We start from the raw sequence: 242,401 nt of genomic DNA on the forward strand, positions 1-242,401 counted from the left end.
TTCACTTTACGAACAAATATTGTTTGGCACTCTCTCTACTACGACTCTCTATTTAAAAATTTCTATACTACGAGTCTCTATTTATTGATATACTGTATATAAAAAAACAAAAACTCAATTTTTCAATTCAAGTAAATATCCTCTCCATATACGAACGAAAAATGTTAATTCGGCTTAAAAAATTTGATAAGAATGCTTTCTTTTAGTTAAATATACATTTAGTAAGTATTAACAATGGACATGTCATTATTAACTGCGGTTTGTTGATGCTCATATCAGGATCAGTTTTAAACTTTGGTAATTGTACATATTTAAATTTTTATAATGTGTATGTACTTGTTGCATCTTTTTTTGAAACTCTCTATACCACTCCTTTTTGTTCGTAACAAAGAAAATACCGTTATATTACGAATTGTGTTCATAATATATAGAGAATGTCTTCTTAACGAAATCTATATGGAGATTACACTGTACATATCTTTTATTTCTGAAAACTAAATTTCTTAAAATCTTATAATTCGAAGTCCAAACGCGTACTTTCTTTAAATAATATTCGACAAAATATTGGGTAAAGTAGAGAAAATTAATGTAATGAGCTCAAATCAATTGGACTATAGACCATTCAATAGAACAGAATATAAAAAGTCAAAAGGGCAAATATGGACATTAGCCTCCTCATTTTTCTTTTATCTACTAAGTTTACGTAATACTGCAATAATATTTAAAAATTTCATTATCTTTCATTTTTCTATATACTCGTAGACCTAGATTTTTAGGAATATAGATTAATTTTACATTTATTTGTTGGGTGTCTCAAAGCATTGAGGGTGTAGTCGAGATGCCTAGCACACACCATAACAATGAGATAGTATTCCCAATGAAATTTAATTTACGATATAAATTTTATACATTATATACAACTATATAATTGTAGGTACCTATTGTATTTCCATGTCTGTTAAAAATATTTCGAATCCTTTTCATATTAATCCTTATATGTATTTGAGTATTATTTTCATTGTTCTTTATTATATTTTGACATTTGATATTTTTTTTTGAATAGATTTCGGAATTAGAATCAAAATTTTATTCAATTAATTATCATATTAATTGTCATATGTATTATACACTCGTACAATAAACACTGTATTGTAAAATATTTTTATAATTTTATACGTTCATTCCCGATGGTATCTATTTTAATACCTTAACAAATAAAAAATCATCTGGTCAAGATATAAATCTAATGACACACAAATATTTCAATTCATATTGTGTTTTCTAAATAAGACCTATAACCACAACTATTATACATTCTAATATAATGTTATACTGAATTTTTAAAAAAAATCAACTTTATAACTTGTAATTGATTCATAATATTGACAACATTTTATAAATAAATTAAGAAGACCTAATAATAATAATAAAAATAATAAAAATAAGAATGGAGATGAATATAATTTGTACAATAATTGAGTACAAAAATAATTGAGTCCTTCTATACATGTATATTTATAAAATTGAATCGAACCAGTTTCTAAATTAAAAATTTTTTAATTTATACAAAAGTCCTCACAATTTGTTTTCTCATATATGTAATTATGTGGTAAAATGATACAATATTTTTGGTAATTTAATTTATTTGTAAAAATCATTTTAAATTTGTAATATTTGTATACCGCAGGGAGAAAACTAGTTTTAAGATGACAAAATTTTCAAAATTTAGTAGGAAATTTAATGGTAAAGAGAAAATGTATAATGAATATATAAATGTAATTTATGGCCACCCGAAATTTAATGTAGTAATGAAATGCAATTAAAAAAATTGAAATTTTTGTATTTTAAGATTTAGTTTACGATATTAAATGAAAGCTTTTGTGTGATAAATTCTAAATTATTTCATGAAATTGGGAAATTCTAAATGAATGTATTTGCTGTGCTATTTTCTTGCCCTATATATAAAAAAAGTAAAAGAAATATAAAACTTTAAAGTTTTTACACTAGATTTAAAGACAGAGAAATTCATGGGAAAGATTAATAGGGAGAGAGAGACAATTTTTAATAATGAAGAGGGCTTTCGTAAATGGTTTTGTAAAAATGTAAATTTTAGAAAAAATTTGCAGTTGTGTCATGATATTGCAGCATTGCAATTGACACTTGTTTTATTTTGGTTATATAAAAGTTTAAATGCCATCTTTCGGAATAAATTATGACTATTAATTTTCAGTTATAGGTTAGTGCAACAAAACATTAACAATTGACTGTTATACATACAGAATTCAATGAAGCAATCTATTTTTATACAATTCGTAGTTCAAAATTTGAAAAAAGAAATTGTGAGAATATCCATAAGTACAAAACCAGAATTATAAATGTAGAAAGAGATATGTTATGTACTATTGTAGGTAATTTATGTATAGAAAGCCTATGAAATATTTTTGTTCGCAAATACAATAGGAAAAATATTTTATCAGTACAAATATTCACAATTTAGACTTACCAGCATTCAATTAAACTGGAAAATTTTGACAGGACCGGAGAAATTATTATTTTTTTTTTAATAAATTTTATTTTGCAAAATTCAAGAAATAATTTTTTTTTCTCTTGTGGTTTCTAAAAATTAAAATGCATTAAAAAATGATGTTAAATTTTTAATTTTTCTTTTTGTTATTCTTTTTTTTCAAAAAGAAAAAAAATAATGAAGTATTTATGATCTATTGAGCATTTATTGTTCGCTTGTGTACGTGTGTCCATTGTCATAAACGCAACGCATTCTTTCATACAACAGTTTATTGGGAGAAAAAAAAGACTTCGTTAAAAATTCGTAAATTATTTCGTTTTATTTCGTTTTATTCGGCTTTCGCTTCTTTTCCAGCTTACAATTTTTTTTTTTGCCTCATGTCCTAAAAAAAAAAAAACTTTTTTTTTTTTCTTCTCAATTAATTTTTTTTTATTTTCTATTCTGTTTCTTTTTTTACTGCTTATTTTACTGGATCATTCACCCCATTTAAAAAAAAAAAAAGCAAAAAAAAAAAAATAAAAGTAAAATAAATGCCCGTGTATGAACATTCATTTGCGGAATAAATTAATAAAAAAAAAACGAAAAATATTCAAAAAGAAAAAGAAAAAATTAAAATTAAAATAAAACAAGCAAATGAAAAATTTCATAAATGAAAAAAATAAGAAAACAAAAAAAAAAAAACAAGAGAAGATAAAAAAACGTCAACCTCTTGTGATACAAGGTCGTCTTTTAGCAATGAGAAAGACCTTTAAACATTTTGTACATTTAAAAATGTTTTTTTTTGTTCTTTTTTTTTATTTTTGATATTTCTGCTTGCTTTACTTTGCCTGGCTGGCTGCTAGCTTGGTTTTTATTTTACTTTTTGACGTACTTTTTGCTTTTTACTTGCTCTCGCTTGCTTGCTTGCTACAGCTACTGCTTGATGGTATTTTTTCTTTTATTATTTTTGCATTTATTACTTGTTTTATTATAATTTTTTTTTTGTTTTCTCTTCTTTTTCTACTTATGGAATTTTCCCCCCGGTATATATGTATGAAAGTGTGTGTATATTATATTTAAAGTAAAAAAAATTAAAAAAATAATTCGCGACGAACGAGTTTTAAATTAATTTTTTTTTTTTTTATTTAAACTTTTTCATACCTACATACATTTATTTACATACATAATATCTACACCTTACTTATATGATATCTATACGGATATTGTGAATGTATAAAATTTCAAAATTTTTTTTTTTTGTTTTTAGCCATATAAAAAGACGACAAGCCAAATATGATAAATCGATTGTGAGTTTTTTATAACTCTCTCTCATTCTACATAATATAAGCACATACATACATTTATAAAGATATATTGTATACATTCATGAATGTGTATATATATTTTTTTTGTATCTTTAACCTCGAACATAAATCTACATATATATATGTATATCAGTTGCTTTTTCTTTTTATAAATTCTATAGATAGAAAATTAATGCCGCGCATGGATGAATATGGTGATATTCTTGATATATATACATAAATATATATATATATATATATATATATATATATATATATATATATATTTAATGTACAAATATTTACTATCTCTTTCTCATTTAATGCCTTTATTATAATTATATATTTATATATACATATTATTATTGTGTACATATGTAAATGTATATACAATAAAAAAGATCTTTTTAAATTCAAATTCAATATAGAGTTTGGTATATAGTATATTTGAATTGTGATGTATATGTATGTACATATATATAGATAATTTTTTTTCAACATTTTATTATGAGTAATGCCCATACATAGAATCCGGCACATTTTTTTTTTTTATATTTTTATACCGTTTATATACATTCATATTAATCTGCATACAATATAATATTATGAGTATATTATGAGCTATGCAAATATAAGTATGACTTGATAGATATATTATATATAGAGAGAGATTATATAGAAATAATAGAGTGATATTTAGCCGAGAAGAAAATTGTGAACATTTTGTGAATAAATATGTGGGTATATTTTGTAAAATTTTTTTTTTTTTAATGAAGGCTTTAATATAATGTATATGTAAATTTGTATGTATATTGTATATGCATTGAAATTTATTGCATAAATATGAATGCATGGCATTATATATTTTGGTTGATATTCACCATATCCATATGGTTTTTATAATTTCTAATGTAGGTTTAAAAAATGTGCATTTGTTTTTTCTTATTTTTGTAAATCTGTGAATTATCACGGATCTTTTGATGGAATTTTTATGTTATTATTAACATTGTTTTCTTTATTTTTGTTTTATTGTTTGCTTTTTTAGACTTGTCTTAAAAATATCTTATACAAAGTATATGATAAATGCTTATATATATATATATACAACGAATATAAAATGAATAATTTTTAATATGGTATACAAACAAGTATTAAATAAATATATGTATGTAGGTAGGTATATCATTAATATATTGCAATAATATTTATGCTATATAACGTTTAGATTAAGAAATTTTTTTATATTATATTTAATAGATATATATCATAAGTATAAAAAAAATATAAAGAATAATGGAAAAAATTTTAAAGGGTCAATGTCAAAATTAAAAGTTTATTTCGTATATAAAAATTTTATGCATATATATATATATATATATATATATGCCGAATATTGTAAGTATGTATATAGATATTAATGGACAATTGCATATTTTTTGCATATATATTGTATATATAACTAAATTGAATATACCAGTATTTTATAAGTTAAACTAACTTCTTGTATGTGTATGTATGTGCATGTATGAAGTTTTTATGTGAATTAAAAATTTATTTTAAAATTATAAATTCTATTCCAATCAGAAAATTTGAAATTATAGTTGAAAAATATAATTTACGATATTAAATAAAATCTCTTCTATAAAATATTTCAAAATGATTAAAGAAGAAAATGTTAAAATATTTTTAGAAAATAAATTAATGTATGTATATACACAGGATCCAACGATCTAAGGCCTTTTAGTGAACACGATTTCTAACAATTTCACTGAATTTAATGCCTTTTACTGAACACAATTCCTAACACTTAATTTTATTTTAATTAATAAAATCCATTTTTAAAATTAGTTGTTCTATATTGTTATTACTAGCGATTTCTAATTGAATTAAAATATTTAAGCTGAAATATTAAAGAAATTTCAATTAAATTTCAATTTAAAAAAATCCAACCAGAAATTCTCTTTATATATCAAAGAATTTCTCTATTCCCTTACTCTCTCTATAAAATAATTCGTAGCAGTTCATTGAAAATACCGGTTGTCAAAATATTAAAATTGTAAACAATAAAAATATTATTTGTCAAATAAACTGTTTCTGACGTATTTTCAATATAAGTATTCAACACATTCCTTAATGTTCTCTCTTTTATATACATACATACATATACATACATGATTTAATTATTCTTTTTAAAAAGCGTTTATAATTAATCAATTATCCCGCTATTCAACGCAATTCAATTAAAATGAAATAACAAAAAAAAATTATTTTATAATACTTACCGGGTGTTGTAATTAACTTAAATTTTTTTCGCGTTTTTATTCAGTATTTTTTCGTTTCACAATGTTTTAATAAATAATTTCATTTCTATAATTTATAAAATCTATATTATTTTTGTATAGGGTGCATATTATATTAAAATTTTAAATACATACATGTCTACTTTCAATTATATTGATTTAAAATTAATTATAAAATCGAAATGTTAACCATAATTTTATTAATCAAATATACACTGAAAATATTTGATAATACTCGTAATCTCTATATAGGCAGTGAAAATTATCGTAGAAATTTAAATTTATTTTAAATATTTTTTAATTTTGTTAATTTGCCTTTAAAATATGATCACTATACAATTAAATGTGAGAGAGTATTGGTTACCAATCTAATACAAAAACATTTTCCTTTAACTACTAAACGTATTGGCACAAAACTGTTGTAGATTAAGTTATTCGGCCTAAATGTATGCTATTTATAATATTATTTAGTTATATACTTAAAATGCAAAAATATTTTAAATGATTAAACAAATTTTAATTTTTGCATTATAAAACATGCATTCTTTTAATCTTAGATAATAATTTTCATATTATATGAGATTTTTTTTGATATTAAATGCACTCTAATGCATTTAATTCAGAAAAAAAAAGCAAAAAAAAATAAAATATTAAGCAAAATTTTTTGTTTTTCTTTTTTTTTTGAAATACATTGAACCAAACCATCACCATTCAATGCCGTTTTTTATCTCATTTATTTATTTTTTTTCGAGTTCGCGGTGTTTGTTAATAACTCTCCTGCTTTTGTATTCTTTCATTTCATTTGTGCCCTTCAAACATATGTATGTATGTATGTAATATATACGAGCATATGTATATATGTAGGAGATAATATTTAATAATTTTGTTGGCTGTTTGCTGTTGCTGATGCTATTTTTGATATTTTATATTGCTGCTTTATTGGGGACTTTTAATATTTTCTTTGTGTATTCTTTTTTCGTTTTTTTTTTTAATTGATATAATTTTTAATTAAATCAATTATAGAAGTCGAATGAATTTGTAAAAATAAAATTAAAAGAAAAATGTATATATGTATGTATGTATAAAGACCGGGAAATCATTTATATTTAGCATAGGTGCCTATCATACATGATGTACATATATATATATATGTGAAGAAAGAACAAAATGTCGACGACTTAATTATTTTTATGTATATATGTATGTATGTACACTTATTTACCTTATATATACATATATATTATATGGTGTAATGGATAAATTAAATTAAAAGCGAGAAAATATCATTAATAATTGTATACATGTATTCACTTACATACCCACATACTCGTATATATATGAAATATGAAATGAGAAATGATGTGAGAAAATTAAATTGATATCTGGAATTTTGTTGCTTGTTTTTTTTTTTTTTCAAACAGTCGAATCTATTTATTATAGATTTTTTTTAATTTTGTAATAAAAAAATATTTAAAATTACCTGATATATCTATAGAATATAGGCAGTGTGTTCCCTAAAAGGGAGCATTGACATAATACATGTTTGAAGGACTTAATTTATAAAAAATTGCTCAATAATATGCTTATTATCAATTGAAATTAGGGACAGGAAATTACAAAATAATAATTGTATAGTTTTAAAAATTTCACATATATTAAAAATAAAAAAATATTTCTTAATAAAACAAGCTTTTAACAAAATTATAAAAAAAAATGGAGGCCTCCAATTTTTATTAAATGTTGATTCTAAATATTAAAAAATTTTTTGGAAAAGCCGATTTTTGGAGAAATTAAAAAATTTTTAAATCGAAAATTTTTTGTTTTAAATTTTTTATACAATCGAGTTAATTATAGCAGTGCTTTACTGTTAAATATGCACTCAATTAATAAAGTGAAAATATTTCCTTTTTTTCATAATTAATTTAAACATTATTTATGTATAGGTGCATCTGCATTAATTTCATAGGTAGGTATATATACTCGTATATGTATTATGAGTAAATCCCATAGTTATTCAATTCGTAATAACTCTTCAAATATTTAGAATATTTTTGTAAAAAATAAAAGATTTTATTAAATAAGTGCCACTAAATGAAAATATTTTTCTCTTTTTTTATTTTAATTCTGTTTAAATGCACATATATGTGTGTATGTGTATAAATTAAATCGAAATATTTTATATTGAACAGTAATAATATTTTTGTAATACGAAATTGTATACATACAACGAATTATAGGTAAAATATGAATACATAGCATTCAATTGAATAGTTTTAAGGTGCAAAATATGTATGTATGTATGTATATATAAGAATATTTTCAGACTAAATTGAATAATTGAACTTCATATACGAGTCGTTTAGTGTATACGTGTAAAAATTCCAATTTTAATTTTTTCTGATTTTTTTCTTTTTTTCTCTTTTGAAAATCTTAAATATTTTCAATTCGTTTCGTAAATAATTTTTTTTTTTTTGTAAAAGTGTGTAGTTTTATTTGCGGTTCATGTCCCATTTATGCAAAAACTGAAAAAAAAAAAATTTTTTTTTTATTTCTTTTCTATGCTTTTAAATCTCATAAAATTTTCCACGTGCTGCAAATATATCAATATTTTTTATACCTATGTTTATGCGTATGTATATAGTAATTATATTGAAAAAAGTATAAATGTTATTTACACATGTAGGTAGATTATAAATATTGTGTGTGTGTGTTTATAAAATGATGATCTAATTAAACATTTGAGAAATTGACGTGTTTTTTTCAATAATATTTTTTTTTTATTTTTCATTTTTTATTGAAATATCACAAAGCTATATTAGAAAAAAAAAATTTAGGAGAAATTTCATAAGAATGTGGTAAAATAAAATTATTTTTTTTTTAATTTAATAATAAAAATTTGAAAAAAAAAATCATTGAGAAAAATAATTTTTATTTTTTACAGCAATAATAAATTTTTTTTATAAATTTTTTGGTTTTTTCTTTTATTTAATAAAAATTCAGAATAAATTAATTGCCATTTCGAGAACGCATAAAAAAAACATTTTTTTTTATTATAAGCACACAATTAATTGAATAATTTGTGGAATTTCTATAAAAAAATTTACGCCAGATTGATCTTACATTCCTATAATGATTACCAGATAATAATTAATTGAATAATTATAGTAATATGTATATATATATATATATATATATATATATATAGTTACATCATAATGTAATTATTAACAATTTATAAATAATAAAAGTAAAATATTTAGAGAATTAGCAAGTACTTATAAAAAAAAGCCTATATTATAGCGTAATTAATTTAAACAGCTAGTAAAATTACAATTATAAAATTTTAAATTTCACAATATTTAATATAAAAAATATAATATAAATCTAATTTAGTTCTAATATAAAATTTAATTTTTAGTGATAATTTTATGGAATAATTGAATTTTATAAATCATTATTAAAAAAAATAAGAAATATATAAAAAAAAAATTGCATACTTCATGGGGAGCGGAGTCAGTTATTTCAACAATATTATTATTGATATAATTTGTAATTCTATTATAATATTTGTAAATGGCCGGTAAATTTACATATACAATATAGAAAATTAGACCTAGTTTTAGCAATTTCTTTTGCAAAGTTAAAATTGCTCATTTTCTTTGTACACCTAAAAGTATGCATTTTTTTTCAAATTAAAAGATTTAAACAATTACTTATAGAATATTTTTCATGTGTTCGAATTATTTGTAATTTGCTTCGAAAAATTTCTGATATCCAATTTTTTATTATAAAATGTCCTTAAATTAATGAAATTTTTCTTTTAGCATGCATATCTGCGTATTTTTTAAAAATTGGAGATCGCTATCTAGCTATTCGTAAATTATTTTGAAAGTGTAAATCCTAAATAGACTGAGATGTGGAAAATCCGGTGTATTTCAATTAATATTATTTAAATTACAAAATTATTAATAAAATTAAAATATTTTATTAAATTTTTATAATTTGTACCTTGAAATATTTCTTTTGCTTTTAAATAATAATACAAAAATAGTTCACTTATGAAATATTTTACGTAAATATACAAGATCAAAAGACATAAAAATTTTTATCAATAATTTTATTTCAAGTACCTGAGTAAAAAAAAAAAAGAATTTCCAATAGCTAATTTCAAAGGCTTGCTAGCTAGCTAGCTATAATTTATTTTTAAAATTTTGTTGAAAGGAAATAATCGAGTTAGCTAGGCTAATATAAAAAATTACATAAAAAATCAACAGAAAATTTCAAATTAAAAATTATTTTTTCAAACGTAGATAAGCTATTCTTTTTTGTATTTGCTGAAATTGTGGGATTGTATGAGAATTGCGTCAATATTTTTTTCATGAAATTAATTAATATTTTTATATTGAAAATTTGCATTGTTAACCAATAATGACGCATCTATAATATTCTACTTAAATTGTAAAAAAAAAAAATAGGGGGCGGGAAGAAAGATGTAAATGTAGATTAGAATGGTTAGCGAATAAGTATACATGAATTTTAATTTTTTTTTAAAAATTGCATATTTTTAGGATAAAATTTATTTAAAAAAATGGTATAATGAATAACATTTTATAATCACAAAGTTTCAAAAATTCGAAAGTTAAAGAATGCAAAATTAAGAATTCTAAAAATTCAAAATTTTTTTCTGGAATCTAATATTGATTTCTATCAGTTAATGCATTTCTAGATTTGTCCAATTTATGAATACCCTCGACAAGTACTACTTAATTCGTACTATTCCATTCTAAATAAATGTTATACAAATATTCTATATTTAAAATATTTCTACATTTTACGAGTATCTTATATATTATTGTATGTGCATCAATTATTAATTATATTAAATTACTTCATTTATTGATCTATTAAATTTCATCAGAATCATCTTAGATTATTTTATATAGAAGCATATAGTTTCTGTTTAAAAATAAAATATTATTATATATTTTCAATTTAAAGTTCATTTACGTATTAAAACATTTTTATGTGCGTGCATTCATCTTATATAAATATTATTATATTTATTTAATGTACATTTATATATATACATATACGTATATATGAAATATATGTAATATATTTTCTGAAATTATATTGACGCCTCTGAGATTTCTAAGAATACTAATAAATCCAAATAGATTACACGTACACTTATTTATAAAGAGAACAAAAAAAGAAAAAGACAAATATGCGACAGAGAAAATTAAATAAAAAAAGAAAAAACAAAAATTGAGGCGAATAAATAAATGGCGTAGGATGTAGGTGTTGGTAATGATTGTTGTTCATGTTCATTCTAAAAATAACCTTTATTCTCTCCTATCTTTAATATATATATATATATATATACGGTCTATTCAAGAATATTGTTATGGGTATATAAATAAAATTGTGTGTAGATCGGTTAAAATTCTAAATGAAAGGAAAATTTTTATAAAATTTTTCATTAAAAAAAAATTTAAAAATAAAATTTTTTTTACAATTATCTGTTTTAATTGAAACAGAAAATCAGGTGAATTTGTTTAAAATAAAGTTGGTGAAACTTTTGAATTGTATGTGCTGTAAAAATTTTTTAATTATTATAAATTAATTAATTCTAAAATTAAATTTATTTTTTTTAGGTTCACTTTCATGCATTTATCACTGAACAGAGATAATAGATCAAAAACTATGCAAATAACCGCCTGAATTTCTGGATTTAATGAGAGAAACTAAAAAATAATTTACAAGAGAATGGAAGATTTTATGCGATAACAAAGCATAATTGAATATTAAAAAACAAAAAAAAATATTAAATAATATTTACACATTTTAGGTTAGGAATGCTTTCCTTCAATGAAGAAATTAAAATTATTCTTTAATTTTACGACAGAGCCATATTATATCCAGAATATCCAGAAATTTGTAATCAAACAAAGTGAAAATTAAAATATTAGTTATGAGATGCTTTATCATCTTTTAATTATGATTAAAAAGCAGTTAAGAATATTGCTAATCATGTTCATAAATCATATAGTTTAATTGATTCTTAGCGCGCTAAACAGGGGCCGGGGCTTTATTTTTTATAATAGTCAGGTACCTGAAGTAGCGCGCGAAGAGTTAATTTTTTATCAACAATTGAGTGAATTTAGAATTTTAAAATTAATATTAAAAGTGTTAAATTTTTTAGTTTACTATTTTAATTTTTTTATGTTGCATCTTTTTAATATTTTAATATTAATGATTTTTTACTTCAAAAGCATCCCATGTCTATTGTACTTCATCAGGTGCTCTGGTGATATTTAGAAACCCGGCACATGTTGAAGTACACTCAATGTGGTGATGGCTTTCAACTATAACGATTCAATATTTAAAATTAAATTTTTTATTTTATTTTGTATTTATATTAATTTATTTAAGGCAATTTAAAATTATTATGGAAGAACTTTCAATAATAAATTTATTATGAGAAATGTGAACGTTACGAAAAAAATTATGGAAAATTGTTCAAGAACAATAACAGCAATATAAGAGTTAGTAATTAAAATTTGAAATTTAAATCACAGCTTACAGTATATATGTAAATTAAAATATATAAGAATATGGTCGTAGAATTTAATTAAAATGTATCATAAGATTTCAGTAAAATTAAGATCTCATAAAAATTGTAAATATTTTTACATATACATATATGTATTCGAATTAGCATTATATATGGCACTTTCCTAGAACTTCATCAATCTGACGATCATGTCAATTATATAAATTTTGGAAATGGCAGTCATATGCAATTAATGCAATTCTTCTCAATTGACGTTTTGTTATTTTAAAATTGTTAATATTTTTAAATTTTGAAAAGAAATTTTCACTACAAGAAATTAATTAAAAAAATTCACTATTTATTTATAATTTATAAATAAGAACCATATTTTCCTTACCTGTTTTCTATATCACTTATTTTTAAAAAAATTTTTGACAAATTCAGTAAATGCACAAAAGCGAATGCAAAAATAAGACAAAAAAAATTTCAATCATTGCAATTAGAAATGCTTTAGAATTCATAACTTTTGCAAATTGCGTTCTGGGGAAGTGTCGGCATCTCACAGAAGTTGACATTAATGAATAATTTGTTATTAAATCTGTAGAATCTAAAATATTATATTTAGTTAGGATTAAAAGTGATCGTAAGAATGAAATGTGAGTATTAAATTTAAATCATTCTTAAATCTATAAGATTAAGTTATAATTACTCAATATTGTTTATTAGACATTTTAAAATTATTTTAATTCTTATAATATAAAATAACACTGTTGATAAATAAAATTTTAAATAGATTTTTGAATGAAAAACAAAATATAGGAAAATATTTTTTTTTTTAAATTATAATATTAAATATAATTAAATTACTATTTTAATACCTATAAAAATTTTTAAAAATTTTTAAATTTTGGAAAATTATAAAAATTTGCAGATGAAATAATTTGTGAAAATTCTACGTTTTCTTTGGAAAATCATGACAAATATTGAATAAGAATTGGAAAATGAAGTTATGAGCGCATTAAAACAATTTAAAATTGCGTTTTTTATAATTTATTTCTAAGTTCTAAATGTGTCCTATATATGACAATGAAGTACTGCACGTGCTGTCAAAAAAACATTATGTTTGATAATACAGTAAAATTTTTGCAGTTTGTTTTATAACTACAACTGCATGTTAAGATTTTTAAGATATACGATTTTTAAGAACTATTTTGTAAAATAATGTCAGATTTACAGGATTTATTAGAATAAAAAAATTAAATTTGTATTTCAGTGAATGGGAAATAATAAAATATGTAATTAATTTTGTGGTTTCATGTTTGAAACTTTAAAAAACTTAATATGACAATCTAAAAATCTTTCACAACTGAAAACCCTTGTTTTGACAGCAGCATAAATTTGTAGTTTTTGCAAGCGGGTTTGTATGTTCTCTAACTAATTTAAGTTGTAAGTTAGAAACACGAATTTAGAAATAGGAGGTTTTTGTTTATGCCCGCTGCGCTGAAAGTTTTACATTAGAACTAAAATTTCTAGGTCGCAGCGTTAAACAGTATGCAAAAACTTTAACTAAGTTTTTTTTTGTTTACGCAGTCTACAAATTCTGAAACTTCTAAATAATCAGTCGTTCGAAAATAACAGAAGTGAAATTATTTATGAAAGATTTGAAGACTTAAATAAAACTTACTTTAATAACTCTTCAACATCTATATAATTCTGCCATTTTTAAATTTAAAATTTTTTTTGCATTTTAAATTTAAAACAAAAATTTCATGAGGCTGTGACAAAATTTATACTATAGGACTGCGTCACATTTCTAACATTTCTTTATTGCAGATTGAATTTCTGAACGCACTTTATTGCAGCCAGTAATTTCCGAATGATTTAGCGTGAATTTTCGAACGTACTACAAGCTAAAACTATTCTACAACTGAATAAACGAAAACCCCCTATTATAGAAATAAAAATGCCTAAATTCAATACTAATTTCAAGCATCATGTCATTTAAGTTTTGTGTCTTGTAAACTAAAATTTATGCACGCACCAAGAAAAGTTTTTTTACGTTCGTTGATCTTGGTATATGCTCATTTTTTATTTTGTTTTTTAAGTTTTAAAAGTAAACAAGTTATATTATATGAAAAGTAACGAAAGTGCCAACTTTATGTTGCGTTCTCTCTTTTGAATTGATTATTTTTGAGTGACATTATTTGAGTGACATTACTTGATTTTTCCCATTTGCTTTCTTTGTAGTTAGACAAGTCATTTAAAACAACAATTGAAATTGCTTTTTAACAGCAATCAATGTGAATTCTTGAAAGTTTTGCTGTTTGCATTATTATTTTAGATTTATGGAACCGAGCAAAAATATTTTGTTCTTTGTTTAACATGGAGAGGATCAAAAATAACATACAAATTAATTTTTATCTAAATTTTTAGATTTAAAATTATTATTTTATTTTTTAAGCACACCACAAAATGTTAAACAAGAATTAAACAATTTTCTTTCATATTAATTATGATTTGGTTTCCTTTTTTTTTTTTTATACAAAAATTACTTAAATTTTAATATGCAATTATTAAAAAGAAATTAAAAACTTAATTAATAGTTTACAAAAAAATTTCATTTCCTTAAAATATTCCTGATTAATTATTTTATTAATTTTAAATTTTAAATTAAAAAAAAATTTAGTTTTTCTTTTTCAAGTACGCTAGCCTTAGAGTCTACAAATAATATAAGATTTCTTTTTTTTTTTTAAAATATACATACAGCTACAATAAAAAAAAACAATAATTTTAAAACTAAAGACTTAATATTAAAAATAAAAATATTTGATCATTTCCTTATTATCCTTTGTATTTTTAGAATCCTTTTTTCCATTTCATGTTTTATAAATGATGATGCATATCATCGAAATCACAATCTTTCGATAATTTGGTACATTTACAACTTTTACCCGATGGTGATCGATTATTTGGTAAACAAATTCTATTATCTGTACATCCACCATTATTAATTTGACATGGATTATAACCGCGTGGACAATAATTATCAACAGCTGTCATACCAAACATTTTATGACTACCGAATACTGGAATTCTTAAACCTTGTTTTCTATTACCATGTATATCAACACTTTCAATTTGTTTTCTAAAAATATCAAAATAAAATTTTTATTAAATTGAATTTTTAAAGAAGTAATTTTTAAAATTAAATTACGTTGTCCAATCAGTCCAATAGAAACTTTCATCAGTATTTGCTAAACCGAATGGATATGATAAATTACTAGCAACTGTTCTTGAATTTTCATTTCCCAAATCTAAACATTCTATTTTATGTGAACCAGCATCAGCATAACATAATTCATCCGTATTTGGTATAACAACCAATGAATTTGGTAATATTAATTCAGGTTTTGTAGCAATTGTTCGCCTTTCAGTACCATCTAAATTTGACATTTCAATTTTTGGTGAATCACGATTCCAATCAGACCAATATAATTTTCTATAATATAATTAATTTTTTTTGCACAGAAATTAAAAATAATGGGTAATTCATTGTCATAAATATTAATACATACTGTTTAAATGGATCTACGGCAATACCACGTGGATTAACTAAATGTTTTTTAATGATTACAACTCTTTCTTGTGGATTATCTATATTAGCTACCTCAATTGTATCTTTACCAGAATCAGTCCAATATAAACGTCTAGCAATCCAATCAATTGCAATACCTTCAGGTGATTCTAAGTCTATATTAAATGGATGAAAATAAAGAATTAATTTAAGAAAATTTTTCTAATAACTAAGAAATATTTTATAAAATTCATACTTTCAGTTATAAATTCTTTACTCTCTGTTCCATCATATTTGACACTCATTATTTTTTTAGCTGCAATATCTCCCCAATATACACGACCTTCAACACAATCTTTATCTAAACCAATTGCCATCGACGCCAACGATATTGGTTTACCGAGTTTACTATTAAATGGAATCCGAATAATTACTAATCCTTGACTAATTAGAAGAAAACCAAATTCATGTGGAGCAATTTCCTTACAAAATGTTCCATTTCCTAAGAAACCTAAAATGAAATTAAAAATTATGAAACTTGAAAAGGGGTACCGTAAATAAAATTTTTTATGTTACTAAGTCTATATTAAAATTATGACTAGATATCAGAAAATTTTTTGATTTGAGAAATTCAGTAAGTAATACTCTTGAGAAATTTCAGTAAGTATATGAAATAATTTTTGAAAGGAACTCAATTTTAAAGTTACATGCACTATTTATAGTTCATCAAAATAATCTACAAATTACCATCTGGGCAAACACACATTAAACCCATTTCTGTTGATTCGCAAACTGCTTTAGGATCACATAATGTCGGTGTATTTCTGCAATTCGGCTCCTCAATACATAAAATTCCATCACCATTGAAACCTGGATCACAAACACATTCATAATTTGGATTATCCCTAAAAGTTACAATTTACACAATTTAAACTTTTTACAATTAGTAAACATTAACATTGCCATTAATAACTTACTTATGCAATCGAATGCATGAAGCATGTAAACCACAGCTATTTCTAATATTACACGGTGGTGGAATGCTTTCACATGTTAAACCATCGCCAGCATAACCAGGCAAACATTCGCAATATTGAATATGTTGTTGTGGCTCTAATTTACAAATAGCATTTTCAGAACATCTTGCCAATCCGCAAGTACCAGTTGGAACACAATGATCGGCTAGATCACGTTCAAAACCACTTTGACAAACACATACACCTTGATCACAATATGCATTTTCAGAACATTCAAAATTTTCCATACATTCGGGTGCTATTTCACAATGATAACCATCACCCATATAACCTTTGAGGCACATACATTCTGATTTTCCTAGTTCTTGATCATATTCACAAGTAGCATATTCATGGCAAATTGATGGTTGCTAAAAATTTTCAAAATATTGTTAATTTTATCACTAATCAATAATTATGTTCAGAAAATTAAGAATTGAAAAATTTATTTTTGTAAAAAGTACCGTAGTACAAGTAATTTCCGTTTTAATACAAGTTAGACCATCGCCTATAAATCCTCTAGAACAAATGCAAATATGTTTTCCAACAGCTTCTGACCATTCACAAGTAGCGTTCTGATGGCAGTGATAATCGATTTCACATGAAACTACAAAAATGATGTATCATTCATATAATATTATTTTAGTATTAAAGGGAATTTTGTGTACCTTGGTCATCTGGAAATTCTATTGCTTGAACATAACCAACAAATCGACAGGCACTTTCTTCATATATAAATTCGTACCCATCTGGACAAGTGCATTCTTCTCTTTCGTCACAAAGTGGTTGTACCTCTGTTGCTTGATATGATGGTATACAACGGCCATCAACCCAATGTTCATCTAATCTACAAGAAGTGCAAAAAATACCATCACCAACGAAACCTTCTCTACAATGACAATGACCATTGACACAAATAGCATTTGGTGAGCATTTCTAAAAAAAGCAAGAAAACTAATGGTACAATTTTGCAGAACAATTTTTAAACTTTAGTATTTACTTCACATGGATCTTCCAAAGCATTAATCAATTGGGTTGTCATATGCCAATTATTATATTCATTATTTCCATCGTTCCATTTATTATGATCGTGTTCATGTTCATGTCTATGTTTGTGTTGATGTGTATTTTCATCTTCATGTTCATGCTCATGTTCATATTCATGTTCATGCTGGCGATCATGTTCATGTTGGCGATCATGTTCATGTTCACGTTCATGTTCTTCATTACTTCTATTCCAATCCATATGACTGGTACTACTGTAATTATTATTATTTGCATGTAATATCGGTCTTTCGTCATACGTAATTTCAGGATTTTTTGATGTACTATGATCATCCATAATTGGTTTGCATTCATATCCATTACCTTCATAACCATCAAAACATTTACAAGTATAACCGCCGCCATTATTTTCACATTCTGCATTCTCATCACAAATATGATAACCAGACCTGCATTCATCAATATCTACACAATGTTGGATTTCATTACTTGCAATATCTAGAACATATCCATTTTCACATCCACATTCGTAAGTATCTAAGCCGGTTGGTTTACAAATTGTGTTATAACCACAAATTGATGTTCCATCTAAACAAGGATTTCCAGATGGATCAACACCAACCTTAGACAATATAGACATTCTTATAGCTTGTTCATTAATACCATAATCAAGAGTAACTTTTGAATTTTTTTGTGCAATTGTTTTACGAGAATCCATTAAATCATCATCTGACACACATCTCTTAAATACAATCATTTGTTCTAAACGATATTCAATTATTTCATCATGTGATGGTAATTCTATTGCCTGATCACTAACTGATCGTAATTTATTTTCTGAAATAAATTCATATTCTTCAATAAAATCGCTTAATTGCAATTTTGGGCCATCTTCTATTAGCGGTAATCGTCCAGATACTTCTATTTTAACTGATAATTGATCCCAATAATTGAGTCCTTCAAATGTTTGATTAACATAAAATTTTTCTCCAGTCTCTTTAAATAGTAACGTTGAATAATGTGTTAATACACCTCCAGTCAAATGATAACCATTGAGTCCAGCACCAACAGGTTTAGCAAATAACCATGAAATTGCAAGACCTAAAATTTTTTTGCTTTGTTATTTTTTAATATTTTAAATAAAAATAAAAAAAAATTATTTATACCTAACGGCAGGACTAATTTTAATTGATGACCAATTTCTGGATCAATTGGTGTTATAGCTGTATAACTTCTACCATCAGACATGACAATATATGCTTGAATTTTGGCTCTTTCATCTATTACTTGATCATTTATTGTACCGGATATTGAACCAGTTACACGAATTGGTACCTTACGATCTATACATGAGAAACCATTGCCATAAAAACCATCATTACATTTACAACAAAATCCCCTTGAATTATCAACACATTGAGCTTTTGTGTGACATTTTTTATAAAGACCATCAGAACATGAAGAAGCTTCGGGTTGTTCAAGCTCTTGAATTTCCACATTATTTGGTTCCTCGACATTATCATCGTATTCCAATTTACCAACTCGATATATCCAAACACCAGGTACACCAATATTACTTTGAGAACTAAAATATCTGGCCTAAAATTAAAATTAAATTTTTAAATAAATTTTTTTGAACAAAATAAAAACAAAAAAATACTTTTTCTGTTCCAGATCCCATTATTGTAAAATATCTTCCGTCTTCTGATATAAAACCAGATTGTGCTCTAATATCTGATATACCAAGTTCACCAATATCACCTTGTAACCAATTAAGACCATTTTTTTTATAAATAAACTGCACATAAGTTTCATCATTATTGCATATGATGACTGCCTAAAATTATGCAAAAAAACATTAATTTTTTTTTTCCAAAAAACGCTTTCTTCTATATTAAAAACCTGAAAACTATTTTGTTTATCTTGTTTTGCGTTGTAGTATCCAACATTTTCCCATGTTGCAACATACAATATACTAGCTTCGAAATCTTCACTATCAGCAAATGCATAACGTACTAAATCAGATGCTTTTTGTAATTTATCTTCATCTTGTGTACTAAAGAATACAATAATAGAGGATGAATTTGCTCCAGTCGTATCAATATTTGAATAAAATGGTGATATAGACGGGTATTCCAGGGGGAATGGTTGATTTAAAAATTCCGGAAATTCTGTTAAAAATGTGAGAATGCCATTCGTATTAATCTGTAATTTAAAAATAAAAATGTATACTCAACTATTCTTTAACTAAATTATGGAAAAACTTAAAATTTATTTGATTTTGTCATAAAAAAAATGTCAGATGTTGCTTTATTGAAAAATTAATTTATTATCATAATAATGAAAGATATTAGAAATGTCTGTAAGTTCAATAGAAGGCTTTGCAAGAAATATGTAAAATATTTATGCGAGGTGTTTCTTCTAGAATATTTAGAGTTCCATATTTTTTGAAAAAATATTAAAATTTCGTTCATGAGACGGTGATATTTTATGATGATAGTTGCAATACAAAAAGTATTCACGATATGAGATTATTAAAGTATTAAAGACTAATAAAAAAATGACATTTATTTAAATGAACTAGAAAATTTACGATAATAGGGGAGTTTTGAACTACACAGTAATCACATTGTATGGTGCCTTGAAAATACCTTACTAATAACTGATAATATGAAATGTGGCTATTTTCTTAAAAATCGCGTTGTTTTCGTAAAAATTAGTCGGAAAATCTTTTTAATAAAGCTCATTAAAAATCAGGAACAAAGACAACACCGCAACATCACATTGACTGTTCCATGAGAAATTCGACAAGAAGTTGCATTTAATCGCACTGTTATGTCAATAACCGCTGTTATTACTGTATTTCATATTTTTTACAATTGTGAATAAATAATAAACAATTTTGTTTTCAAATATTAAAGTATATAGAAAAGATTATTTATTACATTAAATTTATTTTAAAATAAATAATAAAGAAAAGTTGTTTAAAATCTAAAAAAAAATATAGCGCAGAGAGAACTGTGTAACAGACAAAGGTAGAGGCACCTTCTATGTAGAAAATATTTTTCATCTAAAATCAGAGTATTTTTTAAATAAATAAAATATACCTATATATAAATACATATACATATTTTTATATTGTAGCAGAATAAAACAATTTTCCTAATTCAATTACTTTATAAGCTTTCGAATAAATTGCAAAAATCTTTTCCTGTTTTACCTAATCTGAATTGTATTACAAGTACGAGTATTACTCGTATTTCAGTTTTAAGATTATTCTGTGTAATAAGGTACATGCATTAACTTTAGTTAAAGATTGTTTAATATGTAATTAAGATGCAATGATTCTATGTAAAAATATTATATTTTAGTAGGTCCTTTAATATACGAATCAATGATTGTATATAGAAACGCTTCATATATTTTTTATTTTCAAATATTTTTGCTGAAAAGATGAAATTTCCGATTATAATTTTAACATTAGTGGGTTTCAAATTGCCAGGTATAACAAAGTAATTTTAATGTGAGTGACGGTCTATACCGAATGTGAACATTACGGTATAAATGGGAATGAGAGAGCTGTTAGTTCCGCCTGGAGGGAAGCCACAACTCCTTTCATTGGGTAGGAGCCCTACTTTGCTAAGGACAATGATTCTGTACGCCTTAAATTATTGGAAGGAACGGGTCAGGGTCTATCATAAAGACAATTACCCGGGCCTGTATCACTCCAGAAAATTTATATCTCCTTTGTGGTCGAGAGGGTGTATCACACTTGGTTGTCTAGACTTGAAGTTATTGGTGGGAGTATACTGGAAGTTATCTCCTGATGATTCATTTGAAAAAAATTGGCACAACTAAGGCCGAATGGACAAATTGCAAGTATTTAAATTTAATTTAAAAGAATTAATTTTAAAGATTACAAAACATTGTAATTAACATTCAATCTATTATATAAGAGGCAAATAAATTTAAATAATCTGAAAATACAATTGAACATTTCGATATTATGAGAACTACTAAAATTTATGTCAAATATATTGGTCGAAGGCTGAAGAATAAGAAAAATAATTTATTAGGAATGCTTTGATTTCATTTTCTAACAACAAGCCAAGGGTTAATGTTTTCTACAAAATCATTGCTAATAATTTCAAATATTTCAAATAAGTTTCTAATTGTTTTTTTAAAAATAAAGGGTTAATAACGTCTTAATTCTTTTTGTTAATTTTAAGTAATTTATTAAATAATTCTTAAAGTATTTTAATCTGTAACATTCATTCAAAACATTTCAATATGGTTTCTTTTCTTGTCATTTTTACTTCTGAAAGTTCAATTAAAAAGGTCATTATTAAAAAATATTTAAAGTAAAAATTTTCATTTTTAGAATATTTTTAATTCATTCAAGAGTTTAATAGCTGTTATTCTTTGATAACGATATTACAACCTTATATACAAACATACAAACATACGCATAATGTAAAATTAAAATAATATACAAACATTTTTTGTTTTAATCAGTCAAAAATGGCATTGACATTGAAATTATAAAGAAATATATTTCATATTTGTGTGTTTGTATGTATATGTAGAAAATAAAAGTTTAATTAAAGAAATACAAAAAATACACAAATTAATAATAATTGTAACTTTGCGGGCTAATTTTATTATTGTTCTTTTCCTCTATAATTAATTTGAAAGTTGAATGACTTTTGAATTAAAAAAATTAAATAGTGACAAGATTGAAAATAGAAAATAAAAAGCATTATAAAAAGCATTGACTTTAAACTCATGTGACACGATTGAATATTAATCTGAAATCTAACTGAAAATATTTTAAATTTTATTAATTACAATTTTGTATCAGAGTGTCACATTAAATTGTCCTATAATTCATCCACATAATCTCAATGTCATATGTAGTGACTTAATTGTCATAAATATGTAAGTGTACATAATATGGCAAAGTGACAGTACTAAAATATTTCTGTCAATTAAATGCTAGCACAGCAATTATTAGCTGTAATTAGCATACAAAAGGTAAACGAAATATATAGCTACCTAGTAATCATAAAAATTTAAAGCTAGTAATAAAATGTGCTTTTGACGTAGACTTTAAACTGAATTTAAGGAAAATGTTACATGAGCGATACATCAATTATTTAATCCGAATCAAGTTGAGATGATTTTTCCCATTGCATTTCTTGAAAACTTTAAAATGTACAATGTAAAATGAAATCCGATTGCCGAGAGTATAAGAGACTTTTCATGTAAAAAGAAATTTTTTAAAATTTTTTAAAATTGCCAAAGAAAATTTCAAAAACCTCCAAAGAAATTAGTTTGGGATAGCATTAAAAGAAATGGCCATTCTTACACATACATATCTTATATAAATTTTAATATTTAAATTATAAACTTTTCAAGTAACTTGAATAATTTTTCTTCCAATCGAAATAATTTCCCATAATAAAACAACTATAAAATTCCTAAAAATTCAATCGACGATGCAATTGTGAGGTTTATATTCCGACGATTAAATTTTTAACATACGAGTATTGTGTAAAATTTTTTTGAGTGTTAATCATCTTAAGTGTGCCGGAGTTTGATAGAAACTGAAAAAGAATTTTATATAGTGAGAAACTTATAGTTCGACCCTGATCCAGTAGTGTTAATTTGAAATGAATTGTACCTCTCCCATATAAAGTTTGCAAAAAAAAAAAAAATTAAGGGATTTTTAAATGGTGCCGCACTTCTTCTTCTTTGTCTGCTTATTCACTACTGGATGTTTGCGATTATATGCGGAAAGCTCTCCTTATTCTGTGTGGTGTGTACTAGTTGCCCGATTGTTTGTATGCCAGTCCATTGTCTGATATTTCGCAGCCACGACATTTGCTTTCGTCCAACCCGCCTTTTGCCATGCATTTTACCTTGCAGGATTAATTGCAGAATATGATATTTTTTGTTACGGATTAGATGACCTAAGTATGCTGTCTTTCTACTTTTAATTGTTAATAACAGCTGACGGTCACTATTTATTCTGCTCAAAACTTCCATGTTACTAACTCTATAGTAAAGGTGATAGTATGCCTTCTACCGTATGACCCTCGTGATTTTAATTTCTATGGTGGAAAAATTCCTAGAAACCACCAGAGCCTTTTGGTGCCAATTTAAGTTCTTAATGCACTGAATTTCCTTTTGATCTATGTTTACTTTGTTCAAAATTTCCATTAATTTTTCATGCTTAACGCGATCGAAAGCTTTCTTACAATCAACAAAAAAAATATGTGTTTATAAACATCGCGACAATTATAAACCAAAACCTGGGGCCCAAGAAGCACTTCTCTAATTCCCAAGCCAGCTCTGAAACCACATTTGCCACAGAAATTATTCTTCAGATATTTTAGTTTATATCATTTTATTGGAATTCATTTTTATCATATTAAGATCGTTAACTAGATGTTTAGGACAAATTTAAAATTTTACATGGAAATTAACATCATTTACAGATGTTCGAGATGACACTTTTCATATACATACACATTATATAAAATAATTTAAATGTGATTTAAAGCTGGATGAAGTTTTAATTGTGGCGAAGAAAATATAATGAATTGCCAGCTTAAGACTATATAAAATGTAAATTTCAGATTTTGGTTTCATTCCGAAACATTTGCTTACGATGTATATTAACTGAATTATGAAATACAATTATAAAACAATTTTAATTTCATTTTTAAAATTATAATTTATTATTTTATACATATAGGGTGAGTTCCTGTACTTGTGACCTCCGTTACCTTTAGTAAAGGCAGTGGTAAATCTTAGAAAATATATACGATAAGTTATCATTAAAATCCTGAATAATTTCACAAAGTAATTTTTAATTCTCGACAGCAATATTTTGTTTTTTAAAATTTTTAAAAATCAACATCGAATTTTGACATTAAAAAAGTAAATGTTTTTAGCATTAATTTTTCAAATTTTTCCTGATTGCATCACAATCGTATTCCGTAAACCTATATGGAGTCATAAGCTTGTTCACTTTTAATCGAGAATATTTTGTATACCATAATAGGTAAACGCATGTCCTGTACCTATACAGAAGCACAAACATGCATAAACTTTCACATTTTCTTTTATTACTCAATAATTTTTTTATTTTTTTATTTTGAACCAAGGTGAGACGGAAATTATGTTATCTAGAACAGTATATTGAGAAGAATGCAAAATTCTCATATTGATTAGAGTTCTTAAACAATGAAAATGAAATTTTCTTTTATGTCCGCGAGTAGAAGAACACCCTATTTTTGAATAAATAATAAACAATCTGAATACAAGTTAAAGACAATGAATTTAATCCTTTAATATGCTTTTAACAATAAATGTGATTATATTGTATATCATCACTTTAATATAATGTAATTAAAGAATTTTATTGTTGAAAATAATCCGGAACATTAAATTAGATCGAAATAATATTAACTTTTCATCGCTCTTGTTTTTTTTTGGAATTATTGAACAAATAGCTTTTAACACGAAAAAAACTTAAAATTGATTGCTTTTGAAAAATGGAAAATAAAATATGCGTATAGTTAAAAAAAATAAAAAAATTGTTTTTTTTTTTTTTTTTTTTTTGAAAAGAAATTAAAATCACCGTATACAAATTTTTGTGAACAAAGAATGAATCAGAAAATATTTAATTGATAACAGCTTGTTGACCTTATTTATCTCATATATATACGACTTATTGTCGTATTTATGAATGTATCCGTATATTGTATATACAAACTGTAGCTATGTACCTAAGTATATACCATTACGATGAATATTATGATGGGAAATTTAAAATCAGGACAAAAATATCAATTTTGTAGCATAAACTATTGTACAGGAACCAAAAACAAAAGAATGAAAATTCATTGAATTCGTTGTAAAGTTGGACATTTTTGCGAATATTTCAGATTGATTAAATTGCATGAACGAATAAAAAAACAGAAAAACAAAATAGAAATTGATAAATTAATTTTAAGATAAACTCACACTATATATGTATGTACGTATGTATGCCACATCGAATTTATTAATCAGATTAAGTCTATATGAACACAATATATTAAAATATAAAATTTTTTAACCATATGGTTTTCAAGTTTAAGAATTAAATTTGCATTATTTGGCAGAATTCTATAATAGGCAAAATTTTTATTGTTTCATTAATAATATTGGGACTTATTATGAGAAGAGAATCACTATAAGGGATAATAATATTTTACCGGAAAATAATTAAAAACTTTATTATAGATTCAAATCAATTGCATAAATTGGTTTGTGTTTACAATAACAATATCGAAATATTGAAAGCGTACCACTCACTTTAGTGGTACGATATTCAAAAATAAACTCCATTATTTGAATTTAATACAATGTGTAGTTGTTTAATTAATAAATAATGTGCTTATTACACTAATAATATTAACTTAATGGAAATTTCTTAATACAACTGCAGACAACAACTTAATGGAAATTTCTTAATACAACTGCAGAACAGATGGATGACATAATCAAAGGAACGAATTTAAGGCAAAAAAATTAAAAAAATTTTCTCCTCGGATTGGACTCGAACCAGTAGCCCACCGTTTTCAAGGCGGACGCTCTACCAACTGAACTACAGAGGTATGAAGGAATTGCTGACGAAATGTTCTTCACATTGCTTTATACTGTAATCCACATAATTACTAAATATTGTTTACATTGAGATGCTGCATGCAATTATACTATTTGAAACATACAATTACCCCCATTATTTTTTTATAATCCCATTTTTTTTTATTTTACTATCTTACATTAACATTTCCAATAACTCAACCCTGTAGAGCTCTTTAATATAATACGAGTATGTAAAATGCATAAAGAAAATATTTTTCAAAAAATTCAATAAAAAAAAAATATCCGGCATTTTAATTCTAATTTAAAATCTAATTAATTAAAAAATTGGCTCGATTGTCATTTTGACATTTATAATTTTTTATTTTATTAATACAAATATATGTATATAATAATGTGAAAATATGCGACAAGAATAAAGCATGAAATTCCTGCAATAATTTGGAAAATCATATGTGACTAAATACTGTGCTGTACGAGTATACAAAAGAAAATTTATTTAAAATCTAATTTGCCCGAACGTGTGTTTTATAAATAATTTTTATTATTCTTAGAAATTTTTTTATGATGTTGGTCAAGGTTCTCTATAATATATAAATAAATTTTATTCAATCTAAGCAAAAAATTGATTTTTTTTTTAACACCTGTTCACTCATAAATCTTTAAAATATAAAATTTATAGGATTTTTTCTTAAATATTTTTTTTTTACATATAAAAAATTTAATATTTAAATATTAATGGGATATATAATAAATTTTATATGTATGTATGTATATATTAATAGTATGTTATATATATTAAGTACATTTCCATACATACATACATAATTACTTAAAAATGAATCTTTGGCTTAAAATTTGTTTTCAAGTTATTTTTGAAAATTAATTTTAGATTCCAGAAAATAATTCATTCATATTGTAGGAAAAATTTCTAAAGAAGGTTGTAATACAATTTTTCATTTAAACTTTATGGTTTGAAGTAGCTACAGTTCGAAATTCCAATTTAATTGAAATATTTCTTCAAAAAACCATTTAAATGTGCAGTAGTGCTTCTTATTAAAAAAGAGTTTAACCTTTATTTTGTTAATATTACTTGTTTTTTTTTGTTGTTGTTTTAAGAAATGTTAACTATCAATAAGGCGAACGTAATAAATTTTGCAATAATTAGAAATTCGGCCTTTATTTTTTCCTACCTATTTAATATGACCTTTAAAAGTTCCCGTTTATACGTAGAAAATGTTTGAAATCAAAGTCTTTCTTTTTAAAAACAATTTTTTTTTTTGGCACATGTTAAGTTGTCGCACATGTTTTTAATTCTGGCTGTGTTCCTGCTCTTTCAAAATACCTCATACAATTTTTAAAGATGTCATAAATCTTTCTCGGGTTTACAGTACTTACTCATTTAGAGAAACAAATAGCTTTTCATATTATATCAAAGAGTGTAATTTGAAGCAGTGAATAGAATTGGTCTTCAATATCTATTGTTACTGTTATGCAAGTACATGTACGTGTTGTATAAATGTAAATTTACTGCCATCTTAATCTCAACTATTTGAGATAAAGCGAGATTACAATTTTAATTAAGTTTGTTCAACTAACTGTTTAAGAATAAATTTTGGATATTTAAATTGGAGTAGATTTTTGAAAAAAAAAATGTACTTGTATTCATTTTTAATTTAAGTGTGTGTGTGATTGCAAGCAATTAAATTCTCTTGGAAGCATAGAATTTTTGTTTTCAGTTCATTTTTTATATTTCTATTTGGTTTTGTTAGAATTTCAGCAAATGGGCGGGACTGTTGTATTAGAATCACCGTTTTCTATAGCTTCTCTATTTACTGACGTTTTGTGCCGTATTTAAGTACTAATAGTATTAATAGTACTTAAATGCGGCTTAATAAATTTTAAAACTTACAATAATGCAGATTAACAACGTTCCTGCATATATTTTTAAATATTTGTACAATATATAACAATAACAACTGCAATAATAATATGTAGATATATATATATATATATATATATAATGGTAAATATTATTTAATTATTTTTGTGCATAAAAAATATTATCTTACATATATGTGATCATATTTCTCACTATAAAAATGTATTGGTATTTTTAATTGTATTAATTGATAATTGCTATCACCAATTGGTAAAACATTTGTAAAATTTTCATTAAAATAACTATAGAATTCATCATGATGTTCACTATCCAAAAAATAATTTTGACCGTTAACGACAAAACGATTTTCAACAATACCGTAAACGGTTAATATTAAAATTAATAATAATTTTGAGAACATTTTAATTTTTTTATTAATTTTTATGAAGACATTCAGTAAATTTTTAAAATTTTATTAAAAATAAATTAATATTTTAATACTAAATTAATTTTATTAATTAATTTTTATTTTTTATTTTAGATATTTAATTTCTATGTTTTTTTTCTCTTTGGACCCAAATTTAATTTAATGAGAAGTATAATATTTCTTTTAAATTATTTTAAATTAAAAACCGAATATAAGATAACAAAAAAAAAAAACTAAGAATTTTAATTCTGAAAAGAACTTCTGAACTATAGGACGTCTTAAAATGAACTGATATATAAAAGGGAACTACTCAAGAAGATGCAATATAAATTTCGTATTTCATATATATTAAAAAAAAAAAATTAGCATCTTGCCTTTGCCTCTCAATTTTTCTTTTTCGTCATTCTTCATCATTTTGATAGCTAGGCTATTATTAAGTAGCTTGTAATTGTTTGCTATAAATATATGCATAGTATATACTTATTTACATATATATACACGAAAATATTATATGCTTCCCTATATATTATATTATTTTTATACTTTGGTTTATAAATGATCATCATTCAGTATTTCGAAAAGGGCAGCTAACAATCAGCAATATTCGAAATGTAAAAATATTGTATGTAAGTATAAAAAACATAAGATAACAAATGTATATTTAAATATACGCTCTAGAATGTGTGCAAGCATAATAGCGAAGAAAGTGTGAAATGAACAATATATATAGATACATACATATATATTCAAAACATATACAGAAATTATCATTATCTGACTATACTAGAAAATATCATCAAATTATTATTATTTGACAATTTTAATCTTCTTTGAAGTTTACAAAATAATAATTTATAATGATGTTCTTATATAAGATGAAATTCTATATTTATTTTAATGTTTGTACATATTTATTTTGTTATAGTTTCGGTACGAATGAAATGTAAGGATAATAAAAATATTTGTGTGTATTATGTAAAAAATATAGTCGCAGTATATTCATTTTTTTTATTGTTGTTAAAAAAAATAACGGTAAATGTATAACAGTTTGCGTATATACATACATATGTATATTTCTCTGATATTTCACACTAATAGAGAATATATATATACTCATACTTAATAGATTTTTTGTCAAATTTTTGAAATTTCCCACAATGGCTGGAAATTCTACAGTGCGACGATACAGTTTTAGAGAAAATTCAGGAAAATTTCAATCAAATTTTTATTTTTTTTATAATATTAAAGTTTTTATTTGTTCCAGTACAAAAAATTATTCCCACTTTTGTAAAATGGGAAAATTTTAATTATTTCTACACTATTCATGTATTTCATGTCAATCGAATTTAAAATCGTAAAATCAGAAATACTAAAAGCAATTATTTTAGATTAAACTCAAAATGTTACATTATATGCTCATAAAATACTAAGTAGTCTGAGGAATCTAAAAAAAAAAATTAAAATTTGAAACTGAATAACGAATTCTAAAATATTCGAATTCGGTCCTAATTTTCATGATTTTTACTTCTTCTTGCAACATAACAAATATACAAATGCAGCGCCACATTACAAATGCACATACATACCTACAAAATGTAGATGAGTGCAATATATTAAAATTTTACCGCCTAATTTTCTTTTTATCCAACTTCAGTATATAAAACTACAAGCAGGTCTATTTCCATTTTAAATGTGTGTACTATCAACAAAATATATACATACAATAAAATTTAATATACTCGTATGTAAATATATTACACCAGACGAAGAGAACATTAAAATAAAACTAAATAAGATAAAATAAAAAATAATATTTTAAATTTCCAAAAATATAACACTAATTATTTACTTAAAAACATTTAAAATCTTTAAAATATTCTCACAATAATTTAGGGGAGGACATTTTTTTAAGAATTCAATTAAAAATAAATAGCTATAGTGTTGTCGGCCTGTCAATGAAGATCATCAGCCGCTGTAATAAAGAGTTTTTCATGTATTTTAAGTGGCATGCGACAATATTTTATTTTTTCTATTATTATTATTTACGTTTTCTTTAACTTAAAAACTATTTATGACTCTTGTATTGTGACAAATTAAATTACAAACAAAAATACTGTGTATTCGAAATCTTTTAGATCTTACAATATTAAAAATTTGAGTTGATGTTATTAAACTGGATGATGTCAAATGGTACACAAAACAAGGAAATCGGTATTATAAATATAAATTTACTATTGTATATATTTTAGGAATTTTGGACATGGGAGGAGACAATGGTATATATACAATGGTAAATTTGTAATATATACAAATACAATGGTAAATTAATTATAAAATTAAAATTAATTTGCCATAATACAATGGCAAATTAATTATGCAATGGTAAATTTGTAATATATACAAATTTGTAATATATACAAATTTACCATTGTATACATATATTAAGGAATTTGAACATGTTATTTATAATTTTAGGAGAGGATATATACATATTAACATAGGTATTTTGAGGACAACTATATCATTTGATTTTGAATCATGCAAATCATAATTTGCAGTACTGGTGTCAATTCATCAAAAAAGTTTTAAACTGCAATTAATTATTAGCATAATTCCTTCCTCTAAATGCAGCTCCATATGCACACAAAGTAAATTCAAATTCTTATTTCATTAAATCTAATCAAATTTGTTTATGTAAACTTTATATTAGATTAATAAATTTTTTTAAAAAGAACAAAACATAAATGCAATATTATACAATTTCTACAAATCAAAATAAAAATTTTTCGCATAAATTCTAATTAATTATTATTGCATACGTTTTTAATAGCAAATGAACAACTTGGTTTTACAAACAAGTGTACCCTATAGTTCACAGATCGTTAAAACATTTCAAAGAAACAAATATATTAAATAAAAGTACTATAACACCACAAAATATTATGGTTGTGAATAGACCGCCCAAATTTTTTTCAGTTAGGGTGTTCCGCATGATGTTTAAGAATCATATTTAATTGGTTTCATTTCCAATTAAAATATGTACATATACACACATATATATATATAAAATATTTATAACATTATAATTCTTGTTTTTATTGTTCCTTTTGAAAATTGTGTCTCCAAAGATCTAAATTAGAAATATTTTTTTTTTTAATTTTGAAAATTTATTGACTGTTAAAGATGAAACGAAAACAAAAGATTCTCATCATCATCACATAGTGCATACAATTTAACTTATTTAATATTTAGAGGGAATTTTGATGGTTGTTTCTATGTTATGCTAATTGTATGATCTTATCCCGCAGTAAAATTCACTTCCTTGTAAATTTATTGCAGACAAAAAAAAAAAATGTAGGATAATTAATATGAAATTTTTCACTCTTATATTTATTGTAGATACCATGAAATAGTGGCAAAAGATGATTGGTAAACAAAATAAACTTCAATTTATTTCAGTTATTTGCACCAACATAATATTAGATAAGAATCTACTAATATTGGAATAAGAATACTGGTAATGTTAAATGAAGATGCAGGTGCATCTGTTTTCCACGCCAATCCAAATTAATTCTAAATGAATACGTACAAACCAAATCAATGATTTTTTCCTTTAAATATTGTTTCTCTCAGTATTTTTTTATTCCAAATGTATATTATATTATTTCATATAACTTTATACGACTGTTCAAATTCTAATTCATACCAGTTTTACACAATTTAATATATGCAGTTAATTCATTTGATTTTGTTTCGTATTTCTGACTCCCTTGCAGTTATGAGAAAATAATTATTACATCTGTCCCAAAGAAAATAAAAATGTTTTTTTTTTTATGTGGGGATTATTGGACCTTTTAAACCATAGAAATTTTAATTGAATGCGTTATAATAAACTAAAAAAACACAGAACAAAATATAAATAAATTAATTTTAAATAAAAAGAGAGTTTTAAGAATATTCAAAAAGAAAACTTGAAATGTGATAAACTATACATTTTTAAGATAATTGTCTCGAAATTAAATACAAACAGAAATTATATTATAATTACCGCCAAATATTTTTCTACAGATATTTATAAGAATATTTTTTATATTTTTTTATTAAAACAAAACTAGTGCTTGTATTTGGGGATTTCCTAAGAATTCTGTACATATATAATTTTAATTTATTTTATATTGACCCCATTATTTCAACATCATTTTTAATTTTAAATAATATACGATACATATATATAGCATTAAATTTATAATATGGTTCATTTCATTGTATACTTATATATATATAAATAATGTTATGTGGCCTAATTTAGGAACTACATTATAAATTATGTCGAAAGAATAAATAAAGGATTGCATTGTTCAGAACAGTTTTTTTATTTTAAGAAGAATATTCTTATTATTTAAAATTTGGCAATAATGCAAACATTTGGTACATTCAATTATAATTTTGTGTTTCCTCATAATTTTTTTAACGTAATGATAATATATAAAATAATAATACATATTGTATTTAAAGTTATTCTAACAAACATATGTTTCATAAGAAGATATGAATCTGCATAAAGATTGTATATTTTTGTAAGTTTAGAAGTTGAGGTAATCCTTATTAATCTCCTATATCTTATGCTGTTAAGTTTGAAAACGTTTATTCATTTTTTAAGTACACATATTGATTCACTTGATGATTGAATGAATTCCCTTATTTTTTATTATTTATTACAGTATGTATTGGAAAAAACGAAATTTGTTTTAATTTTATGTATTTTATTTTCATTAATAATTAATATATAGAAAATATAAATTGGTTTTTGAATTTTTATTTTTGTTTTGTTAATGAATATCTAAAAAGCGTTTTCTTTTTTTATGAATTTTAATATTACAAGATACTTTAATTTAAATATTGTAAAGTTTTACTAATAAACAATATTTTAATTAATGTCAAAAATTAACGCCCAAAAATTTCCTATACTAAAAAGAATTGTAAAATTTTCCAATTAAAAAAAAAAAATAACATAAATTTTACGTTTTTTTTAATCCTTATTCACATCCTTCGACGTTTTCTCTAAATACGTTTATTTGAAAATATAAGATAAAAACAAAGCACATGTCCAATTCTAAATTGATTTCTAAAATAGCGCAATGCATATAAAAATAGTTTTGGTAATCTTACTTGCTAAATCGAAAGAAAATAATAAAACCGTGTTAAATGAATAATCAATAATTATCATGGTGATTCATTCCTAATTAATTTTTTTTAGTTTTCACTTTAAATCGGTTTATATAACAATGTTGTAACATATTTCTTTCTATAACGATGTGTTGCACTTAGCACCATTACACCATCTTTAATTGAAAGAGCGTACAAATGATTTAACATTACGTGATTTGGCTCGGGTAACAAAGTTGGTTCACACTAAAAATAAAAAAAATATAGGTATGAAATTAAAGAAAGTTCAAACATAATATGGGCTTATTGCAATTATAGTTGTTTCATTTTTTTTAATTTATTTTACCGATAGCGGAGTGTCTTTATTTAAAATAACTTGTAACAAATGTGGTGGTAAAACTGGTGGCCCCGAAATTTTTTCCCATGGCTTAATTTGTGGTATATCTTGTGAATATTCTTTTTGTGCTTGATTAGCTGCGTCTTCACTATCTTTGGCTAAAGCTTGAAATACCTCAAAATCAGATTGGCGTACTGAAACTAAATTATTTTTAGTGCCAGCTTCATTCTCAATATTTTTCTAAAAAATTAAAAAAAAAAATACATTAACATTATGAAATAGTTTTACGCAGTGACGTAAAAATTTTCATTGAAGTTATTGATTTTTAACCAAAGTAGAAAACTATTAAAATTTGATTATAAAACTTACTAATTTTGGGTCATGTCTCCATTCACCATCAACATAAAACTTATACTGGTGATCACCTTCTGGTAAATCAATAATTGTAACAAAATCTCCATGACTTCTTACCATCGGTAATGCTTTCCAGTTTGAAAATGTGCCACTAATGTAAACCTGTTTACCACCACCATCCCATTTAAATACAGTAGGTAAGGCTGGTTTTTTATCGCCTTCAGCGTTTGCTGCATTTTCAGATTCAGAGGAGTTTGTCCGTGAAGCACCTTCTGATACTGTATTCGATCTTGGACGTGCCGAAACTCCATTAAATTCTGAATCTGTCATTATATTAGATTTTGTCGTATAATATGTTTCGTCGTCGTCCTGTGATATTTGTTGAATAATACCGCGCGTGTCTGGTGGTTTTTTAGAATCAAAAACAAATGCTTGGCCTTCGGCTGCTGCATTAGCACCAACGCTATGTCGCTGATTTGGTGAAATGGGTGCACTACCTGTCATATCTGAAATTTATGACAAAAAAAAAAGAAAACAAAATCAAAATAAATAAAATGAATAGCAAAACAAAAAGTGAAATATATAATTTATGTAGATATCTATATGTAAATATGCTGTGAATAATAACTCAATTCTTCTATGCACGTGAAGCCAATCAATTCGAATGAAGTTATCTTTGTAAACATCTTTTAAAGATTTTATTAAACTTAATGTTAACCTAGCAATAGTTGATTAAGAAATAAAATTGTTATTGAATCATGTTTAGAATTTTAGCCAAGCTAAGTTCTAATAAGTTTTGTGCGTTTTTCAAGAATCATTGTATATTATAGTATTTCTTTAATTAATATGTACATACCACCAGATTTTTGTCTTTCTCGTGCTGTCAAATTGCTGCTACCTGCGTTTCCCATTGTTTTGTAGTTGTTTCGTCACCTTTCCGTTTTTTCGACTAGTTTTTTAATTTCTGGTTTATTTATTAAATTCAAATATAATTATTTCTAAATAATTGACGTATTGCTATTTGTGCAAAAAGAAAGAAAAAACTCGTCGACCCTCAAATTTTGTTTTCCTCATTAATTAATTAGAATCACTTGCGCAATAAAAACTTCTCGTCGTATTGATATTTTGACGTGACAAAAAAAACTTCTTTTGTTAAGAAACGTCAAATTTTTATATAAAAATATAAACAGAAACATATGACTTTTGTTTTTTGTAATTCTGCTCTATAATAAATTAGCAGGAGTAAGAACCAAAACAAAGCGACAACTACAGTGAGAAAAGGAAAATACAAATTTAGTACTAAAATTTCTTTTTATATCAATGCACATATTTTACTTTTTAGACATTTAATAAACTTACAGCCAAATGTGCAATGTGTATGAACAAAAATATGAAAGGTTTGTTTTTTTTTTCAATTCTCTTCGAAAATATTTTAATTCGATTTTTTGACAAAAAAAGAAACGAAAATGAATTCAAAAATTTATAAACCAACAATTATGATTCACATTTAAAATTTTTTGTTAAAACTTGGTTTTATTTTCAAACAAGTGTAAAAAGGTTTCTGTAGCACAACACATTACACTTCTATTTAGCATAAAAAGTCATGAAAAATGAAAAATAATTGAAATAAAAGTCAATAGAATTTTTATATTCAAAAAGCATCAGAATTTTTTGACTAGAATTCATCAGATGAATATATAAAGAAATATTAGGTTCTCACGAGACGAAAACTAAAAAAAAAGCTCAGTCAAATTTTAATAAATTATCAACTTGAGGCCAGTTTTAAGATAATTTGATTAATTGATATACGTCAAAATATATGTTAAAGCTAATACGTTTTGTCAAAAATGTTATATATGGAGTAAAATGGTATAAAATTATACTGTTGGGATAAAATTACATATCAGTGAGTATTTAGTTTTTTATCAATTCTTATAGGTATCTTTACAATAGTAAAACTAATAATAGCAAAAAGAAATTAAAAACTTTAAACAAAGAGAAAGTGATAATGTCTTTATCCTCAAAAAGTACATCTATGTACATACATCGAGGTATACTAGTAGAAAGCAGGATAGTAGATGATTTTATATATAAACACTCTTAGAAAGTTTTTGAAAATTTTTAAAATTTCGATATACCGATAATATTCCACACATCATACTTAAATTATTATTTACAAATAAATTGTTCAAAAATTTGTTTGCTGGGTTTAAAATTAAATTGCAAGCGACACCTATCTTTCATTCTTAAACAAACTCGGTATTTTTTTTTTTAGATTTGACATCTAATTTTCAATTTTGACGTTTTGTATCTTAAAAAAAAATAAAAAGAAAAAAAGTATTTTTTTTTCTGTTTATAAAAAAAAACTAATTTTCTATTCTTAAGTTTTAAGTTTATTAAAAAACATAATATAATAATAATTGTGATTTATTGTATTATGACCGATCCGGAAATATTCAAGAACAATTAAGAAAAAGGAATAAATGAATGAGTAGTGTTTAAAAAATGAAAGTTAAAATTAAGAGTAAGTGTAAATGCAAGGTTATGAGATCAAAGCTAATGCAGCAAACAAAAATGAATTAAAATTTAAAATATCTTTTTTCTTGTATAAATAACTAAATCCTGGACATGAAATATAAATTTAAATAAATTAATTATAACGTGAATTTAAAAATAAATCTTTAAAATATGTAATAATAATCTTAAAAGAAATTTTGAATAGAGACACAAATCAATTTTAATGCTTTTTCTGACACATGATAGACGTGCATTTTTTGATTAATTAAAAAATAAAAAACCAAAAATAATTGTATAATTTAAAAGAATTTTAACTTAAATTTATTGTTTCTATTTCTAAATTCTAAATTCCAGAAAACAATGTGCTTGTATATGCATGAAAACTTCTAGTGTAAGAAGAAATAATGGTTGCTTCCATTGGCTTCTACTTACATTAATAAAAATTCTGAAATTTCAAATATCCTTCACTTCAATAAAGAAAATTGATTTGAGCAAATAATAACTAGTTTTATAATTAAGTCATCTTATTCAACTCACATTGTATACATTAGGAAATAATTCAGTAACATACATATTTTATTTAAGCATTTTAATATTTTTACATATTACATTTATGTATGTTATATATCTTTCATATTCTTTATTTTCAACTTGTTCATAATACATATATTGCTACTTACAATGATAATTATATTGTATGTTTTCATTTAAATAATTAATTATCTTTAAAAATTTTCAAGGTTTTATGACAATTGCAACATGGCACTGGATAACAAAGGATGATTATTGCGGTATATGTCGTATGGCATTTGAAAGTTCATGTCCTGAATGCTCGTTACCGGGTGATGATTGTCCATTAGTTTGGGGTGTTTGTTCACATTGTTTTCATATGCATTGCATAGTAACATGGTTAAATTTACAACCATTAAGCCAACAATGTCCAATGTGCCGTCAAAGTTGGAAATTTAATATACAATAGAAATGTTTTAAACATAATATTTATACATTACCTATTTACTTACCAATATACATATACATATACTAAAAGGTATAAGAAAACAATAAAAAAAAAACAAACAAAAATTATATTTAATTGTTAAATTGCAATGAAAACAAAAAATTTCCTAATAATAAATTCAAATTAAAGTAAATTTGGTTCAAATTTTTTTCAAAAGAAAATGGAGAAGACTGATTTTGAAATAAAATCGAGTAACATCTAAAAAAAAAACGTCATTTCATTTAAATATAAAAAAAATATAAAATTCAAATCGCATATTTTAAGGAAAAACAAACTAAAAATGTAGCTTGTTATTAGTGTTTTTTGATTCGACTTTTTTTACGTACTTGCTTAGTATATAAGATCGATTTATTATCAAATAATTTTCGTAATGACATTTTTTTTGAAAAACTAATTAAAACAAACTGATATTAATAAAATTATTGAATCATTAAACAATAAAAACTTATTAAAGAAATTCTGATTAAAAGAAGCATTTATAAATCAGTACTGATTAAACTTCAAAGAAATTTTATTTCCGAGGTAGGTAAGTACATAATTATTAATTATAAATTAATTTTGATCCATAATGGATATGACAATTTATAATTTTAAATTAATTCTTATAAAATTTTTATCTATTAAGTTTATACATTTATATATCTAGATAAAACAGGTGATATTTAAATGTTAGACTTTGATTCTCTGCGTCTGATTCTATTTGTTTTACGTGATCAAATTATTCAAAACAAAATATTTTTCTTTTCCAAGAATTTCTGTACGTGTGTTTGGAAGTATATACAAATGTATAAGATTGAAAATATTTTAAGCTTGTCTATGTCTACATTATATGCATTCCTAACAATTTTTGGTGCTTTCGTTGGCAAGAAAATTTATATTTCGCTTTGTTACCGCGATAATTAATGACTTTAAGGTACATATGTATATCGAAATTTCATAGAATCTAGTCTAATTTGTTTGTAATTATAGTTTCAAATTCATTTCATCTCTTGTTAAAATGTTTTGGTCAATTTACATGTGGTAAGTAAAAATGCTTATCAAGTATATAAGATTCTTATATAGTTGCCAAAGTATTTCGAGTCACCTTCATAAACCATTTGAGCAACTTTTCTGTGGTGTAATGAATATTTTCTATAAGTAATATACGATCTATAGATACGATCGTTTTGTATTGAAAACAGCGTTCTTTCAAACAAGTCATCCTTATTTTTGGAAAATGCTTAAAAATTATTTCTAAAAATAATTACATATAAAAATTATCATTTTTCAATCGTACACAAACAAAACCATAAATATTGAAAATATGCATGAGTACATAAAATTAAAGTTATCTAAACAAAAATTCAATGTATTGAAACTGATTTTTGCTGCAAATTATTTGCACTTCAATAAAATTGCATTTTAAAATTATAAATTAAAAATAAAAAAAAAATATTTTTCTTATGCTTACATTAAAAATTTGTGTTTACTAAATTTTTTCTCTTTTATTTTTGTATTAAACTTGTAAGGTAATCTGTTGTAAGTAATTTGGTTGGAAAAAAATATTAAAAAAAAAAAAATTGCATAATTTTAGCGCCATAAAAGAGGAACAAATAAAAAGCAACAAAGAAAAAAAACGTTAATCAAAATATTCAACAATGTACCCGCCACCTCTGCAGGCACAGTCAGCTTTTATAAAATAAGTGTGGAGTTTAAATTAACCCATTTGTTTTGCATTCTATCTTGTTTTTACTTTTATTTAATGTTGCTTCTTTTTATTTACAACTTGCATTTACAAGAAGTCACCTGATCTGATGCACTCTTTTGATTGTATAATACTTATGAATTTTTTATATTAAAATGAATATAATGGATAACTACCGCGTAAGAAGTAAAAAAAAATTATAAAATTTGTTTTTAAAGAAAAATTAAAGCTGACAAACTGTAGGATACAATAGGTGAAGATCCTATTTACGTATGTAGTAAAAATCTTTATTTCGAAAAATTTGTTATAAAATTTAAAAAAAAACTATTATTTCTTGTTCTGGTGTTTTAGGTGAAGTAAATATAATGACGATAACGATTTTAAATAATTTTTAAAAGTGTTATAGCATGATTTGAATTAATTTCTTAGAGTTTTTAGTCCTGCACTAATCATAATGGTATATACTTAAGAAAAACTACTTTGTTAAAAACTACTATCGTTATTAATAAACATTAATGTAAGATTTAAAGTCAAAGAATTTATTTTGAAATTGTGAGAAGTCACAACAACCCTATTCCAAATATCGTAACCTGTGTATATAAATTAATTTTAAAAATATTTGTAATGTCATACTGCAAAGGCAGTAGAGTAGATATTCTGCGAAATTTTTTAGTTTTATCCTGAACATATTACACAACATATACTTTGAAAAGTTCTCATAAGTTGTGAAATCGAAAACAGAAAACTTTTCAAACATGAATTATAAGTACAAAATAAATATGCAATTGCAGTTTGATATGTGGCGTTATAATTGAATATTCAATTGCAGTATACAATTTCAAATTAATTTTAAAATGAATATAAGTTGCACATTTTTTTTTTTTATGTTAGTATTCAACTGCAAATGCACCTACTTTTACAATAATACATTGTTCATAATAGTATACATTCATATTCCATTACACTTACATCATTATGATTTTGTTATAAATAACAATTCTCTTTGTAATTTTTAAACACGACAATACAATTTTGCATTATTGAAAATAAAAATTATAAAAAAAAAATTTAATTAAATTTTTAATGTAATTCAACAATAATGTGGGTATTAAATTTTTTTTTTTTTATATTTTTTATTTTAATAAAATTTGCATTAATTCTATAAACTATTTGTAATTATTTATAAAGTATCTTATATAATATTTAATATAATTTTTAAATTATAATTACTTAGAGATTTGAGAAATAAATTTGTAACAATATTTTTCTTATTTTCAACTTTTCACATTAAATATTTATAAATACAGATTTTTACGTAAGAATACCATTAGAAATACTTGACAATAAACTCGTAATGCCTAGAGCTGTCAATTTATAAAATTTGGCAATACTTGAAGAGAGAAATGAGAGTATCATAATGTGACTTACCAATTCATTTACCTTAATAATGAAACATGTTGTAATTTCTAAAGTTGTCTATTCAAAACATTGTTTAATATATTTACATAGATTCGCCTAAAATAGGGGTCCCAAAAATTACTTTAAATAATTGATACCTGTATTGTAAGAAATATATTCAACAAGGAAACTTGTAGAACTACACAGCAAAATCATCTAAATTTTTGTTTAATGCAAAAGTATAATGAAATTATTTGCTGGAATTTCAATGTAAATTGAGATTTATGGAAAACAAATTGTCGATTTATTAGAGAACCAATTTAGTTTTAAAAATAATATGATTAAGAAATAAGAGCGACAGTATGCTTTAGCTCAAAATTATATGATTTGTATTGATTAGATTTCAGAAGTTACCGAAAACGAGCAATTTTAAGATCAGAGATTTTCACTATTTATGTATATGTAACTATTTATTATAATTACATACAATTTTTAAGAATAATTTTTTTGGAACCCTAAAAGTGTCAGGAATAATCAAAATATATTATTCACTTTAATAAACTTTTATTTATGTACGATTAAATTTCTTATTATTAAAAAAAAACATTTTTTTTTATTTTTAATCACTTAAGCTGAAACCATCTTTTTAAGTTTACTTTTGTTATTTCTACTTGTTTTCATATTTTTATGTATTTAATTTGTTGGTCAGGCTTGTTATAATATTGTACAATTGTATGAAAAAGGGGGCATACTTTTTATATTAAATTACATACATATAGCTCGTTTGTTATTATGTAGTGAAAATTGCGTATACGGAAGAGGTTAATGTTAAAAGTGTTCATTCGTTCGTTCGTTCATGTCTACATAAATATAATGTTAAAAGTGTTTTTATTATGTGATGCATTTTGTTTTCATACCTATATGAGCTTGTTATAATAATAGTTATGTATTCAATAAGCATACCCATATTTAATATATAAGATGCTGTAATGTACATAAAATTGAAGTATAATTGAAAATTTATTTTTCAAAAAAATTTTTTTTTAGTCATATGATCATAGTTTTGGATAAATTTATATATTACCACAATTTTTATCGAAGATTAAGCGATAATAATCAAAGAAAAAAATAAAGGTAGTAAAAAAAAAATTTTTTTTTGCGTTTTTGTTCCTGTATAAATTTTCGTAATAAAGTTGCAATGCAATGCAAGCACGATTATCAATTCTTAATAATGATTGTAATAGTGATGATGATGATTATTATAACAAGATTTACTTAATTTTTTTTTTTATATTTTCATATTAAATATTATGTGTAAGAGTAAAAATGTTCAGTGCACCTACTTACGGATTATGTTATGTATGTCAAGATACGTGAATATTTTACCAGTTTTAACAACATTTAAAAATATTGAAAAGAGCAAATTTAAATATGTAAAGAGTACGAGGGAAAATTTTTAATACATTTTTAATATGGTGATAATTTAATTTGGGGTCACCATGTAATCGATAATTTTTATTTTAGAGATATTTGCATACACACTAACAAATTTGCTCCCATTGTAAATTAATTAGAAATAGAGTTGTAAACTAAAAGGGTGTAAATCTTTTAAGTATGTATAATTTAATTTTAAATAATAAAATATATTTTTAAAAATGTCTTTGGGAGTCCGATTTTTTGAAAAGGTTTGTTAGTTGATATCATTGAAATACATCTAGATATAGGTTGGCACCTTGTTAAGGTTAAGTTGTTTGACATTATGATAGTACAACATATAAAATTTGATGTGAAAAAATATTTGTATTCCGTAATGTGAATGGTAGCTGCATATATGCAATGCGACCGGTCTATGTATGTTAAAATAAAAAAAATTATGGAATTTCATTCAATCATAAATTCAACTATAGTATGGTTACCTATAAAAAAACTGACTTATATTATACAAAATCCACTGAAACACTATTTAAAATTTTGTTTTTCTACGCTTAAGTGAGAAAGAAATACGAGTATTATATGGAATTGTGTTCGAATTTTCAAAGAAACATATTTTCCGAGAATAAAATAATCATTCTAAATACTTTAAAATATCTGTCTGACTATCTGTCTGAATTCTAGGATTGTCTTTATGAATAACGAAATGTCATTAATTGATTTCTTTTTCGACATTAAGTATTTTGGCATATTTTTGCATTTTTCTGAGTAAAAATTATGTAAATGTTGCCAACTCCAATGGAATTTTACGAATTTCTATATTTTGAAATTTTTTGGGTCCTTTTTAATAATTTTCATAGAATTTTTCTAATAATTTCTTAGAATTTCTTAAGGGGTATGATTAAAATTTTAATAATTTTTTTTTAATGAATATTTGAAATACAAAACATTTTTCGAAATTAACTACATGAATATGAATTTAAAGGTTTATATTTAATTAAAATTTACGAAAATAAAATTCAAACTTATAAAATATTTTTATATTATAGCACAATTTAATTTTTTTTTAAGTTTAACTAATTTATTATTATAAAAGTTACAGTGATCTATAATCGTCATATATTTTGAAATGTATCCTGTATAGCAATGTGTATATGTGTGTATACCCTATGGTAATTGTGTATATACATAAGTATATGCAATTTTCATCCGTTCGATATTGAAAATAAATTCCTCATAAACTTCTCTTATAAAAATTTATTAAATTGCAACTTCAATATTAACAATGAACGTAAACTATTCATAATAATTTTATAACTCACATACAAACTGTGTTTTATTTTACTTAAGTTATGATAGTAAAATAACAAAAAAAAAAATTCAATAATTCATTGAAGTTTTTAACTCTTTTTTTTTCTGCTGATCCAATATTTATTTTTATAACTTGTATAATAAATACTCGTAAAACACCACACACATACACACAAGAAAAATGAATAATTTTTTTTATATTACTGATATTAAATATAAGATATTGTCCTGTCAAAACTATTTAAACCCAAAATCAGATTAAAATTTATACTTAAATCAAAAAGTCAATAAATTATTAAAGAAGGATAAAGGGGTAAAATAAAGTGAAATGGGGGTAGATCGAAAATATAAACTTTGTTTTGAGGGTATTTCAATTTTTAAAACTAAAGGTTATTATTCTTATTATTTTATCGTATTGGACATAATATATTTTTGCAAGTCTCAGCTCTAAGATAAATTTATTTTTCTTTTTTTCAAAAACGGAAAGTTTATGAAATTTTTTATGGTATCAAATTAGCTATATAAAATAGTAGTGTCCTTAATACAATCATCATAAAAAATTGTTTGTTTATTTTTACTAAGATATTGATTTTAAATGTTTTATGTACTTGTGTAGGCACATATGCTTAAATACTTATGTTTTAATTATTTACACTTCCAATTTTTATTAATAAGACAAAAATAATTCTTGTCAAGCCAAAGATTCTGTGTAACCAGGATTGTAAACTTTTTGATCAAAGGAAAATACAAAACGTATAAATCGACTATAAAATACTGTTGTTCTCACTGCAATCTAATTAAAAATCAATTAAAGAAATTTGAAGAGTTCGTAGTTTTGTTGGTTAGGCTATCCAGATCTTATTTTTCACACAATTTTACAAATTTTCAGTAGCATTTGTGTCTGAATCTCAAGATTCGATTTGCATGAGTTGAGAGCATAGTTATATGCTTGAGTTGAGAGAAAGTCATTTTAATGTTTTGTAGATTTCGTGTTTGAAAATTTTCCAAAAACGTCATAAACCAATTGTCGAGCTTTACAGGTCATTTTAAATTGTTATTAGATAAAAATTAATAAACAAAAATTTAGATTTAAAGAGCCGAGAACTTATACACAACATAATATATACTTTTAATTCCTAACCATTCTCATACATTATTTTTGTGCCTTAAGATTCTCTTTTCAAATGAAGAATTAGATTTATTGTACCATATAATAAGTTGCATATTTATTGTACCATAAGCACCAAGGTTGCATATTTTTCTATAAAATTTATAAGTTAAAATCTAGTTTACATAATATTATGTTGTTTAAACATTTGGTTGAATTTTGAGGGAAGAAAAAAATTGATTTATTTAAAAGTTTTTCTTTCATTGATTCAAACCATATGGTAATGGTTTTTAGATTCAGAAGAACATATGTGTGTACATCTATTGTAAGAAAGTAAAAATAATTTTACTTTTTGTAGGATCTAATGTAAATTAAACAAGCATATGTATAACTGCATAATATGTGCTTAAGTATGAATTTTATATATAAATTAAATGTTTGAATAGAAAACTTTCAAAGCTATAAATTTAGGATTTTATTGGAGATAATTTCTTAACGAGATTTCTCGCGAGGCAAATGATGACTCTTGGGGTCCTATTTCTGAAAACGATTCACTTGGGGATGTCCCTGAGCACGTACAGCCTGTTGCTATGTAATTCAGCAATGGAACAATTTAAAAGTGGGAAAATGAAATTTAATGCCGGACCAAACAAATTAAGTTTAAACTAAAACTGCATCGCGTGGTGGATGTGGTGTCTCCCCCTCGGCGTGACATCGGAGCTGTCATAGGGCACTGTCTGGTTGGCGAACGCGCCAGGAGGATAGGGAACCTCATTAATGGGATCTCTGCAAGAGTTGCTGTAACGAGGAGGAGGAGGAGATGGTGGCTCATTTTCTGTGCTCATGCCCAGCTTTGGCATGCAGAGATCCCGGCCCAGGTTCCTTGGGCCGTAATTCTTTTTGCGAGTTATGGACCTGGTGAATGTAAATGTGAGGGATTTAAACCAGATTAAACTCTATACATATATGAACCACTAGCCAAAGAAAATAACAATTAATTTAATCTTATATTTTTGAACTGGAATTTTCTTATTTTATTGAACAAGATTGCTTAGGTACTATATTCGACCATTGTTTGGTTTGCAATGACTGGTGTCGCTGAAACTGGGTAAGGGTTCGTTAGGGAAATAAATACAAAAGTAAAATATTTCTTCATATTTAGAGGAAAACGCACTTCTGTTCCTGAGAATTTCACGTATCGAGCTCGAAATGTATCTACATTTGAAAATGTAGTATTTTATAAAAATCCTAGATTTTATTTGTGAAATTTTAAATTTTTTTTTAATAAAAATTCAATCTCATTTCAATAATTAAATTGAGGCTATTTTGGATCAAATTTTCTTAGATAAATTGAATACATTGTATAGGTATGCTTGTGTAATTATGAAAAGTAAGTGCGATAAGAACGATAATATTCTGAAAATTTATTCAAAATAAAAAAAAATAATCATAAAATTTTGATGAATTGTTCTTTTGACTGCTCTTTTTTTATTATTTTAAATAAAATACAATTTTTTTTTTATTTTGAATTTAAATGATTTTTTGAATATCTTGTACATTTGGAGCATTTGGTTCAAAAACATTTTATTTGTACTTTTATAAAAACATATTTTTTGTTTTGTTTTATTTTTTTTCTTGAATTTTATGTTAAAAATTCATTTCATAACTTTTATACAAGTTATTATTATTTTATACGGTTATTGTTTTTAACATATGAGAATACACTTTTGTTTATACATTAAGAAACATGAAACCTGTGTTTGTGTGTATGTGATTATATGCAGGATAAGCATTAAAACACCATCTAGGAGACAGTATGTACATATTACGTATATAAAAGGATAAAAGGATTTTTTTTAAATGTAACCTTTTGTTATTTTAACAACTTATTTTATTAAAAATATCCTCAAAAGATATAAAAGTTATGTGACAAAAGTTCCTTGTATATGAATACGTATTCCTTGTATATGTATACGTAAGTATTATTTATATGTAGACAATATGCGTTTATAAACAAATACAGTATGATTATAAATATTTCTTGAAATAGTTTAAATAGATTTTAGAAATAGCTAGTTGGTTTCATTCACGAAGTGAAAACAATTTATTTAAAATATTTTAAGTATTCTATACAATGTACTTAAGATAGAGCAGCACAATACTATTCGAAGAACAGTTGAAAATATGTAAAAGACTTGGGGTAATTTAATTGGCGCGAACTACAAACAATTTATGTTGCGTTGTATTAAAATGAAAAAAATGGAAGCCAAAAACGTGAAACGTTTCTTTACGTTCAAATTTCAATTGACCTTCAAAACTAAAATAGATTGTATGAGATTTTTAAAAATTTTATATATTTTAACCTTTTTTACCCTCTTAAAATATTTCACTACCAAAAATGCTATGAATCCATGTTGAATTTATTTAACACACTGTACTTGTACTCCTTTTTACACGTATATAAATAAAAAGAATCCTTTTTGAATTGGAAGTTATGATAACTATTTTGACAAAAAGTACAAAACTGAAAAATAAGCAAACAAAAGCTATCGAATAGGTGTAATAAAAATATAGAGAGAAAAAAAAAACAAAAAACAAAATGAAAAAGGAAAAGCGAAGGATTTTTTTACGATCTTGAATATTTTATGCAATATACGAATAAAATGAAAACAATAAAAATTAAAAAAATTGAATTTTATGAAATTCTTCAAGGATTTTTTGTTTTACTTTTTTTTTCCATTATAAATGTAAATTTTTAAAATGACACCGAAATTTGTTATTCATTTTGTAATGTAGAACACGCTCATAAATTTAGTAAGAATAAAATTTTGGCAAAACAGAAATAAAGGAAGTTCGAAATTCTTACTGGTCTTTAGAAAGCTACACTGTAGTTTTACCGTAAAACTTAACAGTAGTACCTGGATATAAGAATTTCAATTAGTGACACAATTATCAGAGAAAATTTGTGTTTTTAAATATTTACAATAAATTGGAAATTTTGTTGTAAGTTCACTAGCATCCAACCTGATTTGATATACCCTATAATATACGATATTCTATACACATTCGAATCTCTATAGTTTGCATTTTTTCCGGGTTTGTTGTTTTTTTTTTCTTGCTGGGTTTTTTTGGTTTGGATATTATATTTTCCGCATTAAGATCATAAGTAAGTTATGGAATATGTTAACCTTTTTGCCATAAATAAAAAGATAATATTAAATTATTGGATTTATTTACGATAGCTATTACAATAGGTAAATAAAATAAAATATACATAAATATAAATTTATTATACAAAAATTTTTAAAATTTTAAATTTAAAAATATATTTTTGTATATTGTTGACTTTAACAAAAAAAATTTATTTCTTTACTTTAAAATTAATTCTTCTTCGAATAGAACGTGTAAATTGTTATTTTAAAGTTCTTAAAAATTGTAAAATTATGTATTTTTATTAAAACTTTAATTTAGAAGTGATTAAAAGCGATGGTTGCAAAATTTTAATTTCTTACAAGTTTTGATCGAAACAAAGTGCTTGGATTAATAAAAAAATATTTTGTAATAAAATCTATTGTTTATAATTAAAAGTACCTAAGACTTGTAAGTGTTCAATTTAGATTTGTTTTGTATTTAATTAATTGTACAATAAAATTTTTGAATCTAGTTTTATTGCGGTGAGTTGCCCAATATTTTCTCAGTTTTACGAACATATTTAATATGAAATTTAAAACTAATTAATTTTTAGTTTGAAAAATTTTAATTATTTTTTAATTTAAAAAACAATTCAGAATTAAACATGATTGGTTGATTAGTCGAAGTACACAGCAGGTACATTATCCGATTCTTCGATTAGTATACTATTGTGCGAAGTGCATTCTGTATTCTTTATTTTCAATCTAACTACCACTACATGAAGGCAGAATTACATTCTCGTTAGAAGCCCGTTTTTCCCAGGGATTATAGAAAAAATTATTATTTTTTGTGTGCTGACATTTGCGGCGTGATAGATGCAAACTGAACTCCAAACCAAACGTATGTTTATCAACTAGCAGCCCGATTTCGTTGGCTGTACCCCTTTCAGATAATAAGATACATAATATGTTTAATTTTTAATAGTATATGTAGTGAACAATATGTAAAATGATCGAAATTATGCAAAAATTCTTAGCTAAACCTTTTCTTTCTATGATTGTGTAAGAAATACTTTAAAATTATATACATTTGACTGCGGTTTGGCAATTTTATAGAGTTCAAACGATTTTATTATTATACTAAACGTATCTAGTTCCATTATCAGCTATTCTGGATTAATAATATTTGGGTCACTTTGCCGAACAAATTAAAATTTTCATTTCCATTTCCATTTTTTCTAACTTTCATCTGCACTATAAAAATTAGTATGTATATAAATGTATATATGTATATATTATAGAAGCACATTAAACTACTGAATTCCGTAAGAAATTACAAAATTTTCTTGTTAATATACATGGGTAAATTTATTTACAAAATCTAGTTTAATTTTTAAATTAGGTGTACTCGTAAAATTATGTACTTACTTGATGTGTACTTAAATTGAAAACCTAAATACATACAATTATTTGTACTTATATATATACTTACTTAATATAATATGCATATAATTTTTTTTATTATTATTTCTTTTTTTAAATATAAGTAATAAGAAAAAATTATTTTTTTTTGTAAATTAAAAATCATTCGAGTAAAACGCACCATTACGCAGACAGCATTTCAAATAATTGCACATAACTTGGTTTTTCTTTCCATTAACCAACAAACGATTCGATTTTTAATATTATAAATTTGTGTATATGCATGTATATGGGTGATTATATATTATTTTATGTTATTAACGTTATAAAAAAAAAAACCCTATAGGGTAATTGTTATAATATGATAATGTGTGGTTTTTTCTTTTAATACCATATTATTATAAAAGAGAATATTGCAAATGTTATAAGGAAATGACATGAAAATTGGCTACGTGCAAAATTATTCTCAATATACAAATTGTATTTTAAGTGGATTAATAATACTTACATATAATATTTTGTATATATTTATGTGTTTTATTTGAAAATGTATGAGTTGTAAACTGATTAGAAGATGTTATATACTTATTCGTATTAAATATTATCTTCGAGCATGTACTCTGGTCAAGAATAATAATTTTCATTTTTAATAATTTTAGTTATAAGTTTTGTGCATTTATAATAAATATATTCATATAAGAATGTATGTATATTGGTGAATAATATGAATTGGAATTGGAATATATAGAATGTTAAGCTAAAAACTGTTCAGGAAATTCACTAATTTATGAAATGTAACATTTGATTTTTAATATTTTGGTTAAAAATTTTTTGAAATCAAACTAAATTTAAAAAATTTAAAATTGTGTTCATAATTCCCTGAATATCAAGATGAGTTCTTATATTGCATACATTTAGGATGAAATCATAAATTAATAGTTGTCGAATTAAACACCTTGTTAGGTTAACTAAGATTAAAAAATTACATTTCGTGATAAAAAGATTTTAGTTAATCCTTCACTTATATAAAGTTGAAAACGCTTATAGTTTCAATAAAATAATTTGTTGAAAATTGAACATTTTTCACTGATCGCTTTGTCTAGGACAGATTTAATTTTATACCGAGTTTCGGGCTAGAAGAAATTAATTAATTTATCTATGCTGTTGTAAATTTTCAAAAATATTTGCGATAAATTGTTAACAAATTAAATTTTTAGGACCTTCTAGATTCCTAGAGCAATAACGTGTTAAAAAAGTGTAGATGGAAAAATTTTTGGATTTGTGTAAATATTTGCATTTAGAGGGAAGTGTCATATAAACAGCCAAATATATGTACTACTTGACAGATATAGTATAAAATAAATAAACAAATTAATGAAATTAACAAAGAAATATGCCGAAAAAAATTATTATACAAATTATATCATAGATCTAGTACTTGAGAGTACAATAAATATATTGGAATTATTGTTTTAAGTATAATTGCTTAGAGCGGTTCAATGTTTAAGAAAATTATACCAACTTTGATATTGTATAATTCAAATAATTTTCTAATTAGATCACTTTAATATTTCGCATCATTTGAATTTCGGGTATATGTAAAGCCTTCCTGTGCGTTATATTATTTGCTTAAAGTAAGATATTTTTATTGTAGTATCTTTAAACTGTTCGAAATGCAAATAAGAAGTATATTTACGTTTGTATACTTTCTTAAAGACACCAAATCAACCAAAATATAATTAGATGTATTTAGTGAATTGAGTTTTTATGCCTTAAAAGTTATTATACTGCATTGTTCGATTCTTCTAATTTTCAATTAAAAATTATATACGTACGTAAAAACCCATGTAAATTGAAAATTATTTCAATCAATTTTAAAGTGAAAAAATTCCAATAGTTCATAAATTTTTAACATTATACAGGTTAGAAAAAAACAATGCACTTATTTATCATGCAAATATTCATTTTATGTTTATTAGTATAGAACAAAAACCATTAGTAACACTTATTCATATAACTTATAAATTAAAATGTCAGGTATGCGGTTTGTTAATTAGTATAACAATACGACTAAATTTAGTTCAGTAATTTCATTTTCTTATTCTTACTAACTTTATACATTTTATGTGCATAAATAATATAATAATATATGCTTGTATGTGCATATTATTATACTACAGCTTTTCTCCTAATTTAATATGCATGTTATGCACCCACAACACTACATGAAAATATTAAATTTTTAATTTAAATGATTGTTTGTTATTTGTGAATGCTATTGTTATTTTATCAGTTAGTATACACTTGTGTGTGTGTTTGTTATATCGTATAGCAATTTATTGGTTGTAATCTACGTTTCCCTTTTATCAGAATAAGTGTCTAATTATGCGTTTTGGTGTACAATTTGGTGTTTATTTTCGGAAAGAAGAATTTTTCACTTTGTTTGTTAAAAAAAAATATTTAAGAGTAAAAAATTTAACATATTTTATCTTTTTCGCGGTTCACTTTTAAATATTTTGAGACAATTGATTTTGATATTTTAGTAGCGAAACATATTTTGTTGAAATGTTTTGTTTTGGTTGGGGAATCAAGGGCATTATATGAAATTCTCTCACAAATCAATTTTTCATTTTGCTGCCAAATAGTTTATGATTTCATTAGACCATTTTTTTTTTGTTCCAACTGTTTTGTCTACGAAGACTTTAAAAAGAAGAAAAGAACATTCTTCTTATTAAGTATTCTGTTGTGCAGGATCGCTAGGAATAATATTTTTTTCAGCATTATGCTGAAAATAAGGCGAAAAGAGCCTTCTTTTTATTAAGTTTTCTGTTGTGCAGGATCGCTAGGATTAATATTTTTTGCTACATATTCAAAAACTGAGACACTTCTAAGAGATTTAGATTCCAAACGGTCACTTAACATGTTTTATATAATTTGGAGACCTTATATTTTAAGTGCAGTTCATTTTTCATTTATTTCATGGTTCATACACCTTAAAAATTGCTTAAAAGTCCATATTTTGTGTGTCTACTGATTAAAAACATTTTGACTCCAAAATCAAAGTTGATATTAACACACAACTCAGCATATATAGGTTGTAATTTTATTGCTAATATTAATGGATTTTTGAAGTCACAATACTCGTACTATTTTCAATTATTGACTGTTCTTGAAAATTGTAACCTTTACTGACTTATGGTACATTACAAGTTTATTATATTTCATACAAAATGTACTTGAAATGGCGAAAACTTTTGAAGGTTTTGAATGTTTTAATAGTGAAACCTACACATTTAGTTAAAGCCAATATCCTGTATTCAGTTGAAATTTCATATTAAAATTTTATATTAAAATTTCTTATATTTTTAATGTCAGTTAAGTTATTAAACTAAAAATGTCATTTTATTTCACCGCAATAATATTTATTTTTATGACTGTGAAAACATAAACCACACAATGCAGAAATGTAATGCCATTTAAAAATGTCAACAAATGAGTAAAACGCGAATTTCTTTATACATTTACATACATCCGTACAGATGCATGTATAAATTTAAAGTATGCAATTCTTTTTTCTTGTAATTCAATTAAAATAATCTATATAAATATGGTATAGCATGAAAAACTATTTCAAATATTTGTAACTCTCATAATGTAGTCGAAATACATATTTCAAAGTAATAGATACTTTTACTGATCTAATGAATGTTTTTTTTTGTTTAAATTTTGCTCGTAAAATGTTAAAATAAAACACCAAAAGCATAAATTGCATATCCATGCTATGAGTCGTATTATTTAACATAACATTCACATTATCTACGTGAGTACATTCGTGCAAATAATATGTACAAATTTTAGTACTCTATGTTAGTAGATACGCTTATTATGTTTATTTGCACTGCATGCAATATTGCCCTCTTTTCACTATCATATTATAATGCTGAAAATACAAGAGAAATAAGGTAGAATACTTGTAATAAAAGAAGTTTAAGAAAAAAAAAAATATTGTCGATTAAGACAAAAAAATTTATAATTGTTTTTCTTCTTATCTTATCTGAAAGTAAACAATACATGCATATGCAATGAGCATTCAATAGCTTTAATAGGTTGCAACAAATAAATTCGAAAGTAAAAATATAGAAAATTAATTTTGTGATTGGAAATATTGCACGATATTAATTAAATTAGTTTTTAAATTGCAACAATACATGCATATATTATTCAATAGCTGCAAAAGTTATGCATATATCAAATTGACAGATGATTGGCAAATTGTCATTTATCCAAGTTGGGATCCAAAAACAAAATTACCACTAATAGGGTTTAATGATCTAGCTGACGTGCAACTTTTAACAGTTTTCAATAATTTGCAACTGTTTTTTTGCCTACTTCTATTCCATAGGTTAGACACACTTGAATATATTGGGCACACTTGCGACTGTATGATCGTTTGCAATCAGGCAATTTTTTACAAACTGATTGCAATTGTTAATTAACCTAATCGAGTTGAGTTGATTCAATAGTTTAGTTACTTTATAATCAAGCAGTAATTGTAAAATTAAAAATTCATGTCTGCCTGAGCCCTAAGATCCGTGGTATGCAACTCTTTTAAAATTAAATCTTCATATTACGTGACATTACAGAATACTATGTATATTTTTGCACTTTAATATGCCCAAAAACTATCAAAAATTTTCAAAATTAAAAATTTTCAAGCTTTATTTGAGTCTGCAATTTTCTCTTTTGCCTTTTGATTTCGATATTCTGCACTTCGAATGATAATATTTTTATTTAACTTTCAATTGTTTTCTTATTTTTTTCCCCTTGTTTTCTTATCATTCTATACATTTTGCAACAAAATATTTGAGTAAGAGAATTAAATTTCACATTTTTTAAGTAACTTAATGAAAAACAGAATTCATTTCATATATGTATATGTATAAAAACAAACATGCACACGGGTACACATAACAAATTACTTGTATGTTTGTGTTCAAATTTATGAAGCTATAGAAATTGTATAAAAAATAAGAATTTTTTTTTTAATTTCTTTTGAAAATTTCAATTTCCTCTATAGAACTTATACTGATTTTCTTTAAGTTTTTTTCTTAAATTCTAAAATTTATGGCTGTTTATGTTCATATAATTACATTAGAAGCTACTAAATCTTTTACTTTAATTATTTGTATTAGTCTTGTTAGTCAATTATGTACATAAATACAAGCATAAACTTACCAACCTAGTAAAAAGTGAATATTGGCTTTTGAATTTATTTTTTTTTTCAGAAAATCAAAAACTAACGTGAAATATTTTTTCAAATACCGTTGTCTTCTGCTTTACTGTCATTATTGTCGTCCCACAATTCGATATAAACGATGAAATAACATTATTGTAGAACCAGAAATCTGATTTTGCTTTAAGATATTTACACGTTGCTTACCTACTTCTTTTTTTTTTCTTTTTTTTTTTGTATTTATTTTTAATGAATGGTGATCTGCTGATGCTATTCTCTCTGTTTTCTTATAAATTTACAGTTTTTTTAATTTCTTTTTTTTTGCGGTTATTTAAATTCCGTGAGAGTGAATTTTTTTTTACCATTATTGTTATTGTTGTCGCTGTTGTTGTTATTGTTTTTTTTTTGTGAAAAATGAGAACAAACAGCAGACATTAAAATGACAACGATTTGTGAATTTTGTGTGATGTTCATGTTATAATGATTATAAACGAATAACAGACATAAATAAATAGAAAGAAAATATAAAAGAGAAGCGAGAAAGCGAGGCTTCAAACATAAATGAAAAACCTGTTTTAGAGGGTGCTTTGAAAAATTTTAAAGATACATTTACAGTTAATATAAAATAATAGATATTTTGTTGATGCATGTGTGTATGTGTGTGATTTATAAGCTTGGGAGTATTATTGAGAGAATTAAATTGCAGACCTAGAGCTTGGATTATAAAATTTTTAAATTGAGTTAAATTAAAAAGACTGGGTATAAGTATTAGTGTATAACAAAGAGAATGAGAAAAAGAGCAAAACACACAGGAAAAAAAAATTAAAAAAGAGCTAAGAAAATAAATGCCGTTTATTGTTGTCTTGCCGTTCATCAGTTAATTTGTTCAATTTCGATTTATTATATGTTCTTTTCTGTGTTGTGTTTGTGTTTGAAATTTTCAAATTCAGAGAAAGAAAAACAGGGAGAGTGAGAGAATTATATTTTACTGGTTTTATTTTATTACGCGAGTTAACTTTATTTATATATATTTTTTTTTTAAATTATTTTCTTTTTGAACAAATAAATTTTTAAAATATTTTATGTTTTTTAGTTTACGACGGTATTTCGAGCGGTTAACAAATTTTTATGTTTTCGGTTTCGGATTAAAATTTTATTAAATGAAAAAAATTATTTTTCAATAATATATCGGTATATATATTATAAATAGTAATTTTTTTTTATTAATAAAAAAATATTAATATTGTAACGTAAAGTACGGCCCATTTTTACGTTTTTCGTTTTTTTGCATATTATAATAATAATTAAAAGCGTAAATTTGATAAACCATAATTACGAAACAGAAAATAAATATTATTAATAAATATAATATTATTATGTATATAAAATATAAATATACATTAGAATATAATTTAAAAACAAAAAACAAAATAAAAAGTTGAGAACAAAAAAAAAATTTTTAAGCTTTGCTTGGAATATTTTACACAACAAAAAAATAACAAAGCTTGATTAATTTGTTTTAAAATTTTAAATAAAAAAAAAAAAGGAGAACGTATTTTCCCCAGGGGGGAAAATTCGATTTTTGTGTTCTGTTTTTTTTACGTTTTATTACTTTTAATAAAAATATATGTACATATCTGGCTATATATGCAATATTAAAATTGTTTTGAAGTGAAATAATTTTTTTAAGCTTTCATTATATTACATTTTAATATTTTAAATTGAAAACAAAAGAAAATTATTAAAATAATGCACTACCTATCTACCTACCTATGAATATTTAATGGTTAATTAGAAAAAAAATTAAAATTAATTTAAAAATATTCGTGGTAAGAAAAGTTTTGGTATAAAATTTAAAGTGTAATCTTAATTACATTTATTTTATTGATTTGTAGAATTTATTATAATTCAAAATATTATATGTTATATTTAATTGACAATAATATAATTAAGGATTGCGATTAATAGTGAGTGGTTTATAAACAAAATTGTGAGAAATTCCAAAAATTTATTAAAATAAATTCTTTTGCAAATTTGTATTTAATTTATAAAGTTCCAATAATTTTATTAATTTGACACATAAAATACATTATGTACATATGTATATACATATCTTCAATTTGAATGATGATTATTAAGGCTTCGTCATTTTTATACATACAAATTTTTTTTTTCAATTTTAAAATAAAATTATATTTTTTAATTCATAACAAAATTTAAAATTTCACAAGTTTTTGTTAATAGTAAAATAAAAAATTAATTTGAACGAAATTTTAAAATAATAAACTTGTTTATTAAAAAATTTGCAAAAAAAAAAACAAGTGTTAAAAAGCAACCATTATGAAAAAAAAAAGAATGTTATAAGAATTGTTCAAAAAAAAAAAACGAGTTATCAAGGTTATAAGCTTATTTAATTTGTTATTTTATTAATAATCAAAACCTGTCGTTAATTTTATTTTATTTGTAAAATTTATAAGTGAGAAATTTTGCAACACAGAATATACATATGTACATATGTATGTATTATTATTATAAGAAAAAAAGAAAATCATATATAAAAATCACTGTGATTGAATCATTCTAAAAATATTTAACGATATTGTTTTTTTTTTTTTTTTGGCTCTGTGTGTGTTTAGATACTTATATTGTTAAAGTCACGATTTTTTACTTTCATATTGTAATTTTTATTATTTTTTTATCTTGTTCACAACGAAATGAACATCAAAAAATAAAACAAGCAAGACAAAAAAGTGAATGGTTCAAATATTTATAGATAATTTTTTTTATTACGAGTATTAACATGATTTCTAAATTTTATTACCCAAAAAAAAAAAAAAAATTGGAAAATTCATTTAATATTATAATTTTTTATATACTTAGATACTCAAGAATATGTGATTTATTTACTTAAGTATATTCAGCCAGTAATTTGTAAAATAAATAATAAATAAAATATGGTATAACAATTGTTTCTATAATTAAAAATATTCTTGAGTTCTACATTATTTTGTTTCGATTTGAAATGGAATGTGCATATTAAAATTCTCGGGAATAAAATAATAATGTTTTTTTTTTCTAAATATAATTTCAATTATAAGTGAAATAATTATTTTAAAAAAATTAGTTTTATTTCTGTTATACGAGTACACACTTATATTACGAGTATTTAATTACAATCTTTTTTATTTAATTAATTAAAAATTCATTTATAATAGTCTATATATAATTTAACAAAAACAATAAGGCAAAAAGGAAATACTTAATAATTTTCTGCAATAATAATAATTATTTAAATATTAATTTATTTATAATGGATTTTGCCCACCATTAGAATAAATTTTATTCGCCTGTTTTAAAATTAAATTTTTGATAATTTAAATGCGGTTTAAAATCACGTTTATTTTTTCTTTTTTATTATTATTTTGTTATATATACAAATTAAGTACCTATATTAAATATATTTATTTACTTAATACACGTCTACAATATGTATACAACCATTTCGGATGACTAATTGTTTTATTTCGAAATGTTTTTGTTTTTATGCTGATGATTTTTCATTTAACATATTCACCTAATTGATTACATTTAAATTTTGCTTATTTTGATTCATTAAATTTTAAATTTCCTTATAATTATGGTGTATAACTAAATTATTAAAATTATTTAATTATATAAGTATATACAGTACATATGTACTTGTACTTAATATATGCTGGAAATATATACCATAGTATAGGTATAGTGAAATTAAATGAGGAAATTTTAATTTTAAATACTAATGAATTTATTTTGGTAAATTATAGGTTGCTTAATTTTTTTAATAGCCTTTAAGTACAAATAGAATTGGACAAAAAAAAAAGTATTCGGAACAAAAGAATTTATGTTTTGTGTGTAACATCTCATTAAAAATTAATATTTTTCCTAGCATGAGGCCAGAAAATTTTTAGTTTCAAATTTGTTTACTAATTGTACTTAGTAATCGAAATTTTATTTGAGTGTAAGTTTATAATTTCTGTTTAGCTTTTTAATTTATTTAATAATTACTTCAAGTACTCAAATTCTTAACGTTTCTTTCAAAGGAAGTAATTAAGTATATGTACATTTTTAATTGTTTGAGATTTATTATCGGCCGTTCACACATTTTACTTATTTACTTAAATATAAATAGGTAAAATAAAATTCAAAAAGTACTTAATTTTTGAAAAATTCTACAATTTTACTATACAATATTTAAGTATAGGAAGTTCATTAAAAAATTTTTTAAAAATTAAAGAATTGGAAAAAATGAATTGTTGTTGAACTTCTTTTTTTGGGATTTCCTCTTTTGAGATTTAACTTAAACTGAATTGTTCAAATTACGATTAATACATTAGAGCGTAAATTGAACTGGTTTCATATGGGATTTTCACACACTGCTTCAGGGTTTTATAAATTACAGCTTTTTTTTACAGTGAATGAATGGAATCAGAAATTTCTTGTAATTTGCTTGCTCTTGTATATTTATACATACTACAGTATATTTTTTACACTACTGGATTAAGATAACTTTAAGTAAATTATGTAATTTAAAAAAAAAGTAAAACAAATTTTATGACTATTATTTACCTCAGAAATGATTAATATTTTGATATCTATGTACAAAATATTGACAGGCTGCCAATAAATAAATATTAAGAATTCAAAATAAACAAAATTATTAAAGCAAATAAAAAATTAATTATTTTAATTTTAAAAATTTAATTTGTTATCGATTCATCGATTTGTAATTTAATTATAAAATGTGATTAATTAAATTCATTTATATAGTTATTAAAATTCATTGCGGCTTCATAGGATGTCAACTATTAAAAAATATTGCATATTTGACCTTTAAAAAAAAAATTGGCCGCATAAGTATCACAATTATTTACATACATGTATATTTTTTAACATTTTCAATTAATATCAATGAAGAATACGAAAAATGAATTCAAAGTATCTGGTTTCTTAAAATTTACATTTTCTATAGTAATTGTATATATATATGAGTATTAAAAGACACTGTATTGACCCTCAACTTCATTCATATATCAGTTCTTAAAATAAAATACAAAAATCAAAAGTACAGAGTGAAAAAAAAACAAAATCAGAAAAATGGCAAAAGTTAAATTTTTAATTTTTTACTCAATTTTTTTTTGAGGGTCAAGGGGATCGTTTAAAAATAATTTGGTTATATATTTTGTAATTTTCGATATTTATTCAATGGAATGAGATTTATTTTGAAAGAGAGTATGTACTTAATCATATAATTGATTAACAAAATGATATTTAATTTAATTTTATTTTTGAAATGTAAATCGATGATTGGTTTAAAATTACATAAGTATTTTGTGATGATTATTTTAATTTTTTCAATAATAGTTTCAGGTTAAGGTATTTTGGTTTTTGAAATTAATACCTTTGACACGATTTGAATTCAATATTTTTCCGTGAATTTTAATTTTTAAATAATATGCAAGTATTTCGAAATGGTATTTTTAATAATGAATACTTCATATTGTTACAATGATGTTAATTGTTTTAAACAATATGCGATTTTGATCTTTAAATATCCCATAAGCCTTTCATGATGCTACTCGTATGTACTTATGCAATTATTCGGAAATTTTCAATTCTTTTTTCAGAAATTTCTTTTTTAAATTTTAAAATATTAAATCAATTTTTCGGTCTTTACTTCGTTTTAATTTTTGATTAAAAAAGGAATTATTTTTATTATGAATAGAATAAAGTTTTCGACGAAAATAAAGAAGTGCAATTGCTTTTTATTTAATTTACTTTAAAGCAAATTATTAATTATTATTTTTAAACAATAAATTTTTAAAAATTTTTCAATAATTCTTTCTTATTTTAATTATTTCTTATCAAAGTAAAATTGAAATTAATTTCTTTTTTATTCAAATAATCTAATTTATGAGTGAAAGTTTTATTTTTATGCATATGTTTCTTTATAATACTTAATATATGGAATTTAATGTTAGTCATCATAGTGCACTACAAGTACATTCTACAATTAGGTCAAGTTTATTTACTTTAGATACTGATAACACAAATAGTAACAATGCGTAAACAAAGTATTAAAATTATTTTTGATAAAACTATGTGTATTTGTAATTTAAAGATATTGTAGTACATAACAAAAACTACCAAACTCTTTAAAATTTTATAATTAAAATTGAGTAGATGATATAAAATTGAATCAAAGCAACTATTGCAAGTTTGTCCGATTTTTACAAAATTTCTTGAATAAATAAATTAAAATTTGTAAAAAACATGACTAAAACTAAAAGATTAGGGAATTAGGTAAAATTTTGAAAAAAAGATTTGAAAAATTCTTTAAATATTTCATAAGGAATTTCCGGGTTAAAGAAAACTAAAAGAATTAAGTTGGTTCAAAGCAGTGATTTGCAATGTAGCACTTTTCCCTTTAACAAATGAAAATACTGCTTTTAACAGCAATCTATTTTTGTACTACGTTATTAAAATTACTTTCATTCATATACCAATACATTTCAAGGACTGCATACATTTAGGATAAACAATTTATGCAATCTTTGAAATAAAAAAAAAAATTTAAAGAGGCGTTAACATAAGGGTTAATTGCTTGAGCTAAGAAAAATAATTATATTTTTTGATGGCATGGCATTTAGCTTTTTGCATTTATAGAAATTTGGAACAGCTTGCAGCTGCGGAAATATAAGGTGTCAAAAATTCAAATTTTACAAATTTTGAGTGGCGATAGCTTAAAAGCTGTTAAAATTCCAGGCTTGGAGTTTAAAAGAAAAACCACATCAAAAATTTGGGAATTTTTTTAAAGTTCAGATATGGTATGCCGCTGTAGAAGCGGCAACGCACAGCTTTTCTATGTTTGAAAAATTTAAAAAATGCTTATACTTAGTTTCATTGAAATCAATATTTAAAAAATGGCATTTTTAAGGGTTTTTGAGGGCATACTTTTTAGTGACTTTTAACCCCTTAATTAAAAGTAAAAATTTCACCAAAATTCGTTGAAATTCTTGTATCTGCGAAAACCTTGAGATTTGGCACTCAATCCAGTGCAAAAAACTCTGTAACCAATGAGATATAATGTTGTATATCTTTCTTAGTCACCCTGTATATCTTGCGGAAAACAAAATAATATATAAAACTCAATACAAGCCTTTATGCTTAAAGTAATCTCAAGTACTTAATGAATCAAAATAAGAATGCGAAATATTGGAATATTGCTGTAGAGTCTATTCACAATTTGAAAAAAAATTAAATAATTGATAAATATATTTTATTAATAAATAGCAAAATCCGTAATTAAATTATCAAAAATGATTTATTAAAATTTTGAATAAGAGTGTTAATTTTATTTATAGGACTTTAAATTTTTCTAGCAATTTGTATAATGAAAGTTTTGTGTAAGTTCAATTGGAAAAAAAAATTTGTTCATAATGTGAAAAAATTTATAATATTTAAAAGTGACAACGAAATGTAAAAAATAAATGTGCAATAATGGAAAATTATTTGCAAGATTAAATTTTATGTGAATAAAACGAATTTTCTAAAATACTTTGAATTTCATCTAGCATCTTTACTTTCTTAAACTTATACCAATTGCAAACAAAACGAGTAAATAATGTCATCTTTTATAACTGCAAAAAAGGCAGGTCCACCTATACCACCTCGACCTATAATAAATATACATCATCACCAAAATCAAAATCAATTACAACAACAAAAAAATCCACCTTTTACAACTGCCAATACAAATCAAATGCCGTCAAAGTCTCGAATTGATTCTTCAAAATTATCCCAACATTACTCTAATCAATCATCATTCCAATCACAACGTATTCATGTACCCAATAACAATAATCCAAATAATACTAATAATCATAATATCAATATAATTACTGGTAACAAATCGGGAAAAATTAACAGTATCGATTCAAATGAAATTAAATCACCTTTATCAAGTTCCAATAAAAACTATACAACCATAACAACTACAACAAACTTGAAGAATTCGGCTTCCTCATCATTACCAGCAGCAACTACAACAGCGTTTACATCAAAGAATCCTATGCTTATTACCGATCTTGATGATGATAATAATAATTATGATTACAATACATATCATCATCAACACTATAATCAACAAATATCATCTGAAAATATTTATGATAATAATAGTAAACAGAATTTACGTGATGCACCTATTGTACCGAAAGTAATTACCGGTGGTAGAACCGTTATATACAAGTCACCGACATTTAATTCAAATAAGAATCATGAAGATAAAGAAATAAATAATAAAATAATTTTAAAACAAACTAATAATATACAAAAACAATATAATAAGAAACCACAAAATATTTCTATAAAACCAACATCATCATCTTCATCAATATCAACATCATCATCAATTTCATCATCGAATTCATCAACAGCATCAGCTTCAATAACAATACCGGATAAATTAAATTATAGTAATCAAAACGAGGCATTCAATCAAATTGTTATAAATCATCATAATAATAATTTTTCACAAGATAAGCAAAATATAAATACAAATACAACATCTTCATCTATGTTTTCAAATATAAAAAATTCTTCTTTAACTTCTTCTGTAACACGTAATTATCAACATCATAATGAATATAAACAACAACAACAGCAAAAGCAGCAGCAACAATCTTTAAATAATGCGTCTGGATCTTCTATTAAAATAATTACAAATGGCAATAATTCAATTAATATGACATCTTTGAACTTAAATAGCAACAATACTAGCAGTAATATTAATAATAATAACAACAACGATAATAATAATAATCGTGGTGTCAATAATAATTACCATTCAAATATGAATAATAATAATAACAACAATAATAGTAATGTTAACAGTAACAGTAATTTTAATAGAATAAGGAATGATAATAATGGAAATTCTATAACTTCAGCTATTAATTCTTATAATAAAACAATAATTCACAATAGTAACAATTATATTGATAACACATTTAATAATAATAATAATAACAATAGTTATATTAGTAACAATAATAATGAGTCATTATCATCAGCAAAAATTATTGTTAACTCTTCATCATTAAGTAATAGTACGGCTACAACAACAGCAACATCAACAAATGGAAATAATCGACGATTTTTTAATGAATTAAATTTTCCAACAAAACCAAGTGAATTAAAACGAAATCGTACTGAAATCATTATTAAAACTAATAAAATATATTCAAATAATAATAGTAATAATATCAATAATGTTTATAATAATAACAGTTACGACAGTAAGAATAATATTAACAATAAAGTTGGAAGCTATGAAAATGTCGTTGAAAATAATTTGATAAACAATCATAATAAATTTTCAATTGCAAATGGTAAGTTTTACATTGTAATTGTTTTTTTTATTCTTGATTTTATAATTTTTTTAAGTTCAGAAAGTTGATTAAAACAACAATTTTTTATTTATTTTAATCGCTTAACTACATTATTATACCCGTAACTACATATTTATAATTTATTTTTTAAATAGTAAATTTTTCAAAAGAAAAGTAGACATTTAATTTTCAATATGAATTCAAAGTGTAACATAAAAATATTTATGAATTTCGTTCACCTATCAATTTTATATCGTGGAAAGTATATGTAATACACGAGAATAAAATCATCATTACTCAGTAATAATTCCTAAATTACTAGTTACTTAATCTTTAAAATATTCTAAATCTATATTTACTCAGCAACAATTTTTTTTAGAAATTTCTTAATAGGAATTAAAAAACACTATTTTAATGAATAGAGCCCCATGAAGTCAGAATGGCACATTTGAAAAAACAAAATTTAATAAAAACATTATTGCTTTCAATTATGTAAAAAAAAATGTTTTATTAATTTTTTCGCTTTTTTCTACATTTGCTTAGAAATTATTAATATCCGGTTAAGAATAATATAGTAGTAATTCTTGTTCACTTGGAATATTTAACATTTTGCAAAGTTTAATTACACTTCACCTTATTCTTTCGGAAATTTTCGGTTAAAAATTATTAAGCATACATAATGGATTTTCTAGGAATTGGTTTAAGTAGAATAAAAAATTTTCTAAGAAAATTAAAAAAAATTTCACACTTTTGTTAAAAAAAAGTGTTTGAATTTTGTATTCTGTCCAAGAAATTTAACCCTATTAGTTTTCGTTGTACATAACACAAGTTTTAAACTTAAAATTTCGTCACAATAAACGCTTCAATTATTTGTTACGTATTTATTTTTTAAACTTTTATTTTTTTAAGGAAAAAAAAATTAATTTTTTTTTATGTTATTTTTTGTTTTTTAGATAATAAAACCATTGATATGGAACATAAATTAAATAATAATAATAATGATTGTAAAGATGATAAAAATAATAGTAAATTTATTACAATATCAAAATCATCAAGTGAAAATAATAATGATCCACAATTATCACCGAAACCAAAACCTAGAATAATTCCGCGCAATGATTATAATAATGTTAAAATATTAAATTGTAATTCAACAATAGAAACAACAACATCACCATCACCAATTGTTGGTATAAGTAGATCGCATAGCACTTTATGCTCAGTGAATATACCAAAACAACAAAAGTCATCAATTATTATCAGTAATAACAATAATAATAATAATAATAATAATAATAATGAAAATAAAATAAATTATTCAACAACAACAACAACAACTGCAACAACTTTTAATGGTGATATAAAAAATACACAAGTTTATAATAAAGAAAAATCAACTATAATAACAACAATTCCAACAAATACAGCATCGATTTCAACAAATACTAATGCAATAATTTCAATCGATGATAGTAAAAAATGTGATATAAATTCAATTCCAGTAAATAAATTAGAAATGGAAAATAATTTAAAGAATGCTGCTGAACGTTTATTTACTGAAATAACAATAAATCAATCATCAAATTCATTATCTAAAAATAAAACAATGATGATGACATCACCGGCAATTTCTGCAAATAAAGAAATTTCAAAATCAATTAATGATAATACTACATCGATGACAATATTAGAAAACGGAAATAATAAAATAATGGAAAATAATGAGAAAACAGAACATTTAATATCAGTAAGAAATAATAAAATTCCTAGTCCAAATATTAAAATATCATCATCACCAAAATTAAATAATAATGTAAAAGTTCAACGAAGTACTACATGTGTAAGTTTATTACAACGTCCAGAACCAGAAGGTGGTTGTGATCAAATAACACGATCAAATGAAATTAATAAAACACAAAGTCGTATTAGTGCCTTACCACCAGAGAAAAAAGCTGCATTTCATGAAATCCTAATATCAGAAATTGCAGCAATGCGTCACACTGATGATTCATCTGAAGAAATAATTCAAAAAAATAAAAAAGGAATGATAACAACATTACCATTAACAAAATCCAAAACATCTTTAGCATTATTTAATGGTAATAAAAATAATAATAATACTAGTGAAAGAAATAAAATTAATTCAGTTCCATCAGTTCAAATTAATGATAAATTCAATAAAAATAATGAAATTATTAATGATTCTAAATCAATTGAAAAAATTGGAAAAACTACTCCAGTTGATCCAGAATCTCAAGAGAAAAAACAGGAACAATCAAACCAAGATATTATCACAACTGATCTTGATAATTTAAGTGATGATCATTTAGAAGAGATCGATGATAATTCATTAAAAATGAATGATGAATTATTGAGCAATGATAGTAATAGCAATAAATGCCATTTAATAAATAATAATTCAAGTGATGAAAATGAACGTGATATTATTGATATAAAAGGTAAAAAAAATATATCAAAACAATTAAGAAAACGTTATCCATCTGGTTGTTCAACTGATTCATCACCATATGGTACACAAAGGTCAACAACATCATCGATGTCATCATCAAGAATACGTACATCTGATTGGATTGAAGTTGGTGATAATGGTAAAAAATTAACAATGTCCAGTTGTCATATTAGTTTAGAAGATTCTGGATTAGAAGATGAAATTGATCGTAGTTTAGATGGTAATGATGAAGAAGATATAAGATCAACTGAGGTAATTGTTGGTGATTCATGGGATAGCGTAAAGAAGAATATAACTGAAAGGTAAGCTAAATATATATTGATTAAAAATTTTTTTTGTAGAAATAAATTGGTATCTTATGAAATATAAGAGGGAATAATTAGAATTATGGGCCGAAATTAATTTGTTCGAATTCTATGAATATCTATATTGGATTGTCAAATTTTTATTAAAAATTTTCATTTACAGCGAATTGCGTTACGTACATGTTTACGTAATTCAAACATTTTTGATGTTTTTAACAATTACGAGAAACAATAAATTTACGTAGACTGAGAGTTTTAAAATTTGCTTTAGAAGTTACTAGAAAATTGCCGCATTTATCCTTTTATAATTTTCTCTAATCTTAAATAATCTATAAACATTTTTGTATATAAAAAAGTAAAACTTATTTACCGATATTAGCAGAGATTTTAAGATTGCTTTGAATAGAAGTGCATCTAAAAGCAATTTAAAAATAATTTGTTCCATGCAATTTTCAAAATTTTGTTTCTGCATAAGTACATTAGAACAAAATGTTTGTACACATGCCACTGAGAGAAAACTTATTTACCCAAGTTAACATAGATATTATAACTAGTACGAATTTTAATTAGTTAGTTGTTTCTATTAACAAAGCACAAAATTAATGAGATTACTTAATTGGAAATGTCTGAAATCATTTTGATTTTCAGAAGTATTCTTGTTTTTTTTTGTGTCTTAATTTAATTAGCCACAATTCCCCTAAACACATGGGTAACATTTTAATTTCATAAAAAATAATCAAAACGTTTTTCAAATATTTTCGAAATTTTTAAATAGGTAAATTTTGTATATCAATAATAATTTCGTAAAGGTTTTCATATTTTCTATAATTAAATTTCAAATCATACAAAATTTTTTTTTTTTGTTTTAAATTATATTTTTAATTGGATTTGAAATGATCTAAATATTTAGTATTCAATAGAAGAAACCCCCTTAAGGGATAACAATTTTTAATCAAAATTTTAAATTGTTAAGTTCATATTGCAATTGACATACAAAAAAAAAATCTATTGGTAAAATAAAATCTCTGTAGGCAATTAAAGATTTTTGAGTTCAAAAAAATTTTTTTTTGTTTTTTACTTTTGTTTTTATTTTTATTATTGTTTCTTTATTACACAATTGCGACTTTTGGTACAATTAAAAACAATTTTTGTTATACATATATTTTTTTATATAAGAATTTACTTTGAGTTATAAAGATTGTTACCAGCGTGACCAAATACGTATAGTACATATTATACAGTATACGTGTTATGTACATATATGTACATAATATGTGAATGTATAATAATATTGAATTCGGAATAAGAAAAACATGTATGGAGAAAATGTGAATTGGCAAAATTACATCACATTATGCATTGTAATCCATATAGCAAGGTTACGGATTTTATGTTGGTTATAGAGCTGAAATTACATAGTACGTATATGATTTTCTTTTTTGTGTTTTTTTTTTATATACACAAATGGTATAAAATTCATGAAGTGCTTATTTACTTTTGTATATGGTATGAAATTTTTCCCTGTTTTTATGTGACATTTTTAATTAGTTATTGTTACCATTTCGCTCTTATGCTTTTGTTTTCCTTAATTTTAATTTAGTATTTATGTTTTTGTTTGAAATTTAATTTTTCCACTTGTAAAAATGAGATTTTCTTTCTTCTTTGGCTTTCTACATTTATTTATTTTTTTTTGTTGTTTTTGTATAACTACCATAAAAATTTAACATTACGAAACATTAAAAATGAATAAAAATATTGATAACTTGTCTGTGTACACTTGGCTATTTTAAGGGGTATACCAAGTGTATTTATATTGGATTATATGAATTAAAAGCGTCATTATCGTCTATTATGTAAAATGCAGACAAAAGAATCAGAGATTTTTCCATGCGGAAAATTTTTTTTATTTTTTCATATAAAATAAAATTATTTATGTAAAATGCGTTTAATATTATGTTTGTATTTATGGATTTAATAATAAAGAGGGACAAAATTACATTATTGTTGTATATTTATTTTTTTTTTGTTAAGTACAGAAAAGTATTTTTTCTCTTTAAATCTTATAAAAAATTCACTTTTATAGAATTTATAAATTATTGGGTTCCGTTTTTGGAGTTGAATTTAAATTGAAATCACTTATATAGTATGACATGTAATTTAGTATTTATCGGTATGTTTGTTATTTTTTAATATAGAAATACCAGTATGCTAAATATTGCAAAAAGAAAAATAGAAATAATTTACGTATAAAAATATTTAATTTTTAATGTCACCAGGTTATTTTTGATAAATCTTCTTTTATGAATTTGAACGTGAGATATACATGTACTAATATTGAAGAGTAAATATGGCAGCGGTGTAATCAAAGAGTCTTACTATGTTATATAAGAGATGTAAAGAGAATAAATTGCAAATTTTATTATCGGCATAATTTAAATCAATTCATAACTTTCTATTGAAAAGTCATTTGATTGAACATTTTTTTTCTCTTTTGTAACTTAATTTGCATCAATAAATGTATTAGAGTGTTTAATAAAAAATATTTTAAATTTATAACTTTGAATTTATTAATTTTATATGAAATCACAGAAGTTTTGTTTTCGTTTTGCAAATAACTAAATTTATTATAATAAATTATAGATAATATAGATAGTTTCTATGTTAAGAAAAAAATGATTTTTCTCCGAACAATAATAATATGGCTTGTAATAAGGTTTTTAGGGGCTTGTTTATTATTGCAAACTTAGCAGAATTAAACTTGAATTGAGATATGAAAGAATAGGTGGCGTAATACACTGAAAACTCTACATAATACGAATCATTTTCCGTAATATAGTTATTAAAAATACAGAATTGAAATAAAGCGCTACTATGTCAAAAAACTTCTTCGTTAAATGAAGAATTTAGTTACATGAAGTGTTCGTTGCACAAATATTCCACTGTATATAAAGTTTATTGTAAATTTATTGTAAATTTTCAATTTGCTTAAATAGTATAGTGATTTAAGATTGGGGGCATAATATGTACGAGTACTTAAATATTTTTATAATTAAATATTTTTTCTGTTCAAATGATTTACATTTAAATGTAATAAATATAATAAATGTATCCAATGAATGCACTTAATTTTAATATCATATCAGTAAAAATATGAATTGTGATCAAATACTTAATAAAATTGAATTTTTCTAAATCACAATCTGCACAACCGAATAAACTTACATCTTATGGTCACCTTAATAAAATTGCGTACTTAAACACCATTTTCTTGTAATAGAAAAATATTTATAATAGAAAAATCTCCGCTGCTTTCATTAAATTTGAAAACAAAGCAAGAAAGCAAAACAAAAATAATTTGTCAATTAAAATTTCCTGAAAATTTTCATTTAATAGTTTTTTAATGGAAAAAAATTGAAATTTTCAAATTCACCACATTTGATTTTTGTTTTCTTTTAATGTTAATTATTATACATGCGACTTTATAAATTTCTAACAACGCCCTTTTACATTGTTAAACTTTTATTGTTTTTGGTAGTAGCCATAAAGCATTGTACATGTGAGCATCGACACATCAATTTGAATCCAGCATTCATTCAGATAGCAAAAATTTACAACTGTTATTGTATTGAAAAATGTTAAGAACTTTTTAGTTTTGCTACATTTTTTAACAGTTCTTTAAATACTTTTTTTTCTCTTTTATGTCAAATACTAAATTAGTTGAGTATTATAATTGAATATAATTGTTATTCTTGTAGCAGTGAAATGGTTTACTGAATTTATTGTGACTTTGTATTAAATACCAAATTAAATGTGAATTCACAATATTGTCTACAATGTGTACCAAATTTCCGGATTATTTAATTTGTTAAAGTTAGATTAATTAGGTATATTATTTTTCTGTAAATATTTTTATTATTTCAAAGAATAATTACAATTTTTTCAATATTCAATATTTGTTTGTTGAACTTGTTTAAAATATTAGAAATTTTTGATACGATTTAGATTTGTATTGATTTCGTTGTATGAGAATGTGTATGGGAAATTTTAGTTTATTTTAAGTTCAACGATATAATAAGACCTTGAAGGAGTCACAGTCTAACTTGATGTAGGTATTAGGTAGATATAATCAAAAATAGATAAATTAAATTTGAATTTATTAAATATGGTATCAATTCATATTTGGTAACACAAAAAAAAATATATTATATATGGATTTGAATTTGAGGGTAATTAAAATAAAAAAAAATTCAAATTCCAAAATATTTGACCGTCAAAATTGTTGCTTTTTCCTTCGATTTTATTATTATCATACTTATTTCTTTTGTCGGTCACTCTACAGCATGATATTTTCTTCTCTTAAGAGATTATTAATTGATTGTAGTTGAATGATACTGTATTAAATATCAATTATATATTCATAATGAAATATTTAAATTACTAATGTTGTTTTCATTACAATAATACTATATATATGGGTATATAATTATTATTTTATATTGTTAAAAAGGGGAAAAAATGTTATTTTAATTTCGTAATTATAGTAGAATGTCGTAAACACAACATAATAATATTAATGGAAAGTTTTCAAATATATTTCTTGAAATGTCAGCATTAAAAATATAAAAATTTTAAAATTCTATTGTGAATAGTACAAGTAATTATTATTGTCCTTGGTTATTACAGAATGGTATGAGGAAGTTAAAAAGTAAACCAATTTCATTTTGCTCTTTTTTTTTTTCATTGAAATTTCAAAGAGAATAATTGAAATGTGTGCAACAAGTGGATTGATATAGGTGTACATGCACAAATACATATATGTATACTCGTATATACATATAAACTTTTTTAAAAAGTAATTACCACTTTTAATGAATTTATTTTCAATAATTAAATCAGAAAAACTGGATATCTATTCTATTTTTTTTTCCTTATGTATACTCGCAGTAAGTATTTTTAATCTAATTATTTCTATATCTTGTTAGTGTTCTAATATATATTTTGGTTCAGAATTGATTGATTAAAATGAAAATAAATACAAATATTTTACACCTTGAACACCTGTAACTTTGACTCTTTAAATATAATAACAAATTCTGAGCGTGGGTTACCGATTTTAATCAAGAGTAAAGAATTTTGGAGCAAAATAAAATTTAAATTTGAATTAAAATAGTAAGAACAGAATATTGTTATTGTGAATGTGTGTGGTTTTCTATTGAAATTCATTTGTTTCGAGTACAGAGGAAAAAATTTTTTTATTTAAAATTTACTTAAAAGATTTGATTGATATTTGAAGGTTACAAATAAAATAATGATATTTTTTGACATTTCTTGAATATTATTATAGTGTCAAAAATTTTCATTGCAAGATATAAAACAAAATTCGACATTGTTATTGATGAATAATTGTGTTTTAATTAGTTTGAGTTGTTTGTAAGCTAAAAATATTTTTTTTGGCAATATTTGGTTCGATAAATGATTGATTTTACTACTTTTGGGAACTACTAATTTTTCTCGTTATAATTCTGTTTTTTTTTTGAATATGGTTTCATTATTTGCATTCGCCGTTAATTTTTTAACCCCAAGTAATACCTGTTAACTGTGTCTTTATTTTTTGTTAGCCTAGGAATGAATCGGGATAACAAGCGCATTACTATTATAGAATTACACAGGTTAGGTATGAAGACAGCTGAGAAATGACTGTCTATGATGTCATAAAACGTTACCAGGAGTTCGGTAGCACGTCGAAAAGGCACTCAAGGGAGCTTTGATACGTACGGGGGATTATATTACAATCGAACAGTGTGCAACCATTGTCAACAATTTTCAAAAGCGCCTCCGTGCATGTATTACTGCAAATGGAGCTAATTTTGAGCATCTGTTGTAAATTATTTTATAAAGATTCCAAAATTTCGTGTCAATTTTATTGTAATGAATAATAGTTTTTAGGAAATCACTTAACAATAAAGAATCACTTAACATATGCATCAATTTTAAAGCAATAACAAAGCTTAAAATAAGTAATTTTTTTTTATAAAAGAAACCCATAGTAAAAGTACTTGTACAATGCGAAATATAAATTACAAATTAAATTTGCATAAATTAATTCATATGTAAATTATAATTAAAATTAATAATACTAACTGCGTATAATCATGCGCTTAATAATCAAGTTGCGCCTTTTACGAAAAAAAAAAAAACAACTCGTTGAACTTGAATTTAAATCGAAAGTGAATCAGTCACTTCTTTTTAATGTGCAGCTATATAAATTTGTTATATTAAACCCAACTCTTGTTTGTATATTATTAAAATAGTGCGAATAAAATAGTAGTTAAAAAAGTTAATTATAATTTATTATAAAAAAAATTGCAAAAATGAAAGACTAATTTATATTATTTAAAAAAAAAAAGTAACACCTGCATCGTGCTAATTGGAACTGGTTTTCGTTTATGCTGTGAATATGATAAAAAAATTAAAAAAAAAAATATTATGGTAATTTCTGTAGCGATCATTCATGTATGTATGGGGTTGTTAAGCTAAGTGTTTTTCAAACTTTAAAAATACAGTTAACAATTGACCATGTCAAAAAAATAATAATAAATTTTACAATAAAATATCACAAAGCTTAATTTATATCTTTTTCAGTTACTATTGGTTTCAATTCAGTTGTTATTCATGTAAATAATTTTATCTTCCATGTGTTATAAATAACAGAGAAATTTCTAAATACACAAACAACCCGGGTAATTTTGAATATAGTTTTAATTACTGTAATGCTCTGAACTTGCTAACCATTCTAACATGGAATGGTTCTAAAACATGAATGAATTCTTTTTGCTCTAAAATACAAAAAGTTTGTTTTGTTATAATCCAAATTGTTGAAAATACAAGCAAGATACCCTTTCCTTCAATTTGTAAATCTTTAAGGAAAATTTCCTTTTTCTAAAGATTCCATTATTAAGTTAAGAAAATTCCATTAATAATTAAAACCTTAATATTTTCTGATTGCATATCCGGATTAAGCGATGTTGCTCAAAGATATTTTATACGGTTATCGAATTAACCTATACAGTTTCCAATTCTCCGAATCGTTCCTGTTTATATAGACTAAACACAATTTCAAACATTTTTGTTGTCTTCGTCCTCGTGACATATTTTATTTGCGACATCTATTGCAAAGAGATGATTCATTTATACACACAATATTCATTACTTACTGTTAAAATAGTATAGTTATACTGTTCTACTTTTCTAAAATTCAAATTGCACATGTTATTGATACTAATTCACATTCATGTTGCATGTGAATTAGTATCAAATTTTTACCGTTTTGAAAGTAATGTTTAATTTCTGTATACAAAATTAAATAATGCAACTTTGTAGAATTTGTCATTTTAATATGCAAATACTACGTTTATGCAGATCGTATCGAACATTATACTTATATATATGGACTAATATACATACATAATGTATAGGTATATAATTGAAATATATATTTCAAATGTTTAATATTTTTGAGAAAATCGAAAAAATAAAGAAACTGCCAATCCAAATGAAATTTATGTAGTTTAAAAAAATAAAATATTTCATATATGTTTCGTGCATTTATTGAAAATGTTATACACAAAATAAATCTTATGATATGATTGTTATTTTGCTATTATTGTTAAATACGATTATAAGGTTAAGAGGTTAATCAACCCGCATTTGTGGCGCTATGTGAAATTTTAAAAAGATATTTGTTCGAGTTTTATATTTTAAAAATTTTTTAATTTTTTCATTATACTTTTTACCTATATTTAAATAAAAAATCGATAAATAAGTAACTAGTTTTCCGATTTAAAAAAAAAAAAAACCGAATGATCGAAAGAACTAGAAATTGAAAGTATTTTAGTTTTTATGTAAAACTTTTATTTAGATTAGAAAACCAGCATTTAATTTTACTTTTTTACTATGTTTTTTTATTGTACTCCTCCAAATAAGATGAAAATGAAATTTTATGTAAAATTTCTTATTGGAATTTTGTTTCGTTTTCTTTCCATGTAGATTTTCTATTTTAAATATTTTCGGATTCAAAATGTCTTTTTCGATTATTTTAATTTTCATATTTTTTTTTTTATTAATTAATCCGAAATATTTTCATATTAATTTATTCATACATATTAATTTTTTTTTCTGTTCATTAGATCTTTGCCTTTATTTGTAGGCATATTTTTTTTTTGTGGACTTTCAATAATTTAATAAAAATTTTGGTTTTGTTTTCTATATTTGGATAAAATGTGCTGCTGCAAACTTTCAATATCTATTTTCTTTAACTGTTATATTTTCCTTTAGTTAAATAATGAATAAAATCGACTACGAAATCAATTAACCTACTTAAAATTTTTAATTTTTGAGTAAAAAAAAAATAAGAAATATTTTAATTTCAAGTTGGAAAAGGTATAAAATCATGATAAGTTTGATATTTGTTATAGGAGGTCTAGATAAAGTAAGGTATATTTTAATTTTATTGTACAATAATCACTCATTTCCTTTATTAAACTATGCCCTATGTCTAAATGTAAAAAAAATTTTTTTCTGAAAATAATTTGCTTCGAGAATTCAGTAGAGGAAGATAAAAAAAAGATCCGAAAAATCAAGACTATACGATCAGTAAATAATGAATTTCGTACGAAATTTCATACGAAACGCATAATTATATTTGATAATTTAAATATAATTTGAGAAGAGATACTTTGTTAATATTTTGTTTGCAGCTCATGCTATAAATTTTATGTTACTACTATATTTGTATCATTGTTACATATCTTCAAGATATTGTATATCAACTTCCGAAAATGGTTAAAAAGTAAAAAAAAAAAAGATAGTTAAAAATGAAGACGATATCACTTTCCATTTTCACTTTAATAAACGTTTTAATTTAAGCATTTCAGATATCTTTTTTTTCTCTCTCTGATTGTCTTTAATTTTATTCATTTTGGAAGTGAATTTAAGATTTTTTTTTTTTTATAAATTTTATCAAAAGTACAAAATAGTCTTATAAATTCGGCAATATGTTATAAAAAAAAAGAAAAATTGTATAGTAAATTAATGAAAATAAAATGGAAGACAAAAAAAAACTGTAGGAAAAAAATAGCAGAATTAATGAATTCAAAATAACCACAGGTATAAACCAAATATTAACTATATCACCTGTGAAAAATCTTTTATTTTTAGAAATATTTTTCGTTTTTTTTTTAGGAATTTCGGAATAAAAAAGCAAAAAAAAGTTGCAATATTAATTTTTATTTAGCCAAAAAAAAAAAACTAAACAAAACGCTTAAGGCGTAATTTAAAATTTAATTATTAACGAAAAACTAAATTTAGTTCATAAAACTATAAAAGATGAAAAACAGAGTTTTTAAAAATGTTGATTTTTTTAAATTTGTCTCAATTTTTGTCGTACACCGTAAAAAGAGCACAGTTTTCTTTTAATACTGCTTTTTGTATTTTGTATCCCCATTCTGTTGATTTAAATTTTAAAAAGATTTCACATTTTAATAGTTTTCTATATGAAAATTGCATACTTATGGGAGTAATTTATTTTCAATTGAGCCCAGAAGACGTTTTTGTTTTTTAGTTCAGAACATATGATTAGATTAATAGTTTGTCAGTGTACGTTTCGATTACATAAAAAAATTTTATAATTTAAAAACTCTCACTTTAAAATCAATACAATAGAACTGCCGTTTAACATTTTTGGAATTTGCAGATGCGATTAAGACATGCTCTGACCGTAAAATAATACATGAATTTTTAGCTCTTAACCTTCTAATCTAAGGCAAAATACAAATACGGATCTATTTTTTTAAGAAACTAAATCTGCTTTGATTTAATAGATAAAATATATGAAAAATTAAATTTAATTTGGAGTTATAAGGCGCATATTACATTGTTTTTTTTGTAAAACCTTTAATTTTTTCATAGAACTACCGATTCTCTAATGATATTTATCAATTTTGTTAAAACAATTTGGAATATGTTGCTAGTTCAATCGGCTATTATCAACAATTTAAAAACATTTGAATCATAAATTTTTTCCTTAATAGCTTGCATAAAAAGAGGATGTATTATTTCTGTTAGTTTTTTAGAAGATTGTCGGGCTTTGTCTCTGTGTTCACTTTACTTATTAAAAATAAATAGTGACATCTTAAAAATTTTAATTAACGTGTTTTATAGTAAATGATCATTGCATTACGTGTACAAAGTGTATTTAACCATCTGAGTGTTAATGAGAGTAATTGCTTAATTTATATAAATGTATAAATAAATTAATTAGTCATATTATTTAATAAATAAATAATATATGTGTATAAATATATTAATAAATAATACGTGCATACTGCCAATTAATTAAAATTCTGCTTGCAATTTTTTTTTTAATTTTTATTTTTTTTACACATGGTCGATTTTAATTGCCTTACTCATCTGTAATTTGTACGTATAAGATACGTCAAAGACCTTTACTTGTAAAATAAATCATTTCACTATGATTTTATCTTTAATTTAATGAAAGAGATATAATAAAAAAAAAAATAAGAAAATTATATTTTATTGCGTTTTATAATTATATTTTAATCCAATTAAATTAATATTATCTGATATTAATGAATATCCGCCGTTAAATACTGATTAAATCTCTATTATTCATTAAAGTGTACTATGCACACTGAAACAAACATATATGGAAAGAAATTGTGTAGCAATAAAATATATTTTAAAAGTATGTATATTTGCTAATATTGCCGGATACACATAATAGTTATGTGTATGCAATGTTATTTGCTAAGATAATATACGATTTCTATATTTTTTAAATTTCATATAATTATTATTATGAAACATATATACTGAATTCGTAATAAACTTAAAACATCTTAAGTATGTACATATAATTACATTAAAATTATGAAAGTGTGTGCAATATGGCCATTTAAATTTAATATTAAAAAAATACAAAATAATGTTGACCTTATATTTTAGTGTAAATATTTTGTGGGGAAATATGTGGATTTTGTGGGAACTTTATGAATTTCTTGGAAATAATTCGGATCTATATTTTAAATGTGAAGAGTTGATTTGCTTTCTGCTACATGCTATCTTGCTTCTTGCCACATAAATAAACACTAAAGAAATTATAAATGTTTTTAAATATGAAAGTTTTTTAGAATTTGTTGAGAAATTAGCAACTAATTAAATACAATAACATCATATTATTGCGCTTTTATCGTAATTACAAAAGTTATAGATTTCGACATAAATTATAAATAAATAAATTTATAACGTTCTAAATAAAAATTTGCTGCTATAATAATAAGCCTTATGTTATATGCAAGCAAGCAAACATAAGAAATTATTTTAATCATAAACATATTCAAAATATATAAGCCTAGTTTATAAGCAAGATAAAAATTTATTTCCACTTAGGCGCTTCATTTTTCCTACACGAGCAAGAAATAATATGCTAATTTTTGAATTTATAAGAAGAAGAGGCTGTAGAAAAGAGAAAAATTTAACGTTTATATTATACTCTCATTGTGATTTTTAATATTTAATTCTCAATTTCTATGCTCCAAGCCATTAAATTTTGCAAATGTGAGGGTAAATCGGTTGCACTTTGTTACGAGACACCCTGTATAAAATATGTAGAAATCTCTTTTTTAATATGATTGTCTTAGAGTTGGTGTAGGTCGGTTCTATATTGCGCATTCTGAAAATATTCTATTATTATTGCGTAAAACTGTGAGCTTGGCAAACCATATTTATTCATGGGTTTATGTGACACGGCTATTGAGTTACACCTATAATAAAAAAAAAACGGTTGAGATACTAAAAAACGGTCTAACAAAAGTTTTAGCCGATTATAGCAGTACACTTAAAAACAAATCAACTTATATACACTCCAAATGTATGTTCGAAACCGCATTTTACATAAATATTTTCTAATTTATAGAAATTTCAAAGCGATTTATCGAAAATAGAAAGGTAAATGTTGTTATAAAAATTACTCAAAATTTAAAAATAAAAAAAATAGTGAAATTTCAATGTCAAATTTGCATATTTTTTTAAATAAATTAGAAAAAACACCAATATTATAAGCAATTAGAGAAGAGTGAAATGAGTAGAAAAAAAAAAAAAAACATTTTTTTTTATTGCGTTAAGATTTTGTCATTTAAAATTACCTTTAATTTTATTCCGAATTAATTTCGAAAAATGAAAACGAAAAAAAAAAAATTGGAAAGTATTTTGAAGATAAATTTTATTTTTTTTTTTCTTTTTTAAATTTCAAAATAAATTTTGACTATTAAAACTTCTTTTTCCGCTTCAATTTTTTTGCTTGTTGTTTTTTACGTTCCGAAACTGAAAGTAAAATGAGTTTGTAATGGAAATACGCTTATATACGCGCGTATTGTAATAAAATTGTGCTACAGACTTCGAAGTATGTTTATAAAACTACCTTAGCAACGCAGTAATAATTTAAGAAATTAAAATGTTCATGTGTTTCTAATTGAAAAAATATTAACTTTTTCTTTGAATAAACTTTGGAAATATTTCGGTATATTTCTCTTATGTATGAATAAATTGTATGAGAGTGTATGACGTATTTTAAGTAAATTTCAAAAAATTATTTCCTGTCAATTATATTTTGAAGTATAATTGTCATAAATGACATCAAAATAATATTTATGTATGTAATTTTAAAAATTACAGTTGTAATTCTGTGTTATTATTTTTTTTCAAACAATTAATTTAATCATTTATTTTTTGTTTTTCATGATGATCTTTGGATTTCCATTGTAATATTGCAGTAATGTAATAATGTACATTAGGATTTTGTTTTCCTATATAAAAGAATTTTACGATTATCCACGAGATCGGAATTGTAATAATATTGTATTAATTCAGAATTCAGCTTTTAAATAGCAATTGCTGCATTGTGTATCGATATTAGACTATCTATCCTACGTATAACTATGAATAAAAACGTTACTTTGAAAACTTGTGAAACATTTTTTGATATAGTGATGCGTAATTTTTCTTACAGGGGACAAGTGCATAACAATTTTTTTACTTACCATCATTCTTATTAATTTTTCGTCAATATTCGGTAATTTTCATGGTAGTACGAAACTAAAATCAATATTTTTAATAATAATTATTTAATTTTATTATAGAATCAGATTTTTCTTTATTCCTTTTCTTTGCACTTTTTCGATAGGGGAATATTCTGCCGTTATCGAGTTATTAATGCAGCTAAATATCGGTATATATGTTAGTCACTTATTGATTTGGAATTTAAAATTTTATCAAATTTCTAATACGTAAAAATAAGAAAAGTTGGGTAAAACCGATAGTACGTAATTTAGCACTTCAACAAGTGAAAATACTATTTATAAGAACAATCGGCTATATTATTAAAATTACTTTCATTCGTATACGAATATATTACAAAAATTGCATACCTTTGGGATAAGCAATGTATTCAATTTTTGAAATAAACAAAAAAAAAATTGAAAAAAGCCTTAACATAATGTTTGAATTCAAGGGTTATTTGCGTGAGTTAAGAAAAATAATTTTGTTTTTAATGGTATGGCATTTATCGTTAACTTTCTGCGTTTATAGAAATTTGAAAGAGTTTACGGTTTCGCAATTATAAGGTTCCAAAAGTTTTACAAATTTCGTGAGACAATAACTTAAGAGAGGGTGGATGTAAAAAGAAATTTTCTTCTAACAGAATGAACTATTTATTAGCGTCTAAAAGCTGCTAAAATTTCGTATTTCTAAAAAAGCTTTCGGTCTAGAAATTCAAATTCTAAAAATTCTTTCGGTCTAAAAATTCAATATTTCGTTCAAATTCTATCAAAATTTTTGTAAAAACGGTGTTTTTTTAGAGTCCAAGTATGGTATGGCGCGGTGGAAAAAGCCAGCGCTATTTTTCTGAGTTTGCAAAAATACTTATGGTTTCGCTGTAATAAATAGTTGAAAAATGGCATTTTTAGAAGATTGTAGGGCTATAACAGAGGGGAAATAGATACAAATTTTCTTCTACGGATCTATGTACGTATGATATTTCAGCTTCTTCAAGGGTGTAAGGGGTGGCGGCAAAGTTTTCTAAATATGTCCAAGGACGGTTGAACAGAGTGAAACTAATGAGCACTTTCTTCAAAAGCGCTAAAAAGTACAAGTTTATTTTCAAATTTCTTTCTTAATGTTTCACCTCACCGCTTTAAAAATTTTTTTATAAATTTGGCAATATTTAGTAATGTTATTCATGGTTACCACAATAAGTTCAGAACTTTTTCAAGTATACTAAAAAAACAGTTCGATTTTTATATTATTTAAATTTAAATAAAATTTGTATAAAATTTCCAAAGAAATCAAAAGTTACTCAAAAAACAAAAATTAATATTTTTCTTTCTGGTTTGAAATTTAAAACATTTTTAAAATATGTGCATATTAACAAAATTTTGAAATTTCTCTGGGCGTTTTAATAATGCATTAATGTTGATTTTTTCTAGTTATTTTTATAGTCAAATATGGTAGAATGCAATCTAAACAATTTAGGTATACATATATTTAGTAAAAGAAATTGAAAGCATCATTTTCATTTTCGGAAAGGTTATTAGGTCAATGATTTGTTATTATAAATTAATAATTTTTCTTTATTATGTACATAAGTATTTTTTATTACATTTTTTTTGGGAAAAAATTAAAAATTCAAATAAGGTTTTTTTTTTATGATTTTATAAGGTTGTAACGTTTTAGTATCTTTTTGACCTTATTTTAAATTTTTTAACATTATACGTACCTATATCTTTTTTTTTTAAAAAAATAAGCCTCTTAATTTTTAAGATGGGTATTGTCTTTATAAGGATATTCTTTCTTGATTTTAAGGCCCCCATTCTTAGTTATTATATTGAAAATTTTGTGTACATCAAATAGAAAATGTTCTAAGAAGTTGAAAATAGTCAATTAGAGTTGAATACGGTTTGACTTATTTTGATATTTCAATTAAATCTGGAGGTTAATTAAATTTATTTTTTGTTTTTTTCATAATATATTGAAATATTTTGGTGAGTTTTAAATTTTTCATTTAAATTTTAAAAAGTTGCTGAATATGCTAAAAATTTTATTTTTTTTATTCCAATTTTTATGAAAAATAATCGTGCATTTGACAGCATTCATTCATGACGTGCATTTGACAGCATTCATTCATTTATGAGAATGATGACGGAAGTTGAAAAATGTATAATTTCTGAGTAAAAAGTTTGCAAACGAATGAAAATAGCTTTACCTATCTATTTACTAAATAAAAAATTGTAATTATCTCCAGAAAAATAGCAAAATAGGAGATTAATTACATTGCGTTTTTGTTCTAATACTCATAGCACTTATCAACATTGTTGAAGTTGATTCCCAAAATTTGCAGTGAAAGATTGTTTGTTTCCCTGAAAATTACCCATAATTTCATTTAATTAATTTTATTCTTTTGCGTAGCACTTTTCTTTAACAAAACTGCGAGGGGAGATTGCTTACTTGGGAGATTAATTACAACTCTTAATGACTTTCTGGTAATAATTCAAGGTTAAATTTGAATTGGCTACCCTTGACCAATTGCAGTAAAAATTTAAATTTTTTGAGTTACACGTCTTATATTTTATTTATATACCTAGTTATTTTTTTCGTATATTTTGATCTATAAGTGTAGGTACCCTAAGGAGGAAACCCCCTAAAAGTTCCCCACTAATACCCTCTAACATATCAATTTTATTTTTTGTCGATTTTAATTGTTTTAAAAGGTTTAGGTCCTGGTCAACAAATTCTTTGTTTTTCTATTCAAATGTATTTTTTATTTTTTTCATTATTTGGAATTTTTAATTCTCTATAATAATATTGTGATTATTATTATGAATGTTAAATACGTGCTAAATTTTAGACTTGATATTTTTTGTTTGTTGTTATATGTACAGACGTAAATGTACATACATGTAGTTCTCTTATGTTTTGTATTTAAAATATGCAAAATTTATATTCAAATTTACTAGGTATAAAAGTAGATTATAATATACTTAGTATTCAAAGTACTACAATATAATATACATATGTATGTACTTACACACTTATATTTTAAACTTTTTATGTGTGTGTAATTATAATTTTAAGCCTAATGAAACAAATAAGAAAATTTTCCCAGAAAATTAAATGAAAAAGTTATAAGAAAGGAAAAATTTTGAATTAATTTTTTAGTTTTTTTTATAGAGCACTTATACAATCATATTGTAAACATATATATATATATATATATATATATATATATATATATATGTACTTATACAATTTCGTATAAGTAAATATAATTTTATATTCTAAATATGTAAATAAAATTAACATCTGCAATAGATTTAAAAACTCAAGTTAGGTATTTTAATGGACAGTTTATTACTAAAAAAATATTTTATTTAAAAAAAAAATAATTTATTTTTCTTAATGATCAGGTGCTCCTGTGGTGTATCTTGATGTACTACATTAATTTGTAGTTCTAGAAAATCTGATAAATTTGAAATATTTTCATATATGCCTAGAATTTCGTATTATCATATAGTTTGTATTGGCATTTATTGAATTTTTTCAATATAATTACTCATCATGACCTAAAGACACTTGAATCACTATCTTTCATGTAATTATAATTACAACTTTAAAGGGTTACTTCTAGAATGCGCTATGAGAATAAATATTTCTGCACTTCGTTTGTAACTTTGATAACGATTATCGTGAAAAAATAATTCGAAAATATTTACAAGTTATGAGATTTTACAGTCAAGAATGGCGTTTTTCTATAATATTTTGCACGTATATTTTACATTTTTATCTTTTTGTTTTCAATACACAATTTATTATGATGGGCTTTATCAAGAGGCAGTCTGCACATTTTTCTGATCCCTATACATTTAAAAGCTTATTTGTCTCGCTGGTCCGTCCTCACCTCGAATATGCTGCTCTTATTTGGATGCCATCGTATGAAAATCATATAAAGCGTATTGAATCTGTCCAGAAGAATATGGTTCGGTTTTGCTTGCGTAAATTTAATTGGGAGTTGAATACCACTGGATACATTGCCAAATGTAAACTCATTGATATTCAAACTCTTGAATGTAGACGTAATGTTACTTTACTTCTGTTGTTGTAATGTTGCATGACGTAATGTTTTCTTATTATGTTTTATCTGCGAGAATAAATTGCCCAGAAATTTTGAATTTATATAATATTTACGTCCCAGCACATGCTGTCAGAAATCGTCGTTTTCTATATCTTGATTCGCATAGAATTATTTATGCTTTTTGCGAGCCTATAGCTGTCACCAAATTTTTCAATAGTGCTTAAGCTTTAATTTTATTATATACTATATACATATAATGAATTTTGTTTTCTTTGTTTAATTTTTTCTTTACTTAATTTTAAGCTGATTTTGTATTTTTTATTCCAAAATCTGTAAGGGTTATTTCCCAGTAGATTGAAATAAAAATAAAATTATCTCTCGTCTATAATTTTCGATTTAATTGAATCACATTATTTTGAACATTGACATCGAATTTGTGCCGAAAGCAAGCTAATCTTTATGCAGTATTAGAATTCGAAATAAAATAAAGAATTGCCAAACTCAACTTTGACAATTAGTGTTTTTCATTATTGAAATACTATGACCAATTCATAATTACCTTTCTACTTTTTAAACTACCTCATGTGTTTCTAATATCACAATCTAAAATTTAAGAATCGCTTAATGACTAATATAACATTTTATAATATTCCGGAGTACTTAATTTTTTCCTAGCTTTAAAAAAAAACTTAAAATAATTTTAATAATGTTTTCTTTTAAAATCAGAATTCAGTAATTAATGCCTTCGTTATTTTTAACCAGTTAATAACCGATTATTTCTACTGCTTCAATACACATGTATTAAATTAATTTTGAAAAAACAAAATAACTAAAATGTCAATATTTTATTTTATAATTATTCAAATCACGTTGTAATTTAATATGGAAGCCAAAACGGATTTGACCGATTTTAAATAAATTATTTTTTTTTTTAAAGAAAGAAACAAATAAAAGTTGTGTAGTGTACACAACTTACCAATTTCTTTATTACATTTGTTCATTTACTTTTATTTTCCCTTGCTTTAAAACCCTTTAAGCTGTCAGAATTTACAGCTGCTAGTTTTTTTGGTTTTTTTAACATTTCTGGTTTTTGTTTTTAACTAGAATTAAAGTACATCACAATTGTAACTTTTATTTTGTATTTTTTTTCTCATGCATACATAATATTAATTGGTTATTGAATCATTCAACTTACCTACCAGATTAAATTTCAATAGAAAAATAATATGAAAGTAAATATAAAATGTGTGGTGGTTATATTTCGAATTCATGTTACATATTTGATCGTACATATGCAAGTAGTTGATATATTAAAGAAGCAAAAAAAATTTATTTAAATTAAAAATTTATTTGGAAATCAAAAATTCTGAGACAAAACGCACAAATATAATATGCATACTGTGTACGATTACAATATATTGTGTTGCGTATGTTATTATGTTGTTAAAGGAACAAATCAAAGGCAAGCCTTAATATGAAATCGGTTTTTGAGAATTTCAAATATCACTATGAGAATGAAATAAAAAAAAAAAAAATTCGGGTTGATTAAATTACGTGAGGTCACTTTGAATATATAATGCGATTTTTGCTTTATACGCGGTGAAGTTGAAAATTTAACTTTAGGATATTGATCGATCGTGAAGTTGAGGTGTTATATTGTACTTTGATTTAATTTTAATGAACACTCATTTTGAATTGTAAATTCTTTTCCTGTTAAACATTTTTTTTTACTTGATATTAGTTTACCGATTTAAAAGCTGTTTTTGAGTTAACTACTTCACAGAATGAAATAAATACTTGGACTAGAGCAATCACCTGAAAATTTATTCAAATAATGTATGAATTAGTTAAATTTAAGTATATAACCATACTTTTTCGAATTTTTTGTTTTTTACCGGGAGTAAGGCTGAAAAATCCCGAAAGACGTTGCCCGACGAAAAGCAGTAGTGTAGAACTTTAATCTACTAAAAAACAACCTCCTCAAAATAAATTATAACGCTAGTCGGAAACTACTAATCATTAATTTTGGTCCAACTTTTTTGATTATTTAAACATAACAGAAAAAAAACATTAAACTAACTCGAAAGGTCTCGTACGTTTAAGTCTCCCAACAAAGTTTTGATTGTCAAACAAATCGAGTCGCCTCGATGCTTTTTAATTTCGTATTTGACATTTCGGATTAGAGATCTCTGTATATATCGGCATTACGGACATACCAGGGGGCGTTTCAATTTAAAATCTTTTTTTCGAATAAAAAAAAATTTTAAATTGAAAATTTGAATAAAAAATAATTTAAAAGATGTGCAAATACATTTCAAGTTCACTTATGTACATGTTGACATTTGTGATAAACTAAATAAGAATTCTGTAACAGCAGAAATTTTCAGTGAAATTATGTGCAATTCAGATGGGTGTAAAAAAGTTCGAAAAAAAATAATATAAAAATGCTTATATGTAAATTTGGCTGTATAAACAGGTCGCTAACTTTTTAGTATTAATATTTTTTTAATTTCATATTATGAACGTGCAAAGCTTCTTTCCTCTGTATTTTTGTTTTTATTCTTTTCTGAAAAATTTCTATAACGCAAATTTATAAATTCCTGAAAATTTTCAAACTAAAAGTGAATACTAATTGAAGAAGAAAGATGAAAGTAATCGGATTTGTTTATAAAAGTACTCCATGGCAAATATTCTTTGACAACATCCCTGTATAATAATGCGCATAAATACACAAGTATGTACTGAATGAGGGAATATCGCCTACGCAATAGAAAATATTTTATATAGGTTGGAATTTTTTTAGTATACATATACCTAAATTTTTTGAATAAGTATTTGATTTTATTTCTGGTGCCAAATTTAGAAATAAAAAAGCAAAATTTTTGGGTTAAACCTGAACAAAAAAAAACTCAATTAAAAGTTAAATTTTCAGTCTAGAACGGATTTCCCTTGCTAAAAGAGAAGGTAAAATAAAAATTTTTGTTTTTTTTTTTGAAGTTTTTATTATCGGATAGAGGAAATAGGTTTCATTTTTACAAATACCTTTTTTTTTTGTTTTTAATTTATTTTGGAAAATCATTTTTCATTGTTGACTTTTATTCAATTTGGTGTTTGATGACCTGCGGCCCATACGAACAGCAATTTTATATTGAAGCTTAACAATTTTAATATTTTATATTAATAAGTTGAAAAAAAGCACATTTTCCTGAACAAAAACAAAATTGTTATTTTAAAATGTGAATAATTCAGATGTTTAGTAAAAATCATAAATTTATAGATATTTTAAATAAAAGATTGAATATACAGAAAAAGTGTGCAATTGTTGTTAATAATGTTAATTTTATGGCACCCAAATGTAGGCAAAAGAATTTTAATTGATCAGAACTAAGAATATGTAGTTTTACAGAAAAGGTAAAATGGATTAAAATTTCTGAATATTTTTGTTAAAATTATGTATGTGAAATTTGAGTCTAGAATACTAAAAATAGGATATCGAGGGATATACTAAGTGAAAAGAATAAGTGCAGTATTTCATTTTTGAATTGTATTTGGAAATTAATTCTAAATAAGTGGAAAGAATTATAAAACGATATAAAATGGTATACTGTTTATGCGTGTGTATGTGTGTATATTTGCGTATTGTGGATTTTTTAGAATACCTTTCATAAAGTTTTTCTCAGTTATCGATTAATTTTATTTTATTTATAAATAATTTTCTCAATAAAATCGCATATATGCGACGCGCCATAAAGTTGATAAGGAAAATTTCAGCTTGTGCTAAAATTTTTTAATGTCCTAAGAGAAATTAAATTTTAAATTTAAAAGTACTTTTGCAAAATTAAATAAGAACCCAAATTCTATTAGAACTAAATAAAAAAAAAATTTGGAAACCCTGATTTGTTATGATGGCCACAGTTAATTTAATAATAATTAAAAAAATTTTACAAAATTATATTCAGTTTTGTAATATCAGTTCAATTCTTTCAATATCAGTGAGAAACAAGCGAAGCAGTATCTCTGTACTGTCTAGCTTCTATTCCTATGCTGTTTGTCTGAGAGAAATTGTAAAATTTATCCTATTGAAAAAATAACAATTCTAGATACGCTGCTAATTTTATTGGTGGAAATCGATTTTCTTGAACCACTGTAAAATTAAATGATTTCTTAAATCAGGGGCGAAATAATGTTTAATATTTTAAAATCATTTTTTATTTATTTTTTTTTGTTTTGGAGAAATTAATAAAAATTTTGTTAAAATCTCTTATAAATAAAAAAATGAGCTAACATAATAAACGATAATGTTATTCGAGCATGTTTGAATCATCCGATGAAAATTGGTGATATTTTTTTTTCCATCTATGGGTACATAATATACACATGTGCATGCGTGTGTCTATAAACTTTTATTATTACTTTATTTTTTGTCAATATTAATGATATCGAATCATATTTTAAATAATCTCATCATTTCTTTTTTGAAATTTCTTTCCATAACTCACAAAAAAAAAAAACATGTATATATGTATAACTTAAAGAAAATTATTAAAAATATTTAGTTATAACAGTAAACTTAAGGACTAGGAGCAATAAAATAAAATTGTTAAATTGTAAGCGAGTAAGATAATGACAAATTTATTTAGTTTTCATATAACCTTATAAAAAAAATTCATAATATGTGAAAAATTGAAATTGCTCGCAAAATACAAAGAAAAATATTTTTTCAACCATTTTGAATATGTTAATTGTTTTCCATTTGTCAGGTTCTATTAATTGATGCGGCTGAAAGAATAATTTATTGTATTTTGTAATTTTTTGTATTCTGTTTTATTGATTATCCCCGTATGATTGTGAATTATTGATTTTACTCGTATGAGTACCCTATGTACTTGCTTCTGTTTTATAAAGTTCACTTGATAGCAGCTGGTAATAAAGAATATGCTCTGCAATCAATTCAAAGAGCTAGTTATTCGATCTTAATTTTAAACGTGCAACGCCTATGTATATGCAATTAATTTTCAATTAAATAATAATGTTATTTTAATAACTAAAATAATTTCAAGTTAAAATAAATGCTTTTTTAACATATTCTATTATGCATTTTTTTAAAAAGCAAATCGGAGTGAATGGAGCTTTTTTTTGAATGTTTATTGTTTTAGTAATTTCAGAATCTACTCTAGAAATAAATTGAGCATATTATAAACGTCACCTTAATTTTGAAATACATATTTTCTTTTTCTAAAAACAAGAAACGAAAAGGCTAATTTTATTTGATAATAAAAACGAAAGTTAAAGGTTAATTAGGTGCTTTATTTACAATACAAGAAAGCTTAATTTTAAAAAACAAAAAAAAAATTTTTTATTGTTTTTCGTTTTTGAACATTTTATTAAAAATCTTTTGTTTTAATGGTTGCCAATTCTATGGGTTTTTTGTTTTTTTTTTCCTGAACTTCAAATTAACTTTTTATTTATTTGTTTTCTTTTTTTTTGTGTTGTATATTTGTAGTGAAAATGGTAACAAATCATTAAGAGAGTATTTAAAAAATTACCAATATATTAAATGTGATACTACATTTAAAAAAAAAAGTAGATTTAAAAAGCGTAGGTTTTCAGAGAGATAAGGTTTTTAAGAGTTTTTTTTTTTAATTTTTCTTAACGATGTTGGAAGATGTTCAGTTAAAGGTAAGAAAAAAAGAGAAAAGTATTCTTAATTGAAGTCTGTTTTTGTTTACCTTACAACTCTCATTTCATTTTGTGCAGATTTCTATAAATTTTTATGATGTAGAAAATAATAAGCTTGTTATTTTCTTTTGAAATTTAATAATAAAAAAATATTAATAATATTCAAAGTTATTTTATATAGTAGCAAGTAATTGAGGTGTAGTAAAATGAAAGCAGGTGCGGAATTATTGCCACATGTAGTAAGTACATGTGGCCATTTGATCGCAACTCAGGATAAATTTTTGTTTCTTTTTTTTGTGAAAATCTTCTGATATTTTCAATCACTCGCTGTGTTTATACAGAGTAATGAAAATTTCATACATTTCATACTCTATGTCGAATGGTTCGGCATATATAAGCATTTATTTAAGATAATGAATTTATTTGCCATCTTATGCGAAACGCCCTATATACGTTATGTATTTTTCAAATTTTTAATGAGCTTGATACTTGAAATAATAGGAAAATAAATTAAATTTTAGCAGTAATGACTATTGTAAAATTACAGCAGTAATTTTATACAGCGATTACAGTAGGCCACGTATTTATATTAATACGAACGCAAGTTAATATGGGTCATTTTTATGAAACACAATTTTGCAGTACTGTACTTTGGCTGTTGTATAAATAATAAAAAGGATACCTTGTATTTGAACCAAATGCAGTTTTTGTCGTAAAATTGGAAAATGTGTGATATACATACATACCTGTATTTATTTGAAAATCAAGTCCTGTCAAAATATTTACTGCATATTCTATACCCCTGTTACCTATTTGAAAAACTTAAATGGATTATGTAATAGTGTTCTAAGCAAAATTATTTAAACTAAATTTCAAACACAGTTTCTTGTGTAATAATTTTCAAAGCACTATCATTTCAGCTTTTCTCATCTCTTTTTGTCTTGTTTTGTATTTGAAAATTGAAATTAACTTGGTTTTTGTTTTTTTTTTTTATTTATGCATTTTTTTATTGATGACAGTTTGTATATGAAGAGTAAATTTAATTGACTGAAATTTAAAAAAAATGTTTTTATTTTTTTTTTTTGATTTTGTTGAAAAGAAAATCAAACATTAACGTGGATATCTCCAACGTCTCATCCAATAATGTTGGATGAGACTGAGAGTGGGTTTGAAAAATGCTTCAATTTTTATGGTTATTACTATTATTGTAGATTCGTTATTTTATTAATCGTTTTCTTCTTATTTTTGGCCTAATGCACTTTTAATTTAAGTTTTCAAAAAAAAAATTATGAAAATAAATACATATATATATTTAAATTAATGTCGACTTAAAGGGAATTTAATTTTGAAATCGTGAAATTTTTATATTGTTTTCGTTTTTTTAAATTTTCCATTAAAATCACTTTTTATTATTTAACTTTTTTGTAAAATATTTTTTTCTCATTCAATAAAATGTGCAATTTGTTTTCTTTTGATTAAAGGATTGCACAAGTATTTTTTCATAATTTTCATCATTGTTTTTTTATAAGAAATTTATTAAAGAATGTATTTTGTTTTTATCTGAAAAATTTATCGGAAATTAAGTTGGGAAAAAAGTCACCTATTCGTATGTTATTTGTAGCTACGGTGCCAGTCTGAGAATTGCACTACAATAGCTTCTTCCACCGCTTCAATTTTATTTCTTATATGCCAATATATGGCAATTCTAAACTTGTGAGCAATACTTCTTGTGACATTTTTGTAGTGAAACTGAATAAACTGTCATACACACCCTTTCCGAGTGTATAGCTAATCAACAGTGCAATTGTTTTTCATATAAAACCCTATATGCAATAACTACCCAATTTCGTATATTTGCGGATTTATACTTAGAATAGGAATATTATAAGGGTATAAAGGGCTTTGCTCTTATTCGGTTTTCTTAAAAATCTACAATTTACAATGAGGTAAATGTTTTTTTTTCGAACCTGATCCCGTAATTCAAAATTTTTTCTATTTTAGCAAATGAAAAACCACAAAACTTCAAAATCTTGTTCTTAATTTCGATTCCCAATTCGCAGCTTTATTAGAAAATTTTGTTCTTAAATATTAGAATCTGAAGCGGTGCAAGGCAGAACAAATTTTTATAAATATAAATGCTTGGATTTAACAATGGGTGCAAACCAATATAGTCTATATAAAATTCTCTAACTCTAGGAACCATATATCATACGCCTCTATGATTGTAAAATAAATTAAAATTATACCTAACTAATTATTCATATGTATATATGCTATATTATTTATAATTAATAAATTTATTTATTTATAATTTATTAATAATTTTTGTGATTAATTGCATACAAGTTTGAATTTTATGCTTATACTAAATTATTGCTCTTTAGTTTACCTTGATAATAGTGAAAATGAAAAATTAATTTAAAAATATAAGCAATCAGCAAATATGGAAACGCTTGATTAATTTGTTAAAGTACAAATAGATTGCAAAATAAAATATTTTATAATTTATATATATAAATAAATAATTTAATTAAAAAGTAAAATTTATACGAAATTACTCAACCTAGTCAATAAATTAAGTTATAGTTTTTGCTTTTCTGTTCTGTGAACATTATTAATAACTTAGTTACTAAGATTTATTTATACATTCAACTTGACCACTCCACAATATTGTATGTATTCATTGATTTATTGTTTTATATATAACTAGTCGTGTGTGCTTGCATTGCAAGCCTTGCAAGTATGATGCCTGTAGTTTTGAAATTGTGTTCCATTCTGTGGCTGAGATATTTTAAGTTTACTTTATTTCTTCAAAAACACACCCATAATATACATATAGATATGTTTTTTCCTGATAAATAATAAGATAAAACTTAAAACTTAAAATAAAAAAGTTCTGAGAAATAATTACCCAAAAATACATAATTAAACAAATAATTAGTTCCTTTGAAATCTAATACCTTTTGAGTAATTTATTTTAAAACTTCACTTTGAGTTATGTCGCATAAAATCGTAAAATACCTTCTACAATAAACACTTTTAGCCATAAATTATTGTTAATTATAAACTACAATTCATGCACGTATGTATTTGGAGTTTATAATACATGCGAATAAAACGCGTGACTGTAGAATGAGTTAACACCAATACTAACGTATATAGGGTAATACGTATTGCATACGATTTCTATGCAAAAAGTCTCAGGTTCGAACCCTGCAAAATGCGATTTGCCAGATCAACTTTTTTTATTGATAATTTTATTTTTTTTTTAAATAAAATTAAAAAACCTTCACCCTTACCAAATCAATATCAGCGAGTTTCCGTTCTAAAACTTTTACCCTACTTGTAAAAAGTTTAATGCAATAGAATAACATTTTCTTATAAAATTTTACCCTAAAAATATATTGTCAAGGAGTTTAATGTAAACTTATGTTTTGCTTTCTAATACATGTTGCAACAGATCCCGAGAAGAATGCACAACTAAATTCATATGTACACACTTATTATAAAACAATGTAGATTTTATTAAAACAATTTTCTTAAGAAAGTTTTCATTTTTTGTTATAACTCACACTTCCAAAAATGAATTTATATACAATATTAATACTTCCAAAAGTAAGTAAAAAATTACCCCTACAGGATGTAAAACCATTTTGTAAAAAACGGTTACAAAACATCTTGGGAGGGGGTGAAGGGGGAGGGCGGGTGGAATTCTTGCTTTTTCTGGTACCCTAGAGGCAAAATTCTACCTAATGCCTTTTGTCCCATGTCTCTAGCCCTTCTAGAAGTACCCGTACTTTTTACCACCTGAGAAGTAGCTATATATATATAATGTAAAATATGATGGTTTTTGATGAGTTATACGATATATGAATAAAATGTAGAATTATTAAGGGAAATTCAAGGTACTGCTTAGCCTAGTGGTTAGCGTGGTAGTCTCATAGCCAGAAGGTTATTGGATCAATGCTTGCCTGGATTGTTGTATTTTTCTTTTTTTGGATTATTTTAAAAATTTTTTTTTTTATTTTGTTTAAATTTTGTGTTTTATTTTTTTTTAATATATAACTGATAAATGTTATATAAAAGTTTAAAGAAAATTTCCAAAAAAATATTCTTATAATAGTTTGGAAAAATTCGCAAAAATTTTAAGTACATAAATATGTATGTAGTATGTATATTTTTTTTAAAGCTTACTGAGTAATTTTTTTAAGCTTTCTATATGAATTTAATAATATTCAAAACTGTAGAATAAATAGAAATAAATTTTAAACGCATAATTATTATATCATGGGGGTAAACTTACAAAAATTAATTTCTCAAATAAAGAAAAGGTTTAGTCAAAAACAAAATAATAATTTATGTATGTAAAAATATGTGCATGAATGTATATATGAATATATGTGTGTATGTATGTATATATGAATGGATTAGAATTGAAGATTTTAAAATTTTTCGTTCCAACATATGAACGTATGTACATATGAATGTATTAGAATCGAAAATTTTGAAATTTTGCTGTTGGAAAAATTATAAATAAAATTATAAATGCAAATATACATAATTATGAATAGATACCTGTTTTTTTTAAACTGTGGGTAAACATATAGGATTGAATTTTAAACATAAAGAAAAGGTTTAGTCAAAAACAAAATAATAATTTATGTATGTAAAAATATGTGTATGAATGTATATATGAATATATGTGTGTATGTATGTATATATGAATGTATTGGAATTTAGCATTTTTTACAGGTTTTCGCTCGAACAATAAAAATAAAATTTTAGGTAGATACATACGTACATAAATTGTGTATGTATATTTTTTTAAAGCTTGCTGACGAAACATAATATTCAAAACAATAACAAATGAAGCATTAATATTCAGTTGCCACAAAACATCTGATGTCTTTTATAAAATCTGACATTTATTTAAGTTTATTTCGATTTTTCGAAATTAAAATATATGTGAGATCATTGCATTTTCAAATATTATTTATTTCTCGGTTTGTGTTTCTAATAATAAAAATAACGTAAAACGTATCATTTATTTCTTGGTTTGTGTTTCTAATTATAAAAAGTATAAAAGAAAAACGTGCTTTTGTTATACAAAAATTTTTTCAGAAAATCTTAAAATAGAGCTATTTCGGGGCTAAAAAGTTCCAATGTCAGATTTTTCTGGTACCCTAGAGGCAAAATTCTACCTAATGCCTTTTGTCCCATGTCTCTAGCCCTTCTAGAAGTACCCGTACTTTTTACCACCTGAGAAGTAGCTATATATATATAATGAAGTTGAGTAAATACAAGATAAAAAAAACGTACAATGTAAATAATATTTTTAAAGAATTTTTTTTCAATTCGGTTAGATTGCTAAGATTTAGTTGATTTTTGTTTCTATAGACTGAAAGAATCTATTAAAAAATAAAGCAGTTTTAACATTTTTTAGGTTAAATAATGTTCATTAATTTAATTTAATTTAATAAATGAAAAGTTTTTGTATTATTTTAGCCCGAACACCATAAAAAATTACTTCTACTGACTTTAAATTTTTCGGATATTTTGCAATTTAATATTGTATCAAATAGTTATTGAAATTTATTAAAGAACTTAACTTTTTAAGTACATTCATATGTCACTCATATAGGTGGAGGGTAAGAATTATAAAAGATCTCGTGGTTTTGTAATTTATATAAATTATAATTATATAGTTATAGTATGTTTCTGTTTTTAGACGCCTGTAACCTCTTTCTTGCAATCGCTTCTCTTGTTAAACATCAATGCATCATTATTTTTGAATTGCATCTTCGAACAATATCGTTCTATAAGACAGAGCTAGCAATTCTGCTCAAATTTGTTAAAATGTTTCTCTTGGCACGTTAGATCTATAATTGCCATCCCATATTAATATTTTCTGCATAATACTACGATTTAATGGGCTGAAATTGAAAAGGGAAATGAAATCCTGGCCTTTTAACCCAAACGAGGAAGAAAAATAAAAATTTAGCATACTACTGATTCACAAATATTGAAACGTTAAAAAAAAATTACAGTTTCGGCTGACTTTATTATATTTTTTGTTCGTCTAATCTTGGTAAATAAACCCTATCACTACACTTCAGAAATACGATTGAGTTACGAACATTATGCATGTTCACATTTAAAATGAATAATGCGCGTCACAATAGTAATTCACTGTTACTGAATACTCATTAAATACCTCAAATCACTTCAGCTGGCTGAAAGCGGCTAAGAAAAATTGCAAATCAAGAGAGTATTATTATTATTTCTACAAAATATTAGATTGAAATCATAAATATTATTTAAATAAAACTTAATTTGCAAAAGATGAATTTCAGCTCCCTCAATTATGCCGTCATATATACAGATTAATTTACGGAAGTTTATATTAACAAATAAAATATGTTTTCTTATATACAAAAAATTTAAAATCATTAAAAGATTTATTCTGATAAAAAATCATAAACTAATTATTTTTTATCTATATGCATTTTAATCTATATATATTAACTATGACTGGGCCCACCTAATACTCTACCTATAACCATTTTCATATATTATTTCCTATTCATTTTAATTAAAAATTTTAAATTAACTTCCTTTTTTCTTCCATTTTCCAATTAGATGAATGGTTTTTTTTTCTTCTTTATACTGGTTTTTCTATATAAACAATTTGATAAATAAAATATTGACCAAAGCATGAAAATATTTTCTATAAATTAAAAGTTAACAAAACTACATATTTTGTTTTTTTGTCGATATTTTTTTATTCACCTAGAAACCTACAATTTAATTCACCTGTTAATTTATTAAAACGAGTATATTTCTATAAGTAATATTCGAAATGTTATAAGAATGTTAAGGTATTTAATATGTTGCGTGACTATATTCCTAGATATACACAAAATATCTTGAATTTTGTTATCCTCGTTTATCGTACAATAACGTAATTTAATCACAAACGAAAGATAACATATTTATAACATTAATGCATTTTTCTAGTTTTTACAAAAACAAAAACAAAATCTAAAATTATGTATGCACTTTTTTTCATTAGTATATGTATATATATGTGTAAGTACATATACGTAGACACATAAATAAAATTTAAATGCTACTACTTCTTATATAAAAATTAAATCTGGTTTTTATGCTTATAAACATGTTTATATACATTCATGTATATCAACTTTTTTGCTTTGCTTAAACCACAAACAATGTAAAATAAATTTATTAAAGACCTGAATCTTAACTAACAAAGAAAAAGAAAATCAAAAAAAAAAAAAATACTGATCTAACATAGTAGTAGACTCAAGCAATCGCCAGCCTAAAAACCTTCTAACCAAAATCAATCTCTGAATTTAGGTCAATTCTAAAAAGAAAAATAAACACGAAAAAAAAAAGTGAATTGATATCATGATGGTGTCATTAAGAGTAATTTTACAAATAGGTGTATAAACATTCCAATTCCATAAATATACATGTATAAAAGTATGTTATGTGCCTGCTTGCATGTATAGCTTATATGCATGTATATGTATAAATAACTTTGGTCCATAACGGTGTAAATTCAAGATTTTTCATATTTTCTTTTAGAAAAACCTACATTATATTAGAGGAATCAAAAAAAAAATTTTTATTTTTCTTTTAAATCGCTATTATATTCGCGCTGATATTCTCAATAACATTAAATAACAGAACACATCAGGTGAAGGTTTTATTTATAAGTATGTATGTATGTATATTAAGTACGATATATGAATGGAATTTTCAACAGAATTTATTAAATTTTTAATTTAACTGTATCTATATGAATATTAAATATGTTGTACATTGATCATAGAATTGTGTGTGTCTGTAGCTATTTGTGCATTAAGTTGGAATTTATTTAAAAATAAAAAAACATTAAGAATATTGTAAGTCAATAGTATATGAATAGAGTAAGTCTTTAATGAAATTAAGTTGTGGCATATACAAAAGAATGAAAATATTCTTTATAGTGCATAAATGAAAATGAATTATGTACTAAAGTTTTAATAATAGCTCCAAATGCAGTTTATATATTTTTGCATGTTATATTATGATAAAGGCATATATTGTTTCATTCATTATATACGGAAGGAATTAAAATATTTGTATGTCGGAATTTTATAGTTGGTAAAAATATTTTTTAGTTTAAAAAAAATTGAATTCTAAAAATTGAATTTTGATTAGAATTTAGTAAATTTTATAAATAATTCAGAGCAATTAATTATTTTTATTCTATATTTTAAAATTGCTTACTAATATGTGCAAATTATAAAGCTATAACTATAATCGTCCCTATAGAGAAGAAAACTGGACCCAAATTTAATTCTCTATTTATAGAGGATTACATTCTTTGAAAATTCGAGGATAAATAGTTTCATTAATAGAGGATTTCAATTGAGAACCTCCTGTTCTGTTTTGTCCTGAATTTCATGTGTTATTTAAGTATTATATATTAAGAGTATGTATTAAGATTTCAATATATGTAAGTGTAGTAAATGATATGAGATATTATTAATTTTTTCCTTTAAATTACTGTATTCAACGCGTATGAACTGTAAAATTTTAGAAACGCTTAGATAATATTGAATTCCATAGTACTTTTAACATTGAACAATATTCAATTTTGGAATGAAATTCAATCGTTTCCTTAGAAAAATATTGAAGGCACTAATTAAGAAGTTTTTACAATACCGAACGATAGGGTCATTTTTGACAAACTCAAATGAGTTTTTTTGTTTCAAACGCAAAACGATGGCGATCTAAAATTTTTTAAATCTTGTTCTAATTAAAACTAATTTTCCGTTATTGTCAATTATTTACCGCAATTATTCACCGAAATTGGCTAATTTTATTTACATTTTTCCGAAATTGTATTTAAAATAAAGATTAATATATTATTAAATTTATTAAGCAAATATTACCCTCCTGTTCACATTTTGTACATAATAGTTTTGTGAATTTCATTAAAAATGTATGGAAATACGTAAAAATTAACAAAAAGACCGTAACTTAATGAATTTGGTGTCAATATGCATTCAAGAATATTACACATGTAAACTTCATACATTTATATATAAATGTGTTAACATTTCTACATACATAAGTAATGTTATTTTGAATTTATTAACACTTGACTTATTTAAAAAAAATAATGAAATAAAATAATATGAAAACATCAATATCAAATCATGGCGTGCATGTATCGATTCTATAAAGGTAAATAACAGCCAACAACATTTAATGTTAAATATTTTTCCTCTCACTTCTTATTTTAATAACTTGTTTGCCATACACACATAAACCTATATTGTGTATGTTTAATATTATGTTTTTATGCAATTTTTATTAGTCGAATCATTATTAATTCTAGTTGTATAGGCTTAAGCATATTATATGTATGTAGGTAGGTTTGTTTTGCCGATCGTCATCTGAACATAAGAGAATTTAATATTGTTACATGGGTGTAGAGTGCGGTTTCACGTTTTTTTTTTGATACTTTATAGTTCTAAACTATGTTATTTGGAAAATATTATCCCCATATAAACAAACACATACATACGTCTAAATAACATGTAATAAAATTTTTTTTTGTAAATTAAATGTCCTCATTTAATTATTGTGGTTCTATGCAGCACGTATACATTCATATATGAAAAAGTTGTTACCAATTTCTGATTTAAATTAATATTTAGTTTAAACTAGTTGACATCGTGTATAATAACGTTTTTAATATGGTTAATTTAAATTGGCCAGCCTCTCACATTTTTTACCGGTTTAAATTTAGTTTTTTTTTTCATTAAATTGGATGAAATTGCTTTTGCCTTCTGCTTACTTGTATATTTTTTTTCGTATCAGTTTTATTTTAACTTAATTCTTAAATTTATTGCGTATTTATTAATAAAAAAAGATTTGTGTTCTAGAAAATTAATTAGCACAAATAATTTTACAATCATACGCGTAAAATTTATTTGTTAAATTAAAATTATTGAATTTTAGAACAATATTTGTTCTAAATTTTATCAGAATTAAATTGTTGATTTATCAAAAATAATAAAACGTAATTCCAAAATCTGACAAGTAGAACTTATTGAATTGCTAGATTTATGTTGTATTTTAAATACGAAAGGATATAAAATTTAGATTAAACTTTAGATATAGTCAAACAACGCAAATATCGCAGTTATTAAACGACGTCGTCATCATTATTTATGGGAAAAGGGCTAGTCTGATCTAGTTAAGCTGAGAATTAAGTTACTACCAGGCAGACGTTTAATGTGAAATGATAAAAAAAACTATAAATACTTATAAATGCTTAGCATTATTCAAGGAAGTAGCACAATTAACGATAGCAATGAAAAAAATCAGTACATCATTCTTGTTAATAAATTATTCCTTTTGTTGTTTGCATTATAGGTTAGATCGTAACTCTTCGGCAATTTGCGGTGAACCGAAAATTCTTTTTGCAACGCCAGTGTTATGACACTTGAATCTAATTGATAATTAAATAGAATATTGGCAGTCACAAATTAAGATTAAATTCATAGGAACAAAATTGTGGGTCCTGTATTAAGTTTAATAATATTATAATTTTGTCACTAAATTTCATTTGAATCCTTTATAAATTCCATTTGAATCTTTTTCATTAAATTTCAAGTATTTTTTCAATTATCAGTTAATTATTTTGATTTACAATTTATAGTTTATTCAGAGTTTAATAATGATTTCATTAAAATTCCTTTAATTCACTCAAGGTTCATAGAAAAACAATAAATTATGTATTAATGATAAAGTAATTAATTTTTATTTAATATTTTTTGTAAAGTTTTTTCTTTCCTTTTTTATTTGAAAATTATTTTCTTCAGAATGAAAGAATAATTTCTTTGAAATTTTCACTTAAAAAGTGAAAAACAAAAACTTTTCTTTTTTAAATTGAAATTTCATTTTTAAAATCTAAATTTTTACTATTGGTAGCTAGTAGTTTAATCGCATTAAGAAGTTTTGCAAAGTGTTAATTGAGACATGTGAATGGAAAACTCCTGTGAAATAAAAAACAATTTCCAGAAAATTTAACTCACCCTTATGAAATAATTTAAATTCAAATACTTTTATTTATTCACTAGTAATTCAAAAATTATACTAACTTCTGTGAATCAATTCTTTACAATTACAAGCAGTTCCTAATAAAGAAAAGAGGTAATTAGTGCCGTCATCACTCACCTAAAAAACTTTAATTTTTCATTTAAAATTTTCTCCTTACTTGTCAATGTGAAAAAAAAACTTTAAATTTATTTTTTGTTGTTTTTATCTTCCATTTCTGTAAGATCCAAAGTCACACTATTTTCCTTAAATTATTCTATATAAAAGAAGTGAATTAGATTGGTTGCATATTATCGCATTTTATCTATACAACATCTTATTATACTTAGAATTATGAGTATTCCAATGGATTTCATTAACTTAAAAAAACATGCAATCGAAAGATTATGATAAAATGTGAGAATTCAAAAAAAAAAACTAGAAAACGAAATCAAAATGCTTATAAATGAAAATGGTGTGAAAAATGAGAGAATAAGAAAAATTTTACTATAATAAAGTATGTGGTAATTATGGTGATATAGTTAACACATTGGAAAGAAAAAATAGAGAAAAATGAAAAAATTTTGAAAGACAGGACATTATTAAAAAGGATTTTTTTTTAAATTTTTTTTTCCGTAAATTTTTCTTAAGGTTATAATAAATCATGTAATTTTGAGTTATAACAACTTAATAATTTTTATACGCTAAGTTTTTTCTTTTGCGAAGTTGATTATTGCATATTTATAGGCGTTGTTTTTTATATGTAAATGGTTTGTTGGCTGAAATCTTTTGAAATTTTTATAATAAATTTTTCTCATATTACAATAGTAACACATTGTTTTCTTATTTTGGGAAGTTTTTAATTAAAAGTTTTGTAGTTTTCAAATTAATATTGTTTTGATTAACTCAACGATTAATGAACGTTTCGGCTTAATTAAATAAAGAAAATCATGATTGAGAACAAAAATTTGAATAATTTGTGGGAATTCTACATTTAATATAATGTAATTAATCTTAAATTTGTTAATGGAAATTGGTATAATTTTTAAATTTGGTATAATCTTTCGGTGGCAGAAATGTACGTCAATATTATGAAAAAAAAAAAAAAACAATGTAAAGCTGAAAAATTGTAGTGAAAGCAGCTCTTTATCTTAGCAGTGTGTCATTTGATTGCATTACTTATAAAATTAACTTTCGAATTTTTTACAAAGTGGCCAATTATTAAAAAATTTACCCTATTAAATTATTTTTTCATAATTTGAAAGATTTTGAGTTTGTCTTCATTTTACAGAATTGGTTATTTTCTGGTATTGCCCATGTTTTTTGTACTATTTCACTTGGAAACGGTTCAGTTTATAATCGAATTTCTTGGAATTGTCCAACCTTTTTTCCCCCGAGAGATTACACTACGTCCCAGGTCCACCCTGTAGACATTTAAGTATTAATATTAAATTCTTTTTTATTCTATTTTGGTCAGATACTTTAAAACTTAAGACTTTAAGGTGGTTTTCGTCTCTTCAGAGTTTGTCATGCTAAAATTGTTGAAACATGTATATACATAAAGTATGCAATATTCAAGGTAATAGTTACATAATTATAGTGTAGGTAATTAAATATTTATAAATTAGAATGTAAAATGATTTTACTAAAATATTTCATAAAATAAAGGTGTTTATAAATTTAATATCCTTGAATGAATTTTCTCATTTTCCGTTTCTTTTTCTAGTTTGTTCTACATATAATTAAAATATATAGAATTTTCCATATGAAATATGATGTTAAAAATTTTTGGTCTTAAGTTTTTCTTTTAACTATCTTCATTTGCATTACTGTCAATTGTACACCTAAATCAGAAATGCATAGGTTGTGTAGTATTCATAGTATTTCTACATAATATGCATATGGTTATATATTAAAATAAATTAAAGTTTAAAGTCTTATAATAATTTTGGTGTCAAATTTGGTGTTAAATTTTTGAAACATAATATCATTAAAATATTAAACTGATCTATAAAGAATAATTTATTATTATTTTTGAAATAATTAATGAAAGTTTAAGTTTTCTTTTCATTTTATAAATTTGTTTTTTTTTGAAAAATTTTACCTTTTCACCTGGTCGATCTTGTTGTATTTAATTACATTAAGTATATCATACAAATTGTATATAAAATTATAATTAATATAGCTAGCAATTTTTTTAAAAACAGATTATGTTGAACAATAATTGTACAAAAAAAACTATGCATAACTAAGAAAATTAACTGAATTTCAGTTATAAGAGAAAGGATGTTTGAGAATAATTCATGAACTGAATTTAATTAAGTAATTAAATTGAAGGATATTCAAGTAAATTCAACCCTTGCAATTGAAGTTAAGATGGTGCTGAAAATTGTTGCATATTGTATGAATTTAATTAAAAAGTAAAAGTTGCATTTTAAAAATATTTTTTTACATGTTTATAATCCATTGCTGTTTTAAATAGCGCTTTTTTACCATGAAATTATTTTACAGTAAAAATTTCTTTTTTAATAACTCTTGAAAAATATAATTTAATATTATGTACCTATTTTATTTTTAAAATTTTAAGGATTCTGTAATTCTATGAGGTCAAGATATTTTTTTTTCTATTTGTTGAATAAACGACTTGAATTGTTCCTTAGTTTTTTTAGGTTTTTTGTTTAATTTTCACTTTTTACAAAATTAGGTATGTTATACAATTGTCGAAAAATATGAGCTATTGAGCATAATATTCAGTGAGAAATTAATAGAGTTATAACATCACAGTTTTGATTATTAGGTGCTAAAGAATTACAATATTCATGTACATTGTATAAATGATTATCTTATGTGATTTAAATTTAAATGACTCGCGTTATTTTAGACCAAATGCCGGGAGTAATGTTTGGAATTATCATATGATTATTGTGCAAAATTGTACCAAAACTAAATATTTCAATAAATCAAGAGAATTTTTTAGATTTTGAATCTTACATTATTTACCAATATTCTGTTAGTTTCGTCACTGAAATGATAAAAACAAAATGTCACGTCACGTCCTCTCAATTATGCCTCTCACGTAGTCTTGTCCCTAGAGCTGTTTTTAGGTTGATAGTAGTAACAGATGACGTGGTATTACAAAAACGTTGAAGATTGAATGAAGTGAAAAATATTTTAATTATTTGCATAAAAACAAAAACAAAGACCGCAGACTCTTGCAACTTCCCACAACATTTCAAAAAAATATATGTATTTCGTACAATACAAAAACCCCGATTATTAATATAAAATTTAATGGAGTCAAATTTTTAGTACAAAATTAATTAAATCATTTTTGTAATTACTAACTTCGTCGATTTTTCCAACTTACTATCAGACGTCGTATGAAAAGTTTTACAGAAAAGGCATATGCGATGGTTGTAACATTTGTCATCACGTCAAGATTGATACAACTTTTAACTATCACGCCTACGACAACTGCAGTAATACATAGATGAAATGCGATATGGAACTTCAATTTTCTTCGGCACTTTTTCGTTAAATACTACTAAAGTGTTTTGTTTTTTTTTTAAATTTCAACAGTATGATTGCTTACATCTTGTATTTGAAATTGGATAATTTTTAATTTTTAGACTTCACGACAAAACTAATTCATACTTACAATTTGTTTTGATATCTTATTATAAGGTAGAATAATTTCAACATATTTTGAATTTCATTTGTTAAATAATTCTGTATTTTTTTATTTTTGTTTTCAAAAGTAAGACTTTACCGTACTTACTTAGTAAATTTTCTTAAGTTATACACAATAGTATAGGGCAGTTAATGGAAATAAGAAAAACAAAAATAAAATATTCAGTGTAAAACAGGATAAAAGTTCTAACTTACAGTCAGTTTCACTTAAAGTAGTTTTACATCCTTTTTAAAAATTAATTCTATACCCTATTATATTCTTATAACATTCATAATAATAATAAATTTGCATAATTTTTAAAAATTACAGAATATTCAATGTTGTTGTTGTTTTTCTTTTTATAATTTATTACTTTCTCGGATCTATTATGTTTTATGTTATTTGGCCCCATTATTATTATACTTGTTATTATGATAGTGCCTGAAAGATTTCCGGTTCCTTGTCGTTCTTCGTATATACTTTGCTTTTTTATATTAATTGTAATTAAAGAAAAATTTTCTTTTTTCCATAATTATTATTTATAAAAGTTTGAAAAAAAAGAGCGAATAAAACGATATGCATGTAACATTGAAATCTTCTTAAAGTAATAAGAAAAGAAATTAAAATTAGATTAAAGAAAATGAAGAAGAAGTTTTTAAGTATGCAAGTAAGAAATCAACTCCTTTTTTCCTCTTTCTAACTATTTTTAAATAATGGTTCCGCATACTTTTTCAGCATGTATATTTATATATGCGGAAGAAGAAATTCCTTTAAAGTTGTTCTTTTAAAGAGATATGAGTTGAATTTTTGTTTTTTATTGTAGAACTTTGTGTACGTATGTAAAAATTATGCTGAAATGAAGAGCATTACGAACTTCAATCCTTGAATATTGTTTTTTCTTATAATAATTATAAAGAAATAATATAATACAGAATATTAAGGAATTGCGTCATAAAGTTTAATAAGCTTTTATAATAGCAAAAGAATTAATTGCGGATGTATATACATACTCTCATTTCAATAATGTAATATATGTAAATATAAATGCGACATAGTTCCCTTAATTTCAACAATTCTAAATGTTGTAATAGATTTATTTACGTTTTTAGTAAAAGAGGAGTAGTTATTTACGTTTTATGCAAAAACATGTGAAATCGTCTGTGTTTTGTGTAAAAATTTTGAATTATTTACGTGTAATGTAAAAACGAGAGAATTATTTACGTTTCAGGTAAAAACTATATCATTGCGCATTTTACATAAAAATACGAATTATTTACATTTAATGTAACAATAAGTGTAACAAAGAAGAAGATATTTACGTTTGATTTAGAAAAGTATTAGTTATTTATGTTTTATGTAAAAAAAATGTGGAACCATCAGCATTTTACATAAAAATTTTGTTTAATGTAATAAAATTGGGTATAATATTAACTAAGTTTTATACAAAAAAAAAAATTATTTACGCTTATGGTAAAAAATATAAAATCTCTGTTTTGTGTAAAAATGTCCAGTTATTTACGTTTATTTTAAAAACGAGGGAGTTGTATACGTATCGGCTAAAAAACGTAGAAAAACCTGCATTTTGTATAACAATTCCGAGTTACTTACGTTTTATGTATAATCAACGTAGTTATTTACGTTTTATGTAAAAAGCATTGTATTATCTCCTTTTATTTAAATAGTCTCCTTTTATCTACACATTTAAAGTAAAAAAGTAGGTTTTATTTACGTTCAATCTAAAAATTTGTTAAGGAAATGAGTTTGATTACATGTTGTGAATTTTGTTAATAATAAAGTAAATAAATTTCTTAAAATTACATAAAAATTATTAAATGTATCTACATATATATTACCTATTATAGGCAAGATTAAAAGAACAAATTCGTATTCTTTTGCGTGCATTAATGAATTAATTATTAAACATGATATGAGAAGAGTAGTACTTGTGTAGAAGAAAATTATTTCTTTGTAGTTTAATTATACTATGTAAAATTCAAAAGAAATAATAAGCATTTTAATTAATTTTATTTAAAAAAAAAATTATTTTGCTTTTTCCTTTCCTTGTAATATTTGCAGAGAAAGTTTTTAAAATCTATTTTAAAAAAAAATTTCTTAAAGAGAAGCATTATTTTATGCAACCTTTTCGTTGCATAATGTTTAATTGTGACATTGCATAAAAATTATAGCCAATTTTTTTTTGGTACTAAATCAGCTGCATTTTAGTTTACGCATTTTAATAATTTTTGCATTTTTTTTCTGGAACTTTTTACTCTGTATTACGTTAAATTTATCAAAATCATAACTTAATGTTCAATTTCAAAGCTGTTTACAAAAGCAAGAAAAGTCCATTCTGTTTTTATTCTGCACCAATTTTTCCTTTTGTGAAAATATTTAAATATTTAATTAATAATTCTGATAAAGAGTAATTAAGTATAAATATATTTACTTCACTAATGATGATACACATTCATGTACATATATATACTAAATATAACAATTATTATTTATAGATATACATATATCGAGATTATCCAGACTTATGTGGAATATTGTAAATTAATTTTCCACTCGAATTGTCAATCTTTCTTATTTTTTTTTTCAATTCAATTAATCTCAAATTAATTTTAATAAAAAAGTAAAAAAAAAAAAATTGAATCATGGCTATTATTTAATTATTTTATATTTTAAATAATTAAATTGATTGCTTTATATTTAATTATAAGATAATCGGCATTATTGGCATAACAGTTGTGACTCAATACAAAGTTCAGTTATGTAAAATGTCTTTATAGATTTTTATCTTTGATTTTAAAAATAAAAAAAAAATTTGTTTTATTTAAAATATGCTTTAACCCTGTGTTACTTTTTAATATTATTAATGCACCATTTAAGCTATGAATAAAGAAATATTGGGGACATGAAAAAACCATTTGAAATCATTAAGAATCTCATCAATTAAAAGGAAATGACTAATTGTTATTTAAATTCGAAAGAATTTAAAAAATTGATTTATGTATTTTCTGATTTTGACATGAATATTATTATAATAATTCGGTATTTTTACATAATTTATAGCTTATAGGACAAAATTTAATAGTTATCCTGTGTTACTATTAAATAAAGAAGAAAAAATTTTAATTTCTTCTCCTTGTCAAATGGAAAACTCTAGTTTATTCAGTGGAGAAACAAAGAAATCTCTTGTTAATCAAAAGAGTAAAAACCTCTAAGGCCTGTAATAGAAAAACTAAGGCTCTAACACTACTTTAATAAAAAAAATTATAAATAATTTTAAAATCAGAAAAGGGTTTATAAATTTTAGAAGAAAACTGACAACAATTGTTTTATTTTATTACCCATTAATTTAATTAAAAGAATATTATATAAATTAGTTTTTTGAAAGAAAATCGAAATGGGTTCAATCGGCCTTAATATTGGTAGTAAAGGGTTAAATAAAAATAAAAATTTTAAAAGCAATGTATTGAAAATTTTTAATTTATTTATTCTGTGGTTATTTTTTTAAGGTTATTTTTGATTTTTTTTTGAGCGTTTTGTTTTTTTTTTGCTTCAAGGTCATAATGCGGTTAATAAATTTTTATGCTTAATATTATTTTTTTAACTATTATTATTCTTATATATGAAAAAATTAAGTCAGTTACAATTTTTAACTTTATACAAAGGTTAATAAAGTAATATTCAACGGTATATGAAATAAAAATCAAACATATTATGAAATTTGATATGTTTTGAGTTAAAAAAAAAAAAAAGGTGGATAAATATTAGATTAAGTCTCAATATATTATTTAAATAATATTCAATAGTAATAAAATAGTAATTAATATTGCACAATTTAAAATTAAATAAATTTTTTTTTTACTTATTTTCAGGTAAATTTTTAAAGGCAATATGGTTATGTTCTCATACACATTATATAAAATAATTTAGTAAGTACAACAAAATAAGAATTAAACTATAATTATAATAAAATCGGTGGAAAAAAAATTGATTAAAATATAAAAAAAGCAGGTCATGTGTTGCATGTGTGAACGTTATTTGAATTTCAAATAAAAATGTTGAATAATATTTTATCGAGTTTTTTTTTATTAACAAAAAAAAATAAATAAATAAAATTTATAAAGTAAAACATTGTGTAAATTACAAAATTGTAGACATATTTGCATATTTATAACAAGTATAGGGTGCGATATAGATTTCAAGGGGGAGAATATTGAACATAAAGTTGTAGAATTTTATAATTGTTCATACTGTTCTGACTTATTAAATAGGCTAATTAATATTAAATATTTGAAATATTTTGTAATTCGACTCTCTTATTTAATTTATACAATATTTTTTGGGTGTCAAACTCAAATGTGTTTTGGTAAAAAACAAAATGCCTACAATTAATGACATTTTAAATTAATTATCATTTTTAGTTGGTGTTTAGGCTTAAATTTTCAAATTTTCTTCTGAAATAGTATACACAATATTTTTAACAAATTAAAAAGTGAAAGAGATTGTTGAATTAATACCATATATATCTATCAGACCTCAAAGCTGAAATTATTTTCAGAAATTTTAAATCGAAAAAAAATTAAAAAAAAAAAACAATTTTTAATGTTTTATGTTTTCGAAGTAAGTATGCCAATTCAAATATTTTTTTTTTGAGTATTCTTCATGATTCCCACTTTATTTAGTATAGTTTTAAAAGCCATCTGCCATTTGCTTTTTTCTTCAACTTATTTTTAAATTCTATTTTTTATTCAAAAATTTTACTCTGTAATTTCTTAATTTTTGAGTTCTAATGATCTGGCGCAGGAATGCACAAAAGACCTGTATGGTCAAGGTGCTGATTAAATTCGCCCAATACGTAATATAACATGACATAGCTATGTAATTCAGTACCCTTCCATTTGGAAGATAAGAAAAGTTGTCTGCGCTAAAAATGGCAATGTTTTTTTTTAAATGCATTTTTCAGATGGAATTTATCAACCGAATTTTTTTAAATTTAAATTTTATATTTAAAAAAATATGTAGCATCAGTAGAGTGAAAAATGTTAACCAATTTCCATTTAAACTCCATAAAAATTTGGAATTTATTTTTGATTTGCTGTTTGAGTTTGATGGCCTAATAATTATATGTTGCATTAGTTGAACAATCCGGAAAGTATAAAGAAGCTGTGCAACGTACATTACAAACAAATAATTATTAATAAGAAAATTATATTCTTATAACGGAATTCGTTCCAATTACATTAGCATATTTTGAAAAAAAAAACCATATTGGAATTCACAAAATTTTTAATTAACTTGTAAATTTTAATTTTATTCTCATATTTAACATTGAAAATAATAAAATATGGGCTACAATATTTTTAAATCACTCAATACGACTCTCTTAAAATTAAGTACACCAGTATACACGACTCATCTTTATTAATAAATTTTTATTATTAGAATTGTTGACCAAATTTATTTGTATATTTTTTTTGAATGTTTTGTAAAATTTTATGTCAACAACTGTTTTTTAAATGATTATTTACTTTTTAGTAATTGTTTTTCATAACTCATCCATTTCGTTGAATGATTTTTGAAACATAAGCGATAGCATACATTAATATTGTTTAAATTTTTATTTATTTGAATTTTTCTGAATGCGTGTAATGCAAAAATATATATTTTTTTAAATTTTGGTTTATTTTTGGTTATTCATTGGGTAACGTAATGATTTTTAAACAATAATTCATGAAACTCTTCATTATAATACATGAAACATTAAAATTTCTCGAGTTATTAATAGAGTAATGGATCATTATTAGAGTAATTAGAGTAATCGGTGTTACAGTACACTAACATTTGTTGTACATTTTAATGTTTAAGAGTATATTTTATACAAAATAAATTTGAAAATTTTTGTATTTGTACCGTGAACAACAAAGTGAAATATTTGATAAGAATAACAAATGTCTGCAACTTTTATCCTTAAGTACAAAAAGTATCCTGCATATGTGATTAAATTTTTATATCATATTCTATTTTTTTTTCTTTATCTTCAAAGAATGTCAGATATATTGTTAGAATATATAAAACTTAATCGAAAATTTATAAAATTTTAATGATTTCGTTTAGAATGTATTCATTAAAAATTTCGGATTAAATTCCAAAAGTACTTCTCAAATTTTATTTGTATTTCATTTAGTAAGTTATTCTGCAACAGTGAAGCAGTTCTTCAATATTTCAACATTCTCAATAATGGTGTTTGTGTGTATAAAATAAATTCCGATTTAACAACATTTATTCTATATAATTTTTCGTTTAGTTCCATACTTTTGTATTAGGTCCAAAAAGTATGTGCTCCATACTATATAATAATCATTGCTTTTTTGAAGAAGAAGAGAATTCATTTTTATTGCTTACATTTAGTTTTATTTTTTAAAACATTTTATCCTTTTCCTTAAGTTTTTTTTTTGTGTGTTAACTTTGATTTTATTTGATATTTTTATTTCTGGTGACATTTGCCCTTTTACATTGTATAAGAGCATGTCAGGTTTTGCTCCCATTCAAATTGGAGAAAAAAAAACATTAAAAAAGTCCAATGACATTTCCGTTTCCTTTTTTAATATTTACATTTTTTCCTTTCTGTCAAAAAAGTTAAAATTTTCATTTAACTGTAAATAAAATCGTTTTATATGTTACTTACATAAAAAAAACCAAAAAAAAGAGGGGAAAGAAAGAATGATGTTTCAACAACTATAAAGCCAAAACAAAAAAATATGAAATCTAAATAAGAAGGAAAATTAAGAAAGAATAAGAAGAGGAAAACAAAACTATGATTTTTTGTTGCTACACAAATTTTAAGAAAATTTTGAAACTAAAAGAACAAACTTTTTAACTTATGAACTTTTAAAATTCATTGAAATTCATTGGAAAAATGTTTGGAGTTTTTTTTTTTGTTTTACTATTAAAATTGTACTGAAAAATAGAGAAAAGATGGTGATGTTGCCATCTGATTGAACCCACGTCAAGTACAAGAACAAAAAAATAAGTTTTGAAGAAACGAAGGTTAACAAGAAAGGTACATTTTATGTTCACTAAAATTACAATGCACTACAATATATAGCTGACATACTTTAAACAAATCAAAATTATAATTTTTATAAAAAGAAATATTGTGATAGGGTGAAGGTATACAGCAGGTGAATGAACTGCTAACATAACATGTCTAATGGCCTCGATTGAGTGGAAAAATAAAACTTTGGTCATATGCCAATAACTAGTATAACAGTTAAAGTTTTCCTGCAAGAAATGATAATTTAAGGATTTTGCATATTTTATGGCGCAATACCCCATACATATAAAAAGTTACATTTATTTTTTTTTATTTATTTATAATTACGTTGCACTTTGGTTAATTAGTTCCGAATTTCGATGGTTATTGTGTCCAGCTTTGTTGAAATTTGAGTCTTTCGTACTCCTTCATATTTGAGTAGCATCCCACGATGATTTTAATTTGCCTGACTTAGCTATCCAGTTAACGTAAAATAGTGAATGAAAAGATAAATTAAAATAAAGGAAAAGCTTATTTGCCATACTGCAAAATTCCAAGAATTATATGAAAAAAAAATTATTGTACTTCTCCATTTATTGTGATCTAATTTATTATATTGCGTGAGGAAGAATATACCACGCTGTTTCTAAATGTTTGTTTTGCATAAAATCAACATAAAATGTCTCGATATAAGCCAAAGAAGTTAGAAAACATCGACGCCATTCGTTCTAGCAATATTCCAAATCTCGCATAGCAATATTGGAAATGAACCCGAAAATTCAGGGTCCTTTTTGGCAGCTTATACAACATCATAATTCTTATTTAATTTGGAATAATTTTGTTTTTGGTTCTTTTAAAAAATTTTTGAATAACTTTCTATTTTTTTTCTATATTCAATTGTGTATCATATTCAAATTCTCATTTAAAACTTATTTAAAATTTTTTGGCTATTATTTTTGAATGCTTTTTAAAATTTTTAATATTTTTTAGCACTTTTCCAAAAATTTTTTTGAAAAAAGTGCTTATTAGTTTCACTCTGTCCGTCCGTCCGTCCGTGGACACTTTTTTTGTTTACAAAACTTCTACACCTTTGAAGATAGAAAGCTGAAATTTAATACGTACATAGATCTTCACTAGAAACTTATTTCCGTAGAACAAAATTTTTACCTATCTCTCCCCCTCTAGAAGTTATACCCCCCCAAAACCCTAGAAATGGCCTTTTTTAAATATTTGTTGCAATGAAACCATAAGCATTTTTGAAATTTTGCAAACGCAGAAAGGCAGTGGCATGCTTCCCCTTGCGTGGTATGCTATAGTATTTACCGTTATCTAAAGTCCTTTTTCTCCAAATTTTTGATGTCGTTTTTCTTCTAGACCCCAGACTGTAGAAGCTTGAAATTTTAGGAGCTTTTAGATATTAACAAATAGTTCATTTTGTTAGAAGAAAATTTTTTTCCATCTCCACCCCCTCTCAAGTTATCACCTCTTGAAATTCGTAAAATTTGAATTTTTGACACCTTCTATTTCCGAAACCGCAAGCTTTTCCAAATTTTTATAAACGCAAAAAGCTAACGGTAAATTCCATGAAATTAAAAAATATAATTATTTTTCTTAACTCACACAATTAACCCTTAAAATCGAGCATTGTGTTAACCCCTTTTTATATTAATTTTTGCTTTATTTCAAAGACTGCATATATGCGTCATCCTAAATATATGCAATCCTAGAAATAGTTTTGTATTTGAATGAAAATAATTTTAATAGTGTGATAGGTATACATAGACTGTATTTAAAAGCAGAATTTTCTCTTGTTGAAGGGAAAAGTGCTACAATACAAACCATTGGTTTGACCCAACTTTATTATTTAAATTTAATTGGTTTTTGATATAAAAATCATTGTACATAATGTCCTAAATTTTTATGGAATGGCATCATTTAAAATAATATTTATTTGCCAAGAAAGTTTTCAAGTTTTTTTCGCTTCTTGCTCGTTTTTTATTTTTTGATTTTAAGAAATTCATTTAAATTCAAGTTATTGTTTTAAAATCACATAAATCCTAGATCATTTTAATATGTGATCCGGGTCAAGGTTAAAAAAATACCATATGATAATAAGCGATATTTCATATAGTAGACATGAAATGAATAATAGTTCAAAATAGTAGGTACGTCACCGGTAAGGAAAAGAAAATCACAAAAAAAACAAACCTGTCATACATGCCGTTATATATGGATATAGGTATAAGTCATTAAAATTCCAATTTGATAAAATTTTATTTATTCATTCTTGTTTTTCTTGTAGTGGTACAGCAATTCGCTAAATATCTCAATTTAATAAGAGTAATTTTTTCTAATGAATTGATTGCATATATCTTGTGTCTTTTAAATTAATTAGAATTTAAAAAAATTATCATTTATAGTGGATTGTTTATAATTTGTTGAATATTCTCTAATTATAATTTTCTATAGATTATTATGTTTTGAATAAAATTCATATCTTTAATTCTTAAAATCATGTAGATTTCCTAAGTTCATTCCTCACATTGTTTCATTTTATTATTCACTGCATAACAGCGTATTATATTTAATTTTTATGTGCTATATAAAATTTTTGTTAATAAAATTTTTAAAGTGGAAAAATTGCATACGTGTAGGTGTTGTATTTAATATACTTTTTATGGATAGAAATTTTTGTTCTCAAAATTTTGATGATAAATTCTCTAAAAGGATGAAAAAGACTTTTAAAGATAAAATTTTATATTATCTTTAAAAATTTATAGTTATTGAATTTTTATAGCAATCGGGATCAAGTAAAAGTGACCTTCATGATGTCATTCTTTAGTCAATCATCAACTGAAATGTTATTCGGGAAATGGTTTTAGATTTTCTTGGAAAAGTACCATTGATAAATATTAATTATTTTCCAAAAACTTTAATGTGTTTATTACAGATTTTGAATTTATATAAGACCTTTTTTCTTAATTCCCATTTCAATTGGAAAATTTAGCAAAAATGTAAATTAAGATTAAAATTGGGCTAAAAACTTTATGGTAAAATATAAGTAGTATATCATTATTTATATTTGGAATTTTCCACTAGTAATTAGTAAAATATATATGTACATGCAATAATCAAATCTAACAATTTCAAAAATATTAACTTAAGTTTTACTCTCTTCATTTGTAAAAATTGAAATATAGGTGTGCTAGGAGTAAAAAAAAAATAAATTTTTCTAATTTAAAAAAAATTTCAAATTATACAACAATACTTTGTCTTCTCTGCATTTAGTTTCTTCTCACTTATGCACATATGAACTGTGAAATCACACACATATAGACATAATGATCTCTAGTATATTGTGGTTAATACACAAAAAACATTAAGATATTTTCTAGCACCGCTAATTAGGTTCATATTGAAAAATAATGGTGAATTTTGTTTACCTTGAGAAAAGTAAAAATAAAAATATTTTTTGATTATAAATTTAATTATTATAAACTTTAAAAATTAGTTTCAATTTTATGACTTTGTTGTTTTTAATTTGATGGAAGATCGGGCCTACCTTAATTATAATGTATTCATCTTTTTTATTTTATTTTTAATTTCTGCACACGTATGAGAGTGTTTCATATAATTTTAATATTTTTCTTTGGATTATAAAATTAATTGCAAATTGTTTGAATTAAATTATGTATGTAGTTCATTTGATGAAGGTGATTTAGTATAATATGGGAGGGAGTTAGAAGGATGGTCAATAACATAAGTTTATTTATGTTTTTTTTTTATTGCTGTATTTTCGAATTAAATTTAACACATCGTATTTATTTGATTTATAACTCGTCCACCAAGTATAGTTATACTACGAAATCAAAATTAACAAGAAAATTAATTATAACTAATATTTTGGAATTTATGAATTTAATTTGAATTACATTTTGTTAAGGTGATTATATTTTTTTGTAAATATTGTTGTTTTTTTATATATATATATATATATAATATATAAAACTTATAGTCTAATAACTTTTAAAAGGTCAATAAACAAATAATCATAAAATACTGAAGCAGCGTTGAAAATAGTTAAGAATTGTATGAATTAAATGAAAAAGTTTTAGCAATATTGTGCAATTTTTTTACCTTTTATTTAAATGTTCACAGAAAACAAAAGTTAGATATCAAGAATATACCAATTATATACCAGCTAAATATATAAAGTAGCAACCTTCTATATTCTGAATTTTGAGCAATTTTTACAAGGGAAAGGCAACCGAAAAATTGATGTTTCAGTAAAAGGAAGCGTGCTCTCAAGCGTGCTATGCGTATCTCTATATTTGGTCAATTTTTTTTAAAGACAAATCAGGGAATGAATTGCATTTATTAAAACATAAGGTGTTTTGCACAACAGTAATTATTCGTCCTATTACCCTCTTTTGTTTGTGTAAATCGTTTTTCTCGAAAAAATTGAAAGCGAAACCCTTTATTTCTTGACCCTCTTTGTCAAGTAAAATAATATGTTATTGGCGAGACAGTCTACTAAAAGGTTACTATTTTGAATTTGGGCTGCATTTCTGGAGGAAAAATTCGTTCACATTTTGAATATTATTCAATGTATGTAGATTTGCGATTTGCTTATAGTTGAACTATAAGAAAAACAAAAGATTTGCTTATAGTTTTTACCTAAGTAATTGCCGATTTTTGGGATAAATTTATTGGATTCTTGTGACCTAGTCGCATCCAATTGTTCATTTAATTTGAATAACTTAGATAATAATTTGTGCTAGCAAACGTGCTGTTTTCCTCCATTTCATATTAAACGTCTTTTTAATATGTATGTGATAAAGTTCCATATATGCACAATGAATTTTAATTATGTATAGTTGAATGTGCATTCCAAATTGCACACAATTATTGTACCATCTCATGTAATTTTATTTATTTTTTTAAGAGAGTCAATGTAATATTAATAATGTTAATTAAGAAAATGTAAAAAAAATAAATTTATAGTTTTATTAAGAATGCTGTTCATATTAATTGTTTATGTAATTGCATAATCTTCTATCTATTAAATTATTCGAAAACAGTTGTAAATGATGCAATTAAGTTGGGTTTATGTTATTAAATATATGAGAATAGCGACAATAAATCTAACGATTAAAGTTTTTTGTTGTATATATAGAATATAATTTTAATTACATATTATGAGAAGAAAATTATTTAATACAATTGAGAAATTATTTTAATTAAAAGAAATTTATAAGATGCACTTTGTTAGTTCTTGTCATCCAGAGATGACCAGTTTTTCTTTTATAAGATTAATTTTCCATTATTATTCCAAATTTCCTAGAAAAAGCTTACAATTTTAATTGTTAAGAAAATCATATTTGTATTTAGATGAATTTAATTACAATTACGTGATTAAAATTAATTATTGATGCAGTTGTTTATATGTATAATTATTTTATGGTTAAGAATAGAAAACGTAGTTAATTTTCAAAAATCAAAGTAATTTTGTATCCTCTTCGAAATGTACATGTTAAGGTTAGTATTTCTTTTGTAATGGCGTACAGTTTTACACATTTATTTATTTTTAATTAAATATTTAAAAAGTGGCTGGTAGTTGGTTCCAATAATAAGGGGACATTAATATGGATGAGAATTTTATGAAATGAGAATTTTAGAATTTTATATCTCTCGTGTAAGCTTTTACAACCATTCTGTATTTTTAAAATTTCAAAATTTATTGAACAAACTAAACTTATTACAAAATTGGATTAATCAAGCTATGCTATTATCAATTTATTATAATTTAAAAAATATTTTCAAAAATAGTTGTATTTTCATAATTTTGTAATTTTCTAAGATTATAATCTCTTAAATGTTGTCATAATATGCCAATTACCCAAATGAAAAATGGAAGACATAATTATTTCTTAATTTGTTTTGTTGGATACAATTTGAATAATGTAGATATTGTCTTTAGATTAAGACCCTATTATCTTACAAATATATTTAATATTAAAACTGTCCTTCAAAAAATTTATGTATGATTGCTTAAATGCCCAATTTTGTTTTAATTTTTTTTAGTTTAAATTTATTATGAAAAAACATAAAACACATATGTGTTTTATGTTTGTTGCTATTCATGCAATTTTAACCATTCAACTACATAAGAAACATTTTTTTTGGTTTTTTATTTAACCTTGGAAGATTTCCAACTACTTCAATAGCTTTTGAATTATTGGTGAACATTTTAATGGTCCACTGTTGAAAAAATATTAGATATTTTTTTAACACCAAAAGAAAAAGCATAGAAGACGAAAGAAAATTTATGAAAAGAAAAAAGCCAAAATTTTGGATTTTATTAATTTTTTTTTTTGTCTATCATATTTTTATTCAAATTGGATAAGAAGAAATGTGATAATAAAATTTTTTAAAAATTGTCAATTTGTATAAGTAAGATATATTACAATAATTCGAAATAAAATTCAACTTTTTTCCATTTTTCTAATGAAATGAGTTTTTTAAATTTTTTTTTTTGACGTTAGAGGGTAAAAATTCGGAAATTTCTTAAATTTATTGGGAGAATGCGAAGCAAAAAGGTGTCATTTCATATTTCAGTGACAGGCAAAATAAAAACATGCAAACACTTTTTTCTATGTGTTAGAAAACGCAATAAGCAAAGTTTTTCAATCAAATGTCTAAACAACAAATAATTTGCAATATTCTATCCTTTCTACTTATAATTTTTAATGATATCATTGTTGTTAAAATTCTAGAAATTTTAGCATTCCTCTGACGAACACTTAATTTTGCTGTAGCATTTACGAGTAATATTAAAAAATCTTTAAAATAAAATGTTCTGTATTGTCAAGCTTTTAATTTAACTAACTCAAATTATTTATTTTCTCAATAAAACAAAAAAAAAAATTGTCACTTTAATAAAATTAAATGAAAGCTCATTGACCAAACCTATATAATGAAATTTTTGCAATATGTTACTTTTATTATTATAATAAAATGTTTTTGGTGTCAGACGCAGCACTCATTGTGAATAAATGAATTAAGAAAATGAATTGCAATAGCACACAATAAAACGTTAATCTGACAACGAATACCTATAATCTTGTGCATGTACAATTTATATGGTAGCACATTGTATATTTACAATATACACACACACACTAACTTATGTAAAACGTATATTCGTGCACCATATTTAAAATATAGAGAAGTAGAGCACAAGAAGAATAAATCTCTTTTGTTGGTTTTTCGTTTTTTTTAATTCACAATAAATTTTAATAAGAAAAAGAAAAAAATTGTTATAAAAACGAATGAAAACCATAATATTTTTGTTTTCCTTTTTCTTTTTTTTACAAAAGGGTATAAAAACCGCCGCGCCGTGTCGTATGCTTTGTATGTGTTATACAATTTTTTCTTGTATTACCATTATGCCACGGCATGATGACATTTTATCTTGGAAATCATTCAAATCACGTATTAAATTTGACACATTGTTTCACAGTACATGGTACATAGCATACTTTTATGCCAAAAATATATTGGTTTTATTTATATGATTTTTTCTTTTCGTATATTTTCCCTGTTGTTCCTTAAAATCTTCATCGTCTTCAGTGTCATACATGAGGGATTTGGGAGAAAAAAATATACATGAGAAGTTTTTGGCAAGTTTTTGGTGAAGCAATTTTTTTTATGAAAAGGAGTATGTTTTATGTAAAACCAAGTGTGTGTGAGTAAATTATATCATATGCCCGTATTTGAGGATATTTGTTTATTTTTATTGTAACAACAATTTTTTGTATATATATACAATACGTGTATTTTGATACGGTATATAAATTACATTTTTATGCACTTTAGATACAAATAAGATTGCCATTTAAGGTCATGTAGTCAATCAGCAAAAGGAAATACAGGGAATTTGTAAATGCATAATATCGAGTAAGAACCATGGCTACACGCAATAGAAAATAATTTGTTTCGGTCAAGAGGTCATTCAGTGTTCCCAAAAATTGGTTATCTTTCAAATATAATTTGGGTTGATTTCTATTTCTTTCGACGACCACTTAGACCTAATTTAACAGTTAAAATTCTATTTTAATCAGCAATCAACTGTTTTTTGCGAATTATGAAAAAATCATTTTAAAAAAAGTAATGCTAAACGGGGTGTGTCTGTACTTTTGTTGGATTACACTTTTAATAAAATTTTTCATTTATTATTTTCCACGTGATTATTTGAATCGCGAGATTGGGTTCAATTTTACAATCGTTGACAGTAAATCATAAAGGTTTTTCCGTAACGATGTCTACTTCATTGTGACGGCCTTCTGGTTGGAATTCGTCTAATGCAAATAAATATTTTACCTAAAAAAAAGGTAATAAAACATAGAAACCAAGCGTTTTGCAGTTTTTGCAAATTTATATCAAAGAAATTATTTTATTTTTTTTTATGAAAAATGCATGTCGGATTTTTAAAATGCATTTTGTTGTAAAGAAAAAGCAATAAAACGTAATCTTTGATATGATTGCATGAGAAAGCCAATTTAATCCAATTTGTATGGTAAAAATTTGTTCTTATTCAAAAGCGACTAAAAATATTGTTTTATTTAAATGCGGAAATATTTTAAGGTTTACTTTTTTGTGTCTCTTTGCTATAAAAAATATAAGAAATCTAATAATATGACATTTATGTGACACAGATTGTTGGAAATCACTTTCTAGTATGGGACAATATGTGTCTAGTATGGGACAATATAGGTTTTGGAGCTATTTTAAAAATTATAAGCAATCATACTTCAATAGTAGTCGAACTTTTTGAACTAAATTTTATCTTTGCTGATTGATTAAATATAATTTGCAAAATTTGATTTGATAAGCTTGAATTTGTGATCTAAAGCCCTTTTGAAAATTTCTTGAAAATTAAAATAAACTAAAACTTTTTTTTAATTTAAGAATCTAACGATTATATTCAGTTTTTTGTTGATGGAAATTTAAAATTGAAATTTTTCAAAATTTGTTTATTATTCAACCCTCAAAATCTATTTAATAATTTTAGCGAAATTTTAGTTTTGCCATCAATAATATTATTATTTTAATTGATTTATTTAAATATTTAGTATATAGAATGCATTCTATATTAGAATCTTTATCTATTTTGAACAACTTAAATTTTAAAATTATATTAAAATTCTGATCATAACTTTTGTAAAACTAACAACAATTAAGAGAAATATATATAAAAAACTTATTAAAAAAAAAATTTATTTAAAATAATATGTGAATTTAGAGTCCTTAATTTTCCGGTATGAATCAAATTTTTTTTTGAATATTTATTTTTTGCTTATTGCACAAATAATGGAGGTTAAACGCATGACTGAATTTGCCTCATCCATATATTTTTGAACAAAATTTTTTTATCTATATAATGGGATTTTTTCCACTAAATTTGTTAACTATTAACAATTTTTTTTTTGAAAATTAAATAAACAATAAATTTTAATATTTTTTTTTTTTAACATCAATTACAATAAATAAACATAAAACTAATTTATTCACAATTTTTAATTTAATTGTATTTAAAAAATAATTTGTGTGACCGGCAAATGAATGACCGCGTATGATGATCTACTTTCAGGCGGAATGTTTTCACCTTTAAAGTAAACATAAATATTTTCTTTAAATTTGAGGGAAGTTGGTCTGGTTAGTATCCAAAATACCAAATTGGTCTATTAGAGTTCAATTTCCTTTAATATTTTTACATCAGTTTATCCTATCGAAAAATTAAGCCGAACCAAAAAAAAGTCATATTATGTATAAGTAATTAGTTACTTATGTAGATTTATTGTGACCAAAAACATAAACTGGTGCAAGAAAATTAATTTGTGCAAGAGAAATTCAATCATTATGAATTTTCATGAAAATAAGCTAAATCACAATTGAAAAGTAGGTACGGAGTAAAAGGTCGACTCTGTAAAAATATAATATTTTAATATTTATAATAATTTATTGTTTTATATGTCCTAATGAATTAATTCTATGTTTCTCCAGTAGGGGAGAGTAAATCTGCGCAATTGAATGTGCAAGAGAAATTTGATGTGTAAACAATACCTCTCTTATAGTATTAAATCGGTAGTATAAGATGAAAGGATCGGTAAAAAATGTTTAAAAATGATCAAATAAAAAAAATTCGATTTTTTTTTTTAATTTTTTTATGCTGAAGGCTATCAATAGAGCAATCCTTATATATGATAAATGCTTCTAATTTAAAATTATAAAATTTTATAATTTCTACTGACTATTCTAAATAATAAAGAGGTTCACTGTTCTCTCTTGTTTAATTCTGTATTTTTTAGTAATTAAAGTTATCATTGAATTCTCATAAAAACCTCAAAACACAACTCAATTTTCATTGCAAAAATATAAAAAATAGTACAATCTAAAAAATTTAAAAGACTGATCAAGTAAGACTAATTGTAAACACACAAGTAGAACACAGTAGGGCACCTATATACGTTAGACTAAGATATATTCTTGGTCACACACTGAAATTAGTTATTACGGTTATCTGGTGAGAATATCCGACTGTTATATAAGTAGCTGAATATTGATGTTATCGATAAATTAACGTTCGCATTTTCTAGTTTCTTCTGATAAGAGAACAGCATATTAATCTATTATTAAATTTATTAATTTTTGTTTTAACGCAAATTTACTAGTAAAATAGTGTAATGTATTCTACTTAACTCAAATTATGTGTTATGTACATTTGTATAGAACTATGAATATACATATTATGTTAAAATATCATTGTAAATCCTTTATGACCTAAAAAAAAAATATTAAAACATCATAATATTGAAAATCTAAAGTCAATGTTATAATTTTTGATGAAAATATTATAATTTTCGTTAAATGCTAATACACTCTTTATATGCTATTATGCACTCATTATAACTATGTAAATGTATGTATATATGTTTTCCAGTTATAAAAGTCAATGATAATATGCTTACATAATGCGCATCCTTATGTATACGTGTATTATGTGTTATACGAGTATCTGTCTATTTAATTAACAACGTAATGATATTGAATTATCATACTATGTAGGTTAAATAAATTATGATTCATATATGTACATCTATATATATGTATATATGAAATAAATGCCATTAATTTAAATACAACATTTTAAAATATTGTGGGATAATAAATTATGTCCCAAAAGAAATTTAATTTTTTAAGCTATTGATGCCATTTTTTTAACATATATATACTTTATATACATTTATGTATTGTTATTATGGTTATGATTAATAATATGTTGCAGTTTTACATACATAATTTATTGTGTATTACAACGTATTGCAACTTATGCATATAATTATGTGAAACCAGGTTAATTAAACATAAATTATAAAGTCTATGATATTTTAAATATTAAATTGTGTACTTAGACCTATTAGGCAATATTCTGTTAGGCAATATTTATAAGGTCTCCAGTTTTGAAATCAAATAAGTTATTTTAATACAGTCTTTCTATTTAATTATTTTGAAGAAAATCATAATGATTAAAAATTTAATTCAAAAATTCCAATATATTTATAGATAATGTAATAGAATTCAAGAAGTTCGGTCCATTTAAGCAAATTTTTGGTATTTTCTGAAATTTATTGAATTTTGAAAAACTTTTGAATTCAATAACTTTCTATATGATTCGAATATAAAGTGCTTCTATCAATTTGCTTCTAATTAGGAGTAACGTATTGCCTGGACCATGTAAAATAAAATTTTAAGATTTAAATATATTAAATTTCTAAATAACATTTGGTTTCTTTAATTTTCTGTTAATATTAAAATTAATGAAGGAAGCAAAATAAAGTAAATAAATTCCAGTATTGATTTTTCCAATATCCTGTTAAACACCTCAATTTATAGAAAACTTAAGAGCAATTAAATTTATGGAGTATTCATGACAGTTAGAAAAATTAATAGCCAATCAAATAAATGCAATTATCCCTTCATTCCATTTTAAGAATTATATTTTACCCTATTAGTAGCTCTGGTACACACTAAAATATTTATAAATATTGATAAATGCATTACTGCAGTAATTGTGTATCAAGAGAATATTCATTCTGAAAGATTTATTGTATTATCAAAGTCAAATTTAGGGCGATTAAATTTACTTTTATAAATATTTAAATTATTACATTAGTAATTTTATTGCGATGAAATTATTGTTACTTTTAAAGTGTTTATTAATTTCACTTTGTTCGTCCGTGATGTTTAAAAAACTTTTACACCCTTGAAGATAGAAAGTTGAAATTAAAGAAAATATAATTATTTCTATAGAAGGAAATTTTTATCTATCTCTCCTTCTTTTAAAGTTATAACCATTCAAAACCCTAAAAATGTAATTTTGTAACAATAGATTGTAAAGAAACTATATGAATTTTTCAAATTTTTCAAACATTGAAAAGTGGTGGCTTTCTTTTTAAAACAACAAAATGGCCGCAAAATTTTTGAGGTCATTTATTTTCGAGATTGAGTATGAAATTTTAGCAGCTCTTAGGCAGTAATAAATAATTCATTTCGTTAAAAGAAAATTCGTTTCTACCTCTCTTATCTCAAATTATCGCCTCTCGAAATTTGTAAAATTTGAATTATTGCCATCTTTTAATTCCGAAACTGTAAAAGTTTCCAAATATTTTAATCCCACGCAATTAATTGAATATTTTTTTTCATTCAATATTTTTTTTTGGCCTCATCCTAATTGTATGCAATCTTTGAATATTTTTCGTGAATGAATGAAAACACATAATTTAAGAAATATTTTCACTTGTTAAAGGGAAAAGTGCTACATAGCAAACCAATGGTTTAAATTTACAATCATATTCAATAATATTACCTACAGAGATAAAAATTTCTGTAATCTTTGATATCTTGCATAAATTTAATAAGATAATTTTCAATTATTCTGATTGATGCAATGCACAAAATTACAAATGATATACATTATTTAGCAAAAATATTTATACATACGTATATAAACACGTGAGTGTGTACATCAATAAAAACATTTAAATTAATATTGTCATTATAGAAAACACAGTATAATTATCATCTATAGAGAATATTTAAAATTTGGTGAATATTTGAGGTGAGTATCTAGTTTTCTTTTCTTATACATATACTTAGAAATCTTATTATAAAGGTGGTGTGCACGTGGATTGGGGTGCATTAATTTTTAATGTAATTTTCATTTTACTATTGGGAAATTTACCCCTGCATTCAATTATTGCTACATATATGATATTATATTATGTAAAAAATTTAAAATTTTAACAAATATTTTTTGGTGTTCAATTAAATTTAAGTATTTTGATAAATTAAGTAATTTTCAAAAATAGTTTTGATCGAATGAATATTTTAGTTCCACAAACATTTTAATTAAACGAAGTTGTGTAGAAACAATATTAGAAAGTGCCTTTCAAGACAGAAAAATTGAAATTTCGGAGTCAAATATATTTTTTAAAGAACGTTTCAAGTTATAGTTCATAGAAAATTTAAAAATGCGAAAACATTATAATTCATTTGTTCTGTTTTAAAAGATTATAGTCGAATGAAAGACTGATTAAAGTAATTTTTCCTTTAATTTTTGCAATTGCTCGCTACTCCGTATATTACTTTTTAATTTGATAAAATTTTAATTTTCAGTTTATCTGTTTTCTGTAAGATAGGATTCACCACACTTCCATAATAGAAAAAAATGTAACAAAAATCGCTCTCTTATAAATATTTGTTCTCTTATATATATAGTTACTGCCCTAAAATTTTTCCTGAAAATATGCAATATAATAATACCTCCATATAATACCTCCTACACCACACGTACATATTATATACGAGTACATATGTGTTAAACGTACCTATATGTAAATTACTAGTTTTTTTTTTTGAAGTCGTCACCAAATTTTTTAAGTTAATTGTAAAAGTATTTTAAAATAAAATTCAAATCATCTAAATTATGAATTTTACTAATACAACATTATAGTTGCGGAATTAATAAGAATGTGCTTATTACACTACTAACTTATCTTAATGGAAATTTCTTCATGCAACTGCAGAACAGATGGATGACGTAATCAAAGGATTTCCATTAAGATAAATTAGTAGTGTAATAAGCACATTCTTATTAATTCCGCAACTATGATGTTGTATTAGTAAAATTCATAATTTAATTAGTGCAATAGGCACAATCCTATAAATATATATGTTCTTGTTATTGTGTGTTCCAATAGTTGATTGTATGTAGCAATCAATGTAAACAAAACAAATACTTAGTAATCATGTGAATTACAGTATAAGCAATGTAGAGAACATTTCGTCGGCAATTTCTTCATGCCTCTGTAGTTCAGTTGGTAGATCGTCCGCCTAGAAAGCGGTAGGTCACTGGTTCGAGTCCAGTTCGAGGAGAAAATTTTTTTTAATGAATTTTTCTGCCTTTAACTCGTTCCTTTGATTACGTCATCCATCTGTTCTGCAGTTGCATGAAGAAATTTCCATTAAGATAAATCATCTACTTTTCATACATAAGATTTTGTCATTTTGTAATATAGGAAACTTACATATTTATTTATCTATATCAATTTCCTGATAATGATATAAGATGCTTGATAATATTTAAAAGTAATTTTAATTTATTGAGTTGTTTCACTTTTTAAACCTGATGAATATCATTTTTTTTTTATTTTGAAATAAACTCATTAAATAGAATAATTGTAGCATGTAAATTTTAATATTTGTTTTTTCTGTATTTTATTTTGTTACTATTTTTATGAAATTTTTCATTTCTATAATGATAGAAAGTAAAAAAAAAATTAGTTCCGTAATCCACCTGCAGTTATTTTGTGTTTTGATAATATTTTTTTCACTGCACTATACAATAATAATGAGTGTGAATCGGGTTTATTTTTAATATTTTGAGAAAAAATTCAATTCTTATATAATGAGAATTGATAAAAATTATCTTGATCAATTCTGGGATATGAAATCATCGCGAATTGTGAGAATTATGTACAGTTCCCGTACGTATATATGAAATTAAAAATATGTAACTAAAATTTTAAAATAATTTTGGGCTTTAGCAGTCAACTGCACCTCTTAAATAGAGTGATTTCTAATATAAAGTTTAGAACTTGATTTAAGACATTTAAGTGAGCTTTTTTTCGAAAATTGATTTGAAAATTACTTTAACGTTGAATTTGGAATTGTGTCATAAACTACAAATGTGTTACAGCTACATTTAGCAATTGATATTACACTATGATTATTCTCTATGAGCCCTCATTTTCACATTTCACCTATGTTTACACTAATAAATCTCTTGCACATACAAAACCGGTCCCAATAATAAAATTTTATTGTGTGTATTTTTGAAACGGATCGATTCTCATCATCACAAACGGAATTTCAAATTCATAATAACTTTTGAATATGGTAAAAAATAAATGATTATAATAATATTTTTTTACATAATTTAATTAAAATAAATTATTAAATTTTATGTTTTTTATGTTTCTTTTATTCACTTAACGCGATATTGTTACCATTTTTTGATTTTATTGAGTGTTGCAATTTGTTTACTTGCTATATGTATGTTTTTTGTGTTCACATATATGGCAACTGCTTGTATTTTTTTATATTTTCTTTTTGTTGTTGTTCATTTTATACATAATTTACTTCTGTTATGCACGCACTTCATTAATAATTTTTATAAAATTTTTTATAAATTTAATAATAATTTTTTTTTATATAAAATATTTTTGAATAGTTAAACAATTGTATAAAATGAAGTGAAAGAAATTAATTTCACTTTCATTGATATTTCATCGCGCTATAATAATGCGATTGAAATAATTTTGTGGCCATAAAATATGGTGTGATAGCGTTTATATACATGGTGAAATTATGTGTGTACTTCTGTACAATTTGAAGAAAGTATATTGTTATTAATTGCAATAAATTAATTTATACTAAAAGGAGAACTGAAGAAAGTAATGTTATATAATTAGGATTATAATTTTGCGTCATTGTTACCATAATTGTTAGATTTTTTGACTATATTTTTTTTAAATTACTTAAATGTAAAATATAATCAATTTGATATGATTAGATTTTAAATTTTTATAAATGGCATTCTATACAATCTTCCAAAATGAGTTAACTCGTTTAATAAAACTCCTTTAGTATCAATAGTTTCTGTTTTCGACGAATTTCTCATAAATGAGAACTATTGTCAGTGAGCATATTTCACGTCTTATTAAAATAAAATTATCCAAGAAATTAATCAATATTTCATTTGTTGTTTGGATTCAGTTTAGTTAAAAAAAACAAATAAGTATGACTTCCTATTTTCCTAAGTAATATGCTAATTTTTCTTTCAAAACCTAGAGTAGATTTTTTTTCTATTTAATTTAACAATAATAATATTAATAAAATTTCTTCTGGCGAAATTTTTACGTTATATTGTTCGATTTTTAGAAGTGCGTATATAAAGAAATTTAATTTTTTGCTTTCATAAGAAATTGTAAAATAATGGCGAAAATAAATTTAAAAATTTATTGCTGACAATTTAGATTTTACGTTTTCATTTCACACCGGATTATTTTTCATTGACATTATATTATGAGCGTGTACACACTAAATTGAAGACTTAAAGATTTTTTTTTCTCGTTTTGCTCTTTTTTTTTTTTTCTGTGTAAAAAGAAAATAATGAACATTTAACAGTGATTTAAGTGCCAAGCGTTTATTTTTTTCTATATGAATATTTTTTCCATATTTAGGTCGAATGTCTCATCATTAAGCATGTAAGTATGTCATATTCAATTAGCATTATCACATATATGTATAATATTAGTAATAATGAATTCGCATAAACTTGATTTAAGTACGCTGTCATCCGTTAATAAAAGTTTAAAGTTGATACAGTGATAGCTACTATAAAAGTTATAATATTTTCATATTATGTTAAATAATTGAATATGTTATATTTACTGTGTATAATGATTTCCTTTCTGGTAATTGTCATTTTGAGAAAAAGAATTAAAAAAAAGATTTAATTAAAAGTTCTTTTAATATTTCATTCGGTTTCAAGTTGGTACAAAATGTTTGGAGATTGTGAATTTCATAATTAAAAGGTTACAATTAAACATGCATAGCATTCTATTAAATTGTATAAACTCAATAAAAGTGTAAAAGGCTGCCAACCACACCAGCTTCTATCTTTATAAAACAGTAATTGAAAAAAGTTTTTACTCACATTTATTTCGGTAGATGGCTTCACAATTTTATTTGAGTAAGAATATGGCCTAGTTTTAGCGACTCCGATTAAATTTCGGCACAAAATACATACATTGTTTCGCTAACACATTGCAGCCAATAACTTTGAAATATTTTGAATTTGTCTCACTTACTGCGATATTGAAAATTAAATCTACTTTTCAGTGTTTTCTACTGAAGTGGGTTAATAACTAATTTAGTTGTTCAAAATTTTATTATAAAAATTTATTTCAAATTGAAAAAGTTTAAAAATTTATTTAAATTTTAATTAATAATTTTTAATATTTTTACAGAATGTCTTTACCCGGTCTCCCACCTTTACCAAAAAGCTTAGCAGCTATTGATGGACCAACGAATAATACTGTTAATAGTATTTTAAATCAAAATAATATTAATTCAAATAGTCCAAATATTGGTGGATCATATCTTCAACATCATCATATTCAACAACAACATCAATTACAACAGCAACATCATCATTTAAATAATGTAACATCAACAACACCAACAACATTATCGACAACAACATCGACATCATTATATGATAGTCATCAACAACAGCATCATCATTCTACTAGATCAATAAATAACAGTAATAATAGTAGTATAATATCAAATACTATTAGTAATAGTAGTAGTTTAATACCATCACAATTAAATCGTACTTCGACCAATAGTTTATCAAGTATTGGTAGTAATAGTAACATTATGACGGGTTTAAATTCATCACCAATAGCAACAACAAATAATTCGATAACAACAAATAATTCATTATCATTATCACAAACGACAGCGACTACAACAGCAACATCTATGACAAATAATACAACATCAACGTTAGATACACAATTGGCTGTTTTAAGAAGAGAAATGGTGAGTAAGTTTAGCTTTTTCTTTAAATTGATTTTGTTTGGATAAGTCAATGCGAATTCTAAGTAAAGTTATATAAATTTTCATATTACTCCTATTATTTTATACTATATTAAACATATTTCTCCGATTTACCGAATTTTGTTTAAAACCATGGGGTTTAGATTTCTTTAGTAAAACTTTATTTAATAAAAATTCAAATTAAGGCTTAGTAAACCGAATTTCGCTTACGTATAAGATATCTGGAACTTTTATTTCAAAAAAAAAATTCTGCAATATGAGAATTTTTTCTCAGTGTACAATTGCTAATTCAATCTTCTCTGTACTCAATAATTATTCAAATAAATTTGTTTTAAATCTTGTAATTAAAAAAAGATCAAAAGAACAGAGTAACTATTTTGGAAACCTTAATAAAACTTTTAATTATAATTAAAAGTTTATTTATGGGTTAATAGTTTCAGTACGAAACTATTTCCAAGTTGTAAGACTTTATTTTTTAAAGTTTAAAAAAAAGTTAAAGAAAAAATTTTGTTGTGTACAAAATCCTTTTTTTTTCTTTAAAGAAGTTTTCCTTACAAGGATATTTGAATATTTTGAAAGAAAAGAAAATTTCCATAGCATTGAAATTAAAAACAATTAATTATTTTTTATGTTTTGTAGTAAAGTTGATTGATTGATTTTTTTCAAAACCACACACAAGCTACAGAGAGTATATTATGTAATACATTGCAACATTTTTATGGTATACCACAACATGTTTGGTAATTAAATTGGTGCTTAGTTTAGGACATATTAAAATTCTGAACACATGATATTGTTTGCTTTAAGATAAGTAATTCAATCTTTATTGTTTTCCGACAATTTGAAGACTTTAGTTTACAAATTTCTTATTTACAATTTTCTTATTTACAATTTTCTTATTTAAGTTGGAACAAGTTTGTTTGAGAATATGGGTGTTCCAAATGGGACTACCTCTAGAATTGGTTCTTTCAATACGAAATTTAGAATTGAATTTCATATTGCAAAATTTTATTAAGTTCATAACGTCGATAACACATTTTTTATGCATTCGAAAAAGTGTCTTGCTTAGAGCCTTGATTTACAAAAATTTCTACAATTACAAACAATTTGCATATCCTTAAAACGTAAAAGAATAATACAGAAACAAAGATCCCAAAATTCACTTTTGTTTTATATTATTACTTGTGCTTTACTGTTCCTTTGAATTTATACTGATACGAGTTATAGCAATTTAGTTTTACGGTATTCTTTCCCCGGGTATTACTTTCTTTAAAACGTACTTATTTAATTTAAAATTAATTTTTAATAGAAAAGTTTTAATATTAAATATTTTAATTTTAAATACTTTAAAACTATAAAAAAATTTTTTAAGGTTGAGGTTCAGTATAAAAGGACTCAAAAAATAATTTAATTGAAAAAAAAAACAAGAAAAAAAAAGATTGTAGCATTTATAAATATTTGATTTGGAACTTTTTATTGCAAAACCTTTATCCAAATTAAAATGCATATGCATGAACGTTCATGTGAAAATTAATCAAATAAAATAATCGTTGTTTTTCTAATTTTCTTTGAAATGAAATATTTTGCTTCTTTCTCTTCGTACTTTACTAAGAGCTCTCCAAAAGTTGTTTAAATTCATAAAGAATTTCACAAATTTCAATTTTTTACACATCAGATACAACATTTGACTCACTTAACAAATACAACATAAAAGATTGCTTTAATACTGCAATACAAAATTTTCATGCTTAAAATTAAAATTATTGACAGATTAAATAGTTTTTAGGATTTGGTCCATGTTGAAATCCTTAAATCTTTTGAAATAAGAAAATTATCAATAGATACTTAGGAATTTTTTAAAAATTTCTTGAGAAAAGAATCTGCACCGCAGTTCCCCAGAATTTTTGTATAGGCTTTGGCTATTAATTTGAGTTTTTTTTTTTTTAAATAGCATTGAAAGTTAATCTTGCAATTTGAGCTAAGTTTTAATAATTATTCCAAATTTTTCACTGAATTGACGTTCAGGTGATTTTTTTTGAAACTCTCTATGTTTACTTCACAACACCTTTCACAAATATGTATAAGCGCCAAAAATTTTAATTTTAAAATTTATTTGATTGCATCTGATTGCGTTGAAGGTAATGTATTTGAAAATTGCAGTCAAATTATTTTTTCAATATTATGCGTATCCTTTCTTAAATAAGAAACTTTACAATTTTTACCGAGCGCATTGTATACAGTAAGCCAGGTTATGTGATCGAATTTTTAATAGAATTCCACTTCTTAAATAAGTAGGGAAGCTTAAATAATTTATTTGAAGCAAGAAATTTTCTTGAAATTTAATATTTGAGTTCTGTTTGCTACTAGACGTAACTGACTAGAATATTTTTCAGTGTATTCGAATGGCAAAAAGTGAATCTCTACTAAGAGCCAAATTTACATTTATATAAGTGTGTGAGAAGTACTTAAAACGGCATTTTTACAATATAATTATATTCTACAATATAAATTTTTTTACACATTTTCTTTATTTAAATTCAAATGATATTTGTTTGCAGTCGATTGCAAAATATTAAAAGGATCAAAATCCCTTCTAATCCAACTTTAATACATAGAAGTGTTGGTCTCTGCCACTACTTTATTTAATTTCATTTTGAAATATTCTAAAATTTTTGGACCATCACTCTTATTTCCCAATCTTTTTTTTTTCAATTTTGTGTTTTAAATTTAAATACAATGTTTTACCATTAAATGGTTAGAAAGAAAATTAAATAAAATACAAAATGCTTAACTTTTCCTTAAAATAAAGAAATAATACTAATAGACATTAGATTCTTGAAATAGGATAAAAAATAAAAGTAAAAAGAATAGAATTAAAGTGGTTTCTAAATTAAAATAAAAATGGAATACACTTTTTTATACAGTAAATACTTTCAGTAAATTAAAATACTTGTATAAATAAAAAGAAAAATAAATTAAAATTAATTTTAAAATTCTTTTTAGATTAATAATAGATTAGTTTTTTTTCTAATGTAATCAATTACGTCATACCTTGAGTATCTCTTATTTAAATTACTTTTTATATTGTTTCCAACTTCCAATTTACCAACTTCGTAGTATTAGTGTTAATAAAGGTGTGAAGTAAGAAAAGAATTCTTTAAATTTTTTAATGAATATTTTTTCGAAAATTTTAGTTAACTGTAAATTTTTAGTTAATTGCAATGAGCCCAATCAAACTATTCAATTTTTGCAAATAAAATTAACTATAATTTTCAATTTCATTCTAAATACTTGGGGCATATGACCAGAGCAGGACTGTGGAGAGTGACCACAAATTTTGTGAATATGGAAACTATCATAACAGGAACTTAAAATTCTGTTCCACAGTCCTTTTAAAGTAGGTTAGCTCCAATTCTTTATAATGATATTCAATACGTACTAGATTTTACAACCCTTTCAATTCAATGATATTCAATACTACAACTCTTTTTGAATCTCTAATTATGATTCTAAAAAATTGTTGTGCATATGCCAAACACAAAGATTTATTAAGTTATTGTTTATTAATGTCTTACATTTATATTTTAGACATACATAAAAAATCTAGAAAATATTAAGAACCATTTAGCCTTATCATGTTCGCAGATCGCGTTGAATTCCTGTAATTAAATTCAGAAAATTGGAAAATTCAAACATTTTTTATTCGTTAGTTGGTTAATTTCCTGCATTTATTCCTTCCTCCTCTTTCTTTGAGTCCGTGGGTCAGATGATTTGAAATTAAATATAAAACTTTGAACAGAAACGGTAGATTTATTTGGTTCTAACTGTAATAAGATAAGTTGTCTAATCAAAGAATAATTGTATCATGTTGTGACCGAAACCATTATATACGATGCACCATTATATTTCGAAATTGATTGTATGATTCAAGTTTAAATAGGAATTTTTACTGATAGTACACGTTTTCTTGATAAAAAAAAAAACTTTATATTGCAAAACTATTGTAACTTTTTATTTCAAAATCCTGTATAAAATTAGTTTTTAAAATCGTATAATAACTAACCATTATCCATAACATTTGAAATCTCTATATTATTTTCCTATAATTTGATTAAAGTTTATAATCTCTATATGGAAGTTTTTAGTTTCTTTTAGCATCTCTAGCAGATGCTAAAAAAAAATACCTAAAAGTTTTATGGTATTTTATTGAAATTAAGTTTCATCTTCAAATAATGGCTAACACTTTATATTGTTCTACACTTTGTAAAACTTTTCGCAATATATTCAATCAACAATATTACATACAAAGTATATATTATGCTTGTGTACCTGGTTCTCATACTTTTAAATTATATATACTTGCTCTATATTAAATATTTACTGTTCAAAAAAGAAAAAAGTTGAATTTGAAAAATCTAAAAAGTTTAAAATTGAATTTTAGAGACAAAATACAAAAAAAAAACAACACAGTAATGGTGCATAGTGTCGCAAAATTATACGTAAAGGTGTTACTGCAAAAAAGTTTTAAAATTTTCTTTTTTTCGTTTTTTTTTTTTTTTTGAATTTTTGTTAATGTCCTCTTGCTTTCGTGACTAAAATTTGTAAGAAAAATAAATAAAATTTAATATTTTTTAACCCATACAATTAAGAAAGTAGATAACCTTTGTGTATAAATTTTTGACATTTTGTAAGGAATTATCTCTGCTGGATTTTCATAATACTCTGATTTTGAAATGGTTGCAAATATTAAAGAATAGTTTCTAATTTAGATCAAATTCAATAATAAAAAATGTTATTCTTAAAAATGTTGAATTATGTATTATGCAATTTATTTTAAGTAAAAAATCTAACAGAGTTGTGGCATTTTTGGTGAAATTTATAAGACGCAGGGCAGAATTTTGAATATAATTAGAATTGTTATAAAAATATATCCTATCCGCACAAGCATGGTAATATTCCTCATAAAATTCGTTTTTATTTTACACATTGGTTAAATTTTTTGCCAATTACAGTTTTGCTCAAACAAAGTGTATAGACCTGTTTTTGTTACTTAAATTACGGTGTTTGGAAGGTGTAGCTACAAAAATTTACCTAAATCTTTTAACATCACATTTCAATCGAAATTGTCTATAAACTACCAGGTCTTTATACAGTTAGAAGATGCTGATGTCAACTGGATTTTCTATACGGCTAAACTAAACTATTAAGACAGTAAGTGGCAGGTTTACTCGAAATTCTATTACAAAAAATTTTAAAATCATCATACTGAAAAATTCCAATTTCAAGGATATCGGGTTTTGATGTAAATTCAAGTTAATGCAATTTATGTAAAAAAATTATGAGAATTCAAATTTTTCCGATTTATTCATAGACTCTTTCAAAGATTTTGAATTGATATTCGCCTGTGTATATGCAATATGTCATATAATCAGCAAAAAAGTGGAATACTTCTATTTTAGTGTTGAACTCGTTAGTACCATCTCTGTTTAGTAATAAATTTTTATAAATTTTTAATTTTTGTTTTGATATTTTGGAAAAAGTTGAAGAAATTTTAAAGTTATTTTTCGCTTATAGAAAGAAATTCAATTTTCTATGAAAGTTTATTTTATTTTTTTCCCCTTGTAAAAAATTTTTGTGCTCATTTTATACTTTCTTTACTCTTCTTCCATATTTCGAAAGATTAGTTTTGACATGCTTTTTGGGAATACAATTGCAATACAAATTGAGAAAAGATGGTGGAAAAAAAAAGTTCTTTACTTTAATTGCTTTATGGTTAGTTTTTGAACTACAATTTTAAATGAATATTTTTTTTTTATTTTTCTGTGGGTACTGCATTGTGTAAATTTTCGGAAATTTTTCTCTGTATAATGCGGTAAAACATTTACAAACTAACACATTGAATAAAAATTTTTATTCTTTTATAGTTTTTACAAAATTTGAATTAAGCTGAAAAAATTAAAGTTTAAAATAAGAAAAATACAAAAAAAAAAAAATAATATGCTAGAAGGAAATGAAAATTTTAAATAAATAATTCTAATAAAATTCATTTTATTTTCCGCGGAAAGGGTTAATTAAAAATTTTATTTTAATTAAAATGTTGAAATTATTTGTTATTTTCTAAAACCTAATTAGATTTATTGTGAATTTACAAGGAATATGAAACAATAATCTATATAGAAATAGAGCTTTAGAAGTCAAATGAGTTTTAGAAAAGTAAAGAAAGTTTAGAATAATAAAGTTGGGTCAAACCAATGGTTTGTATTGTAGCACTTTTCCCTTCAACAAGTGAAAATTCTGCTTTTAAATACAGTCTATGTAGTCTATGTACCTATCACACTATAAAAATTATTTTCATTCATATACAAAACTATTACTAGGATTGCATATATTTAGGATGACGCATATATGCAGTCTTTGAAATAAAGCAAAAATTAACATAAAAAGGGGTTAACATAATGCTCGATTTTAAGGGTTAATTGTGTGAGTTAAGAAAAATAATTATATTTTTTAGTGTCACGAAATTTACCGTTAGCTTTTTGCGTTTAAAAAAATTTGGAAAAGCTTGCGGTTTCGGAAATATAGGGTGTCAAAAATTCAAATTTTACGATTTTCAAGAGGTGATAACTTGAGAGGGGGTGGAGATGGAAAAAAAATTTCTTCTAACGAAATGAACTATTTGTTAATGTCTAAAAGCCCCTAAAATTTCAAAGTTCTAGAATATAGGATCTAGAAGAAAAACGACATCAAAAATTTGGAAAAAAAGGACTTTAGATAACGGTAAATTTCAACGGCCATTTTGTTTTTCTAAAGTTTAACTATAGTATACCGCGCTAGGGGAAGCAAGCCGCTGCCTTTCTGCGTTTGCAAAATTTCAAAAATACTTATGGTTTCATTGCAACAAATATTTAAAAAAGGCCATTTTTAGGGTTTTGGGGGGGTATAACTTCTAGAGGGGGGGAGATAGGTAAAAATTTTGTTCTACGAAAATAAGTTTCTAGTAAAGATCTATGTATATATAAAATTTCAGCTTTCTATCTTCAAGGGTGTAGAAGTTTTGTAAACAAAAAAAGTGTCCACGGACGGACGGACGGACGGACGGACGGACAGAGTGAAACTAATAAGCACTTTTTTCAAAAAATTTTTTGGAAAAGTGCTAAAAATTAAATTAAAAGAAGTGATAAACTAAAGGACATAATATAAATTTTTGAATTTCGACTTCTTCTTTGGCTTTCTCTTTAAATTTGAAATTCCAGTTTGCATAAATTTTAAACGTATAATGGTTTTTTAATTGAAGTTTCAGTTGAGAATATTATAGGGGCATGAAATCTAAATCCTAGCTAACTCAATAAACTTTGTCTTTTGTATTATTCAAAAACTAGGAAAATAATTTTGAGTCTTCATTCAAAATTATAAAATCATTTGATCGCTAATAATTATTTTACAATATTTTAAAGAATAAAAAAAAATTTTAGGAATTTTTTATGATGAGAAACGGAAACATAAGCACTTAAACACCTTTCTTATAAACCTTTTATGCACGATGCACCAATTTAAATCTTTAATCTAAACCAATTTCCCTTTCGAAAGAAAATTTTCTTTTATTCTGAACTTTTAAAATTTTTTTTACCCCTCTATAAGATTTTGTTTTCTTACGTATTCTTTATTTTTAAGTGCACACATAAATGATATTTTTTTTTATGAAAAATTCTACGCTTGGTTGAATTTCCTTATTATTCTCAATTTTTTTGTTCTTTTTTGTTTTTTTTTTGCTGTAATATGCTACTGCGATTATATAAATATTAAATTGATAGCATCTGAAAGTGTGTTTAACTGCTGTCACGGTGCATAAAATTCCTGCATTATAGTTTCTATAAAGCAAAGCAAAGGCAAAAAAAAAATATTACACATTGCAGTTCATTTTAATATTGAAAGGTTAACCGTGAAAATGACAAGTTGTGAATTAAAAAAAAAAAAAAATATTCAATTTTTTTTCATATTTTTTTCTTTATTACTCGTATATGTAGTGCAACTAAAATACCTATTAAATTGGTATAATTTTTGAAAATAAATTTATCTATATAGATAGACAAAAAATAAATAGTTTTCATTATCGTTTACTGTCACTTTTACAGTAAATTACGAGTATTTGGAACGGGATTTAAAATATTTTTGGATAGACATTTAATGAAGACATTTATTCTTGAAAATTTCCAAAATAAATAAATTTTTTTTAAATTGTAAGAATAGTTTTAAAAAAAATATATAGCATAGTCTAAGAATTTGAAAATTTCTATTGAATAGTTTCTACTTTTTGAAAATATAATATACTTAATTAAGGAGTTATAAACTTTAATGGAATTAGTTTTTAAATTTAAAGAAAAATTGTCACTTACATGTGGATCTACACCCTTATTGTGAATCTCACTCGTAGAGTTCTACGAATTTCAAACTATGTTACACGCGTAAACTTTTGAGTTGTTATAATTTTCTCCTTAGAGATAATCTGCAAAGGCAACATTAATTTTCGGAATGTCAAAATCGATATTTTGGCAACAATTAAATAGTAAATATTAAAAAAAATAATAGATATTTCAAAAAGCAAAATACAATCAAAAGAAATTTAATTAAAATGAACTCATTTTCCTTAAAGAATACCTTTAAGAAATTTTTGTTGAAATATACATAAAATAAATTCTACTAAATACCTGCATTTTCTTCTTTTAAGCCTAAAAAAAATTAACAAATAAACTAAAACCTTAAAAAAATTAGCCAACCTGTCTTCAACACTGGTTATATCTACGTTCGAAAATTTCATTAGTAGAATTTTGACATTTATTTTCATTACGAGTGTGATTATTAGATTACTCTATTACGAATTTCGGCAATTATTACAGTACTACGAGTGAGATTTACAATAAGGGTGCTAATATTGTTTTAATGATCTGATGAAATCAATTGATAAGAATTAAAAATCAAAATTGTTTACATATGTATGTATAAAATTTGTAAAATTTCTCTATATCGGCAACGAAGTCACTCTACTTTTGATCAGTTAGCACTAAAATTAAAGTTGGAAGAATAATTAAATCAACGTGACATCAATACGATTCATAATTTCTCTGTATACAACAATTAGAATTAAACTCAGTAAAATTGGAAGTCAATTGTATTAGTTTGAAATTTGCCCTAGGGTTCTTCACATACTTTACGCAAAGCTTAATAAAATTCTATATTATTAAAAATACTTAGTAACGTTGTTGAATTATTACCACAGAATGAGATTACATATGTCAAACTAATTTAAATTCACTTATTTTGAAAAAACAAAATTCATTTAGCCTCAATTTATTATGACACAAATTTTTAAATTAATTATACATATATTTCGAAATTAATGCCGTTAGAGATTGTTCTCAAAAACTAGTTCTTTTCATTCGATTTTCTATGTTGCGACTACAAAATGAATTGTAAAATGTCAAATTTGCTAAATTTAAATATTTTGTTATACAATCGATTCCATTTAAGTTTTATTTTTTCAAATTTGTATTTATTACGGTTTTGATCCAAATTCTTTTTGATTTTTCTATGATTATTCGTTGTTTAATTTATTAAAAAAAAAAAATAGACATTGTTTTCTTATATTTTTCCTTTACCGTGAATTTCTTTAGGCAATTTAAAATTTTCCTCTGCTTTTCTTCAGAAAGACGAGCACAGTTTCGAAGGAAAACTTAAAAAAATAAAAAACAAAAAAAACAAAGAAAAATTTTGATCGTTATACCGCGGAAATTTTCATTGAATATTTTTCATTGTTTTTTCATTGCATGCTTTCTTCATTTTCATAATATTTTATTCAAGCTTTTCAATCTCTCATACTATCTTCGAGTTTTTCATTTTAAAGATTAGATTTGATTCTATATACACATATTTTAAAGATAAACCAAAAAAAAAAAAAAGAAAAAAATTAAGAACAGAATTGCACACAGAATAAAATTTAAAGAATGAATTTTTCCTTTAAGGGCTGTACTGTGTATAGTACTTCTGATAATGAATAAAAAAAAATGGGGAAGAAATGTGAAACCTGTAGAGTGGAACGGAAATTTTATTTATTTTTCATATATATATATATACATAATTTTTTTTTCATTTTAAAATATTATAATAATAATGGATAAAGGAATTCAGGTTCGTTTATTACTACTTGTATATACGGGCAATGTACACACAATAAGAAAAGTTTCTGGATTTTATTTTTATCGCGATATAAATGGAGAGTAGGTTAGGTGTACCAACCTTTTCATTGTTCAAGAATTTAACAAACAAAAAAAAATAGAAACTCTTTTTGTTTTTGCTTTTTCTTTTTATGCAATTTTCTTATATAAAATAACATTTCTTATGAATAAAGTGAGCCTTTCAAAATATATGGTAATGTTCTTATTCCAGATTTTAAATCTTTATGCTTACCATTAAAATTATATAATAACAATAATAACAAAAGAAAAAAAAAACATAATTTTAAGAACAATTCAATAATAATAAGAAGTGGAAAAGATCGTAAAGCACAACGAATAAAGAATAAAATAAGTAAAGTTTTTATCAACTTCCTTGAGAGTGGTTGTGGTACAATGATTTTTCCAGTGAAGATGATAAAAGAAAATGTATATTTTATTTATACCATTTGGTAATTTTTGTATAATAAAGTGAATAGAGGTTGTTATAAGTATAATGTTTTCTGAAGAGCGCACGTAGTATAAAATTAGAATGAAAATTTAGCGGTAGAAAAAAAAAAACAATACAAGGAAGTGAAAATGAAATTTTTTCACATTTTTTCTATTAAACAATTATAATTTTAACCCATTCATGGCTTACTAGTTAATTTAGAAATATTTATCTTAATGTATGCTTAATTAAATTATTTTTTGAAAATTATACTTTGTTTGATTATCTCGAATGTATGCAAGTCATTTGAATAAAGTTTCACTGTACTTCATGTTTTAATCAAATTTTGTAAATACGCAAAATTTTGATTTGAGAGCATACGAAAAAAAATTAAATTAATGTAAATGTACGCATGAAATTAATTTTGAATTTGGGTACAGTTAATTGGGTACAGTTTAATTGGGTAAATTTGATAATTTGAGTATTTCATTAGTTAAGGACAATATGTGTATAATAATATTTATAAATTAATGACCTAAACGTAACTGTTTATTTTTAAACAGTAATTAATCATTTTGATAACTTCGGCACAGTTAATACAATAATTGTCTTCTTTTTATATATTTAGGTATAGTAACTTCTAAAATAATTAAAGAAATAGTATGTTTGTTTGTATTTGTGGGTCGATATTTATCAAAAAGGATGTCTAAAGCGGTAATTTACAAATTCTAGATTTCAGAAAACTATGCCTTTTTGTCGGAACGGAACCGCCTTGGTGCAATGTATGTTATGTTTATTTGGACGCTTATTACTATTATTCTTAACAATACTTATTTCTAAATCTTCGCAGCGAAGTCCTATTTTTGCAAAATATAGTATATATTGTGCAGAAATTCTTTTTGTTTATTTGGACGCTTATTATTAATTTTTTTAACAACACTCATTTCTAAATTGTTAGTGTTCCCTTAAAAGAACAACTTTAATATTACTCTGTTTGATATTCCAAACTCCGTTTCTGAAAATTTGTAAATATTTTGCCTTTTTCTAATATTAATTTCTCAATTGCCTATTCTTTAAAATTTCTGCTTTTGCCACTTGCATTTTCAAAATTTTTATGCCTTAACCATATGAAATTTAGTAAAACAAATGCAATATAACATTATTTGAATAAGTACTTATTGCTTATTAGCATTTATTTAAATTTAAAATTTAAAATTTGGGATTTAAAATGTTTTTCTCTGTAGAACGAATAAACTATCTAGATACATTTTAGCATAATTCTTAAATTGAATAGTTTCAGAATCTACATTTTAACATTTTTTCTTAAACTGAAACTATGAAACTATGAATGGGTTAATAAAAATGTCAATATTTTATTAAAACATTGGTTAAATAAGTTACATATTTAAGTGGTTTTTATATCTACATAGTAATACAAAAGATGTACGTATACACGTTTAAATTTTATAAAGGTGAACATTTTAAATTAACTTTTGCTCTTAGATCATATTTTTTTTTGTATTAAAATAATTGAAGCATGTATAATAATTTTTATTCAATTAAATATTTCATCTTTTTTTTTTTGGTTCAATTTATTCTTGGAATAATTGACGACATGCAATATAAATTAATGTTTATTTCAGCAAAAGGTTAACCATACAGTTCAAATTTATGATATAATATTCATTTAAATAATATTTTCCAAGTATAATTCATAAATTGCTTATTATTAATTATTATTATATAACTCTCATTAACAATTAATTTTGAAAAAAAAAACTAAGTATTTATTTATGAAATGAAAAGGGAAGCATAATTAATAGATTAATTTGCAGATTATTTACAGATTTATTGAAATTTTCCACAAATTGAAAATTATAACCATTACAAATTTTTAATGAAATTATATAAAAATGCATATTTGAAAATTATATTAATAAAAATTAAATATTACAACTCGTGATTATCATTTTGTATATAGAATTGAAATTATTATTGGTATTGATTAAGTTATAAAATTAAATTATTTGTAATTAAACTAAAATAAGTGATAAAAAAGTCCAAAACTGAAAATTTACGTGTGATAAAGTAGGAAGGGTACAATAAGATCACTGGATGTTCATTATTTAGATTTGTATATTTCAATATACAAATTTAGATGAAAATTTTTTTATATATTTTCCAAATCTTTAATATACGCGCGACTTACATATTAAGCCGAAATTGGGACAATAATATCTTAGTATAATTTCATTGTCTATCTGATCTTGTATCATTTATCGATAGTGATATATAACTTACATAAATACATTTATGTAGAATGTGTTGGGTTTTATTTGTTTTCTAACACTTACACATTAATAAGAAAGGTGTTTGTGCCCAATTTTTTTTCCATAAACTAACGGAAATCAGAATTTATTTACTATTAAATATAAAAGATGGCAATACTTTGCTGTTTAATATTATTTGAATTTTATTATTTAATTTATTAATTTAATTCCCTAGCAAATATTATTAAAGTTCTCTAATAACAAGATAAAGTTTTCAAACCACGTTTTTTCTAATTTTGATTTGTATAGTCCAATTTTAAGATCAGTTATTAAAATTGAAATCAGATGCAGAAGAAAATGTAAATTGACCGTCAATTGAAACTTGAGAAAATTATCAAGCTTTTTTTACACTCTGATATTTGAGTTTAATTTATCAATTTCTGTAACAAATTGTTCGAAATGAAATGGTTTTCGAATTGAGTACATAGAACACTTTATGTTTCCTGTCTTATAACGTATACTAGACTCATTTCTATTCTATACATTACTGCCACAAAGGCTTGCAACAGTTCCTGTATTAGTCATATTTTGTTATTAATTTTTGTAACTTAAATTTATTAGTTTTCGTAAAGTTTATACGTATTTGTGTCGTTGTTGTCATTAATATAACACTTTTTAAACAATAAATATAATTTCATTTTTTGAAAATTTAATTAAAATGTCAAATTAAATTATTAAAAAAAATTTTACAAAAAAGATAAATTTTAACTATGAAAAAAAAGCAAACAGAAAAGTAATTGTCATATTCAATCGCTGACATAATTCAAAACATAAATAATAGATTAATTCTATATACTTTCATGCCACAAAATGTAACACAATTATTGTTATTAAAAATAAAAGGCAAACAAAATACAATATCAAAAAAAAATCTTTGTTTTAAATCGTTTTTGTTTTATTTTTTGGTTTTTTTTTATTGCAAGCAATTATTATCAAAGAGAATGTAACTATCATTAAAAATAGTAACGCTAGAGCTACATTTACATTTACGTTATATAATATTATGCAAAAAATATTAAAAATAAAAATTATAGGTTTGCCATTATTATTACTAAAGTAAATGGTTTTTATGTAGAAATTGATGTCTATGTATGTAATATAAAACAAAACAGGGTGTTATACAGCCTACATACAATTTAATTGTGCTCAATTATATTTTATATTGTATAAAGTGTATACCGAAGCGTTGTACAACTTACAGTTATTAGCTACATTTTTCAATACTACCATACAGTTAGTAAAGAACACAATATTTGATTTCGAATAAAATCGGTCACATTCTTAGAGCATATATAATTCATATTTTTGCGTCAAAAAACGTAGGTAATTATTTTTAGGTGAAATTCAATCAAATTTATTTTTTATTACAATTTCAGTTTCAAACGGATACTTTCCTACCTATACTATAGCGATAGCGATAGCTTAACGAAAATTCTTATCGTATAGAGAAGACTTTTTCCCAACCTTTTCAATCAATCTCTTCACCATTTACTAAATTTCGTTTTTTTCTAATCATTATCCTTTTCGTTCCAAATACTTCTTTCGAATTAATTCAATAGTCAAATTCATTCCTGATTTCTGACAAAATTTTTTTTTTCAAAACAATTTTCTTGATTTCGCATTTTTATGCCTTGTTCTTGGTAATAGTGCTATGATACTAAAAATGGTGGTCTAAGATTATAAAATAAAACTTAAATATGATTTCTAAACATAAACGATTATGCAAAACTATTGTAATGGTTAACAGAAAAATATTAATGGTATTGTTTATAAAACTAGCTGTACAGGGAAAAATAAAATTGTTGGAAAATCTTTTTCGAAAATAAAAAATGAACAATTGGTGTAATTTTAAATGAAATTTCATTGTTACACTCATTTTTAATTTTATTTATAATTTCTAATATTTTTCTAATTTCGTTTGTAATTGTTACGGCTTTTTAATATTTAATTTATTTCATAGTGATTCAGTCAATTTCAATTGTAGGGTAATATCAGTTGAAATGTTATCTTTTACATGGATTATTTATTTCTAGTTACGACGGTTATTCACTTAAAGTGTTATACGATACACGCATTATATGTTACGAGTGTTGGGTCTTCAACTATTTTATAGTTGGATTAATAAACATGAAATATTATATACCCATAAAGAAACTTTGATAATGGGTTTTATGTGGTATGTTCTATAGATGGCGATCTGTTCATCTCTGAAGTAGTATACACGAACACTTAATCAATTGTTTATTAAATATTAATTAAATTAAATAAAGTTAATGAAAAATGTTTAATAAGTAAATCCTAAATAAAAAGTACCTTAAGATTAACCAAACCAACTTATTTCCTTAATTTATTAACTTTATTTCTTTATAGGTAGGGAACTAGAGTAGGTTAAAAATATAGAGGAGTTGGAAAATTATTTCACATTATAACAAATGCTTGTTCCCTACTTCTCTCAATTAAAGTGTTTTTTATTCCTTTATTATTGTTTAGTTACTAAATTACTTTAATGTTTTTGTAAATTTTTTATTTAAATAATAATGCTCCATCTTTAGCTAGTTTAAATATAAATAAAAAAATTTGATGTGGTCAAAACATAACCGACTACAATTGTTATCGTCCAGTTTAGTGAAAGTGTTGCAGAAGATTACAAAATGCGTTCTAAACACTTCTTTACAATTTTGAGAACACTAGTAAGTAAGCTTTTTTTATTTAACATTTCTCGAAAAACGTAAATTTTACTCTTGGTAGAATTTCGATTTGTGAGAATTATATTAAATTTCAAGGAATTTCCGTTAGTTCCGTAGATATGATAAAAAGTGTAAAATTGGCCTCCAGTTCAACTTTCGATCCTTCTCAAGAGTTGATCAATATCTGACGTTGCCGAAATGAACGCAAATATAAATTTTCATTAAAATCTGTTCAGCCGAACTTGAGATACACGCGTGCACACACTGAACGGCACAGCGACAGACTGGCAGAGCAATAGACCAACAGACTGACAGACCAACTAAATAAATTATTTTTAAAAATAGTTTTTATTTACAATTCCTCTATTAGATAAAAATGCGTTCGTACTGAAAGCTTAATATCCGAAATTAGCAACAGGTTTACCTTCCTTATTGTATTTAATGCGGTCGGTAAAAAGTCGTGAATATTAAGGTAAATTGTGCTAAATTTCAAATTAAAAATTAGGTTGTATTATGATCTTTTGAATGTTAAGTGCGGTTAAGTTTTGTTTTTATAAAATTGACTGTTTAGTATTTTTTTTATTGTTTATAAAATTTTGTATATAAATGCCACTTTGTTGTTGAAAATAGACTTGTGTCTCTATCTGTGATTTTTTGCAAGAATTATTTTTTTATATTTTGTTTTTCCATTTTGTTATCAGGAAATTTTATTAAATATATTTGGAAAGTCAATAACCTGTTTTTTAGTTACACCTGTATTAAATTTTTTTATAGTCTAATTATATATATTCATATGCATTTGTGTATTACTATGTATATAAAAATAGTGAGTGTAGATTATTTTGAGCTTTAACTTCAGGTATTTATTTACGAACATATTTACATACTAGATATACTATATTATACTAGATTTTTCTAAATTTATTGGTATTGAATTTAGTCTTGTTTTTTTTCAAATAATATATAAGCTGTAAGTGGCATAGGTAGGTTGAATATTATATAACAGAATAAATAATAATTTTGTAAAATTAATAGAAACTTAAATAAAATATTATGAAATAAAAGTGAATTATAGATTGGTTTAGGGTGTTAATTTAGATTGCATAATATAACAAAACTGAACTGGATTAGAGGTTGGTTAAGAAATAATAATTTTTAAACTTATTTCCGGTTTTTTCACAGTATTTTGTTCTTATTTTTATTATAAACTGTAAAGTAAATTATTCTTCGATTACTTTTCTAACGTTTTTGTAAAGATCGAATCATTATTACAATAATTAGATCGATTCAAAATTACGGTGTTTAAGTTTAATATTTTGTAAAAAGTCCATTAAAATTTTATTAGAAATTTATTAGCAAAATTTTTCATTCTATAATGGCATGCTTTATAATTTGAAAATTGCATGCTTTATTTGATCCTTATAATATTTGTTTTCATAGGAATTATCTAATATTGTCATTTAGTAAATTATTTATTTTAAGGCACTTTTCATTTATTGAGACACTTAATGCACAAGCTTAATATTCTCTAATTTAAAAGCGAAAAAAAAGAAGAATTTTTTCTTGAATACTTAAAGAAATTTTTCATACAATTAATAGAAGCGTTTTTTGTCATTTAGTTTTGGTCCTGCTTTTTCCAAAAATTTTTGTAATAAAATTAATTAAATGCTGCTGAATTTAAGTAATTAAAGATTTTAATGTATTTATTTTTTATATTTTCAGGTAAGTCCGGAGGTTACATAATTTCTTTGTATTTTGAATATAATGCTATAGTCGAAGCTAAAAGTAAGTCAAATTGTAATTTATATTTTTCGTATTAATGCTAATACTCCATTCGATGTAAATTACTATATAGGATTATATAAAATTTAAATAATAATTTCTTCGGTGATATTGACTAGAAAATAAAGTTTCAACAATTTTAAATGAGAAATTTTTTCTATTGCAATGATTTTCCTGTTAATTTGTATCATTTTTTTTTAATTAGAATATTTTATTTGGGTCGATTATGTACTCTATTTTAAATAATATAGAGCCGTATTTCCCAATCGGCTATCTTGTCTCCGTGTAGAATACGTAATTCACTGTGTATGAAAGAAATTATAATATTATGCAGTTCAATTGAATAAATAAAGAACTTTTTCATATTTGAAATTGTGCTATACTTGTACTCATAAAAAAAGTTGCTTTGAAAATCTAGTTTATTCATAAATATTACTAAGTTTTCGCAATATAGCAATCATTTTCGCAATATAAAATCATATGAACTGTTTAGATTTCATGGAATAGTTAAAAATATATTGTACATTTAATAATTTATGTGTTTACAGTATCGCGTTTATCAAAATTTCGAATATTCTGAAATAAATCAAGAATATGGGATTGTTTTGCTGAATTTAATTTTGTATATAGATGTTACATGGGTGCCGTAAAGCTCTAAAATAAACTTTCCAGATTCCATCATTTGAACAAGGTTGAGAAACACTAATATTGGGAAATTCAAAAAATATTGCATACTTATAGGGAAACGTATATTATATTATGAACAACTTTCACCTATGTATTTAGCGCAAAATAAATTTAGCTAGCACAATTTTTAAATATGCTTTCACCCCATTATATTACAGTTTTATTTTGTCACTTTAAACAGGAAAAATATATTTTTTTTTCCACGAATGTACCATTCATCCTTGCCCTTTTGATTTATATTCATTATTATAAACTAAATGGGATTAAGTACATTTTCATGTTAAAACATAAAACTGTATACAATAGAATTATAATTATAATAATAGTAAATTTATACCTTAAATACCTTCTAAATTTTATCATTATTTATCTAATGATTTTATCAGGGATAGGCGAATTTTTAATTTCTTTTGTTCCTAATTTTGGAAGGTTATTTGCTTTTAATTTTAGCATGCTTTTAAAATATGCTTATTGTGAGCGGAAAAAAAATGTACTAATTTTTTTATCATTATTCCTCGGATTTACATTTTGAATTTACATGAATAAGAATTGTATAAAATCTTCGTCCTAACTAGTAATTGGAGCATATTATGGAAATTTTTCCTTTGAAAATTTTGAAAAATTTATACCTAGGTTTTAAAAGTATACATTTGATTTAAACAACAATGCTAGAATTAAGTAAATGACGCCATGAAAATTTCAACAATCTTAACAACCATTTAAATTCTCCATTTAAGCCTTAAGTTCACCTAAAAATATTTGCAATTAATCGCATGCTACCGAATATCAATTCGGAATCTAGACATATGGTATCTATTGTATTTTTAAATAAAATGTCCTTTCTTAGAAAAAATTGACCCTACATATACTTAATTTCGCTTATATAATAGAAAATTTTTTCTATATTAAAAATAAAATTTCATGAAGAACATAAGATTATTGCAATATAAAAAAAATTTACATTTACGAAACCAAAAAAAATTTTATGTTTCTATTGTTAATTTTGTCTTTTTGCTCCATTTTCCTTACTTCTTTTAAATGAATTACCTATGGATTAAGCAAAAATAGAACCCCACCCGGAGTTAAATTATGCCAGTATATACATTTTAATTTTTTTTGTGCCTTATTTTGTATATTACAATCGTTTTTGTGTTATACTTTTTTATTTAGACTAAAACAAATGAAAAATACAAGTGAATTTTTTATTAATTTCATAATATACACATACAAAGAGAACAAAAAAAAAACGTCATTGTTGAATTACAATTTAATTTTGCGCATTACTGAGTTAATTCAACTTAATTATTAAATTAATCGCTTAAAGCATTTCAATTATAAGAACTCATAAATTTCGTGCACATTATATAAAAATAACTCATGTTGATTCAAATGAATGAATTGCTTTAAATACGCAAAAAATATTAACGCACAAACCTGAAAAAGGAAAATTCTATGGTTTATTTTTACATGTTTGTGTATGTGTGTATGTATTTATAAATATATTTTCCTAAGAACTGAAAATGATATACTTTATAAGATGTAAAATAAATTACAGGTGTAATTGAAATTACGCAAAGTAGAAAATTTTCTTCTTAATTTAATAGCGTATTTTGTACAAAGGATATGGAATCGGTTTAAAAGAGTATCGTGAGATCTGAATGTAAAGGATTTCTTCTAGAACTAATTTTTGTTTAAATATTTTTGGTATTTCATTTTATAAAATTAATTGATTTAAATTTCTTTAATAAACGTGGATCTAAACCAGTATTTAAAAATTTGGTAATGAACATTTTTTCGTTTTTATTCTACTTCGCCAGTGGGAGGAAGATAAGGTGCATGGTATCGTAGATAAACTATGAACCAGTTTCTTGTGTCATTGAGTTTACTAATTTAGATGACGAGCCTACAGTAGGTTTTTCTATATGACATATATAAGGATGTTAATAACATTAATAACGTTTCGATTTCGATTTTCAGCCAAGACAAGAATTTTATTAAAATAACTGGAATACATTTTGAACTCATGTTAACTTCCTCCCAGTGTTATTTTAAAATTCCCCCACGTTTAATTAGAAATAATCATCAAACTTACGCAAAACCTATGCAAGCGGTTATGTGACCTACTTTAGAACGATCGTATAGTAGAACGTAAGAAAAAAACAATTATACTTGAATAAGTTTTAAAATTTAAATTTTATTTGCAATTGCAGCTCACTGCTTTTACAAATGACGTTTCTGATCATGTATATATATCGTTTTAAACTTATTGTCATTGAAATTTTTCTCGCATCAAATATTTTTACATACCTATTACATAAATATTTGATGTACTTTTATTTTATTATAAAAAAGACTACGTTAAAAATTATTTTTAATATTTCTTATAATATTTACAATTTTATTTTTCATGAACGGATAATATTAGTTAAAAAAGCAGGAAATATTTTGAAACGTGCATAAAATTTTGAATTAAAAAAAAAATAGTGTTTAATGTCAAAAATTTTGTTGTTAAACCTCATTTATTATACTAATATTAAAAAACAAAATTATAATAAATCAGTAAAAATTCTTTAATTTCCTGTTTAGCTCATGTTAACGATATAATAAGAGTTTTGAGATTCGTTGGCATTTTTCCTCCTTTTTATATTCCTTAACATTTTAATAAACAAAAATATTTCAGGTTTCCAAAGTCTTTAAATTTTATAAATTTTCCCCCAAATTTTTAAACATTAATTTTCTTTAAAGAAATTTCAATTTGAAATAGTGGTGCAATGGCGGTAGGAAAATTATGAATAAAATTCATAAAATTGATTCCTTTTAATATAATTTTCGACACTTTGCACCATACATACATACATATATATACAACTTATTTAATTCCAAATATATGAAATTTATACTAGGAACTAAATCGCATTTCTGTATTGAATTTTATTCAACCAATATATAATTATTAGCAAAAGTATACGTTTAGTAGAATAAAAATAAAACCATCAAGCAAAACGGTGAATTTACGCGGGTTTTTTGAAATTTTCATGGAAAAAAAAGGAAATGGTTGTTTGCTACCGCAACAGAAAAATCATTTTTTTTCCGTTTCCATTTTTCAATAAAAACTCACATATTCCCAATTCACTTGCAATTCACCTAATTGTGTTAATTTAGTGTACCATATTTTAATACCTGAAAATGCATTTTTGATTTACAAATAATCAAATTTGAGGAAAAAATAAGCAGAGTAAAGTTGAATTCAACTGATGAAAATTTACTAGAAAAAAAAAACGATAATTATTACCAATGCTTATCTAACCCACACGAGATTTCTTTAATTTCTTTTATAGTGCAAATGGTTATTATCTAACAGCCCAGGCGATAGTTGAAACGGAAGCAAAAAAGAAAAGCAACCTAAAAAAAAACAAATCCTACTTTTATTTTTGTGGTTGCCTTGCTACCGTTTCTTGTTTAAGATTATTTTTCATTCAACGAAAAATACAAATGTGTGTCGTACATAAAAACTAATATTTTACTATGTGTATACCAACCTATAATAAGTATATTAAATTTTGAAATGTGTAGTACATATGCTGGCAAATAAATAAGCTTGGTTTACGATAATACTGAAAATTTATAAAACCTTGTTCTATATTACTCGTATATCGTATAATTCATACGAGTAATATATAGTAGAAACTTCTTCAACTTGACATTTGAAAAATATATCGCGTTTCGTAATTTCGCATTCAGTTTTATTTATGTTAATAAAATTAAGTTTTGTAATTTGATTTCCAATCGTTTCCAAAAAAATATTTGTTTTAACACGCTTACAAATCTTGTATTAGAAAATTTGACAAGTGTAAGATGTCAAAATGACATGTGCTAAATTGTTTGACAATAATTGCGAAACATCAAAAGTTAAATAATATTATTTTTTTCAAAGTCATTGTAATGTCAAAATCATTTATGCGAGCGTTTGCTTATATGATGAAATAATTTGTCAATGTATAGTTCAATAAGTCATAAATTTCACATATTATAGTTAGACAAGTACAAGTATGACATATTAGAATTTAAATTTCAAGTTTAATACTTGGCTTTATTCTAAATGTGTAGTATGAAATGAAGTTAGAAATATGTAATTTCAAAAATTTCCTGAAATCTGAATACTGCTGACACTTAATTGCAATTTTGTGCAATGTAAAGTAAAATACGCTTTATTACTTTCCTGATCTAAATTTTTGCAATCACTAAACACCTAGTTTCTTGTCTAATACAATATTCAATATTCAAATATTTTTGAAAATATACGAAAATGGTTCAATAAATCCTGAAAATAAAAAACATGAAAAAAGATAAAAAATTACAAAGATTGCCTTAAGTTGAATTTTATTTTTCTCTTTGCCTTTAGCGTGAGATGAAAATTTATTTTTCAAGTTGGATTGGCGCCAAATGACGATTTTTTTTTGTGCTCTTTTAAAGATTTATACCTTATTTATGTTTTACTTTGGTTTAATGCTATTTCCACACTATACATTGCAAGAAGATAGTTAGAGGGTTCATTCCACTAATAATGTTAACTTTAAAGAGTTATTTTGATTATTATTTTACACATCAGTTAAGGTAAACGTTATAAAAGTTGGTAAAATAATAATTTTTATTTTTTTTTATCCGATTTTTTTTTTCATATACATATTTATATTGAGAAGGATTAATATGACTGAGTTCGATCGATTCTCATTATGCAAATTAGTTATCAGAAAAGCATTTTCCAATTCAGTAGAGTTTAAGTTTTTTTCTTTTTTTTTTTGAATAATTTTTTTTCTTTTTTTTGGGTTCTATCGTTAATGTGATATTATAAAGGAATTTAATTCTCATTAGGTGTAAATAACCTTATAATAATAATCTAATGTACTTTTTTAACATAAACATTCTTAAACGTTAGTATGTACTAAATAATATGTACTTAGTTTGTGAAGTGTATATGCAGTAACCGATCAACTGGAATTATAGTTGGGTACAAAATATTTAAAATGCTGTAGGTTTTCTGACAAATGACTCGGTATCGTAAATGTCGCATTATGTTCGCATAACAAATCAATTTTAATTTAAGCTTCTTAGATAAATTATGTTTAAGAATTTGTATAATTGTTAATAAATGGGACTCGATTAGATTTTAGGTATTCCTACAAGAAATACTTTAATATTTCAAATTTATATCACTTAATGTTTAAGCTATGGTTATGTACATATAAATAATGCCCTAATGTGAGTGTATAATTGAGTGTAAATTATTAAATTATTGTGCTTTAACATATCTTGATGGATTAACTCATTACTTATACATATGTGTTTAAATCAATTAATTGAAGGAGAATTTCTCGTCTCCTGTAATTTCCAGATTTCTTACGAAAAAAATTCACGATACTAAAAGTTTTAGTAATTTCTCATTACTCTCATTTGCTTGCAGAATAACCGTGGTAAAATGTTTATTATTTTGCATAATAATAAGTTTCATCTTAAATATTTTATTCTTAGAGAAGAGAAGTGTTTTTTCCGAATGACTGCATTAATAATCCTTTTAATCCCTACACTTATAATATAAAATCTTATAAATTTTTTGAATAGTTTTCAAATTAATTTTTTTCGGTTCGTTGATATTAAAAAAAAATTACTGAAAAAGGACAACAATCTCGAATTCTTTCTTAGGTTCTCTGAAATTAAGAAACTGAAATTATTTCTAAAAATACGTGCTTTAAATATGAATTTGATTTATTTGTACTTTAGGTATAATTTTCTTCTTTTTCATACCTAGCCAAAATTGTAAGAAATTTCAAGAAATTGGAATAGGCCTTTTATTTCTGGAAGAGTGTTTATGAATATCTCAGTAACAAAAACGAGAAATCGACATAGGGATTGTTCTAAAAAGCGAATCTTTACCGTACTAAATTTATAATAAAAAGTTAAAAATAAATATTTTAAACGCATAAATTAATTGTATCTATGGAGTAAAATTCTGAAAATTTTTACCATGGGTATTGCCATCACTATCAGTGATTTGAATATTATAAAATTGTTTAAATTTATTAAATATGATTATTCTAGTGATTCTTGTAATATTTTTGCCTACGAGTATTTGTGGTACAACAAGGATTTATCGAATTTCTAATGAGACAAAAACATTTAGTTTTTATTTCTTTATAATATTAATTACATATATACATATAATATAACCGATTATCATCTTCAAGTTTTCAAGTTTAATCTTCATCCTACACCATGCATTATTATATACGTTTAGAATTATGTAATTCTATATATGAAATTTAGTTTGAATATTTAAAAAAATATTTTGAAAAAAATAATTGAGAAAATTTTGGTTAATAAAGAGGCATTGATAAATCATAAATCTCATTCCATATTTTGTCCTTGATAAAAGGATAAGCCTCTAATACACATACATATATGTTTTAGAAAAAAAAAAATTTAAAATCTTAAAAATTTCGTAAATTATGAATATGATAAGTACCTTAAGTATGTCTATATATTTTCTTGTATTTATTTGAATTTGTATAGTTGTTCTGGAAAATTATGGCAAGAATTTTTTTAAGAAAATTATTTTAAAAATTTTAGAAAATTTCTTAAGTGTGATTGATGAGGCACGTGGAAAATGAATACGCTTAAATATTTTAGACGATGTATACCTCGAAAATCCACATACATATACTTTCATTATGACATCATGCTGTAGTTTGGCTCATTTTACTAATCTTTCATATTCATACTTAACATTTTTATCTTAATAATAAGAAGTCTTTTCATATTTTTATGTGAAAGTATTACCTTACTATGTGTGTGTACATAGTTTAAATTATCACACAGTTAAACGCTAATTCCATGTAGTTTATTCAAGATTATATTAAAACTTTGTAGGTATGTGACTGATAGTAAAATTTTTTTGAAAATGTGAGGTAAATTTATTCATGTAATTAGATCAGAATTTTAAAGAATTCAATCTCATTAAGAATTGAATTTTAATATACACGCGTATAAGTAAAAACGCACATGTACAAAATTTAATTTATTTAAATAAATAAAATACTGAAGTATGTAAGTGATTATTTTTGCATATGTATATGTGTTTCTTCATATATTGAATAATATTCTATAATAAAATAATGTGGAAATATGGAAATTTGCTTATAATTTTAATAATAAAGTGTGATTATATGGATTTAAATAAGTTTTATAGATTGTTTACGCATTATATACATACGTACGCATGTTAGTAAATTAAACATTCCAGTACTCCATTTTGAGGATTTTAATTTTTATAAAAATTATTTACATAAAGTGAAAATGAATTTAACGGTAAATATAATAGCCACCATTGGTGGCTTGTAAGGATACTAATTTCTTATAAATGAAAAACATGTTAATTTATTAAAGCGACTTCATTGCGATATGACAGATTGATTGTCCCAGATTAACCTTTAATTTTGCTCTATTACAAATTTTATACTTAGAGAGATTTTTTGTAAATTATTTGCCAACACGGTTGATAAATTTATCTTGTTAATGTAAGGTGCTCAACCGTTCATAGTCTTGTTTAAGAACATTAAAAATATACTTTGAGGTAATTTTTGGTCTTTAGTTGGAAAATATTTATTTCTTATTGTAGTCCCTCTTTTTTTCTGTTTAAATTTATTAGAGGAATATTTATCGAATCTGGATTATCAAAATCTTTACTTTCTTATCTTAAGTGTCTTGAAATATTATCGTCCTATCCTATATAATAATATATAAGTTTTTCAATTATTCTTCAAAATTTACAATTGTACACATAGATGTCACTCTTTTATCTCTTTACTGTATTAGAAAAGAAAATTTTTATATGGATGTATGATTTTATTCAATTATAATTAATATTTTTATCATAATTAATATCTAATTTAGTTTACACAAAAAAGTTTATATGTACATTTACATATAAGTATATAATTTTAATGTAACTAAATATTGTTTTCTAATTACCATTACTCTATTTTAATGGCACAATATATATACACATTTAGCTATCATTATAACTAAAAATTAATTACTCTTTAAAAAACAAAATTAATTACTTTTTCAAGGGCTCATATGCTACCCATACATATATTATATGCATATATTTAGTTAATATAGTTCACATTTTTACTTAAAAAATAAAATAATAAATTAATGGAGTAATGAATGTATGTAACGATAGTACAATAATTCAAAAATTTCTAATGACATTTCAAGGTCATATATTATAAAATTAAGGAAGTATTAATTAAGTAAAGGAAAATTTATTATTAATGGTGTACGCACCCGGTATAAAAATTAAGTATTTTAATTTGATATGATCATAAAAACCTTTTACTTACTTTTAAAATTTAGAGCTAATTAACAAAATTTTTAATAATAATAATAAAATGCCAAATATTAGATTATTATGTAAGATTATCAGCATCGTCAAATTGAAAGCAATTATCTCAGTTTTAGTTAACTTAAAACTTTTAACCGTAACTGTTTTACAGTCTTCGGCATATTGCGGACCATTCAATTTCAAAATGCGGCCCATCATTCTGCTTGGAAGGAAAAACAATAAATTTATTATTTGTCAAATTAAAACAATCAATAAAATCTGTTCAACATGTCATTTCTTAATCTTGTAACGTAAGAAATTCGAGTGGCCCATACTCATACTCGCACAGTATATATATTTGCCCATAATCCACAACAGTTTGCCGAAAGTTGATGTAAGAATGTTATAAAGGATTAAGCGTGATTTTAAAAATAATATTACAAATATTTGCTCAGTTAGGTGACAAGGAACGCATAACAGAAATGCACGTCAAAATTTTTTAACGGCTGATCGAAAACTCAGAATTTCTTGAGGAATTAAACTTATTGCTTGTTGCTTGAATATTTTTAAACAATAAAATTTGTTTAAGAAATTTTCGGTCACATGAATCTCATTTTCTATCACATAATATAATTACAAATTTGTTTTTATTTAATATTTTTATTTGGAAAATATTTGAAAAACAAAAACTTTAATATTTAATACTCTTACATACTTAGACAAAATAAAAATTAAGAATTACAAGGGCAATAAAAAATTAAAGTACCGTTACTTATGTAATGATCCATAGTCACATATTATTTTCTTTTTATTTTTATTTAATTTTCCGCGTACACTCTACTATTACATATAACATTAAGATTTATTTGCTAATATAGTGAACGCGTCAATAATCTTCAATAAAAAAGAAAAAAAGATAAATTCATGTTTTTTTTTCTTTAAATCCATATGGAATGGATTTCTTTGTAGGTTTTGATTGTAAACAGTAAGATTATGAGGAAAATGTGTATAGTTCATATTACATAGGTCTTGTCACGTCTCTGATATTAATTTTTAAAAGCAAAAAAATAAAATTATATAGGTATGAGAAATTGTAAAATTACGTAGTCCTTAGTGTCTTATGTTTTAATGTATCCTTTATGATAATTTATAATATTATCCATTTCTTAATGATTTCAATCAAATGTTTGTGAAATTTAATGAGTTATATCCCCATAAATCGAATACAATGCTTAATTATTACATTTTATAGGAGCCTATGAGCATTTTGTTTACAATTTGGCTCTCTTTACCAAAATTTTTTATTGTGGCCTACTTTGGAACAATTTTTTCCTTACACATGAAGATCTACATGCCGGTACTTATATTACAATACACGACTGTATAAAGCACCCTCTATATATAATCTTTGGCTTATATGCTTTTTCTAATTCGAAAATCTTTTAGTGTATAAAACTAAAACAAAAAAGTCACATTTGATAAGCTATTTTAGCTACTATCGAGTAATAGAGGAAAATAATGTCATTCATTTTTACCAAATATTATAGTTATTAATTTGCTCATCAGGTGTTTACCAATCAGGTGTTTATATTTAAGGGTTTTATATACAATAATTGTGCAGTTCCTTATTCCTGGTTAAAGTTTTTCCAAATTTTCCACTATAAATTACAATTTTATTTATTACCGGTCATTTTGCCGAATAATAATTCTTTATGAAGGATGTATGGATAAATTTTCACTTCATTTTTAATGGCTCAGTGTGGTTAATCCGAATTGTATTCATTTAGAATTCAGTTATGTATAAGTTGAAGGTCCTCAGTCTCTAAAATCTTATTTCAATCATATGATTTTTTTTTGCCAAAAATTTATAGAATCAAGTGTATTACTATACATGTTTTTGTGTGTTTTTTATAACCTGTAATAAAAGTAATTTATTAGTTTTTGAAATTGTTAGTTTTATTTTAACTTTGTCTTAGTAAAGCGTACGTTTTTTGATAATAAAACTCAAAAAGTATTGCAAAAATCAAAATGAACTTGGTTTATATACTCGTATATACTGTCACGTTGACGTTGAAGCTGAAAATTAATATTAAAGGATTTTCAGTGAAGTACAATTTTTAGGTCCATAAAGTCCATATAGTAAATATATGATTGTTAAGATCTTTTGAAATATAAATTCATTAATGATGGCACTTTTTGGTTAATTTTCTAGTTTATTTCTCAATTTTAGATGTAATAAAAGTATATTAAATTATGAACTTAACTTTTTCATATTTTACTATTAAAGTCAAGGATTATTGCCGAAAGTTTAGGCAATATTTTGTTATATCATACATAATTGTTTATTTAATAATTTAATGGTACCAGAAATTAAGTGAATCAAAGTGGAATTTAATATTATTGATTGAATGATTGAATTGAAATAAATAAAAAATATCAAGTTTCTTCTTTTAAAATCAAAATTTGATTTAAGATAAGGTGCTCTCTGCTCCAATTGAATTTTAATTTCAATAATTTTGCATACGTTACGGCGTTGCTCAATAACAGTTGTAAAACAGATTAAAATTTTAAAATTTTCTTGGCGTTTATTATCAATTATTGTTCTTAAATTTTTGGAAAATATTCAAATTTTATAATTAAACTTTGTTATTTGAAAAGGTAATAAATATTATGAAAAGCGTGTTTGATGTGAAAAATGGAGAACAAAAGAGTTGGATATTTTAAAAACTTGAAGTAAATTGTTTTTAACTGCTCCCCCATTCTAAATAATTGTGTGAAATATTTCAATAATTTCCATTATTTATTTGCATATTTTGTTAAGTTATGTGTAAAAGAATTTAGTTATTGTTTAATAGTGATGTCGTTTTTTTTTACAAAATGGAGTAAAATTTTGAAGAATGAGAGAAAAATCAATTTTTCAATATATTTGGTGAGAATTGCTTGAAATTAAATAAATTTTTTATCAATAATTTAAAGAAGTAATTTTTGAATATTTTTAAAGAAACTCGGTACAAGATACAATTTTTTCGATATCACGTTTTTTGATTGAAATTCTAAGACTGCTTATACTTGATTCCAGCATAGTTTATTAAAGGAAATCATTGCACATTATACGAGTTGAACAGAGAAAAAAACTTAAGCGTAATATGACAAATTTAATTATGGCGTTGCTTAAAAATAATACTAAGTAATTATTATTTAATAAGGCATTACAATTATTGAAGGTATTTTATTAGGTCTAATACTTATTTCTTGTAAGTAGTTGTAAATTTATAGCATATGTACATATTATTTTGAAATTATGTAAAATAAGAGATACCGATATTAGATGCAAAATGTTAGTAAATTTATTACTCTTCGAAAATATCCTGCAACACTTATGCTCGTAACTGTTCCTTTCCTAAGCTTCACATTTAAGTAAATAGGAACAAGTACATATACATATGAACGTACTTAAAAAATAGCTCACGCAAATTATTATTGTTTGAATTTTAATTATTATAAACGAGTAATTTTATTGTGCGTGTGTTTATGTACGTAAATTGTATATTAGAGTATGCAAATTATAAAATCTGGGTAAAAAAACTTAACGGCAAATATATAATTATTGCTGTAATTATTTTTCTTTAGTGACTTTTTTGAGAATATTAAATATAAACTTTTCTAAACCGTAAGTGCGCTTAAATATGTAGTTTAAAGTAAATTTAATAAAATATACCTATAGCAGAAGCACATAACCGATCCCAAGGTTTATTGTCTAGTTTAGCGAAAGTGTTGTACAAAATTGTGAAAATACTTTTTAAACAATTTTTTCAAAATTTAAGGACGCTAGAAAGCTTTTAATTAACATACCTAGAAAAGTGTAAATTTGGCCCTCAGTAGGATTTAGCTTTGTGCCACCCGATTTTATCGAAAAGTTTAAACTCAAAAACTCAAATGATAAATTTAAAGAAAGTCCATCAATTAGGTCCTTAGATATGGTAAAATATGTAGAATTGGCCGGTAGCTCAGTTTATAAATTTATAAGTTCTTTTAACCCTGAATTTATTTATTAAATTTTAAGAAAATTGTTTGATTATTTCTCTTTTTATACTTCAAAATGTAAAATCGACCTGAAATATCCTAAAAATTGATAGATCCGATATGAAAATTGGTGTTATCACATTACCTTCGTTATCGCATGCAATTCGTTCGGTAACGTGGCAGAAATTCAATTCTTCAAAATTTTTTTTAAATCTGAGCTTTCAACCTCTTAACTTGGCAGTTTTATTTCAATGCCAAAGATGTAATTAACTGTAATAAGGTAAAAATTCAAAATATTTTCAAAATAAGAATCGAAATTTAAAAATTTTGTGACTCTTAAATGATAACTGGAGAGTTATTTGTATAAGTTACTTTTCGATATTCGTGTTGGGTTGTCATTTTGGTTGACTAATAAGGTTAAAACTACTAATGTAAATCTAAAATTAAAAGTCGCCTATTGCGTTAAAATAGGTTAAAGTATACAAAGCGCTCATTGACACATTGATTTTCATTTGGAGTTTCTTTACGTTAAAATATTAAACATTAAATTTATTTAAGATTTTAATTTAGAACACTATTTAAAGTTACCAAATTATTTTTTGTGGCGTTACACAAAAGTTACTTGTAAATTTTGTTGAAATTTCCAAGATTTCTATGTAATCAATATTTTTATGCCAAACATTTCATGTAATTATTTTAATTATTCTATAAAATCAACCTGAAAAATAAATAACCATAAGAATATTAAGTATTAAAATTCAGTTCGGATATCAGTAATAAAAAATCTGATGTGGTCAGCACATAACCGACCGCAATGTGTATTGCCTAGTTAAGTGAAAGTGTTACAAAATATTATAAAAATGTCTGTTAAATACTTCTTTCCAATTTTTAGGACATTAGTAAGCTTATAGTTAACATACTTAGAAAAATGTAAATTTGGTTCTTAGTAGACTTTCGCTTTGTGCTACCCGAATTCCCTGAAATGCTCGCCAGTTAGTTTCGGTAACAACCAGAACTCAAATATCAAATTTCAAGAAATTCCATCAATTTGTTCTGTGGATATGGTGAAAAATGTAAAATCGGCCCGTAAATCAGTTCTCGAGCCCTGATCTTTCCAAAAAAGTTATATGTTCATTGCTTTAATATGAGGAATTCATATATTAAATTTCAATGAAATCGGTTGATTATTTCTCTTTATATACATAAAAGTGTATGTTTGGCCCGTAGTAAACGTCTAGTTGCCAATGCCTGATCTTTCCAAAAAATTTACATGTTCATTGTTTTAATACGGGGAATTCATATATTAAATTTCAATGAAATCGGTTGATTATTTCTCTTTATATACACAAAAATGTATATTTGGCCCGTAGTAAACGCCCAGTTGCTGATGCCTGATTTCTTCCAAAAGTTAGGAATTTTTGCGTATGATTGAGCAAAGCTTATATATGAAATTTCAAGTAAATCGGTTGAATATTTTCTTCAAAATGTTCATAAATGTAAAACAGGCCCGCTAAAAAGTGCAATTCCCGAGGCCTGATATATACCAAAAGTTGATCGATCCGTGCCATGGTGGAAACAAACTTACATATAAAATTTCATCAAAATCGGTTCAGCCGAACTTGAGATACACGCGTGCACACACAGACCGACAGACCGACAGACCGACAGGTTGCTAAAAATAGTTTATTTACACTTCCCTACTATGGAGAAGTACGTTCCCACCGAAAACTCGATATGCAAAATTTGTTGCCATCACATAACCTACCTATTGTTTACACAATACGGTCGGTAAAAAAAATTTAATTAAATTGTATAAAATCAATTGATAGCCTGCATACAAAATCGAATTTCAAAATAACCAACTTATTAAAAAAAAAAAATAAAATAATTTACGTGTACATACTTAACTATATGCATATACTGGATATATATTCCATATTATTATTAAAATCTCACTGAAATTCTTAAAAGACCCACACGTACATGTGCTTATAAACATGATATCTATACATATACAAGAATATTAATATGTTGAACATATCAATGAACTTAAGGGGTTCTATTTTAAATTAAATTTACAATTTTAAAGGAAACTGTTTTCAAATTGTTTAACTTGCATTTATTTCATATATGTATATTTATATATATATATATATGTATGTGTTTATTTACTCGTAAACATCAGAAATTAAAATGTACTCAAATGAAGTGCATATTCCTGTGTAAATTTTATACATTATGTTGGAAATTTTCTTTTCAAAATGAATAAATACACAAAAATTATGTATATTATGTATATGTATATGTCAATTACATAAACAAAAAGGACTTGCACAAATAAATAAGGAAAAAAGAACTATTGAACTGTGAAAAGTTAAAACTGTAGAAAACTGTTAAAGGAAAGTAGAGAAAAAGGAAATCGTTATTGGAAAATTTTAAAGAACTTATAAACAAGTAGTGAAATATAAATGTATAAAATGTATGTTCGAACAGTAAGTGTATTATGTTCTTTTGAAAAGACAAAATGCAGTTCGACAGATATTTATAATGTATATATGTATATTTGCATGTAATATTAAAAATGTTGCAATTATCCTTTGGCATTTGGTTAAAGTAAAAATTCGAAAATGATCTAATGTCGAAAATCCATTGAGTGTAGCATTACGAAAATTTGTAATTTAAATTGTTATTTACACATATATTTTACATTTGCCAGTATGTATATGCATTGGTAAATGTAGTTTTTATTAAAGGAACCAATACAATAATGGTAATCCTTTGATAACCGTATAATTATATGAAGTTGAACAACAAAAAATAGAATTATAATTATTCAAATTAAAATCTGTTTATCAAAATATTTTCTTAGTATCAGTAAGATCAATAAGTTTTCAACATAAATCACATTTCGCCCTTTAAAACGTTTCGTACATATCGAAAACTAAAATATTTTGAATATTTTCTAAAATCTCCTGAACTTTGTGCAATTTTTATGGAACCACTAAAAGTAATTAAGAATAAACTGTGATATTTTATATTAATTTGCCAAAAATTTTACTGAATTTTAAAAAATATTTTGTTAAATAAAAGTATTTAAAATTTTTTTTTAAATTTGTAAAGAACATTATTTATTTGTTATGTTTTTAATACCTTCAATTGTTATTGCATATACCAAAGCGGGTTCTTAAGTTATTTTTTCCTCAAAATTATACAAGTATTATAAACATTTACATGTATACATGACAAACGATGAAAATCTGTAAAAATTCAGTTAAAGGGAGAAAATATCTTTCCATTTTCAATAAGAAAACAAACAACCAAATAAATAAAATGTACCTTTAAAAAGCAAATAAAATCATTTCTAAGTTTTCAATTTGCTTGATTTATCAACAGGAAATTCTTTTTATCTTATTAAAACAATTTTTCCCTCTTTTGTGTACAATTTTCTATAATCGATAGTTTTTTTTTTATACATATACATATTATATGTTAATCAGTGCTTCTCAAAATTAATGTATTAAAAATTTCATATCAGATCTCATAATGGTGGAATGTGCCATTTTTTTAAATTTAATAAATTTTAGGGAATCTTCGCATGGTATTTTAGAAATATTTCTAAAATTATATTGCACTGATCTGATTCGAATTTCAATCGCTGTTTATGAAGTATTGTGAAAATATAGTGGAAGACTTGTACCATAAAATTGCAAATGTTAGAAAAATTCCGAAATTTGAGAAATTATCGGAGAAACACAGAGGTAGGAATAATAGTTGTTGAATAACTTTCACCATCTATACCTTAGAATTGTTTTTAATATCTTCCTTCCATTAATTTGCTTTTCGGGTAGTAAAACATAGAACCATTTAGTGTAAAATGAAACTATTCACGAGAATAGGTTCATTACTAAAATTAAAATCCTTGATCAATACTCGTAATTTATCAAAATCGAAAAAAAAAACGTTTTGTAATCACTGTCTTCAAATAGGTACTTTTCCTTTTACAAGTACTTTTTATACAGAAAACAAAAAACAAAAATATTGTAACCTAATTGAAAAATGATACTCAAAAATCATTTTGAAAAATAAAATTTTATATTTAAAATTCAATACATCATTTATTGTGAAAGAAACGATTTAATATTAGAAAATTAAGGATTTGTTTTTCAAAAATTTTGTAGTTATGGTATATATACATACATATATATTATATAAATATGTATATAGATAGAATTATTGATATCAAGTGAATTTTTACGTTAGAATTGTTTTGAATGAATGAAATTTTTAATTAGAAATTTTTGAAATTTATATACTTTGAGTAGGTATAGTTAATTAATCATGAGATATCAGATTTTTCAAGGATAAAAATTTCCATTTCATTTCATTTGGAACAAATAGAAAAATAAATTTTAATTTAAAATGGGGCACTTAAATTCTTAGTAAACAATAAATTAATCGTTTGCTATAAAATATAAAAGTATAGTTATGGTTTCTCTTTCTGTTTCTTTTTGATCTTTGTTAAATTTTTAAGAACTTTTTTGAACTTTGGACTTTATTATTTTTTTTTTTTTGCATAATTATTGGAATATAAATTTAGTTAGTTAAATTGAAGTTATTTAATCATAAATAAATTCACAATGATTACAAGAACGCCTACGAGTGCATAATTGATAAAGAAAATGAATTTGTAGTTTGAGATTGATAAGACCTTTGAATATTTATTGAAATTTCATAGAGGAAAAAGTTAAAAATAACAATTTTATTTACTTGAATGATAAAGTGTAACTTCGTAAATGACTGGTTTTAAAACTTGTTACAGACTCTTTAGTCGATACAATTGGAATGTAATATAGGAGAAGAGAAAAGAATAAGAAATGTTGGTGTTTTTTTCGTCAAACTTGAAATGCAAAACCCCTACTACCAACACATATTGCGCAGAGTAATCAAATTCACCAATTCTAAAAATAATGATGTTTTGCTTATTAATCGTTTGCACATTATGATTTCTTAATTAGTAAAAATTTATTTTAGATTTTGGTATAAAAACTGGAGTGGTCGCATTATTTGTTTCGAACTAAATTTGTTACAGGTCGAGGAATTTCTGTAATCTTCAAAAAGCTTTTTTGTCTTCACATACATATTGTTCCTTTACAGTCTAACTCTCATCCTACTTATTTTAATAATTTTGGAAATTATGGCCAAAAGTTGCCATGCTCAATAGCTGCACTATTTTGTTTTTATGCACCCTATAGCTGCAGTATATAGCTGCACCATATATATATATTTTTTTTTTATAAATTCTCCAGACATTCAAAAAGAACGCCAAAATTAAAAATATTAATCTAATGAACAATTGTAAACTATTAATTTTTTTAAACATACTGTACTTATACATATGCACACGTACATAATGTACATAATATTAAAAATTCTTTACAAGAAATACGCATATAAATTAAATTTATTATTCAACTAATCGCTTTCATATTTTATTGTAAAATTTTTTAAGTGAAAAACTAATCACGAAAATTTCATTTTAATTGAATAATTATAAAATACAGCCGCATGCTTATATAAATATATTTATACATGCATCAAATGTATATTTAACTATAAAATATAAAATGAGAAGAATTTTCTAAGCACAACATTCTTATTTCGTATTTAATTTCAATAAACAATGGAAAAACAAGACATGTTTGTATACAAAAAACAAAAAAACAAAATTCTATTCAAACATACCGTTCTTTTATTAGAGTTGTACAACCACAAATGTGTGGAATATTAATTAGATGGTTTTAAGTGCTTACTTCTTCTAGTATATTTTATAACATACGCGTATAGCGTAACCGAAATTATTTGTATACCAATTTAATAAGAATCTATTATATGTATTTTTATGTACACATGCATGTATGTAGGGTTTCAAATAAATTTTCATATGAAACCGAAATAAAAGGATGAAAATTTTTAATGAAAGAGGTGGGAATTTAAATAGAACCCTACACTTTCCCCCTCCCCAACCAAATTTTTATTATTCTATAACAACTTAGTAAAATAGCATTGAAATATTCATCTCAATGCTTAATAAAAATTGTTAACAAGAAACATACCTAAATACATGTATTATTACGCTGTTCATCATAGTCTAGTATAAGTAGAAAAATTCTATTATCAATAAAAATGTGTCATGTTATAATATAGAAAATGACACGAACTCTAGAATAATTTGTGTAGAAAAGTAAAAAATAAGCAATAAAATATGAAAAACATGTATAAAGAGAGAAGAAGCGAAAAATAAAAATTTCCTTTTCTCATTTTTCATTCCATTGATGAAACCTATTTCTTTTCTGATGGCATTTTTGAGAAAGAAGCCTGCCTAAAATCGAACATAACCTAAAAATGAGCAAATAACATAAGGGGAAGGTTTTTGTTTTTTTGGCTATTATTTTTTTTTTTTGTTCGTTTTTCATAAAATAAATAAAAAATGTCTTCAATGTGGTACCCGATCTTGAAAATTTTTTTTAATGATGTCACGTAATCAGTATATAAAGAAAAACAACAAAAACAAAACTTACTCATTTTATCAATTGCTGTAAATAATCAAATACAAAACTTGAATATAGTAGAGACAGAGAGATGGCGGTTCAAAAATTTTTATTAATATATCTACATATATATTGTAAGTATATATATATATATATAATAAGTATGCATATACCTATTATTCATAAGAATAAATCACAATTCACAAATCATCAAAAAGTCAATCATACAAATAGTTCGTAATTTTTAAAAGCATCAGGGTTCTTAAATTTAAATTTCATTGCCAGTCATATTTTTAAAACAATATTAAATTTTCCGATTCGCAACAACATATCAGTTTGGAATTGTTATTATTACAATTAATAATGTACGGAAAGTTAGGAAAATAATCTTATAAAGAACTTGTTTCGTAAATGCCTTTGATGCCTCCGTAATGATCCTAAAGATTATCCTAATGCTTTACATTAAAGGTACTTTAATGTAATTAAAGATAACTGTTATTCAATCAATTGTATTATCTCATTTGATCAAATTGAGATTACCAGGTTATCAACTTTAGTACTGACCATAAACCATAACACCGGTGCATTAACATCAGCTAGACCGCTCTGGAATGAATTTAATCGTGTTATATGGTCTTAGAGTTAATTTTTTTCCGATATAAATTTTGATTGCACGAGCCAAGGGAGCTAAGTAACATTTTTTAACTTTTATTATTTATTCAAAGTTCACTGTAGAAATCTCATAGTAGTCTGGTATAATTTTATTTTAATAGACCGGATTAAAATATTTTTTTTTTTGTTTTTTATTAAAAATTTACGATAGTGTTCGCACACACTATTTATACCTTAATAACTACATTATGTATATACACAAGTTAAAATGAATGTTATATGTATATATTAGATATAAATCTAAATCTAAAATAATTTTCGTTTTTTATGCTTAAATCACGATTTATTGTAACGATTATATGATTGGTGATGATGATGAAAAACTGAAAATAAATAATCGTTATTTTCACTACATTGTTTTTTTTTTTTTAACTATTATTATAATAAAATATTATTTTGTACATACTTATTATATACGTATAAATAAATTTAAAAAAAAGTGGGTTACCAACAGTAATTTAGAAAAATAGTAATTTAAAATTTTTTTTATATATTTATTCACCTTTATCATATGAAAAATTCACCCTTACCATATGAAAACAAATTTATTCTGTACGGATTACCACACTAACTAATATATAATGTAGTGTAATCCGATAAATCCGAGCATTCGCTAATAGTATCACTAGTTAAAAACAATAGATCTTCAATTCAAATTCAAATATTTTTGTTTGCGAATTCAGGACAATACAAAATAGATTTGTGATTACAGACAAAATATGCCCAACTTCAATATTGCAGTTTTCAATTTTATTTCAAATTTAAATTTTCCATACATTTTTCAAAATTTGATTAAAGCACTTCAATTATTTTCGATGTTATGGATAAAACGGTTTTAAAAGTTAAAAATTTGAAGTTGGCAGAAATATTTATTCAATATTTATTTTATGTAAAATTTAATGTCAATTTTGTCAATTTCTCGCTTCGTTTAGTTCAGCAGTAATACGCCCTTTTGGACATTATCCTTATCACAAATTGTCTCGCATCAAAGAATTAGAATAATTTTTTAATAATAATTTTAAATTTTTTTACACGACATGGCAACCTTACTTTTATACTCACAGATCTACAAATGAATATTTTATCAGAATTTAGTAGTTTTATTTTCCTTGCTTTTTTTTAACAAAAGAAAAATGTTTTGCGGTCCGAAAATTTAAAATTATGGTTTTATTTTATTATTTTGATTACATTTTCATTTTTTACAATGTTGTTTAGGTAAAAAATGTTTTAGGTGTAAAAAATAAAGAAAAGAAAAAATTTAAAAAAATAACGTATTTGAAACCAATTACTATTTCGGCAATTTGTATTATTATTTTTCTTTTGTGTAGAATCAGAGGCGGGCAACGTAAACTTAAATGGTAAATTTTCTTTAATTTTGTATGTAAAAGCTCAGGAAACTATTCACTTAGGAAACTATTATTTAACAGAAACAATTAAAATTGAATTTTTTATTTGAATTTCTAATCATGTAAACTTTTAAATAAAAAAAGTCAGTGTGGCAAATGTTTACGTTATTGGCTATAAGTTTGACAGTGAGAATTCTCTAAATCTAATTTTAACTATTTTTACACGCATATCAAGACGCACAGTTTTAGAGTGTGAAAAATAAGAAAACATTGCTGTTAAATTACTGAAAAAAGTAGTTAAAATTTGAGTGTGGTGTCTAAGCATATTATGCTACAACTTTTGATTTTAGCTTAGAAAAAATGTGGCAAAGAGTCTATTTTTCACGTGGTTAAATTGATTAGTTAAATTATGTTTCTGCTAGGTTTGTTGCTAGGTTTGTCAAATTAGGAGACTCCTCTGAAAAAAAAACGGCGACTACATTTACTGTTTTAATATTTTTGATACTGATTAGAATTCAAAAAGAATTTTTGTTTTTATTGCACACAATTTAAAAATAAAAAAAATCATAGTTTATTACTTCATGAGTTCCGTTTCTATTTGGATTTAAGATTAAAATAAAAAAAAAAAAACCGAATAAATAAAACCGTGAAAGTATAGAAATAAAAAATCAATTTTTATGAAGGGAAATTTATGAGGGCCTATAAATCTTTACTGTAAATGATTGATACTGCGTATAGAATGCTAATGAATGAATTTGTCCGAATATAAAAATAATAAGAAGAAATAATCATAAAAATAAAACGGGGTGACTAATTGAAATTACAAAACAATAACTCTTTTTTAATGGATACTAATTTATGGTTCATTGACTGAACCACTAATACATGACTAAAACAATGGAACGTATACGAGACTATAAAATCATCTAACCAATGTAAGTATGTATATATGTATGTGCACGTACGAATATTAAAATTGATTTTCTAATCATATAATTTTAAGAGAAAACTATACATAGAATTTAATAATCAAGAAAGTCGTGAATGAAAGATAGAAAACGAGTTTTTGACAGCAATAACCTAAATTTTTGATACACAAATTTTAAATAATTAAATTACAATGTAGTCTTTAAGAATCAAACTTGAACAAAACAAAAAAAAAATAATTAAATTTTTGAGTTAATCACGTTCCAGATAAAATTAAATTATTGAAAGCAATTTTTGTTGGTGCAAGAATATTGCCATGTCTAATTGTTGACCTGCCTCTTGAGATTATTATTCCACTCCATATGTTTTTTCTTAAATTTAGACAAATACTATGATAAGTATTCAGTCATAAACCTGATAAAAAGTCCTTTGATTGTTGAAAGGCCTGCCAATAAGAAATTGAATTCAGTAGATTGTTTATTGTTTTCGCTCATTTATCAGAATTATTCAATAAAAATCCTTATTGAGGTTAGTTGAAAATTTTTATAATTAAAATTTTTGTATGTATTTCAAGAATTAAAGTCAAAAATTTTTTAATTAGGGTACATAATATAAAATTTTGCATGGTATTCCACTCTTGTTAAAGCTAGTACCAAAATTTACTTTATTTATACAAAATTGTTTTCATTAAATTATATTGAACCCACAATTTTTGTCTATACTATTAAAATGAAAATTGATTTAAACGAGATTTTGAAAAATTAAAGCTATACAAAGTCTGACTCAAAGCTTTTGTATATTTTTTGGATATTTTAGTATTAATACATTCGACCCCGATTACATGGATTAAAAATCATTAATCCCCTATAGCTTTTACTTCTTCATTCGAATTTCTGACATATTTTCAAAAATTTCGATTAAGACGCCGACATAAACCATTAATAAAATACGTGAAAACTCTTAGTCCGTAGCACAATTTGACCAAATTAATAAAATTTTAATATTAATTTTACTCTTTTATTTTTACAAATTTCAAATTAATTTTTTTTTACACCACCAAAAACAAATTTCTAATATCAAAAATTGTCTCATTCATACGTATATTAACCGTATTTTAATATCGTATTTAAAATAGTAAACCAATTACAAATTGAATTGAAAAGAAAGCACTGATTATGATCGAAAAATAGCTCTGCAAAAAGAAAAATTATAGAAAATTAACGCACAATATACAAATTGCGTAAATAATTCAAATTGAATGCGAAAATTTACCTACCTTTTTTTTTCTTTTTCTTTCTCTTTTTCACTCATTTTGTTTTCATTTTTCATTTCTCAATTCATTTTAATTTTGATTTTTTCGGTTTTTTTTTTTTTTTTTTTTTTGTTATTATTTTCGAAAATCTTTTAAAATTTCTTTCTTTTCATATTTCTTGTTTTGTTTTTCTTCTTTTTATCTCAATTTATCTCTTTTTCGGATTTCTTTTATTTAGTTTCTTATTTTGTTATTCTTGTTTTTCTTTTTGTATAAATTTCATTTCTTATTCAACTCATATTAAAAGTAAATCGAAAACACTAAAAAGAAGAAGACGAAAAGAAGAAAAACTGAAACTTTTTCTTATGTAAATTTTTTGTTTCTCACTTTTTCTTTTTTGTATTTTTGTACAATATCACCAAGATTTTCTGTTTACCGCTTTTATGCCACCAACAATCTTCTACAATTTATTGGTAAGGTTCACTAATTTTTTTTTTATATTTTAGTTCTGGTTATTATTGTTGTTGTTTTATTGCACACGGTTTTTCTTTCAATCATAATAAAAAAAAAACACAAAAACAATAAAAGAAAATTATGATAAAAAAAAAGAAAATTTTTGTACAATATGATCTGAATTTTCCAAAAAAAAAAGAAAAAACGAACCAGAAAAGTTGAAAAAATTTTTCCATTTTTAACAAAGAAAAACAACGATTTTGAATTGAACATCAAAAGTTTGATGTATAAAATAAAGTGTTTGTAACTAGGTATATGAGTTGGAATGTTTCAAGTACACTCAAGTATACATAAATATGTATGTATGTGTACGTTTGAGATTTATATATGTTTTCAAAGTTTAGTTAGATTTTCCCAATTACAATTTCCGTCATTTTTCATTTTTCTTTTTGATTTTATTATAAGTAATTTTCATTCTTTTGTTATTTTATGATGATTTATGTATGAAATCCCAAATGGTTAATTTGAATGTGAAGATGAACCATAAAACTGTTTAAATGCAAAAAAAGAAAAAGAAAACAAAAAACAACAAGAAAAAAATCAAATTAGGAACAAAATATAATTTTTTTTTTGTGTCAAACAACAAAAAAACACTAGGATATTATTAGTGGCCATTTAGTGGGATTATACTGATAGAAGTATTGCTATTCTACAAGTATTTTAAGGTTTTTTGAGAGCTGAACACATTTAATTTTTATGTGTTCATAACACGCCTATAGATCAGCACGATCACAACGCGAAATGTATTCTGACAATAAAAGCAAAATGAAAAATGACTAAGATAATGATAGCTCGGAATTTTCCGAGCTATCATTGTCTCATTGGAATTTTGAGAACACCCAAACTGATTTTATAATAGTTAAAATTGCTAATAATAGCGTAGACTGATTGAAAAAATTTTTAGTATTAAGAACGTTAATAAACATTAAGAATTTGCATTTCAGCTTATGGGGGATAATTTAGCTTAATCCTTGCTTCATTGATATTTGTTTTTATTTATTTGGCCGACCACCACGAAATGCTTTTTTTATAATTTTCCGATTTTTAATACTTTTTTCGTGTCTATGCTTAGGGTCTATATAGTACTTACAATATTGTTGTTTTAATTTTAAAGAAAAATAATCAAACCTGATGACGCAACAATATCCATGAACAATATTTATGATGTACAAACGCTTCCTAAGAAAGACATATTGAAATTATTAAACTTTGGGTAGCATTTTGAGCCTAATTAGTCAACTACTAGTACAATGACAAGTTCAGAGCTTATCAAATGATAATGTTTGTTCAAAACTCAGTGTGTATGTTACATAAGATGTGCAACACAATTGTACGACATGACGTACATTAAAAACGTCATGTTAATATAAGAATAGTATTATTTTTTCTCTTAAAAGTTTCCTCTTAATATAGCGTACAATTTCCGCAAATAAACAAAAGCAATATTTATTCGAATTGGATTTTGAAAGCACCATAAAAAAAAAAATAAGAGAGAAACTCACTTTCTTATACGAAACAGAAAAAAAAATTAAAAACAGACTTATAATAAAAAAATTTATACTCGTATTATGCAAAAATACTTTTTTCTTGTTTCTTGTCCAAATGAGAGAAGTTCATTGCCAAACACTATTTTGTGCTGCAAATATTGTGTGTACGCATATTATTTCTTATATCTTCAGTGTTCATAAACTATCATAGTATATGATGTACCAGTAAAAGTACATAATACAACTTATTATTTGAATTAAATAAATGATTGATGGTGATTCATGCACAATTTGCCTTCAAATAACATAGAGATGTTGAAGTTGTAAAGTAAAGTTTGAATATTCTCTCTGTTTTCACATAGCATTTTATTATCCGAACTCTTCTCTAACTTCGTTTCAATTTCAACAAAACCCTTACTTAATTTTCTTTAATTTTTCAGTATATGTACACGATCTCTTCTTATTATTATTCTTGTTTCTCATCAATATTATGTATGTGTGCTGTGGTATTATTCATATATGAACATCCTTTACTTGTTTACTTTAATAGTTTGTGTATGAAGCATGTTCTATAATTGGAATTTATTAGTGTAGGTGGGTGTTTGTATTTCTTGTAATACTTATTTTATTAGTTATCTAATTTAGTTTGCAAATAAAAAATAACAAATACTATTTAGTTAATAAAGAAATCAGAATTTAAGAAAATAGTTTTTTTTTATTACAGTTATTTTTTTAATAAGGAAGGTATTGTAATCGTATAAAACTTTAGATTTCAACTTTTTGTTTAAACAAATTTACTTTTGTGCACATTTTTTTCATGAAGGAGCGCAATATGCACATTTCATTGTAATTTTTAACTTGTGATTTTTGGGTGCTAGATTCCAGAAAAAGAAATTTTGCTAAAATCCGTCATTACCTTTCTCATCACTTCCAAAACAAAAATTTTGAAATTTTCCTTGAATCCTTAATAACCTGATTCGCAAAGTTTGTAAAGACCTTATTTCCATTTTTGTGGTATAATTTACTGAATTGCTTCACTAGTTTTCTTTAAATGTTTCTTAAAATTATGTATTTTTTATGTTTCACAGTAAAACGATCGATTTTGTACTGTTCACATCGGATTTTCTCTTATTTAAACATTTTATTTTTTTTATTATTATCCATTTAGTAGGTTAAATATAAAATTACTTAAAACCTTCTCAGTTAAGCAAAATATTGGCATTAAATTTTTTTTTTAAATAAATATAGAAATTGTGAAAGCTTTTCATTTTATTTATTGAAGATAAATTAAACAGGAGAAGAACAGAAGTTTAAAATTGAACAAATAATGACTAATATAAAGGCGAAATGAACAAGATCACAATTAATAGTATAGTTTAAAGCCTACATGCCTGTATTATACTCATTCCCATTATAATCGCTTTAGTACTTGCTATATGAATTGAAACTAATGAGATTATGGCAAAATATTCATACTAGTAAGTATCTTCAAAGAAAATTTTTGTCTGTCCAATAGAAGCACATTGAAACAATTCACATACTAAGATTTTAATGCATTTCAACTAATTTATAGCGAAATTTAATTATAGGCTTTCGAAAATTTTTGTGACTATAAATGAAACGAGTATTATATTTTGAGAATTTAAAAAACAATTTTTTTTTCTACAATAATCAAATATATAAGTATTTAAACCACCTACAAGAAAAATTTTTCACATTTTAATTGATCAGCTAAAAAAAAAAAAGCCAATTTAATTTAATTCTCAACTGCTTGATACTAAAATAGATCATATAATAGTCAATTTGTTGCCAAATTTTAGGCCTATTAATTGTTTAAAATTAATATTGTACAATAAATAAAAGTTTTGCAGTACAATAAATTTACTATGTATAAATTTTAAGAGTTTAGTTCCCATAAAATTTATTAGCGTGGAATGTGCATGTATTAGGTACCCTATGAAAATATTTTTATTGTTATTTTTGGCAATTTAATTATTCACTTTTCTTTATAGCGGAAAACAAGCAAAACAAAAAGTAACAAAATTGTGTTGATCAGGTGGGGGAGTTAATCTTTGTTTTGCATTGTTATATTTTAATAGTTACTTATAACTATATATGTATATATATACTTCATGAATATACTTATAATCTTGATTATTTAATTTACATTTTGACCATAATTTTTGCGCTTTGTTTTGAAAGAAAGTTTGTTTATAATTTTCGTTTTTAATGGGAATCGTTTAGTATTTTCTTATTATGGTTTGTGTTTTAATTAATAAAACATTTTTTTTTTTTGTCTTCTGTTTTCATATTGTTAAGGTACCATAATATTGAATTAATTAAGTAAAATTTAATAATATTTTTGGAAATTCTTTTTGGAGAAATTATGAAATAAATTTCTAAATTTAACTATGTTGGTTATAACAAGCAACTATTAAACTTAATTTCAAAATAATATGTTTTATACTAGTTTTAATCAGTATTAAAGTTTGAAGATTTTTATTATAAATGTTTTAAAAAATTCGAATTTAATTCAATTAATTAAATCACCTGTAAATGCCTACGTGTGTTCAAAAGCCGTATGGAAACAAAACAATGGTTTCAAAAATAAGGATGTATTCATCTCTAATAATTCAGTAGTCATTCTGTTATTAAATTTATTAATTCATAGCTTTACGAAATAAAAGACTAGAACATCAAAGTAGGACCCTTCTTTCAACGGGTGTAATTATGCAGAAGATTTATTATTCCTTTTAGTCACTCTTCACTTTACTGTGTTGCATATTTTTAGGAGAAATAAATAAATGTTCATAAAGAAAAAAAAAAATTCATTAAGAATAAAGATTTTTTTCTGCGAAATTTAAAATTTCACTGTAGTTATTAAGGAATATTACATTTTTAAGATTTTCGGAGATTATTGTTTAAAGTGGAAACTGGCGAAATGGTAAATCAGAATTTTGTTTCAGAGAAAGAATTATTTTCGATCCCGTTATTCATTTACGAGCTTAAAAATTGAGATTTATGACAAAAATAACGAATTCTTATAGAATGTATTAATGAAATTATTTATCTATTTCCGGGTATGTATATAATATTGTTAAATTTTAGTCTTTATTCATTCAATTCTTCTTAAGAACTAACAACATATTATTCAAGTTTAAGTTAAGGTTTGTAATTAGAAAAAAATATTATATGCATAATTATTAATATACCTGCATAAAACAATATGTTAAAGTGAAACCAATAACAATATCAAATAATGTATTAATACAATTAAAAGTAATGTTAATTTAATCATACGATAAAGTGCTTTGATACCCAAGTAGCAAATTAAGGAATTAATTTTTAACACTCCTCCTATCAACGCACTTTACAAATTCATCATTTTAACACAATTTTCATGTTTTAGTCTGTTCAGTCCTTTTGTTAAAACATCTGCAATCATCTCATGAGTTGGTACGTATTTGATTTCGATAAGTTTCTCATCTTGCATTTGTTTACAATAATGGTATTTTATATCAATGTGTTTCGATCTGTTATGATGAGTTGGATTTTTCGAGAGACTTATTGCGCTTTGGTTGTCACAGAATATAATTGTTTTATCTTTACAAAACGGAAGTTTTAAATCGCTAAATAATTTTCTTTGATACATAACTTCTTTAGCAGCTTCGGATAAACCTACATATTCAGCTTCCATTGTCGACAGTGCCACACACTGTTGCTTTCTCGATTTCCAGCAAATTGGAGCGCCACCAAATATGACAAGATACCCATAACACGATTTTCGATCACAAACGTCGCCTGCCCAATCTGAGTCTACATAACATTTCAGATCTTCTCCGGTTTTACTATATTTTATTGAATAATCAGGAGTACCTTTAAGATAGCGCAAAACACGTTTGGCAGCATTCCAATGAATTAATGACGGATTACTTGTAAATCGACTGAGCAAATTAACTGCATAAGCTATATCTGGTCGTACTGTATTTGATAGATACGATAATGCCCCAATTAATTCACGATAGGGCTTTTCAATCAATTCCTTGTTTGTAGATTTTGATTGCAATACGTGATTTAAGCTTGTATCTAGCGGTGTTGTTACAGAATTTGCATCTTGCATACCGAATTTTTCCAGAATTTTCTCTATGTATGACTTTTGATGAATTATAATATTTCCTGTTTCATTTTTACGCTCAACTGTAATACCAAGAATATTATTTGTTTCTCCCATATCTTTCATTTCGAATTTTAATGATAAAAGTTTTTTCATCTCATTTACTTTTTCTAAACTGTTTGATGCTACTAACAAATCATCTACATAAATCAAAATAAGAATAATAGAATTGCCATCGTATTTTATAAACAAGCATTGATCAGCACTTGTTTGTAACATATTTAACGAAAGTAAATAGGTACTTAATTTCTTGTGCCATAGTCTTGCGGCTTGCTTTAGTCCATATAGTGGTTTTTGTAGTCTACACACTTTTGAAACATCTCGCTGAATATTTGGTATCTGTGGTAACTCCATATAAATTTCATCATCAAGATCACCTTGAACATAAGCGGTAACCACATCCATCTGATGCAAATAAAGTTCCAGCTCAGCACACAATGCAAATACGGTCCGAATTGTTTCATATCTTGCAACGGGTGAGTATACCTCGTTATAATCAATTCCCATTATTTGCTCACAACCTCTGACAACTAGACGCGCTTTATATTTCGGCGAACCATCTGCATTCTTTTTCACACAATAAACCCATCGATTACCAAGTATTTTTCTATTTTTAGGACGTTCAACTATACGCCAAGTTTTATTTTTCTGTAGTGAATTGAGTTCAGAATCCATAGCTTCAATCCATAAATCTTTATCGTCAGATTTCATTACACTATCGAAGGATGTAATATTTAAAGGATCTGCTAATGCATAGTTTACTTCTTCATAAAGTTTTCGGGGCCTGCCCCTTTGGCCCGTTCTTATTATTTTCGGTCTGCCACATTTTCTTCTATTTTCAACAGAATTCAACTTTTTTATACTTTTAGGTGATTCAAATTTTTCGAATACTTCAATATCTGGCTCAGAATTCGGGGATAAAAATTCCTCATCTATATTTTCATCTATGTCGTGTTCATCATCAGTATTAACATTGTTTTGCTTGTCACAAGTTCCTTTTTGAAGAACTTCACTTTTGTCATTACCAACATCCAGAGGGTCTATCAGGTTTTTTTTTATTTCAGAAATATTTTTTAATTTAAAATCTACTTCACATATGTAATTATTTGGATTAAATATTTCAAAAAATCGTAAATCGCGCCTTTTAATAATAGACTTGCAGCCATCCCATAGACGATAACCTTTTGTTTCAGGGCAGTAACCAACAAATGTGTAAATTTGACCTTTCGCATTTAATTTTGACTTATTCGGACCTTTTTCCAGTGCAACCACCCTACAACCAAAAGATCTTAAAAAATTAATATCAGGTACCTTACCAAATAACATTTCAGTTGGAGTTTTTCCAGGTAAAGCACTACAAGGGCTGCGATTTCGAATAAAAGCTGCTGTATTTATAGCTTCCGCCCATAGACTTTTTGGTAAATTTGACTGCAACAACATACATCTTGACATATCTAATAAAGTCCGATTTGCACGTTCAGCAATGCCATTCTGTTGTGGTGTATATTCTACTGATAACTGTCTTGAAATTCCTTGGCTGCTTAAATAATCGTTAAAATTCTTTGATAGGTATTCTCGAGCATTGTCTGTGCGAAGAATTTTAATTTTCTTGCCAGTTTTTCGTTCTACCCATTTTTGAAACTTTTTAAATGCTTCGAAAATATCACTTCGATTCTTCAAGAAAGCCACATCGACATAACGTGATTTTTCATCGATAAAAGTTGCAAAGTAACGTGCTCCGCCTAATGATCGTACGCTAAAGGGACCACATATGTCGGAATGTATGATTCCCAATAATTCACTTTCACATTTGCTTGAATTTTTAAATGGTAATTGGGAAATTTTCGCCTTTTCGCATATTACACATCTCAGTTTATTTAATTTCAAATTTTCATCGATACCTTTTACCATATTTTTAACTTTAATTACGTCTTTAAAATTTAAATGACCCATTCTTTGATGCCACTTAACCAAATCATCATTTAAGGATTCATGTGCAAACATTGAACTTATTTTTTCTGCTTCTACAACGTATAAATTATTAATTTTATTTGCAACTAGTACAGAAGTATTATATTTATTTTTAAATGTAGCATATGTATCTTGAAAAATAATTTTTATACCATAACTGACAGCCTTGGAAACAGATATAAGATTATGACGTAATTTTGGTGAATAAATTACATTATGTAAAATAATTTTGTCAGCATTTCCCATTACCTTAAATTCAACTGTACCTGTCCCATAAGCTTCCATTGTATTGTTATCGGCAATATGTATCAAACGACGTTCATATGAAGTCCAACTTACAAATAAATTTTTGTTGTTGCACATGTGTGCATTCGCTCCGCTATCTACATACCAATCGTTTGTATTAGTAACGCTCGTATTATCATGTATAACTGCACTCATTGCTATTCCTTTTGAATGATTTCTATTTTTCTTCTTTTTACATTCACTACTCTTATGGCCATGCTTTTTACAGTAAAAACAGTTACCATTAAATTTGATTTTATCAGAATTATTTTGGCCTTCATTATTTTTGCTAAACACATTTTTGTTACTTGAAACTTTGTTTCTATGCACATTTGAATAAAATGCATTTTGATTACTTTCATATTTTTCACCAGCACAGTCCTCCCTTCTATTTTCTTCGTCAATTAATTTAATTTTCAGCACGTCTAATTTCGGTAGCACGTCTCGACTTTCAATCGCAATACAAAAATTTTCATATTCTTCTGGTAAGGTATTTAATAACATAATAGTAATTAATTCAGAAGGAAGCTCCACACCAACCTCCTCCATTTGATCCACGCTACTTTGAAAATCCCTTAAAAGCTCTGTCATTGTTTGATCTGATTTCTTTTTCATTTGAAACAGCTTTTTGTATAACATGATTTTTCGTGATGGCCCTTTTGAACGATGAACCTGCTCTAACATAACCCAAGCTTCGTTCGAAGTTTTTGCCTTTTTCACATACTGCAATTGATTTTCTTTTAATGCCAATACAATTAAAGCCAATGCCTTTTCATCATTTTTATCCCACGTTTGAATGTCATGAGAATTGCTTCCAGATGAACTTTCACCTTTTTCTAGAACAGGACGTATTTCACTTCCACTCACATAACTCCATAAATCATTATATATTAATACGCTGCGCATTTGCAATGCCCACGATTCATAGTTATGGTCATCTAACTTTTCTATATTCGCACTGGAGTTCATTTTATTTTATATATATTTAAATCCGCTTTATTAAACAAATACCCGATAGTATATATTTCTATTTCAATTAAAAAGAACAATTATTTCGAGTACCACGCGGTGGCCTTATCTGGGCCCATAACCTGTTAAATTTTAGTCTTTATTCATTCAATTCTTCTTAAGAACTAACAACATATTATTCAAGTTTAAGTTAAGGTTTGTAATTAGAAAAAAATATTATATGCATAATTATTAATATACCTGCATAAAACAATATGTTAAAGTGAAACCAATAACAATATCAAATAATGTATTAATACAATTAAAAGTAATGTTAATTTAATCATACGATAAAGTGCTTTGATACCCAAGTAGCAAATTAAGGAATTAATTTTTAACAAATATATATACATATAATAAATTAGAAGAATTCATTGAAAATATTCAATTTTTAAAATGAGGCTGTAGTGTTATTATTTAATCTAAATAAATATTTGTTAAAATAATTTTCTTTAAAAATTTTATATACTCTTAAATTTTTTATATGGTTTCATATTTTGAATTTAATATAGAAAGCTTATTAAAAATTTTAAAACCTACATAATAGCAATTTTTAAAATTCTATTTACCTTATTAAAATTTTCCGGTTTTAAATTTCATTTTTCTAAATTTTCTTTAACATGATTTATTGATTTTCCTTTATACAAGTATATCTCAATATTCAATATATATATGGACTTATGTATATACATATGTATATGCACGCAATTTAATTCTATTGATTTTTCATTCTTTTTTCCAATAAGTATCTTGCATTAATGTCACAAATCAGTTTATTATTTATCAGTATTTAATTTTAATCCTATTAAAAATGAATTGTAAAATTAAGTGTATAGAAGACAATTGCTTTTCCGTTTTTTGCAGTCTTATAATGGAAAAACGAGTAAAGAAAAAGAATAAGAAGAATAAGGTAAATTTTCTATTAACCCCTAATTGCAATATGTGCTATTTACGACAAGCTAAGGTTTTTGCTGTATTTTATTTAATTTTTTCTTTGAAATTCCTTTTTATTTAACTTTATTAAATCATAAAGTTTTGGATATTAAATCGTTTTTCAGAATATCGTAAATTTTTTTATAATCGTAAATTTTTTTAATATCGTAAATTAAAACAGATTTTTTCGAAGACATTTTTTGATGTTTAACAATTTTATTTATTATTCAACTGCAAACCATCACTGTAAAATTACGATATTCTTTATTATAATGTATATTGCAAATTCGATGAGCAAGTGGTGGTTAATTGCATTACTTAACTATTCATACAATGTAATTATTTGGTGTCATTGTGCGATATTAATAAAGTTCAATTATAATAGTCAACTAAGTAGCTAAAATAAAAAATTATTGTAAATAATAGAAACATTATGATTAAAATAATAAAAAAATAATGAGAAAATCATAAGACCAACACAAAATTGACTTTTTAAATGATGGCATACATCGATCCCACATTTCTATATTTTATACAAACGTTTGAGGTATAATCCAGGAAAAGTATATTTTGTTGTAAATGCGATTAAGAAAAATCTACATATTTTGTTTTTACAGTGTAAAAATTTATAATTAAATTTAATTCATTTCATACATTTTTTGACCTCATTTTATTTTATTGTCATTGTTTCCTATACATATATATATATATATATATATATGTTAGCAATTATTTTTTTCAAAATTATTTAGAAACATTCTGCACCTCTGTACTTATAATGTTTTGGAAATAAAAAATTTGATTATAAAAGACAAATTCATTAATTATCGGAATCTAGGGCAATCACAGAGAGGTCACAGCTACTCAAAAATGTATAAGAACATAATTTAACACCTTGAATCTATTTCTATTAATTGTTGAAGTTATTTCAATTTAATTAGGTTCTTATTATATTTTTTACATTGTCCAGATTTTATAGTATATTATAGGCCCATATTCTTATATTCGTTTGATTTTATAAGCATTTAGTCCTTGTTTATTATACGTGAATAAATACCGTTTATTTAAGTAATGTATGAACAATTTTTTTGTTTAAAATTTTTTAATGTACAATTAAAATTCAATATAAAAATTAAAAAATTAAAAAAAATTTTATTATGTTAGTTATAAGAAGAGAAAAAAATAAATGTGTAGTAGAAAATAAATGCTTGTATAATCATTCACAACTATTCTGCAATGTAAACGTGACATTTGCATTGTTATCAGAGTATCAAGCAAGCAATACACACATATTATACATATAAAAGTATACAATGAGAATACTTCAACGTATAATGAAGTTAGTTTTAGAGAAATATTATAACTGCCATCATTTTTTTTTATACATATATATTAAACGAAAACATCACCGTTGTTTTCTATAGTAAACATACTTTTAATTTCATTATGTAGTTTTTGCTTGTTACATGAAATTTTTATTTCTATATTACTGTTATTATTTTATTATACTATATTATTACATTAACTAGATGATAATGTAGTGCATATTATATTAAGTATCTAGTAACGCAAAATACCATTGCCATAATAATAGCTTTTGGAAAATTTGAAATTTTTTAAAATTCATAAAAATTATACTAGATTTTAATTATAAAACTAGATTTTTAATAGATATTTAATATAATATTTCCGAGCTGTTTATTGGGCTGCCAACATATTGAATGTTTTACACCTCATTTCATAAACTTTGAGCTGAGAATTAATATGAAATTAAATGCAAAGTTATCAAAATGTATAGACTCTAAGAGAATCAAATAACCACAATAACTGTTATTATTATTTCGAATACACAGGGAATTCATTAAGAAAATACTGAATAAGATTGTTATGCTTGGTAATTTTATTTATGAAATCAATTTAGATTGTATGAGATTAAGTTTTATGGAAAAAGATTTCATATCTTTGGTAATAATAATAATAGTGCAGCAACTTTAACTGATTGGAATATTTTTATAAAAATTCATCTCTCTATCTCTATTACACGTAATTGTATTATTTTTAGCACTTTTCCAAAAAATTTTTTGAAAAAAGTGCTTATTAGTTTCACTCTGTCCGTCCGTCCGTCCGTCTGTCCGTGTGTCTGTTTACAAAACTTCTACACCTTTGAAGATAGAAAGCTGAAATTTAATACGTACATAGATCTTCACTAGAAACTTATTTCCGTAGAACAAAATTTTTACCTATCTCCCCCCCTCTAGAAGTTATACCCCCCAAAACCCTAAAAATGGCCTTTTTTAAATATTTGTTGCAATGAAACCATAAGCATTTTTGAAATTTTGCAAAGGCAGAAAGGCAGTGGCTTGCTTCTCCTTGCGCGGTATACTATAGTTCAACTTAAGAAAAACAAAATGGCCGCTCAAATTTACCGTTATTTAAAGTCCTTTTTTTTCAAATTTTTGATGTCGTTTTTCTTCTAGACCCCAGACTGTAGAAGCTTGAAATTTTAGGAGCTTTTAGATATTAATAAATAGTTTATTTTGTTAGAAGAAATTTTTTTTCCATCTTCACCCCCTCTCAAGTTATCACCTCTTGAAATTCGCAAAATTTGAATTTTTGACACCTTATATTTCCGAAACCGCAAGCTTTTCCAAATTTTTATAAACTCAAAAAGCTAACGGTAAATTCCATGAAATTAAAAAATATAATTATTTTTCTTAACTCACACAATTAATCCTTAAAATCGAGCATTATGTTAACCCCTTTTTATGTTAATTTTTGCTTTATTTCAAAGACTGCATATATTATGCGTCATCCTAAATATATGCAATCCTAGAAATAGTTTTGTATATGAATGAAAATAATTTTTATAGTGTGATAGGTATACATAGACTGTATTTAAAAGCAGAATTTTCACTTGTTGAAGGGAAAAGTGCTACAATACAAACCATTGGTTTGACCCAACTTTATTGTTTCTACATGTCGAGTAAATGTTCAACTTATCTTGCAATTATTTTGTAGAACGTAGAATAGAATTACGTGCATATATTTTTATATACGTGTACAAGAATTTTATTTAGAATTTTTTAAAATTTTTGTTATTGTTTTGTTTTGAAAAAAATTCAATGTTTACAATATTTTTAACTTTCTTTTGTTTCTTTTATAAAATGCAATTAAAACCTAAACTATAACTAGTTAGGATCATAACAAACATTAAATTCACTTTAATTTCGTTTGTTGTTTTATAATGCGACAACAAGTATATTATGTGGTTTTTAAGGCTTTTTGTTTAGTTTATTTCAATTTTTGAAATAAAATTATATAAAATTATAAAAGAGTTTATGTAGTACAGATACAATTAATAATGTAATAAATTGCTTTTGTATTTTATTAAAACTTTGTCATTGAAATATGAGATTATGTTTATATAATATGTATGTGTATAATTGAGAGTGAAAATAGATCGAATTCTGTGTTCTTTTAGAGAATGGAAAAAAGGACGCATGCTTTACAATATAATTTCTAAAAATTGCAAAAATTTCAATTTCAGTGTACTTCAGCTTGGAGGATATAAATTGGTTCTGGCTTTTTTTTCCATCTACTTGAAATTTTTCTGAAAAAGTAAAATGAAATCCATAATCAGCATATCTGCTTCTCATCTTATGTCAAAGTGCCCTGGCGCCCATAACAACGTCACCCGGTTATCCTGACCCAACAGACCAAGCTTGCCTTGGCAGTCCCATACCATCTGGGAGAAAATCTGGCAACAATCTGGCAGTCTGATTGTTGATATAATTCCTTTATCACACTAGCAGTAACCAATATCTAGATTAAGTTGAGCACACCTTTTTATAGCGTGCATTTCCATGTGAAAGATACTTGGGTTCAAAGTATTTTGATTCTTGAACCAAATATAAAAGGACACGTACTGGAAGACATTTTGTTATGTATATATCTTTGACTGTATGTACATGATCAACGCGGTTAAATGGTTTGTATAATAAATATATCGAGTTCGTGTTGGCTACTTTGATGTCAATTTATCAAGATTATTTTTCTGTATTTAACTAGTTAAATTGATTAGGTGGGTGTCTTAAAATCACCGAATTTAAAACTATTTTTTATATACGTATACTTACTTATATGTTCATGCGATAATTAAACAAAAAAATCTTGAAGCTAATTTTTTTGTAGCAACAACGAGCAAATACAAAATATTATAACACCGTTTGCACGTGTCTGTTCCAAAAAAAAATACTGTTAACTGTAAATAAATTGTCGTCATCATAATTTTGAATACAAACATTGTTGATTTTTTTTTTTCTATTTTATCATATTTTTTTTATGTTGCTTTATTATTTTGAAAAACTTCACTGCTGATGGTTCTGTAAATCTTTTCGATACGAGTATTATATTTCTCTTTGAAGTTGTTATGTTTTTATGTTTATTAATATTTTCTACTATTTTAATCTGTTGTACACATACCGTTATTTCTTTGACAAACATTTGATTTTTGTTTTATGTTTTGCACAGTTTTTGTAAGAGTGTTTTAATAAAAATATTAAACTAAGTATTATAGGAAAAGACTACTTATCTATAGCACTAGATGCTCGGTAATTGAGAAGAAAGTAGCATTTATTAATTTTTATTGTAATTTAAGATGATTTTCAGTTTTTTTTTCGCTGACTTAAGTGGTTAAATCCGTTATTGTATTTTATTACACCAGAAATGTAATGTAATACGACTGTAATTACTTGTACGCACGTATAATATAAATAAGTAAAAATTTATATAATTGCATAAACAATTACATAGTCACGTCACTTTTGTTCGTTCACTATTTTCTGGTTGCTTTCTTGTGATTATTCTGTTTTTCATTATTTTTTGTTGAATCTGCTGACATCCTTCTGCTAATTTTAGTGTTTAACAATACTTCCGATTCTAAATAATTATTTTGCCAATGATTTTTGAATGAATTTTTCTATTGAATCATAAATCGTTGTAAATTATACACCTAATACATTTACAGATTCTTTTCTAGAAGGATATGTGTAACATAAAGGTTTATCTCTTCTTCACTAAAGAACAAGAGATAACCGTATTATTAGCAAGAACAAGAGATAACCATAAACCAATTCTCAATACCGTTATCATTTAGAGTCAAATAGAGCTAGATTTTTGTATTGTATGGCAGTTCGCCAGAAAAGATATGAATGAAAGCTTTTTCAAAACGCTAAAAGTGTACGATTTACGATGCCGGGAACTTACAATAAAGAGTATGCATGGTAGCATCGTTATCGCTATAATAGAATTTTTACAGGAAGGAATTATTTATCCATTTTGTGTAGTTGATAGTCTAGCAACAAATCTCAGAATACAACTAACTGAATTTCTATTCACTCGCTATAAAACCAAAAAGATGTTCTTTAAATAAAGTAGCTTTTCTTGATCACGGTAGCCAACAGAAAACGAAAGATCACACGAGGTTAACTTTAGTCTTTTTTGTGAATTATTATTAAAGTTCAATTAAATATTTGCCAAAATTTGCCATACATAGTTATTATAAAATAGCAAATAATTCTTGTGCACAAGATATTTGATGTGCGCAAATTTGCAAAATTATGATGAATTCGACAATTAAAACATGTAAAACGCACAGTTTTTATGGTCTTCTGAACATTTTAGAAATTGTCTGTTATGCGATATTGCAGGCGACACAAAGTATTCATTATTCAATTGTAGGTAAAATTTATCATACTTATACAAATATTTGCTAAGTTGGAAAACATAGCAAATCATACTTATACAAATATTTCAGTTGGAAAACATAGGATCAAAGGAAGCATTAATAATTTTTGAAATCTTTTTCAAGCACTCTTATAAAGCACTCACAATATTTTCTAATTTTAAATTTTAATATCTCAAAAGTTAATCCTTGCCGCGTTTTATCTTAAAATAAATTTAAGATAATAACGCGAAAACGACGTTATTTTTATATTATATGCAAAAGGTGTAAGAAAAATAAAATTGCAAAAAACAAAAATTTTTTAGATATTTTCCTTAATTCTGTATAGAAATATCTTAAAACCTTTTGTTTCTCTGCTAAAATAAATATTTAAAGTATTTAAAAATTTCACCTAAAAGCATTCATGCATTTTATATGGTAACATGTAAAGAAGTTCTAAAGTGGTGCTGTTGATGTTTTACTAAAATTCTGTGTGGCATTAAAGGGTTTTTACGAGTAAAATTTTTGTTGTTGTTTTTGTAAATATAAAACCTTATGTGAGCGAAGAAAGGTGTATTTTTGTTTTTATTTCTTTTTCTAGAACGAAAAAAGGTGAATGAGTAATAAACCGTCAAAAGGTTGTTGACTCATAACCAGAAAATGAAAAAACAAAATACTAAAATTTTTTTTTTCACTTAAATATTTTTATTTTTGCTATGATTTTTTTTTATTTACTATTTGCTTTGAATATATTTTTTTTATAACTTAAAAATAATTTTTTTTTAATTGTTTCGGTTTCTTAATTCTTGAATTGGATTTTGGTAGAGTCTAGTTAAAAATTAAGCATACTCACAAACGTCAAAATTTCAAAAGTACCGGTAAATGTCACTCATTTGTCATTCAGTAAAAATGGTGTAGTGTTTTTTGCTTAGTTTTATATAAATTCTGATTAACGTTTAAGATGTCTGTTACATTGTTTAAAACTGTTCCTCATGTTTTTGTTTTTAAATAAACACTCATTCGACAATTGATTAATTACAGTTAATTATGGTGAATTCGTAAATTTAACATGTTTTCTACTATTAACAAGTGCAGGTATTCAATATAATATTTTAAGTATAATTCACGGTTGAGTTCTGGCAACATGAAGTCATTTTGGAAGAAAAGGTTGAGGACATCATCTGTTAATGATGATATAATCAGGGTATTTTGTATATGATTTGGTTAAATAGGTTTAAATTTGACATTACATACTACATAACACTAATTAATTTGAATTAATTATCTCAAATAGAAATGCGTTCAAAAACAATTTTGTTTTTTTAAATATTTATTCGATTCAAGCTTTTAAATTATAAGATTTCGAAATTTAATTTTGTAACATTTTTGACACCAACTACATGTCATATTACATGAGAAATAATTAGTAATTTTTGGGTGAGGTTCAAGAACACTGTTTTGACTGCACCGCCAAAAGCAACTAAGTATGATTTAATTTTCTTGGTATACAAATCTGCTTGCATATACGTGAGTGTATAATGTTCTTTTTTAGGTGATTAAAAAAAAAGAAAAAACAAAAACACTTTACAAATATTTTTCTGTTTTTGGTTTTTTTTCTACTTTCGAAAAAGATACACCTGAAGTACAATTATGATTATCATTATTTAGCTTTAAGTATATACTTTACCTGTAAAATATTTGAGAACAAATGTTTAAATTGAAAAAATTAGAAGAGAATTTGTTAATTTACTTTTTTTTTTTTTTTTTGTATTTTGTGTTTATGCCGAAAGTTTATTTACTTTTCTATCTCTAGTATATATACAATTATGTATTTAAACAATTTATGTTTTCACCTTTCCAAAAAAAACTACAAATAATGAAAAAAAGAAAAAAAATATTTGAAAAAGTGTGTTAAGTATAGAAAATGGTACACTACGTATTCAATTTAGAAACCGTTAGAATAATATTATTATCATTTTGATGTTCTCATGTGTAAATACTATAATTATCGGATTCTTCACAGATTACACATGTTGTACATATAGATTTGTGTATACAATATTAAGAAGGAGGTGGTAACGCTCGAAATGCGAAAATAATTTGAAATTTTTTTTGGAATAAAAATTTGTTCGTATGTTCTTCCGTCGTGCAAATATTATTGCAAATAATATTTTAATGCATATGACATTTTTTTGACACCAAATTGTATGATTTTAATATGAGTATAACGCTTAGAAATTAACATTTTCAAATAAGATTACTTATTTCTGTATACCCGTACGAATGTATGTTCGAAGGGTATATTAAATTTGCCTTACCGTTTGTAACGCTAAGAAATAACGGTCTTAGATATGATAAAATTTGTTGAAATTGCTTTGCTCTTTCTGGTAGCTGCCATACCACTTCAACAGTAGTTTAGCCATATTTTAGAAAACCCAGTACTGAAATTTTGCATAAAATAATATGGTAACTTAAAGTTATAGTCTGTCCCATAGTCAGTTATGGCAAATTTATTCGCACATAGGATAACAAATTAGTACGGGTATCAGAGAGTTTATACGGTCAACTCTATTTTTTCTCGTTTTACTTGGATTTTGGTTTTTCTCATATTATCGACCGAACGTCTCACCTTCAAAAAAAAAGTGAAGAAATTTGCAGTCTAATACTAATTTCAAATTTAATATTATATATTACTTGTAATCGAATTCAAAAAATGTTATGAAAATGATGAAAATATTTTCAAATTCAATTAATTTGATAAAGATTAACTCAATTCCAAATTGATTGAACAAATCAAAAATGATCGAAAATCCAAGAAAAATAAGGCAATTATTTTTTTTTAACTCAATTCTAAATTTAATTTTAAATTTCAAATTCTAAGAAAATGTATAAAAATTTTTTTTACGTTTCAATAAAAAAAAATCATTATTCTCTTCTCTAATTAATTTTGTATTCTAAAAATCAATATTAAATTGAAATTCAATGCAATAATTTAAGTTAATAAATTTTATTTTTTATTTTCTTCAAATTAATTTTTCTATTATTTTCTCATTTTTTAATTTAATTTTTTCTTCGTTTTTCTTTTAAGAAAGTCCTTTTTAATATTAAGACAAGATTTTTCAATCATTTGTCCAATTTTTGTGTTTTTATTTTCTCATTTTTTTTTTAGATTAAATATAGATATCACAATGAATATGGGTCACGATCATTGAAGCAGAAGTTAATAAAATGAAGATGTTCTAAAACATAATTTTATAAAGAGCTCTTCAGTTACTCTGTTACGTTCACTTTATATCCCATTGCTATTTAAAAATTTCATGTATTTTTTATATACATATACACATAGATATTATAACTATAAGTAGATTTTTCTGTAAAATATAAACTTATTGCACTCAAATCACCAAGAAAAAAAAAGAACTTTATAAATTTTAAAATTTCTACAGGGTGCAATATATTTTGTTCCTAAATTGAATGAAGCAGATTATGAGATAGTGCAATATGCAAAAAATTTTAGCAGATACACGGCTATGGAAATTTTACAAGTTACATTGATAGCTGCTATATTCTTAAGTGTCTATATATGAGAGCCATTATAGCGATCATCATAGCCTTAACTATATTTACGGTCTTTTATTATCATTTAAAGAAAATTTATATAGTTACATACATTTGTGTTGTAAAAATTTGATTTGAAATTTAAAATTTCACACATATGCGAACGTAATTTTACAATCAAATCAGTGAAAATAATTATTTTAGTAAATAGTAGTTCAAAATATTTTTTTGAAAATATTACAAAAATTATTGAACAGCAATTCTAAATGAAAATTATTGGGATAAACCCAATAATTTCAGTATATTTTTTATGAATCTAATAGTTTGATAAATAAGTGGAATTTTAAGCAGCATTTCTCTATTTATTTTCCAAACTATAAAAATATTTTATTGACATTAGCAGGAAGTTTTCCTTTTGTTAATTTTCCAAAAAATTTAATTTTAAAACACCCTGTCTAACGAAAAAAAAAAACTGAATTCTTTGTAAAACAAAAAAAAAAATTAAAAGAAAATTATTCTATTCACCCTTCATATCAAAAGAAACATCACATTGAAAAACAAGAGATGATAACAAGGGAAATGAAAATTTTGTATAGAAAAAAAAAAGTGAAGAAAAAAATTAATTTTATTTTTTTATTTCAATTGCTTTACTTAATACTTATAGCATTTTTTTAGCGTTATAACTGTTATACATGTACATATATGTATGTACGTATGCGTGTATTTTATAAGAAACAAAACTGTTGTCAACAATATTTAGGTTTTGTTTTTTATTAGGGATGAAACATGGAAAAGATATTCTTAAAAATTTTTTGCAAAGAAAATTTTACATTATAACACTTTATATACTTGGGACCTATATAAAATGCTCTTTCAAATTAATTTTAATGCTTCAGAGTTCAGATATAGTGTGACTGATTTAAAAAATTTATAAAAAACGAAATTATCATTTTAGTTTAATATGAAAATAAAATAATAATTTTTTGTTTCTTGTTATAAAACTGCAGTAGCTTAACTGGGAAGAGTTATTTTTGAGGAATGATTGAAAAAAATAAATTATATATTATTTATTTCGAATTCCTAAAAATTGTGAACCAACGTTCAATTGCATATTTGGTCATAAAATTTGCAGCTAAAGTAGAATAATGTAAATATTATCTACAACAAATTTGCTACTGTCAATTTTACTGCAATGTCATGAACGTTTACATTCTGGAACGTTTTATGTATGTCTCTGTAAATTGCAATAAAAAAAAATTTATTGCACATGTAATTTATTTGAAACTTGTATATAAACTGAAGTCTGAAACTGTAATATATTTTTAGAGAATATAAGATATTTTGTATAACAATATTGCGTTTACAACTATAAAAAATTTAACGATTGTAATACAAAATTCGTATATGTACTTTAAATATTGTAAAACTGCATTTACGAATTAGATACTTACTTATATAAAATAATTTTTCAATTTTCTAAATTAAATTTAAATTATTAATCTGACATTTTTATTGCAGAACTATGTGTGTTTTTTTTTAAATTATTTAAATTTTTGAGTTACAATCACATATAATTTTAATAAAAATACTTTAACGCAACTCAAGTACATATTTAAGTTGTACAGCTTTACAAGATGTCATAAATATTTTGTTTGATTTCATGCAATTCTTCAATTTGTTATGCTGCTGTAATAAAAATTTCAAAATGCAACTTAAACGATATTATATAATGTTATTAAAATACACAGATGAACAAAATTTTTTGTATAATTTCATTTTTTTGAAAACATTAAAAGTAATTGAATTTCATCATTCTTACGAGTATTGCATAAAAATGGAAAAAAAACGAACCAGAAAACAATACTAAAAAACCATGAGAACACAATTTAATTTCACATTCATTATCGTTTATATGCTTATACTAAGGGGTGTGTGTTGTCTATTTGACAAATTTAAATTGATAAATTTTATTACGTAAATTAAAAAAAAAAAAAAATAAAACAAAATGTCATTGTCTTTCCCATTTTATATTCCCACTTTCATCTAACAAAATCTAAAAAATTTTGACTTTATTTTACTCTCATTTATTATAATGTACTTGTGACTTGTGTAGTATTTTCAAGTGGTACTAAATCTATAGCAAGAAAAATAACGTTGCTCATTACATTTTTTTGTTCTTTTTTATTAAATAAATTAAATTTTAAAAAAGAAAACGTCTTCATGTTAATTCTAAAGAAATGACAAAATTTAGAGTGAATTTATGAATAAATTGTTTTTGGAGTTGGATTGTTGCAATGGTAGAAAAATAATTTAAGTAGAAATTCAATAACATTTGAGTAAAAATTACAATTCTTTAAATTTTATTTGATTTAAGTTTACTTTTAAATTTGATGGAATAAGTAAATTTCTTAAATAAACTTCTAAATAGCTTCCTAAATTATCTTGCAATTCTATGTATTTACAAAGCTATTTTCGAGTATTTATTATAGGTGGGCTGAGCCGTATTGATTTCTAATCGAAAACTTTAATTTGGTCACTGTAAATATTTTACTAGATTCCATATATAAGGTGTTTATAACCTCATGATTGTAATGCATATTCAAATTTCAATTGGTATGATAATATCAGCAAAAGTTTTATCAGGGTCATTCCGAATCTATTGCATAATAAAAAAATTTAAGTAAAATAAAAATTTATCTATAATAACTTAATTTTGCCCTTGAATGTAAAAACCATTTTGTATTGTACAGTACAATCATTTAGTATAGCAAAATGAATAGTTAAAATTTCTGATATCAGTACAGCTGCCAGTAACTTTAACTGAAATCGTCATCATTTATAGATGGAAAGAAAAGGCAAAGGAAAGGGGGAAGGAAAATAAATAAGAGTATTAGAAGTGTTAATTTAATATTAATTAGTAAATTAACAAATTAACAGCCAGAACCAAATGTGTTCAAATGTTGCACGGCGAGCTATTAGAAAGCGTCACATAAACTAATTTAATAATAAATTAATAAATTAAACAAAATCAATACTCCCCTGTAGTCTGATCTTAGGCATTCTCTTAATTATGATCTTACGAATAAAACACGAATGCAAGGTAATTTACTCAATATGCCCATCATTGGCTAATGCATCCCATAGTTCGTACTCTGACATTGAACATTGAAAAGCTCGACCGACCTTAAGTTACTGGGACTCTCTCTACTATATCGGATACCTCTCTACGATAATAAAAAGTCTTTAAGTTCTTGTACATTCATAAGAAGGCCATTGCAATTATTCTGTCGTATTACAATTTTCAGTTTTTAATTTGCCATAATTTTAATGAATCATACAAATATTTTTGACTTTCAAAATCCAATTAACATTATACCAAAGTACCGAAAATTGTTTTAAAATTAAATTGTCAAAATATGAGGTACCTGTGTACATAATTACTCAATCATTTTTAAAATTTTTTATTTTTATGTAAATTAAGCAAAGAACATGGTCTGTATATAATAACATATTAGCATATGACACATAATAATGTTAATGAATAAGTAAGAGAATGATAATAAAAATCAAAGAGAATTCAAATTCAACAAAATCCTTGAGCAATTTGAACATTTCAAATTCTAAACGTTTTAACGATAAATACCTCAAGTGCATATTTATATATATGTAATGTAAAATCTAGTGAACATTGCTTGTCCTTGTACAGATCTCTATTTGTATATGCTATTTCCTTTGCAATATGTCATATTATTGAAACACAAAAGTTCACTTCTTCAATATAAATTCAGTGATTGTTTCCAAAATATAACTTCAAAGGAAACAGCTAAATCCACAATTAATTTCCTTAAGGAAAAGAGTCCTTTTAAAAAGTATCTGTTTACATTAAATATTTGTATTAATGTTTTTGTCGTTTCAATGTTGTTTTTAACTATAGACACGAATATCCTGTTTCCAATACTGTAATATTAAGGTTTTTGGATATTTTTTTCCCGATGAAAGTAAAAAAAAAATTTTTTTATTTTCACCATAACATTTTATCATTCTGCCACCTGAAGTATTACAGGATTTCTTTTTTTCTTGTTTATTTTAACACTGCTTGCCATGCGATATCTAATTTTTTCAGTATAACCTACCATTTTTTATTTCGTTAAAATTGTTAACTTAGGGAAACGTTAACCTTCTTGAATAACATGATAACCTATCTTTCATTTTATTTTTGTTTTTATTTTATTTTCCATTCTCTTCTTTACCTTTAATTTATAACTGCTGGTGCTGCTATCTGGGGATGAAAATTATGAACATTTTTATGTTTTTACTTTGAAATAGTAGATGTTGTTATTATCTTTTATATTGTTTTTGTTATTGTTGTTTTTGCTGCTGCTGTCATTACTTTTATATTATTGTTATTCTCTTCTCTATTATTTTGGCTTCCGTATATATTTTCTCTGATACTGCAATAATAAAAGTTAAGAAACAAAAAGAACCGTAAAATTGATGAAAATTAAATGTTAAAGAAAGAGAACGAATAGGAAAAGAGAGCAAAAATTAAGAATTTCTACTGGGGGAATAGAAAAATCATTCGAGATTTTAAAAAGTTTGAATGTTTGAAAAAAAAAATCCAAGAAAAACCCAATTTCTTTCATAGCTACTTTTTATTTTGTTCATAATTCTGAAACCCTGTTACAATAGATACCATAAAAATAAAGAATGCTTTACACTGAACATCCCCGTAAACAGAAGCAAAATTTATTTGAAATTTTTTGGGTGAAATTTTATTTGATTTTTTCAAGTGAATTGTTTTTTTTTTTTTCATTTTGAATGTTTTTATTCTAATTTGATTATATGCAACGCATAAAATAGAATAAAATTCTTGTTCTTCGAAATAAATATATGTGCATGAAACGAAGTAGAGTAGATCTGTGGGAATTGTGAACATTCAATGTCATACGCAATATGTCGAAAATTGAGAAATATGTCCCATAATTATGCAAAGAAAACAAAAATAAATTTGTATTTGAAGTAATGACAATCTGCTGACAATTTCCTGACTGAGTAAAACGATTTACGACCACTTAAACTTTGAACATATTTTATCTCTTTTACTGAAGTATCGAACTATGCTTGTAATTAAGAATTGAATACTGGTAAGGTTGTAAAACTAGCTTAAAATTAAATAAGGCTTTCTATCAAATGCAAATGTTAAAAACAATGCTTAAGAATTTTTTGTGAATTTAAAAAAAGCAATGGCGTGAAAGTTCTGTTTTTCTTCCATCTAAAAATGGTGTACGTAAGTTTAGATCAAATTTATATACAAGAAATTTTGATCCCGTAAACGGTAACAGATGCCATCATAAAAATTATATTGTTTTTAAAAGGTTAATGACATTAAATTAGAATTAAATTTTTTGTTCTCTGTCTGTTGTCGTTCCACCCAAAAAACTATCATCATTATGTCATTATTTATAATGAAATTTTGTTCATTACCTTTTTCTCTTATTTTTTTTTTTTTGAATTTTTATACACAAAAAATTAGCTCGTTGGTTTTTTTTTTGAAACTAATTAAAAACATAAGGTTTCTGTTCTTTTCTTTTTAGAAATTTCTTTTTAAAATTGTATTAAAATTGAAATTTTAAGTTAAAATTTAGCATAAATTAATTAAAACAAAAGATAATAAAAAATATTTTAAAGTGTGTAAAATAACTGAAATATCTACTTACTTAAATCATTTTTATACCCGTACGAACGTATGTTTGAAGGGTATACTAAATTTCCCTTACCGTTTGTAACACAAAAAAATAAATCAGTGTCAAATTCTGAGTCGATTTGATCGTGTCTGTTCGTCTATGCGTCCGTTCAAGCGATTTCTTAAAACCTAATTGAGCAAATGTTCACAGATGGTTTACAGTAGTAAATTCCGGAACCCTATTTAAGTTGTATATTATGGTACTTGTTCGGTTAGCTTCTATACAATTTAAAAATGTATTCGGGTATATCTCAGAAATTAAAGAAGATATGGTAATGAAATTTCTCGACTTCTTGTGGTAGTTTTCGGATATCTCAGAGTTGACATGGTCAACAGTATCTATTCTCGTTTTCTCTATAGGTGTTTCTTCTATTCCAAAAAAAAAATTCTTTTAAGACCTTAATTAAAATTTTGAAAATTCTAAAATGTTGAACAATTCAAATTAATATTTGAATGACAATACATAAATTAAGTTTAAGATAGAAGAACGTAAAAAAAATTAAGTTATTTAAATAGAAAATTTATTATGTGTTACGAAAGAATTAAAATTGAAATAATTAGAAGTAAAAATAATAATGACGTTATGCATAAATTAGCAAATTATGTTTCACACACAAGTAACAATAGAAATAAAATTATAAAATTATTAGTTTTTTTTTTTGTAGTCAAATTTGAATTAAAATTTGAACATATGAAAACTCTTTTTAAGAGGAATTTTAGTATCAAGGTGGTTTTCTTTGTTATTGTTGGAGAAATTAGGGCGGATGATTAAATTTTGTTTAAAATTTAAACTAGGCAAATAATAAAATGTTCGATGTAAAGATTTTTTTCAGAATTATTAAAGAATTACTCTTGATTTAATCTTAATAGATTTTTCAGTGCCCCCGACGTTGAGATACTGAAAGTTCATACGAGCAATTAACATCTTGAATAATGCAGTTATTATAGTATTATGACAGTAGTCACGTAACGATATTTTGATTTCTTATTTTTCTGTTGATTGAATCACGGATTTATTTTCGAATTTTTTGTTTAAATAAGGTTTGATTAAAGGACAATTGAGGATTGAGTCGGCAATGTCTTTAGAAAACGAATATGCGACTATTATTTATAACGGATGCCATTGAATTATTGTATTTTCAGAATTCTTTGACTGTTTGGTATTATTTTAGACATTTGATTGGTATACCAATTAATATTTAAGTATTGTAATAATTTTGATAAAATATAAAATCCAACTATTTGTATAAGTAAATCGTAGCTCGGGGTTCAATAATACACGCTCGAAATAATTACAAATTTTTTTAAATTTTATCATATAGATGCAAATTTTTATTTTGAAGAACCATTTGATGATTTATTCTAAAATATGTACTTTATACAAATTGCTTGAATTTTATAGTTTAATTTAAGATTTAAAATTTCATTGAAGTTAATTTTATTAATAACAAAATTTACTAAAATTTTTCTATTTTATTTTTATTTTCAGGTGAGTTTGGAATTTATTTATGTGTTCAAATTTCATATAACATTAAATTTTTGTAAGTAAAAACAATTTGAGTAACTATATTATAATATTAGTAAAGTATTTAATACAGTACCTATGTGTTGTAGCATGTAAATCGTACGCACCGCTTGTATTAATGCAAAAACAAATTTCATTTTCAAAGTAAATTTTGTAGAAGAATCCACTATGGTCGTACGTTCATAAATGATAACATTCCGGTACTACAAAAATTTAAAAATTTTTATTCAATAACAACATGTTTTATTATAGTTTCATATGCAAATTTAAATAATGCAATTATTTTTGAACAATGAAAATGAAATATGTAATTTATACAGTAATTTACACATTTTTACTTTGAGACATAAATTTTGACATATTTGGAGCGAAATTTTATTAATTAAATTGTCATATTATCAAGTCAAATGATTTTCTTAAGGTGCAAAGTGTTTTTTTAATTTTAAAACTATATTATAGATAAAAGGTGATACAAAGTGAAAGAAAATTTTTTTTTATTAAAAATTTGCTTTATTTTTTTCCCATTTTAATCTTCTTTTAAATTTAAATAACATGTAAATCAAAATGATATTTATTTTAAGCGAAATTTTAAACAAATTTTATGGTTAGTTTAAATGAAAGTTATTAAGTAACATTGTATAGTTTAAAAGTTTAATTATCTACTCACATTTCTATATGCGCGTAGTAAAAAATGTTGTTTTAGGTATTTTTTATATGAAAATGCTGACTAAACTTTCATTTCTTAAGTGTGTACGAGCCAAGACAAAAATACTTTAATAAAATAGAAATATCAAAAAAAATAAATTAAATTATACGTATAAGAAAAATATTTTTAAATTGTATTAAATTGCATTATTATTTCAATGAAAATTCATGTAATGTTTGAGATTTAATTGCATAATGCTTGTCATATGTATTATGTTTACAGTAAAGCCTAGAAATAATAGGATATTTTAAATTTTTGGTATAAAAATATTTTTGCATTGTTTAAACAACAACTAATACGATTTATTTAAAGAATTATTATAGAAATACAGAATAACTGAAATATCGAAGGCTTTCCTCCTTTATTCAAAATAAGAAAAAAAATTTAAAATATTTTGAAATTAATAAAAAAAACCTATGTATATCAAATTTATATTACTAGGAATTTTCACTGCAATATTTCGGAAAATACAGTCTCTTCCTATTGATTTATAATCTACATATTTTTAATGACCAGTGAAGAAATAATATTTTGGAATTCTTTGAAAATTATTTCAAAATTTTTAAGATGTGGAATTGAAGTTTTTCGATGAGTCTTCAATACGGCATTCAATTTCTTGATTTTATTGTAAAATTTTCAGATCTAAAAGGAATATTATGCTTCTCACGGTGTTTTGCTTGGATTTGGAAATTTTTTTAAGGATTAGATAAAATAGAATATTCTAAGAGTAATAATGTAGTTACCGATTTAGGGTGTACATATACGGAGTCTTTTTTTTAAATTTTTTTAAAATTTTTTAAAACCTTTTGCACGGGAGTGTAAATCCGATGAAAATCAATTATATTGTCTTTACTCTCATTTTGTATGCAAATTTTAAAATATTATTAAAATTGATTTTACTGTACATTTCAAGATTTATTAATTTTTTTTAAACTAAATTCAAATATCTATGTTCATATTATGTATATTTGTATATGTACCTACATACATCTTGAAGCATTTTATTAATATTTCCTTAAAGAGTTTTTTTATATATGAAAATTCTTGCAGTTTTAAATTACATTAAAATTCTTCAGTCTTTTCTGTTGTTTTTTTTTTGTGTTTTTTATTGTTTTTTCGTAATTTTATTTTGCATACAACGCGTCTATTAAATATTATTATTTTAATATTATATAATTTTGATTATATGTAGTTTATTAAGTTATTTTATATGAAAGTAATGCAATATTATTATTAAATTATATTCTGACTTATGAACCTATACAGAAAAAATTAGAACAGAAATTATATTGTTTTAGTTTCTTGTTTGGATTGTTTAGATTAATTTTTTGAGTGTCTTTAAATTAAAATTCATAAGTATTACTTACATACGTAAAGTAACTATATAGAAATCATAAAATAAGTACAAAATTATTTATAAGATAAATATGAGCTCTTAAAAACCATGTACAAAAGAAACTTTGTTTGTATTTTTGCATATGTTTTCAAAATTTTGAAGAATTTTTTTTTTTAATAATTTTAGATATCTTTTGGTAATAATTAATGTTTTAAAGATGATTTGTCAAAGAATCATAAAATTAATAAATTCAAATCAAAAAATAAGTTTGGAAAATAGCACATTTCCAAGTGTAAACAGTCAGATGTACATTGAACCTATATCTACATGTGTATGCGTTGGACTGCATTTACATATAAATTTGATTTTTATAGATGAAAGACACTTCACTTATAAGATAGGTCTACTTGACATCGTTTGGAATTACATACATATATGATTAATCGGGCGAGTTAAAGTATTTAATCTAGAAATGTGTCAAAAAATAAGGGTATAAAATATTTACAATTGTTATAGCGATGAGAGATTATAATTTTCCAAAAATTCTTAATACTAAGTCTATTATGTACTTGTACATATAAATATGTATACGTTTAATCTTCCCAATCTCGTTCTGCCAAGTATATTGAATAAATAAGGAATATTTTAACCTTGATTTTACCGCTATATGAATTGAAAATTTCGATATCTAAAAAAATTTTCTCGTATTACAAAATACATATATACATGTTCTTTAACTTACATATATTTATACATATATACGTATGTTCTTACACTCTGTATACCTGTAAGAATTTTTAATATTTTCAATTCATTATTTCGTAAAGATTTTTCCCGCTGTAAAACCACAAATAATATTTTATACAAAGATTCATTTACTAAAATTATAAATTTTCTTTTTTCTGTTATTTATTTACTATGAACCTTGTACTAATTGAATTAAATCAAAATTAAAACAAAGATGAAAAAAAATCTTAAAATTAAAAATGAAAAATGACAAAAACAAAAAAAGGATGCGGGAAAAAATATTTTTAAGCAGCTTTTCCTTTGATAATATTTTAATACTATTTTGCAAGGATTTTTTTTTTGATCAAAAAGATTAATATATAATTAACACAGGTTTAATTTGTTCGAGTATAGATAAAGAAAAATAATAAAGAATAAAGGAGAAAGGAAACAAAGGAAGGAAGGAAGGAAAACAATATGAGGTGTACGAGGTTAAAATGAAAAATTAATTAAGGATTCTCTAGTTGTGTGCATGTTTTTGTAAATTTATAAAGACAAGCTTTATGTATTTTTTCTCTTTTTACTTTCTTTTGTTATTATAGCAAGATTTTACATCATTGGTAACATGTACTACCTATATATATTTGTATATGCTTGCAATAAAAAAAGGAAAAGTAAAAAAAAAAAATATAATAATTTTTTTAAAAGTTTCTTTATAGTGTAAGATTTTAATTAAATTTTTCCCTCGCATAAAAATTTTCATATTCGGGGTTACTTCTTAACGTAATTAAAATTTTAAGATTACAATAACAAAATGAAGAATTTAAAGAAATTTTCTAAGATAATTCTGAAAGTTTTAAAAAGAAATTGATTTGTCGTTCTTCTTATACAAAGTGTACAAGACCTACGTAAATACTCGTAATTTTGTCGTTGCAAGCAAAAAACTGCTTAAGTTGACTTTTGCAATTCTTTGTTTTAATATAATTTCTAATTTTTTAGAATTCGGTTAAATTTTGTCAAAGTTTTAGAAATACGTGCACTTCTCACAATTCTAAATCTATAAAGAAAGGTTATTGGACCACAAAATTAAAATTCGATGAAATCTGTTTTCAGTGATATTGATCCCGGATTCTAGATTCCTAAACAATTTTCTAGAATACCAAATCCATCTAGAATACCAAATTCATAAAATCCAAGGGCAACTCCAAAGAAGAGAGAGATTTATATTTCTTTAGCAAATTTTTTTTGTTGAATGCCAATAATTCTAAATTATAACCAATTAGTGAAAATCCTAGTATATTCAGTATTATACAGTTCAAGTTGGATAATATGTATTAGCAAAATTCTTTTCGTAAATTCCTATTTCACTCGATAATAAAACGTCACAATCATAGCTTCAATAAATAAGTATCCGTGAAATTCTTTTTATTCAAATTCATATACGCCAAATTTCAAGGTTTAAGTGGATTGATATAGTCATACTATTAACATTTTCAAGAATCCCATGATTTTTAATGTTTCTTTTGTTTTAAAGTACATTATTTGTTTCTTATTGTCTTCAGCATTTTGGTTAGTGAACAATAAATAATAAAATTTCTTTTTACATTTTTCAATGTTTTAGGAAACTTTTATATTAATTTTTAAAATTTAAAGAAATCTTTTGATTTCAGAAGTCTAAGAAAACTTTACTTGCGGAAATTCTCAAAAATAATTTTAAAAATAATTTTTGATAACCGTAAAATCAAAAATTGATTAAAAGTGTCTTTAAAATATTTAAGTGGATATTCTTAAATTTTAATTTTGTCCTCTTGTATCATTGCTCCCCTTCCTTGTTTAATTCATATAGAATTTGTACGTTGAGAACGTTGTCAATTTCTATTTAAAGACCATTTTATTTTAATTATTTTTCCGATTTTTTTCTGTTTTTGTTTTTTTGTGTTTTATTTTTCCTAAAAAATAACTCTTTTTTTTTCTCTTTATTTCGTTTATTTGAATTGATAATATATTTAGTGTCATAAAGAGGAAAGAGAGTAAGAAGAAGTCCCAAAATGAAATTAATGGACATGTAATAACAAAAATAAAAAAAAAGAAAACGGGAAATTTAACCAAAACAAAAAAAAGGACCAAGGACTCTAAAAATTTATTCATTTTAATTTTTTTTTTTTTTTTGTTTTGTCTTTTAAACTGAAATGAAATTTATTTTAATTAATGACTTGATGAGCTTTTAATGACTTATCACGAGTAGAGAACCTTACAAAAAAAAGAAGCAATGATTTTTCTCTCTTTCTCTCGCTCTGTTTTCGTGAAAAACGACTTTCTTCTTTTCTTTGGATTTGTATAAAAAGAATCGGTATAGCATGAGTACATAGACAATGCTCTCTAAAAAATAGAAATTCAAAACAAAAAAGAAAAAAAAGGAAAACAGAAAATATTAATTTGCAAATACGAAAAGTAAAAAAGGCAACAAGCGATCATTTGTTGGTTGTTAGACTTTAAGGCGACAGAGAAATGATATTTTCTTTTAATTGGCTTCTTTAGAGCTCCGGTACAAAAATACACAAAAATCAGATGAAAAAAAAGTATCGTATAAAGAAAAGAAGAAATTTAAATAAAATGAAAAATTATTTTAAACTTTTTAGTAAATTTATTTCTAATGAATGAAGACAGGACCAAATTTAAAAACTATATAAAAATGACAAGAACAAATTAATTTTTTACAATTCTTATAAAATTAAAGGAGACCTTTTAAGCTGAAAGGAAATAGATTTCAATTGTTTTTCTTATTCTTTCTTATATGTTTGAATTATTAAATTTTCAATTGTATAATTTGTTTTTGCTCCACACATATAAATTTATTACATTAATTATATAGGAGATAAATTTGACAAATGATGCTCTAAGTTATCTTCAATTTATTAACATTATCGTATTACAAGAGAGCAATTGCATGCAACTCATTATAGCATATTGCAATATTTTTGCAGTAATAATAGATTTGTGAAAAAAACCTTCCTTCTACTAGTTTCAAGTCTACTCATAAAAGAATAAAAAAGGACAGTAATAAAGAAATTTTAAAATTGCATAACACTATGCATAACAGTATGCAAAAAAAACATGCATAACAGTATTATGTTGTTTACGTGTGCTCTTTGAATTATAATAATTATCAAAAAGTTATCGCAATAAACTTCAACAATAAAATTCTCATAATACAAAATAATAAAGAATGATTTATAAGGAACAAGGCAGAAAGGGAAAGCGAGTTTAAAAAATTGGATTAGTTAATTAGAAACCCATAAGTTCCTTTTGGAAAATGATTAAATTTGCATTTTCTTATGCAAAAAACATTGATATTATGTAGAAATAAATTTTAATTGAAAATTAATTCTTCTCTTAATATAGACTGAAATATTTTACAAGAATTTTCATTTATCCATTTTCTATAACTTAATACAAATAAAAATATTTGTGGATTTCCAATTAGTCTTCAATAAATTGTAATGAAAACTCTTTCAAAATTATTATGCATCATATACTTATATTACACTCCCCTACTATAAATATTGCAAAAATTTTTGTTATTGAAATTTTCGTACTTACTTTATAATAAAACATAGTTAATTGGTTTTTCCCCCCTTTTTTTTTCATTATTTCATTTTTCAACAATTTTTATTCTCTATGTACTTTGATAAACTTATTAATAATGAAATTTGAATCTTTGTATAATTTTTCAGAAAATTTTTACTTATCAAGTTGTAGTGTACTATTTTATATTAGAATTTTTTTATATTAATAAATGAAGATCTTCTACCCTATTATTATATAAATTCCAAATTTAATGATAAATTATAATTATATAATGATTCCATCGATTCCTAAATTTGATATTGTCAAGTTTATAAATATTATATCAAGTTTATTATATCTATAAATATTTTAGGAAATTATGGCTGAAAATTTAATACTGCAATTAAAAAATTAAATTTAATATTTTAGCAAAAATCGAACATTTAAAATAAAAGTAGTTTCCTCGAGTTGATTGTTTCCAACAAATATACTATAATAATTATGGTTAACAATAAGAAACTTAATATTAAAACGCAATCTCAATTTTATATTAACGTGACTAATCTTCAAATTGTTTAAGACAAAAATCATTTCGAATGCCAATTAATTATTTGGAATTTTAATTTTAATTAGATTAATATTTTCCCGGTTATCATTTCGATAAAATAAAGAATCGTTTAGTAAAGACAGAATTGCGTCTTATTTGCAATTTTTCCTATTTATATCCTTATTAACAATACATTTAAAAATCTTTGGAAATCAAATAATAACGCATTCATTTAAAACAAAAAAGGATTTTATTAATCACCAAAATTTTGAAAAAATCACAAAATTGTGCTCATTCGAAGGATTACTTTTCTAAAGTTGAGCAAGTGTTCAATGTTTGTATTAACAATTAATGTATTGTGAACGTATTTAACCATTTGAGAAAACATGAAAAATATTTTAACGAAATACTCGTTTCTTAACTACATTTATGTGTGTGTATACATAAATGTAGTTAAGTTCTATAGCAGACACAAATTAAAGATCAATAATTACAACTTGAAATCATCAGCTCTGTGATACCCGTACGAATAAATGATTTAAATGTGGGAGATAATTGACAAACAGTTGCATGCAATCTCTTGATTTTTATAAGTCTAGTGTTATTTTATACATATATAATATATATAGCCAAATAACTTTTCAAGTTGTATGGCAGCTACAAAAGGAGCCAAGTAAATTAAAACGACTTGTATCACACGCATTGGCCCTACTTCTTTATTCTAAAATTTCTGTGATATAGTCAAATAAATTGTGAAGTTGTATGGCAGCCAGCTGATCCAGTATCTCAATCTTATTCACTTTAAATAGGGTTCTGCCATTTACTATTATAAATCATTTGGTGAACTTAGCTCAATTAGTTTTTAAGTTAACGCTGGGACGGGCGAACGAACAAACGGACAGACACTGCTAAATCGATTCAGAATTCAACGTTGGTCTAAACGGGGGTAAAAAATCATCGACGAATGTATGCACACGGTGTTTGTTATAGTTCATACAACTTCTCCTTATTTTTTGTTCTTAATATAATAGCATAACCAAAATTGAAATTTTTAATATTAATAAGAATGAATCCTTGAAATTATAATATTAAATAAACATTTTATAAAATATTCAAGCACTTATGTACTTTGTTCATTTTTTATATAAGATGGAATGGGTAATATTGAACTAAAATATATTATGTATAAGGTGTTTCATAAGTTTTTAGATACGAGTATTTGATATGTTTTTATAAGTTATTGAAAATTTTGTATTAAGAGAAATTTAAAGTGTCAAGTATAATTTTATTTCTTGAAAATAAATTCGTTCGTGCTATTTAAAATATATTAAACATCTAAGTATAAAAAGCATATCTCCATACTGATCTCTACCATGAAAAATTAATAGCTTTTATTAAAAGCAAAACCGTGTTAAATATGCGAATGGTTCGTTTCTACAAAATTCTTATGATATAAGACGCTTCTTGTATGACATCTCTTTGAATAGCCCCAATAAATTTGAATTTTGTTAGTAATGGTAATTTACGTATCAATTTTTTGACAATTTAACTCTCCGTTTACATTATGACTTAAATCTGTCCCTCTTTTACCTTAAACTATCTGACGCTGCACTTGCAAAATTTCACATGCTTATAGTTGAATTCTTCTCAAATATCAATAAATTATCAAACAATATTTCGAATTCTTTAAGTAGCAATAATACAAAGATTTCCTAAATAAACTCTGTATCGTACCCATAAAATATTTTGATAGAAAAACTATATAATGCACAAAAAAAAAACACCAAAAAATAAGTGCAAATTAAACAAAATTTTTAATTCAAAATCAATAAAAGGACTTCTGAGATTGCAGTAAATAGTCAGAGTAGTTAAAAATTCAAAAAGTGCACTTTAACATAATAAGAAACAGAGAATTGCATATACAAAATACCCTTAGGTTTTTGATACAAAAAAAAATAATAAAGAGCAAAAAATAATTTTTTTATTTTTCCAAAAATTAAAACAGAAAGATGGAAAATAATATTTTTTTTTGTAAATGACAGTAATTTTTTTTTTGTAGCCTTTGGGAATGTAAAATTAAAAATTTCAGGGTACTTCATATGTGTAAAAGATTTGTAATCCTTTATAGTAAAAAAAATTTTTGTTTTTTTTATTAACCATTGTGGTTTCATATGTAATTCACATTGTTCACATAGAAATTTTGGTACGATCTCAACATATACAAGTTATAGGGTGATTCATTGAAGATTTATGAAAGCAAAACAAAATATTAAGTATGGAAGGGTATAGGATAATAAAGAAAGTTCTATAATAAAAGATAACTTTGAGATTAATATTGGATTTAAGTATGTAATGTAAAAGTAATAAGTTAGACTCGTATTGATTTTGTATCTGAATTAATTAATATTTAGTTGGTATTTCTAATTTGCAGCATAATTAGAGGAATTTAATTTATATAAGAAAATTCAAAAATTTTAATTTTCTATAGAATATTTAGTTTACAAAATTTATGTTAAAAGTTCTTGTAAAAATTTATGTATTTTCGACTTGAATTCAGAAATCTATTATTATTGCTCATAATTTTTATACTATTAAATGAAACGTTTTAAACACTTCTTTACCATTTTAAAGACACTATAGTAAGCATTAGTTAATATTCCTCGAAAAATGTAAATTTGACTCTTTGTAAAGTTTCGATTTGTGTTGTCGGTATTCCCCCAAGATGTTTGCCAGTTAAATCAGGTAAGAACCAAAACTTGAATAAGAAATTTCAAGAAATTCCATCAATCAATTCGGTAGATATGGTAAAAAATATGAAATCAAATTTTTAGATTCATTGCTCAAAATCGCTTCAGCCTAGCTTGAGATAGACGCGTGAACACGCAGACAGACCGAGATCTCTGTAAAAATAGTTTATTTACGCTTTCCTACTACGGAGAAGTGCGTTTTCACAGAAAACTCGACATTCAAAAAATTTGATATGAAATAACCAACCTTATTGCATGGAATGCAGTCGGTAACTATGTCGTTAACTTTGTTTTTCATTGATGAAAAACTCGTAGCGCATGGGATTTCCGTATGTCAACTTATTTAACTTGAAATTAATAATATATTAACAAAATATCCAATTTGAAATTTCCTTAAAATTTTGCAAATTCAAATATCTTAAATGCCTTATACTTCGTTTGGGAGCATATTGCATTATGTACCCATTTAATATAATATTACTGCACATCATACTGTTTATTTTACCAATATTTATTTTATATCCCTTTTTTTTAAGTTGCAAGAATCCAAATATTTATTTTTCTTTGTTTTTTTTTTTTTTTTTGAAATTATTTGAACAAAAATATTTTAGGGTTTATATGCAAGTGCATGTAGTATAAGGTTTTCATCTCTTTTACAATAATTCTCAAATGATTTCTTTTTAAAAACTTATTTTATACTAATATAGTATCGATTTTGAGTGCAACACTAATGAAAATATTTTTTTTTATTAGTTTGATGAATTAAATAACATATATAGTGAAATCTTTTGACATACATAATATATAAATAAATAAATGAAAAACGTGTTCATTTAAAATAAAATACTTATTATTTTAAAAAGCAGCTAAGAGGCATGGTACCTTCACTGCAATATCATATTTCATATAAGTATTTGACTTGTTTGTATTCGAATATGATCTTAATGTATCCGAAATTTTAAAATATTTGTTTTTTCCGTTTTGCCAGCAAAATGTATAAATTATAGCTGGTTTATAGCTTAAGATCTCTTAAAAATGTGGTAAAAGACTTCACAATTCCTGTTAAATATTTTTTCAGATTTAAAATTTTTGGGTTTTTTTTCTTTAATTTTTCGGAATTATGAGACGATTTCATTGGAATTCAGTTGTGCTTATATCGTACAAAATAAATGCTTGCACATTGACATGTCTTAAGCCTTACAAATTTTTAGTCGTATCAAGCTACTTGCGTTTGTTTAAAAGAAAAATGACACAAAACAAAATTTTCACTTAATAAAGTTGGACGCATTTTTATTTCATTTAAAAAAATTTGATCCGTAACCATGGAATTCACCTGCAACAACATTTATTTTAAAGCTTTTGCATATATGAAACATTAAGGTGATAATATGATTAAATTGTTGTTTATTGTATATAAGAATTTATAGATGATAAAAAAAAAAATATTCTTTTGATTTATTACCATCGATATGAGCATATCGATCCTTATTTACAAGGATATATACTTAGTTATCTATATATGATTTTTTGTAAGAATTCCCAACCTTATGATAAATATTTATTTATATGAATTTATTTTTTACTCTTTGAAAACAATTCAATTCTCTTATAAATTTTTTTTTCTCCGCTTTTAAAATCATCCTATGGGAACCTAATTTACAATAATTTTTCAACCTCATTATATACATCATTCCTTGTCAAAACTTCACTTTATACGTTCCTCCTTTTTCCATTACTATTTTTATTCTATTTTCAATGATAATGATATGCTACAGAGAGTTTCGAAAATAAATTTATTTTTATAATTTTAACCGGAAAATTTTTTTAATTTTTACTTTCCCTAAGCTCTAGTCATTTCTAACATATTAGCAAGCAATTCCTTTCTCTTTGACTATCTCAAAAGAATTGCAATGTATTGTTGCCTGAGCTCAATTTTCGACCATACGCTTCAGTTTTCGATTGTCAACTGTATTTTTTTTTTTTCAAAATCATTTTGGCAATTAAAGCTTTAGAAAAATAAACACGGTATATTAAACTATGATCAAATTTGCCAAGTCTTTAATCATACCCAAGTTATGATTAAAGTTTTTTAGTCGATAGCAAACTTTGATAAAAATCATATTTTCAATTTTTTTTATTATATGAATACTTTCATCTTACTCTAGGTGACAAAAAAATTTGATTTTTTTAGAAACTCTATTCTATTAATATTTCATGCGATTTTTTATTTGAGACATTGTAAAACCCCCAAACCACAAATTTAATTACAATAAAACTTATAATTTTTATGACCATTCTGTATTTTATACATTATAATTTTCTTCTTCATCGCTCTTTAGCAAGACTTCCTCATCCTTAAACCATAAATTAATATTAAAGTGTCAATAAATCTTGTCTTCTTCGTAAAAGTATGAACCAAAAAAAAAACAGAACCCTTATATAACTGAAAGTAGTATAGAAAAGGATATAGAAAAATGTTCTGCATTGTGGAAAACAATAATTTTCTATTTTTTCTCAGCTTTATTACAATAAATAATAATTTTTGTTTCTGCAAGGTTTTTTTTCTGTTTTTTTTTCGGTACATACTTGTGTGCTTGTATAATAGAAAATTGATCCCATTATAAATCATATAAATATCTATAGGTCGGGAGTTAAAAACGAGGTTAAAAATTCTATGAAAATTTTCTAGAAAATGAGTTTTTTTGGTTTTTACTGCTGATAAATGATTTGCTTACGTCAAAGCAAAAAAAAAAAGAGAAATTAATTTCTCACTGCAACAGAACAATAAAAAAAATAACAGGAGCAAAAATTGCATGTATGTAATGTATATTAAGCACATATTAGGAATAACATATAATACATATGTACGTGCAGTCGTGTGAATAAGGGTATTTTAAATTGAAATCAAATAATGTTAATGTTTACATTGTTTACTTCCAGAGTACATTATATTATAACGGTATTATTATGCCAAAAATATAGATTTCGCGCAAATATTATTCTTTCGCCATTCTCTTTTCTTCGTTGATTTTGTCTCGTCTTTATCTCTTTCCTTGTTTTTATAATGTTTTCACTTTAGTTTGCCTTATACAAATATTTGTTGTGTTATATAATGGCATTAAATTGAGGTAAAATTTTATCCTGAAAATATTATAAAGAAAACATCAAAGTTATTCACTATTACAACTAGGAATTGGAATGGATGATTTGTTTTTACTAATTTTTCATAACAATATAATATAAATATGTTGTAAATTTTTCTCAAACATGACGTTGTTAGACGCCATAATTAGGTCAGAAAAATCAAATTGCTTATTGTTAAAAACTCCTTATTGTTGCTTGAAATGTTGCAGATTGAAAAAGTATATAGGAATTTATTTATGTACGCGGAATCAGAATCATAGTACATGTATGTTGTTACAATAAAATTAAGCTTAACAATGAAAATATAATTATTAACAATAGTACTCGCATTTTAAAGTACAGGAATACTTTTAATATACCTATTCTTGTATCATCTGATATAAAATTTTCAATTACAAGTTCATTTCTTCCAATTATGTTTTAGTGTTTTCAATATTGTAAAACATTTTGTCATTTTACAATTTTAGAATTTCGTACGCACATAAGTATATGCTTTAGTTTTAACAATTTCTTTGTTTGATGAACTCTTATTTTGCAATTTCAGAATTCATTTCAAGGTGAGCATTTCAAGAATTATTCTCTATTCACAAAATCATAAAGTAAATCATGAATGAGCTGAAACATAGCATATTTAATATTTAATAATATAATCAAAATAACAGAATAGAAAATAAAATTTCAAAAAAATTGTGTGAATTTTTAATATTTGAGAAAATTAAAAAATCTATGTAAGATTAAATCCAATTTATGACAAGAAAATATAGTTTGCATGAATTTTCTATATACTCGTACATAAAATATTTTGAAGAATAAGATAAATTTCAAAAATTCATATAGAAAATAATGGAGGATCTGTGCGGTTATAAAAATGAAAATTATATTGCTAGCATAGATGAAAATTAATTGAAATTTATGGAAAAATTTGAATTTTATAAAATATTAGAATTAGATGAAATAAAATGAATTAGCAAAGGAATTGAACTATTGTTATACAGAGTTATAAAATGAAAAACATTTTTCTTTCATTGCATATATTAAATTTTATTAGAGTCAAATTTAGATCTATGAAGAAAATTTCGAGATTTTCATGAAGTCTCATTAAAAATTTTTATACTAAAAAATAAAATTAAAATTTTTAAAAATAAAAATTTCGTTGAAGCAATATTATTTATATATAAAAATCTCTCGACGCCAATAAATATGCAATTTTTGTTTATTTTCCAGATTTTTATAATTCCTTATTATAAGTTCCTTATTTTGAATATATTTCCTTAAATGAAATTCTAAAATTTACAATATAGGTATGAACCTGATTTACGTGATGAAAATTCTTTATTATTCTTTTCTTATAACTGAATTTCCTTTTCATTGGTTTTAAAATTATAAAATAATAACATTTTGTATATTCTATAACTTTAACATATACTCAAATATGGTTTAAGTATATTGAATTTTATACTTAAATATTTTTACTTATATAGAAAATTTATATGCTTTGCTTATATCCTTAATAAAGCTAATTCACCATTTTATTAATTCTAAGAAAATTGCCTAAAAACATTGTTCGTTTTCTTCTTTGTTTCGTTTTTTTTTTTTCAAACCAATTTAAAACGGATATTTTATATTCGTTACTTTGTGAAATATATAGAAGGAAATAAATAAAAGTTTTAGAGGAATATACAGTGACCATCTTTCCGTTAAAATAAAAACGGACAGATTTATTCAGCAGTAGGTTCTATTGTAAAGATTGCTGGTAAAGCAAATTATGGAGAAGGTTAAGTAATTATTGCTTAATATTTTAGATTAATTCAAATCAATTCAAACTTGGAACTTTTTGAAAAATTGAGAATAATAACTTTATTTTAATGAGTATCATAATACACCTTAAAAATAATTATTGCATATTATACAACTTTAATGTTTCTTTAAAAATTTTAATGTACGGGAATGAGAATAAATTTCCACAAATAACCTTTTTAATTTATAGCCGTCTATACCCAGCATATTAATCAGAAGTATTGTGAGATTTTTGAGCAAGAAATGTGAGTATACAATAATATTTTTTTTTTGAATAAGTTGTTAGTAATTTTAATTTTCAACCATAGAATTAGTCCTGCGTAATATTTATTCAATAACAAATGGTCACTATTATAATTTCACTAATCTTTATAGCGGATCAATTATTTTTGTACAAAATATTTTATCTCCTTCCTTAAATTACACGCTAATTCTGATCTATTGAATTAAATATTATGGTATCTACCTAATATATTTAATTAGAATTTAATGTTAAGATTTTACCTGCCTGCGTATATCCTTAAATGATTAATCGATTTTTGTTCTTTTCTGCTCTTTTTTCTTGTTTTCTTTCAAAAATAGAATAGAAGCAATAAAATGTTATTTACAATCCGCCTCTTTTGCTCGACATTTAATTTCAGTGTATGCGTGTGTATGTACATATATACATATATGGAAATTGATAAATGATTTTAAGCTTTTAGCTATTACTTATTATACGCGGTATTTTGTGTGAGTATATGAAAAGGAATAATTGTCTCTTTTAAGCTTTTATGTAAAGATCAAAAATGCTTCTATATATTTATTGGAAGTTTTTTATTTTTCTTCTTATTTTCTCTTCCTATATACCTCCTGCCTGCATTCATTGAAATTGCTCTGCTCTACGTTCATTTTCTCACAGTTTTTTTTTTTTTTGCTCGTTTTTAAAGAGATTTTAAAGAATCTCTGCATCACTCGTATATATACAATAACACGTAGATATAAAATAGAGAATATAGAGAGATTGATGGCATTGTTATGTTTCTTTTGTCATTTTTAGGTTGAATGGATTTTAAATGCTTGCTATGTATAGCACCTCATTAAAGTTTACAGCCAATTATTTTTTTATGAGCAATACTTATTTTTACTTTTATGTTTTTTACTAGCTATACAGTAAATTTTTTTTTCTTTTTATAATAAAATAAGATGCCAGTGATTTTTAACATTTAATTTAGCATTTAAAAATAGAAGTTGCAAGTTGATGTACGTAAAAATTCATTTGTTTTATTTAAAAGCTGAGTGCCAAATTCAAAAAAATAAATTAAAGAATTTTAACTTAATGGAAATTTTTTAATGCAACTGCAGAACAGATGGATGACATAATCAAAGGAACAAGTTAAAGGCAGGAAAATTAATTAAAAAATTTTTCTCCTCGAACTGGACTGGAACCAATGACCTACCGCTTTCTAGGCGGATGCTCTACCAACTGACCTACAGAGGCATGAAGAAACTACCGACGACTTATTTAACAATTTTCATTCACTTTTTTGTCAATTTCTCCGAATTTCTTGAAAGGGTTAACATCTTAATATTTATAACTAAATGAATACTATCTTGAACTATACTATCTTGAACATTACGGACTAATCTGAGGACTATCTGAGAATAAGCTAATAATTTAAAACAAATTTAACTACAATTTTCAGATATGAAAACCGAAAAGGTTGACAAATTCTGCTTTATATAAAAACGAATATACTATAGCATACTTTTGGCCTCGTTATTCATTTATAGATTCATGCAGTGAAAGATAAAACTGAAAATCTTTATACGGCTTTGGTAATTATCTTATACAATAATGATAGCAAAAAAAAAAAACAAAACAAAAAACAAGCGCAACCTTTTAAATTAAAGGCTTGTGAAAAAGCACATTTTATATTAATATTTTACTCAAAAATTAAAAGTTTCATGGTTTTAAAATTTAATTACTCATTTTTATGAATGTTTAATAACGCGGCTTAAGATATATGGAAATGTTTGCTCTAGAGCACCTACTTAAACCTAATTGTCAATTGAATTTTAGCTTTTCGTCTATATAATTTTGAAAAATGAACAAACAGATCAGTAAAGGCAATTTCAACAGATTAGAACTAATAAGGAAATATTTTTCCAAAAATTTTTTCGTAAATGTGCTATAAAAAGCAGCATGAATTACAAAATAGCACTATGAAAAAACATGTTGAACAAGGATATTTACACTTAAAATGTTGATAATGTACAAAAAATAAAAACAAAACGAAGAAACATGTTAGTTGATATTTTTTGGGGTACATTTCTATACGGTGAGTGCAAGAATTTAAGATAATGCTCTTCAAACAAACTGAATCCTAACGATAATTACAAGAGTGCTAATGTTTTATATTATATATAGATATTTTGTTCTACCATAGTTTTACATTCGTATATATTTGTTTTTTAGAGGGCATTGTAACTTTAAAGTTGGACCGGTAAGAGGAAAATAAATATTTATTTAGTTATTTTGACCTAAATATTAAACCCATGACCGTCTGATAAACATTTTATATATAGAGTCATTTTGTCAATGTGTTGCAATATTCCCCCTATCATCCTTTAAAGCAGTGTCATTTTCAAAATAATTGAATTTTAAATAAAATTATAAATTGATTTGCATAAAGTTTTTTTATACGGGTACCCTAGGTGTTGCCTATTTTACTATATGAGATTTTATAAAAGTATTATGGTGGTGTTATTGATACTGTAATTATTTTACCTGATAAATTATACTTTCGAAATTTTACTTTGAGTTTCATTATAAAAATTTTTTATGCTTCTATTGTAGATGTTAGAATACCTATGCTAAAGAATATTTTATTGGTGGTATTGTTTTTGGTTTTCATTGTTCAACAAAAATTCGATTTACATTTAATCATAAAATTGAGTATAACTAATATATTTGAAAATTTTTCCAAATTAGCTCTGATTGTTACTGAAAAATGATTTACTCGAACATCTATTAAAATAGTAGTGAGTCGAATGTATAAAAAATTACCTTACTTAGTCAAACATTTTGTGTAACTATGCTTACTTAAAAATTTCAAATTAATTCGTCTATATTTTGGGACCTACTGCAATTTAGTTTTAAAATCCATTTAAACATTAGGATATAGGCTTAAATTTTTTAATTGAATTTAAAATCAATGTTATTGACTAATTGAAATCATGGTATGAAAGATACAAAAGATACAATAAAGAAAAAGTTGAGAAATTATTATAGTAAGATTCTTATTTATTGATCAAGGGACTTATTTCGCGTTCATACCATGTTTATACCAGAAGCTATAAGTTACATTATTCATTGCGAATTCAAATATACTGTATGATTGTATTAAATTACAAATTTAATTCCAATTTTTCAAATCTCACAAGCTTCTTATTAAATAAAATTAATGAAAAATTGTATTAAGGTATACGATATAAAAAAAATTTAAATTAGCACTAAACTTAAATAAATTGTTATTTTTTTTTGTTACTGCCGTGATAGACTTTTAGAGATAATTTAACATAAGATTAATTGATGTTGAGTCCTTTATTTTAGATGGGCTTGCAAAGAAAATTTTATTTTAAAAATATTTTGTAATGTTTTGTATTGCCGCCCATAAACCAATTTGTATGTGAAAGCAAAGAGAAAAAATAATTTTTTTTTTTAAGTTTTATGGTTTTTTGTTTTTATAATGTTCTTAGTGTCGTTGGTTTTTACTTAATCCTGTCATATTTAATAAAATTCACTGTTATCTTGGCTATCGTATTTTTTTTTATGTTTTATGCTTTTTTTTTTTAAATTTAATTCTTTGTTCGTGTTTTTTTTTTTGTTTCATTTTTAATATAAAATCGGATTATAAAATAATTATTCTTCTCGATCCTTCTTCTTCTTCTTCTCAAGGATATTTTTTTTTTCTTTAAATTTTTAAATTTTGTACTTGATGTTTTTTTTCTTGCTACATTGAAGTTATTAAAATAAAAGGAAAACAATATGGTGTAGGCTTTATCGTTTTTAACTATAGAGAACAATAAAGCTGACTAGAATTTTAATGTTGAATGAAAATTAGAATGAAAATCAAATTTTTTTTTAAAGAGAGAAAATTTTTTATGTACAATAGAGACTTTAAAGGGAATTTAAAAAAAAATATTGTGTAATAATGTGAACATTGTATCGTATATTAGGAAAATAGTTTTTATTTTGGATTGTACAAAGAGCAAATAGGTGGTATACACATACTTTTGCCGCTGCGATTCTGTAAAATGTAGCATCTATTATAGCACAAAATTTTATTGTGTTATAATTCTAACACAATACTTGTCCGAATTTCATTTTCCCTAAATAAAATTTTTAATTTTTCTTTAAAATTATAATTAAAAATAAGGTGTTTTTAAAATACAAAATTCATAAATAATTTTGTATTAATGAGATAGCTATGACACGAAATATATTCCCAATCGATGTAATTTTACGATAATAATTCGAAATTTTAAAAAAGTTATTTTCTAAACAGTTCTCATTTGAAATTTATTACGATGTGTTAAAGCAATTTCCCAATATATATACCAATTTTATTAAATTAAAATTTTAATAATGGGCAGCTTTAAGCAAAGTAGCAGTTCTCTAATATCGTAAAAATATATGTAAACATTTGAGCTTAAATAATCTCGTAAATTATAATATAAAGGCAGTTTCAGAATCTTATAGTTGCGGTATGCAAGTTTATTTTGTACATAAATGTTCACATATTTAATCATATTTGTGATTTAATGGATAAATATCATTTAAATTGCTTTTACGGTATAAACAATTTTCCTCTTACGCGACTGTTTGAACAAAGCATAAGTTTATTTTTTTACATCTTGTACCACTTATATGAGTTATATGAACATGAAAATGTATTTAATAACTAACCGTGTACATAACATAATATGCTGTAAGTACTAGTATGGATGTACGTACATATTTTTTACGTACTTTACGCTACTTTAAAGTACCACAAATGAACAAACTTCCTGTTTAACTTTTATATATACGTATATTAATTCAAACATTTATTATTGTCATAGAACGCGATTTTTATGACTTTTTCTCCTTTTAAAGTAAATACTTGAAACTATGATTAAAAAGAATTTCCTATAAAAAGTTCTTCCTTTATAATGTCTTTTTATGTTTTATATTTTGTTTGGCACAGTATAATATTGTAAGTGTACAAAAAAGAATATCTGCCTGTTGGAGGTTCTCTTTTCAGTTTAGATTTTTTTTTTAATAAAAAATAAAAATTGTACTTTGTAAATGGTGTTTAAACTTGAATTTATTACGATAGTTGTTCATACATTAAGAAAATAGTTTTTTTTTTGTTCGCGTTGTACAATTAAAAGTTTGGTGTATGTTTCTGGGTTGATGTTGCGATTGAATCGTTTATATTCAAAGGTGAAGTTATATTGTCGCTATATTTGTATTCACATATTTAGGCCTTATTAATCTAGACTAGAAAATTGCATTTTAATTGCAAAATTTAGTAATATTAGGCTTAATCTGTTAATTTCTAATAACATTAATTTCTTAAATTGGAAAAAATAAATTATAAAATGTTCATATTTTGTTTGTATGTATGTGATGTTCTTTTTCTTGTGCTACTATGGCAACGACATGAAATACAAATTCGTAAATTGAATTAAAAATGAAAATTCAAAACGCATGAAGGAGACCGAAACTGATTATTTTTTTTTATTGATCACAAATTATAATAATACAACATTTTTGTTGCTTAGACATTACGAAAGGGTTAATTCGTAAACAAACTAACATATTGCAAGTCACTGTTTGATTTGCACACACAGTCGGTTAAAATTACTCCAAAAATCAATTTGAAGCTAGCCAGTTGTTTAATTAAAATATTATACGTTCAGTGACGAAACTTTTTTTTGCCTTAACGCATTATGTGTCAATAGGCAAAATAACAACATAAATGAAATTGAGTACATTCGACCACTCTACAGATTCAATTTCATCTAAAAATGGACGTTTTTTGGGGTACATCAAAATTTTAATTTTTTAATGTGAAATATGATTTTAAGAGATTTGTTAGCAATTTGTTTGCAGTCCCCGATTTATGATGATTAAGCTGCAACATTTGACACCATAAAACATTGTTTGTCTTGTCATAGGGTAGTTTTATTGGCCGTCTTATTTTTTTTTTCATTTCCAGAATATCGCACTTAAAAAATACGTTTAATTCCCAAAATTTATAATAAATTTTTATCACAAAATTTTTTAAGAATTTCCTGAAAATTTTTTCCAATCCTTTTTTATTTAATAAATCTGCTTCAACAGCTATGAACATAATCTGTTTTTTAATAATATTTTAATTATAATTTTAATTAAATTATAAAAGAAAATGCTATATTCTCTATATATAACTGCTTTGTTTAATAACTTTGAAAATGCTATTGATTAAAAATCAATAAAAATATCAAATCTTTTCTATAATAATTTTTCATCCAAAAAGAAAAAAAGTGAGAATTTCATTATTTTTGATTTCATTGTAAATTTCACGGTGTGAGCTACAACGTTTTATTTTTTTACTAAAACAAAGTTTTTTTTTTACAAAATATTTCCGAAACTAAAAAAAAAAAAAAACATAATTTTCAAAATTAATTTTCCAATATTTTCGAAATTTTAATAAAACGTTTTTAATTTTTCATATATAAGGAGGGAGTGAAACATTTGGTTTGTGGTTTTAATTACGAAATTGTACATAGTGGTTATAATTAGGTATACTCGTATTTAGATATAAGTATCTACTTGTATATATTTATAGAATGGAAATGGAAGAGAAAATATGGCAGAACAAAACAATATTTTATGATTAAATTCTTGTCCTTGCTTCTTTTTACCGATCTCATTGTATACAATAAGAGAGGTTATGTGATGACACAAATTTTCGGATGTCGAGTAGACTTAGTACGGAAGTGTAAATAAACTTTTAGAATGATATCAGTTTGTCGATCTGCCTTTCGGTCTGTACGTATACACATATATCTTAAGTTTGGCTAAACCGGGTTTTAATGAAATTTCAGATGTGAGTTTATTTTTCATATTTGACTATGTCACAAATTGATTATACGATAATTTGGTTCTACGATAATTGATGGAATTTCTTGAAATTTAATACATGAATTCTGGCTGTTATCGAAAGTAACTAGCGAATACTGGAAGTTGGATTTCGAATGGCACAAAGCGAAACTCTTCTTGTCAAATTTACATTTTTCTAGGAATGTTAATTAAAATCTTGCTAGTATACTTAAAATTGTAAAGAAGTGTTAAAAATCAACCGTGATCTTCTATATAACACTTTCACTAAACTAGACAATATACATTGACGGTCGGTTATGTGTTGATCACATCAGATTTTTGCATTTTGTTCCATCGCCTTTATTCTTGTTTCTATAATTATTGTTTTTTTTTTTAAGTGAGTGAGTTTTTTTTTCCAATAATTTCCTTTTAAAATTTTCGTTTTTTTTCTTTTAAAAATTAGATCAGATTCCAGATGTTGCATAAAATTTTATTTTCTGCTATAAATTTTCACCTTTTACGAGGAAATTTTTGTTTTGTATTAAAGGAGGAAAGAATGAATTGTGTTGGAAAATGTTGTGTAGTTGGAAAAAAATTATTCTCTTGTTTAATATAAATTTAAAAATTTTTGCCGAATAAAATATTTTTATTTCATATGACGGAAATGAAATTGTTCGTAAAAATTGAGTTAATTGTAATATCTTGAAGTTTGTCTGTTTCAAGCGCTAAATATTTTGGTAAGATGACGTGATAGATTTGATTAAATTGGTAGCAGAAATACCTAATTGCCTGTTATCTATTATGCAAAAATTTATAATCTATTGTGGTGACATACATTATTGATTAAATCTTAAAGAAATCTATTTCGTTCATTAATTATTTGCTTCTTAATATTTTTAGTAGATTTTTGTTTTTAAATTTTATTAATTCATGGTTAATAACCTTCCTATTTTCTTTTATTTATTTCAGGTAAGCTTAAAATTCTATATTAATTGCACTTTTCATTTGTACCTATATACACCAAATATTGGTAAGTTGAAAAAGACAATAAATTTAATATTGATGTCGAACCAAATTACATTTATTTTAATAATAAATTTATATTTATGCTAATTGTTATATTATTTTCGTATATACACATACATAGTTGTGAATTATTATTAAAAATGATAAGGTTTATAATATTTATATAATTCAATTATCACAACTTTTATATACACAGTTTGTCATAAGGACAATTAGACAAAAATAAATAGATTTACAAAATTTTTAAATTTTTTATAGAACGTAAATTTTGTTTTAATTTTGATTATATTTAATTAAATTAGAAGAAAATTTTTTAACTTTTTTGAAATAAAAACGTAATATTAAATTATACGGCTAAAATTATTTTCTATACCCGTACGAATGTAAGGGTTTATAATAAGTTTTCCTTACCATTTGTAACGCCAAGAACTAATGCTCTGAAATACAGATTTAAGTATATGTTTTTGATCAGCGTCGAATTCTGAGTCGATTTGACCATGTCTGTCATGTGTGTCCTTCCGTTTCAGCGATAACTTCAGCGATATTTTAGTAAAATTCTTTTAGATTGTATGTGTTTGTATAGTATTTACCATATATAGCACTAGACATATAAAAATCAAGAGGTTGTATGTCAATTATCTCCGACATTTAAAATCATTTATTCGTATGGGTGTCACACACAATTGACCCGGTCAGCTATATCTATATTCTCGTTTTTTCTTAAAAGTCGACAGACTAAAAGTACAAGAGACTAACTTTGGAATGCACGAAATTTAAAAAAAAAAATTTTTTTATTTACTAGAAAACCATATTTGCAAATAGCAAGACGTGTAACCCAATATTTTCGAAAATAACTTTAATAATTTCGAACAAAATTTTATATTAAGTTAAAACAGAATTACTAGTTTTGTGCATTTGAAAATAATTTCTTTGACTTTCTAAAATGACTATTATTTTCGAAAATATGGCAATTCCAATCTTTGCCATTTTGAATTAATTATTTAAAATTAATTAATTAAATAATAAGAGAGAAACATATGTGCGTGCTCAATTTTTTTATTTATAAATCGAAATAAAATGAATTAAAAATTTTGTTATTTTTTTATGTTTAATTTTAAAATAATTTGTTAAAAGGTCCATTTGTTCGTTACTAGAATTTCAATTAATCTAATTTTTGTGCGTTTTTAATTTAATTTTGTTTTGCATATTATGAACCGCAGATTTTTAGTTTTCTTTAATAGTTTTAAATTTTTTTGGCATTAGCTATAAAGTCGTTAAGTTTTTCCAAAAGATATGAAAGAAGTTCTATTTTTGGAAGTATTCAGAATAAGTCGTGAATTAATTATTCAAATATTTTTACTGTACTTTACAAACATGGGAAATAATATACCAATAATTAAGAACAATATGGACCACTTTTACATATGGGAATTTTGTAAAAATTTTCAGTTGAAGCCTTCAATTTTTATTATGTATGAGAATTTTATATGCGTAAGGGTATTAATGGCACATTTCATTACACGTCTTAGAATATTATTTTTTATATTTACAAATATTATTTTTTGTCATTTGCATAACGCTCAGGGAATTATTAAGAAATGAATTTAGATTTTAAAAAAGCATCCTTTTTCAATAATTCGTCTATGTAAATTTTTTTTTATGCAAAATAATAAAATTTTTAAAATTCTTTGAAAAAGAGAGTTATATGCGAATAAAAATGTAATTTTTTATTTTTTATATAATATTGAAATCAAATGTGATTATTTATTGATGCAGAAATAGTAAAAGAACTCCCATTTTTTCTTTTCATAACGTATAAATAATACGAAATTCACATGGGTATCATAATATGTGCGAACAGAAGATATTATTTCTTTTTATCCGTTCTGGTTTTTATAAGACCTACTTGAAAATAAAAAATTGGTAGGCGTACTTTAAATAATTTGCTCCGAAGGTCTTAAATCTCTCAATAACGTATAAGCTGTACAACAAATGGTTTAATAAAATAAGGAAGAAATATGTGAAAAAAAAGGATATTTGCCCACAGGAGCAAAAATTACTATATTCTTAAGATACTGTTCAGTCGATTTTTTGAGTACCTTTTTGACTTAAAATATAAACCTCTTTATTTAATTATTAGTAGAGAAGTAATATTCGGAACTATTCAAGTATATTTTGTAAATTTTGGTTTTTACCGAATTCAAGCATGTGACTACAACTAATATATTATGTGAAACAAAAACTAAAATTTTTACTTCCCATATTTTTGTGGTATTTGAAATTTGTGAAACAATATTGTGGATGATTGTCATTATGTTTAAAAAATTACTCTATTACTCTTATATAATGAAAACCGATGCAAAAATATTTTCCTAATCAGATTCAATTAAATCAATTTAAATTTATTAAGGTTGTTTTAAAGTCACATATTATGAAAATCCATAAAATCGTAAATAAAATTTGATTGACATTTTAGCAACATTTTATTCCTCTTCCTCTAGGAACAAACGAGACAAATTTCAGTAAAATTGGTCACTTCTGCACGTATTAAATGTAATGGAAAGTTTATGTAATATTTACGAAAATCTAAATACGAAAAACAAATTTAAAACCATATTCAAATATTTATAAAAATGAAAAAACTAAAAAAAAATATAAATTAAAAATCAAAAAGCTAAAAAAAGAACGAATCAAATTGAAACACTGTCAATTTTTGTTTTTATTTCTTCATTGTTTACATTTTAAATTTAATCTTAAATTCAAAATCATTTAGATTTGCTTTCAATCAGAGTCACAACTTTTACAAATAAAATTAAATTTCGATGGTCTTTCAATTGTGGGAATCAATGTTATTTTATAGCTGCGTACAAATGTGTGAATGTATGTATGTATGTGTATATAAATGACGTATATAGTTGTACATTTTTTTTATCCCCCAAATTTAAATATAAGATTGAATCTGTCAGTCAATCAGTAATATAAAACGGAAAAGAAACAACAAATTTGTATAAAAAATGAAATTAAAGGCAGTATGACTTTTACTAATAGGCCCTCTCATCAGACTCAATTATATTAAAGCAAATTTTCTATTATGTCTTAAATTTTTACTTGACATTATAAAATTTTTGACATCATTGTGGACGATATGATAATTGATTTTAAGGTTTTATAACAGTTAGGTCAAATAATTTTATATTTTTGCCATAAAAGAACAAATCAATTATGTCGTAACTAAAAAGGTATAATATCTAGAGTTACAACATAATATTATTGGTTGTACATAAAAATTATTCGATTACATTTGTGACAAATAATATTTATAGTTTAGATTTGTTTAAAGTAGGTTTTTTGAGTCAAATTCTTTAAGTTAAGAAGACATCATGTTACACCGTCCGATTTTCGCATCTCCACTCTCATGTTAATCATGTTAACTGTGAATTTCAAAAACCAGAAACCATTTTGTAAACTATTTACAAAAAACTAATAATTCAGCTTGTCTTCAGTTGAAATTCTAAATGAATTTGTTCAAATATTCTTCAATTATTCTCTTCAAATATTCTCAAAAAATCTCGGGGAAAATAAATTTTTAAGGTACCACAATAACGTTATCATCAACTTAAATTCCAAGTTCTTGTCAGTTAGTTATTTAATTTTTTATTATTATTATTGCTTTTATTTCAAAACAGGTGACTTTTTTTAAGGAACATTCAACTTCTTAATATCATAACACTTTAGCATATAATATCTGAGTAAAATAAAATTTAAAAATTACATAATCCTGGGTTCAATCAATCTATGCTTATGGAAAAAATACAATTATTTTTTTCAATTGCTTAGGTAAGTCCCATAATAATCAGAATGTGCTACAGAATCTTAACAATAATACTATTTAATTTGTAGGTATTAAACAGTTAAATAAGAAATTGTTTAAAGTCCCATGTAATCCATATAATCAACGAAAAAAAAATTATAATTTTTTTCTAAGACATTTCAAATTTGCAATTATTTTTTTTTTTTTTTTTTACATAATTTCAATATTTGGTTTCTAAAAAAAATTTACATTTTAAAATTAATTTATTCAATTTATTAATTTTAATGTAAAACAAACACAAATACATACAGCAATAATAATGAAAGGCAGTGTACACAATATTATTCTCAGCCTAAATTTATGCAAATATATTTTGCATATATTTTTATACAGGTACCTATAATAAAAAAATAAAATGTGAGAAATTTCAAATTTTCAAATGAATAACGCGATTCAAAGAAATTTGTTTTTTTTTTTTTTAATATATTCAACGAATCTACACTTTAACTAACACTTTATAAATTAATTACAAAAAAAAACAACAAAAATAAGAAAATAAATGTTAAATTTAAATACAAATTTTTCACCTTTAAAATAAATTCCTTTTTTCCTGAATTAATTTACATTTAAAAGAAATAAAAGTGTAAATGCAAAATAAGTTGATGAAATAAAAACAAAAACATTAAATAAAAACAAAAAAAAATAATCAAATGAATTTTGTACAATGTGAATGAAAAGGATATTTTAAAAAGAAAATATTTTTGTCCTTGTAATAATAATAAAAATTTTTTTTTAAATTACTTCTATAATTTGATTCTTTTAAAATTTACTATGGAAATATTTGAGTCGATATCAATTTTTTCTTTTGCTGGGGTTTAAAGTAAATTTTTGTGATACCCAAAGGTGAAAGGAATAACGAAAAATTAATATGAATAACTGAAATTTCTTTAAAAATTTTTATATTGATATTTTGTATTACAACAAAAGGCTATAAATTTTAACTGTTTTATAAATTTTTTAAAGAGAAAATTGTAGACGAATTTTTCTATATCGAGATGATTTTATCCGTAGCATAAAATCATCTCGATATAGAAAAATTCAAAATAAGCCTCTCTAAAATTTTTAATACCGTTTTCTCACTTTAATTCTTAATTCAAAATTACGTTAAAAGAAATTAATTCAAAATTGAAGAGTTAATGTTTTCAAAAATTGGTTATGAACCTGACTTGGAGTACTTTTTTTTTAAAGTTTTAAATTTTCGGACCCAAAAACGTCTTTAGCTGAGGGATTATTGTATTTTTTAATATTTTGCTTGCTATTTTAATAACGCTGTTGGCTATGGCAATAAATGAATGCTTGATTAATTGAATTTTGATATATACATGAAATTATAAAAAAGTTTTTAAATTAAAATGGCATGAAATTGTAAATGAAATTGAACACATGAAGAAAAATAAAATATTTACAACTTTTCAAAAACAACATGCATTTATACTATTTGCAACTGACACATACATCATTTCATTAATTAAAAAAAATATAAAATTAAAGAAAAAAATTTAAGTTATTGCAATTTTATTTTCAAAATTTTCCAGAAATAATTAAAAGTTTTCCGCATAATACCCTATACTTGAAAAGAAACAAAAATAATGAGAAGATAAAAAAATTCTGGATGTATAAATAAAGTCAAACATATTTTAATATCCTTTAACTATAAAAATAGAATTAAGAACGAAAGAATTAACATAAATTTAAGAATAAAAGAACATAAATTGTTTGGCAATTCAGGAAATTATTTTCGTTTGTCCTTTTTCTATATTTCTCTTTTTTTTCATTGTGTGTATTCAATTTAATACAGCTTATAATTCATTTAAAATAAATGTGAATATTATAATGAATAATATGTTGTACATATACTTTAAAGATGAATAAACAATAAAATACAATTTCCATGTTTTTCTTTTAATACCAGATATGCATATGAATAGTTTTGGAGTGTTAAAATTTTTAATAAATTGTTACATAATATGAAAATTCTTAAATGCTCTTAACGTGTGAATTTATAAATCTTGAAATGTAATTGTATTTTGTGTTTTACCATTAATTAAATGTGTATGGAGAGTTTTCTGCCACTCGAATTATAAACATTGTATTTAATATTTTAATGAAACTGCAGTCTTTATTTGAAATTACTGTATTAAATTATTCTAATTCAATTTCGAAACATGTTATTTCCCTTAACATCTCAAAATTACCATAATTTTTATAAAAAAGGTCATTTGTTGTATATTCCATTTGCAATAGTATTTAGACAAGAAAATTTATAGAACTAGTTCTTTAGAAAAGAAAATACAACTTGTTGCTCATTTACATATAAACTTTTATTTACAAGGTCCAATATTTTGGGCCCCTTATCAAAAATATTTCTTACGTAATCATTGCTTATATTCGACCGTAATTAACGTCTTTTGAACAAGAACTCATACAATCGATATTTTTGGGTGATTATTAGGCGTTTGGGTGGATACTTGACTATTTATGGTCATGTAAATGTTAGTGTTAAGTTAATTCTGCTGTTTATTTTATAGATTGTCACTTGAAATAAAATTTATTAACAATTTTAATTTTTTGAAAAGTCAAAGTTCGCATTTAAAATGTTTGTTTTATTATATGTTGAAAGATGTAAATCGAATAACTGAATCCAACTAATACATGAATAAAGGAAATATTGCATATATTTAGGATGATTAAATTATTTCGGTTTTAGTAAAAATGAAGAAAAATTTTAATTTCTTTATAACTTAATTTGTTATATTTTGTAAGGGTGATCGAATTGTGAAAGGCAGGATATTCGGATTTTAAGGCAGGATATTAGGATATTAAGGACCTACGCTTTGTAAAATACAAAATTTTCTTTAATCTTAACTTCTTCTGCTATGCATAATGTCAGAATTTTATTTATTTTTTTTTTAGAAAAACTCCAAGGAATTGTATTAGAACCATAACATGTCTTTCATATTATACTTTTGGTTTTGTTAGTTACAAAGTATTTAATTATTACCAAGTTTATCAGCAATTATCTGACACACCTGTCTGTATATTCTACTTTTGCTTTTCTTTTTTAATTATCGTATTGAAATTACACTTAGTTTAGCGAAAAATTTATTCATATTTTTCGATTTATTCAAAATATGCGTGAAATTTGACTTTAATTTTTAATATAAGCGAAAAAAATTTTATTTTAATTTTTTTTTAAATTAAATTAAAAAAATCATAACTTTAATAACATTTTAAATAAAATTATATTAAAAATAAGTCAAACAACTTTTAAAGCGTATTTTGAAGTTATTTCAAAAGTAATTTTCGTATATTTTGTAAATTTTTTTTTCTCTAAAAGAGATGAGATGATAATAACTTTTAAAATCAAATGGTGTAAATAAATAAAAAAAATATATTATATAAGAAATGTAAAGCTGCACTAGAATCCCCAGTTAAGGGGATAGATTGTATTTATATATATGTTGATTTATAGCTGTGTATGTATTTGTTTCCGTACGTAAAATTTTTATTATATTTTAACGTTCATTCTTATATACCCTTAAGGAAAATTTAATAAAAAGTCATATTATATAAATAATTATGAAAATTCCATTGAGACATCAAATACGACAGCATAGGTATATATATATATATATGAAAATGTATTTACGCATTATTTTATATAAATTTTGAGGTAAAATCTTTAAAAAAAAATTTTTTCATTCATATACACCCAACAATTTATTATGTATGTATTAAGATACGTGCAAGTATATTTAAAAGGCTCTAAATATTGAATTTTCTATAATTATAAATATTTGCTATATGCATACGCTTCTAATGATACACCTTTTGATTATGTACAAATTGTACATACTTATATACAATGTACTCGTAATATCAGTATATATTTGGATAAACAAAACCTATTTGTCAAGTACATAATTATAAGAGAAATTTATGTTAATTTATTTCATATTAAGATATATCGTTATATTTGGGAATTCTTGTATGAGGTTCTCAAAAACAAAATCATAATAAAAATTGGAAAGAAATCGAGTGTACTGTAAATGATATTTTATTGAAAATGACTGTATTGAAATAAGATTTATAGCAAAATATAAATTTATGCTAGATTTTGTGAGCTGTTTGTATAATAATATTTAATTTTAAATTTAGAAAAAAATTCTAAAGCAGGTTGCACGATAAAGCTTGGTTTAGTTTATTTAGCTAATGTAATTTTTACTTAGGTTTAGATTTTTCCTGGAAACCGTGCAGTTTACACAAAAAAATTATTAAGAGGTAATTTGAAGAGCAACACAAAATCTTTTAAATTATGAAAAATAAATTTGAATAGGGTAATTTTTTTAGTAATTGGTCACTTTCCTCAATAACTTTTTAAGTAATGTCTCAAATGGCGCAGTGTTTTTTTTTTTAATAAAGAACTGCTTTTTAGTTTTACATTGCATGTTAATTTTTTTTTATAAATCGATTAATAGTTATGGAAGTTATAGCCATTTAACACCAAACATTTTAAACTGGGATTTCGGGAACAATTTTTTTTATAAAATTGTCTTATCTTTCTGTCCCCAAGAGATTATATTACGTAACAGGTTTACCCTGTATTAATCGAGAGCGTTTAAAATTTCATTTATTAAAATTAATTTCAACAATAATAAGAAAAATTTAAAAAATTGTTAATAATTTTATTTTACAGAGCTCTGGCTATTATTATTCTTGAGAAAGTTGTTCAAAAATTTCTTGTCTTTTATACAATTAACACCATTTCTAGTTCTGAAATGTTCAAATCTTAAGACAAATTTGACCGGTTTAAATTCTTAAATAATTGTAACTTTTAATTTTATAGCTGACAAGTTTTTAAAAATTGCTAAGAAGATTTGATATTCATTTACAATGTCATCATGAAATCTCATAAAAATATTTTACAGAAGCACAACTGTATCACTATTATAGTAATGTAAGTTCTGAAACAGATGTTATGTAATTGTAAGACAATTTAATTTTTTTTATTGCAATTCAAACGTTTTCAAAGTTTTTTCTCTTTTATTTTGATTCAAAAATTTTTTCATAATAATTTACATGGTACCCAAACTCAACCCATATTATCAAACTATCTTCTCACCGTTAAAACAAATGTCTCAAAGTGTTACTAAAGATGACTCTTTTTCACTTCATCTATTCATGAAATTGTTGTAACAGACTTTTGTTAAGCCTCCACATATGACAAAATATAAAAGAACATTAAGAAAAATGTACTAAAATGTAAAAAATTTTATTCAAAACCATTTTACTCTTTTCTCTTTTTTCTGTATTTGTTCAATGAGAATGAATATATGATTGTATATGTAAATGTAATATAAAATGTAAAAGCTGGTTAAGACTTAACCTATAGATTTTTGATTTCGTTTATATATTTTTACTGACTGCATAGTATAAAATAAAGAAGGTTATGTAATAATATCAAATTTCGCATGTGGAATTTTCGACGAATATAAATTTTTTCCACACTCGGGAAGTGTAAATAAACTTGTTTTTAAAAGGATGTGTACCTGTTTGGGCAATCTCTGTATCTTCCGAGTGAACTGCAGAAAATTGATTGATGAAAATTTTTGAGTTTAATCAGCTTTTTAAGAAATGAGAAGACAGCAATTGAACTTTCGCTGCGGCGTGAATTCACTTTTTTGCCAAATATTTGGAGAAATAATTAAGCAATTTCGTTGAAATTTAATATTTTATGGTGAAAAAAATTAGTACTAGGAAATTTATTTTGGAGCATATCAGGCCTCGGAAATCGCTTTTTTACATTTAAACCTAGATTTTGCATTTTTCGTTATATTAATAAGAAACTGATTGAAGGAATTTCTTTAAATTTTAAATTCAAGTTTTGCGTGTGAACGAAATCAGTTGAAAAATTTTTCATGGAAAACGCATTACAGAAGGTTAAACTCTTCTATGTATATTTTTGGTTTTCATAAAATTTTAAATAACATTTTCAAAAACTTGTGCAACTCTTTCGTCCAACTGTTAAAAATATTTTATTGTGATTGCAGTCGTTTTTGTTCTGGCCACATTAGTTTTTGTTATCATACAAGAGGAGTGCGAGGAAAGAAAAATTCATAAATTTTTCAATGGTTTAAAGATAAGAAAACTGATGGGAATTTTATGAGTACAAAAACATATTCACAAAAAAAAAGAAGTTATCAAAAGTGCTAAAAGAAATAGAAAAGGAAGAATCACAAGAGCGCAAAAAAAAGAGGTAGACATGAAAGGATATGAAAAAAAAATTTTTTTATTTAATATAATCGTTAAAAATCTCTTGGTTCCTCCTTACTTTTTTCGCTGCGAATATTAATGCGAAATGAAATGTCCTACGTTCCTTAAAATAAAAAAAAAAAAGAAAATGTTCATTACTTTGAAAAAGTATTTTAGTCAAAACTATGAAATTGAGTTATAATGAACATCAGAAATGATTATTTAATGTAGAAGTTTATAATCGAAAAATATAAGAGTAGAAGTACAGGATATTCCGCATACAGTAGATGAAAGAAGACAAAAGATTTGAACAACGAGAATTATACAAAAATAAATTGTAATTTTTTTAGAAATATTGCTTACTTTAGTTGTTCTTCATTGAGACTTTCATTGAATACGATTATTATTATTAACTAGTCTTATACTCGTATTCCAATTGAAGACAAGTAAACTTCATACATGAATTAACTTATATATTAGATTAAATTTTGCGGGTGGTTTAGGAGTAGTTGCCTTGCTATAAAAATAGTCTTTTCTATCGTATTATGACACTCAATGGATTGTAAAATCTCCGCAAATAGTTCAGATAAACATATATTTGTTGAAGTACTGCTTTGCAAAATCTTATTATTTGAGACATATTGTACCTACTGGAGACTTTTACTAAATCCATCGAAAATATGATTATGTATCTCATTTTCTTAATTAGTATCAAATATAACGCAAAAGCTCCGAAATCAGTTCCATATGTGGAAACATTTACCCAATTGGTAATTTTCAATAAGGAGATGCATTACTAATCTAGAATCTATATTATTTATTCAGCTATATTTCAAAAGATTTTGTATGAAATAGACAATAGGAATGAAGATATTTAATTTAAATATTCCTACTGCTGTTTGAGTTGTTCAGTTTAGCGCCTTCATATTCAATATGACGGCTATCTGTACTAGAGATTTAATAAACAAATATAATATAAGAAATATTAACCATAAAATTTAATAATATAACAATCCCAATAAATTACATTAGATATCTGGAACATTTTGTATCACTTATATAAAATAAAAAATATTATAACGATAAAAATACAAGATAAAAGTTCAAGGATTCATGTTAATAAGTTGAATAAAAGTTAGTTAAGTGTTGATTATCAAATGATGACAAACAAATTATAATGATAAAAGCAGCATAAAATTTTATATATGTATGTGTTTTTCGTTAAAATTAGTAGGTTTGTAGGAGTACAATAATTATATATGTATACGCATGTTCATAAATTTTTATATAATTTATTATATAAAATTATTATATAAAATATATAATTACTCTTATTATATAATTTATTACAAAACTAAATTATTTTCCAGATCATGAACTATATATAAGTTTATTGTCACTTTAGTATTACAATTATGTAACATAATTTTATTTCTTCACTTTTCGGATAATTTTCGTTATCTGTTTGAGGCAGAATTTGGAGTAAAGCAGTACTTTTTTTTTAAAAAGACTTCCCTGAAGCTTATGATCAATAAATGAAAAACTTTTAACTAGAGTAATATTATATGAATCTAGGTTTTAGTACTTTATACGTCTAGTAGAGCCATAATATATGAGTACAAAATCCAAAAACTTACGATTCGTCAATTTATTCAATATTATTTATAATTAAATTTTTAGTGTAAGTTAAATAGTGGTTCACACTTTTTAAAATTAGTTTCTCTGCTTACTTCGTTAAATTACTGGCAATCTGGCGAATAGTTTTCGTGGGATCGACTAATATCTAAATTAGAAATTGCGTAAATTTATTCTTCTCTTTCTTTTGATCTGTACTCTTAAGCATTTTATTTATTTATATATATCTGAAATCAGAAACTGTTATTTATTTAATTAATTAAATAAATTGTCGAATATTGAAATGGATATTCTTTACTTTTACATATTTTTATTATTTGTGTAATGCCATATGTACATTTATGTACAACAAATACAAGTACATAAATCCATATTAGAGTTAAATTTTCTTTTTCTTTTCCAAAATTAAAATGTTTAATATAGAACAAATAATCATAAGACTCCATTTAAAATACTCTAATCTATTGAATACTTTATCAACTTTTTTTTTATTAGAAATTTCAAGCTAAAGAAATTTATTGTGTTTCTAAGATGAAAATTTCAAAATGGTCTGAAGAACAAAAACAAAGATTTTTATAGGCAAAAAACTTTACAATTCATAATCCTCTTAAAAATTCTTAAGGAAAATTGATTCTTCTTCAGATATTTTAAGCTTCTTTTTCCAAAAATTAAATTTAATATTAAAATTTAAATTATATTAAAAGTCTTAATATTGGTCATATGTGGAAGTTTGTGGTATATGAGTTCTATAACTACTTGATAAGTGGATCTTTATCATAGTTGAAAAGTTTATTTGTGTTTGCATTAAGGGTGAAACAGCTATGTACATATTTAGGTTTTAGAGATTTTCTTCTTTTAAAATATGAAATTTTTTGAAAAGTAACAATTTAATCCGATTAATTTATAAACGATATTTTGATTTTAATGTACAAGTCTTTTATTTTCCAAATTCTGCCACAAATATTTTATTTTTTTAACAATTGTAAGAAGAGAATTTAAAAGCCTAACAATAATATCCTTATATATTTAAACTTGAATTTAAAATTAGTATTTTAGTCATGTAGAACTTATTAAATAAAACAAGTATGACAGTTATTATTGGTTTCGTAGTGGATCTTGCTATTCTAATTATGCGGCTAAACGAACCGAATGAGTTGTCTTATGATTTGCAAGTGAGAAAACTATTTTTCTTATTTTGGCAACACTTCTCCAGAAAATGTGAAATGTTTCATGCGTGACTCAATCACTTTGTTTAAAAACAGATTCAAAAACATATGATGGTCAATAACTTCCATCTAATAAGATTTTCAAATATATGAAAATCAAATATCGGCCATATAATTTAGAAAATATATTATACTCACTCACACTCTCTCACTCGTTGAATCTCACTCGTTTAAAGAATAAATCAGATGGGATTCTATTTGATATTTTTCGCTTTTTAAAATCATACCAAGAAATATTCAGAAATAAATTATTACAATTAATATAAAATAAGTGTACAATAAATAAGCCTTTTATAAATTTGAAATTATTCTAATATTGATTTTCATAATTTACCGCTTGAATTCTTTAATATAATTGCGAAAATTAATCGTGAGAATAAATTAAAATAATCAAAAATGTCATAATATGTCCTTAGAATTTTATAAGATTTTATAAATAGAAATATCCTGTTGATAGTAATGTAATTATAATTAAATTATGGTAATAGTATAATTTTTCTAAGAAATTCTGATGTACTTTTGAGTCATTGCTGATTTTATATTTTACTTCTTACGTATTACCTTGTATGTATGTGTTATTTAAGTGACTTGCTATTTATATAGTCGTATTTATTATTACATATTTATTTATTATTTTTTTTTTTATTTTATTAAAAAGTTTATGACTCCTATGTATTATAAAAGTTAATTTAAGCCTAAAAGTTTTTTCATTTTTATTTTCATTTTTCTGGTTATTATATTTTTTATTTGTCGTCCTTTCATACTCAGCCTTAATTTAAATATCTTACGCTTATATTTTTTTTGACAGAATTATATATATATAGATATATATATAATTTTTATAGAATAAGCAAGTGAATTAAATAGGTAAATAAGTATTAGATATAGTTGTATATCATATAACAGTACAATAGTATTATTTATTACACAACATTACCGGGTGTTTTATAATTTTATATAAATCAAAATAATTTTTGTGGTTAGTAAATTTGAAACTTGTACTTAAATTAGTCAACTGTGTACAAGAAAATCAAAACAAAAAAAATAAAGTAAGTTACCATTCAACTGATTGTAAGTCCTTTACTTCATACTGGTTCACCCATTTCTTCGATTGTTAATGAAATCAGTAAGATTATTTATGGATGTTTGAAATAATGTTAAAGAATATGTTAAGGTTCTTTTAGCAGGTGTGTGAGTGCAGCAATTTCGACTTTACATTAAATCTCTTATAATGTCTAGTTTTATAATAAGCTTAGTATCGATTTGATTTTCTTAATTTAATATAAAACAAAGTCCAAATGATTCGTAACACCTTAAAAATATTCACTGTTGAATTTGTTTGGAATATTTTTTTATGTAAAAATACCTTATACCCTTGATACTATAATGTCTATGATTTTTTTTGCATGTAAACAAATAAGCACATAAAACACCCTGCATTTATTAAATATGTAGATGTAAGTATCCTTTTAATATTTACGATTAGATTTTATGCTGAATAACTGTTCTTAATGGTATTATTATTTAATATTTTTTTTGCTTTATTTTCTTTTTCAATTAGCTCTTACCATCACAATTTAGTGTACTATATATCTAGTTGTTTGTGTTCATACAAATGTACATACTTTGTATAGAACACTCACTTAAGATTAATTTATACATAATATATGTATATAGTACACGCATACAAATGTAAATATAAAATCTGATTTAAGAATTTTTTATTTTTTTGCGAGGACAATACAAAATAAATATGATATTATTTTTCAACTAGACTAGAGATTAATTTTAGTTTCCTATGTTAAGAATTGAATAAATATAAGAAAGTTATAAGTAAATATTAAAAATTATGAGAGAACAAATGTGTATATTAATAGTAAATTAAACCCAGACATACTTAATGTTAAATAAATATTAAAAATAATGTAGGTTATGTACTCATAGTGTACATAAGGTGTAAGGTATAATTGTTATAATTAATAAATTATCTTTGAAGGGTTTATTAAGTTTTTCTTTTTAAAGGGTTTATTAATGCGTATTTATTTGTATATGTCAATGTGGATATTATAAACAGGGTTTAAGAAACAAAGAAGTAGATGCAGAATTGTTTAAAATTTCATCATTAAAAATTTTACAATTTCATTCTTTTAAAAATATTTTAAACGTAAGTGTGCCACTCTGCTGCTTGGCCTCTCTTTACAAAGTAAAAACCAAGAAATTATTTGAGAATGTAATTGATGTTAATTTTTGTAATACGTACGTATTGAAGCTATACCAACATTGTGTAATATTTACAACACTTTTTAAATTTTATTCAGAAATTTTACGTTTATAAATTTTATTATTTAATAAAATTTTCTTTGATATTTCAAGAATTTTATATTTTAATTTTAAAATATTGTTTTTACACTACTACTATCACTATTATTGAAAATTAGATCTTGTTCTTAGAACTCATTTACCTCTATGTACATGTTATACGCAATTTCATAATATTATAACTGACATATAAACCCCATTATAAAATAAAACTAAAATTCTAAATTCAAAAAATGAAAAACTAGAAAAGTGAACATTTTTTTTTTCTTTTTATATTAAAGTTTGTGTGTGTGTGTATTTTTTGCAAGCACTATATTTATATAATATTACAGTCTCATCTTATTTTTTATATTTGAAATGCTTTTAACAAAATACATTTTGTATTCAAAATCAGAAAATTCTAAAAAATAAAAATAAATAAATTAGTAAATAAACATGGTGTGTATACATGTCTACGTACCCTTGTATAAAAAATTACTGGCATAAAGAATAAAACATACGAAAGTAACGATGACTGTAACAATAAAATAAAAATATTTGGTAAAGAAAATAATACGTATTATAGTTTTTTTTTTCATAAAGGATTCTTTACACCTGAGCACAACTAAAGGCAAAATATGTATGTAGAAATGTTTGTAATATAATATGTATAAATAAGTTTTCATCTTTCTACATAATATTTAATATAATATGGCACTATACTTTTGAATAATTTAACCGTATACAGATAAATTTTGTGTATAAAGTGGCACAGTGACACAACACAAAAATCGTAATTGTATGTATGTACATATAGAATTATTAGTTCTTATATAATTTTCAGTGTGCCTCATAATCTTAAGCCTCATAATAAAATTTAAGTGCAGGTTTCCTAAAATCAAAAACATCATATTTGGTGCAAATTAAATTTAAAGTTCGGGATTATTATTTGTTATATTTGCAAGTTTGTCAAAATTTCATAATTCTATTCTAATGCAGTCATAATTCTAGGCTAATGCAGTCTTTTAAACTAAATTATTCCAGGTTAAACAAAAAAAAATAAACAAATGCTTGTAATTTTTGGTTTAACTGAGATGCTTCGGGGGGAATTGTGATCCCGAGAGAAAACACGAGGTATGATGTGGCTGCTATATTGCATTTTGTCAGGGGTCTAGGTATTTATGAAGTACGATGGCCATTCTTAATGTCAACAATCTTAATTAAATTATGCCAATTTGGAACGCACTAACGATTTGCATTCAGATTATTGTTAGTTCTGAATTTTCATTCTACAAAATCTTAGTGTTGTGTTGCGTACATACCATTTTTACTCACATACATACATACATATGTATATGTATATATGAAATATTCTCATATTTTATAAAAACAGTTATAGAGTAAATAAATCTCTTTTTCTCTTTTAAATTTTTCTTTTTTTCTATTTTGAAAAAATTTTTTTTTTTTCATATTTTTGTGATTCTAGTTTTAGTTTTTATAGACAAAGGAATATTATAAGTTAACCAGGTGAGGTTGAAGGTACTAATTTTTTGTTTTTGTTAGTAAAGTAAAATTTTAAGTAGGAAAATAACATTTTTTCTGCTCTAGAAAATTATAGGCTTTTATTTTTTTTATTTTTGTTTTTTTTTTCCTTTATTGTCTTTATTTTTCCATTTTGGATTTGTGCTTTTTGCCAGACCTAATTTCTGGTGGTTTTTTTTTCCTATTTTCATATATTGTTGTACTCATCCTTAAGGTTCAGCTGAATTGGACATAAGTAAGCTACTTTATAATAAAATTTGACTTATTCAACTGGGGTGTGTTATTTGTTCTTTGTCTTCTGTATATATGTATGTAAATATATTACGTGTATACTAGGCATGAGTATATGTACTTTATAAAAGTATTGTTTTTATGTTACCAGTTATTTAGTTTTTATATTTCTTTGGAACTAAGATTAAAATTTTATTCTGATGTATTATTTTATTGTTTTTTTTTCTTTTTTGTTTGTTGTGGTAGCATTTAAATAAATGTGTAACAAAAAAACACCGTTGCTTTATAAGCAGTTGAACGTAGATTTCAGTTCTTCAATTTTCCAAGTTAACGGGAAATTCTGAGAGATCGAAAATTTTATTGTTTTTATTAGAAAATTTTCCATACCTAAATTTCTGCAACGAATGAAATTTTTATTGGTTTTTTATACCATTTTTTGTCTAATTAACTTTCTACATATACAATCGATTTATGAAGGCTATGAGATTAAAAAATCTCTTGCTCTTTCTAATTTCATTAGAATGAAGTTCTTTCTAATGATAAAAAAAAGGTTTTTTAAATATTTTCAACTTGTATGAGTGAAAGCTTTACTTAATTAAGAGAAGATGCTTTAGGAAATTTCAATAGAACGCGGAAAATAGTTTCTCTATTAGAAATTTCCTTCTTATCCAAATTCTACTGTGTGTACATATTATATAGTAAAACTTTTTCTGACTCTTTCTATTCAAAAAATAGAAGAGAAAGAAAATGATTACAATGTAGAAAAAAAATGGTTGGAAATTTTTTTTAATTTTAAATTTTTTTCCTTCGTACAAGTATAGCAGAAAAGTCAAGTGGATTAAACTTAAATATGTGGTTATTTTTTTTTTTAATCTAACATATAGAGTAACTGAAAAAAAATATAAGAGAAATAAAAAGAAAAACAAAATCATACGAAAAATTTTCTAAAGCTCATTACACGAGATTTTCTATAAAAAGGCTTATAATATGAGCCTTTTGCTTAAGCATTCAAATTAAATTATTATACAAAGTTAAATAAGTGTGTTCAAAGTTTTAAAGTTAACAGTATTTCAAGCCAAATAAAAATTCAAAAAATTTTTTGTATATAGATTTTGTACATAAAGAATAAAAAAAATTTTTTCTTTATAAATTTTCACACATTTATAAAATATGAAGAGAAAGGAAGCAAAAAAGGGGGAAACAAAAAATTGGTTTATTTTTTTTTTATTATTGTTATTGTTTGTTTTTATTCTTAATTAAATCCACTAAACCACATATGATCCTGATTTCACGACACATTAAAAATCGGATGTTAAAAAATCTTAAATTCAAAATGTTGTTCCCTGCAATATTAGTTTTGGATTTAAGCCAAATATGAAAAAAAATTATAATGGATTTGCGCGACTGCGATAAGTTGCATACCATGTGATATGAATTTTATGTTACAAGTAATAAAAAGTAAAGGACATTCAGGATACATTAATATAAATGTTCGTGTTTATGTATTTTATATGTTGTGAAAATTTCATATTTTTATCTTTCACATTTCATGAATTTAGATTGGCAAACAATATTATACACTATGGATAACTATTGTAGCGAAGTGATTCGTCGACTCTCATATCTGCACTGGTATCTGCACTATGGTATGGGTTGAGTTGTAAACTAAAGAGCATTTATTTTTATACCCTATAATATGAACTTTTTAAATAATTGAATTTTTAAAATTTCGACAGTGAATTTGAAAATAATTTTTGAATTTAGAAAAGCAATGCTCTTAAACTCGACTGTATAAAAATATTGGAAATAGCGTTATTAAAATTGAGGATTTTAATCGTATATGTGCAAAAAATAAGAAGTTTTATGTATATTGTTTTTTTTTTAATTTGATAATCTCCTGTTAATGCCTTTGCTAGGCTTTTTGGAGAAATTATTTTAAATTTGTAAATTTTTAGCAAATGATCATCTCGAATTCAATAACCGCATGTGATCCCATTAGATTGCATTTTTCTTATAAATAATCCATTGTATATAAATTTAAATTTAGTAAATTATAGTTTTTTATTATAGGAGCAATTTGAATAGTTTTGTGGTAATTATTAAATTCGAATTGAGTTCTTTATACAATAGCATTGTTGTTCATCAAAAGCGATTCCTCCATATACTTTTTTTATAAATTTATTCTTAATTCTTAGAAATTCTGATTATAAAAAACTTAATTATTTTTCATTATCTAATATCGAAATTTTATTGCGATCACAAAGGATTTATTTAAACAACGTATAACAGCTCTACGTAATATGTAATCATAAAAATTCAATTTGTTATATTTTAATTTTACTGCAAAATTTTTATTCTTTCTTAAAAAATCTGATTTTGTTGTTGCTGAATTTTTACATTCCAACATAATTAGGAATATAATCTTACTTTGTCCAATAAACTGACATTCTGTGTCTGTTTTCGACAATACTTCGGAATTTTTGTAGTTAAAAAGCTAAAACTCTACATAAAGGTAAATTTGACGTGTCGTTACTCCGGAAGAAAATTCAATTTTCGGTACCTTTGATTTTCGAAGTTGCAAACAAAAACCTAACGGTAAAATGCCACGCCAATAAAAAAAATTAAATTATACATCTAAATTCACTTAACTAACTCTTAGGTTAGACCAAGATATTGCAGTTTCTATTAATTTTTTTCTCTTGCACCAAGAAGTATGCAATATTTTTTTATTGTATAAAATAATTTTGGTGTAAATTTCGGTGAAATATTTTAAGAGCAGTAATTTACTCTTCTCAAAAAAAAAAATTATTTTCAATTGTTAAGGAAAAAGGTGCTATACTTTAAAAACCATTTGCTTGATCCGGATTTACTTAAAAGTCCATTTAAAGCGATTTTGAAAAATATTATTCCGAAACAATATATTTTTATTTCGCATAAAATTTACAATTCCAGTTATTTGTTTGTTTTGCTAAAACAAAAAGGAAAATTTAATCATAAATATTTTCTGCAGATTAATTCTTTTATTTAATATTAGAAAATTATATTTAAATTAAAAAATGAACCCTTAATTTTTGGAATACTTTCTACACATTAATTTAGATAGACAGAAAAGTGTTCGCATAAATGCCTTCTTCTTTTCCACTACCCTACCTTTTTACCGACCGCATTGCATACGAGTACAATAAGGGAGGTTATGTGATGGTAACAAATTTTGCCTTTCGAGTTTTCGGTGGAAACACATTTCTCCAGTACGGAGCATAAATAAACAATTTTCAGAGAGGTGTCGGCTTGTCAATCTTTCGATCTGTCGGTCTGTCTGCCTATGTGTGCACATATATATCTCAAGTTCTGCTGAACCGATTTTCATGAAATTTTATATGTGAGTCTGTTTTGGTTATGTCACGCTTTAGGAACTGAATTTTTCTTCGGGCCAATTTTAGATTTTTGCCCATATTAAGAGAAATAATCAAACAATATCCTTAAAATTTAATATTTAAATTTAGAGTGTTAAAGCAACAACAATATAAATTTTTTGAAACGATTAGAGGCCGGAAGCCAAACTGGAAGCCGATTTTACATTTTTTACCATATCTACGGAATGGATTGATGAAATTTTTTGAAATTTGATAAATTTCTTGATTTGATATTTCTTCATAAATTTGAAATTTGTAACTAGTTAACCGGTGTAACTGCTCTGATTGTCCGAAACTAACTGGCGAGCTTTTCAGAGAATTGGGATGGCACAGAGCGAAACTCTACTAAGAACCAAATTTACATTTTTCGAGGTATGTTAACTATAAGCTTACTAATGTCATAAAACTTGGAAAGAAGTATTTAACAGACATTTTTATAATGTTCTGTAACACTTTCACTAAACTAGACAACACACTTTACGATCGGTTATGTGCTGACCCCA

General features: G+C 24.2%; 4 protein-coding genes across 4 annotated transcripts; 2 read left to right on the top strand and 2 right to left on the bottom strand.

The window, feature by feature from the left end:
- Nucleotides 1-15,505: 15,505 nt before the first annotated feature.
- Nucleotides 15,506-24,306, bottom strand: LOC129615175 (nidogen). The gene is made up of 13 exons (XM_055530273.1): nt 24,085-24,306; nt 20,161-20,463; nt 19,919-20,095; nt 19,425-19,857; nt 18,254-19,359; nt 17,922-18,189; nt 17,718-17,860; nt 17,215-17,624; nt 16,985-17,142; nt 16,494-16,748; nt 16,239-16,413; nt 15,878-16,162; nt 15,506-15,808 (listed from the first exon to the last, which is right to left on the bottom strand). Exons 1-13 carry the CDS (start codon nt 24,304-24,306, stop codon nt 15,547-15,549), a joined length of 4,197 nt encoding a protein of 1,398 aa, XP_055386248.1. The 3' UTR covers nt 15,506-15,546.
- A 9,688-nt stretch (nt 24,307-33,994) lies between these two features.
- LOC129615291 (5'-AMP-activated protein kinase subunit beta-1) lies at nt 33,995-36,206 on the bottom strand. The gene is made up of 4 exons (XM_055530421.1): nt 35,939-36,206; nt 35,098-35,588; nt 34,738-34,968; nt 33,995-34,637 (listed from the first exon to the last, which is right to left on the bottom strand). The coding sequence occupies exons 1-4, from the start codon at nt 35,991-35,993 to the stop codon at nt 34,491-34,493; spliced, it is 924 nt and encodes a 307-aa protein (XP_055386396.1). The 5' UTR covers nt 35,994-36,206; the 3' UTR covers nt 33,995-34,490.
- Nucleotides 36,207-37,419: 1,213 nt separating this feature from the next.
- LOC129615429 (anaphase-promoting complex subunit 11) lies at nt 37,420-38,926 on the top strand. The gene is made up of 2 exons (XM_055530638.1): nt 37,420-37,606; nt 38,340-38,926. The coding sequence occupies exons 1-2, from the start codon at nt 37,588-37,590 to the stop codon at nt 38,576-38,578; spliced, it is 258 nt and encodes an 85-aa protein (XP_055386613.1). The 5' UTR covers nt 37,420-37,587; the 3' UTR covers nt 38,579-38,926.
- A 17,523-nt stretch (nt 38,927-56,449) lies between these two features.
- LOC129615097 (probable serine/threonine-protein kinase DDB_G0282963) lies at nt 56,450-198,759 on the top strand. Its single transcript, XM_055530163.1, has 5 exons — nt 56,450-57,164; nt 62,739-64,766; nt 65,720-67,538; nt 129,911-130,490; nt 198,685-198,759. The coding sequence occupies exons 2-5, from the start codon at nt 62,999-63,001 to the stop codon at nt 198,742-198,744; spliced, it is 4,227 nt and encodes a 1,408-aa protein (XP_055386138.1). The 5' UTR covers nt 56,450-57,164; nt 62,739-62,998; the 3' UTR covers nt 198,745-198,759.
- Nucleotides 198,760-242,401: the final 43,642 nt, after the last annotated feature.

Source organism: Condylostylus longicornis, unplaced genomic scaffold (assembly GCF_029603195.1).
Source record: "Condylostylus longicornis isolate FDR11 unplaced genomic scaffold, ASM2960319v2 ptg000135l, whole genome shotgun sequence".
Taxonomy (NCBI): Eukaryota; Metazoa; Arthropoda; class Insecta; order Diptera; family Dolichopodidae; genus Condylostylus; species Condylostylus longicornis.

Excerpts from the sequence above, each read along its gene's own strand:
- LOC129615175 (XM_055530273.1), bottom strand. The coding sequence starts at position 24,306 with ATGGAAGTTTTGAGCAGAATAAATAGTGACCGTCAGCTGTTATTAACA. Across the intron at positions 17,143-17,214 it reads TCATGCATTCGATTGCATAA|GGATAATCCAAATTATGAAT; the intron begins GTAAGTTATTAA and ends TGTAACTTTTAG. Across the intron at positions 16,163-16,238 it reads GCCGTAGATCCATTTAAACA|AAAATTATATTGGTCTGATT; the intron begins GTATGTATTAAT and ends ATTATATTATAG.
- LOC129615291 (XM_055530421.1), bottom strand. The coding sequence starts at position 35,993 with ATGGGAAACGCAGGTAGCAGCAATTTGACAGCACGAGAAAGACAAAAA. Across the intron at positions 35,589-35,938 it reads AGAAAGACAAAAATCTGGTG|ATATGACAGGTAGTGCACCC; the intron begins GTATGTACATAT and ends CATAAATTTCAG. Across the intron at positions 34,638-34,737 it reads ATAAAGACACTCCGCTATCG|TGTGAACCAACTTTGTTACC; the intron begins GTAAAATAAATT and ends TTTTATTTTTAG.
- LOC129615097 (XM_055530163.1), top strand. The coding sequence starts at position 62,999 with ATGTCATCTTTTATAACTGCAAAAAAGGCAGGTCCACCTATACCACCT. Across the intron at positions 64,767-65,719 it reads TAAATTTTCAATTGCAAATG|ATAATAAAACCATTGATATG; the intron begins GTAAGTTTTACA and ends TTTGTTTTTTAG. Across the intron at positions 130,491-198,684 it reads CTGTTTTAAGAAGAGAAATG|GTGAGTTTGGAATTTATTTA; the intron begins GTGAGTAAGTTT and ends TTTTATTTTCAG.